The following is a 259103-nucleotide window of genomic DNA, read 5'->3' on the forward strand; positions in this document are numbered from 1 at the left end:
GGGTTCTCCTGCCCCCAGGCCTGGGGGTGGCTGGTCCCTGCGCCGCAGAGGGGGCATATCAGCAGCCAGCTCCCCAGGACACAGGGTCCGGCCCTTCGCTCACGCCCTAGGGCAGCGTTGACTCCAGCCCGGGTCCCCCCCCCGCCGCACCCCCAGGAGCCTGGGCTCAGCTCAGGAGGTACGGCCCAGCTGTCCTGGGTGCTCACTGCCAGCTGCCCCCTTCGCAGGCCCTGCTGCCCTTCCTCCTGTCATCCTCCCTGCCCCCCTGTACCCGGGGGGGAGCGTCTCCCTCTCCACAGCTCCCCGCTCCCCAGGCCCAGAGCCGCCTCCCTATCTCCTCACGTTTCCCACCCAGCGGCTACCTGCGCGGCCCCCCCCACGCCGCACCCCCCGCCCTCCAGCAGCAGCAGGGGACCGGCAGGCCAGAGCGATGCGGGGAACTCGCCTTCCTGCCTCCTGTTCCCTCTCGTTCCCCAGTGACAGGGTGGGAACAGGTGCCAGGGAGCGCTGCCCGTCCGCTTGGCCCCTGGCTCTATTTCTAGGCGTGAGATCAGTGCAGGCAGCCGGGGCCGCGCTGGCCCCACATTCCGGGCCCCTCACAGGCCACATGGTCTGCTGGCCCTGGCTGGCTCGGACCCGCACTTTATTTAGACACAACAGGCCAGAGTCAGGGGGAGGGGCCCGAGCGGGGCCCGCCTGCTCCCCTCCCCCTGGCAGAGACAGAGGGGCCCGAGCGGGGCCCGCCTGCTCCCCTCCCTCCGAGGCGGGGAGGAGCTGGAAAACAAGGGCCCAGTGCCTTTGAAATTAAACACACAGGGGGAGATTGATGATCCTGGGCTGTGCCGAGTCCAAAGATGGAGCTGCTGCACGGGGCGGGGCTGGAGACGCAGGAATGCAGAGCCAGAGTCCAGCTAGGGATCCTGGCAGCCGCTCTCCCACAGGGCTGGAGACTGGGGTGATGGGCACACAGAGAAGACAGAGACAAGGGAGACTGGCCCCAGCACTGCGGGCAGCTGGGGGGATGAAGCTGGGGGGAGGGGCCCTGAGACTGGCCCTGTAGCTCCATTCCCGTCAGGGATGGGGCCAGGGTGGGGACGGCCCTCTCCAGTCCCAGCTGCCCCGTTCGAGGGTGGGAGGCTGCCGGACAGGGAGCGGTTACTCCCTCCTCGCACTTACCTCACTCGGCTTCACGGCCTTTCCGCTGGCACCGGTGCGACTCCTGCACCTTCCTGGCTCTGCCTGCACCAGGCACGGCTGGCGCTGAGCCGGGGGCCCAGCCCGCTAGGTGCGCACCCCTGGGTCCCTGTGATCTCTGCAAGGCACCTGGCTGCCAGCCAGCGAGGTCCAGGGCCTCGCACGCCGGCCTGGCTGGGAGGCCGGGCAAAGTGTGGGGCACTGGACATGAGCTGCTGTGCACAAGCGCCGCTGGGGCTGCCGAGACCTCCCAAACCCACCCCAGGTAGAGCCGCAGCCAGCACTGGCCAGTGCACGGGGGGAGCAGGTGGACCCCTGTCAGGCCCCTCTCTCTGCAGGGGCAGGTGGCCACAGTCACGTGGGGCGAGGGCGGTGGAAGGTGCGTGGGTGTGCAGTGGGCACGTGTCTAGCGTGCCAGCACCAGGGTGAGCATCCACACACCCAGCATAGTCAGTTGGAACTGCAGTGAGCGGCCATGGTGAAGGCCGCCCTGTTCTGGCCCTGCAGTCAGGCTTGCTGGGCTCAGCCCATCTGCCCCCATGGTCTAGGAAACAGGGCTGTAAGGAACAGCCAGCCTGGCTTAGTCAAGAACAAATCATGTTTCCTTCTTGGGCAGGGGTACAGGCCCATGGCTTGGGGTGTGTGCTGGGCTATGCACCCCAGCCCAGCCCTGGGAGGGTTAACGACAGCCTGAGACACCAGTTAGGTGGCCAGGCGCGACCTGTGCGAAGGGTTAACTGAGAGTGAAGCACTAAAAGCAGGAAGCTGAGGGCTGCAGGGCAAGGGGGCAGCAAGCACTCCCTGGAGGAGGCTGGTGGCTGTGAGGGGCGAGCAAGCTTTGGGTGCCTGCCCTGGAGGAGGCTGCTGGCTGTGAGGGGCGAGCAAGCTTTGGGTGCCTGCCCTGGAGGAGGCTGCTGGCTGTGAGGGGCGAGCAAGCTTTGGGTGCCTGCCCTGGAGGAGGCTGCTGGCTGTGAGGGCGAGCAAGCTTTGGGTGCCTGCCCTGGAGGAGGGCGTCTGAGCCGCGGGTAGGAGGGGTGCAGTAGCCACGGGGATGGATTAAGCTCCAGGGGGGCTTGGTAAGAAGGGCCCAAGGGAAACAGGGAAATGGGGACAGAGGAACTGGACTGTTGGTGACAGGGACCCTGGACTGGAACCTGATGTCATGGGTGGGCCTGGGTTTCCCTGTCAGCCACTGATATAATGGCACAGAGCCCGAGCTGGGCCAACCGCCATCTGGAGATGGCATGTGGACAGGGGTTCATGTTACCGGAAGCAAGGCTATTGCAGAGCGAGCAAGTAAGAGCAGGGGGGCACCCGACGCAGCGAGAGCTCCATTCCCCAACTTAGCTGCAAGGAGGCATGCTAGTGGTGAGTGGCAATGCTGTTACTGGGGAAGCTGGAGATGGGGTGTATCTTGATTGTAATAAGGCTTTTGACGCATTCCCATGTGACATTCTCATAAGTAAAGTAGGGAAATGTGGTCTAGAGGAAATTACTATAAGGTGGTTGCACAACAGTTATCAATGGTGTGCTGTCAAACTGGTGGGGTCCCCCGGAGTCAGTCCTGGGGTGGGCACTAGTCACTATTTTCATGAATGACTTGGATAATGGCATGGAGAGTCTGCTCAGAAAATGTGCAGACGACACCAGTCTGGGAGGGCTGGAAGCACTTTGGAGGACAGAATCAGAATTCAAAACAACCCCGACAACTTAGAGAATTGGTCTAAAAGCGGTTGGTTTGGCAAAATTTGAAGATGATACAAAAACTACTCAGGATAGTGAAGTCCCAGGCAGCCTGCGAAGAGCTACAAAGGGATCTCACAAACCTGGGTGACTGGGCAAGAAAATGGCAGATGAAATTCAATGTTGATAAATGCAAAGTGATGCACATGGGAAAACATCATCCCAACTAGTCATACAAAATGATGGGGTCTAGATTACCGGTTACCACTGAAGAAAGATCTTGGAGTCCTTGTGGACAGTTCTCTGAAAACATCTGCTCGATGTGCAGTGGCAGTCAAAATAGCTAACAAAGTCATTAGGAAAGGAATGGATAATAAGACAGAAAATATTATAATGCCACTAGATAAATCCATGATAAGCCCGTATCTCGAATAGTGCGTGCAGTTCTAGTCATCCCATCACAGAAAAGATCTATTGGAACTGGAAAAGTTTCAGAGAAGGGCAATAAAAATAGTTGGGGCATGGAACGGCTGCTGCATGAGGAGAGATTAATCAGACTGGGACTGGTCAGCGTGGAAAAGAGACGACTCCGGGGGGATGTGACAGAGGTCTGTACAATCGTGACTGGTGCGGAGAGAGTGAAAAGGGAATGTTATTTACCCCTTCTCATAACAAGAACTAGAAGTCACCAATGAAATTTACAGGCAGCAGGTTTAAAACAAACAGAAGGAAGTATTTCTTCACACAATGCACAGTCAACCTGTGGAACTCACTGCCATGGGATGTTGTGAAGGCCAAAAGTATAACTGGGTTCAAAAAAGAATTAGAGAAGTTCCTGGAGGATAGGTCCATCAGTGGCTATCAGTCAATATGATCAGTGGCTCAACTTCATTCTCCGCGTGTCCCTGAGTCTCTGATTGCCAGATTCTAGGACTGGATGACAGTGGGTGGATCACTTGATGATTACCTGTTCTGTTCATTCCCTCTGAAGCACCTGGCATTGGCACTGTCGGAAGACAGGATACTGGGCTAGGTGGACCTTTGGTTTGACCCAGTACAGCCGATCTTATGTTCTTATAAAGAGGATGGTGATCAGTTGTTCTCCACTTCCACTGAAGGTAGGACAAGAAGCAATGGGCTAATTTCTGTAGCAAGGGAGATGTAGGTCAGATATTGGGAAAAGCGTTCTAACTCTCAGGGTAGTTAAGCTCTGGAACAGGCTTCTGCTGGAGAATGCGGAATCCCTGTCACTTGAGTTTTAGAGAAACTGTCAGGGAATGAACCGGATGACTTCTCAGGGTCCCTTGCAGGCCTACGTTTCTGTGATTCTTTCCCCCGTCAGGCCCATGCACAGAGAACACCCAATCTCACTCTGGGATGGGCTGCAGCACCCGGGGCATTAGCTGAGTGGGCAGGAATGGCCCAGTGTAGCAAGGGCTCAGCCTTCTCCCTAGGCCCAGGCCTGATGCTGGCCCAGATGCACAGGGAGGGAGCTGGCAGAGGCGGCGAGTGCTGCTGGCCTGCTGTTTGTCAAGCTGCCACGTTCTGCGTCTTGGGATTTCCAGGCTGCCAGCCCCAGGGGCAGAGTCCCAAAGCTCTAGCCAGGGCTGCAGGGACACAAACAGCCAGACCACTGGGCTGGGCTAGATCTTCTCTGGGGGAGGGGGTCCTGGCCTGGAAAGAGGCGTCTGGCACAGTTGTTGTTTTCTGGGCTGTCACGGAGTCCCTGGGCGATGCTCTGGAACTGCTCCCCATGAAGCCAGTCAGGACTCTGGGGCAGTCGCCTTTCTGTGAGCAGCCTGTCTGCAGGACACACAGCTCACCCGGCTTCCACCTTCCTGGGTCTGACCTCGGAGCATTCAGCATCCTCTGCCCCTCCGTGCGCTTCCCACAGCGAGTCCAGTCAGGTGGGGCTCCTCGGGAAGCCAGAGGGTCCTGCCCCCCAACTCCACAGTCAGACGGGACTCTCAGCCAGCCAGTAAAACAGAGGTTTATTAGACGACAGGAACATGGTCTAACACAGAGCTTGCAGGTGCAGAGAACAGGACCCCTCAAGCTGGGTCCATTTTGGGGGGCAGTGAGCCAGACAACCACGTCTATACTTCACTCCATGTCCCAGCCAGCCCCAAACTGAAACTCCCTCCAGCCCCACCTCCTATGGGCTTTGTCCCTTTCCCGGGCCAGGAGGTCACCTGATTCCTTTGTTCTCCAACCCTTTAGCTCTCACCTTGCAGGGCGGAAGGGCCCAGGCCATCAGTTCATAGAATATCAGGGTTGGAAGGGACCCCTGAAGGTCATCTAGTCCAACCCCCTGCTCGAAGCAGGACCAATTCCCAGTTAAATCATCCCAGCCAGGGCTTTGTCAAGCCTGACCTTAAAAACTTCCAAGGAAGGAGATTCCACCACCTCCCTAGGCAACGCATTCCAGTGTTTCACCACCCTCTTAGTGAAAAAGTTTTTCCTAATATCCAATCTAAACCTCCCCCACTGCAACTTGAGACCATTACTCCTCGTTCTGTCATCTGCTACCATTGAGAAGAGTCTAGAGCCATCCTTTCAGGTAGTTGAAAGCAGCTATCAAATCCCCCCTCATTCTTCTCTTCTGCAGGCTAAACAATCCCAGCTCTCTCAGCCTCTCCTCATAAGTCATGTGTTCTAGACCCCTAATCATTTTTGTTGCCCTTCGCTGGACTCTCTCCAATTTATCCACATCCTTCTTGTAGTGTGGGGCCCAAAACTGGACACAGTACTCCAGATGAGGCCTCACCAATGTCGAATAGAGGGGGACGATCACGTCCCTCGATCTGCTCGCTATGCCCCTACTTATACATCCCAAAATGCCATTGGCCTTCTTGGCAACAAGGGCACACTGCTGACTCATATCCAGCTTCTCGTCCACTGTCACCCCATGAGTTGCCATGAAACAGGGTGTCTGCCGTTCTCTGTGTCCAGACCCCTTCACACATCTGCCCTCTAGAGCTCTGCAGTGATCATACACCCTTACCCCACCACCCAGTCACTCAAGAACTGTATAGGGGAAACTGAGGCACCCCCACACTATTCAGAAGAAACATTAAGAACAGTCCCACTTTGTCACATGGGTGTCTGGGATCAGCACTTTGGGCTTCTTTGGTGAGCGGAGGGCAGGTGCATAGAATCATGGAATCATAGAATATCAGGGTTGGAAGGGACCTCAGGAGGTCATCTAGTCCTACCCCCTGCTCAAAGCAGGACCAATCCCCATCTAAATCATCCCAGCCAGGGCTTTGTCAAGCCTGACCTTAAAAACTTCTAAGGAAGGAGATTCCACCACCTCCCTAGGTAACACCTTCCAGTGTTTCACCACCCTCCTAGTGAAAAAGTTTTTCCTAATATCCAACCTTAACCTCCCCCACTGCAACTTGAGACCATTACTCCTTGTTCTGTCATCTGCTACCACTGAGAACAGTCTAGAGCCATCCTCTTTGGAACCCCCTTTCAGGGAGTTGAAAGCAGCTATCAAATCCCCCCTCATTCTTCTCTTCCGCAGACTAAACAATCCCAGTTCCCTCAGCCTTTCCTCATAAGTCATGTGTTCCAGTCCCCTAATCATTTTTGTTGCCCTCCGCGGGACTCTTTCCAATTTTTCCACATCCTGGTCCACTCTCCGCAATGGTACCTGTGGAGGAAACATGAAAGCGGTTAGTTACCTGTGTCCGCGTTGCTGGAACCCGGATATTCCCCCTTCTTCTTCTGGAGGTCACATGTTGCCACATCCTTCTTGTAGCATGGGGCTCAAAACTGGACACAGTACTCCAGATGAGGCCTCACCAGTGTCGAATAGAGGGGAATGATCACGTCCCTCGATCTGCTCGCTATGCCCCTACTTATACATCCCAAAATGCCATTGGCCTTCTTGGCAACAAAGGCACACTGTTGACTCCTATCCAGCTTCTCGTCCACTGTAATGCCTAAGTCCTTTTCTGCAGAACTGCTGCCGAGCCATTCGGTCCCTAGTCTGTAGCGGTGCATTGGATTCTTCCGTCCTAAGTGCAGCACTCTGCACTTGTCCTTGTTGAACCTCATCAGATTTCTTTTGGCCCAATCCTCCAATTTGTCTAGGTCCCTCTGTATCCTATCCCTACCCTCCAGCGTATCTACCTCTCGTCCCAGTTTAGTGTCATAGAATCATAGAATATCAGGGTTGGAAGGGACCCCTGAAGGTCATCTAGTCCAACCCCCTGCTCGAAGCAGGACCAATTCCCAGTTAAATCATCCCAGCCAGGGCTTTGTCAAGCCTGACCTTAAAAACTTCCAAGGAAGGAGATTCCACCACCTCCCTAGGTAACGCATTCCAGTGTTTCACCACCCTCTTAGTGAAAAAGTTTTTCCTAATATCCAATCTAAACCTCCCCCACTGCAACTTGAGACCATTACTCCTCGTTCTGTCATCTGCTACCATTGAGAACAGTCTAGAGCCATCCTCTTTGGAACCCCCTTTCAGGTAGTTGAAAGCAGCTATCAAATCCCCCCTCATTCTTCTCTTCTGCAGGCTAAACAATCCCAGCTCCCTCAGCCTCTCCTCATAAGTCATGTGTTCTAGACCCCTAATCATTTTTGTTGCCCTTCGCTGGACTCTCTCCAATTTATCCACATCCTTCTTGTAGTGTGGGGCCCAAAACTGGACACAGTACTCCAGATGAGGCCTCACCAATGTCGAATAGAGGGGGACGATCACGTCCCTCGATCTGCTCGCTATGCCCCTACGTATACATCCCAAAATGCCATTGGCCTTCTTGGCAACAAGGGCACACTGCTGACTCATATCCAGCTTCTCGTCCACTGTCACCCCTAGGTCCTTTTCCGCAGAACTGCTGCCTAGCCATTCGGTCCCTAGTCTGTAGCGGTGCATTGGATTCTTCCGTCCTAAGTGCAGGACCCTGCACTTATCCTTATTGAACCTCATCAGATTTCTTTTGGCCCAATCCTCCAATTTGTCTAGGTCCTTCTGTATCCTATCCCTCCCCTCCAGCGTATCTACCACTCCTCCCAGTTTAGTATCGTCCGCAAATTTGCTGAGAGTGCAATCCACACCATCCTCCAGATCATTTATGAAGATATTGAACAAAACCGGCCCCAGGAGTGACCCTTGGGGCACTCCGCTTGATACTGGCTGCCAACTAGACATGGAGCCATTGATCTTGAGTGAGTAACAAGAAGTGAGTAACAAGAAGGGTTTCTTCAGGTATGTTGGCAACAAGAAGAAAGCCAAGGAAAGTGTGGGATGATGAATGAGGGAGGCAACCTAATGACAGAGGATGTGGAAAAAGCTAATGTACTCAATGCTTTTTTTGCCTCTGTCTTCACGAACATGGTCAGCTCCCAGACTTCTGCGCTGGGCACCACAACATGGGGAATAGATGGCCAGCCCTCTGTGGAGAAAGAGGTGGTTAGGGACTATTTAGAAAAGCTGGACATGCACAAGTCCATGTGGCCAGACGAGTTCCATCCGAGAGTGCTAAAGGAATTGGCGGCTGTGATTGCAGAGCCATTGGCCATTATCTTTGAAAACTCGTGGCGAACCGGAGAAGTCCCAGATGACTGGAAAAAGGCTAATGTAGTGCCAATCTTTAAAAAAGGGAAGAAGGAGGATCCTGGGAACTACAGGCCAGTCAGCCTCACCTCAGTCCCCGGAAAAATCATGGAGCAGGTCCTCAAAGAATCAATCCTGAAGCACTTACATGAGAGGAAAGTGATCAGGAACAGTCAGCATGGATTCACCAAGAAAAGGTTATGCCTGACTAATCTAATCGCCTTCTGTGATGAGATTACTGGTTCTGTGGATGAAGGGAAAGCAGTGGATGTATTGTTTCTTGACTTTAGCAAAGCTTTTGACACGGTCTCCCACAGTATTCTTGTCAGCAAGTTAAAGAAGTATGGGCTGGATGAATGCACTATAAGGTGGGTAGAAAGCTGGCTAGATTGTCGGGCTCAACGGGTAGTGATCAATGGCTCCATGTCTAGTTGGCAGCCGGTGTCAAGTGGAATGCCCCAGGGGTCGATCCTGGGGCCGGTTTTGTTCAATATCTTCATAAATGATCTGGAGGATGGTGTGGATTGCACTCTCAGCAAATTTGCAGATGATACTAAACTGGGAGGAGTGGTAGATACACTGGAGGGCAGGGATAGGATACAGAGGGACCTAGACAAATTGGAGGATTGGGCCAAAAGAAATCTGATGAGGTTCAATAAGGATAAGTGCAGGGTCCTGCACTTAGGACGGAAGAACCCTATGCACAGCTACAGACTAGGGACCGAATGGCTCGGAAGCAGTTCTGCGGAAAAGGACCTACGGGTGACAGTGGACGAGAAGCTGGATATGAGTCAGCAGTGTGCCCTTGTTGCCAAGAAGGCCAATGGCATTTTGGGATGTATAAGTAGGGGCATAGCGAGCAGATCGAGGGACGTGATCGTCCCCCTCTATTCGACATTGGTGAGGCCTCATCTGGAGTACTGTGTCCAGTTTTGGGCCCCACACTACAAGAAGGATGTGGATAAATTGGAGAGAGTCCAGCGAAGGGCAACAAAAATGATTAGGGGTCTAGAACACATGACTTATGAGGAGAGGCTGAGGGAACTGGGATTGTTTAGTCTGCAGAAGAGAAGAATGAGGGGGGATTTGATAGCTGCTTTCAACTACCTGAGAGGTGGTTCCAGAGAGGATGGTTCTAGACTATTCTCAGTGGTAGAAGAGGACAGGACAAGGAGTAATGGTCTCAAGTTGCAGTGGGGGAGGTTTAGGTTGGATATTAGGAAAAACTTTTTCACTAGGAGGGTGGTGAAACACTGGAATGCGTTACCTAGGGAGGTGGTAGAATCTCCTTCCTTAGAAGTTTTTAAGGTCAGGCTTGACAAAGCCCTGGGGGATTTAATTGGGGATTGGTCCTGCTTTGAGCAGGGGGTTGGACTAGATGACCTCCTGAGGTCCCTTCCAACCCTGATATTCTATGATTCTATGATCACTACCGTTGAGCCCGACAATCTAGCCAGCTTTTTATCCACCTTATAGTCCATTCATCCAGCCCATACTTCTTTAACTTGCTGGCAAGAATACTGTGGGAGACCGTGTTAAAAGCTTTGCTAAAGTCAAGAAACAATACATCCACTGCTTTCCCTTCATCCACAGAACCAGTTATCTCATCATAGAAGGCAATTAGATTAGTCAGGCATGACTTGCCCTTGGTGAATCCATGCTGACTGTTCCTGATCACTTTCCTCTCCTCTAAGTGCTTCAGAATTGATTCCTTGAGGACCTGCTCCATGATTTTCCAGGGACTGAGATGAGGCTGACTGGCCTGTAGTTCCCAGGATCCTCCTTCTTCCCTTTTTTAAAGATGGGCGCTACATTAGCCTTTTTCCAGTCATCCGGGACTTCCCCCGATCGCCATGAGTTTTCAGAGATAATGGCCAATGGCTCTGCAATCACAGCCGCCAATTCCTTTAGCACTCTGGGATGCAGCGCATCCGGCCCCATGGACTTGTGCTCGTCCAGCTTTTCTAAATAGTCCCGAACCACTTCTTTCTCCACAGAGGGCTGGTCACCTCCTGCAATGCACTGTGCTGGGGAGAATCCGCAACAACAGAGATCCTCCCTGCCATGCCTGCCCTGGCCACGGGGCTGCCTCCCCTGTCATCCACATCAGCATGAGGGTCCGGCTACATAGCTGGCAGGACAGGGTGCAGGGTATGCCTGGCATAGTTTCCATGCTGTCCAAGCACTGGTGGATCATTCGTGCCCCTCCACCCACCCTGCATGAGGACAGTCTCCTATAAAGCCACCCCTGGTGCTGTAGGGGAGAAGAGAGCCTGGGGGGAGGGGGGAGAGTAGAAATGTGATGGGGTATCAGGTGCATTTCCCCCCACACACACCAGGGAGAGGCTTTCAGTGGGGGACCCCTGTGACGGGCTGGATCACAGAACCTCCCCGGGAGCTGCCCCCTGAGGTGCCAAAACTACTTCTACCCCTGCTTTCCTGCCCCACCAGCTTATGACTCCAGCGCCCTGCTTGGTTTGAGCCAGACCCGCTAGCCTGCTGCAAACCCAGACCCGGGTCTGAACCACGTCCCCTAACAGCTGTAGGCTTAACTGAAAGCAGCTCACAGAAGTGTGCCTGTCTTTAACACTCAGATGCCCAACTCCCAATGGGGTCCAAACCCTAAATAAATCTGTTTTACCCTGTATAAAGCTTATACAGGGTAAACTCAGAAATTGTTCGCCCTCTATAACACTGATAGAGAGAGATGCACAGCTGTTTGCCCCCCCCCCAGGTATTAATACATACTCTGGGTTAATTAATAAGTAAAAAGTGATTTTATTAAATACAGAAAGTAGGATTTAAGTGGTTCCAAGTAGTAACAGACAGAACAAAGTGAATTACCAAGCAAAATAAAATAAAACACGCCAGTCTAAGTCTAGTACGGTAATAAAACTGAATACAGAAGTAACCCTTCTGCCCATCAAAGTTGGCAGCAACAAGGGCCGGGTTCAGTATCTAGGGGATCCGTTCCAATAACACAATGCAAACCGGCTCGAGCCCCCACCCAGTGCCATGGGACAAATATTACCACCCCCGCTGGGCGCCTCCAAGAGGCAATACTTCCCCTCTCGCAAGCACATAGTCTGAGTGTGGCAAAAAGCCTTTTAATAACCGAGAGAAACAATGTAGCATTATGTTGGGGAAACATCACCAACAGGATTCATAACACAACCCATGAGCAAAAAAACCCCATCCCAAGCAAATTGGGGCATGCCCTTTCCCTTTGGTTCTTGAGTCCAGCAACCCCAAATCACCCAAAGTCCCAAAAGTCCAATGACCCAAAAGTCTCTGTCCCTGGTCAGGGCAGTCCCAGAGTTCAAAAGTTTATCTGCAGAGCTTTACCTCATAACCTGGGTGGAGATGGGGGGGGGGGGGTAAGAGGCACCTTACATGATCTGAAGCTGACCGCCCCACAGCTCCAGAGGCCTTCGCTCCGCTCCGCTCCACCAGCCTCCCCACGAACTGCTTCGCTCGGCTCCGCTCAGCGGCCCACAAGCAGCTCCCGCCATCCCACGAACTGCTCCACGTCCCACAAGCAGCTCCCGCCGTCCCATGAACTGCTCCACCAGCCTGTCCACAAGGCACTCCAGCCGTCCCGCAAACTGCTCCACAATATATCTTCAGGCTCCCCCACTACTTAACACAACGCTCAGTGATTTCAGCTCTTAGTCAGTTCAGCCCTTTGGTGAATTCAGCTTGTAGTAGGGGAGCCTCAGTGCTGGTGCACCATTAGCCCAAAGTGAGCTCAGCAGCCTGTAACTAGATTTCTAATGAAATCAAAATTAGCTCTGATATTCCACAGTGGAGGGAAGGGGGGGGGGGGGGGGGGGGGGGGGAAGAGAGAAGGAAGTGCAATTAGAATGTAAAGGCCCTCACCAAGGGGCCCATACCACCAAGTATTAATACTTGTCCCCAACCTCTCTCAATTCACAGAGTTTTGGAACCCATGACCCTTGCCTAGCGAGTGCTACTTAGTTGATGGTGAGTCCCTCCATCATAACAAAAGGCCAAGTACAGTTCCAAGCACAGTTCCCATAATCAGGGTAATGACAATTTATTCTTCCCGCCCCAATAACAGAGACACTGGGGATCCCACAGCAGCCAAAGTGACCATTTGGGCAGCTATGGCCTCATTCTAGGCGGGGTGGGTGTGCCTATGCAAATGAGATCAACCCCTGAAGTTCTTTTCCACAACTTGCCACACCTCACCACCAGATGTCAGGGTGGAGCTCATCCTGACACTGCTTACACAGATAAAATCTCACCCTTAGAGATGTTTCAATAAGATTCTTTCACAGACTGGAGCTGGACACCTTCCTAGTCTGGGCACAATCCTTTCCCCTGGTACAGCCCTTGTTCCAGCTCAGCTGGTAGCTAGGGGATTCCTCATGATGGCTTCCTCCCTTGTTCTGTTCACCCACTTATATATCTTTTGCATAAGGCGGGAATCCTTTGTCCCTCTGGGTTCCCACCCCTTCTTCTCAGTGGAAAAACACCAGGTTAAAGACGGATTCCAGTTCAGGTGACATGGTCACATGTCCTATGAGACTTTAAGCCTTCATCCCTCCCAGTCTGACTCACAGGAAGGCCTGCCTGCAAACAGAGCCATCCACAGTTAATTGTCCTGGCTGCTGGGAGCTATCAGAGACTCCAAACCACTATGAATGGCCCACACTTTGCATAACTACAATAGGCCCTCAGAGTTATATTTCATATTTCTAGTTTCAGATATGAGTGATACATTTATACAGATAGGATAACCACACTCAGTAGATTAGAAGCTTTGTAATGGTACCTTACAAGAGACCTTTTGCATAAAGCATATTCCAGTTACATTATATTCACACTCTATATAGAGTGTGTCTCAACCCCCATTCTCAGCTGTAAGGTTCAGCGAGCCCTGGTGGCTCCCCTATGCCATGTGAACAAGCCTGATCCCTGAGGCTGCATGCCGATAACAGACAGTCTGCATGGCAGAAGCACAGCCCTCTGGCCGGGCCTGCACCGTGTGTCCTGTGCAGGAAGGGGAGGGCTGGGCTGGGCAGGGCAGCCTGGGCCAAACCCCTAGCTCCTCCTGCTATAAAGGAGACAGCTCTGGCCAGGGCAGGGCAGGACCAGCTAGAAAACTGGTAGTAAGGTGCCACGGAGTATGGGGGAGTCGGGGCCCTGCACCCTTCTCTTCCTGCAATTCACCATGACTCTCAGCCAGCCAGTAAAACAGAAGTTTTATTGGAGGACAGGAACACAGTCCCAAACAGAGCTTGTTGGTACAACCAGGACCCCTCAGACAGGTCCTTCTGGGGGGCAGGGAGCTTAGACCCCAGCCTTGGGGTTCCCTCTGTTTCCCCAATCCACTTCCAACTCAAAACTCCCTCCAGCTGACTTACCCGCCAACTCACCGAGCCTCCCCCCGGCTCCTCCTCCAGCCTTTGTCCAGCTTCCCAAGGCAGAAGGTGTCACCTGGCCCAAACCCCCTCCTGGCTCAGGTTACATGCTCAGGTATTGTCCCTCCAGTGAAGCCATCCCCTGCTATCCCATCCCCAATGCAGACAGTCCCAGTAAAACTCCCTTGCGGCATTCCCAGGTCAATCTGTCCCACTCCCTGCTCTGTCACATCTCTCCCCGCTTCGAGACTGAACTGAGCAGGGTCACTCTGACCAGTGACCTGGGGAAGTTCAGGGCCCCCTCTCCGGGACAGTGCATCCGCTATCATGTTGGCATTTCCCTTCACATGGACCACGTCCATCTCATAATCCTGCCGGAGCAGGCTCCACCTCAGGAGCTTGGCGTTGGCTCCTTTCATCTGGTGCAGCCAGGACAGGGGAGAGTGGTCAGTGTACACGGTGAAGTGTCATCCAAAGAGATAGGGCTCTAGTTTCTTGAGGGCCCACACCATGGCCAGGCACTCCTTCTCGATGGCTGGTTAGTTCTGCTCCCAAGGTAGCAACTTCTTGCTCAGGTACACGATGGGGTGTCTCTCCCCCTTTTCATCCTCCTGCATTAACACCGCCCCCAGTCCCGTGTCTGAGGCATCGATGAACGCCATAAAGGGCTTGTCAAAGTCTGGGTTTGCCGGAACCGGGCCCCTGACCAGAGCCTCCGTCAACGCACAGAGAGCCTCCCGGCACTGCTCGGTCCAGACCACCTTGTCTGGCTTCCCCTTCTTGCATAGCGCAGTGATGGGGGTGGCTATGGCGCTAAAGTGGGGCACAAATCTTTGGTAGTATCCTGCCATCCCAATAAAGGCTTGGACCTGCTTTTTGGTGTGGGGAGCGGGCCAGTCTCTGATCACCTCCACCTAAGCTGGTTCCGGCTTTAGGCAGCCGCTCCCCACCCGATGGCCCAGGTCAGATACTTCAGCCATCCCCACCGTGCACTTCTCCGCTTTTACAGTCAGCCCAGCCCCCTGGAGTCGGTCCAGCACTTGTCTAACCTGGGACACGTGGTCCTCACAGGTCTGGCTAAAGACACAGATGTCATCAATATACGCCACGGCAAAACTCTCCATCCCCCTCAGGTGCTGGTCCACTAGGTGCTGGAAGGTGGCCGGCACTCCCCTGAGGCCGAAAGGCAGGGTCAGGAACTCATAGAGCCCCAGAGGGGTGATAAAGGCCGATTTCAGCCGGGCATCTGCATCCAGCGGCACTTGCCAGTAGCCCTTTGTAAGGTCCATGGTGGTAAGGTACCGAGCTCCTCCCAGCTTGTCTAGGAGCTCGTCAAGCCTGGGCATGGGGTAGGCATCCGATACAGTGTTGGCATTGAGCTTCCGATAGTTCACACAGAACCGGATCGACCCGTCCTTTTTGGGGACCAGCAGCATCAGCGAGGCCCAAGGGCTGGCAGATGGCTGGATCACCCCCAAAGCCAGCATGTCCCGGACCTCTCTTTCCAGGTCCTGAGCAGTTTTCCCTGTGACTCGGAAGGGGGAGCATCTTATCGGCGGGTGCGACCCTGTCTGCACCCGGTGGACAGTCAGATTAATGCGTCCAGGCTGGTTGGAAAACAGCTGTCGGTATGGATGCAGCACCCCCCTGATCTCAGCTTACTGGGCAGAGGTTAGCTGATGAGAGAGGGGAATTGCTCCCAGGGGGAGCCAACTCCTGTCTCAGGGAATATATTTACCAAAGGGTCGTCTCCCTGCTCCTCCCACTGTCAACACACGGCCAACACCACATTCCCCCTGGCATAATATGGCTTCATCACATTCACATGGTACACCCGGCGGCGGTCGGCCTGGTTAGACAGCTCCACCACATAGTTTACCTCATTGAGCTGCTTGACGACCTTGAAAGGGCCTTTCCAGGCGGCCTGTAGTTTGTTTTTCCTCAGAGGGATGAGAACCATCACCAGATCCCCGGTGGCGTAGGCACGGGCCTTCTGCTTCTTCAGGGCTCTGGCCAGATTCTCCCTGGCCAGGCCCATGAGTCTCTCTCGGAAGATCAGGACATACTCCACCACTGACTCTCCATCGGGAGTGGCCTTCCCCTCCCACTCGTCTCTCATCAGGTCCAGGGGGCCTGTCACCCTCCTTCCATATAACAGTTCGAAAGGTGAAAATCCGGTAGACTCCTGGGGCACCTCCCTGTATGCGAACAGCAGGTGAGGTAAGTACTTCATAGAATCATAGAATATCAGGGTTGGAAGGGACCCCAGAAGGTCATCTAGTCCAACCCCCTGCTCGAAGCAGGACCAATTCCCAGTTAAATCATCCCAGCCAGGGCTTTGTCAAGCCTGACCTTAAAAACCTCTAAGGAAGGAGATTCTACCACCTCCCTAGGTAACGCATTCCAGTGTTTCACCACCCTCTTAGTGAAAAAATTTTTCCTAATATCCAATCTAAACCTCCCCCACTGCAACTTGAGACCATTACTCCTCGTTCTGTCATCTGCTACCATTGAGAAGAGTCTAGAGCCATCCTCTTTGGAACCCCCTTTCAGGTAGTTGAAAGCAGCTATCAAATCCCCCCTCATTCTTCTCTTCTGCAGGCTAAACAATCCCAGCTCCCTCAGCCTCTCCTCATAAGTCATGTGTTCTAGACCCCTAATCATTTTTGTTGCCCTTCGCTGGACTCTCTCCAATTTATCCACATCCTTCTTGTAGTGTGGGGCCCAAAACTGGACACAGTACTCCAGATGAGGCCTCACCAATGTCGAATAGAGGGGGACGATCACGTCCCTCGATCTGCTCGCTATGCCCCTACTTATACATCCCAAAATGCCATTGGCCTTCTTGGCAACAAGGGCACACTGCTGGCTCATATCCAGCTTCTCGTCCACTGTCACCCCTAGGTCCTTTTCCGCAGAACTGCTGCCTAGCCATTCGGTCCCTAGTCTGTAGCGGTGCATTGGATTCTTCCGTCCTAAGTGCAGGACCCTGCACTTATCCTTATTGAACCTCATCAGATTTCTTTTGGCCCAATCCTCCAATTTGTCTAGGTCCTTCTGTATCCTATCCCTCCCCTCCAGCGTATCTACCACTCCTCCCAGTTTAGTATCATCCGCAAATTTGCTGAGAGTGCAATCCACACCATCCTCCAGATCATTTATGAAGATACTTGTCCCAATCCTGTGGGTGCTGGTTCATAAAGGTTTTCAGCATCATCTTTAGCGTCCCATTGAACCTCTCCACCAGCCCATTGGACTGGGGGTGATAAGCTGAGGCCCAGTCGTGCCGGACCCCACATTTCTCCCACAAGCACCAGAGCAGGGCCGACATGAAGTTAGAGCCTTGGTCTGTCAAGACTTCCTTGGGGAACCCCACTCGCCTGAAAATGGTCAGGAGCGCATAGGCCACGGTGTCTGCTTCAATGGAAGCTAAGGGCACTGCCTCGGGGTAGCGGGTGGCGAAATCTACCACCACCAGAATCTATTTCTTCCCCGACCGGGTCATCTTGCTGAGAGGTCCCACGATGTCCATGGCCACCTTCTGGAAAGGCTCCTCTATGATGGGCAAAGGTCTCAAAGCCGCTTTCCCCTTGTCCCAGGCCTTCCCCACCCTCTGACAGGGGTCACAGGATCGGCAATACTGCCGGACCGTGGTAAAGACCCCGGGCCAGTAAAATATATTTTCTGTAGCAGCCTCTGCCTGGTGCGCCGGATGGATGCGACCTAGTTACAGGGCCATTCTCCTGAGCAGACACTAACTTAGGACCATTCCCTTCCTGGGCTTTAGCTGAATCCAGAACCAGCTCTGAGATAACTGCACGACCCTCAACCATCACAGGCTGAAAGGCCCCTTCTGTCTGCTCCACAGACAAAGAAGAGCCGGACACACTTTCTCCTTTCCCAGACACACAGCTTGGGATCTCTTTCCCCTTGTCCCAGCACACAGGGCTGTTCACAGACAACTGCTTGGAGACCGGGGTAGCTCCCTCCACAGGCAAGTCAATACCCCTGATAGACACAGACACATTTCCTTCACTGTCCCAATTCTCCACCCAGCTAACAGGTAAGGTCCAGGGACACTCATCTTCCACTCTCCTCGCCTTCCCACCCTGCTGACTAGACACAGCCATCAGCTCACAAGGCTGCCTAGGTTCAGATGTGATGAAGCGGGACTGTTCTTAATGTTTCCTCTGAATATTGTGGGGGTGCCTCAGTTTCCCCTAGGCAGTTCTTAAGTCTCTAGGTGATGAGATAAGGGTGTATGATCATTGCCCATCCCTAGAGGGCAGATGTGTGCAGGGGTCTGGACACAGAAACTGACTGACACCCTGTTTCCTGGCAACTGATGGCCTGGGCCCTTCCCCCCTGCAAGGTGAGAGCTAAAGGGCTGGAGAACAAAGGAATCTGGTGACCTCCTGGCCCGGGAAAGGGACAAAGCCCAGAGGAGGAGGGGCTGGAGGGAGTTTCAGTTTGCGGCTGGCTGGGGACATGGAGTGAAGTGCAGATATGGTTGTCAGGCTCACTGCCCCCCAAAATGGACCCGGCTGAAGGGTCCTGTTCTCTGCACCTTCAAGCTCTGGTTTAGACCATGTTCCTGTCGTCTAATAAACCTCTGTTTTACTGGCTGGCTGAGAGTCACGTCTGACTGCGGAGTTGGGGTGCAGGACCCTCTGGCTTCCCCAGGACCCCGCCTGAGCGTACTCGCTTTGGGAAGCGCACGGAGGGGCAGAGGATGCTGAATGCTCCGAGGTCAGACCCAGGAAGGTGGAAGCCGTGTGAGCTGTGTGTCCTGCAGACAGGCTGCTCCCAGAGAGGAGACTTCTCTTGAGTCCTGCCTGGCTTCGTAGGGAGCAGTTCCAGAGCATCGCCCGGGGACTCCGTGACACCCCAGGCCAGTAAAAGTTCTGTAGCAACCTCTGCCGGGTGCGCCGGATTCCCTGGTGCCCTGAGAGGGGGATGTCATGGGCCAGGGACAGGAGCTTGCGGTGATACTTCTGGGGGACCACCAGCTGCCTCCTGATCCCACAGGACTCCACTTCCCTTGGGGGAGCCCATTCTCGGTACAGGAACCCCTTCTCCCACAGGAACCTCTCCTGGCAGCCTCTCCTCATGGTCCGTCCCACACTGAGGTCGGCCAGGTCCCTGAGCTTCCGCAAGGAGGGATCTTTCCTCAACTCGGCCTGGAACCAGCAGCTGGGGAAGGGATGGGGACCGGTTCCCTCTCACTGGCCAGGTCTGAGCCTCTCTGAGCCGTGCCCCTCGGCGCTCCCTCCCCACCAGGGAAGGGTCCTGCGCCTCCGGTGTGGTACCCTCCCCAAGGTCAGGGTGCAGTGCCCCTCGCCGGCTCTGGCTACGCGTCACAACCAGGGCGGTCTGGGGGTTGCTTGGCCAGTCCTCTAGGTCTCTCCCCATCAAAACCTCAGTGGGCAAATGGTGGTGTACCCCCACATCCTTGGGGCCCTCCTTGGCCCCCTATTTCAGGTGTACCCTTGCCACAGGCACCTTAAATGGGCTCCCGCCCACCCCTGTCAGGGTCAGGTAGGTGTTGGACACCACCCGATCTGGGGCCACCACCTCGGGCTGGGCCAGCGTCACCTCCGCGCCCGTATCCCAGTATCCATTGACCTTCCTCCCATCCACCTCCAGGGGAACAAGGCACTTTCTCCGCAGGGACAGCCCCGTGCCCACCCTGTAAACCGAGCACCCTGAGTCCAGAGTATCCAGCCCTCTGGCGGAGCTGGCCTGGGGTACTCTTCCATCCTGAGCAGGTGGTAAGCTGTCAGCCCCCCTTACCTGGGAAGCCTGCCCCTCATCCGGCTGGGTCCCTACCCAGTTAAGCCTGTGCGGGTTCGGTCTGCTCAGTCAGTCCTTGAGCTTGGGGCACTGGGTTTGTATGTGGCTCTCTGGCCACAGTAATAACAGCTCATGTCCCATTGGTCCCCTCGAGCCGGTCGGTTGGTCCTGAAGCCGGATGTTCCCCTTGGAATGGGGTTTTCCATGTTCCCCCTTTGGGAGGTCCCAGGGTGACTCTTTCTCTGCATCATGGTGGATCTGTTCTTTTGGGACTTCTCCCTGCCACCCCCTGACTGGCTGGTCACAAACTCGTCTGCCAGCTGCCCTGCCTATCGTGGGTCCTCTGGCTTTTTGTCCACCAACCACAGCCTCAGGTCGGATGGGCACTGTTCATACAGTTGCTCCAGTACAATTAGGTTAAGCAGGTCCCTTTGAGTCTGGGCTTTATCTGCCCACTTGCGGGCATATCCCTGCATTCGGTTGACCAGTTGTAGGTATGTGACCTCAGGGGTTTTACGCCGACTCCGGAACCTTCTCCGGTGCATCTCGGGGGTCAGCCCAAACTCACGGAGTAGGGCCTGTTTGAACAGTTCATAGTCCCCTGCCTCCGGCCCTGTCATCCGGCTGTACACCTCCACGGCTTTGGGGTCCAGTAAGGGGGTGAGAAACTGGAGCCTGTCTGCAGGGTCAACCCTGTGCAGCTCACAGGCCATCTCAAAGGCAAAGTCAGCTATGTCCTCTCCTTCCTTACACTGGGCCAGAATGCACTTATCAAAGCTCCTTGCTGTCCTGGTTCCCCCCGCACTCACCGCAGCTGGGGCCTCGCTGCTCCTCAGCCTGGCCAACTCCAGCTCATGCTGTCTCTGCTTCTCTCATTCTTCCTGCTCCTCCTTTAGTTCCTGATGCTTCAACTCTAGCTCTTTCAGTTTTATCTCCCTCTCCCATTCCAGCTACCTCTGCTCCAGAGATGGGGAGCTCCGCTGGGAGGATACCCTGGTGGCTGCGGGGGTCACGGTGCCTTTGGTATTCGCTGAGCTCCTCCCAGCCCTTCCCCTAGGCATAGGGAGGAGGGGTCCCAGAATGCCCTCAGTAGCCGTCTGAGCACTCCCAGCTGGGACAAACACTGGTGCCCGCCTTGCATCTGCCGGGCTGCTTCCCTCAGAGGCAGGGATCGGTGCATCCGAGCGATCCTCCTCCTCCAGCTGGGCAATCAGCTGTTCTTTGGTGCACTTCGCACTGTGCAGCCCCCTCTGCCTGCACAGCTCCAACAGGTCATTCTTCGCATACATCTTCCTGCTGGCCACTTGCGGGCCTGTGTGCTCGCAGCTCCCCACGGTTTCCAGGAGAACCCCTAGTGTGCCAGCCCTTCTCCAGGTCACCACCTATCTCCCAGGGTCAAGCCGCAGACTCCTCCGCCCCGAGCCTGCTCGCCGCAGTCCGTTACTGCAACAGTCCTTCTCGCTGGTCACACACTCCCAGGAGTTAAGAGTATCTCCTCCGCCCTCCAAAACTGCTCCTCTCCGACTCCTCAGCCCGCCTAGTCCCCGTCAATCCCCCTTCGTTTTACTTCTCCCTAGTCACTTACTGCAGGAAGTGGCGTCCACGGGTTCCAGTAGATCCCACCCCTGCCACCAGTTGTCACGGAGTGTGGGGGAGTCAGGGCCCTGCACCCCCGTCTTTTCGTGATTCACCGTGACTCTCAGCCAGCCAGTAAAACGGAAGGTTTATTGGACGACAGGAACACAGTCCCAAACAGAGCTTGTGGGTACAACCAGGACCTCTCAGACAGGTCCTTCTGGGGAGCAGGGAGCTTAGACCCCAGCCTTGGGGTTCCCTCCATTTCCCCAGTCCACTCCCAACTCAAAAGCCCTCCAGCCGACTCACCCAGCCTCCCCCCAACTCCTCCTCTAGCCTTTGTCCAACTTCCCGGGCAAAAGGTGTCATCTGGCCCCAACCCCCTCCTGGCTCAGGTATCGTCCCTCCAGTGAAGCCATCCCCTGCTATCCCATCCCCAATGCCGACAGTCCCAGTAAAACTCCCCTGCGGCATTCCCAGGTCAATCCACCCTACTCCGTCACATAAGGGCAGTATTGTCAACCCCAAATGTGCACAAATCAGGAGATGGGCTTTAAAATCATGAGATTCTATAAAGTATTAGATGTGGAGCTCGATTGCCTTCTGCTTTTTGAGCCTTCAGGGTGCCCTGGGATCCCACCTGGAAGCTTTCTCCATGGCCTTGGGGGCTAGAAACTTACTTTTTCTTTAAGAACAACGGTTGAAATCATCACAGACCCACAGGCGCCAGGAGCTGGGGCTTTATGGAAAACAATAATTATTATGAGAATAGGCAACACTGTGGAAGTGCAAGGCCAGGGGGGAAGCCTCATTCGTGGCTCTGGGGTGAGAGCTGGGGGGCAGAGGGCACTGCTCCCCTACAGGGCTGGGGGTGTCTGTTAGACTGGCAGCTGTTGTGCAGTGAGGAGCCCTCGGGTGCTGCTTCAGGGGATTGGCAGAGCTGTGCTTTCTACTCTGGATGTAAAAGGTGTCATGTCACTGGAAAACTCATAACGCACTGCTCATTAACAATCTTGCTGGATGTACGTACAGAACAGTATGCAGCTGGGCTGAAATTATGTGACTAAATGGTGCTTAAATCAGGCATGTCGGGGAGTCCAGAAATAGATTTTCTTCAGATTAAGGAAAGAGGCCAATACCTCAACCGCAGGGTGACCAAGTTCCATGGGCTACTGCAGGAACAGCTGGTGTCCGTTGTAAGCAATCCCACGTGGGGAGAAGACAGCCTGCAGTCTCCATTAGGCCGCCTGGCTGCTACCACCGGCAGGGAAAAGGAACGTGGCAGGGAAACATTTCAAAGGACACCGTGCAAGGGTTCACTGAAGTGAGCTTTCACCCGAGGAGAGGAGGAAAACCAGCTCCTTGGTCTCTGGGGGACCTCGCCTAAAAGCTCGCTAGCCATTGCTGGCAAAGGGACATTGCTCACGGCAGGGTCCTCACCAGGCCTGAGCTTGTCTTAGCTTCCCCAGCATGGTTTTGTTTTTGTTTGTAACCCTTTAGTCTTTATACCTCAGCCCACTGCAGACCTGGCTTCTTGCCTGAATGAACCTGTTTGACTTTGTATCTGACCCACCCCCTGCGTTGACAGGATTGGATAACTCCAGTCAAGAGAACCACCTGCTGTTTCTGCCTCTTCAAAGCAGTGGCAAACTTACTAACTTCTGCGTGTTCCTGGAGGAAGCTGGGAGACAGTTTAAGGCAGGGGTGGGCAAACTACGGGCCATGGGCCACATCCAGCTGGTTTAATCTGGCCCTCGAGCTCCTGCTGGGGAGCTGGGGTGGGGGCTGGGGCTGGCTCTGCTCACGTGCTACAGCCAGGGAGCGGGGTTGGAGGTCACTCTGTGTGCACGTGCCGAAGCTCCCAGAAGCAGCAGCATGTCCCCCCTCCAGCTCCTACGTTTAGGGGCATCCAGGGGGCTCTGTATGCTGCCCCCGCCCCAAGCGCCACCGCTGCGGCAAACGGGAGCTGCAGGGGCGGCGCCTATGGACGAGGCAGCACGCAAAGCCGCCTGGCCGCACCTCCGTGGAGGAGCTGGAGAAGGGACATGGTGGTGCTTCTAGGAGCTGCTTAAGGTAAGTGCTGCCCAGAGCCTGCTTCCGACCCCCTCCCATACCCCAAGCCCCTGCCCCAGCCCTGATCCCTCTACCATACCCCAAGCCCCTGCCCCAGCCCGGAGCCCCCTCCCACACCCTGAACACCTCATTTCTGGCCACACCCCAGAGCCCGCACCCCCAGCCAGAGCCCTCACCCCCTCCTGAACCCCAATCCCAATTTTGTGAGCATTCATAGCCCGCCATCCAATTTCCATACCCAGATGTGGCCCTCGGGCTGAAAGGTTTGCCCATCCCTGGTTTAGGGGAATCCTGGGACTGGGAGCGCCTCAGTGTCACTCTGCAAATGGTGACTGGGCAGTGGGAGCCAGGGTGTGACTGTGCAGGGACACTGGCAGGCTGCTGGTGTCCAAGCTGTGAGCCATGGCAGCACAGCATCGAAAGCACCCAGAGGGGCAGGGCAGATGGTGACAACCTCCCACTGGTCTGGATTCAACCCCAGAAGAACAACCGCCAAGGATCGCACCAGCCTTTTGGCCATGGTGTCACACAGGGAGCTCACGTCCGGTAATTATCCACCCCCAAATTCTTTTCAGAGTCACTGCTTCCCAGGACAGAGTCCCCCAGCCTGTAAGTGTGGCCTACGTTCTTTGATCCTAGAGCTGTGCAATTAGCGGTAGCAAAACACACTCTTTTCTTGTTCCCAGCTTACCAAGAGATCCCAATCACTTTGTGTCAGTGACCTGTCTTCGCTATTTACCGGCCCCCAAGTTTCGGGCCATCTGCAAACGTTATCAGTGATGATGTTATGTTTTGTACCAGGTACAATTATTAAATAGCGTAAGGCCAGGAACCAATCCCTGTCACCAGGGACATCGAAGGGGTGGGCCTCGAAAAGGGGACGCTGGCACACACCATCATCTGCTCCAGCCACCACCAAAGGGCTGAAATTACCAATGGCAGAAGTGTGATCACCTTGTCCAGAGGATGTTGGTCTGGTATGTTTGCCGACACCCACCATAACTCGAGTGGCCTCAGACAGAGTCCTGCGCGTTGCACCACATAAGTACAAGACACAATGTGCCCCAGAACCTTCAAGCAGTTTCCTGCCATGGTGATGGGGGAATCTCTCAGACCATTTATGAGAGATCTGATGACTCTGAATCAGCCTGCCGGGAGGAAGGCTCTGGTCTGGCTTGAGCTGAGAACTGCCCCTATGAACTCTGTTCTCTGAACTGGTGAAAAGGTGGACTTTTGCGTATTTATCAACAGCCCCAGGTTCTGAAAGGCTGACTGTACCAGCTCTACATGGGCCTCCGCTTGATCCCCGACCTTTGATCAGCCAGCTGTCCAGGCAGGGGTACACCTGCACCCCTCGGCTCTTGAGGCAGTGAACACCCAGGGGGCGGCTGACCGGCTGAAGGGTAGAACTGTGAACGGATAATGTTTGTGGCCTACTATGAACGGTAGGTATCTCTGCGTGTCCTGAAAGATGGCGATGCTCTTTAAGTCGAGGGCGGCGTACCAGTCCCCTGGATTCAGAGAGAGAATAATCAAGGCCAGGGAAACCATGTGGAACTTTATCCTTTCCATGGGTCTGTTGAGGTTTCGCAGGTCCAAGATTGGTCGAAGGTCGCCACTGGCTTTTGGGATTAGGAACACCAGCCCCTTGATTCCAAGTGGAGCCTCCTCCACTGCTCCTGCCCTTAGGAGTGACTGCACTTCCCGGGCCAGAAGACTCTCGTGAGAAGGGGCCCTGAAGAGTGAGGGTGGGAAAGAGGGAACTGGAGGGTGTATCCAACTTCTACCATGCGAAGTACCCAGCGGTCCATAGTAATGCGAGCCCACGCACAATAGAAGTGGGACAACTGACCCATGAATGTAGGGGAGATGGGATCCGGAAACTGTCCTGGTATGCCATCCTTGGGCATACTCTTAAAATGCCTGTTTTGAGCCTGTTGCATTCCTTGAAGGGGCCTGTGTCTGGGACGATGCAGAGTGAGTCGGACGCCTCATCTTGTAGCCGGTTTTTCCTGCTGCCATACTTCTGTCTTGGTTGTGGTGGATAGAATCGGCCCAACGGCTGTGGCTTATAATGTTTCTTCCCGTGGCTGGCTTATGCAGACCCAAGCACTTCAGGATAGCCCTTGAGTCCTTCAAACTGTGGAGCTCTGAATCCATTTGCTCCAAGACAAGGGAGCCCTCTTTGAACGGCAGGTCCTGAAGGGCCTGTTGGATCTCGTAGGGCAGCCCTGAAGCTGTGAGCTCCATCTCATAACCACCACGGAGGCCATGGATTGGGTCAGGGTATCCAATGCCTCTAAAGCTGCCTGGGGGGAGCTATCTGGGCCACCCTGCATAGAAGTTCTTGATGTGCCGCATCACAGGCACAGACTTCGCAAAGTGCCGGGGGGGCTCGCCCCCGGCTCTGCCCCAGGCCCCACCCCTTCCCCCGAAGCCCCCCCCAACCCCCACCTCCTCCCGCCCAGTTCCGTCTCCTCCCCCCAGCCCCCTGCACACCACGCAACGGCGGCCTGTGGTGGGCGGGAGGCGCTGATCCGCGGGGTCTGCCAGCGGGCAGGAAGCACTGGGCGGTTGGGGGGCAGCTGATAAGGGGGTGCTCCAGCCCCAGAGCACCCACGGAGTCAGCACCTATGTGCCCCATAGTCGTCCTGTGTGGGCGCTATAGTGGGCCCTGCCAGGGAGGAAGACGGTAAGGCTTGTACTGGCATCGGGTCCTGGACTGCCTCCTCTGCCGGCGGGTCCCTTGGTGGTATGTCCTGCCCCGCAGTACCCCCTTCGGCACCGGGGACCGATCCCTGTTCTGAGGGGCACGGTGGGGGAGCCCGGCCTCTGGTGCTGCCGGAAAGGAATGCCGCGATTGACACCGCAGAAACTGTTGGAGCCCCCAAGGGTTACACTTTGGCCAATGCCTGGGCATCTGCCACTGTGCTGCTGGCCGTGGTGTTGGCACCATACTTTGCACTGAACCCGCTGCCCAGTATCTGTGGTCGGATCGATGTTTACTCCTATATGAGGTGCGGGGCTCTACTCCGAGGCTGTCTCACGTCTGGATGAGCACAGGGGTGCGGTGGCAGTCGGTGCCGTGCAGAAGAGCAATGCTGCACAAGGGAGCAGCTGTCCCATGCCATCACTGCCAGCTTGCCCCTTGCAGGTGCTTGCTTTGGGGCTGAGGTACCCGCGGAGCCGGAGCTGCTGCTGACAGCTCATGGCCGGCTGGAGATGGTGGCATTGAGAGGAAAAGGAGGTCCCTCCCCACCTCGAACACCTCCATGGTGTGGCCAGGGTGGCACCAGGCTGGTGGCTCTCTCTGTGGGGAGAGTCCACCAGCACTGGACTCGACAATACCCTTCCGGGGGCTGGAGTCAATGGTGCCATGTGTGCCGATGATGTTTCCAAGCGGTCTGGCACGGGCCGTGTTCTCTCTGTGATCCTATTACTCACTGGTCTTGGGGTCGGTGAGTGTTCCCGGTCCATCTGCCGTTGTTCGTTCTTTGGCACTGGTGATGGTGAACAGTGCTCAGGAGTCAGTGCTGGAGTCGTCTTCCCATGCACCCGGGAAGACTGACGGTAACCCTGCCTTTGGCGCGGAGTCTTTCCTTGGCGCTGGGGAGGCAGAGCGGCACAGGGCCTCTCCCAGTGACAGCAGGGCGCTCCTGACCGAGACCAAAGTGCTCGGTGCTGCCTCCATCAGCAGGAATTTTAATGTCCTTCTGCTTTTTGGTCTTGGGCCTGAAGTTCTCACAAATGCGACACCGTTCTTGTACGTGTCTCCCCCACAGGCACTTTACTCACTGGGATGGGTTTGACATGCCACACGCAGTTTGGAGCTCTGGGACCGAGGCATGCCCTGGAGCCCAAGGTGGACTAGCCCCACAGAGCGGGGAACCTACTAACTAACTACTTAACTAGATCCTAACTGAACTCTAAGATAACAACTATATACAATTTATTGACAGAAAGTCCACTGAGAACCATGCTTGCAAGCACAAGAGAGCGGTAATATGCCAGCGACCGTCATGGGCAGTAAGGAACTGAGGTGGCGGCGGGTCAGCAGGTCCCTATATACCACGCCGCGAGGGCGCCAATCCAGGGGACACCAGAGCCAACCCAACGGATACCACTGCGGGAAAAACTTTCTGGAGAGGGTGCGCGCGTTCACACACCAGAGCGGAAACGACATGAGCAAGCCCTCAGAGAACTGAAGCTATTCAGGAAATTCAGGCAAGGCACTGGGGCTAGTTCTCTGGGAGGGCTGCAGGGTGGTGGCCTTGTGACCTTGTTCCCACGAGCGCTTTAGGGGTACAGGTGGCGTGGAGCGAGTCTGCTTCCTCCTCCCTGTTCTCTGGGACGCTCTGCTCTCCAGGCCTGGTGCCTGCTCCATTTGGAGCGTGAGCCAAACCCTGCATCGGAGTCCAGCGTAACGGGGCGAAATCTGCAACCGGGCACTTGAGACGAGGAGAAGCTCCTCTTGGCCTCTGTCTCCCTTTACCTGAAGCAGCTGTTCTAGGGGGGTCCTGGGGTGAGATCCTGGGCCCACTGAAGTCCATGGGAGTTTTGCCATTGATTTCCACAGAGCCAGGAGTTCACCCTGGTGGCTCTTGGCAGAGGCTCCCCTGGGCTTTGGGCAGCTGGAGCCAGGCTGTGCAGCATTAAAGGACTGGAAAACCTGCCTGATCATGAGAGACTCCAGCCGCTCCATCTGCTTGGCTTAAAGGGAAAGTTATGGGGTGACCTGATCCCAGCGTGTAACGAATATTTGATAATGGGCTCGTCCGCCTCTAGCAGACAAAGGTCTAACCTGACCCAAAGTCTGGAAGCTGAAACTAGACAGGTTCAGACTAGAACAGGCAGATTGCTCACAGTGACAGTCGCTAACCATTGGAACAACTGACCTTATCTGCTCTAGTTCAAACCAATTAATTCAGGGAAGTCGCACAACCTGTGTTTGTCCAGGGGTGAGACCAGATGATCAGGGATCCATTCTGGACTTACGACGCTAGGAAACTGGGTAGTGACAAAACAAGGGCCCATTGAGGCTACAACCCATGGCAGAGACTAGCCAGGCTCTAGCCAGCTCACAAACAGCTGTGTGGGTGTTGCAGCTCCAGCAAAGGCTCGGGCTAGCCACCACTGACCACGGCTAGTGCAAGCTGGTCTACCCAGGCTGGGAGGCTGTTTCCTGCAGCAGGGCAGACATGCCCGCAGGCCCGCCCAGGGTGTCACCCCCAACCCAGCATCCCAAGTTCCCACTGTCCAGCTGTGCAGCAGGATGCTCTTGCCCTAAGCACTGGACACACAGCCAGCTCCGAGGGCGACGTCCCAGTGTGGCGGCATCACCAGGGTAGGACGGCCATTCAGGGTCTAGGCCCCTCACTGCAGGGCAGTCTGCACTTGGACCTGCGCCCTCCAGCAGCAAGTCCAGCCCTGCTCTGGCCCAGCACCTCCCTGCCCAGCCAGGGGTGGAGGAGTGCAACTCCCCGGTAGGTGTGGGCACAGAGCAGCTCTTCGGGGGAGCGGCCAGGGGCTCAGGTTCAACTCAGCAGATGGAGCAGGGCCACTTGAGTGCATGGGGGAGGCCTCACTGCATCAGGGGTGAGGGCTACAGCCAGGCGTCAGCACCTGGGAGCATCGAGTTGTGCCCTGGGGAGACGCAGGTCGAGGGAGCAGCCCCTGGGGAGGCTCTAGTCCAGGGTAGCTAGGGGAACGGCTGTGGGGTCTGGCGAGCTGATGGGACAGGTGCCGGAGGGGAGGGGGCAGTTTAGGGCCAGGATTCAGGGAGCTCTCTGTGAGACATGGTGGGAGGGGTTTGGGTGATGCTGGAGAAGGACCCACATCTTCACCCATGACTCAGGTCATGCCCTGCCTTGGACCAAGGGCTGGTCCCTGCCCAGAGCAGGCTGCGGAGCTGGGAGGCAGGGATGTGGGAGCCCAGTGTCTGCTCCTTGCTGGATATAGCCTCTTAGGTTGCTGTTCCTTCGAGGGGGGGCTGCCTGCGAGCTGAGGGGGAAGAGGGAGAGCAAAGGTGGTGGCCCTGCCCTGGGCACTTTGGCCTCACCCCTCTCCCCGCACAGTCTGAAGGGAGATGGGGAAGTCCCCAGCTGATGCAGACTTGGAACCCACAGGCCAAGCTCAGCCCAGCCCCTGGGAGAAGAATGAATATTGGGCCAGTGGCAGGAGAACCTCCCAAGCAGCAGGACCCTCCCTGTGATGGAGCAGCCTGCCTGCTTGTTGGGCATTGGCCCAAGGGGCTGGGGCGAGATCTGTGCTCAGAGCCGCGTCGGCTGCTCCTTCCTCTGCTTCCTTGGCTGAGAGCAGCCGGCTGGGGGCTTCAAGGGCAGCACGGGCCCAACTGCCTGACAGGGAGGGAAATTCAGTCCCCACTCTGCTAAAACCAAAGAGCTGCTTTTTGTTCTGGCAGGATCGAGACCCGGCAGCTTGTGTAAGGTCACCCTAGTCTTGGGCCCACTGAGCTTTTCAGAGGGGAAGGTTTATAATGGGGCAGATTGAGCACCAAAGGGTCTGAAAACTCTGCCACCTCTATGCTTTGGCTCTAAAAGCAGTGGGGAAGGAGGGGGCACCCAGCAGAGAGGAGTGCCCAGGAGAGGCCCCTGGGATCTCACATACAGGGAGGGAGCAGCTGCCCCCAGCAGAGAGGAGTGTCTGGACGAGGCCCCTGTGGTCTCTCCCAGCAGCCTGGGGAGAGCGGACTCAGCTGAGTTGTGGCCACTGATGCAGACCAAAGAAGCAGGAAAGCTGGTTTTATTGATGAAGAATCCTTTGCAAGGAGCTGTCCCATTCCCCACCCCGGGAGTGGCAGGGCAGCCGCTTTCCCTTCATGATTAACAGTGGAAGCTCAGAGTATCAAAATAAGAGGGGTGAGAAGCCTCAGCGAGTGCAGGGTCCCAGAGCAGAGGAGGGGGAGGGGGATGCAGGGCTTTGTGGCCCAGGGCAGGAGATGCTGGGGGAGGGGGGTTAGTGGCTGGGGAAACAGGCGAGTAAATGAGCTTTGAGACCTACAGACTCAATACTTCCGAAATTCAACACTACAAAAATACTGGCAATCTTGGATGCACACTGCAGGCACTTGGGAAGAAGGAGCAGCAGGGGGCGCTGGCTGGGGGCTGCTCCAGGGGCAGGCAGGTCCCTGCAAGGAGGCAGCACAATGGGGCGGGGGGGGCAAACCTAGAGATTAACCCCTCGCACCCTGGAGCAGACACACTGGGTGACAGGGAAGGTGCAGCCAGCAATAAGGCATCAGAGGTGAGGGGTGGTTTGGTGCAAGAGTCACCAGGGAAGCAGTTTCTGTCCCCACATTGCACGACTGGCCCCAGAGTGGAGCTGGGTGAGAACCGTCTCCACGCTTGACACCCAGAGACGCGGAACCCACAAAGGCACAAAGGAAAACGCCTGAAAGGTGTGGGTGGGTGGGGAAGGGGTGGAGGGAGAGCTGGGGGGAGGTGCAGCCCCAGCCCTGCAGGGCTCGAGGCAGCTGCATAGGTGAGCCCCAGCCCAGGCCTGCAGAGCGCCAGCCTCCTCCTGGCCCATGGAGCACCCGGCACGGTGGCCGTGCCCCAAGCAGAGTTCAGAAGCGTGGGCCCGTGGCGCTCCGGCTGCGCGGTGAAGCGGGGAGTTGCTGGTGCAGCCCCCCGGGGAGCAGCGGGGGGCAGTGGCAGACAAGGCCCCAGGGCAGCAGGCCAGTCTGGGTGATCCAGGCAATCCTTGCTCAGGGCAGGCCTGTAGTAAACAGGAGGCGGGGGCAGCAGTCTCTGCGGTGAGTGGGGGTGGGCAGGCTCCGCTCATGGCCACGCTCCCCTCAGTTCTGCCCCTCGTCCCGCAGCTCTGAGGGCAGGAACTTGTACTGCTGCTGCCGGATCATGGCCAGCTTCTTCCGGGCCTCCTCCAGCTCCCGCTCCTTCCGCAGCATCTCCTCCTGCGCTGCAATGATCTGCCAGGGAGAGACGCAGCTGAGAGTCCGCCCCGCCCAGGGGCTCCAGGGCCCTGAGGGCACCGGCTGCAGCCCGCCATCCCCCAGCGAGCCGGGGCCACGCTAGAGGTGTGTGACTGCTGCCTTGCAGCCGAGGGCAGCGGGCTGGACTCTTATTCCCGCATCCTGGCCCCAGCATCAGATCCAGGGCTACGCGGTATTCCCTGGTTTACGCTGAACCTCTGACTCCTCCACCTGACCCCGTGCCCCATGGCCGGAGTCCCCCATCGGGACAAACATACATTCCATGTTCCAGGCATCCTGTAAGAGCTGAGAAGCGGGTCTCCCCGTGGGCCCCACAGAGCCGCCTTCAGGCCGGGGAGCCAGGGTCTCACCCATGGGCCCCACAGAGCTGGCTCTTGGTATGTAGCTACCACGAATATCCAGCTACAACAGTTACTGCTAACATTCTGGCAGGGATATCCAATCTCATGCTCAGGGGTGGATGTGGGACTCCAATGGTCAGAGCCCAGGAGGAGGCCTGATGTGGGGCAGATTATCCTACTGCAAGTTGCTTGCACCAGCCTCTGAAGTGTCTGGTGCTGGTGCTCCAGGCACGACAGGACCCCAGGCCTCACCCTGTCTGTCAATTCCTGTCCTAACATCCAATGCCATGTCTCGACCCCAGCCTCATTCTCAGCCCCCGCAGGGGTGCAGGCAGCGTCTCGCCACAGCAGAGACGTTTCCAAGGGGGAAGGCGGAGGTTTGGGCAGCTCTTGGCCCTGAGGCTGCGAGGGAAGCATACTCTCTGGCTGTATCCACTTAAATAAGCAGCAGTGACACAGTTTTAAGGGATAGGACAGAGTTATCATTAGGTTTCAGAGGCAACACTCCCTGGAAGGAAGGGGGCATTTCTCCTGCTCAGGGCTGCTGTTTCAAGCTGCCTGCAGACTTCAGGCGTGACCCCCACTCCTCACCTGCGCAATTCCCCCGACCATTTTCTCCTTCACCACCACCGTCTCGTTCTCCTGGTCCTGGAAGGCGGCTGCTTTCTGGGCTGCCTTCACCAGATGGTCCGATGCCCTCTTCACAGCGTTGCCAGCGGCCTGGACAGAGAGAAAGGGAATGTGGTGCAGACTCGGCAAGGGACATGGTTCTGTGACCTGAGAGTGGGCAGCCACCACCCAGGATGGCAATAGCAGGGCTTACTAGGCTCCTGGGGGAAGGTTGGGGTAGGCTGGCTAGGGGACATGACGGGGGCCGAGGGCTGGTGGGGGCATGGTGGAGGCTCCAGGCGTCAGTGAGGGGCAACAGGACCCGTGCTGGTGGCTGAGAGGATGGGGGCAGCAGTGGGATGTGGTGACTGCAGGGGGGTGTGGGGAGGCCAAGCTGGGGACTTCCTGCAAGCACAGGGTCAGGGCAAAAGGCGGTGGCCTGGACACCGGGGGCTGCTGCCGTGAAGGTGGCTCTGCTTTCGTGCCTGGGCCCCCGAGCTGCGGGTCGTGCAGGTGCTGGGAGCTGCCAGGGATTCCTGCGTGTGGCCAGCAGCGCAGAGCGGCGGAAATGCTGCTCATGGCCATTTCAGGGCCAAAGCCAGGCAGAGCCGGACCCCAAGTGGGGGCTGGGCATGACAAAGGTCTCTGTACTCTGGGAGGGGGCTGGGGTGACAGGGCTGCCAGGAAGGCCTCTGAGCTGGACAACAGGCACCCCATGCCCCCGCGCCAGGGCCTTGCCCCCCCGTAACTCCTTGAGCACCAGAGCATGCCCCCCCGTTAGCCTCGCAAGCGCCAGAGCCAGGGTCTCACTCGCTCTCCCCAGTAAACCCTTTGTGGGGAGGACACGGGCTCCAGCACGCACAGCTAAACTTTCCAGTGCCGCAGCCTGAGGGTTTGCACCCGTCCCCCTCTGCCCCCGCATTAACCTCGCATCCTATGCTTGCTGGAGCAGAAGTGCTCCAATTCACCCAGTCATCATTAACCCTTCGGGTCCTGGACAGCGTGGGGTAAAGCGGGCGTCACCCCAGCCCTGGTAACCCTGGAGTCCGTGCCGTGGAACAGGTGACCCGGCACAGCCCAGTGCAGCTGGGAAGGGAACTGTGCTCAGTTGCTGGCAGCAGCCTTGGGTTTGGTGCCCTGGGGGTGTTAATTCCCGCAGGTTGAATCATGCTTTATAAAGACACGGGCAGGCCAGGTTACAGTGCGGCAGGGCTGATATTTCACACCCCACTCCTAGGCCCAAGACCTGCCCCACCGCCCTCAGCGCACAGGCCCTGACAGGGTGGGGAGCACCACTCACCCCACGCCCTGCGGTGGGAAGGGCCCTGCCAGCACCAGGACACCAGCCCTGCTTGGGATGCCCCATCCTGTGCTGGCATGCGCCCCAGCTCCAGAGAGCCCCCTGCTGTCCCCGGGGAGCCAGCCCCCCCGACCCAACCCAGGGGGCCCTTCCGGGGCAGTGGGCTCAGGGACTCACCTGCAGCCGCTTCATGGCCTCAGAGTCCTGGTCAGCCTTCACCTTACAGGCCACCAGGAGCTGTGCCGTGGAGGCAGCCACCTGCTTGGCGGAGGAGATGAGTTTCTCCTCGCTGGCATGGCCCTGCACCGCCGCGTTCGCAGCCTCACACAGGTTGTTGGTGGCAGCCGCCACCATGCGGGCCTGGCAGGGAGAAGGAGATGGGGTGAGTGGGGAGGAGCCTGGAATGGCAAGATCCTGGGGGAGAGCAAGAAAGGGGCGGGGCACATGGAAGGGCGAGGTCCTGCGGGGGGGGGCGAGGTCCTGGGGGGCAGGGTGTGTGGAAGGGCAAAGCCTAGGAGGTCAGGGCGTGTGGGGGGCGACGTCCTGCGGGGATAGGGATGAGGCGCATGGGGGGGCCATGTGGAAGGGCGGGGCACGGTCATGGGGGGGGTGAGGTCCTGCGGGGGAGGGGATGGGGGGCGGGACCGTGGAGGGCGGGGCGCGGTCATGGGGGGTGTCGAGGTCCTGCGGGGGAGGGGATGGGGGGGCGGGACCGTGGAGGGCAGGGCGTCTGGAGGGGTCCCAGGGAGCGGGACAGATGGGAGGAGGGAAAGGAGCGACCTCTGTGCTCTGCTACAGCTGGCATGAGGAAGGAAGGGGCAGGATCTCACAGGAAGAGGCTCCCCACAGAGAAGGAGACGGCACCCCAGTCCCAGGGAGGGAGAACATCAAGCGGGGAGGAACCTGCCCCCCACCCTGGGGCAGGGCCCGGGGATAGTGACCTTGATACTAAAGGGCCTTTGATACTCACGGCTGAAATGAGCCCCTGGGACCACTGGCCATCGTCCACTGCATTGGCAGGGATGGCACCCACCTGCGGGAGCAAGGACAGGTGAGTGAGCCCTGCCGTGCCCGGCCCCCTGCCAGCCATGGTAATGGCGCAGGGCCCAGCGAGCATGCAGCCCTTCTCTGTCCCTGGCCCCAGGACCCCATGGGCACAGGAAACCCTGGGCCTTGACCTGCTCTCCAGAGCATCCAGCACCCAGGGAGGGGTACCTCTGCGGCAGGGCACTCCAGGGCTGTCTGCCCCCTCCCACTGAAGGCACCGGGCCTGGACAGGGACTCAGAGCCAGACACTCCAAGGCCAGATGGGACCATTGTGAGCATCTTGTCTGATCTGGATACCACAGGCCATAGGACTAGTCTGACCCCCTGCATAGCACAGGCCCCTTACAGGGCTTCCTTGGATTAATTCCCGCTTCAAAGCCAACTACCCACACCAGCACCTTACTGCTGGCTTCAATTTCCATCCACTAAATCTTTTGTTGCTAGACTGAAGAGTCCACTGTGACACCCAGGCACTCCCTTATTCACCACGGTCAGATAATTAGGATATGTTTTCACAAACTGTGCCTTGTGAAGTATCATTCTAAAAGTCTGGATCAGCTAGACAGTAATATCTGGTTGGATTGTATGTACCATTGTTGTATGTGAAGTTATGAAGTTTGGCTTTGTATGTGTTACTGGAACACGTTGTGAGGTTGAAAACACCCACAAGCAGCCTTTCAGGTACAACAGTAAAAAGGCCAAACAATGTTAATGGCTTAAAGGTTAATGGTGTAAAAATATAATTAGGAAGGCCATAAAAGAATTTGAAGAACAGCTAGCCAAATACTCAGAAATACTAGCAAAAATTTTTTAAGTACATCAGAAGAAGGAAGCCTGCTAAACAATCAGTGGGCCCTCTGGACAATCAAGATGCTAAAGGAGCACTCAAGGATGATAAGGCCTTTGTGGAGAAACTAAATGAATTCTTTGCATCAGTCTTCACGGCTGAGGATGTGAGGGACACTCCCAAAGCTGAGCCATTCTTTTTAGGTGAGAAAGCTGAGGAACCGTCCCAGATTGAGGTGTCATTAGAGGAGATTTTGGAACAAATTGATAAGCTAAACAGTAATAAGTAGGGCTGTTGATTAATCGCAGTTAACTCATGTGATTAACTCAAAAAATTAATTGCAATTAAAAAAATTAATCTCGATTAATCGTACTTTTAATCGCACTGTTAAATAAAATACCAATTGCAATTTATTAAATATTTTTGAATGTTTTTCTATATTTTCAAATATACTGATTTCAATTACAACACAGAATACAAAGTGTACAATGTTCACTTTATATTATTTTTATTACAAATATCTGCACTGTAAAAATGATAAACAAGGAAATAGTATTTTTCAATTCACCTCATACAAGTACTGTAGTGCAATCTCTTTATTGTGAAAGTGCAACTTACAAATGTAGATTTTTTTTTGTTACATAACTGCACTCAAAAAACAAAACCACGTAAAACTTTAGAGCCTACAAGTCCAGTCAGTCCTACTTCTTGTTCAGCCAATCACTAAGACAAGTAAGTTTGTTTACATTCACAGGAGATAATGCTGCCCACTTCTTATTTACAATGTCACCTGAAAGCGACAACAGGAGTTTGCATGGCACTTTTGTAGCTAGCATCGCAAGATATTTACGTGCCAGATATGCTAAAGATTAGTATGCCCCTTCATGCTTCGGCCACCATTCCAGAGGACATGCTTCCATGCTGATGATGCTTGTTAAAAAAATAATGCATTCATTAAATTTGTGACTGAACTTCTTGGGGGAGAATTGTGTGTCTCCTGCTCTGTTTCACCTGCATTCTGCCATATATTTCATGTTCTAGCAGTCTCGGATGATGACCCAGCACATGTTCATTTTAAGAACACTTTCGCAGCAGATCTGACAAAAGAAGGTATCAATGTGAGATCTCTAAAGACAGCTACAGCACTCGATCCAAGGTTTAAGAACCTGAAGTGCCTTCCAAAATCTGAGAGGGATGGAGGTGTGAAGCATGTTTTCAGAAGTCTTAAAAGAGCAACACTCCAATGCAGAACTATAGAACTGAGCCACCAAAAAAAGAAAAATCAACCTTCTTTCTGCTGGTGGCATCCGACTCAGATGATGAACATGAACGTACGTTGGTCCGTACTGTTTCGGATCACTATCAAGCAGAACCAGTCATAGGCATAGATGCATATCCTGCAGGAGGGTGGTTGAAGCATCAAGGGACATATGAATCTTTAGCACATCTGGCACGTAAATATCTTGCTATGCCGGCTACAACAGTGCCATGAGAATGCCTGTTCTCACTTTCAGGTGACATTGTAAACAAGAAGCAGGCAACATTATCTCCTGCAAATATAAACAAACTTGTTTGTCTGAGCGATTGACTGAATGAGAAGTAGGACTGAGTGGACTTGTAGGCTCTAAAGTTTTACATTGTTTTATTTTTGAATGCAGTTATTTTTTGTACATAATTTTACATTTGTAAGTTCAACTTTCATGATAAAGAAATTGCAACACATTATTTGTATTAGGTAAATTGAAAAATACTATATCTTCTGTTTTTTACTGTGCAAATATTTGTAATAAAAAATAATATAAAGTGAGCACTGTACTCTTTGCATTCTGTGTGGTAATTGAAATCAATATATTTGAAAATGTAGAAAACATCAAAAAATATTTAAATAATGGTATTCTGTTATTCTTTAACAGTGTGATTAATCGTGCAATTAATCGCAATTAATTTTTTTAATCGCTTGATAGCCCTAGTAATAAGTCACTAGGACCAGATGGTATCACCCAAGAATTCTACAGGAACTCAAATGTGAAACTGCAGAACTACTAAGTTAGTTTGTAACCTATCATTTAAATCAGCTTCTGTACCAAACGACTGGAGGAGAGCTAATGTGATGCCAATTTTTAAAAATGGCTCCAGAGGTGATCCTGGCAATTACAGGCCGGTAAGCCTGACTTCAGTACTGGGCAAACTGGTTGAAACCACAGTAAAGAACAAAATTGGCAGACACATAGATAAACATAATTTGTTGGGAAGAATCAACATGGCTTTTGTAAAGGGAAATTGTGCCTCACCAATCTACTAGAATTCTTTGAATTCTTTCAACAAGCATGTGGATCCAGCGGATAGAGTGTACTTAGATTTTCAGAAAGCCTTTGACAAGGTCCCTCACCAAAGACTTTTAAGCAAAGTAAGCTGTCATGGGATAAGAGGGAAGGTGCTCTCACGGATTGGTAACTGGTTAAAAAGATAGGAGACAAAGGCTAGGAATAAATGGTCAGTTTTCAGAATGCAGAGAGGTAAATAGTGGTGTCCCCCAGGGATCTGTACTGGGACCAGTCCTAATCAACATATTCATAAAGGATCTGGAAAAAGTAGTTAACAGTGAGGTGGACAAATATGCAGATAATACAAAACTATTCAAGATAGTTTAGTCCCAGGCAGACTGCGAAGAGCTACAAAAGGGTCTCTCAAAACTAGGTGACTGGGTAACAAAATGGCAGATGAAATTTAATGTTGATAAATGCAAAGTAATGCACATTGGAAAACATAATCCCAACTATACATATAAAATGATGGGGTCTAAATTAGCTGTTACCACTCAAAGAGATCTTGGAGTCCTTGTGGATAGTTCTCTGAAAATATCCACTCAACGTGCAGCGACGGTCAAAAAAGCGAATAGAATGTTGGGAATGATTAAGAAAGGGATAGATAATAAGACAGATAATATCATATTGCCTCTATATAAATCCATTGTACGCCCACATCTTGAATACTGCATGCAGTTCTGGTAGCCCCATCTCAAAAAAAAAAAAAAGATATATTGGGATTGGAAAAGGTTCAGGAAAGGGCAACAAAAATGATTATGGATATGGAACGGCTTCCATATGAGGAGAGATTAATAAGACTGGGACTTTTCAGCTGGGAAAAGATGACTAAGAGGGGATATGATTGAGGTCTATAAAATCATGACTGGTGTGGAGAAAGTAAATAAGGAAATATTTACTCCTCCTCATAACACAAGAACTAAGGGTCACCAAATGAAATTAATAGGTAGTAGGTTTAAAACAAACAGAAGGAATTATTTCTTCACAACGCACAGTCAACCTGTGGAACTCCTTGCCAGAGGATGCTGTGAAGGCCAAGACTATAACAGGGTTCAAAAAAGAACTCAATAAGTTCATGGAGGATAGGTCCATCAATGGCTATTAGCTGGGATGGGCAGGGACGGTGTCCCTAGCCTGTTTTACAGAAGCTGGGAATGGGCAACAGTTGATGGATCACTTGATAATTCCCTGTTCTGTTCATTCCCTCTGGGGCACCTGGCACTGGCCACTGTTGGAAGACCAGATACTGGGCTAAATGGACCTTTGGTCTGACTCAGTCTGGCCATTCATATGTTCTTACTGAGGAAATACACACACTCACAAGGATTACCCCAGGAACTGCATACAATGGAAACCTCTCAGACATAGCACCACAGAATGGGAACTGTTGACCCAGGTCACAGCAAAAGATCTTTCCAGCAAGTTGGAAAAAGATATAAAAGGAGGGAGTGACCTCATGACAGGACCTCACCCCCCCTCCCCCCGTCCCCAGAAGAGAACACCTGGAAACTTATAGCTGCTTTCAACTACCTGAAAGGGGTTTCCAAAGAGGATGGTTTTAGACTATTCTCAGTGGTAGAAGATGACAGGACAAGGAGTAATGGTCTCAAGTTGCAGTGGGGAAGGTTTAGGTTGGATATTAGGAAAAACTTTTTCACTAGGAGGGTGGTGAAATACTGGAATGCGTTACCTAGGGAGGTGGTAGAATCTCCTTCCTTAGAAGTTTTTAAGGTCAGGCTTGACAAAGCCCTGGCTGGGATGATTTAATTGGGGATTGGTCCTGCTTTGAGCAGGGGGTTGGACTAGGTGACCTCCTGAGGTCCCTTCCAACCCTGATATTCTAGGATTCTATGAAACATCCAAGAAACAAAGACTGAACTGGGGGAAGTGCTGGTCCCAGGCAGGAAAGGAAGCCTGTCTGTGTAGAAAACCTTGGTGGACTGTTTAAACTATCTAACAGGGCGAGACACTGATTAATTCAAATCCTATCTAGTATATTAGGCTTAGATTGTGGTTTTGTTTTATTTCTTATGGTAATCTTCTTTGATCTGTTTGACCACTTAAAAGCTATCTTTCTGTAGTTAATAAACAAACCTCTTTTATATTTTACCTAAAACACTGTGTGTTGTCTGAAGTGCAAAAGGGATAAATCTCAGCTCATGAACAAGAGCTAGTGCACCTCCACTTTCCTTTGTAGAAGTGGTGGACTGGGTAATAAATTCACACTGGTCGGGTTTTGACCAGAGCAGGACGGTACAGCTCTGGGGTCCTAGGCTGAAGAGCTGGGGAGTATTTTGGCTGGAGCCTCGCCACTGTGGGTTCATGAGTGGCTGGCCAGAGCAGTCATGAACACAGCTGGGTGGGGTCCCTGCTTGTGGATGTTGGAGAGTCCAAGCTTGGAGGGCTTTGCAGTGTGTCACTACGCCACAGTGCAAGAGAGAACCCAGATTGGTAAGGCAGAGGGCTCAGCTGTTCCCCAGTTCCAGGTGGCACCCCGAGGGGACCTATCACACCCTCAGTGATCAAATATTGGTTCTTTCTGGAGGTCCTGACCCGCTGTGGGGGAGTCACCCCGTAACCTGGTTGAGAGGCTAAACAGACTGAGTCCTCTGAGCAGGTTTGCTATTCCTCGGATCATTCGTGTGGCTCCTCTGAGCCCTCTGCAATTTATCAACATCCTTCTTGAACTGTGGGCACCGGAGCTGGGCACAGGATCAGTATTGGTCTCACCACTGCTGTGTCAGAGGTAAAATTCCCTCCCTGCTGCCCTGTTTGTATACCCAAGGGTCGCACTAACCCTTCGTACCCCAGCATCGTGCTGTGATTGTGCTTGGAGAGGATGTTTGTGCAATACCCAGAGCGGGGCTCTGAGCCTGGCCGGGCTCCTCGAGTAGCAAGTGCCACAGGTCTCATGGCCTCTCCCAACTCGGCAGCGTTACCTTTCCTTGAGCCACCAGCTCTCTCTGGGCCGCTGAGGCTGCCTTCACTAGGGCACTGGTTGCAGCAGCAATGGATTTTGCAGCCTCCAAGATCTGCTCCTCAAAGTTGAGACTCTCGTCCGCCTGCTGCAGATGGAAACAGAGGATGTGAGCCCAGGTGGAAGAGGAGGGGAGCGTCGGGGACAGGTGGGAAGGGAGCTGAGCTGAGAGGTGGAAGGGGACAAGCAGCACACAGGGCAGAGAGCGGGCATGTATACAACACGGATGGATGGAGAAGGAACAGGTACTACTGTGACCCAGGGAGGGAGCTCCGTGGTGCCAGGCGAAGGGGCAGCGGGAGCAAGTGACACTGGAGAGCTCTCCCTGGGGAGAGGGTGGAGCCCAGCTCTCCCCACAGTGAAGGCCTTGGAGCCACAGATGTAGATGGGGGAACCCTTGGCCCGGTCAGGGCACAGCAGCCTCCAGGGGGCCTGGCAGAAAGTGGCAGATCCTGGTCTGCTAAGCCTGGCGCAGGTAGGGGCAGGGCAGCCGTACCTTGGGTTTGGCCCTCGGCTTCAGCTGCTCCAGTTTCTTGGCTGCAGCCTCAATGGCAGCTGCTGCTCCCAGAAGCTCATTCTCAGCAATGACCGTGGGATCCTCTGGGTCGACCCACTCGGTTCCTGTGGTGGCGAGAACCGAGACGTGGGACTGAGAAACCATTCCTGAGAACACAAGCCAGACCCCACAGCACCAAGGGCTGGAGATAGGACCCCAGAATCCTGGCTCCCAGCCCCCTTGCTCTAACCCACTAGATCCCACTGCCCTCCCAGAGCCGGGCATAGAATTACAGGAACATAATAATGGTCACACTGGGTCAGACCAAAGGTCCATTTAGCCCTGTCTCCCGACAGTGGCCAATGCCAGGTGCCCCAGCGGGAATGAACAGAACAGGGAATCATCAAGTGATCCATCCCGTCGCCCATTCCCAGCTTCTGGCAAAGAGAGGCTAAGGACACCATCCCTGCCCATCCTGGCTAATACCATTGACGGACCTGTCCTCCATGACTTTACCTAGTTCTTTATTGAACCCACTTATACTTTTGGCCTTCACAACATCCTCTGGCAAAGAGTTCCACAGGCAGACTGCCTTGTGTGAAGAAATACTTCCTTCTGTTTGTTTTAAACCTGCTGCCTATTCATTCCATTGGGTGACCCCTGGTTCGTGTGTTACAACACATCCTTATTCACTCTCCCCACCCGTCATGATTTTACAGAGCTCTGTCACATTCCTCCTTACTCGTCCCTTTTCCACGCTGAACAGTCCTTCAGTCTTCATATGGAAGCTGTTCCATACGCCAATTATTTTCCATTTCTAATGTATCTTTTTTTAAATGGAGCGACCAGAACTGTACACAATATTCAAGGTGTGGACTTTCCATGGTTTATATAGAGGCATTATGATATTTTCTGTCTTATTATCGCTCCCTTTCCGAATGGGTCCTACAATATTCTGTTCGCTTTTTTGACTGCCACTCAACACGTTTTCAGAGAACGATCCACAAGGACTCCAAGATCTTTCTTGAGTGGTAACAGCTAATTTAGACGCCGTCACTTGCTATGGCTAGTTGGGATTATGGTTTCCAATGTGCATCACTTTACATTTATCAACACTGAATTTCATCTGCCATTTTGTTGCTCAGTCACCCAGTTCTGTGAGATCCCTTTGGACTCTCTGCAGTCAGCTTTAGACTTAACTACCTTGAGTAATTTTGTATCATCTGCAAATTTTTCCACCTCATTTTCCCACATCATTTATGAATACATTGAACAGCTCAGGTCCAAGTACAGATACCTGAAAGACCCCAAAATTAACCTTTTGCCATTGTGAAAACTGACCATTTATTCCTACCCTTTGTTTCCTGTCTTTTAACCAGTTACTGATCCATAAGAGGACCTTTCCTCTTACCCCATGACAGCTCACTTTGCTTAAGAGCTGTTGTCAAAGGCTTTCTGAAAGTCTAAACGACACTATATCAACTGGATCACCTTTGTTCACGTTTGTTTGACCCCCTCAAAGAATTCTAATAGATTGGTGAGGCATGACTTCCCTTCACAAATGCCAAGTTGACTCTTCCCCAACATAGTTTGTTCATCTATGTGCCTGATAATTCTGTTCTTTACTGTAGTTTCAGCCAATTTGCCTGGTACTGAAGTTAGGCTTACTGGACTGGGATTGCCGGGATTGCCTCTGGATCCTTTTTAAAAAATTGGCGTCACATTAGCTATCTCCCAGTCATTTGGTACAGAGGCTGACTGAAGTGATAGGTTACATACCACAGTTGTTAGTTCACCAATTTCATATCTGAGTTCCTTCAGAACTCTTGGGTGATACCATCTGTCCTGGGGACCTTCTACTGTTAAATTTATCAGTTTGTTCCCAAAACTCCTCTACTAACTGTGACGGTCTGTATCCCCATGTTCATCCTTTTTACAAAGCTATAATGGATATTGTACAAAGTATGCCTTGTAAGGTATCATTTGAAAACTCATAATTTGCTGATCATTACTGTCCTAGTAAAATATGCACGGCAACACTGTATGTAAAGTTGTAAGATTCTAGCGTTTAACATTACTGAGACATATTCCAAGTTTAGAAAAGCAGGCACAAAACAGTTCCTCAAAGATAAAAGGCTAATTGATGCTTCAGCCAGGTGTCAACAAAATCAAATGGACTATCACCTGGTTAAGTGGCCATTCTCTTGAGGAAAAAAGGTGTGAGTGAGAAATTTACACCTTGGCAAATAAATTGCAATCTCCCCAGACTTTCTGTTCCCTGAACCCCAGCTGGAGATGATTCTCAAAGAAGAGGAAAAGATATAAAAATGGGGAACAGACGCCCCAAATAGTCTCTCCTGATCCCTCTATTCATGGTATCAACAACACTTGAAGGACAAAGGAAGCATCACTGGACTGGGGGAGGGATCCTGACTGCAAGATTCTGCCATTAAGACTGCTGAAACATGTGGTGAGAAAGACTTTTTGCTTTGAATTCACTCAGCTTTTTGAGTTAGGTGTTCATTGCATTTTATCTTTTATTTCTTCATAACCAATCCTGACTTTCACGCCTCATCCCTTGTAATCACTAAGCATCTTTCTGTTGTTAATACACTCGTTTGATTGTTTTATCTAAACCAGTGTGTTTGGACGGAAGTGTTTGGGAAACACCATTTGTGATAACAGGATTTGTGCACATCATTTTCTAATCATGAAATGACAGACTTTCTATGAGCTTGTGTTGTCCAGAAGCAGAGAGCTGGGCAGTACAAGCTGCACATTTCTGGGGGAAAGTCTGGGACTGGGAGTTTGCTAGTGTTGCCCTGAAGAGTAATTCATGGGTGGCTGGAGATAGCACTCACACAGGAGAGCTGGGAGTGGTTTACGTGCTGGAGGCTTTGAGTGACCAGACCAGCTGTCATAAAGGGTAGCCTAGAATTTCTTCTTACCTGTAAGGGGTTAAGAAGCTCGAATAACCTAGTTGGCACCTGACCAAAAGGATCAATGGGAAAGAAGATACTTTCAAATAGGGGAGTGGGGGGGGAGGCTTTGTTTGTGCTCTGTGTTGTGTGTTCTCTGGGAAAGCAGAAAAGCATCAGGTCAGAAAACTCCTTCGCCTAAAATCATCCTAAAATGAGTCTCAATATTGCTTTTTGCAAGTAAATACGGCAAGGCACATTAGATTATCTTTTAAGTTGTGAATTTTCCCTATGCTTAGAGGGAGGTTTATCCCTGTTTTTTGTAACTTTAAAGTTTTGCCTAGAGGGGAATCCTCTGTGTTTTGAATCTGATTACCCTGTAAAGTTACCTTCCATCCTGATTTTACAGAGGTGCTTCTTTTACTTTTTATTTCTTTATTATAAAGTTCTGTTTTTTAAGAATCTGGTTTACCTATTTGGTTAGTATATTATTCTCAAGCCTCCCCAGGAAAGGGGGTGAAGGAGCTTGGGGGGATACTTTAGGGAACAGGAACTCCAAGTGGTCCTTTCCCTGAATCTCTGTCTAACTCACTTGGTGGTGGCAGCAGTACCCATCCAAGGACAAGGAAGGATTTGTGCCTTGGGGAAGTTTTTAACCTAAGCTGGTAGAAATAAGCTTAGGGGGTCTTTCATGCAGGTCCCCACATCGGTACTCTAGAGTTCAGAGTGGGGAGGGAACCCTGACACCAGCATGGTTGCTCTCCCAGCGAAGCAGTGTAAAAGGCACCCAGGCTGCAGAATTGAGGGGACACAGCTACTCAACAGTCCAGATTGTACACTGGGGAATGTCATCTGACTCCTCATTCTGGGACAGTTCCTCAGATCTGTCACCTAAAAAGAATGGCTCAGGTGTGGGAATCTTCCTCCCATCCTCTGCAGTGAAGACCAATACAGAGGATTCATTCAGCTTTTCTGCAATGGCCTTGTCTTCTGTGAGCGCTTCCTTAGCACCTTGCTCGTCCAGTGGCCCCGCTGATGGTTTGGCAGCTTCCTGCTTCCCACGTATTGACATTTTTTTTTTGCTGCTAGTCTTTGTGCTCTTAGCTAGTTTTTCTTCAAACTCTTTCTTGGCCTGCCCTGTTGTACTTCTACACCTGACCTGCCTGAGCGATGCTTCTTTCTATTGTCCTTGCTAGGTTTGGACTCTCCATTCTTAAAGGGCGTTTTTTTGCCTTTAATCGCCTCTTTTACTCTGTTTAGCCACGGTGGCCTTTTTCTGGTCCTCTTACTGACGCCCAGATCCCTCCCAAGCACTGGGTCAGAGTCCCAGCTGAGATCCTAGCCACTGAGATGGAGCCAGTGACCAAAGAATGAACACCGCTCCGGAGCTGGACTTCACCTTTCATGGCTTCTGCAGCCTGGATGAGCTCGGTGACGGAGCCAGCCACTCGCTTGGAATATCCCGCCAGCTGCTGCTTCAGCTCATGACTCGGCTTCTGCAGGATCTGGGGAGGGAGAGGACTGTGAGCAGAGGCAGGCTGTGTCCCCAGAGAGAGAGCTCCTGGGGACATGGCTGGCAATATCTGGGGTTACTCCATCCAGGGCCTTTCACAAACCTAGGGTTCTGCCAACTCCCACCCTCCCGGGCTATCCCCTTATTCCCCAGAATAATACCATTTGGAACAGGAACTGGCAGCCCAGGGGCCCATCTATCCCTGCCTCTGGTCTCTAACAGTGCGTAGGACCAGCTACCACAAGAACCTCTCAGTGGCCATTCTGGAACAACAGGCCTGTAGGGGATTTTCCCCTACTCCTGGCAGGTGGGGTGGGCTTGTGCACTGAGGTGGTATGTCCATTGTTTTAACCCTTTCTACAGAGACTTTAGTTGGTCTCATTCTCCACAGAAATGGCTGATCATTTCCTGAACCCAGCTGAACTAGTGGTCTCAGTGACACCTTGGGGCGGTGAGTTCTGCAGGTTAAGGTGATGCCCCCTTCCTCCACGGTGGAATTATCCAATACAGAATCCCTTCCTCCAGAGTCATGACCTTGACCTCCCCTGCCCTGGGTTCCTGAAGCTGAGACCCTGCCGCCACTCCTGTCTGTCTGTGTGCCAGGGAAGGCTGCTGGTCCCACACCTGGAGGTGCGGAGGTCTGGCCAGGCAGGTGCTGAGCCGCCGCAGGAGTGCAAACAGCACAGTGCAGGAGATGCTCGGATCCCGTACTGCAGCTGGGGCCCAGCTCGTCACATGCCCTGCCTGGCTCTGCAGCTGCTGGGCCAAACTGGGGGCACCTGCTGCACTCCGAAGGGCTGGGCACGGGCCGGCCGCACATCTGTGGTTAATGCACATGGCCACGTGGCTCAGCGAGTGCTGTCACTGAGGAAGGGATCTCTGAGGGGCGACGTCCTGGAGAATGGGGCTCAGAGAGCCCTGCAGTGACCCCCACGCCACCCGGGGGCACACAGACAGTACACCCCATCCCGGGTCACTGGCGCATGTGCACGGGCAGACAAACACACACACACACACACACAGAGCACGTCCCTGCTCCCGGGTGACCCAGCGCACACGCGTGCGCGCACAGAGCGTGCCCCAGGCCCACGTCACCTGGAGCATATGCACACGCATGCACACGCGGCACCCTCCCAGAACGAGGTCACCTGGCACACGTGCACACGCAGCGCACACCTAGGCCGATGTCACGGGAGCACGTGGACACATACAGTGTGCACACACTGAGCACACCCCTACCCATCACGCAGAACGTGTGCGTGTGCACTGAGAGCACACCCCGGCACGTGCTCTCACATGCGCCGGCAACACAGCCCTAGGCCATGTCACCTAAAGCACGTGTTGTGTCCCACACCCAGCCCAGCTGCGTCACTCGGTGCTCACACGCACGCACGCGGGCTGTGACCAAGGCTCATGCTGGGGCAGACACACGGGGTCACTCCAAGCACCACTGTACTCACCGGCTGAAAGGGTGGAAAGAACAGAATATAGAAAAGAAGAGAGTAAAGCAGTGAACAGCCTGCAGGGGCAGTGCCAATCAAAGGCCCTGAGGGGCTCTGAACATGCATGTGGAGACAGGGCCTCACCCCGTGGGGAGAAGGGAGCCTGGGGGGCAGGGGTCTGCCTGGGAACGGCTGAGGTTGCCAAGGGAGGAAGTGGTGTGTGCAGCGGAAATAAGGGCGAGTTCTGTATCATGGATGAACCATTTGGACCATCTAGTCTGACTTTCTGCACTGAGCGTGCCAGAGAACCACCACCCCTCCTCCAGGGATTCCTGCATCAAGCACAACACCTCCTGCTTGAGCTTCAGTGTGCCTCGGGTGGGTGGGGGAAGCAGGGGCGGCTTTGTGTGCAGCCTGGGCAGCTAAGGGATGGAGAATACACCACAGCCCTAGGGCAGTTGTTCCAGTGGCTCCTAATGATCACTGCACCTTATTTCAAGTCTGAATGAGTCTAGATTCAGCTTCCAGTCACTGGATGGTGGTTCGCCTTTGTTAGATTGAAGAACCCTGGCTAACAACAATCTCCTCCCCAGGCAGGGAACTGTAGACAACGGTCCAGTCATCTCCCACGTAAGCTAAACAGATAAGACTTCTTCAGCCTCACAGTGTCAGGCCAGTTTTCCAGACCTCAGATCACTGATGCAGCTCTTCTCTGAACCTTTTCCAATTTATCAACATCCTTCTGGAAGTGTGGACCCCAGAACTGGACACAACATACAGTACCGGTCCCATTAATGCCACAGACAGTGGTAACATCACCTCTCCACTCCTACTCTATATTGTCCTGCACATCCATCCAAGGACCACAGCCACTCTCTTAGCTCCAGCATCGTGCTGGGAGCTCATATTCAGCGGGCTATCTAGCATGATCCCGAAGTCCTTTCCAGGATCCAGTCCTCCATCTCATAAATGTGACCTGTGCTCTTGGTTCCTAGATTCGTATTTTAAGGTCACACAGGCCCACTAGTTTATCTCATCTAACCTCCTGTATAGCACAAGCCAGGGAACCTCACCCAGTTTCCCCAGATTGAGCCCAGTAACTTGTGTTTGACTAAAGCACCTGTCAGAAAGGCACCAGTCTGGATTTGAAGCCATCAAGAGATGGCTTTCCTGTTTTGCTTGGGAGTCTGTTCCAAGGGCTAATCCCCCACTCTGATAACAACGTGTGTCTGATTTCTCATTTGAATGTGTCTGGTTTAATATTTTTATGAGCCTTTTTTGCGCTCTGTGTGCTGCATGGTTACCCGGGGGTGGGAACGGGCTGTTTGTTCTCAGGGCAGGCGAAGAGACAGATCTGGATGTCGCTCGGCTGTCTGGGTCTTGGTCCTCACATCAATAGAGCCTCTCTCTGATAATATAAGGGTAGATCCAATCACTCCGACATTGACACATAGCAAACCAATGCCCCAGAGGGACAGGGGACTTCCCCAGCTCTCTGCAGGAAGGCAAAGTGGCATTTCCCCAGCTCAGGTACTGCAGAGGTGTGAGGTGGGGGATAAGTGCTGGCTGCTGGGAAGAGTTGGAGGTCTCACCTGGAGTCTAATGAGGAGGTCAGCTGGAGAGACAGACAGAGCTTGAACAACAGGGTTCAGTAGAGCCTGGCTGGGCTCTAACCTTTAGTTCTCTCTGCTAACCTAAGGACTTCCTATGCTGCGTTGCCATTGACTAATAAATCCGACTGTTCTGGCAGCACTGTGAGAATGTTGCTGCAGATGCTGGCAAGGTGCATTAGTCCTTGCAGAGCGTACAAGTCTCCACTGGGGTCTGTCTCAGTTGAACTCACTGAATGGAGCTCATGGGGTGAAGCAGGAGTGTTACAGGCCTAGAGGTCTGGTCTAAGGAGGCGGTGAAGCTGCGTAGCTTATGCAGGAGGAAGAGTGAGATCCCTTGGGGGTCTAGCACACTAAAGGGTTCCTCCAGGGACTGTTCAAAAGCTGGGGCCATAGCACCAATCCTGTGGATCCGTGACAGGTGGTGGCAGGGTGGGATGCTGAATTCTCCAGTAGCATTTTGCTATAAGTGATTTGCAGCAGTAAAACCAGGCTAGTTAGAGGAAGCAGCAAGAAAATGGTGTATAACTGCCTCCCTAAGAAGGGCATTGCAAACCAGTGCAGGGAGAGAGGGTTAAGCGTTGGGAACCTCAACAAGGCGCAGCAGATTGCACGGCTGGAGAAGGATGATCAGTCCAAGAAGCAGGTTCCAGACCCACACAGGGTTCCAAGAGGGTCTGAGAGTGACAAAGGCAGCAGCAGAGGGTCCTGAAAACCCGGTTCCCCGTCCAGCAGGGGGTCTTCATGACCTGACTCCCCATAGATAGATTTGAAGTGGCGGGAGTTGGAACTGAAAGCGAAGGACCGGCTTGAGGCCCAATCAGCACAGAGCTACGGCCCATGTAACATCCTCAGGGCCTCCAATGAGTGCAACTTACCAACTGATCCCAACTGCTCTGGATAAATGACAAGTCCCCAGCATCATTTGCCAAGCCCCTATTTTGGGGCAGCTCCAATTTTACCAGTACCGATTTTATATGTTCTTCCAGATCACTGATACAGGCATTGAATGGCACTCAGGCAAGAACAGATCCCTGCAGGACCCAATAGAAACCCCCTCACTGGATGACATTTCATGTTTCCTAAACTGATAGGTCAGTAGACTAGTTCTTAAAGCAATTTCAGATGGTGTAACAGGGTGCTTGGAGAGCCGGGTGGCCTAGTGGTTGGCGCACCTGCCTTCTTGCCCCTTGCTTCCTGGGCCAAGGTGTCTCAGTCCTTAAGGGACCCGGGCGCTCCCTCTCCACTGGGTCCCAGCCCAGGGCCGCGTGTGAAGCAGCCCCCCGATAGCGAGCTCCTGGCAGAGAGTCTCAGTCCACTGCCCTGGGCTGCTCTCTACCGCTCTGGCCTCTCTAGTCCAAACTGTTTTAGAGGCTTAACTCAAGTAGCGCTCCCCCATGGACCTTGGGCATCCTGCCATGGCCTCAGGTTCCTCCAGGCAGAGGGCTGTAAGTTTGCAGGGACTGAACCCCAAAACACACTACTATCCAATCACCCCATTTATGCAGATGCTGGGTGCTCTTTGGTCTCCTCAGCCAACTCCCTTGGTCAGGGACGCAGTGCTGCTGGCCCGGGTGCCAGGCTCCTAGGGACTCTGCCCTCAGGTGGGGAGGTAGCTGGCTCCTGCCTCTTTGCCCGTCCACTCTGAACTGAGCCAGGTTCTCTCTTTTTCTTCCCCTCCAGGCCTGGTGTTGGCTGCAGCTACAGTGGGGCAGGTCCAGCTGGGACCACAGGCTCTCCCGCTTTTTCTGTGCTAGTGTGAGGTTTCGCAGCTTCATCACATGTGGGTTACACTGACTGTGCATAGTGCTTGTTTTTAGTCCAGTGCCTTGGAGAAGTCTCAGTACGTTAACCTATAGTTACCTTTAGCATCCAAACTTGTGACCTCAAAACACACAAGTTTATCTGACCAGACCCGTCTGCCATAGAACCATGTTAACTGGTGTTAATCATGCTATGGTCCTTCAGTTCTTTACTGACTGTAACCCGTATCAGCCTTCTCATGATTTTGTCAGCCTGTGGTTCCCTGGGTCATCCGATTTACTCTTTTTAAATCCTAGCACAACACTGACTGTTTTCCATTCCTTTGGCGCTTCCGAGATTTGATAAACAACATTAATGGTTTAGAAAACTCCTCAGTCAATTCTTTAATACTCTTGGATACAAGTTATCTGTCCCTGATGATTTATAAATGTTTAACTATAGTAGCTACTGCTTAACATCCTCTCTAACTACTGATGGAACAGAAACTATTTCATTGTCACTCATACGAATAGAACATCCGGCTTCTTTCCAAATACAGAACAGGAACAGCTGTTGAATACATCTGCCTTTTCTGCATCATGAGAGATTGTTATGAGACAATGATGGTAAAACTGACCTAGACCTCTGCTAGGATTTTGTTTGTCCCTGATTTTTTTTTTTTTTAAATAGTTTTTATTTATACCGGCCATAAGCTTTTCATTATACCATTAGCTTCCTTTATCAATTGTCTGCCTTTCCTAATTGCTACTAAGAAGTCTCCACAGGGACGGTTCATAGATTCACAAAGTTTAAGGGTCCATTAGATCACCTAGCCTGGCCTACTGTATATCACAGACCAGAGAATTTCACCCAGGTACCCCGGCACTGAGGCCAGTGACGTGTGTTTGACTAAAGCATAACCCGTGGAGGGTGAGGACAGAGTTCTGGGTGTATGAGGGGAGAGCTCCACAGGAGGAGGGGAGGGGAGAGTTGAGGGGGGATAGGGGGGAAGGATCCCAGAAGAAGAAACACTGGAATGGGTTACCTAGGGAGGGCGTGGAATCTACTTCCTTAGAGGTTTATAAGGCTTGACAAAGCCCTGGCTGGGATGATGTAGTTGGGGATTGGATTGGTCCTGCTTTGAGCAGGGGGTTGGGCTAGATGACCTCCTGAGGTCCCTTCCAACCCTGATATTCTGTGATTCTAAGGTGCTACAGAGTGACCCCTGTATCCATGGGGCGGCTGAGCATCGTGTGCCTAGGCTCCCCTGGGATGCCGCCAGGAGATGGAAGCTGGGAGGGGGTGGGGTCACTCACCACCAGCACGTGCTCCAGCAGCTCCAGGTAGCCGTTGGCGCACTCCTTGCCGTAACGCAGCGCCCGCAGCCGCACGTCCGCGCTCACCTCAGGGTGGTAGGCGGCTTCCTGAAAGCCGGAAAGAGTGAGCAGTGCTGAGTGCTGCCCCGCACACAGCACCGGCCACACAGCCCCGGTCTCACCTAGGCCATTGCCATGGCACCCACACCCTCCAGTGCCTGAAGGATCCACTGCCTCCGGCCCCGCCCCCGGTGCCCGCCCGCAGCCTATCGCCCTCCTGCCCCGCCCCGCCCCCGGTGCCCCCCTGAAACCTCCTACCCCGCCCCGGTGCCCCCCTGCAGCCTGTCGCCCTCCTGCCCCGCCCCGGCACATCTCCACTTACCTTGCAGGAGCGCAGCATGTCAGCGATGGCGCGGCGGCTCAGGTTGGCCGTGGCGATTACATCCTCCTGCCGACATGAGTTGCCGGCGGCCACGGCCTTGGCTGTCGCCATGGTGATGCCTTTGGTCATGCGGATAAAATCCTCTGGCGTTGAGGTCTTGGCTGGAGGCACCTGGGCGCAGAAAACCTGAGACGCGAGCAGTGGGGGTGAGACCAGGATGGGTGGGGGCAGGGGGCACAGAGTTAGGGCTGGGCAGGTACCGCAGCCTGGTCACTGCCTGACTTCCCAGCGCACGGCCCGCAGCCTCAGCTTGCCCGAGGCTGACCCGCGACATCCTGCTCCTTGGAGGCGGGCGCTGCCGGGGCGCACAGGGGCCCCGTGTCCCGGGGAAGGGGGGGGGAGCGGGCGCTGCCAGGGCGCAGAGGGGCCCCGTGCCCCTGGGGGGCGCGGGGGGGGAGCGGGCGCTGCCAGGGCGCAGAGGGGCCCCGTGCCCCGGGGGGGCGAGGGGGGAGCGTGCGCTGCCGGGGCGCAGAGGGGCCCCGTGCCATTTCACTCCATCCCTGAGCCGGGTGCTGGGTGCAAAGGCAGCTGGTGAGGAAGGGGCAGCTCCGAGCAGAGGGGCGCTGGCCCGGCCTGTGCTCACCGCCAGCTCCTGCCGGATGTGCTCTATCGTGGCCTCCAGCGCACGGGTCCCCTTCGTGGCCTCGTCCTCCACGGCCTTCACCGTCTTCAGCAGGGAGGTGACGTTGGTTACCATCACCTGGCAGACAGAGAGGGAGGCTCAGTGACTCACCGCGGGGAGCCCCCAGCTCTCCTCCGCCCCCCAGGGCCCCTATCCCTCCACTCCGCCCCCAGCTCTCCTCCGCCCCCCACGGCCCCTATCCCTCCACTCCGCCCCCAGCTCTCCTCCGCCCCCCACGGCCCCTATCCCTCCACTCCGCCCCCAGCTCTCCTCCGCCCTCTGCCCACCACAGCCCATAACCCATGTCCCTCCGCTCCGCCCCCCACGGCCCATATCCCTCTCCTCCGCCACCAGCTCTCCTCTACCCCCCACAGCCCATATCCCTCTCCTCCGCCCCCCACAGCCCATGCCCCATATCCCTCCACTCTGCTCCCACCTCTCCTCCGCCCCCCACAGCCCATATCCCTCCACTCCGCCCCCAGCTCCCCTCCGCCCCCCAGAGCCCATATCCCTCCGCCCCCAGCTCTCCTCTGCCCGCCACAGCCCATACCCCATATCCCCCCAAGTGACCCCCTACTCCCCGGCACCCCCCCACACACCCTGCCCTGCCAGTGACCCCTTCCCTAGTTAACCCCCTACCACCTGATTTTCTTCCCCTGTGCACCCTGCTCCATCCCCTCCCGCTATGTGCCCAGATCCACTCTTCCTCCATCTGCCCACACACTGACCTTGGCCGAGTTCTTCAGCTGGTAGACGGAGGGGTCATCCCCGGCTTTGCCGGCTGCTGCCTTGGTAGCACTGATCAGGTCCCCAAGCGCCTTGGCCACATCTTTGACTGCATTGATCAGAACCACCTGGGAAGGAGCAGGGCCAGGTCAGTGGCTTGGCTGGTGCCCCGCAGTGTCGGGCAGGGAAGAGGCAGGCTGAGACGGGAGCGAGCTGAATGTGCCGGGTCACCAAAGGCCAGGCCCCACCCCAGCCCAAACGCCGTGTGGTACCAGATCTTACCTGAGTCTCAGGGTCCTCGGAGCCCAGGCTGGCAGCACCCAGCTTCACCACTTCTGCAAGGCGGGTGATGGTGGCCACAGAAGACTGGGCAGCCTGGGCCAGCTTCTCCTGGCTGGCAGTGGCATTCTGCACCAACACCTTGGTGTCCTCCACCAGTGCCTTGGCTGTCTTCAGGATGCCCTCCCTGTGGGAGACCCATGAGTCAGAGACCAACGGCCTGCACCCATCCTCTGTGGCTGAATCACAGAATATCAGGGTTGGAAGGGACCTCAGGAGGTCATCTAGTCCAACCCCCTGCTCAAAGCAGGACCAATCCCCAACTAAAGCATCCTCGCCAGGGCTTTGTCAAGCCGGTCCTTAAAAACCTCTAAGGAAGGAGATTCCACCACCTCCCTAGGTAACGCATTCCAGTGTTTCACCACCCTCCTAGCGAAAAAGTTTTTCCTAATATCCAACCTAAGCCTCCCCCACTGCAACTTGAGACCATTACTCCTCGTTCTGTCATCAGCTACCATTGAGAACAGCCTAGAGCCATCCTCTCTGGAACCACCTTTCAGGTAGTTGAAAGCAGCTATCAAATCCCCCCTCAATCTTCTCTTCTGCAGACTAAACAATCCCAGTTCCCTCAGCTTCTCCTCATAAGTCATGTGTTCCAGACCCCTAATCATTTTTGTTGCCCACCACTGGAGTCTCTCCAATTTTTCCACATCCTTCTTGTAGAGGATGCCCAAAACTAGACACAGTACTCTAGGTGTGGCCTCACCAGTGCCGAATAGAGGGGAACGATCACATCCCTCGATCTGCTAGCTATGTCCCTACTTATACATCCCAAAATGCCATTGGCCTTCTTGGCAACAAGGGCACACTGCTGACTCATATCCAGCTTCTCGTCCACTGTAACTCCTAGGTCCTTTTCTGCCGAACTGCTGCCTAGCCATTCGGTCCCTAGTCTGTAGCGGTGCATGGGATTCTTCCGTCCTAAGTGCAGGACTCTGCACTTGTCCTTGTTGAACCTCATCAGATTTCTTTTGGCCCAATCCTCTAATTTGCCTAGGGCCCTCTGTATCCCATCCCTGCCCTCCAGCGTATCTACCACTCCTCCCAGTTTAGTGTCATCTGCAAACTTGCTGAGAGTGCAATCCACGCCATCCTCCAGGTCATTAATGAAGATATTGAACAAAACCGGACCCAAGACTAACCCTTGGGGCACTCCACTTGATACCAGCTGTGAAATAGACATGGAGCCATTGATCACTATGGGTGTGTGCAGCACAGACAGGTGGGGCCACAGTGCGCCCCCCATGGCCTGCCCCACCCTTTCTGGGGGGAAAACGGGTCACAGAAAGCACTGCCTGCCCTGTGTGTGCATGTGTTACAGCTGGTAGGGGACTATGAGGGGGGCGGGGGGGGGGAAGAGCCCAACCATGCAGCCCGCACCCGCTGTGTGTGAGAGAGAGAGAGAGAGAGAGCGCGAGAAAGAGAGAGAGTTGTGCCCGGCCTGCCACTTGCATCCACCCCTTCTGAGGGGGTGGAGTCAGACAGCATGGTGGGCACCCAGCCCGCCCTCTGGGCAGAGCCATGCCCGAGGGACATGTGAAGGAAGGATCATATAGCCAGCCCCCCGGGGGCTGTGTTTGGATTGCCCAGCGGGCTCCCCGTCCAGCCCGGTACCGGTGGTCAGCGAAGGTCTCGGCATTCTCCCGGTTCAGTGTCCCCGCGGTGGCGAACATGATGGTGGTGTCGAGGTCGGCAATGATCCCGGAGACGGCACTGGCTGCAGTGATGCAGGCCTGGGTCCCGCGGTTCCCGGCCTGCAGGGCTGCCAGCACGTGGGACACCTGCGGGGAGGAGGCTGGGATGACCCTGAGACCGATGGTGAGTGTAGGGATCCCGCTCATTGCTGTCCCTGTCACAACCCATCACTGTTTCGGCACCAGCAGACACCACCCCAGCTGCCCCCCTCCCACAGCTTGGCAGCAGCTGAAGCCGCTGGGCATCCGCTCTGCCATGCAAACTAGACCCTGTGCCACTGTTAGGCAGGTCTGGAAGGGCAGCAAGGAGCTGGCACATACCAGGGACCAGAAAGGGAAGTGCCAACATCAGACTCACATGGATAGAGAACATGAGGGAGTCCAGAAAGCAATGCAGAGGAGCTGGGGGGCATATGTCAGGCATAGGGGTCTAGCGGGCAAAAAGGGGCTGGGGGGGGCACATGTCAGGCATAGGGGTCTAGCGGGAATCCAGCAGGCACAAAGGGGCCGGGGGGGGCACATGCTGGGTACAGTGGGCATGGGGTGGGGGCACGCCCAGGCATAGGGGTCTAGCGGGAATCCAGCAGGCACAAAGGGCAGTGGGGCACATGCTGGTCCAACCCCATGCTCCGTTCTCCCACTAGTTTTTCTGCCCATGCCCCATTCCTCTCCCCCCTGCCAGCCACTCCACGCTCACTCCTGCCTCATCACCTTCTCAGACACTTTGCGCGCACACTCGATCAGCTCCTTCTTCGTGTAGGCATCGCTGGGGCTGCACTGCAGGGCTCCGGCCTTTGTCACCAGGGCAGCGCAGCCGTGGCCCAGCTCCTGCACCCGGTTCTTGATGTGGGAGCCAATCTAGGAACCAGTGCATAGGGTGGCGTGACCCAGAGCAGAGTCACCACCACCCTCCACAGGGGAGCTGAGACAACCTCAATATCCAGTGGGAAATCCCAACTGCCCTGCCCCATGGAGACTCACCGCTCTCACCCCAAGGGAGACCCTGCCCTTCTCCAACCCCCAATGGGAGATCCCAGCGCTGCCCATTCCAATGCTCCCCCTGCCCCAGTGAGAGATTGCAGCACTGCCCATTACCCCCGCCCCAGTCTCCAGTGGGAGGCCCCCGCGCTGCCCCCATCCTCAGGCCCCAGTGGGAGGCCCCTGTGCTGCCCCCCGGCACCCCTCACCTCATCGTTCTCAGCAGTGATGGCAGCAGGCTTGGCCTGGTGAGCCAGCTGCCCGTAGTCGCTGGTGAGTTGGTTGGCCAGCGTGCCCAGCTCGTCCGGGTTGGTGGTGGATTTGGTGACCTGCAGGCAGAAGATGTGTGAGAAGATCCCATCACACCCAGGAACCGCTGGCCCTGCAGCATCAGCGAGCCAGCCCAGTGCTGCCCTCGCGTCCCTGGAGAAGGCCTTGCAGGGACTCGTGCAGCAAGGCTGCACGCGGCCCCTGCCATCTTCCCCAGACAGAGAAGGGGTGAAATGGGGAGGCCCAGAAGTCACTGTCTGCCCCCAACACTCACCATCTCCTGCACCGTCACTGCAATGGCCTTGGCTGTCTTGACCATGGTGGTCTGGTAATCCACAAAGGTCCCCTCCGGCTCCCCCATGGGCCCCTCATCCAGCTGCCAGAGAGAGAGTGAGCGCCATTAATGGGATTCAGCCTGCTCACCACCTCCCTGAGCACCCCCCGGCAGGCAGGATCCCACAATGCCCCAGCCTGGGCCTCCCACCACATTTCTCCAAAGGCTTCCCCGAACATGCCCTCCCTGGACTGTGCCACTGGGTACCGTGGGCAGCCTGCTCTGGCTGGACAGAGGGGCGCGTGGCCCTCCCTGCCCCTCCTCATTCTCAATCACACTCAGTGCCAGGGTCATAGCCAAGTCTGAGGTTCATAGGTTCCAAGGCCAGACAGGACCATTGTGATCATCCAGGCTGACCTCCTGCCCCGAAACAATTCCTAGAGCCCATTGCTTAGAAAACCATCTGATCTTGAGTTAACTGTTGTCGGTGATGGAGAATCCACCGCCCCCTGGGTAAGTTGTTCCAATGATTAAATTACTCTCCCCATTAAAAACGTACCCCTCATTTCCAGTCTGAGTTTGTCTCGCTTCAACTTCCAGACACTGGATCATGTTAGACTTTTCCTGGCTAGACTGAAGAGCCCTTTAGCAAATTTCTGTTCCCCATGTAGGGACTTACAGACTGGCATCAAGCCGCCCCTTCACCTTCCCTTTGTTAAGTAAACAGATTGAGTCCTGTAGCCTTTCACTACGGATGTGTGTGCATAGCCCCCGCCTCGGCCCGTGGTAGTGCTCTAGACCAGAGCTTCTCAAACCGGGGGGCACAGAATGTATTCCGGGGGCATGAGAAGCCACTCTGCCTTTGGAGCTGGGCGGCTGGGGAGTGGCAGCCGCTGGCTGGGCACCCAGCTCTGAGCAGCGGAGAAGGGTGGCAGCAGGGGGTGCTGAGGCTTTGATGGATCCCAGCCAGGAACTGATGTAATTCCTCCTCCGGCCGCCGGGGGCGCTGCGCTTTGGGAGCCACGTGGGCTGCCCCCTGGCCCTGGGGTTCCCGCTGCTGCCGGGTGGGTCCCTGGCTGCTCTGGTGGGTCTGGGCTGCTCCGAGCCCCTCTGCCCTTGAGCGCCCGCCCCCTCTGCCCGCAGCCAGCCCCCGCCTCCAGCCACCCCCTGCCCTGCCCGCAGCCAGCTCCGCACCCCCTGCCTCCAGCTAGCTCTGCCCCATGCCCCTGTCTGCAGCTGGCCCCACGTCCACTGGTGCCCTGCAGTTCCCAGGGCAGTAACCCTGCACACCTGCTTCAATGAGGGGGGCAGGGAGCAGCTGGGACCCACACATGTGCACACCCTAGGATGACTAGGCAGCAAGTGTGAAAAATCAGGACGGGGGTGGGGGTTAATAGGAGCCTATATAAGAAAGAGACCCCAAAATCAGGACTGTCCCTGTAAAATTAGGACATCTGGTCACCCTAGCACACCCCCAGGGAATGGCGGGGACCCACACCTGTGAAACGGAGCTCATTTCTAGGTCAGGCCCATCTTTTTAACAAAGAACTTTAGGCAGAGTTAACACACCCGTATTTTCCCGGCCTTGTCCACTTTTTGGTTCTTAAATCGCCGTGCGGGAGGAATTTTTGAATTTTTAAAATTCCTCCCGGGAAAATACAGACGTATGGTAACCCTGTTGGTACAAAAAAATACATACTGGGGCACATCCCTACATCAGAACTTTTTATAGAGAACCGATCGTTAAGATTTTGGCAGCTCATCACTGGCCGTATATGTACTTGTGTGGAGGGAGCGGGTGGAAACTACAACAGACACAAGGAAGTGGGCACAATCCAGTCAATTTGAGAACCACTGCTCTAGACAGCTGCGTGGACAGCACTCTGCAGCTGGGGCTTGGGCCCCCCTGCCCCCGAGGACTCAAACCCCAAGCCCCTGCCCCAGCTTCGAAGGCTGACTGCATGGCGATCTGTCGGGCGCGAGGGCGAGCCCCACTAGCCCACGTCTGTTGATCCAGGCTGGCACCCCTGCTACCACAGGCTGCGCAGACGTAGGCTAAGGTACGTTTTCCAGTCCTTTAACTGCTCTCAGGGCTCTGCTCGGGAAGGAGTAGCGCCTGGGATGGGCCCATCTCATGCCACGTGACGGAGGAGGCAGGGACCCCAAATCCACCCAGCACTTTATCCCTGAGCCTGTGGGCAGAAGTCCCTGGATTCTAGGGCACAAGATGGCAGCCATCAGGAAACCGCACCCGTCCCTGCCCAGGCCAATCCTTCCCCTCCTCTCGGCCCCTCGCTGTGCATTCTATGCTCCCCCTTGCCTGGTTTATGGCCTGGGTGATGGAGTCCACCATGCCCCCGACGACCCCGGCAGCGCTGGCAGCCTCATTGAGAGTGGTGGTCAGGTCCTCCACAGCTTCCTTCATCATCTGCACCGCCTCCTCCAGGGCCTCCTGTGTGTGCGCGGCTTGCTGCAAGCACAGGCCTGCGTCAGGCCGAGGCAGCCACCGGCAGGGTACGGTGGCGGATGAGAACCAGTGACCGGGAGCACTTGGGCCTGTGCTCACGGAACCCTCCTTGGTCGCCTCCCATGCACCCGCCCCAACGTCATGTTACACACACTCGTTGCTGGGGACATGCCTAAAATGCCCTACTGCGGGCCGCCCTGCACAAGCGCCCACCACCCCAGCACAGGCTCTCACCTGGCATGTGTGCCTGAAATCACACACCAATGCAGCGTGTGAGCCTCGCATGGGCCAGGAGGGATTAATGAGCCGTGGTGCGCTCTACCAACCCTGCCCCTCGCCCCTGCATGAGCGGTCAGGCATGGAGGGGGCAGTAAAAGTGGGGAGCTGGCTCTAAGGGCTGGGCAGTGACCAGGAAGAAAAGCAGTCTGGCTGGGCCAGCAGCTGACTGAAGGGCTGGCCTGCAAGAGGCAGGGCTGACCCTGCCTGTTAGTTTGCTTTGCTACCAGGAACCCACTGGCAGGCTGCAGCTGGGGCCTGCCTGAAAGGAGGCGGCTGAAAGCTGGGCCCAGGAGGGCAGGGATTCCTTTGGTTCGTGTTTATGTTGGACTTCGACTTGGGGATTCTCCAGACTGGGCCAGCCTCCCAGTGACTGGGCCGGGGGCTAAGCTACGCGTGCTGAGGTGTCCACTGGGGAAACTGAGGCACAGCTGGTGCAGTGGTGCACTGCACCATGAGGGGTGCACAGGGATGGCACCACTGCTACACACGCGCACACACGCAATACGAGACCCTGCTGCAGGTGTGCACACAACTGGAGATGGGCTGCACCACTCCTCCGCCCCCACACTCAGACATGCTTTGGGCAGCCCCCCTCCCGCTCTGGAGGGAGTGCCTCCCGCTCGCACCTTGGGGTTCCCGCCGGCCTCCTTGGCCGTGTACAGCATCTGCAGGGCAGACTCGGACAGCGTCTTGGTCTGGTCCAGGAGGTTCATCTGCTGCTGGTGGTTGAGCGTCTTGGATGCAGCACCGACAGCGGCCAGAATGAGCGGCTCGAAGTACTGAGCCATCTGGGACACCTGGGGAAGAGCAGCATTAGTCCCAGGGCGGACTGAGGCTAGTCCTCCTCGCCAGGCGCCCCAACGCAGGCCCCATCCCCCACGTCCAGCAGGCACAGTACCTCCTGCCCCAAGGCACCCCGGCTCCAGTCCGTTACCTTGTGTCCCAGCTGCGAGGCCTCTGCTCTGGCAGCACTGGCCACAGGCTCAATCAGATTGCTGATCTCCTGAACAGCAGTGATCATCTGGTTGTGCAAAGCCTGGGGGAGACACCGAGAAATAAGGCTGCCCCACGGCCAGGCCCTGGGGGCTGGAGTCACAGGGCCTGGCCAAGGGACCTAGAGGGGGAAGGGGGATGAAAGCCCAGGCTACTGGCCTGCCCCAGGAGCAGGTGGCAGTGACTTGGTCACCGGACTATCCCAGCGGGGCTGGTTTGGGGGCTGAGAAGTTAGACCCCCAACCAGGGGTCTGTCTAAGCCACACCCTTTGGCATGTCAGGGCAGCCAGGCTGGTGCTGGCCACTGCCTGCCCTATACAATGGAACCCCGCTCTACGTGATCACTGGGGTGCACAAGTGTGTGACCACGTGCCCCACACAGGAGGGGGCAGTTGGTCCCCAGAGTCACTTGGCAGGGACCCAAGAGAAGGGCAGGTCCCCGTGGGAGCCGCTCTGCAGGATGCCCGGCACCAGTCACACAGGGCGGGGAGCCAGGCAGGGGCTGCGGGGAACTAGTGTGTGACCGCCAAATCCCAGCATCTCTCATGGCAGCAAGGGGGGGCTCAGCCAGGAAGCAGCCGCTGCATCTGCCCTAGGGACAATCCCGGGATCTGTGGGGGGTGCAGGCGCAAGGCAGGGTTCCAGGAATGCTGAGGGAGCAGAGCCCCCACAGGGGTAAGGCAGATTTCCAGACTCTGTGCTGAATTTAACAGCAGTTCGGTCAGTTTCCCCAGGCGTCAGGCTCCTGCTAAGAAGGGGAGCCCCTGACTTTGGGGGGTGAGGCTGTGCAGGGAGCTCTCTCTAGAGAGCAGCCCCCAGCCCCAAGCATGGCAGCCACTTGTCTCTGGCCTTTCCCCTAAGAGCAGGGGACAGAGGCACCCTGGCTGAGAGGGGCTGGGAGCAGCCTGTGCTGGGGGAGTACAGAACCCCCAGACAAAGGACCCATGCTGCCCCCCAGACTCACCTCCTGGGAGATGCCCTCTCGGGGGGCCAGCTGCTGGCTGATGGCAGCCAGGGAGGCCTGGTCCACATCCCGCATGCACTTGTTCAGCACCTCGATGGCCTCGTCGCACTCCCGCTGCCCGGGGGCCTTATCCCTGTGTGACAGCTCACTATCAGCAACGCCCGGGCCAGGACAGAGCCTCAGCTTCCCCCAGGGCAGAGTGCAGGGAAGCCACGGCCCAGGGGAAGGCCAGGCTAGCACCCCAGGCTGTTCACCCCTCCATTGCCTCCTCCCAGAGCCACGGGGAACCCAGTCCCAGGCCCACCCACTGGGCAGCTGCCCGTCCTGAACCAAGACAAATGGCCCCAGCCCTGCTGCGCGGGAGCAGGAACAGGAGCATGGTGCTGGAAGTGTTCATGGCTTTCCTCCAGCTCCATCCCAGCATGCATCGCTGCACTTCACTCAGACTGGTCTCCCCATCTCCGGGCCAGCACGCCGCCATCATCCTTCCTTGCCCAGTGGCTGCTGTGGACACTGCCAATCACACCCTCCTTTTCCTGGGCTCCCATCTCCCTGTCCCCTCCCACACAGATCCCTGCTTCAGTGCCTGGAATGCCTTGTTCCCACCCAGGCAGGCGCTGCCCAGCCCTGGTGCACAACCGGCTGCCACAGAGACGCCCAGCAGGGAAATGGCTTGTGAGTCCTGGTCTGGGCTCTAGCAGCAACGCCCCATGAGGTGAACGTGGCTGCTGCCCGTTTCGGAGCCCAGCTGCCTGCAGACCCAGGCAGACGACCCTGCGTCCCTCCCACTTGTGGCATGTTTCCAAGCTTGGCTAGAGGCTTTGCGTCTAAACGAGATCTGAGCCGTGGCCCCAGGATCCCCAGCCCAGCCCGCAGCTCCAGGCAGCTTGGCAGCTGAGAGGAGAGCAGACTCTGGAGGTGAGACCCCAGCAATCGGCCTGCACTCACCGCATGTTGGTGATCAGCTTCTTGATGGAATCAGAGACGGTGCGGGAGTGACCGGCCAGCACCGACCACTTGGGCGGGTCCTTGGGGTTGACAGCCAGAGAGCGGGCTGTCTGGATGAGGCCTGCCGAGCTCTCCAGCATGGTCTTGGCAGAGGTGATGATGGGCTCCATGGCTCTGCGCCCCTGCCAGGGAGAGATGATGGCCTCTGTGACCCAGAGGCACTGCCTGCTCTCTGCAATGAAGTCCCCCTGTCCTCAGCAATCTCCCCTCCCCCTCCAATTCCCCCCATATCTGACCTCATCACCCTCTTCCCATATCCCCTCCAGTTCCCTGAGACCTACCCCATCCCCCCGCCCACACACCTGATCCAGGAAGCCACCCCAATCCCATCCCCCAGGGTCTAGGGCTCTCGCAGTCTGAGCTAGGAAGAGGCAGTCCCTGACACCACCCATGCCCAGTGGCTGTGAGCCCCGTGTAGGGCACGCTCCATGCCTGCCCCGTGGCAGCTCTCACCTCAGGGCTGATCTGGGCAGGGATGGTAGCGAACTCTGGGTTGGAGGCGAAGGCTGTCAGGTTATCCACGGCCTCAATGAGGGGGGCGGTGGCTGCCCGGCATCGCTCCCGGTTGTCCTCGTTAAAGGCTCCGTCCAGCGCCTGAGACAGTGGGAGAGACCAGCTGGTTACTGCAGTGGGCCCAGACGCCAGCCCTGCTGCCCCCCCCCCCCCACATGCCCCTGCTGCCCACTCCCCAGTGCGGTCGCCAGGGACCCCCTGAGCAGCCAGCCAAGGGGGTGATGCTTCTCTCCCACGTCGCGCAGGGGCAGAGAGGTACCTTGATGGTCTTGACCAGGTTGGCCGTGCTGTTGGCCACCTCCTTGGCGGACTGGACGAATTGGCGCTTGGCGACGGGGTTAGCGGTGCGGGAGGAGGCCAGGCGGCAGGTGTTGCACAGGGCTGAGGTGTGCTTAGCTACGATGGTGGCGGCCGATAGCACCTGCAGAGAGGGGCAGGGGTCATGCGCCATCCTGTCCAGCCCTAGATCCCAGCTCCAACCCCTCCTGCCACCAGGGGAGAGGGGCCTCCCTGCACTTCCCCGCCTCAGCCCTGCCCGTCCCCGTGTCCTGCTCCTCCCACAGAGCAGAGACTCCCTGTACCCTGCTCCCTCACCCCCACAGAGCAGGACCAGAGGGGTCACCCAGCATCCACTCCTGGACCAGCCCCCCACAAAGTGGGGACAGGAGGTGCCTGGAGTGCCCATTGCCACAGCCCCATCGAACTCCCAGGTGACAGACAGGGCCTCGCTGAGCCAGCAGGGACCCACGCCCGAAGTGCCTGGAGCCGTGTCATTAGCCAGCTTGGTTCTGGCCCCAGCCACAACACTGGGCTCTGCCTCCCAGTCACAAACCCCCAGGGCTGGTGCCACACCATGCCCAGCACTCAGCCCTTCCAGCTGCTCCTACGTTCCCTGCCTGTGAGGGCGGGAGGGAGCCTGGTGCCCAGAGAGTCTGCTCCTTCCCAGTGCCCTCACTCACCTGGGACTGCGTGCAGGCCGGGTCCACCAGGTTCTGGCAGGCCATCTGGATTGCTTGGTTGGCTCTGGCAAACTGGGTGGGGTCCACTAGGCCCTGCTGTCCGGCCTGGCTGTTAGGGTCCGAAACAGCCACCAGATAGGCAGCCTGGGAGCACCAGAGAGAGGGGAGAAGTTGGGAACAGAATCAGGGCCAGACAGGCCTAGCAGTCGGGGGTGAGGCAGCGTGGGGAGGGGCTCTGGGGGATGGCACAGGGGGTGAGGGGTGGGGAATGAGGCAGCAGGGGGAGGGGCTTTGGGGGGATGGCCCACAGGGGAGGGAGGTGAGGCAGTGCGGGCAGGGGCTCTTGGGGACGGCGCGGGGGGCAGGGAGAAGGGCTCTGGGGGACGGTGGGAGTGGGGACAGGTTTGGGGACACAGGTGGCAGTGTAGGGAGGGGCTCCAGGGCACGCAGTGGCCATGCAGGGACGGGGGCTCCGGCAACCGGCCCCAGCGCTGTTGCGAGGGCCTGAGGCCAAAGGTTGGGCTGAGGTCTCTCTCACCTGAGCTGCGGCCTCAGTGAACCCGCAGAGTGCCTTGGAGGCTGTGCTTATCGATTCCCCGAACTCGGGCAGTTTGCTGTTCTTGGCATGCTGGGAAATTCCAGCCATGGCTTCGCCCAGAACCTGCCGGAGAGAGAGGTGTCCAGACACCCCACAATGCCCCGTGAGTGAGCATGAGATGGCTTGGCGGGGTGGACAGAGAGACAGACAGACACGCTGCCCCTGCTGTGTCCAAGGTCCACATTGTCCAGCCTTCAGCACCACCCACCTCTCTCTGCTCACATTGCTCATACCATGGCCCTGGGTCCTGTTCTGACCACCTCCCTCCTCTGCCCCCCCATCTCAAGGGCATCACGTTCAGGCTTCCTCTCCTCCCCGTTCAGGCCCTTCACGGCTCAACTGGCCCCACTCACCCACTCTTATGCCATTGCCCCCCTGCCTGGCTACTCCTTCCACAAACCTCTCCACTGCTCTGGGAGGCCAGACCCTCTCCCCTTGTGCCCTGATGGGAACCAGCCCGCTAATGTGGGGCTGCGAAGAGCCCAGGAGGAGAGCTAGGCCTTCAGCACAAACTTCTCTGCAGAGGTCTTATCCCTCCCTGCACTACATGGGTGGGTGGGGTACCAGGCACACTGCAGGCACTTTGGGGAACAGCAGGGACAAGATGCCCTGGATAGAGACAAGCAGTCCACCTAGAGGAAACATGCGTCCCTGCCCTGGAGCTCAGTCAGGCCATGGGACCAGCAGCCCAGACCCTATGTTCAATGGGTGGAAGGGGTCCAGGCACCCAGGAGCACAGAGTAGGGGAGACCTCAGACACCGACTGGCATGAGGAGAACAGGAGAAAAGCCTGCCCGGCACTGCGACTGGCCCAGGCCACGAATGGCCAGAATCCCAGAGATGTTGGTCTCTGCACAAGAACCCGAGCCCCTGGAGCATTCCCCTGGGCAGGGCCCTAGAGAGACCTGGGCAGCCAGGGACAGGCAGAGACAGCACGGGCGAAATGGCATACGCATGGACATAGAGTGAGAGCAAGTCACTGCACCTGTCAAGCAGGAAGGAGCGGGAAATCAGCTGGGAGTGACTAACTCAATGGGCCTTCCCAAACAGACACCAATACCCACCCTCCCCCACCAAGCCCCAGCTCCCCACGAATCACCCACCCGCTCCTCCCCCCGATCCAGCTCCAGCCACGTGCCCCCTGTGCCTCCATATCCCCAGCCTCACCTTGGAGTTCTCCATGACGCTGTCCAGGCAGTTGAAGTAGGACATGTCATTGACGGCCTGGGTGGGGTTCTCCAGCAGCTCCCGCACCGTCTGCAGGGGGAGACGTGTCAGAGTGAGCAGTGGGGGGACTGAACAGTGAAGCTGAAAGTCCCCCCTTATCCTCCATTCCCGAATGTTCAGAGCCACAGCCAGGCCCCCACAATGTGATCAGTAGGAAGGGCTCAGGGATATCATGCTCCGCACCACCCGCAGTGCGTCCCCCTGCCTCGGGCGGCCCCAGCTCTCCCAGTGCGTCCCCTGCCTCGGGCTGCCCCTCACCTCCAGCTCCCGCAAGGCATTATCACACTCCTTCTGGCCCGGAGCCTGCTGGGTGCACATTGTGATCAGCTGGTTAATGCTGTCGGTCACGGCCCTGCAAAAACAAGGGGGTACTTTTCATTCTGCCAGATGGAAGCAAGACTGCTCCCCCGACCTCACCGGGTCCACCAGCACAGGCCATCATCCGCTTCCCAAAGCTGGAGTAACTATCCCTACTGTGAGCACCAACAAAACCCTCACTGGACGAGTAAACTGGCCCAGCTGGACGCAATTCTCCGACTGCTACAACACTGGGATCCTGCACGACATCTCTATTGATATGATAGGCATCACAGAAACCTGGTGGAGTGAGGACAATCAATGGGACACAATCATTCCGGGGTACAAAATATATCGGAAGGACAGAACAGGTCATGCGGTGGCTGTGTGTGTGGGGAGGGGGGGGAAGTGGCACTATATGTGAAAGAAAATGTAGAATCAAATCAAATAAAAAATCTTAAATGAATCCACATGTTCCATAGAATCTCTATGGACAGTAATCCCGTGCTCTAATAAGAATATAACAATAGGAATCTATTATCGACCACCTGACCAGGACAGTGATAGTGACGATGAAATGCTAAGGGAGATTAGAGAGGCTATCAAAATAAAGAACTCAATAATAGTGGGGGATTTCAATTATCCCCATATTGACTGGGTACATGTCACCTCAGGACGAAATGCAGAGACAAAATTTCTAGATACTTTCAATGACTGCTTCTTGGAGCAGCTGGTACAGGAACCCACAGGGGGAGAAGCAACTCTCGACCTAGTCCTGAGTGGAGCGCAGGATCTGGTCCAAGAGGTAACTATAACAGGACTGCTTGGAAAGACCATAATATAAAAACATTTAACATTCCTGTGGTGGGAAGAACAGTGCAGCAGCCTGACACAGTGGCGTTTAATTTCAGAAAGGGGAACTATACAAAAATGAGGGGGTTAGTTAAACGGAAATTAAAAGGTACAATGACTAGAGTGAAATCCCTGCACGCTGCATGGACACTTTTCAAAGACACCATAATAGAGGCCCAACTTAAATGTATACCCCAAATTAAAAAACACAGTAAAAGAATTAAAGAGCCACTGTGGCTTAACAACCATGTAAAAGAAGCAGTGAGAGATAAAAAAAAGCATCTTTTAAAAAGAGGAAGTCAAATCCTAGTGAGGTAAATAGAAAGGAGTATAAACACTGCCAAATTAAATGTAAAAAGCTAAAAAGAAGTTTGAAGAACAGCTAGTCAAAAACTCAAAAGGTAATAACAAAATGTTTTTTAAGTACATCAGAAGCAGGAAGTCTGCTAAACAACCATTGGGGCCCCTGGACGATCGAGATATAAAAGGAGCACTTAAAGACGAGAAAGTCATCGCAGAGAAACTAAATGAATTCTTTGCTTCAGTCTTCACGGCTGAGGATGTTAGGGAGATTCCCAAACCTGAGCCATCCTTTGTAGACGACAGATCTGAGGAATTGTCACAGACTGAAGTGCCATTAGAGGTGGTTTTGAAATTAATTGATAATCTTAACAGTAACAAGTCACCGGGACCAGATGGCATTCACCCAAGAGTTCTGAAAGAACTCAAATGGGAAACTGTGGAACTATTAACTATGGTTTGTAACCTGTCCTTTAAATCAGCTACTGTACCCAATGACTGAAAGATAGCTAATGTAACGCCAATATTTAAGAAGGGCTTTAGAGGTGATCCTGGCAATTACAGACCGGTAAGTCTAACGTTAGTACCGGGCAAATTAGTTGAAACAATAGCAAAGAATAAAATTGTCAGACACATAGAAGAACATAAAAATTGTTGTGCAAAAGTCAACATGGTTTCTGTAAAGGGAGATCATGTCTTACTAACCAATTAGAGTTCTTTGAGGGGGTCAACAAACATGTGGACAAGGGAGATCCAGTGGACACAGTGTACTTCAGTTTCCAGAAAGCCTTTGACAAGGTCCCTCACCAAAGGCTCTTACGTGAATTAAGTTGTCATGGGATAAGAGGGAAGATCCTTTCATGGATTGAGAACTGGTTAAAAGACAGGGAACAAAGGGTAGGAATAAATGGTAAATTTTCAGAATGGAGAGGGGTAACTAGTGGTGTTCCCCAAGGGTCAGTCCTGGGACCAATCCTATTCAAGCTATTCATAAATGATCTGGAGAAAGGGGTAAACAGCGAGGTGGCAAAGTCTGCAGATGGTACTAAACTGCTCAAGATAGTTAAGACCAAAGCAGACTTTGAAGAACTTCAAAAAGATCTCACAAAACTAAGTGATTGGGCAACAAAATGGCAAATGAAATTTAATGTGTATAAAAGTAAAGTAATGCACATTGGAAAAAATAATCCCAACTATACATACAATATGATGGGGGCTAAATTTAGCTACAACTAATCAGGAGAAAGATCTTGGAGTCATCGTGGATAGTTCTCTGAAGACATCCACGTAGTGTGCAGCGGCAGTCAAAAAAGCAAACGGGATGTTAGGAACATTAAAAAATGGATAGAGAATAAGACGGAGAATATCTTATTGCCCTATGTAAATCCATGGTACACCCACATATTCAGATGTGGTCTCCTCATCTCAAAAAAGATAGACTGGCATTAGAAAAGGTTCAGAAAAGGGCAACTAAAATGATTAGGGGTTTGGAATGGGTCTCATATGAGGAGAGATTAAAGAGGCTAGGACTTTTCAGCTTGGAAAAGAGGAGACTAAGGGGGGATATGATAGAGGTCTATAAAATCACGAGTGGTGTGGAGAAAGTGAATAAGGAAAAGTTATTTGCTTGTTCCCATAATATAAGAACTAGGAGCCACCAAATGAAATGAATGGGTAGCAGGTTTAAAACAAATAAAAGGATGTTGTTCTTCACTCAGCGTGCAGTCAACCTGTGGAACTCCTTGCCTGAGGAGGTTGTGAACGCTAGGACTATAACAGAGTTTAAAAGAGAACTGGATAAATTCATGGAGGTTAAGTCCATGAATGGCTATTAGCCAGGATGGATAAGGAAGGGCGTCACTAGCCTCTGTTTGTCAGAGGGTGGAGATGGATGGCAGGAGAGAGATCCCTTGATCATTACGTGTTAGGTTCACTCCCTCTGGGGCACCTGGCGTTGGCCACTTTCGGTAGACAGGATACTGGGCTGGATGGACCTTTGGTCTGACCTAGTATGGCCATTCTTATGTTCTTACCAAAGCAGCTTACTGTGGTTCACAAAACCATTTACAAGCTGCCACCAAGTCCCTCCCAGGAGGTTGTTACAAGTCCCACGCTCCCTGCCTGGGTGAGGAGTGTGCAGAACTCCTCAAGCAACATGAAGCAAGTGGTGATTCAGATATTCCCACGTGTCTTTAGACGACGTGAACATTTCTAGCAGAGCAAATGAGAGCAGGGTACCATGGAACGGAACACGTGATGTCCAGCTGCAAAGGGCACCATGAGAGAGGCTGGTGCTGCTCAGAAGCCTCCAGCTAAGTGCCAGTCTCTCCGGACAGCTTTGCTGCCACCTGGCACACACCGCAGAACTGGATAAGGACAGGAAGGCTGAAGGAGAGGCGAAGAAACAACGGTGGTAATACAGACAGCACTACCGAAGGAGACTCCCAGCCTTTCCCCGAAGCAGAAAGAGAACGGGTGATCCAAAACAATGCCAACAGGTACATCTCTCCTGAACTCCTGGAGAACCTGGGAAAAGCTATGGCGATCCAGCTTCGTATCTAGAGTCAGTCAGCAGAACAAAACACCTGAAATCTGGAGCAGAGGAAAAGCAACAGCCTTGCCAACACCTGAGAAAGATCCCTGACTTGCCACCACGTACTGCCTCACCTCTCCGCTAAGCTGCTGGTACAAATATCCCTCGCAGAGTTGCCCCCACCCTCGCTATCCCGAGTGCGGATCAGGCAGGTTTCAGATCAAACTGAAGTGCTGGCACTCAGCACCGGCCCTGAAAATGGCTTCCAGGCCCGGCAGACCACAGGTGCGGTATTCCTAGATTTTCCTGCTGCATAGGACAGGATCTGGCACACAGGCCTCCTGTGCAAACTGTCACTGGTCCTACGGAAGTGGGTTGTCTGACTGTAGGCCTGTTGCTGAGAGGCAGCTGGTTTCAAGGTTCACTTGGACAAAAACACAGCTTCTGGGAGTCCAACAACGGTCTATCCTCAGGGCCCAGTTCTATCACTGACACTTCCAGTGACCATCCCAGCACCACTCCCCGGAACTTTATTTACACAGACCACAGCTGTCTGGCAGTGCTGGACACGGACTGCAAGCGTCTAGAAGTCCTGAACGCTACGTGACTGAGACAGCCTAGGGTTGTGGAAGGGGGAGACTTAACCTAGTACCAAAAAAACAGTTTCAAGCTGCTTCCACCTACACCAAAACAGCCAACGAACAGCTTCTTGGAGGGGGACAGGCTGGTCTATGACCCAGAGCCTGTGTATCTAGGTGTTATGCTGGCCTGAACCATGACTGTCAAGGACAACTTCACCAAGACCTCACTGAAAATAGAAGAAACAAACTGAGGACTAGCCAGCTAGGTCTATGTGGGATGCCCAGGCGCAGACCCTGCCTTGTGTTGTCCTGGAGCAGAGTCCGTCTCCCCACTGTGGCATTAGCGGACACACTGATGAATGAAGCCATACGTGCAGGCTGCACCCGTCGGCAAGGGCTGCCTGGTCTCTCGTGGCCTTGTACGATGCCCTTCCCCCAGCGATTCAATGGCTCAGACAGACTGTCTATGTAGATGCAAACACAGTATATACATACAGGGTGCTCGATTGCCCAGCCAGAGGGCCCGGCACTGCAGCCACTCGCCCATCTCCCCCCACGGGGCTGGTCAGCAGGGCACTAGACTGTGAATGGCATCTCCTACCGTGCAGCAGCCGCCAGCTGGTTCTTGAGGTTGGGGGCAGTGGGGTCTGCGGAGAGCGCCTTAGCGGCCAGGAGCAGCTTGCTGGAGGACATAGAGATGCTCTTCAAGTTCGACACCACCTGTGCCTGGTCCTCCTTATTCTGCAACCAGCCAAAAGAGCCACCAGTCAGCCTTGCAGGTCACTCAGCCAGCTCCACTCAGCCACACCTCCTGGCTCTGCCCACACCCCCAGCAGCCTCTGCCAGGCTCAACCCACCAGGTGCCCTCCCCAATTCAATCAGAACTTACTGGTGCCCTCTACCACCAGCCAGCCACCCCCTTCCCAACTCCACAAACAGCCGAACTGCCAGTCAGCTAACCCAGCAGTCACATCCCCATCTGGCCCAGGCACTGAGTAGCCAGCCAGGCACTGCATCAGCCTCTCACACCAACCCCCCAGCCATCCCACCTACAGCCAAATGGCTCTTCAGCCACCCGGCCAGGCACTGGGGAGCCAGCCAATCCCCCAGCCAGCCACTGCATCAGCCACCCACACCAACCCCGCAGCTAGCCAAAGACTGTATCAGCTGCTCACGCCAACCCCCCAGCCACCCACCCACCCAAGCCAAACCGCCAGCCATCCCACCTTCCTGCCAAATGGCTCTTCCGCCACCTGGCCCAGACACTGGATAGCCAGCTGACCCCCCCCCCCCACCCAGTCACTGCATCAGCCACTCGCCAACCCCCAGACTAGCTAGCCACTGTACCAACCAACCACACCAACACACCAGCAATCCCACCTATCTGCCAAACACTCTTCAGCCATCCAGGCCAGGTACTGACTAGCCAACCATCCCCGGCCACTGTAACAGCTGCTCACCCCCCAGCCATCGACTGCCAATCAGCACAGCTGGCCAGCCGCTCACCCCACCCAGACACCTATTGTACTAATTGCTCCCGTAACCCCCTTGCCAACCAACCCACCCATTAAACACCCCCTGGGCTGGTCAGCAGCAAGGCGCCTGCTCTTACCGGGGACTGGCCAGCCATCTCCACGCCAGCCTCCAGAAACTCATTGAAGTCCTGCCCGAATTTGCCGGAGGACTTGGCCAGGTCTTGGGGGGTGCCCCGGGAGGCCTGCACCAACTCGTTGGCAGACTGGTTCAGCCCAGCTGCTGCCTGGTTCAGCTGGCTCTGTGCCTCCTGGAAGCTCTTGGTGCTGGGTGGGAGCTGGGAGCAGAGACAGAGGGGTTGTGAGGGGGCGACACGGAGGAGGCGGGAGGTCATGGCCACAGGCATCCAAGCCCTGCTCCCTCTGGGCAGTGCAAGGAGCCCTAGAGATGGGGCACATCAATTCCAACAGCGGGGCTGGCAGCAGCAGAGAGAGAGCCTGCCAGCGCCCACAGGCTGCCACCGCCTGGCGTGCCAGGAGCATGTCGCTGTGCCAGGCAAAGCGGCCATGCTGCTCAGACTGAGCAGTGCCTAGCCAGGCGGGGCACTCGCCGCTCAGCGGGGGGCTTAGCAGGGTACCTTGCTCCTCGTTCAGGGAGCTTCCCACTGAAAACATCCCCTGAAATGTGGCCCAGGGGGCATTCATAGAATCCTAGAATACCAGGGTTGGAAGGGACCTCAGGAGGTCATCTAGTCCAACCCCCTGCTCAAAGGGGCCCCCCGCAGGACTTGGGCTGGGCACTTCAGACCGCAGTCTTCTTGGTGCTGTGAACGTGTCGTTGGGGAGGCGAAGTGGGGCTGAACCTTGGAGAACGGGTGTCAGAGTGAGCAGCCAGCTCACGTGGGGTGGGGGCCCCTCCTGGACTGGGCTGCAGGGAAAGATCGATCCAGCCCCATGGTGAGAGGGATGCAAGGAGCATCTCCAGCTCATCTGGCTGCACTCACCGACTGGGCCAGCAGCTTCTTGCTGGCCTCGCTCACGGTGCGAATGGCGGCATCCACATCCCGCTGCCCCGGGAGGCAGTTCACGCAGCGGTTCAGGGCCTGAGACACGGCCTTGGCCACCTGCCAGGAGAAAGGGACAGCCAATCACATGTGCACACGCCTGCTCCTCCGTGGTACCCCCTTCCCCACAGACCTGTCCCTCGAGCGTGAGTGGTGGGCACCTTCCCTCAGCCCCCTGCTGGGGGGATTGGGGCTGGAGGGTGCTGCTGGCTCTCGGGGGGGCCAGGTTGGGGGACGCTGGGGGCCCCACACTCACCTGGGCCAGGCGCTGCTGGCTCTCAGGGTCGCCCGGCTTGCCCACACCCTTGCGTGCTTCCTCGATGAGGTTTCCGGCTTTATCCATGACGTCGCCAGCACACTCCAGCATGGCACTCTGCACCTGGGGGTCGGACGTGTTGGCCGCAACGCCGCGGGCAGCCTGGCTGAGTGAGCGCAGGGCCTGGGCCACATCCCGGGCAGCAATCCCTGGGAGAGACATGAGCCACTGACCCAGCCTGCAGGGAGCTTCCCTGACCCACAGTCACAGACATTGGGGGAACCCCTCCCCTGCTCAGACATCCCTTGTGCAAGCAAGGATCGGCCTCTGTCTTCAGCGGCCCAGAGCCGTACAAGCCTTCCCATTTCTGGGCCACAGGGCCGGCCCCACCTCTCCCCCGTTTCTTCCATCCGGGCCCACATGGCTGGCCCCTTTCCCCTGCCTCTCCCATCCAGGCCAGGGGGCTGGATGGTATTCTTGCCCACAAGCACTGGCCACAGCCGTTACATTTGCCTTCCTGCTGTCACCCTACACTGCCACGACAGGCTGTCAGCCCCAACGTGAGCCACTGAGGGCACGTGCGCACAGCACCCATCACCGGGGCAGGGCTGTACAGGGCCACAAACAGAAGGCAGGCCTGAGCCTGCTCCCCTGCCCCTTTGGAGGGCTCTACCCTGGTACCTGTATAGTTCTCGTTGCCCTGGGCCACCTCCCCCAGCAGCTGGGCGATGGCGGAGCTGACGGCCTTCGTGCTGTTCCCCAGGTCCTGGGCGCACTTCTCCATCTGGGGGCAACCAGAGAGGGTTCACCCATCACCCCACAGGTCACCCCGCATCCTCATCCCCTCCCACTCCTTACCCCAGCCCCCACGCACCCATCCTCTTACCCCCACTGCCCATCAATCCCACCACCATCTCACAGCCCACCCACTGTCCCTCCTTCTACCTGGCCACCCACGCACCCATCTACCTCCTGGAGCCCTTACCGTCTCCCCCGGTAGGGGCTTGAGCTTGCCATCTCTGGCAGCAGCCTTGGCTTCCTGTAGGTCTCGTTCCAAGCTCTGCACCATGCTGAGCGCCGAGTCTATCTCCAGGGGCCCACAGGTCTCCTGAGCCTGCAGCAGCAGAAAGGAACTGAGCCACATGGGCAGCAAACCCTGCTCCTGGCATCTCTACTCTCCTTTCTCAGTTAGTGCCCTCAGGGGCAGGCCAGGGAGGAGCCGCTTACCTTCTGGGCAGCTGTCCGGAGCTCAGCAAGGGCTGCGGCCAGGTTCTTGGCACACTGGCTGAGCTGCATGGCAGAGGCCTGGTCCGTGATGGTGGGGACAGAGGCTTTGGCTGCAGCTACCATCTTCCCACCAGGCTGTTGGGTGGAAAGGATAAACCATGAGAACAGGACAGAGGGCGGCACTCCCATCCCATGCCCAGCAGAGCCCCCACAGTCTGGAGGGGGAGGCAGGGAGATCCCAAACTCAGGGGATGGAATCCACATGTGCTAAGCAGACAGAGCCACTCAGCTTGCGACCAGGGTCAGGAGAGCAGAGGGTGAGGCCAGCCTGCACCAGAGACGAGGTGAGGGGAGTGCCAGGGAGCAGGATCCCGTGCCAGCAGCGGGAGCCTGGCTGGTACCTGCAGGAAGTTCTGGCTGGCCGCAATGAGCGCAAGCTGAGCGCTGGGGCTATCTGGCTGGGACTGGCTTCCTCGCACGCCCTGTACCAGCATCGGGATCTGATCTGCCACCACCTGCAACCAGACAGAAGAGTGAATCAGTAGGGAGCCCAGAGTGGGCAGCGGGACAGGGAGAGAGGGGGGCATGAGTGAAACGCACTGCAGGGTCAGGGAGTGGTCCCTACGACAGGCCTGGGGGCAGAGCTGGGCTCCCTGAGGACAGGCCATACAGAAGGGTGAGCTGGGACACACTGTGTGGAGAGCAGAGTTGGGACCCCATTCCCTTTCCCAGCCAGGAGAGGCCACTCCAAAGCAGGGACTCAGAGCTGAAGGCCAGGAAGGGACCAGCAGATCCCCTAGTCTTATCTACTGTGTGGCACAGGCCCTTGAATGCTGCCCTGGCCCCCCTGCCTGGAGCCCCAGAACTTGCGTGTGGCTGAAACAGCTTCTGGGAAAGGCAGCCAGGCTGGATCAAGAGACAAGAGATGGAGAATCCAGCATTGCCCACTGTGGGAGTTTGCTCCCAGGGTTAATCACCCTCACTGAAACATTTGAGCCTTATTTCTAATCTGAATGTGTCTGGCTTCAGCTGCCAGCCAGTGGCTTGTGTTCTGCCTATTTCTGTTAAGAGCCTTTTCTCCCTGGGGAAGGTAGCTACACACTGCAAGCAAGTCACCCCCTGACCTTTAAGCAGATTGAGCTCTTTGAGTCTCTAACTAGAAGACTCTTTTTTTTTCTTCTAGCCCTTGACTCTTTTGTGGCTCTTCTCTGCACTTTCTCCAATTTTCAATATTCTTTTCAAAATGCAGACACCAGAACTGGTCACAGGATCCAGAGTCAGTCTCACCAGAGCCACACACAGGGGTCAATTCACCTCCCTGCTCCCCTTTTTATACACCGCAGGGTCACATTAGCCCTTTGTGCCACAGCATCGCACTGGGAGCTCCTGGACAATTGTCCACTGGGACACCGAAATCCTTCGCAGAGCCACTGGTTCCCAGGGTACAGCCCCCAGTTCTCAGAGGTCTGGCTGCACTCTTTGCTTCTGGATGGAGAACTTGGCATTTGACTGTATTAAAACACATTTTCTTTGAGTGGGCCCAGCTTATGAAGTGACCCAGATCACTCTGTATGGCTGCCCTGTCCTCCTCATTATTCACCACTCCGCCAATCTGTGTCATCTGCAGATTTTATCAGCAGTGATTTTATACTTACTGACAGATCATTAATACAAATATCAAATAGTGTTCGGCCTAGAACTGATCCCCACAGAACCCCACCAGAAACTCCCCCATTCAATGATGATTCACCATTGACAACTACTCTTTGAAATTCACCAGTTAGCCAGATCTTAATCTAGTTAACATGTACTTTACTGATATAAGAGGGCTAATTTTTAATCAGAAGGTCATGTGGTACAAAGTCAGACCCTTACAGAGGTCTCAGTATATTACATCTACAGAGTTACCTCTCTCAATCAAACTTGTAATCCCAACAAACAATGAAATTGGGTTTGTTTGATAAGACCTGTTCTCCTCAAACCCAAGCTGGCTGACATTAACTATGTTCCTGCCATTCAATTCTTTACCTGTTGAATCCCTTATCACTTTTCCACCGTTTTGCCCAGGATTGAGGTCAGACTAAACACTTGACTCAAGCTCTGAAATTTCCCCAGTATTCTGAGGTTTATTATAAATCAAATCAGCAACGCCAGAGATCTCCTCAGCCAACTCTTCTAGGATGCTTGGGCGCAGGTTATCTGAGCCTGCTAATTTCAACAGATTTGTCCCTACTGGATGTTGTTGAACATCCTCCTTAGTTATTAAAGGACTAGAAAGTACTTCCTCTTCCTCGTGTGATACGAGTACATCGGCCGGCTTCTTACCAGATACAGAACATGTCTCCCTCTTCTGCATCATTCACTGTTTCACCATCTCCATTTACTAATGGGCCTATGCCACTGCTAGGCTTTATTTTGCTTCCGATAAGTGAAAAAATTTCTTACTGTCAGCACTGCCACCCATGGATTTCTCCCTGTCTTTAGCTTCCCTTATCAATGTGAACTTTACAACTTCTTATTTATACTGATTGCTATCTACTTCTCCTTTCTTCCAGTTGTTAATATATACATATTATTTCTAGTTGTTGCCTTCACTTGCCCCCTTAACCAGGACAGCCTTTTAACCCAAGTTGTCTTCTTTCATGATCATGGAATTGTGGCTTTTTGGTTATCTAATAATGCCCCCCAGCCAACCAGCGAGAGGGTGCTCCAAGAGCAGGGTCCTTCCCCATCCCTGCCAACCTGGGAGAAGCCATTCTGAGAGCAAGGATACCCCCCACAACCCTGGAGAAGTTCCTCCCACCCCGAAAGGAAGCACTCCAAGAGCAGGGACCCCCCACAATCCCTCCAAACTGGGAGAGGCTGCTCCCATCCCCCTGCCAACCTGCGAAAGGTCACTCAGAGTAGGGATCTCGCCCACACTGGGAGAGGCCACTCCCACCAACCCCCCCCCTATGTGGGGGGAGCCGCTCTGGGACCCCTAAGCAGCCCCAGGGCTTGGGCTGCAGGACTAAGATCCTGGCACCGCATGCTACCTCCCACAGTTGGCAGTGAAATGCTTCCCATGGGGCACTGCAGCTCCCCATGCCCCTTGGGGCTGCTCCTGTGCCCAGCTCTGACACCAGGGGGAGCACGGGCTCAGAGTGTGCCAATGTCCGGCGGGGGGCAGGGCAGCAGGCAGGGGAAGGGCTGGGTGAGGTGACCCTGCACTGCGACTGCTGGGACAGGGTGGGGCGGGACACGCAGGCGGCTGGGAATGCCCTGCTCCTTACCTTGCAGCTCTGCACCAGCTGCTGCTGCGCTGCTGGGTTCTTGTTGGAGGCAGCGGCATGTTGCGCGGCGGCAATGGTCTGCGTGGCGGAGGCTGCAGCCTGCTTGGCTGTGTGCTGGCAGGGAAGAAGCAGCAGGTCCATCAGAGCTGCCTGATGCTCAGGCTGCAGGGCACAGGGAAGGGGGCAGCCCGCCCAGCAACCCCAGCCCAGGGCTCCCTCCTGCAGCTGGCCCGCTGGCCCTGGGGCTCTCGCCTGACACTGGGGAGCAGGAACCGCCCTGTGCAGCTCTGGGGGCCTGGCCAGCACAGACCCTGCACTCAGGGACACCACACCCCAGCCAGCTGCGGGTGAGATGCAGACACCAGCAGAGAAGCTTATTCACAGAGCCACCCCAGGCCCTCTGGTCAGGGAGCCGAGAGCCCATCCCAGCGTGGCGCGTCGAGAGAAGGGGACTCCGTGAGGCGCATCGAGAGAAGGGGACTCTGCTCCAGAAAGCCCACTCCTTACAGGCTCGCTCGTCATCGGGCCCCTCTGCCCTCCCCGCCCCCTGGCGGCGCCCCCAGGCATCTCACCTCCAACTTGTGCACCAGCTTTTTCTTGATGGCATTCTGAGCTGCGGCGTTGGTCGCTATGCGGAGCCCCTCAGCTGCTTCCCGGAGCCGCTGCTGCTGCTCCTCGCTGTCTGGGTGGGCTGCAGCCCCCTGGGCAGAGCAGGAAAACCCATCAAGCCAGATGCCTCCCAGACGGCACCCAGCAATCTCCCCTACCCTGACAGCAGCGGCTGCATCTCACCCTTAGCAGCAGAGCCCCCCCCAGCTCGGTTTGCGCAATCCGAGCCCCGGAGGAGCATGATGCTTCTCCTGAAGTGGTCAGTAGTGAAAGCAGTATCAGCACCGCTATTCAAATGCCAGCATTAGGTTTCAGAGTCAACAGCCCTATTGAGATGCATGGAACCTGCAAAGAGAACCTCAAGGACTGAGAAACAGGAATCAGCCCCTGCCTGGGGGTAACAAGGGGGCTGCTGTTTTACAGCTTTGGAATCCCCTCTATGGTGTGGCCTACAAAGAGAATACCTGTATATGTTTATACGAAATACTGATATGTAAGTACGCCCAAAAATCTATTTCTTAAAAATACCCTTGACAGTCATCAAGTGAGGCTTAATACAATAGAAGTAAAGTGAAGTGCGACAATTTAAAGGCAAGTTAAGAATAAGTTCAAACATGTTTCGGTTCAAACTGGTCTTTACAAGTGTTTTAAAGTTTTAAAAAATGCTCTGTATATTATAGTTATTAATACAGTACTTATGCAAATTAAATTAAAATAATGCTTAATGTTAAATAGGCAATAAAAAGTATAAAATGTAATTATATTTGCAAAAACAAATAGAGTAAAAAGTAAATTTAATGGTAATGAATTAAAGTAAGTTATAATTAATTATATGTAATTTTAGATTAGGCACATACATCCATCTGCCATCAAAGCAATGTTAAAAAAATTCACCCCATTCTCCTCATTTAGGGGCTAACTGCCCCTAAACACATCATTTCATCTTAAAATGTAAGTATAAGGTTACCTTATAAGGCCTGCCTGCTTACCTAACTACTTAATGGAAAATAGCTTTTAACTTTATCACTCACTGTCACTCACAGCCGCCCCCCCAATGTAATTGTCTGTAACAGCCCCAAAAGCTCAAACCTTGAAACATTCAGTTTAGTTTACTTTTAAATTACTAACTACAGACATTACAGGGGCACTCAGGCCTGCAGATCTGCACAGAGCAGGTCCTGGGGTAGTTGTCTCTCTGCCCTATATGCTGAATGCCTCACAGGCCCTGCCCTGCCCTCCCCAGGCTGCGCCATGCTTGCCCTCAGCCTTAGAGCCGCAGCTACTCTCCGCTACTCCTGGCACCAGGTCAGGGCTGTCTGCCCTGCACGGGCCAGGAGCCGCACTGGATTTCCAAAGGAAATTCTAATCCTGCCTCCCCGCCAGCTCCGCCCAGAGTGCTGCAGACCTTCGCTGCCTCCACCATCTTGGCTGTGGCGTCGGCCAGCATCTTGGCGGCGCTTAGCAGCTTGCGTGAGTTCTCCAGGTCTGTCTCCCCCTCAGCGTCAGCTTTGATGGCATTTACGAGGTCGGAGGTTGCCTGAGCCAGAATACGAGCCTGGCGCACCATTTCCCCTGGGGACCAAAGGAAGAGCTGCCTGTCAGTAAGCCCTGGGCATCCCCCACTTGCACACCACACGGAGCTGCAGAGGGGTCAGCCGGTGCCCCCCCTCCCCAAGGCGGGGTCAGCCGGCGCCCTCCACCCCGTCCTGGACCGTCAGTCAGCAGGGTCAGTCAGCACCGCCCCCTGCACCCCTTGCAGCACTGTCAGCTGGCACCCCACACCCGCACCCCCTGGGACTGTGGCGGGGTCAGTCGGTGCTGCCCCCTGCATGCCCCGCAGCAGGGCCAGCTGGCACCCCCCGCCCGCACCCTCACTGGGAGCTCTTCATGTCCCTGCTGGTGCTGGCCTGCACCCCCTCCTAGGCCATGGCAAGGTCAGTGCAGGCCCGGCAGAGACGGACCCTTCACCTTGTGAGGTCACAGCGTGGAGCAGGCTCTAGGTCAGCCCCCTACGCACAGCCACAGTGGGCCACCACCCTCAAAGATGCGGTTACCCTGTGATGGCCTCCCCGGCCCCTCCCCGGCCCCTCACCTGCGTCGCCCATGGAGCTGAAGATGTTCTCGGTGACGTTGAGGATGGTGTCGGTGGCCTGGTCGTAGCGCCCGATGGGCTGCCCGCCGGTGGCATGCCGCTTGATGTGCTGCAGCAGGTCGTTCAGGGCCTGTGTCACTGCTGTGGCTGCCACCCCCACCTGCTTCAGCAGCTGGTCGTCGTCGGTGGCTGCCTGGGAGGCCTCCACACAGCCTTCTGCTGACTTCGCCACCAGCTTGCCAGCCTCAATCAGCTGCTCCTGGCACACAGGGGAGCTGATCGTGGGAGCCACCACCTGCAGGAGAAGGGAGAGACCACCAGCACCCTGTTACTGACCCCGGGCCTACGTCCGCCAGCAGTGCGGCACACACAGAGTTAATACTGCCCCCCTGGGTCCGGCACTGCAGCGCAGAGAAGGTTAATGCTCCCCCGCCCCGCACTGCAGAGGGTTAATGCTGCCCCTCCCCTCACTGGCACTGCAGCGCAGAGAGGGTTAATGCTCCCCGCACACACGCACACAATGCAGCACAGAGAGGGTTAATCCCCCCCGGGGGGTTCATTCAGTGTGTAAGGGCTTGGGGCACAGGGACAGTAACGGACACAACAAAGGCCACGGGGCAGGGAGCTCTGCCAGCCCTGCAAACCCAGGGCCAGCAGACAGAGCAGCAGCTCGGTGCATCAGCCCCAGGTCCCACTCCCTCCCATGATCGCGGGGCAGCAGAAGGGGCTGGGAGGTACCCAGGGCCCAGCCAAATTAGAGCGAGCAGCTGGCGGACACTGAGAACTGGCCCTGGGAGTAGCTCCCCGGGGCTGCCCAGCTGGGCTTTCTGAGCAGCTCTGCAGAGCGTGGAGCTCTCGCCTTTCGCACTATGCCAGCTCTGCAGCGCTGACCCGAGGGTGCTGGGCACAGAGCAGGGGAAGTGTGCGGGCAGGCAAGGGTTAAGCCACCTGGCTTCTGAGCCAGCTCTTACCTTGGTGCAGGCCACCAGCTGGGAGGTGGAGAGGGCGCACTGCGTTGCAGCCGCGATCACCTGGGTCTGCAGTGCCGAGTCCTCTGTCTTCTGGGCCACATTCTTGGCTTTCAGGACCAGCGCAGCAGCTGCGCTGGCCACGGCCTTAGCCAGTTGCATGAGCATGTCCTGGGGGGAGGCAGAGGATCAGTGCAGGCCCCGGGGCATGGAGCTGCAGGCCAGCTGGCAGGCCCACCCAGAACCTCGTGAAATATTCAACAGGGAAACAGGAGTTCGTAGGACCTTCTCATCTAACCAGCCCCAGGGAGGGCTCAGAGTCAGCAACACCTGCGGGCAACAGTGGGCACTGCCCACTGCGGGCTGCGGCCAGTACTGAGGCACGGCACATGCGGCAGACGCCGAGCAAGTGTCACCACCCGATGGGCACACCTCGGGTAACATCACCACCAGACACACTCCAGGCAACCGCCTGCCCCTCAGCAGACCCACGGCTCTGACAGCACACAACAGACAACCACCGACACAACACGCTGCAGGCAACACCAGGCAGCACACGCAGCAATCAACAACTCCACAACCCCCACACAGCGCTCCACACGCGGCACATGGCAGCCTGCAGGCACAGGCCACGAGGCCCTGGCCTTGCACACATGGCCGGCCACACCACACTCTGCCCTGGCAGTCCAGCTCCCTCACCCAGAGCCCCTGCTACAGACAGCTCCAGCCCCGGTAGGCCTTACCTCCCTTGCTCCTCAATCTGCTGCAGCCAGAGGCTGCTTTCCCCCGACCCATCACCAGTTCCAGCCACAATCACAAGCCAGAAGACATGCACCAAGCTCATTAGTTCCCAGTCCCAGTCACACCCAGATTAACTGTCTGCAGCAGAAGCGACCCCGACAGGAGAATGCGGGAGGCAGGAAGTGGATACACTCGGGTCTGGCTGCTGAGTGGCAGAGCCTGGCAGATGGAGGTCGGGCTGGGGCTCGGACTGCACAGCTCCCCTTGGTGTGTGTGAACGGCTACATGCCAGTCACTGTGCCTGACCCAGCCCCTCGGCCTGCAGCGCAGACAAGAGCCTCAGGGCCTAGAACGGTAAGTCCTGCGAGCGGCTGAGACAGACCAGTCCCATCACTCTCAGCCCCTTGTTCCCTGCTGGCTGCCTCTCTCTAACCTTCCCTTCATGGACTCCTGCAGCCCGCTCCTTGCTCCGAGCACCTCTCAGCTCCATCTCCCCTCTGTGCTCTGCGCCAGCCCCTCCCCAAGCCCCACTGGCCGGGTGCCCATGAGAGCACTAGACATCTGTGCGGCCCCAATGCCAGCTTGAGCCCAGGCAGGAGGGCCCTGCTGGCCCAGGAACAGCCAGTGCTGGGGGAAGGGGCGGGTCCACAGGAGCAGAGGGGCGGACGGAGGACTGGGGGACGGACGGAGGACTGGGGGACGACAGTGCTATGGATTTGGGGGTGCAGGGCAGAGCTGTGAGTAGTCACTGGAGCAGAGGTGACTGGGGGAGCCAGTGCTAGGGATTTGGGGGTGCGGGAAAGAGCTGTGAGTTGTCACTGGAGCAGAGTGACCTGAGTGCATGGACTTCCAAGATTCAGTTACAGGAAAAGCAGATTTTGGTAAGTTCCCTTCCCAAAGAACCCAGCTGATTGTGTTCCCGAGAGGAAGGCTGGGAGCCCCTGCGCTCCCCACCCTTTACCGTCTTTGGCTCTGAGGTGGGCAGGGTCCGAGCGCGGCGGCTCTCTGGGATCTGCACGGGAATCCACAAGAGAAGAAGCGTTACTCTGTGGAGGCTCCAGCTGGGGGCAGGAGTGGCCCTGCCCTCTGTGTACCTGGCACAGCCGTCGTCCACAGGTCCCAGGCTGGGGCAACCCACGCCGCCTGCCCCGGCCTCCATGCTGGGAGAAGGGACCCGCAGGACAATCCTGGGAAAAGGACCTGCTCCCATTAGTGTCCATCCACCCCGCCCCTCCCCTGGCCAGGGCTGCACTCACCTGGAACCGAGGATCAGTGTCGCTCTCTCCAATCTGCTGCAGCAGCTCCCCGCTTGTCTGGCCCACGGTGCCGGCCGCTTGCAGCAGGTTCTGTCGCGGCTGCAGGGAACCAGGGCAAACACATCATCAGCCCTTGGAGCCCCACCCCGCTGCTCCCCTCTGTTCCTCTTTTCCCCTTCCCTCCCCTGCCCCACACTCACCTCGGCACTGGCTGGCTGCGCAGTTTTCAGCAGGTCTGAGACGGCACTTGCCAGGTTCTTGGCAGCCTGCAGGAGCTGTCGCCCATTCCCACCTTCGTCTTCCATGAGCGCGGCCAGCAGCTTCACGCCCTTGGACATCTCGGTCAGGTTGGAGGAGATGGTGGTGACGGCACAACCCACGGCCGTGTAATCCGTGTCGGCCGGGTCCCCTGCGCAGGGCGGAGGCAGGAGTAAGTGGGAGCAGCATGGGCAGCAAGTAGCCCCCACAGCCCAAGGAGACAGGGGAGCACCCACCCTGCCCCAGCTCAGCGACTGCCTGGCCCGACTCCCCTGCCCATCCTGGAGCCAAGGGGGCACAGCCCAGGCCTGACATGCAGCTGGCATGTGGTGCACTGGGCTGGGAGGCCAGCGCCCCCATGGGAACTGTGTGATACACTCACATTCAGAGAGAAAGCAGCAACTCAGAGCAGGGGCGAGGCCGTGGGAGCCGAGCTCCTCGGGACCCAAGAGGGGCACGGGGCAGAGCACTGGCAGCAGGTGGCAGGGGGCAGCGTGGCTACGATTTCTGCTGCGTGGGGGCAGGATCCGGGGCACGGGCCTTGCTCGGGGAAGGGGCAGACAGTCTCTACCCCAGGGTCCAATCTTGGGTCACACCAGACGCAGAGGTCCAAGCACTAGGCAGGGGCAGGGATCCCTTGCAGCCCAGCCCCAAGACACACCTGCAGTCAGGTTCACCACGGAGGCAGTGCCGGCAGTGATGGCGTCCACCTGCGAATGGATCTCGTGCTTCGACTCGTCCATCTTGTTCTTGCGCCAGGCTTTGGAAGCCTGAAAAAGCAAGAGCAGAGTCAGCCCAGGGACCCCTCAGCCCTACCTGTGAAGGTGGGTTGGGGGGGGGGTAGGACACACACAACACACACCACCCCCAGGGCAGCTGTAAGAGGGGGAGGGGACCCACCCCCGGGGCAGCTGGTGCCTCCTCAGCCCCTCCCTGAGCTCAAAAGAGAACTAGATAAGTTCATGGAGGATCGGTCCCTCAGTCGCTATTAGCCAGGATGGACAGGGATGGTGTCCCTCGCCTCTGATTGCCAGAAGCTGGGAATGGGCGACAGGGGATGGATCACTTGATGATTCCCTGTTCTGTGCATTCCCTCTGGGGCACCTGGCTTTGGTCACTGTCAGGAGACAGGAGACTGGGCTAGATGGACCCTTGGTCTGACCCAGAAGGGCCATTCTTACGTTTGGGATCTGGGTCCCCTAGACCTGCCCCTCATGGGACAGACCTCCTCAGGGCAGAAGTCACTCCCAGAGACCTGGCCCCCTCATCCCTGGGGACAGGCAACCTCACAGAACAAGGTCCTCCCCAGCAACTCCATACCCTGCCCCCCCGCCGGGCTTGGGAAGGGCTTGGGTATTCGAACACTCACAGCGTCCTGCCCAAGGGGTGGCAGCGTCTCAAAGTCATCCAGGGTGGCCTGTGCCGCGTGCACGGCCTGCATGCTGGAGTTGATGGTGCCCGTCAGGGCCTGCTGGGCTGAGGTCTGCAACACACGAGGGGAACTGGGCTCAGGGCACTGCAGGGGCTGAGCGCCCGCTCGGTCCCTGCCCCGCTCAGCACTCTGTGGGTGCTGTGCTGACCCATGCAGAGGGACAGGAAAGCGGCTGCCCATGCTGAGGCTTTGGGCAGGTGTTTCTGCACAGAGGACACAGCCAGCATTGCGTCCAATGCGTGGCATGACAGCCACTCCACAGTGACGGGGAGGGAACACGGCCTGCCCAGAGCCCCCCGCTGAGCTGACCAGTGCAAGGTGCCTACAGGTTGCCCTGGGGTCCAGCTGGGAGCCCGATGAGGCCTTCCCAGACAAGGCCAGCACCTCTCGCCAAGCCCTGGGCAAAGCCCGGAGCCAGGGCCCCTACCTGGACAGACCGAACAAGGAAAGATCTGGAGCTGTGTGGGACACCCACGCCGAGGGCGACATTTGGGAACACAGGCAGCTCAGGGCTAGCCACATCTTGGGCCAAAGGAGATGCACGAGGCCGGTGTCAGCAAGTCTGTGTCATGCCTCCCCCACCCGCCCTCCATGAACAGGAGCAGGGCCCCTGCTGGAGTGGGAGGGGGCACATCCAGCTTCTAGGTCAGAGATTGCTGCCCCACACGGAGCACAAGTGGGGTAAGGCTGCTGAGCCAGGTCAAGGAAAAGCCTCTTGCCACACACACCGCCGCAGGGACCACCAGCCTGGGCAGGGCCAGATGCCACGGGTGCCGACAAGCTGCTGGCACTGCCGAGCTGGAAGAGGTGCCCAGCTGCAGGGAGCTCAGGCTGAAAGGAGGACCCAAGTGACCGTGGACAGGGGGATCCAAGAGCGGTTTGGAGGGAATGGTGCAGCGCAGAGAGAGATGGAAAAGGGGTCTACACGGGGATGTCTGTGAGAACGCCCAAGGGCAGCGTGCCAATTAACTTGGTGTGACGGACACCCAGCCCAGGGGAGAATGGCCCATCCCAACACATTCCCCACGATCAGCCAAAGACGGGCAGAGCCAGCTGTCTGTGGCAGAAGCAATGCTTACCAGGGGGGGCATGTGCCCTCGGTGCATCTGGCCACTGGTGACCTGCTGCTGCGCCTGTGGCATTGTGCCAACCTGGAAGTTCTCTGGCCCGCCGGCCCCTGAGCGCATGATGGCTGGCAGGGCTACGGAGCCGTGCTCCACCTTGCCTACACGGTTAAACTGCTGCTGCAGAACAGTCGACCTGCAAGAGAATCAGCACCACCGGCTACAGCTCAGCTCACAGGGCCCGAAAGGGCCATGGTGCTTGGTAGGTCTCACCCTCTGCACAGCACAGGCCAGAAACCGACCCTGAGCGAGAGCAGGCCTTTCAGAAAGGCATCTGATTGCTTTCAGTATTGTCAGGGATGGAGAGCCCAGCGTGACCCTTCATTGATGGCTCCAACAGCGAACGACCTTCCATCAAACATTTACACTCTGAATGTGTCTAGCTTCAACTCCCAGCCACTGGATTGAGTTCCACCGTCCTCTGCTAGGCTGAAGAGCCCACTAATACAAAAGCGGCTCCGTAACTGTTCTTCGAGATGTGTTGCTCATGCCCATGGCATTCTAGGTGTGCGCGGCCACCTGAGATTTTTGCCTTAGCGTAGGGCAGGCTGTGGCGTCCCCCCACCCCCGGAGTGCCATGCTCATGCGTCGGCATATCAGACGCTGTCAGCCCTACACCCTCTCAGTTCCTTCTTACCAGCGACTCTGACAGAGGGGCAGGAGGGCGGGTCATGGAACGGACATGAGCAACACATCTCGGAGAGTCTAAGTACATCTCATCAACACTCACCTTTGCCATCCAGGCTCGAAATCTCATTGAAACAAGATGTCGAGTTAGTCAGACAGAAGCTATGACTCTCCTTTAGTACTCGAGTCCTGTATCGGCTGCTCCATTACCTTGCCCAGGTTCAGTGTCAGGCTGACAAGCCAGTAATTGCAATGCTGTGGGGGGGTTCTCCTGCCCAGCTCCCCACTGCTCAAGGAGCTGGCAGCCCTCACATGCAGCACGGTGAGTTTGGCCGGGAGAGCCCCGCTCACACTCACTGTAGAACAGCCGACACATCTGTAGGTTTTGTGCTCTACATGCTTCATGCACAACCCTGCAGCCAACCCGAGGGACTGAGCTCTCCTTCCCCAGAGCCCTCCCCGCCTGTTGCCCAGAGCCATACTTCTTTGGAGAGACAGAATCTTCCAGCATGGTGGACTCTTCATCTCCCTCCAGCCCAAAGTGATCTTTGCTCTTTTTCTGTGGGACACAGAGAGAGAGACAGAGTCCATTAGTCAGCATCAACCCCAGGGGAGTCCCACAGAGGAGGGTGCAGAGACCCGGCCTTGGGACAGGCCCAGCATGGCTTCCGAGCCCTGCTGGGGGCTGGTTGAGGAGGGGCCAGGAGATTTTGCAGATAGTGGGATCCCCCTGTGACTGCAGGAGGGCGAGGGGGAGGGGAAGCTGCTGCTCTCCCTGCTTGATCCCATGCAGCAGCTACAGGAGGCGGGAGCATCAACAACTCTGCTATTCCTGACTCCTGAGCACTAAACCGTGCACCTCCATGAGACCCCATGGCTGGGCTGGCCTCAGCCCCCACCCACCTGCCCTCTGCTCCTTGCAGCAGCGTGACTCCTTCCAGCCCAGCAGAACAGGAGCCTTTCCCTGGGAGTTCAGCACAGCCTATACAGCTGCCCCCCTTCTCATGGCAGGACTGCCCCCTGCTTGCCACGCTCACCCCTCGGCCCCCGGAGCGCTCACCCCCCCCCCGCACACCCCTCTCCCGCCCAGCCACGCCCCCCGCATACACCCCCCCGCGCACCCCTCTCCCGCCCAGCCTCACCCTCCGGAGCGCTCACCCCCCGATACACCCCCCCCACGCAGCCTCGCCCCCCGATACACCGCCCCCGCGCAGCCTCGCCCCCCAGAGCGCTCACCCCCCGCGCACCCCTCTCCCGCCCAGTCTCGTCCCCCGCATACACCCCCCCCGCGCACCCCTCTCCCGCCCAGCCTCACCGGAGCCCAGCCTCACCTTTTTCAGGATGATGTCAATATAGCCGGCGATAAGCTGGGCGATCTGCTCCCCTTCTGTCGTCTGCACTGAGTAGTACCCATCCTGGTAATCTCCGAAATCCTACAGCGACAGGGCACTGGGCAGCACCGGAGCAGGCACCTGCTGCCCTGCTCAGCTTGGCTTGCACCTCAGCTCCATGCCAAAGGTACTGCTCTGCCCCACAGTGAACCCATGTGCCTGAGGGGGAGGGAACCCAGAAGGCAAGGAGAGGTGTGGGAGGCATGGCTTGGCCAGAGGTGTTGGAGAGGGGCAAGAGTCCAGGCCTTACCCAGGGGAAGCTCTTGGCAGAGGCTCCCCAGCACTGGAGGCTGGTGCGGTCAGGGAGGAGGCAGTGCTAGAACAGGAGAGTCAGTGGGGCAGGACACTGTGGGACAGGCCCTTACCAGGGTGATGCTCTTGGGCGAGGCACCCCAGCCCCAGAGGCAGATGTGGTCTGGGAGGGACAGGCTGAAGGCAATGGGGGACAGGCTGGAGGGTGCTGGGGGACAGGTCCTTACCAGGGTGAAGCTCTTGGGCGAGGCAGCCCAGCGTTTGATGTTGGTGAGGTTCCACTCCTGAATCACCTCCTTGGTTTTCTCGTCCACACGCATCACACACTCTTTGGTGATCCCCAGCAGCCGCGGCACCAGCTTGTTCTTTCCCTTCATCTTCTCCTAGCACCAGGACAGGGAAGGGTTACAGCTGCCCAAAGCAAAGCCACCAGCAGGGCCCAGCTCCACCAGCAGGGCAATGTCCAATTAGTGAGGGCACAGCCCCACGGGCCCCACTCCGCTGGATGATGCCCCAGTGATGAAGGAAGGAGAGAATACGTGAGAAGAGGCGAGAGGAAGGGAGCCCTGAAGGCAGGTGTGGGGAGGGGTGTTGGGGGGGGTCGCATGGACCCCAATAGCTGGAGGGGTGGCAGGGACAGGAGGCCCGGGGCACATGGGGAGCCGCTGGCTCACCTTGACCAGGAAGAAGGAGACTCCGTAGGTTTTCAGGGAGCGGGCGAGTTTCACGTAGCGAACTTTGGCCTCAATCTCGCTCATGTTGCCGCAGTTCTTGTGAGCCTGAGAGAGCAGAGCCAATCACCCCAATGCCATGGCTCCCCACAGCATGCCCCATCCCTTCCTGTCCCCCCTCTGCCCCGGCCACCCTGTCACGGCCCTCCCAGCCACTGGGGCCCTCCCGCCTCCTATCCACCGCTTCTCCCAGCCACCCTGTCACAGCCCTCCCAGCCATCGGCCCCCACCCGGCCCTCGTCCTGCTCTCTCCCACCCTGCCTTCCGCCAGCCCTCCATGAAGCTCCCCTCACAGCAGCTGTGCTCGCCAGCCTGAACCACTACCCAGCCTCTCCCGCAGCCGGTGTATCCCCTGCCCCTCCCGGCAGGCGTACCCCCGCCCCTCCCCCCGTTATGGGCTCTCCCAGGAGCTATAAGGTGGATAGAAAGCTGGCTAGATCGTCGGGCTCAACAGGTAGTGATCAATGGCTCAATCTCTAGTTGGCAGCCGGTATCAAGTGGAGTGCCCCAAGGGTCGGTCCTGGGGCCGGTTTTGTTCAATATCTTCATTAATGATCTGGAGGATGGTGTGGATTGCACCCTCAGCAAGTTTGCAGATGACGCTAAACTGGGAGGAGAGGTAGACACCCTGGAGGGTAGGGATAGGATACAGAGGGACCTAGACAAATTAGCATGACAAATGGGAATGAGGATATGGAGGTAGACTTTACCATATTTGAGGTAGAAGCCAAACTCGAACAGCTTAATGGGACTAAATTGGGGGGCCCAGATAATCTTCATCCAAGAATATTAAAGGAATTGGCACATTAAATTGCAAACCCATTAGCAAGAATTTTTAATGAATCTGTAAACTCAGGGATTGTACCGTATGATTGGAGAATTGCTAACATTGTTCCTATTTTTAAGAAAGGAAAAAAAAGTGATCCGGGTAATTATAGGCCTGTTAGTTTGACATCTGTAGTATGCAAGGTCTTGGAAAAAATTTTGAAGGAGAAGGTAGTTAAGGACATTGAAGTCAATGGTAAATAGGACAAAATACAACATGGTTTTACAAAAGGTAGATCGTGCCAAACCAACCTGATCTCCTTCTTTGAGAAAGTAACAGATTTTTTAGACAAAGGAAACGCAGTGGATCTAATTTACCTAGATTTCAGTAAGGCATTTGATACCGTGCCACATGGGGAATTATTAGTTAAATTGGATAAGATGGGGATCAATAGGAAAATTGAAAGGTGGATAAGGAATTGGTTAAAGGGGAGACTACAACGGGTCCTACTAAAAGGTGAACTGTCAGGCTGGAGGGAGGTTATCAGTGGAGTTCCTCAAGGATCGATTTTGGGACCAATCTTTTTATTACTGACCTTGGCACAAAAAGTGGGAGTGTGCTAATAAAGTTTGCAGATGATACAAAGCTGGAAGGTATTGCCAATTTAGAGAAGGACAGGGATATCCTACAGGAGGATCTGGATGACCTTCTAAACTGGAGTAATAGTAATAGGATGAAATTTAATAGTGAGAAGTGTAAGGTCATGCATTTAGGGATTAATAACAAGAATTTTAGTTATAAGATAGGGACGCATAATTAGAAGTAACGGAGGAGGAAAAGGAGGAAAAGGACCTTGAGTATTGGTTGATCATAGGATGACTATGAGCTGCCAATGTGATATGGCCGTGAGAAAAGCTAATGCGGTCTTGGGATGCATCAGGAGAGGTATTTCCAGTAGGGATAAGGAGGTTTTAGTACCATTATATAAGGCACTGGTGAGACCTCACCTGGAATACTGTGTGCAGTTCTGGTCTCCCATGTTTAAGAAGGATTAATTCAAACTGGAACAGGTACAGAGAAGGGCTACTAGGATGATTCGAGGAATAGAAAACTTATCTTATGAAAGGAGACTCAAGGAGCTTGGCTTGTTTAGCCTAACTAAAAGAAGGTTGAGGGGAGATATGATTGCTCTCTATAAATATATCAGAGGGATAAATACTGGAGAGGGAGAGGAATTACTTAAGCTCAGTACCAATGTGGACACAAAAACAAATGGATATAAACTGGCCACCAGGAAATTTAGACTAGAAATTAGACGAAGGTTTCTAACCATCAAAGGAGTGAAGTTTTGGAATAGCCTTCCAAGGGAAGCAGTGGGGGGCAAAAGATCTATCTGGCTTTAAGATTAAACTCGATAAGTTTATGGAGGAGATGGTATGATAGGATAACATGGTTTTGGTAATTAAATATTCATGGTAAATAGGCCCAAAGGCCTGTGATGGGATATTAGATGGGGTGGGATCCGAGTTACCCAGGAAAGAATTTTCTGTAGTATCTGGCTGATGAATCTTGCCCATATGCTCAGGGTTTAACCGATCGCCATATTTGGGGTCGGGAAGGAATTTTCTTCCAGGGCAGATTGGAAGAGGCCCTGGAGGTTTTTCGCCTTCCTCTGTAGCATGGGGCAAGGGTCACTTGCTGGAGGACTGTCTGCTCCTTGAAGTCTTTAAACTATAATTTGAGGACTTCAGTAGCACAGATATAGGCGTGAGGTTTTTTTGCAGGAGTGGTGGGTGAAATTCTGTGGCCTGCGTTGTGCAGGAGGTCAGACTAGATGATCATAATGGTCCCTTCTGACCTAAATATCTATGAATCTAGAGGATTGGGCCAAAAGAAATCTGATGAGGTTCAACAAGGACAAGTGCAGAGTCCTGCACTTAGGACGGAAGAATCCCATGCACTGCTACAGACTAGGGACCGAATGGCTCGGCAGCAGTTCTGCAGAAAAGGATCTAGGGGTTACAGTGGACGAGAAGCTGGATATGAGTCAACAGTGTTCCCTTGTTGCCAAGAAGGCCAATGGCATTTTGGGATGTATACGTAGGGGCATCGCCAGCAGATCGAGGGACATGATCGTTCCCCCTTATTCGATATTGGTGAGGCCTCATCTGGAGTACTGTGTCCAGTTTTGGGCCCCACACTACAAGAAGGATGTGGAAATATTGGAAAAAGAGTCCTGTGGAGGGCAACAAAAATTATTAGGGGACTGGAACACGTGACTTATGAGGAGAGGCTGAGGGAACTGGGATTGTTTAGTCTGCGGAAGAGAAGAATGAGGGGGATTTCATAGCTGCTTTCAACTACCTGAAAGGGGGTTCCAAAGAGGATGGAGCTCGGCTGTTCTCAGTGGGGGCAGATGACAGAATGAGGAGTAATGGTCTCAAGTTGCAGTGGGGAAGGTTTAGGTTGGATATTAGGAAAAACTTTTTTACTAGGAGGGTGGTGAAGCACGGGAATGCGTTACCTAGGGAGGTGGTGGAATCTCCTTCCTTAGAAGTTTTTAAGGTCAGGCTTGACAAAGCCCTGGCGAGGATGATTTAGTTGGGGATTGGTCCTGCTTTGAGCAGGGGGTGGGACTAGATGACCTCCTGAGGTCCCTTGCAACCCTGATATTCTAGGATTCTACCAGGCTCCAACCCAGCTGCAGCCGCACACCAAGTGACCGAAGCCCCAGATGCCCCATCTGAGTGGCCACGCCAGGCTGCTGGCTCATCTCCAGGGACTGGGCGCTGCAGCCTCGGGAGAGGCAAGGGCCTGGCTGTGCTCAGGCCAGGTGAAGAGATCCCAGGCCAGGCACAGGCAGCGGCCTGCCCCAGCTCTGAACACTCACCATGAAGATCTTGCGCTCGCCTTTCTGCTTGACGTACTCCTTGGGCAGGAAGTCCTTCAGGCTGCAAGGACAGCAGAACCGCTGTTACCGGCAGAGCCTGGCGCAGGCCTGTCTGGCCCCCAGCATGGGCCTGGGATAAGCCCCAGTGCCAAGTCCTGGCATCAGCACTCATAGGAGCCCCAGGCAGGGCACGAGCAGGGAGAGAGCCCTTGGGGCATAGCGGACATGGAAGAGGCCGAAGAGGGGAACCGGGGTCCTGCAGCTCAGGGCTCTGTCAGGACCCTCATCCCCAAAGCAGACCCCTACGCACTGCAGAGGTACCCAGAGCCCAAACGGCTGTAGCCCCAGTACCCGAGCGAGAGCTCCCTAGAATGGGGTGTGGCAGGGAGCAGGCCGGGGGCTCTGCCCTCACAGTAGTGAGGAGCCAAATGCTGCACTGGGGGGAAATGGAGGGTGGGCTGGCCTGCGGGAGGCGCCTCAGCAGGCTCCTTGGGACACTCACTCCAGAAAGCCCGGCTTGTGCTTCTGCTCATTGTGAGGGCCAAACTGGATCTGACACTGGAACCCAGCAAACTCGCAGGCCTTGTCGAAGGAGACAGGGTGGGAGCCGTTCAGAATGTCATCACGAGCCTGCGGGAGAGGAGAAGGGTGAGTCTGGGGCATTGGGCTGGGGGAGGGGAGCCACACACTGACTGGGGCGTGGGGAGGAAGAAGAGGGGATGGGGGCCACACGCTGGCTGGGGGGGGAGAGGAAGAAGAGGGGATAGGGGTTGCACACTGGCTGGGGGGGAGGGAGGGGAGCCACACGCTGGCTGGGGGTGAGGAGGAAGGCGAGGGGATGGGGGTTGCACAGTGGCTGGAGCAGGAGGAAGGGGAGCCACACGCTGGAGGTGGGGGCGGAGGAAGAAGAGGGGAAGGGAACCGCACGCTGGCTGGGAGGGAGGGAGGAAGAAGAGGGGATGGGGGTCGCACACTGGCTGGGGGGGAGGGAGGGGAACCGCACGCTGGCTGGGAGGGAGGGAGGAAGAAGAGGGGATGGGGGTCGCACACTGGCTGGGGCAGGAGGGAGGGGAGCCAGACGCTGGAGGTGGGGGCAGAGGAAGAAGAGGGGAAGGGAACCGCACGCTGGCTGGGAGGGAGGGAGGAAGAAGAGGGGATGGGGGTCGCACACTGGCTGGGGCAGGAGGGAGGGGAGCCAGACGCTGGAGGTGGGGGCGGAGGAAGAAGAGGGGAAGGGAACCGCACGCTGGCTGGGAGGGAGGGAGGGAGGAAGAAGAGGGGAAGGGAACCGCACGCTGGCTGGGAGGGAGGGAGGGAGGAAGAAGAGGGGATGGGGGTCGCACACTGGCTGGGGCAGGAGGGAGGGGAGTCACACGATGGCGGAGGAAGGAGAAGGGAAGGGAACCACACGCTGGCTGGGGGGCCAGTTCCTGCACTGTGGCTTAACATGACTATCTGCAGAGACTGTTACGGAGCCTGTTCCTGGCCAGCGCTCTGAAGGTGACCGTTTGCTGCCTTGGGGCTAAGCTGCTTTGTGGTTTTGCCAGGGGGTGGGGGACATGTCAGGCCCAGGAGCTAGCTGGGGCCTAGCCTTGCACAGAGTGTATGGTGGGGAGGGAAAGATGCATTACTAGCCGCTCAAACACTTCTCCTTGGGGCTAAGAAGCAGCAGCCCCTGAGGGACAGGAGGTGCGAGACCAGGGCAGCCCATCTCCCACCCGCACACAGGGCAGCAGCCTGAGCTGCCCCCCCGACCCCGCGAAAGCACAGACAATGCTAGTTCCCCAGGGGAAGGGCTAGAAGGGAGCAGGAAGCTGACCTGAAGCATGGCAGGGCAGGGCAGGACAGGGCGGACCCCAAGAGCTCAGCCAGTCCAGCCTGCTGCAGCAGGATGAACTGACACCAAACCATCCCGGACGGGGTTCGTCCGGTCTCCTCCTAAAACCCTGCAATGACGGGGACTCCACAGCCTCCTTGGGTCACCTGCTGAACCATCCCTGCGGGGAGAGAGCCAGGCCTAACGTCCAGCTCTGGCCACGTCGACAGTGGCGAGCTGAGAGTGGCCCAGCCGTACCAACGCAGCTGCGCTGCTATCAGGTCGCTCATGTAGCCGCTCTCCCGGCGACATCATAAAACCAACTCCCCGAGCGGTGAGAGAGCATTTCCCGCCGGCCTAGTGCTGGGCACACGAGCGCGTTGCTGGGGGAACTTGTGTCTCTCAGGGGGTGTTTTTCACATGCCGAGCGACATGACTTTTGCTGACATAAATGCTAGTACAGACAGGGCCTAATTCTCTCTTGCTCCAAACTAAGCCAAGTCCTTCCTAGTCTCCCATCGGCGGGCATAGAGAGCAATCAGCTGGCAGAGCGCTGGCTCCCAGCCACGGAGAGCTGCCCTGAACCAGGTAACAGCGCGCAAGCCACACGGCAAAGCCCCAAAGCATCGGGGCCAGAGAACCCAGGACACCAGCCCTGAGCAGCCCGGGGCTGAGGCTGGAGAGGACCCGCATGGCCTGGGGAGGGGGAAGGGTCACTAGCTAAGCTTTGGCGGCAGGGCTCCAGTCGAGAGGCAGGCTGGGGGGCAGGTACCTGCACGTAGAGCAGGTTGAGCTGCACCGGGTCCCTGGAGTCCACGTTCTGATCGGAGTAGAAGAACTTGCGCCGTAGCAGCAGCGTCTCGTTGTCGTCGATGCCCTGCTCGCGCAGCGTTCGCCCGTGATCCAGCCAGTTCACTGCCGAGAGCACAGAACGTGAGCAGGGCCGAGCGCCGGCCGCACAGCCAGTCCCCCCCAGGGCGTGGGACAGACCGACTGACCCAAGGCACTGAGAGACACTAAGCAGGGACAACCTCCCTCCATCCACAGCACCGGTCGCCCCCCGGGACCGGCCTCACCCCACAGCGCCCCCTTGCCGCCCGCAGTGCAGGCTGGCCCCACCCCTCGAGCCCCCAGCACAGTGCAGGTCCGTACACTCATCATCCGTGTGCAACTTCTGCTTGAGTTTCTCCATTTTCTTCTCATCCCGCAGCAAGGTTTTGTCCTTCTTGAGAGTGCCAGTGATCTCCTCCTTCTTCTCCTCCATCATCTCCCGCACCAGCGAGTACTCGTCATGATTGGTGATGCCTGCAGGGGCAGACAGCACAACGCCCATCATAGCCTGCCCGGCACCCTGGGCCGGAGAGCCCCTGGAGAACATGGAGCTCCCCCTGCCCAGCTCAGCATCCCTGCAAGACGCCCTATGGGGCACAGACACCCCCTGCCTGGGCAACATCCCTGAACGGCAGCACACTCTACCTGCCTGCAGGCACTGCCCCCCACTCTCCCCGACCCCCTACAGCCAGGCAACGCCCCCTCTCCCCATCCTCTCGCCACTGCGTCCCAGCCAGGCAATATGCCCACACCATCCTCTTGCCCCCTCACCAGGCAACGTCTCCTCCCCATCCTCTCGCCACCCCACAGCCAAGCAATGTCCCCTCGTTCCCCCCGACCTCTCCAAGCTGGATATCGCACCCTCCCATCCTGCCCCCAGCTCTGGCCTGCACAGTGCTCCCTCCCTTACCGATCCGGGCACAGATTGTCATGAGCATGTCTGTGACCGTTTTGGAGTCGTCCACCATGACCGTTTTAACTGTCCCATCCAGCATGCGAATCTTGAGCGGTCGTTGCTTCTTCTTGTACTCCATGGTGTCCTGCAGCAGACGCTCGATGTTAGCGCCAGCGAGCGGTCCCGCCCGCAGAGGCATGTGGTCACCACACCCTCCCCTCTGTACCAGGGAACCCCACCCGCCCCCGAGGAACAGCCCTGCCAGGGAGACGGAGGGAGTACCCAGGGCTATGAAGCAGGCTGCACCAGGCACTGCAGAGCATAAGGAATCCCAGGCTGGGGCTGGGGCTGGTAGAGCACATACCGCACTGCAGGGCATGTCCTAGGCCAGAGCTTGGGGAGGGATGTGCGGGGACTCTGCACTTACCCCATTGCGGAGCATGTAGTAGTCCAGAGCCTTCCCAGCTTCCAGCCAAATCCCCTTCTTTGGGTCCTCATCCGAAAGGAACAGCCCAAAATCACTGGCTGAAAAACAGAGCAGACTCTCCCAGCACAGGCCCATGATCCTGGGTCCCTAGTCTCCCAGCATGGGCCCCTCAGCGCCCAGGCTCCTGGCCCCAAGAGCAGCGTCTCTTCTAACAGAACGTTACATTACAGAGGTGCAGGGATGGATGGAGGAGCTGTTCTGGGGGGCAGAAGGGGGGAACAGTAGAGAAGAGACTGGGGGAGGTGAAGGGGCTTTTGGCAGAACAGGGAGGCCGAGGGGGACAGGAGATGCAGGAGGGTGGAGTTGTGTAGAGCTTTGGAGACTCCCCTCTGAACTTCTAACGTGCAGCTACACGGCTCAGAGAGATGGAGAATAAGGTGTGTGCTGAGGTGTCCAGGGAATGGAGGGAGGAGGGGAGGCAGCCAGACCCAAAGCTATTATGAACAGAGGTAAAAACTTGCACTGAATTTTGAAGGTGCACAGACGTGGAGAGAGCTCTCTCCACCCCACGGCCCGTTGCAGGAGAGAGCGCAGGACCACCCTCCTACTTGCAGGCAAGTCCCGTACCCGGCATCTCCCTCTCCCTGAGTACTGTGTCAAGGAAGGATGGACTCTGCGTTAGCGAATTGCCCAGGCTTCCCCGCTCTAGCTCTGGCTGCTGGTAGCCGATTACACAGAGTCATCTGCTCAATTGCTCTCCACCAGTATCAGGAGTTCCTGAGGCATCAGCATTTTGCTGATCTAGGCTAGCGGCTGTTGGATCGTTCCTCTGACAGGATCCCAAATGGCATGAAAGTCACCAGTCTTGTCTTCATCTATTTGCTCCAAGAAAACTCCACAGAAGAAAATGCAGCACTGCAGAACGCAAGGAACTCAGCCAGGGAGGAGCCCTGACTACGGGTAGCAAGGAGCTGCCTGAGAGAAGGAGAGTGAGAGGGAACCTGGACACTTTGACCCCAAGCTGACTGAATTAAACACAGCGAGGAACAGACCATCTCAGAACATGGCTGCGCAGTGGGCTTAGATTGCAGGGGAACAAATGCTGGGGAATTCAGAGACCTAGGGAATAAAGGGCCTTGGGAGGCAGTAATAAAATCCACCAGCGGGGAAGGTGGTGGGAACTGAACTGACAGCACAATAGCCTGTGAGGTCTCTTCCTGTACCAGAAGCAGGAGCTACCGAGGGTTACAGAGCCAGGAGAGACTGGCCCGGAAAGAGATGGCATCAGGAACGGGGTAACAGATGGTGGCAAAATCTTATTCTCAAAATTAACTGGACGGGAATCATGTGGCCTGTGCACCAGCTAAAAGGAAATGACAAAGGGTGAGCAATGGAATGAGTTACAAAGCAAGGAATGGAGGACTTGTGGCACCTTAGAGACTAACAAATTTATTTGAGCATAAGCTTTCGTGAGCTACAGCTCACTGAATGCATCCGATGAAGTGAGCTGCAGCTCACGAAAGCTTATGTTCAAATAAATTTGTTAGTCTCTAAGGTGCCACAAGCCCTCCTTTTCTTTTTGCGGATACAGACTAACACAGCTGCTACTCTAAAGCAAGGAATGAGTTACAGCTGACAAGGAATGTTAGAGACAACAGGAAGGGGGCGGGGGGGGAGGTTCCTTCAAATCTGTCAGACACAGAAGAGCAGTCCAGGATGGTGTGGGTGCACTGCTCAGTGGAGAAGGTGAGCTGGCGATGGTAGAGGAGAGGAAGGCAGAGCTGCTCAGTGCCTACTTTGCTTCAGTCTTCTCACCAAAAATAACAGGTGATCAGACTCGCACCAAAGTTATTACAGACAATAAATGGGAAAGCATGCAGATCAGGACAAGTAAAGAACGTGTCAGATCTTCTGACTCATCTGAATGAATTCAAATCAGCGAGGCCGGATGTTATTCACCTCAGGGTACTGAATGAATTAGCTGAAGAGCTCTCGGAGCCCCTGGCAACAATATTTAGAAGCTCATGGATGACCGGAGAGGTCCCGGAAGCCTGGAGAAGGGCTAACGTAGGGCCCATCTTTAAAAAAGGAGAAAAGGAGGAGCCAGGGAGCTATCGACAAGTCAGCCTCACTTTGATACCTGAGAGACTACTAGAACCATGTATAAAACATTCACTTTGCGCATACCGGGAGGGGTGATCACTAGCAGCCAGCCTGGATTTACCAAGAACAAATCATGCCAAACCAGCTTGATTTCCTTCTTTGAGAGGGTAACTGGTTTGGTGGCTGGGGGGAATGCAGTGGACATAGTATACCTAGAGTCTTCAGCAAGGCTTTTGACCCAGTCCCAGGTGACATTCTGATAGCGAAGCTGGAGAAATGCAGGCTCGACAGAACTGCTATTAAATGGATACACAATTGGTTAAACAACCGCAAACAAAGAGTAGCTATTAATGGAATGTCAGGAGGTCTCAAGTGGGATTCCACAGGGATCTGCTCTGGGTCCAGTGTTTAACATCTTTATTAATAACCTCGAAGTAGGACCAGAGAGCAGACTGATCAAATTTTCAGATGAAACAAAGCTAGGGCGGGTTGCCAACACTGAGGAGGATAAAATTCAGAGGGATTTTGATTAACTGGAGAAGTGGGCTATAGAAATCACAATGAAATTCAGCAAAGACAAATTAAAGGTGCTACACTAAGAGATGAAAAAACAAGGGCGCAAATACAGAATGGGGTAAAACTGACTTGCTCGCGGCACTGCAGAGAAGAATCTGGGCGTTGTGGTGGATCACAACCTCAACATGAGTCAGCAATGCAATGCTGTTGCAAAAGCAAATGCAATTTCAGGTTGCATTAAGAGAGGTACAGCATGCAAGTCACAGGACGTGATCGTATTGCTCTGTTTGGCAGTTGTTAGGCTGGGGAACTGTGTCCAGTTTTGGTCACCAACGTATAGAAAGGATGTAAAGAAACTGGAAGGGATCCAGAGGCGAGCGACAAAGATGATCAAAGGGATGGAATGCAAGCTATATGAGCAAAGGCTGAAGGAACTGGGTATGTTTAGTTTGGAAAAGAGAAGATTAAGGGGGGGGGGGCATGACAGCGGTCTTCAGATAGTTAAAAGGCTGCCATAAGAAAAATGGAGAAAAGGGGGCAGGACAAGAGGCCATGGGTTCAAACTACAGCAGAACAGATTTAGATTAAATCTCAGGATACATTTCCTACCTGTAAGAACAGTAGGACAATGAAACAAACACCTTGGGAGGCTGTGGAAGCTCCTTTGCTGGAGGTTTTCAAAAGGAGCCTGGAGCCATCTGTCTGGGACAGTTTAGACGCAACAAATCCTGCACCCTGCCCGGGGGTTGGATGAGATGACCCTGGCAGCCCCTCCTAGCCGCACGGTTCTCTGAACTGGGCAGAGGCACCTTGAGGTACTGCATGGTTAGGGCCAGGTCAATTTATCAACTGCAGCAGGAGTGAAGCCCTGTCCTGGGGTGGCCCTCTGGAGAGGCAGACATCCAGACCTCCTGTGTCAGGCTCTGCTAAGGAGAACAAGCCAAGCCTGATCCACCTGTGGATGGCTGACTGGATAAGTAGCTGGCAGCTAGCTCAAGAACACCTGGCCCTCAAAGAGTTAGGATGGCTCAGGCTGAAGCCTAGAACAGAGAAAGGAAGCTACTAGGAGCTAGACAGACAGCTACTCCCAGGGGCTCCTGGGGAAAGGAACAGCCCCAGGACACAGATGGGATGCTCCAGAGGACAGCACTACAGAGCTCTACAGGCTCTCATGAGGCCACAGGGGAGGGACTGCAGAGCCCAGGGAGCAAAGCCAGGGGACTGACAGGAGAAACAGAAGGCGTGTTTCCCTACCACGTCTGGCAGTTGATTCAATAAACTAGAGCCCTTGTATGTATTGTTCACTGTGTACAAGCCTCACTGAGCTTACTAAAAGTCCATTAGGGGAAACTGAGGCAGAGATATAACTCTGGTTCCACACTGGATGCCAGGGAGCCCTCCAGCAGGGCGTGCCCACCGTTACAACATGGTTCTAGGAGTGGGACCCGAGAACACTCCCATCAAGGCCGAGGACGACACAGAGCAATGCTAACAACGGTCTCAAGCGTGAGATGGCCAATATCCCAGATCGGCACGTGGAGCAATGACAACCCTAAGACAACCTGTCACTGACTGGATGGAAAGCGGGGCCCCCATGACAGCAACCAGACAGGCTCAGCCATTGCACACAGGAAAGAAAAAGGAGTCAGGTGGTCCTGCCAACTGGGGTGGGTGTCATGGGCAGGACTGGTCTGCCGCTGGGCGTCAGAGACAATGGGGATTACTAGCTGGCACAGGTTTCAGAGTAACAGCCGTGTTAGTCTGTATTCGCAAAAAGAAAAGGAGTACTTGTGGCACCTTAGAGACTAACCAATTTATTTGAGCATGAGCTTTCGTGAGCTACAGCTCACTTCATCGGATGCATACCGTGGAAACTGCAGCAGACTTTATATACACACAGAGAATATGAAACAATACCTCCTCCCACCCCACTGTCCTGCTGGTAATAGCAGTGGGGTGGGAGGAGGTATTGTTTCATATTCTCTGTGTGTATATAAAGTCTGCTGCAGTTTCCACGGTATGCATCCGATGAAGTGAGCTGTAGCTCACGAAAGCTCATGCTCAAATAAATTGGTTAGTCTCTAAGGTGCCACAAGTACTCCTTTTCTTTTAGCTGGCACAGAACACTCAGGCACCTGAGGAGGTCTGGGTTACAAAGGACGCTGGGTCTCAGATACCAGAGACCATAATGGCTGATCAAAGCCAAACCAAGGACTGAGGAGAAACCATTCAGGGCTGAGAAGCGTGACGTCCCAGGGGTAACGTGCTGCAAGTGTGAAGAGCTGAGGCACGCCAAGAGACTCATGTGAGCCCCAGACAGATGGAGCATTACTAGGGGGGCGACTGGGTATCCTGCAGCACACTGGTCAAGACAGCAGCTTCGCTAAGGGGTTTACCCCTTCCCCCATTTATCAGGGTATGAGGCTTGGAAAGGCCGGGGCTTAACACAGAGCCAAAAACACATCCATTAGAAGAAGGGCCCATTACTGGAGGGGAAAGAAAGCAGGGTTCCCGATTGAGGAAACTCATGGTCCCAGGAAATGTGTGTGATAAGAACATTGGTAAGGGAAGCAAAGGGACATGAGGAGAAATCTATGGCTGGCAGAGTTAAGGACAGTAAGAAGGATTATTTAAAAGTATATTAAGAACAAAAAAAAAACCCCTAACAGTGGTATTGGTCCATTACTAGATGGAAATGGCAGAATTATCAATACTAGCAATGAAGAAAAGGCAGAAGTGTTCAATAAATATTTCCGTTCTATATCTGGTAAAAAACATTGTGGTCATATAATATGAAAACACTCTTTCCATTGCACTAGTATCTCAGGAGGATGTTAAACAGCAGCTGCTAAGTTAGACTTCTTTAAATCAGCAGGTCTGGAGAACTTGCATCCAAGAGTTTCAAAAGAGCTGGCTCAGGAGTTCACTGGACCATTGATGTTGATTTTTCAATAAGTCTTGGAACACAGGGGAAGTTCAAGAAGTCTGGAAGAAAGCTAATGTGTCAATATTTTAAAAGGGTAAATGGGATGACATGGGTAATTATAGTGCTGTTAGTCTGACATCAAACTCAGGCAAGATAATGAAGTGGCTGATATAGGACTCATTAATAAAAAATTAAAGGAATATAACAATTAATGCCAATCAACATGGGTTTATAGAAAATAGATCTTGCCAAAGTAATGATCTTTTTTATGAAATTACAAGTTTGGTCGATAAAGGTAATAACGCTGATGTAATATACTTAGATTCTTAAGTATATTCCTAAATATTCCTAATCTAATATACTTAGATTTGAGTTGGTACCACAACATTTTGATTAAAATACTAGAATGATATAAAATTAGCATGGCACACATTAAATGGATTTAAAGCTGGCTAACTGATAGGTCTCACAATGCAATTGTAAACATGGAATCCTCATCAAATGGGTGTGTATCTAATGGAGTCCCACATGGCTAAGTTCTTGGCCTTGCAGTATTGAGTATTTTTATGAATGACCTGGAAGAAAACAAAATCCTAACTTATAAACATTGCAGATGACATCACAAAAATCTGGGGAGTGGTAAATAATGAAGAGGACAGGTCACGAACATAAAGCAATCTGGATCACTTGGTAAGATGGTGTGATAAATAAAGGTGGGAGAGCTCCCTTTGATGGACACCCAGCCAGCCAGCTAGCTATAAAATCCCTCTTGGTAGCTGTTCTTTAATTGCTTTACCTTTAAAGGGTTAAAAAGTCCCCCCAATGAAAGAAAAAAATTGGGCACCTGACCGAAAGAGCCAATGGGAAGGTAGAACTTTTTAAAATTGGAAAAGAAACTTTCCCTTGATCTGTTGTTCTCTGGGCTGGAGTGACAGAGCAGCCATGCTATAAGCAGCTTAAGCCAGGTATGACCATAAATTATCAGATCATGCCTAGAACTACTTATCTGAACTCCAATGTGTACGTAGATCAGAGTGTTTAGCTAGACGCGATCAGGGTTATTTCTTTTATTTCTTATTGGCTTGTGGACTCCTCTGTGCTAACCCCAGATGCTTTTGTTTGCTTGTAACCTTTAAGCTAAACCCCCAAGAAAGCTATTTTGGGTGCTTGATTTTTGGAATTGCTCTTTTAAAATCTAGCAAAAGCCTAAATTCCAGATGTATTTTCTTTCTTTTTGATTTTAATAAAATTTACCTTTTTTAAGAACAGGATTGGATTTTTGGTGTCCTAAGAGGTTTGTGCATGTTGTTTGATTAGCTGGCAGCCACAGCTAATTTCCTTTGTTTTCTTTCTCAGCTCTTCCTTGGAGCAGGGGTGAAACAGCTTGAGGGTACCCCACAGGGAGGAATTCCCAAGTGCTCCTTCCTGGGTCCAAGGGGGTTTTCTTGCATTTGGTTGGTGGCAGCATTTACCAAGCCAAGGTCAGAGAAGAGCTGTAACCTTGGGAGCTTAATACAAGGTGGGAAATACTAATTTTTAAAATCCTTGCGGGCCGCACTTCTGCACTTGAAGTGACAGGGTGGGGCTTCTGCCTTGACAGATGGGCACAAGCAAACAATATTCGTCTTAATATGGCTAAATGTGTACATCTAGAAACAAAGCATCCAGGCTATGATTTCATGATGGGGCTTTCTACCCTGGGAAGCGGTGACTGAAAAAAAAAGGTTTGGGGGGTGTGGTGGATAATCGGCTGAACAGGAGCTCCCAGAGAGACACTGTGGCCAAAAGGGCCTAATGCGATCCTGGGAGGCACAAACAGGGGAATCTTGTGTAGGGGCAGAGAGGCTATTTGACCTCTGTATTTAGCTCTGGCGCGACCACTGCTGAAATCCTGTGTCCAGTGCTGGTGTCCACCATTCAAGAAGGATGTTGAAAAATTTGAGAGGGTTCAGACAAGAGCCACAAAAATGATTTAAGGATTAGAAAACCTGCCTTTTTGTGATAGACTCAAGGAGCACAATCTACTTAGCTTAACAAAGAGAAGGTTAAGGGGTGACTTGATCAGTCTGTAAGTATCTACATGCAGAACAAATGTTTAATAATGGGCTCTTCAGTCTAGCAGAGAAAGGCAAAACATGATCTAGCGGCTGGAAGTTAGACTCAGATTTTAAGGCCAGAAGGAACCATCATGATCATCTAGTCTGACCTCCTACACATTACAGGCCACAGAACCTCACTCACCCACTCCTGTAAAAGGCCCATAACCTCTGGCTGAGTCACTAGCATCCTTAAAACTTGATTTAAAGACTTCAAGTTACAGAGGATCCATCATTTACTCTAGTTTAAACCAGCAAGTGACCCATGATGAAAAGGAAAGTGAAAAAGTCCCAGCATCTCTGCCAGTCTGACCTGGGGGAAAATTCCTTCCCGACCCCAAATATGGCAATCAGACTCTGAGCATGTGGGCAAGACCCACCAGTCAGACACCAGGAAAAAAATTCTCTGTATTAAGTCAGGGCCTTACCGATCTAGAGTCCCATCTCTAGCCATTGGAGATATTTGCCAACAGCAGTCACCGATGGGCCACATCTCAAAATTCCATGCAGTCCATAAACTTATGAAACTCCGTTGTAGCAGTTCAGTTTTCTGCCCCACTGCTCCCCTGGGAAGTCTGTTCCAGAAGCGCACTCCCCTGATGGTTAGAAACCTTTGTCTCATTTCAAGCCTGAACTTGTTGATGGCCAGTTTATACCCATTTGTTCTTGTGTCCAAACTGGCACTTAACTAACTCCTCTCCCTCCTTGGTGTTTATCCCTCTGAGGTATTTATAGACAATCATATCTCTCCTCAGCCTTCATTTGATTAGGCTAAACAAGCCAAGCTCCTTAAGTTTCCTCTCACAAGGTAGGTGGCTCTATTAATTGGATCATCCTAGTAGCCCTTCTCTGCACCTGTTCCATGCTTGAGAGATTAATTCAAACTGGGGGACTAGAATTGCACACACTATTCCACATGAGGTCTCCCCCGTGCCTTGTATAATGGAAGTAACACTTCCCTATCACTATTGGAAATACCTCGCCTGGTACATCCTAGGACTGCATTCACCTTTTTCATGGCCACATCACATTGGCAGCTCAGAGTCATCTTAGGATGGACAAATACACCCAGGTCTCCCTTTCATCTGATATATCCCCAGCTTTCAGCAAAAAAATCTTGTTGTTAGTCCCTATTAGCATGACCTTGCACTTTGCACTATTACATTTCACCCCATTTCTATTACCTTTTCAAAGTTTTCAAGGTCATCCAGATCTTCTTGTACAACATTTTGGTCCTTCTCCGTATTTACAATCCCTCCCAATTTTGTGTCATCTGAAAATTCTAGTAGCACATGCCCACTTTTTGTGACAAGGTCATTAATAAAAAATGTTGGATAAGATTGATCCCAGGACTGATCCCTGAGGAACTCCACTAGTAACCTCCCTCCAGCCTGACAGTTCACCATTCAGTATGACCTGTTGTAGTCTCCCCTTTAACCAGTTCCTTATCCACCTTTCAATTCTCCTTCTAATCCCCATCTTTTCCAATTTAACTCATAATTTCTCATGTGGAACTGTATCAAATGCCTTCCTGACATCAAGGTAGATTAGACCTACTGTATTTCCTTTGTTGAAAACATTGGTTATATTCTCAAAGAAAAGATCAGGTTGGTGTGGCATGATCTACCTTTTGTAAAACCATGTTGTATTTTAGCCCAATTACCATTTACCTCTATGTCCTTAACTACTTTCTCTTTCAAAATTTGTTCCAAGACCTTGCGTACAATTGAGGTCAAACTAACAGGCCTGTAGATCCCTGATCACTTTTTTTCCTTCTTAAAAATAGGTCCTATGTTAGCAATTCTCTGGTCATAGGGTCTGACCTGAGTTTACGGATTCATTGAAAATCCTTGCTATTGGACTTGCAATTGCATGTGCCAATTCCCTTAATATTCTTGGAGAGAGATTATCTGGGCCCCCCGATTTGATCCCATGAAGCAGTCTGAGTTTGCCTTCCACCTCATATATGGTCATTTCTACTTCCATATCCTCATTTCCATTAGCCTCCCTGCCACTGCCCCCAAGCTCCACATTATCTTCACCAAAAACTGAAGCAAAATACTCATTTAGGATGGGGCCAGGCCTACTTTGTCTTTAATCTCCAGCCCATCCTCAGTGCTTAGTGGTCCAACTCCTTTCCTTGTTTTTTTAAGATATGACTATAGAGCCTTTTGCTACTGGTTTTAATTTCCTTTTCAAGGTATAACTCTGCTTGGCTTTTGGCAGTTTTGCCCCTACACTTTGACCTCCAAGAGGTATCTTTCCTTGCTGATCCCTCCCATCTTCCATTCCTTGTAGGCTTTCTGCTTTCTCTTAATAAGCAGTTTAAGAGGTTTGTTCCTCCAGTTTGGTCTGCAACCTTTGCCTATGAATTTTTTTTCCCTTGCTTGGGATGCACGCTTCTGATACTTTAAGCAAAGTTGCAGAAACTAATTCCAAGTCTCCTCCACATTCTGACCCTTGTGTTATTCAGTCCAGTCCCCTTCCCCCAACACTTTCCCCCAAAGCCATAACGAGACAGTTGTCTATCAAGGGTCATCAGCTGTACAATGAACCCAGTGAAAGGCCAGGACTACACTTTGTGACTCAGCAGGGCATGCTTATCGATAAAACTCTAAGGCTTTTCCATGCCAGGTGCTGTAAAGCTTGTGTTTGGGACACAGGAAGTACAAGCCACCTGGCAAAAGGAATATAAAGGGCAGCTGCATCATCTCCATTTTGTCTTTATTCCAGCTTCTTACCTCTGGAGGAACTTTGCTATACTGAAGCTCTGAACAAAGGACTAAATGACCCATTCAAGCTGTGGATGAGTTTCAGCTGGACTTTCAAGCCAGGAAACTCACCAATACTGCTAAGAACCTCATGTGTAAACTCTGAAGTCTCTGTATGGATCTGATTACTTTATCAACACTCTCCTTGTTTTCTTTCTTAAGAGCCAACCTAATACTGGCCTGGTAATGTGACTGGCCATTTGGAAATCAGAAGAAAATTTTGTGAAGAGTTTTAAATAACTTCTCACTGTACTGGACCTAGGTGCTGACTGGGAGCCAGAGAACTAGAATGCAATAAAAGGGGCTGCGTGATTTCGTTTTTTGCTTTTTGATAACGTGAGAGAGTGAGAGGAGAGTTTACTGCAGTGTTAATCACCAGTCTTTGGGAGAATCTGCTCTCCCTTTTGCAACCTGTCCTGACCTTGATGTTTTCAGTGAGGGCTGCCCCGGGCACCATGGGTCACAACATCTTAAGCTTCAGAGAACATTTAGTCTTTGAAGCATTTTCATAGATTTGTAGACTGTAAAGCTAGAAGGGACCATTATAGCCATGCCATCTGAGTTCCTGCAGAATCCAGGCCAGAGAACCCCACCTTCATGCATCCAGCCCAACAGCTTGTGGTCAAGCTAGGGCAGATCTTTAGGAAAGAGATGCCTAATCTTAATTTAAAGACTTAGTGACAGAGAATCTACCACATTCCTTGGTAAATTGTGTCAATAGTTAATTGTTCAAATTTTGTACCTTATTTCTAGTCTGAATTTATCTAGCTTCAACTTCCAGCCGTTGGGTCTCATTATGCTTTTGTCTTCTAGATCAAAGAGCCCTCCGTGAAAAATCTTCGCCCCCTGCACGTACTTGTAAACTGGGATCAAACCACTTCTTAACCTTCTCTTTGTTAAAATAAATATTTGAGCTTCTTCAATCTCCCGCTGGGGGGAGCGTTTTCCAGACCTCTATTCATGCTTGAAGCTCTTTTCTGAACCGTTTCCAATTTGTCAACATTCTTTTAAAAGTGTGGAAACGAGAACTGGACACAGTATTATAGGGACACGGGAGCATTGCATTATGACATCTGTTTAAAGGTCAACTGGTTTAAGTCTTCTAAAGTCAACATGCTTAGTCAGATTTCTTTGAAATTTCATGTGCCTCACAAGGGTACAGGATGGGGTTAGTGACCCACATGTGGAGACATTTGAACCAGGTGTTCTAGATTTATAAGCCCCCCTAAAAGTCATTTTTTAAAAAGCTCTTTTTTGTTCAACTTTATTAATGATCTGAATGATGGGATGGATTGTACACTCAGCAAGTTCGCAGATGACACTAAGCTCAGGGGAGAGGTAGATACACTGGAGGGTAGGGATAGGGTCCAGAGTGACAGACAAATTGGGGGATTGGGCCAAAAGAAATCTGATGAGGTTCAACAAGGACAAGTGCAGAATCCTACACTTAGGACGAAAGAATCCAATGCACCGCTACAGACTAGGGACCGAATGGCTCGGCAGCAGTTCTGCAGAAAAGGACCTAGGGGTTACAGTGGACGAGAAGCTGGATAGGACTCAACAGTGTGCCCTTGTTGCCAAGAAGGCCAATGGCATTTTGGGATGTATAAGTAGGAGCATTGCCAGCAGATCAAGGGACGTGATTGTTCCCCTCTATTCGAATGGAATGGAATGTTCCCCTCTGGAATGGGTTACCTAGGGAGGTGGTGGAATCTCCATAGAATCACATAATATCAGGGTTGGAAGGGACCTCAGGAGGTCATCTAGTCCAACCCCCTGCTCAAAGCAGGACCGATCCCCAATTAAATCATCCCAGCCAGGGCTTTGTCAAGCTGGGCCTTAAAAACTTCTAAGGAAGGAAATTCCACCACCTCCCTAGGTAACGCATTCCAGTGCTTCACTACCCTCGTAGTGAAAAAGTTTTTCCTAATATCCAACCTAAATCTCCCCCACTGCAACTTGAGACCATTACTCCTTGTTCTGTCATCTGCTACCACTGAGAACAGCCGAGCTCAATCCTCTTTGGAGCCCCCTTTCAGGTAGTTGAAAGCAGCTATCAAATCCCCCCTCATTCTTCTCTTCTGCAGACTAAACAATCCCAGTTCCCTCAGCCTCTCCTCATAAGTCATGTGTTCCAGTCCCCTAATCATTTTTGTTGCCCTCCGCTGGACGTTTTCCAATTTTTCCACATCCTTCTTGTAGTGTGGGGCCCAAAACCGGACACAGTACTCCAGATGAGGCCTCACCAGTGTCGAATAGAGGGGAACGATCACGTCCCTCAATCTGCTGGCAATGCCCCTACTTATACAGTCCAAAATGCCATTGGCCTTCTTGGCAACAAGGGCACACTGTTGACTCCTATCCAGCTTCTCGTCCACTGTAACCCCTAGGTCCTTTTCTGCAGAACTGCTGCCGAGCCATTCGGTCCCTAGTCTGTAGCGGTGCATGGGATTCTTCCGTCCTAAGTGTAGGACTCTGCACTTGTCCTTGCTGAACCTCATCAGATTTCTTTTGGCCCAATCCTCCAATTTGTCTAGGTCCCTCTGTATCCCATCCCTACCCTCCAGCGTTATCTACAACTCCTCCCAGTTTAGTGTCATCTGCAAACTTGCTGAGGGTGCAATCCACACCATCCTCCAGATCATTAAAGATATTGAACAAAACCGGCCTCAGGACCAACCCTTGGGGCACTCCGCTTGATACTGGCTGCCAACTAGACATGGAGCCATTGGTCACTACTCGTTGAGCCCGACAATGTAGCTAATTTTCTACCCACCTTGTAGTGCATTCATCCAGCCCATACTTCTTTAACTTGCTGACAAGAATACTGTGGGATACTGTGTCAAAAGCTTTGCTAAAGTCAAGGAACACCAAGTCCACTGCTTTCCCTTCATCCACAGAACCAGTTATCTTGTCATAGAAGGCAATTAGGTTAGTCAGGTATGACTTTTCCTTGACGAATCCATGCTGACTGTTCCTGATCACTTTCCTCTCCTCTAAGTGCTTCAGAATTGATTCCTTGAGGACATGCTCCATGATTTTTCCAGGGACTGACGGGAGGCTGACTGGCCTTTAGTTCCCAGGATGCTCCTTCTTCCCTTTTTTAAAGATGGGCACTACATTAGCCTTTTTCCAGTCATCCGGGACTTCCCCCGCTCGCCATGAGTTTTCAAAGATAATGGCTCCGCAATCACATCCGCCAACTCCTTTAGCACTCTCGGATGCAACGCATCTGGCCCCATGGACTTGTGCATGTCCAGTTTTTCTAAATAGTCCCGAACCACTTCTTTCTCCACAGAGGGCTGGTCACCTCCTCCCCATGCTGTGCTGCCCAGTGCAGTAGTCTGGGAGCTGACCTTGTTCGTGAAGACACAGGCAAAAAAAGCATTGAGTACATTAGCTTTTTCCACATCCTCTGTCAATAGGTTGCCTCCCTCATTCAGTAAGGGGCCCACATGTTCCTTGACTTTCTTCTTGTTGCTAACATACCTGAAGAAACCCTTCTTGTTACTCTTAACATCTCTTGCTAGCTGCAACTCCAGGTGTGATCTGGCCTTCCTGATTTCACTCCTGCATGCCTGAACATTATTTTTATACTCATCCCTGGTCATTTGTCCAATCTTCCACTTCTTGTAAGCTTCTTTTTTGTGTTTAAGATCAGCAAGGATTTCACTGTTAAGCCAAGCTGGCTGCCTGCCATATTTACTATTCTTTCTACACATCGGGATGGTTTGGCTCTGTAACGTCAATAAGGATTCTTTAAAATACAGCCAGCTCTCCTGGACTCCTTTCCCCCTCATGTTATTCTCCCAGGGGATCCTGCCCACCAGTTCCTGGAGGGAGTCTAAGTCTGCTTTTCTGAAGTCCAGGGTCCAGGGTATTCTGCTGCTCTCCTTTCTTCCTTGTGCCAGGATCCTGACCTCAACCATCTCATGGTCACTGCCTCCCAGGTTCCCATCCACTTTTGCTTCCCCTACTAATTCTTCCCGGTTTGTGAGCAGCAGGTCAAGAAGAGCTCTGCCCCTAGTTGGTTCCTCCAGCACTTGCACCAGGAAATTGTCCCCTACACTTTCCAAAAACTTCCTGGATTGTCTGTGCGCTGTATTGCTCTCCCAGCAGATATCAGGGTGATTGAAGTTGCCCATGAGAACCAGGGCGTGCGATCTAGTAGCTTCTGCGAGTTGCCGGAAGAAAGCCTCGTCCACCTCATCCCCCTGGTCCGGTGGTCTATAGCAGACTCCCACCACGACATCACCCGTGTTGCTCACACTTCTAAACTTAATGCAGAGACTCTCAGGTTTTTCTGCAGTTCATACTGGCGCTCTGAGCAGTCATACTGCTCTTACATACAGTGCAACTCCCCCACCTTTTCTGCCCTGCCTGTCCTCCCTGAACAGCTTATATCCGTCCATGATAGTACTCCAGCATGGGAGTTATCCCACCAAGTCTCTGTTATTCCAATCACATCATAATTCCTTGACTTTGCCAGGACTTCCAGTTCTCCCTGCTTGTTTCCCAGGCTTTGTGCATTTGTGTATAGGCACTTGAGATAACCCGCTGATTGCCCCTCTTTCTCAGTATAAGGCAGGAGCCCTCCCCTCTCACACACTCCTGCTCGTGCTTTAGAGGTTTTTAAGGCCCAGCTTGACAAAGCTCTGGCTGGGATGATTTAGTTGGGGATTGGTCCTGCTTTGAGCAGGGGGTTGGACTAGGTGACCTCCTGAGGTCTCTTCCAACCCTGATATTCTAGGATTCTATAGGAGTCTCAGATGATGACCCAGCACATGTTCATTTTAAGAACACTTTCACAGCAGGTTTGAGAAAACGCAAAGAAGGTACCGAAGTGAGATTTCTAAAGATAGCTACAGCTCTTGACCCAAGGTTTAAGGATCTGAAGTGCCTTCCAAACTCAGAGGGACGAGGCGTGGTGCATGCTTTCAGAAGTCTTAAAAGAGCAACACGCTGATGCAGAAACTACAGAATCCAAACCACCAAAAAAGAAAATCAACCTTCTGCTGGAGGCATCTGTCTCAGATGATGAAAATGAACATGTGTCAATCCGCACTGCTTTGCATCATTATCAAGCAGAACCCATCATGAGCATGGACGCATGTCCCCTGGAATGGTGGCTGAAGCATGAAGGGACATATGAATCTTTAGCGCATCAGGCACGTAAATATCTTGCAACTCCAGCTACAACTGTGCCATGCAAGCGCCTATTCTCACTTTCAGGTGACATTGTAAATAAGAAGCGGGCAGCATTATCTCCTGCAAATTGTAACCAACACTGTTTGTCTGAGCGATTGGCTGACCAAAAAGTAGGACTAAGTGGACTTGCAGGTTCTAAAGTTTTACATTGTTTTATTTTTGAATAGTTTTTTTTGTACATAATTCTACATTTGTAAGTTCGACTTTCATGATAAAGAGATTGCCCCACAGTACTAGTATGAGGTGAATTGAAAAATGCAATTTTTGTTTTTACAGTGCAAATATTTGTAAACAAAAATATAAAGTGAGCACTGTATACTTTGTATTCTGTGTTGCAATTGAAATTAATACATTTGAAAATGTAATAAACATCCAAAAATATTTAAATTAAATGGTATTCTATTGTTTAATCACACGATTAATTTGTTTAATTGCTTGACAGCCCTAATTTTTATACAACACATGTGTCAATTCAGAAAAACTACAGGGTTTCCATTCCTGCCATTTTATATGCTTCAAAAGCTAAAGTCTTGCACATGCTCTAAAATCCAAACAGTTCCTCTGATTGCTTTGAAAGGTGGTGTACCTCAGGGAGTGCAGGGTAATGTTAGTGATCCAAATCTAGGGTCATTTCACTCAAAGGTAGGGAGGCTATTTGTCCAGTTTAAAGACTGAAAGTTCTAGTTTTGTAGAGCATTGTCCTTGTCTGGTAGGGAGTTAGCACCTGACGCTGATTTGTCTGGTGAAAATGAGTAGAGAGGAGGAGACTGTGGAAAAAGTTTGATGGCCGCGGGGGCGGTGCTTCCGTACAGAGTGACGCAGCAGGGATGGGCCCATGCCCCATGCTGTTCTGCCATTCACTCTATGCAGCTGAAGCAGCTGCCCTTCCCTCTCATTGGCTACTGGAGGCTGCAAACCAAGCGGCCAGCCACTACTTTGGTAGGGCTAACAGCAGGTTAGACTCTGCTGCAGGGGCTACACTGGCTTGTGCAGTAGCCTGTCAGGGATTGGAAAGCCAGTGAAAACGAGGTTACAGTAATTAAAATCTGAGATGATGATGAGGGACAAGAGTTTTTGCAGGATGTACAGAATCAAAAAGATCAGATTTTAGAAACAGACAGGAAAACACAGCCTGATGTGGGGGCATGGGAGAGGGAAGATTCAAAGACCAGTGGAACTCCTTGCTAGAGGTTGTTGTGAAGGCCAAGACACTAACAGGTTCAAAAAAGACCTAGATAAGTCCATGGAGGATAGGTCCATCAATGGTGTCCCTAGCCTCTGTTTGCCAGAAGCTCGGAAAGGGCGACAGGGGATGGATCACTTGATGATTGCCTGTTCTGTTCATTCCCTCTGGGGCACCTGGCTTTGGCCACTGTCAGAAGACAGGATAATGGGCTAGATGGACCTTTGGTCTGACCCAGTGCAGCCGTTCTTATGACTCACAAGTTAATGGTCTGAGTGACTTATAGGTAAGATGTTTCAACAGTGAAGGAAAATGCAGGAAGGGCTTGAGAGGAAAGGAGTTCCATTTTGGATCATCTGGACCCATGGAAAAGAAGCCCTTGAGGAATTCCACCATGATTTCAACAATTTCCATCCCACCACCAACCTCAGCCTGGTCCAGTCCACACAAGAGATCCACTTCCTGGACACTACAGTGCTAATAAACAATGGTCACATAAACACCACCCTATACCGGAAACCTACTGACCGCTATTCCTACCTGCATGCCTCCAGCTTTCACCCTGACCACACCACACGATCCATCGTCTACAGCCAAGCTCTGCGATACAACCGCATTTGCTCCAACCCCTCAGACAGAGACAAACACCTACAAGATCTCTGTCAAGCTTTCTTACAACTACAATACCCACCTGCGGAAGTAAAGAAACAGATTGATAGAGCCAGAAGAGTTCCCAGAAGTTACCTACTACAGGACAGGCCTAACAAAGAAAATAACAGAACGCCACTAGCCGTCACCTTCAGCCCCCAACTAAAACCCCTCCAACGCATTATTAAGGATCTACAACCTATCCTAAAGGATGACCCAACACTCTCACAAATCTTGGGAGACAGGCCAGTCCTTGCCTACAGACAGCCCCGCAACCTGAAGCAAATACTCACCAACAACCACATACCACACAACAGAACCACTAACCCAGGAACTTATCCTTGCAACAAAGCCCGTTGCCAATTGTGCCCACATATCTATTCAGGGGACACCGTCACAGGGCCTAATAACATCAGCCACACTATCAGAGGCTCGTTCACCTGCACATCCACCAATGTGATTTATGCCATCATGTGCCAGCAATGCCCCTCTGCCATGTACATTGGTCAAACTGGACAGTCTCTACGTAAAAGAATAAATGGACACAAATCAGATGTCAAGAATTATAACATTCATAAACCAGTCGGAGAACACTTCAATCTCTCTGGTCACGCAATCACAGACATGAAGGTCGCTATCTTAAAACAAAAAAACTTCAAATCCAGACTCCAGCGAGAAACTGCTGAATTGGAATTCATTTGCAAATTGGATACTATTAATTTAGGCTTAAATAGAGACTGGGAGTGGCTAAGTCATTATGCAAGGTAGCCTATTTCCTCTTGTTTTTTCCTACCCCCCCCAGATGTTCTGGTTTAACTTGGATTTAAACTTGGAGAGTGGTCAGTTTGGATGAGCTATTACCAGCAGGAGAGTGAGTTTGTGTGTGTATGGGGGTGGTTTTTGGAGGGGGGTGAGGGAGTGAGAGAACCTGGATTTGTGCAGGAAATGGCCTAACTTCATTATCATGCACATTGTGTAAAGAGTTGTCACTTTGGATGGGCTATCACCAGCAGGAGAGTGAATTTGTGTGGGGGGGTGGAGGGTGAGAAAACCTGGATTTGTGCTGGAAATGGCCTAACCTGACGATTACTTTAGATAAGCTATTACCAGCAGGACAGTGGGGTGGGAGGAGGTATTGTTTCATATTCTCTGTGTATATATAAAGTCTGCTGCAGTTTCCACGGTATGCATCTGATGAAGTGAGCTGTGGCTCACGAAAGCTCATGCTCAAATAAATTGGTTAGTCTCTAAGGTGCCACAAGTACTCCTTTTCTTTTTGCGAATACAGATTAACACGGCTGTTACTCTGAAACCTGTCATTTTGGATCATGTTACATTTCAGATCAAGGGAAGACACCTAGGAGGGGGACCAGAGCGGTCGAGGCTGAAGCTCAGGGGATGAAAACAGAACGGATGGAGAGAAATCAGAATAAAAAAAGGTAACTTTGTGAATCAAAGCCAATGGAAGGGTTTTGGTGGCTGAGGGGGAGGCTGACATGCTGTTCGAACTGAAGATCTCCTAAACTGAGGGCCTGCTATTAAAAACAATTTCAGACTCCAGCAGGAACCCGTGTCTGTCTGTCCGTCCCCTGGTGTGCACCAAAAAGCTCTGTGAAGAAAATAGTGACAGACAGTGTGCTTAAAGACTCTTCACCCCACTCTCCAGAGCCTGCTACACCTGACTCTCCCAGACAGAACACGGGGCTCCATCATCATTGTATCACGGCCTTGTGTTTATCAAAAACACCAGCCACGTTCATGCTGTACAAATGTGTCGTGGAGAAATGTACACAGTTTACAGCTGACTCGTGGCCTCAATATGCAGCCAACAAGGAAACAAAGTCCCTCTCCAGCGGTGCCCTGGGGCTAGTCTGAAAATGGAGGGAGAAGCCCTTCTCAGCAGAACCTCTGTGCCTGGAGTCAGCACTTGTGTGGCACGCTGTCTCCGTAGCTAGGCAGGGCAGTGGTGAAAGCTGCACGTTACAGAACATGGCGGTGTGCCAGAATAACCCGTTTACCTTAAATGCATATTACTGAGGCCTTTCAAGAGCAGCTGGACTGTCTGGCTCATGTTATGATCACCTCAATGAGCCCCACATGAAGGTTCCTCATTGCAGAAAAGGCAGTGAGTAGCAACATAACCAAAGGACTGGGGAATTCTAGATTTGCTAACATTGGCTACTTCAGTCTCGCTGAACCATGGGAAATCGGAGTCTTGATAAAATCCTGATACTTGGTGGAAAATTAACAATCAGGGTGACTACACTGCTCTACAGATAGACTGTTCCCTCAAACACCGATTCATGGTCAGTTCTCTGCTGTGGTGGATAAGGCCAAGATCGTCTCGGAGTTGATGTATAGTCACTAAGCTGAAACACAAGACCGTTGAATCCTGATGGGCCAAAAGGACATGAGCTCATTGCTCAAAGTAGGAAAGGAGAGCACCATGCATGCTGCAGCCTGTGTAGGAGTGACGTAGATGTCAGCAATCATGGACAAGGAGATTTGAATCAGCACATTTCTTCTGAAAATCACAAACAGAACTCATGTAGTGCAGCAGCTTCAAGTAACACAGGTTCTCTTCAAAGTTAGTGTGTCACCTCCTCATGACAATAAAGGGTCTGCTGCTGAACTTTGCAAACTGTTCCATGCTGTCATGCAACACCATTCTTACTGAAGCATAAAAGTTGATGCAACTATTTACTAGGACTGGTCTGTGGCTGAAGACATGACTTGCAGAAAAAACAAGGCAAGAGTACTGAGTGAGACCATTTTAACCTCAGATCCAGTTCAGAAGCATTTAGACTATATTAACGCTAATGATCTATAACTCTCTTTGGCCACTGATGCTTCAACTAAGGGAGCGAGATTTTTTTTTTCCCGTAAGTATTATAGGTTTTGTTTTTTGTTTTTGTTTTTTTTTTTAAAAGGGAGTCAGTACTTTCTCTTGGATTTTTACACTGATAGGACACTGCACAAGATATTGCCACAGAAATATTTGAAAAACTCTAGGCCTTTGACCTCAGTCTGAAGAAACAATCAGCACTTGCAGCTGATAATGCCAGTGTAAATTATGGGAAGCAGAACAGCATTTATGTCCAAAGAGGACATTACAGCAGCCAGCTGCTTAGCGCACATTCTTACTAAGACACAGAGAATCTCCATTAAGAGCTCCTCCCCAAGGGATGTCTCTGTCCAAACCATGTGCTCCTCTCCACCTGTCGGCTTTCCCCAGCCCATAGTTTAAAACCTGCTCTGTGACCTTTTTAATGTGAAGTGCCAGCAGCAATCTGGTTCCACCTTGGTTTAGGGGGAGCCCATCCTTCATGTATAGGCTCCTCCTTTCCCAAAAGTTTCTCCAGTTCCTAATAAGCCTAAACCCCTCCTCCCTACACCATCATCTCATCCATGCATTGAGACCCTACAGTTGTCTGACTGGCCCTGTGCATGGAACTGGGAGCATTTCAGAGAATGCACAAGGCGGTGAAGCTGCGTGGCTTACCCTGGAGAAAGAATGAGGCCCCCGGGGGGTCTGGCCCACTGACAAGCTCTAGCACCAATCTGTGACCCACCCCAACCCCCGTGACCCTAGCTCCGCCAGCGCACCACAATGCCCATGCCCTCAACAGCTCTGCCAGTGGATCCCAGTCCTCCCATACCCAGCCTTCCTGCTCTTCAACACAATTTTGCTTTTACATAGTTGCCATTTGCTCTAGGCACTGATGTGAGTTGGGTTATAGAACTGGGGAGGGGGGAAGTAACGGTAACAGAAACATTTGTACACAAAGGAGTGAAGACCTCAGGGAGATGCATTCCCTGCTTGCAGCTGGGAGGCGGGAACACTTTGAATGGGTCAGAGGAATGGCTGAGGAGGGGGGCTGAAACAAGGCTGGTGGGGCCCAGCTGATGTATGTATTTGTGAGGGCAGCAGCAGCTGACTCAGCATGCTAATTGCAGGACATGATATGTACAACTGTCTAAACAGGACTATTAACTGCTAACAACAACCTATCTTTTCCTGTTAAAAATTCAGTGGCAAAAAACTCTGAACGCAGAAGGACGGTTGCTTGGCGGTATGTCGTCCCTGCAGACGACTAAGCTGAGCTACCTCAGACCCCGCTGAAAACCAGGAAATGCAGAGTTTGCCCATGCAGCAGTGCCACAATGCACCCCATTGACAAATAACCCCACAGCTGCTGAAATGTACAAGCTCTTCGCCTCCTTTTACAGCCCATTCATACTCAGCCACAGAATTCCCTTGAACACTATTAAGGGACGAAATGTGGGGGCAGGGGAAGGCTTCCTGTGCCACTTCGAGCTGACAGTGGCCAATGGGAATTATTTGGATACCCTCTGTCACGGATGTGTGTGAACCCATGATTCACAGGTCTGGTGCTCTCTCTGAGGTTCTGTAATTGTCCCAGAGAGGACCCCTTTAGAATGTGAACCCCCTGAGAGTCCCACTCTCTTGCTGGGGTAAGCCCTTTGGCTTCACCATTGTTTTTGGCCGTAAAATCCAGTAATGTTGTTACTTATGCCACATGGGATACATGAAGATAGGGGACTGAACCTGCCCAAAGCTGCAGAGCCAGTCACGGAGCCAGGACTAGAACTCAGGGGTTGCAAACGCTAAACCTCAGGCTACAGATCACAGCACTGACAGGAGTCTGAGGGGCGTCACGCCCCAGAAAGACTTTGGATTATTTGGGGTGGTGTCTGGGAGCATAACGAGGAACAGGTGGAGTTAAGGGGAAATTCAGCTGGAGCAGCAGCAGCAAGGTGTCAGGCTGAAGATTGGTCTTCCGGCCGGGAAGGGAGCCCTGCTGCTGGGAATAAGTACCCCTGACAAAGTGATGGCTCTGGCTGGGGACAAAGACCAGATGGGACTTTTCCATCTCTACCCACTATGCCTCTGGGGGTCCTGTCACTTACGCTGCCCCATCTGTGCCTCAGGCACACGCTCCCGGATGATCCGACAGGCGTCGTACACCATGGTGGAGGGCTCAAACTGCATGGTCTTCACCACATTGCCAATGCTGATCTTCAGCGATAGGGCAACCATGGTGGCGGCTGGACGGTCCCTGCTCCTGTTTCACCTGCCAAAAGAAAGTCACAGCCAAATCAGTTCCCATTACTGCTACCCAGACCAATGCCAGCCCTCACAATGGTTCTAGGGACTGCCCCCCTGCTTCCCAGCACTGCCTCCCCCCGGGAACCAGCTACAGGAGGTTATAATCCTACAGGCTCATGGAGAAGAACTCTTTCACAGTGCACAGACCCCTGCAGCGCCAGGGTGCAGTAAACAAAGGATCACCTACTTTTCCCTTCCCACTCCTGGGGTGACCCTTTGATTCCTGTCCTCTGCGGAATGGCTCCGCAATAACAGGCAATGGTTGTGCCCTTCATTTAAGGGCCCGTGGAAAGGGGTTGCTTTTTCCCTCCAGGGGCAGAGGGTCCTGTGAGCTGCTCGCACCCAAAGAGATTCTCTCTCGGACCCAGCTGGCAGCCTGGGTAAGGGATCCAGCCCTTCAATTCATGCCAGGGCCCAGAGAGCCCTGCCCCTGTACACCTTGGTGGGGTGGGGGCAGCAGGGCTGCAGCTCATCATGCTCAGAAGGTCCTTCACAACCATAAGGACTGAATGGTTTTAGCAGAAGCCCCGAATCTGCAGCAGTACCAAGGGGCAGCTTTGCCAAAGCTATTGGGAGCCATCTGTCCTGGTCAGGATCATCACCTCCACTGTACAGACGGAAGCACAGAGTCCAAGGAAAGGGAAGGAACTTGCCCGCAAGGTCACCAAGTGAGCCATGGACAATGACTGTCACTTCTGTGCGGGGAAGGAGAATGACACTAGTGTTTACTTGGTAGTGACACTGTCATCCTGAAGGAAGCGATTGCACAGGGAGTACAGGCCGATAGGATGGGGAGGGTGAGAGGGAACGAATTATAAATAAAAGCTGCCATGACACAGAAACCACAAGAGGAAAACTGAGCTCAAACCATGAGCCAGTAGGGCCCTGCCTTCCTTCTCAGGGGTTTCTCAAAGGTCTCCCCATGACACCCATCTGTGCTAAGGAGTCACCAACAAGAGGTGTTGTGGCCTCACCCATTCCCTGGAGCACATGCAGCATGCAGCCACATCTCCCAGAAAGGGGGGACCCGGAGAGAGAGAAAACCCTGTCTGCTCAGAGATGGGATGGGAGGGAAGGGAGTGATAAGAGAGCTGGTGAACAGGGCGCCCTACCTGCCCTCTCTGCTAACATGGGAACAAGGGGTCAGTCATCAAAACTAAACAAAGAGGTGAATTTAAAACTGAGCAAGGAAAATTATTTTTAAACAGTGCATAGTTTACCTGTGGAACTCTCTGCCACAAGAGCTCATTGAGCCAAGAGAACGAGAACAGACAGTTACATTCAGTAGGATCAAAATAATGAGCTGCAACTCCTCCTAACTCAAGGCATGAGGCACCCCTAATGGCTGGGTTAGAGGGACACTTCCTCACATGCTGTATTATTCCACAGTTGTTCCAATTCAGCCCTGGGGGGAAGGGATGGGATACAGGGAACTTCCCCTCTAAGGCACTGGTCTGACCCCTCTCAGAGCAGCCAGCAGCTTGGCATGAGAGCTAGAGGCAGCACCCAGCAGTGGGGAAAGCCAAGGAGTTGAGGAATTCACGGTTCCAAGTCTCCGAGCCAGAGGAGAGCTACTAATGGCAACATGAGAGTTAGAAAAGGGGGAACATCTTGGGTGTGAAAAGGAAGCACAGATACCTCAGGTCTCCTCACGGCCCCTCCACCAGAGAACCCCCCCCCCACACACACACCGTTCCCCTAACACACACATCCAGATCCTGGGAGCTACCCCCAAACTCCCCCTCCCCAAATCCTGGGGAGACGCCCAGTGCTCCTGCCTCTGCCGCAGGACATCCCACAGGGTTCAGCTACATTGCGTGTGTTGACATGGATGCTGCCTCCTCCCCGCCCTGTCCATCGTGACCATGTTAACTTCCTCACAGGCCAGGCACTTCCCCAGAGGCAGCAGCTGCCCGGAGCCAGACTCCCTCCTGGGGCTCAGCCCAGGCCATGGGGCTCACCCAGCTAACTCCGCTCCATTAGAAGGGTCTGTGTTTCTCCCTGCCAGGGTGGGGAATCAGACCCAGGCGCTGTATCCGGGGCGGGGCGGGGGGGAAGGGGGGAGCAGGCAGCCGGGGCAGCGGTATGGTGGGCAGGGCGGGAGGACACACAGGGGCTGTGAGAGCGAGGAGGGAGCAGCAAGGGAGCAGGCGGGTCAGAGAGCGTGTGAGGGGTTGAAGGGAGGGCGATTTGGGCCTGGCTTGGGGCAGGTAGGGCAGCCCAGCCAGGCCCCATCTCCAGCAGATGCAGACCCAGTGACTATATCGTTCATGGGGGGCAGACGAGACGGGAATGAAGCACCCTGGGGATTCCATAGGCTGTCCCAGAAGCTATGGGGCCATACAGAGGGTACTCAACCTGTAGGAGCCATCAGGGCAGAAAGGTAACTCCCTCAAGAGCCTCCCCCGCTGGTGGTGAAAAAGCCCTGTGGCTAAACTGTCCTCTCCTGCCAGAGACCCCACCAGGGTGACCATCATTAGAGGCTGCTGGGAGATGCAACACTGGGTGCAAGCCTCTACCCATCATGGGAAGAGGGGTGTCCACCAGTGTCACTGAGCCAGGCTCTGTCCTAGACTTGAGGCCTCTAGACCCTGCCAGGGCTGCTTCACCCCCACTTCCTTAGTGGGGAGCTTGAGCACAAATTCTGAGCTCAGCCCCAGAGACCCCTCCCAGCCGCCCCACAGGGTGTCAAGTTCACCAGGCCCAAACCAGCCAGAAAGAAGTAGGGAAGACAGAGCTGCCACCCAGGGCAGCAGCTGGCAGGACTACAGCACCCTCTTACTCCCAAGCCGCTTGGGGAGCTAAGCTCCTCCGCAGGGCAGAGCCCCCAGGCCTCAGCAGCACCCCTCACCTCTGGAGAGTGGGAGTCAGGGAGGTTTTTCAAGGCATGCAGCTGGTAATAGTAAGACTTGCTGACACCACTCCCGCGACACACCTGTGTACCTGCCACCCTCAGTAACCCGCAGACCTAGGAGTCCGCATCCCACCCTGCTCACCTCTCCTTAGCCGCAGTCAGGCTCGCCCGCCCTAGCTGCAAGGAGCTCGCTGAATCAGTGTGGAGGAAGCTGCAGGCCCCCGTGGTTTGCGAGCAGCCTGCACAGGCACTGAGCAGTGTCAACCGCCTGCAAACAAACCCTACCCCCCTCCACTCTGATATGAAGCTGCTGATTTCCTGCCACAAGCAGATGTTGAATTCTGGGTAAGTTCCAGCTCTTCTGAGCGCGACATACTCCCTGCAAGCAACCGTCTGCATTAGCAGGTGAGAGGAGCTGCGGCTCAAACCTCCCACACTGGGGGTTTATTGAGGGCCAGACAGTGGGGATGAGGTGAAACATGGTACCCTGCCCACAAACAGCACCCTGCAGCCACCCAGGGCACATTTGCTCACAGGGAGGTGGGTCTCCCTCCTGCAGACATGAACACCTGGTTCCGCCTGACGGTTTAACACAGTGAAAGGTATTCTAGGGTATTAAATGACTGCCCATCATAGTACCTGAGCACTGGCCCCTGCAGACACAGCCACGATTCCTGCCTCAAAGAGCTCACGGCACAAAGGAGGGGATGGGGCAGAGCGTAGTGACGGCCTGGGCCTGGCAGATCGACGGCTCTGCAAAGGCTTTGTGCAGGAACTCCACTCTGCCCAGCCGAGTACATACTGAGGCAAAAGCCAAGCGGTCACTCTGCTGCTACAGTGCAGGTGTCAAAGGCGCAGCATGCCAGGGCCAGGGCCATCGTGGGAACCATAACAGCGGCATTTCCTGACTTCTGCGCAGCTCGGGTCTCAGCTTCCTTCACCAAATGGGAGGCGTGGGGGGATGGGGGGACTCAGTGCCCATGCTCAGACACACCGGTATGATCACTGTGCGTGCTGCACCCATCCAGCTTGAGCTGATCTCCACAGCAAGGGGCACTCAGTCCCCAAGGCAGCGAGGGCAGCATCCGGGAGAAGTCTGCGGGCAGGGACTGTGTCCCTGTGTACGTGCAGCATCTAGCACAATGGGACACTGGGCACGACAGCAACTGTAGTAAACAGGACTGAGAACAGATCTCCGAGCCACACCGACAGCACCTTGTACTCACAACAGCTCGACAGCACCCCCTCTCGCCCCAAGGGGCACTCTGCCCTATGCAGAGCTCACTCTCCCCACCTCTGGTGTGGGACGCAACAGACGCAGCCAGAAAACCTCTCTCATGGGGGCACCGGGGGAGGGGATGGATAAACCAGTTCTGCAGAGTTTGGGATTTCGTGAAAGTTTGTTTCTGGCCTTCCAGCGCGACTTTGCAGGGGTTAGGGCTGTGAGGCCACAGGCGGGCAGCCCTGCATCTCGGCGCTCCCTAAGCGGCTGAGAGGGTTTGGTTTCTCAGCTTCTGCCACACCGAGTTCCAGGGCTACCAGGGAGCTCTCAGCAGTGCTGGAGTCATTTGGGGGGGACCAGCCAAAAGGCGGCGGGGCTGAGCCATCGGGAGGCAGAGGAGCAGAACCTTTCTTCTCCCTGCAGCAAGAGTATGACAAGGGAGCTTTAAATGCTCCAGGCCCCAGCTAGCCAGAGGTGGACTTGGATAGTGGAGCCCTCTGAGGAATGGCAAGGCGGTGCTCGATAGGATCCTCATGCCTTGTCTGCAGGAACAGCCTAAGAGAACACAGTCCCCAGCATGCAACGCTTCCTTGGAGTCCCAGATGCAGGACATGTTGCACACTGGGACTTGTAGTCTCCATGGAAGTGGTCCCCAAACATTTGAGGGTCACACCCCTCCTTACCCCTGTCTGCCACCCCCGGGAGCCAGGGCCAGGGCTACGGGCTCAGGGGGTGGGGGGAAGAGGGACACAGACAGAGGTAAGGGGGCCACAGCTGGGGCTGCAGCTGGAGGGAGTCTGGGGCTATGAGCAGAGCTGCACTGAGGCTGGGGACAGGGCCAGGCTGGGAGCTGGAGATGCAGCTGGGGGAAGGGAGGGGCTGGGTGGCACTCCCTCTCTACCCCCCATGGGGGCTGGCCTGGGCCCCGCAACACACTCCTCCACACACCCCTAGAGGGGCGCGTCCCACAGTTTGGGGACCTCTGCTCCATGGTTGTGCAGCTATTACAGTCAAGGGCAGCTGCCAGAAGCTCCCTTGCACACAAATTACGTGTAGTTCTGGGCTCCGGGCGAGTTGGCCATACTGGGCAGAGTCAACCAGGGGCTGCATGGGGGAAATGCTGCATTTCTGGTGTCCTGGGCACATGGGGCCCATAACATACCCACCCACCCACCCTCTGCCCACAACCAGGAAACTCAGGAGCATGAAAAACTCTAGAAACTCCCTGACAATAGATTTCTACATCCCACATACTTCAGCACACAACTTCCAGTCCCTACCACATCATCCACTGCTCCCTCTGAGAGCCACCCAGCCACAGTCCTATTGCAATTCCCAGCCAGCCTGCCCTGCCGCCCACTGAGTTGCACAGCCTCCTGTAATCCCCCAGCCCTGCTGTAAGCCTGACCCCCAGCCTTCCCTCCCTCTGCCCCGAGCTGCACAGCCCCCCTGTAATCCCACAGCCATGATGTAAGCCCCTAACCCCCAGCCTTCCCTCTCTCTCTGCCCCGAGCTGCACAGCCCCCCTGTAATCCCACAGCCCTGCTGTAAGCCCGACCACCAGCCTTCCCTCCCTCTGCCCTGAGCTGCACAACCCCCTGTAACCAGATCTCTCTATTCCTCAGCAGAAGGAGAGCGCCTTTCTAGCCACACTCCAAAGAGCACTACAGGCCCTTTGGTGCAAACACTGCTCTGGCCCCCGGACAGCAGTGCTGTCAGTCTCAGGCAGGTTTGGGTTATTTATTCGCAAACCCCTTCCCAAGCGGCACCTTGCTCAGGGGGAGCGGTCCGTTGTGCATGCAAGCTGAGCGGAGCAGACTCCAGACAGGTCTACGTTGCAATCGGAGATGTGACTGCACCACGTGTAGACAGACCTGAGCTAAAGCAGTGAAGCCGCAGCAGCCCAGGCACACTGTGGGCTAGCTGCCCAAGTACGTACCCAGGGCCCTGGGTGGCCTTGTACAGCCCGCACCTGAGCCCGTGCTGCCACAGCAAGGCGGGCGCAGCCCAGAGAACAGCGGGACTCTCTACACATGGGAGTAATGGATACTGCTGCCTCTCACCCCACCTGCTGGAGTACTACTGGGTGGGGCATAGACAAAACCACACAGCAAGTGCCACAGGACAGGAAGTAAAGGAGAACCCTGTACCCAAATCAGACTTCCATGGGGATCTGGGGAGACAACATGGAATCACACCAGCTGCGATCAGACCAGGACGTTCGGGGTAGCGATTCCTATTCCCAGGGCAAGACCACAAGATCTGGACCGGGACTTCAGCCAGCTCCTCCAGCAGAAGCCTATCTGGTGCTGTACCAACTACACCCACACCACTCCTTGCGACACCTGATCTGAGCTGCTGGTCTCCCTTCTAGATACTGGCATGCACTCACCTGCTTAGCTTAAATGGCAGGGCACTAACCCTAGTGACACTCCGACACCCCTGCAGAGAGCAGCGGCTTCCTCCCACTCCTCACACAGGTATCCCTAGCTAACCCAGTTCCCAAGAGAGCAGCCAGAGCCTTTTGGGCCGCGATGCACAGGGGGAACGTGCTCCGCGTTACTGCTCACACTTATAGTCAAAGATCAGCTCAAACCATTGTAAGCCATGTCTCATCAAAGAGCGATGAGGAAAAGTCATGCCTGACCCTGGGGGAAGGAGGACAGCCCTGCACTATGGAGCTTCCTGCCACCAGGTCAGGGATGGGCACTGCTGACAAAAGGAGCCAGGGAATCAAACCCCAAACGCAGTATAGCCCCATCTCCACAGGTCATACCTGCCCTAACAGATACCCGAGGGTCCATGGGTAAGCTTTGGTAATGCTGCCCAGTCCATCAGTCTCAGAGGTGAATGCTCTACATTTGGTCAGTGAGCCCCACCCTCTGGAGAACCAGGTCTCCTCCCAGACTCAATCTCAGACTTGTAAGGGACCCCACCGTGTCCAAGGAGCACTGGTGCTTCTAACAGGCTGCCTCTGAGAAAGAAGCACAAAGCAAGTTGCCGAACACCATTTGCTGACTGGCAAGGAGCAGCCAGAGGCAGAACGTGCCCCAGTCTGGAGCAACACGAGTTTCAGAGCTTGAAAGAGAAAAAAAAAGAGCAATGTCACTTCCAATTTATACCATGTCCAACGTGCTGCAGTGAGCCTGAATCCTGCAAAAACAGCACAAAGCTAGCGCCCAGCACCTCTGCTGGGACCGGATGGAACACAGGGCCCCTCTTTCCTCCCTCCCCAGTTAGTTACTAGGTGTAAGCCCTGGCCCCGCTTTCTTCCACAGAGGCACCTGCACAAGTCACTCCTGCTGTGACCTCCACAAGAAGTCAGCCAGCCAGCCAACACCCCATTAAAATCATCAGTTTAACCACCGTACTATGTATTCTGTATGCTAGGAAAGCATCCAGACGTGCCCATGGTGCTGGGCGCTACACAGACTCACAGTGAGAGACTGTCCCTGCCCCCACAGAGCTCACAAGCCACTGAAGAGACCAGACAGAGGAAACAGTGGCACGGCCAGGGGCTGGTTTCTGCCCCAGGCCCCACAGTAGGAAAGCTGGAAAGAGAGCCCAAGTCTCCTCACTTCCAGGACAGTGCCCTTCCCCCTGGACCATGCTGCCTTTTAAGAACCATGTCCCCAGTGCTCACTATGCTCGTGTAGGACTCCACCCCCTTTACTCTCATCCTTGCCCTGTTTGTCACACCCATTTGTATTGTCTTTCTGTTTAGACAGGTTTCAGAGTAACAGCCGTGTTAGTCTGTATTCGCAAAAAGAAAAGGAGTACTTGTAGCACCTTAGAGACTAATCAATTTATTAAATTTACTAAATTGGTTAGTTTCTAAGGTGCCACAAGTACTCCTTTTCTTTCTGTTTAGACAGAGCTCCCTGGATGCACAGTACCTGGAACAACTGGGCCGGATCCTGATCAAGGCCTCTGGCTGCTGCTAGATACAAACCCTGCCAGTGAGCAGAGCTGCCGCTCCGCATTTCACCGTCTCCGTAGCCCTTGCTCACGTCACCCAGAAAGCCAGAGAGAACAGGAGTGAGTCCAATGGCCTGCAGGCCTTAGAGACGTGACCCTCTGTGTTCCTGCTCAAGCCTCCTCCTGATCCTCCCTGACAGGCATGTGTGAACCCTCAGCTGGTGTTTCAGTGTCAGATGCTCTTGCACCCCAATCCCACAGGCCAGGTATTGCCTCTGTTGAAGAAGCGCTGCCCAGGACCCAAGGTCTCTGCGGCTGCAGCAAGGTGCCTCTCCCTCTGTCCCCACCCACTCTCCTGTCTTGCCTAAAACCAATGAAGCTACATGCAAAATACTGCTGTTAACGTCGCACTAACAGTGAAGCTGGGAATGGCAAAAATGAAGGTTGCCACAGCAATGATCAGCTCCCAGGCACTGGGCCTGGAGCTTCTGACATCCCTGGTCAGAGCTGTGCTGGGAGATGTTACACCAGTCTGGCTACCCCAAGCAGCGGCATCTGGTCTAACCACCACCCCACAGAGAGGTCCCTCCTCTCCTAACAGGGCCATGGCATGGATAGGAGCTCAGAGAAAACCTAACAGGAAGAGATTAAAAACCCATCCCAGGCACCCTGGCCCCCAGCTTGTCACAGCAACACCCAGCCCCACAGCAAGGAGCCCCGTATCAGTAACCCACGCTATAATATATGGGGTGGAAGACACCCTGGCTTATCCTCTGTGCCATGGAGGATGGGCTGCGTGCTTCGAGGCCCAGTCACTGCCCCAGGCCAGGCCCTCGAAGTCCCAGATGTTCATTTCGCTCCTGGGAGCGGAATCCTGGCCAGACAGTGGAACTCTCAGCCAGGACCAAGGCCTGCAAGCCCCAGGGCAACAGCAACGAAACGCCCCTGCCCAGAGCGAGCCCCAGAGGGGAGGAGTAGAATCCGGGCCAATTTCAGCAGCTGGCACTGACTGGGCAGTAAAGTCAGGAACAGCCCGAGCAGAGAGGAGGAAGGTGAGGGGGGCCAGGCAGAGAGGGGGCTAAGGCTGGGGAGGGTTAGGATTAGGGTCTGGAGCAGCAGATCACACTCCCCCATATGATTATGGTCAGAGGATTCCCTTCCGCTTTGGTTTCCAGGGGACCCCATAGCTGAGAGACACACCCAGGGGTGGGGCTCTGAGCAGCTCTCTCCTCTCCTGCCCTCCCACATGGAGCCATTCCAGCTGCATTCCTGAGCACTGCAGCAACCTGGGACAGCCTTGCTCGGAGGCCCAGGGCTCCCCATGGCTCTGCATTGGCTCACAGCAGGTCTGACGAGGCAGGAACCCTAGTCCAGAGGAATGTCAGCCGGGAGGGGGAGAGAAATACACAGGGTGTGTGCGCACGCATCCCTTCCCAAACCACAAACTCCGCCAGCCCTCCACACACCCTGCTGCAGCATCTCCCCCACCACAGCACTCCCCCATACCCCTCCCCACACCCACACACACCCTGCAGCACTCCTCCCAAACCCCTCCCCACACCACCCCCACCCGGCAGCTTCTCCCCCCACCACAGCACTCTCTCATACCCCTCCCCACAACCAGGGCCAGCTCCAGGCACCAGTGAACCAAGCAGGTGCCTGGAGCAGCCATTATAAAGGGGTGGCAGGTCGGCGGGCTCTGGAGCAGCAATCCATCCTCGGAGGCGGTGGCAGGAATTCGGCAGCCGCTCCATCACAGTGTGTTTCACGCTCGGCGGCAATTCGGCAGTGGGGACACGACTCTTCTTTGGTCGCACCATCACTCCGCCTCCCCGTTCAGTGGCAAGGTTTGTTTGTTTTTTTGGCCGCTTGGGGCAGCAAAAACACTGGAGCCAGCCCTGCTCACAACCACACATACCTTGTAGCATCTCCCCCAAACCCCTCCCCACAACCACACAACCTGCTGCAGGATCTCCCCCCGCTGCAGCACTCACCCGTACCCCTCCCCACACTCCACAGAACCCCCACAACCACACAACCTGCTGCAGGATCTCCCATCGCTGCAGGACTCACTCTTACCCCTCCCCACACCCCCATATATCCTGTAGCATCTCCCCCCACTGCAGCACTCCTCCCAAACCCCTTCCTACATCCCATGGCACCCCCACAACCACACAAACCCTATTGCAGCATCTCCCCCCACTGCAGGACTCACCCATACTCCTCCCCACACCCCATAGCACCCCCACAACCACACACCGTGCAGCACCCCCACAGTGCAGCACTCATACATACCTCCCCACACCCCACAGCACTCCTCCCAAACCCCTTCCCACATCCCATAGCACACACCCTGCATCATCTCCCCCCACCGCTGCATTCCTCCCAAACCCCTCGCCACACCCCATAGCACCCCCACAACCACACACACCCTGCATCATCTCCCCCCACCGCAGCACTCCCTCATACCCCCTCCCAAATCACACTCCCCGCCCCTCCACACACCCCAGCACTCCCCCATATACCCTCCCAAATCACTCCCCTGCCCCTATATATATATATATATATATATATATATATATATATATATATATACACACACACACACACACCCTGCAGCATTTCCCCCTCATACCCCTCCCTGAATCATAGAAGATTAGGGTTGGAAGGGACCTCAGGAAGTCATCTAGTCCAACCCCCTGCTCAAAGCAGGGCCGATCCCCAACTAAATTATCCCAGCCAGGGCTTTGTCAAGCCTGACCTTAAAAACCTTTAAGGAGGAGATTCCACCCCCTCCCTAGGTAACCCATTCCAGTGCTTCACCACCCTCCTAGAGAAATAATGTTTCCTAATATCCAACCTAGACCTCCCCCACTGCAACTTGAGACCATTACTCCTTGTTCTGTCATCTGTCTCCACTGAGAACAGCCGAGCTCCATCCTCTTTTGAACCCCGCTTCAGGTAGCTGAAGGCTGCTATCAAATCCCCCCTCCCTCTTCTCTTCTGCGGACTAAATAATCCCAGTTCCCTCAGCCGCCCCTCATAAATCATGTGCCCCAGCCCTCTCATAATTTTTGTTGCCCTCCGCTGGACTCTCTCCAATTTGTCCACATCCCTTCTATAGTGGGGGGACCTAAACTGGACGCACTACTCCATGTGTGGCCTCACCAGTGCCGAATCACACTTCCCTGGCCCTCCACACACACCCCACAGCACCCACCCAGGCTCCATCCTCAAATCACACAACCCTGCCCCAGACTGAGACTTTAAGACCAAAAGAGATCATCATGATCATGTAATTTGACCTCTTGCACATTACAGGTCACAGAAACTCACCCACCCAACTCCTGCATAGGCCCAGAACCTCTGGCTCAGTTACTGAAGTGCTCAAAATTTGATTTAAAGGCTTCAAGTTCAGGAGAGTCCACCATTTAATGTAGTGAAATCCAGCAAGTGTCCTGTGCCCTAAGCTGCAGAGGAAGGCGAAACCCCCCCAGGGACTCTGACAATGTGATCTGGGGCTAAATTCTTTCCTGACACCAAATGTGGAGATTTGATAAACTCTGAGCATGTGGGCAAGTCCCACCAGCCAGACACCTGGGGAAGAATTCTCTGGAGTAACTCAGAGCCCTCCCCATCTAGCTGGTTGTTGGAGATATTTGCTAACAGCAGTTGCAGCTGGGCCATATTCCATGTAGGCAATCTCATCATACCATTCCCTCCATAAACCTAGCTTGATAAGTCTTAAAACAAGTTAGGTCTTTTGCCCAAACTACTTGCCTTGGGAGGCTGTCCCAGAACAGCACTCCCATGAGGGTTAGAAACCTTTATCTAATTTCATGCCTAAACTTATTGATGGCCAGTTTATACCAATTTGTTCTTGTGTTAACACTGGCACTTAACTCGTCTCCCCCACTGTTTATCCTCCTGATGTAATTATAGAGAACAATTGTATTTCCCATAGCCTTCGTTTGGTTAGGCTAATCAAGCCAAGATCCTTAAGTCTCCTCTCTTAAGGTAGGTTCTCCATTCCTTGGATCATCCTAGTACCCCTTCTCTGCACTTGTTCCAGTTTGAATTCAACTTTCTTAAACATGGGAGACCAGAACTGCACACAGTATTCCAGATGAGGTCTCCCCAGTGCCTTGTATAACGGTACCGACACCTCCTTATCTCTACTGGAAATACCTTGACTGATGCATTAGCCTTTTTCACAGTCACATCACACTGGCAGCTTATAGTCATCCTATGATCAATCAATACACCCAAATCTTTCTCCTCTGTCGCTATCAACTGATAGCTCCCCAGCATATAGCCAAACAATTTTGTTAGTCCCTATGTGCATGACCTTGCACTTTACACTATTAATTTTATTCCATTTCTATTACTCCACTTTTCAGTCATCCAAATCTTCTTGTATGGTATTCCGGTTCTCCTCATTATTGGCAATACCTCCCAACTTTCTGTCATCCGCAAATTCTATTAGCACACTCCCACTTTTGTGCCAAGGTCATTAAGGAAAAATGTTAGATAAGATTTTTCCTAAGGCCAATCCTTGTCGAACTTCACTAGTAACCTCCCTCCAACATGACATATTGTAGTCTCCCCTTTAACCACCTTTTGATTCTCAAATTTATCTCTATCTTCTCCAATTTAACTGATCAACATGGGAAATTATTAGATCTACTGCATTTCCTTTGTTTAGAAAATTGGTTACACAGGTTACACAGATTTGGCAATCTGCCTTTTGTAAACCCACATTGTATTTTATCCCTATTATTCACGTCAATGTTCTTAACAGTTCTCTCTTTCAGAATTTGTTCCAAGACCTTGGATACAACTGAGGTCAAATTAACAGGCCTGTACTTTACTCAATTAGTTTTCCCCCCTCCTTTCTGAAATATAAGTACTATATTTACAATTCTTCAGTCATAAGGTATGAGCCCCAAGTTTACGGACTCATTCAAAATCCTTGCTATTGGGCTTGCAGTTTCATGTGCCAGTTCCCTTTAATATTCTTGAATGGAGATCATCGATCCCTCTGATTTGGACCCAATTAAGCTGTTTGAGTTTGGCTTCCACCTTGGATGTGATCATTTCTACTTCCATATCCTTGTTCCCATTACCCATCCTGCCACTGCCCCCAAGCTCCTCAATACCCTTAATGAAAACTGAGATGAAATATTCATTTATGTGTGGGCCATTAGATTATCTCTAATTTCCACTCCATGCGCTGTGTTTAGTAGTCCCACTTCTTTCCTTGTTTTCACAGAAGTGTGACCGGAAGGGACCTCAAGGTCACCTAGTCCAGTCCCCTGCACTTAAGGCAGGACTACGTAATAACTAGATCATTCCTGACAGGTATTTGTCTAACCCAGTAGTTCTCAAACTTATATTTGTGACCCCTTTCACATAGCAAGCCTCCAAGTGCAACCCCCCTTATAAATATATTTAAGTGTTTTTAATTTAACACCATTATAAATGCTGGAAACAAAGCGGGCTTTGTGGGGTGGAGGCTGATAGCTCGTGATCTTCCATGTAATAACCTTGCGACCCGAGGGGTCCCGACCCCAGTTTGAGAACCCCTGGGGTAACCTGTTCTTAAAAACCTCCAGTGATGGAGATTCCACAACCTTCCTAGGCAATTTGTTCCAGTGCTTAACCACCCTGACAGTTAGGAAGTTTTTCCTAATGTCCAACCTAAACCGCCCTTGCTGCAATTTAAGCCCATTGCTTCTTGTCCTATCCTCAGATGTTAACAATTTTTCTCCCTCTTTCTTGTAACAACCCTTTATGTACTTGAAAGCTGTTATCATGTCTCTTCCCCCCCATCCCGCCTTCTCTTCTCCTCTTTATTTATTTACTGTGGGTTTCAATTTCCTTTCAAAAGTCCAACTCTGCTTGGCTTGTGGCAGTTCTCACTGTTTCTGACCTCCAAGAGGTAGCTTTCCTTGATGATCTAGTCCTTCTTTCATTCCTTGTAGGCTTGCTCTAAATAACTTATTGGAGATGCTTGTTCATCTAGTTTGGTCTGCAACTTTCCCTTACAAATTTTTTCCCCTTGCTCAGAATGCAGGTTTCAGAGAGCTTCTGCAACTTTGACTTAAAGCAATTCCAAGCCTCCTCCACATTCAGATCCTTGAGTTCTTCAGTCCCGTCCACTTCCCTAACTCCCTTAATTTTTTAAAGTTTCCCCTTCTGGAATCAAGGACCCTAGTTGCAGAGCTATCTGTTTATCCTTTCATTTAGTTTAAAGTGAATTGACTCATGATCACTTAAACCAAGGCTGTCCTCTACAACCAGTTCTGTGAAGTTCTCGCTACTTACCAATACTGAATCTAAAATAGCTTCACCTCTTGTTGGTTTGGTGACAATCTGGTGAAGAAATCTATCTGCTCTCACATCCAGGAATATCTTGGCCTTACCATTATTGTCCTCCAATCTATATCTGGGAAATTAGAGTCTCCTATAATCACACAATTCCCAGTAGTATTTATTTCATTAACCATATAAAAGATCTCTATCCATATCCAAATCAGATCCCGGGGGTCTGCAGCTAAATTCCCTCTAAGATGTGGGGCCACACAGCTGCCTATTAAGCCCCGTCCCAGCGGTGAGAGGAGTTGCTGTGGCCAGGAGAGAGGAGTCCCTCCCTCGGCCCAGCCCCGCCGAGGCACCTCTCCCCTGGCCCCGAGCTGCTATGGCGAGAGGGGGCTGGAGAGAGTCCTCTCTCCCCACCACCGCCCGGGGGCAGCCTGCACCCCAAACCCCTCATCCCCGGCCCCACCTCAGAGCCATCATCCCCCACTCTGCCCTAGCCCTAAGCCCCCTCCCACACACTCAACCCCTTGGCCCCACCTTCACCACATGAATTTTGTTATGTGCACCAATATGGAGGTGATGTGTCATACCTCACCTCCATATGGGTGCACATAAAAAAATTCATTCCCACATGGATGTAAAAAATTAGAGGGAACACTGATCTGTAGCAGACTCCAAGCACTATCCCAGTGGAGCCTTTGTTACCTTTCTTCCCCAAAGCAAATTTGACCAAACGGATTCTGTTTTATCCATTCCAGCACTTCTAATTTCTTTAGTCTACTTAGTCTATATACAATGCTACTCCACTTCTGAACAGCACATACTCTTCAATAGCCTGTATTCCAGTCATGACTACTGTTCCACCATTTATCATTATAATATCTGGTTTCACTTCCTGCGCCAGTAGTTCCTCCATTTTGATACCCAGGTTCCTTGCACTGTACAGACACCTTAGTTGTTTCTGCTTGGCTTCAACTAAGATATCTGTACTGTGGCACCCCCATGCCATCCCCCCTCCCCTCCCTCACTCCAGCCACACACCCCCATATGCATACATCCTCTGAAGCAAGTAATGCACATTGGAAAACATGACCAACGCATGGCTAGAAAGGGTTAAACATCCTGCAAAATAAATAACCCACGGAAGACATGTGGGGAGTTATGTTTGTGTATTTACATGTCAACAGTCCCTGTCTACACTTCATTTAAATGATATAATACAGCATAAACACGGGATAGCGGATCTTAAACATAAAAAAGAAGCTTACAAGAAGTGGAAGGTTGGACATATGACCAGGGAAAAGTATAAAAATATTGCTCGGGCATGTAGGAATGAAATCAGGAGGGCCAAATCGCACCTGGAGCTGCAGCTAGCGAGAGATGTCAAGAGTAACAAGAAGGGTTTCTTCAGGTATGTTGGCAACAAGAAGAAAGCCAAGGAAAGTGTGGGCCCCTTACTGAATGAGGGAGGCAACCTAGTGACAGAGGATGTGGAAAAAGCTAATGTACTCAATGCTTTTTTTGCCTCTGTCTTCACTAACAAGGTCAGCTCCCAGACTGCTACGCTGGGCATCACAAAATGGGGAAGAGATGGCCAGCCCTCTGTGGAGATAGAGGTGGTTAGGGACTATTTAGAAAAGCTGGACGTGCACAAGTCCATGGGGCCGGACGAGTTGCATCCGAGAGTGCTGAAGGAATTGGCGGCTGTGATTGCAGAGCCATTGGCCATTATCTTTGAAAACTCGTGGCGAACCGGGGAAGTCCCGGATGACTGGAAAAAGGCTAATGTAGTGCCAATCTTTAAAAAAGGGAAGAAGGAGGATCCTGGGAACTACAGGCCAGTCAGCCTCACCTCAGTCCCTGGAAAAATCATGGAGCAGGTCCTCAAAGAATCAATCTTGAAGTACTTGCATGAGAGGAAAGTGATCAGGAACAGCCAGCATGGATTCACCAAGGGAAGGTCATGCCTGACTAATCTAATCGCCTTTTATCATGAGATTACTGGTTCTGTGGATGAAGGGAAAGCAGTGGATGTATTGTTTCTTGACTTTAGCAAAGCTTTTGACACGGTCTCCCACAGTATTCTTGTCAGCAAGTTAAGGAAGTATGGGCTGGATGAATGCACTATAGGGTGGGTAGAAAGCTGGCTAGATTGTCGGGCTCAACGGGTAGTGATCAATGGCTCCATGTCTAGTTGGCAGCTGGTGTCAAGTGGAGTGCCCCAGGGGTCTGTCCTGGGGCCGGTTTTGTTCAATATCTTCATAAATGATCTGGAGGATGGTGTGGATTGCACTCTCAGCAAATTTGCGGACGATACTAAACTGGGAGGAGTGGTAGATACGCTGGAGGGGAGGGATAGGATACAGAAGGACCTAGACAAATTGGAGGATTGGGCCAAAAGAAATCTGATGAGGTTCAATAAGGATAAGTGCAGGGTCCTGCACTTAGGACGGAAGAATCCAATGCACCGCTTCAGACTAGGGACCGAATGGCTAGGCAGCAGTTCTGCGGAAAAGGACCTAGGGGTGACAGTGGACGAGAAGCTGGATATGAGTCAGCAGTGTGCCCTTGTTGCCAAGAAGGCCAATGGCATTTTGGGATGTATAAGTAGGGGCATAGCGAGCAGATCGAGGGACGTGATCGTCCCCCTCTATTCGACATTGGTGAGGCCTCATCTGGAGTACTGTGTCCAGTTTTGGGCCCCACACTACAAGGAGGATGTGGATAAATTGGAGAAAGTCCAACGAAGGGCAACAAAAATGATTAGGGGTCTAGAACACATGACTTATGAGGAGAGGCTGAGGGAGCTGGGATTGTTTAGCCTGCAGAAGAGAAGAATGAGGGGGGATTTGATAGCTGCTTTCAACTACCTGAAAGGGTGTTCCAAAGAGGATGGCTCTAGACTGTTCTCAATGGTAGCAGATGACAGAACGAGGAGTAATGGCCTCAAGTTGCAGTGGGGGAGGTTTAGATTGGATATTAGGAAAAACTTTTTCACTAGGAGGGTGGTGAAACACTGGAATGCGTTGCCTAGGGAGGTGGTGGAATCTCCTTCCTTGGAAGTTTTTAAGGTCAGGCTTGACAAAGCCCTGGCTGGGATGATTTAACTGGGAATTGGTCCTGCTTCGAGCAGGGGGTTGGACTAGATGACCTTCAGGGGTCCCTTCCAACCCTGATATTCTATGATTCTATGATATCTCGGTACACATCTCTCTTTGAAATGTACTGTGAATGGTGAAGGAAAACACAAATGGCCTTATGTTAATTCATATAGCTAAGTATCAGTGATGGACCTCCCGCAAAGTTATCCTAATTACCTTCCCCCCCACCCCCAGGAAATCCCAGCTTGTCAAAGAAGACATGAAATTGTATAAAAGATCCTTGGGGTCCCAATTCTGCCATCTCAGATCTGCTTAGGCTTCATCAGGGGACATTTGAGTCACAAGACTGAGGTCCCAGTTATGCTGGTACGCCCTGAATATGAGATTTGGACATTGGACTATGACTTATGAACTGAATTCTAAAAACTCTTTGCAACTACAAAGCTCACCATCTTTGCTATGAATCTGAACCTCAATGAATTGAACTCATGTCTGTCTGTATATTGATCTTTTAAGCATACTCTCATTTTTTAATAAATTTTAGTTTAGTTAAAAGTGTAGCGTGTATTTGGGTAAGATCTGAAACATTCATTAACCTGGGAAGTAAAGTGTCTGATCCTTTGGGATTGGTAGAACCTGTTCTTTTATATGATGAAATAAGATTTACAGAAATTTTCATATTTGACGTGGGTACCTGGATTGGGGCCTGAATCATAGAATCACTGAATATCAGGGTTGGAAGGGACCTCAGGAGGTCATCTAGTCCAACCCCCTGCTCAACCCCCATACCCAATTAAATCATCCCAGCCAGGGCTTTGTCAAGCCTGACCTTAAAAACTTCTAAGGAAGGAGATTCTACCACCTCCCTAGGCAACGCATTCCAGTGTTTCACCACCCTCCTAGTGAAAAAGTTTTTCCTAATACCCAACCTGAACCTCCCCCACTGTAACTTGAGACCATTACTCCTTGTCCTGTCCTCTTCCACCACTGAGAATAGTCTAGAACCATCCTCTCTGGAACTACCTCTCAGGTAGTTGAAAGCAGCTATCAAATCCCCCCTCATTCTTCTCTTCTGCAGACTAAACAATCCCAGCTCCCTCAGCCTCTCCTCATAAGTCATGTGTTCCAGACCCCTAATCATTTTTGTTGCCCTTCGCTGGACTCTCTCCAATTTATCCACATCCTTCTTGTAGTGTGGGGCCCAAAACTGGACACAGTACTCCAGATGAGGCCTCACCAATGTCGAATAGAGGGGGACGAGCATGTCCCTCGATCTGCTCGCTATGCCCCTACTTATACATCCCAAAATGCCATTGGCCTTCTTGGCAACAAGGGCACACTGCTGGCTCATATCCAGCTTCTCGTCCACTGTCACCCCAGGTCCTTTTCCGCAGAACTGCTGCCTAGCCATTCGGTCCTTAGTCTGTAGCTGTGCATTGGGTTCTTCCCAATGCACAGCTGGATCACTTTAAGGGAACTGTGTTGTTTGGACTTCTGAGTAACCAGTAAGGTAATAAAGAAGCTGTTTCATGCTGGTTTGGTGAATCTAAGTATTGGAATAGCCACCAGCTTTTTGGGGATTGTCTGCCCCGTTCTTTGCAGTTCACCCTAATTGAGTGACCACAGCTGGCTCCCCACTAGGACCCCAGTCACAGTGGTGTAGTTGTGCTTGGATACACATTACCACAGGTTAATTGGGGTTTTGGGTCAGAACCACACACTTATCAAAATTTAATTTTGATATTGGAGAGTTTAAGGGTTAAAAATCAGTTACAGTGAGTGACCCATGATCAAGATCCTGACAGAAAAAGCCTGGAAGAATTGTGCTCACAGAGGGGTTTGTCTTAAGAAAAAGGCCCCAGGGGAGGAAGCTGACCCAGTGAAAATGCTTGCAGTGAGAAACCAGCTGCTAGAACTTGAACAAAAGCAAAAAATAGCTGATTTGGGAGGAGAAGCTGCTGAAAGAGCGTGCCTGTGTTTTGAACAAGAACAACGAATGGTATATAGTCGATTGCAGGAACTAGAAACTAAGGCAAAAGTGGACAGACTTGAGCTCCAACTCAAGAGAATAAAGGAAAAAACAGCTCCTCTCAACAGCAAAGATGGGGATAGAAGCTATGCAGTTGTCACAATGTTGGTATGTTGTTCGACTCTAAGCCAGAGGTGAGCGAACTACAGCCTGCGGGCCACGGGAGCTTTGGGCCAGGGAGGCTAGCCCCCGGCCCCTCCCCTGCTGTCCCCCCGCCCCCACAGCCTCAGCTCACTGCATTGCCAGCGCTCTGGGTAGCGTCCTGTCACTCTGAGCGGCGTGGTAAGGGGGCGGGGAGTGAGGTGGGTTGGATATGGGGCAGGGGGTCCCGGGGGGCAGTGAGCGGTTGAACGGGGCAGAGGCTAGGGGTGGGGGGCAAGCGATCAGGGGACGGGGAACGGTGGGGGTTGGATAGGCATGGGAGTCCCAGGGGGCCTGTCAGGGGGTGGGGGTGTGGATAGGGGTCAGGGCAATTAGTCAGGGGACAGGGAGCAGGAGGGTTGGATAGGGGGTGGGATCCGCAAGGGGGTAGTCAGGGAACAAGAAGCCGGGGGGGGGGGGGTTGGATGGCTTGGGGCAGTCACTGAACAAGAAGCGGGGGAGGGGGGGATGGGGGCAGGGGCCAGGCTGTTTGGGGAGCACAGCCTTCCCTACCCAGCCCTCCATACAGTTTCGCAACCCCGATGTGGCCCTCAGGCCAAAAAGTTTGCCCACCCCTGCTCTAAGCAGTTGTCTGTGTGTAACCAAACTTACCCCAACACTGCCACCTTTTATGTAAATGCTTCGACCGTGAGCTTGGGTGAAGGTAACCCCATAATTTGTGCAGAGAATGTAAAAGTCAACGGTAAAAGCTGTTTAGGGCAAATTACAGCTTCTAACATCACTCTGGTTAAAGCAGATCTTGTCAAAGAGGAAGATTATTTACCAAATCAGAGTGTGAACATTATAATCCTCTGAGTTTACTGTAAGTGTGCCTTTAGCCAGAATCCATCTTGAATGGAATGGTGTTAAACATGAAGTTATAGCTGGTCATCACCATCATCATCAATCATGTTCCTATTACGTCTCTGGCGTTTAGGGCAGCGACAAAGCTCCTCTACTCCTGTCTGTTTCTGGCGAGTCTTTCAGTGTTTCCCCAGCTGTGCCCCAGGTTTTCAGCTCAGCTTCCACAGGTCTTCACCACGTTGCTTTCGGGTGGCCTCGTTTTCGCTTGCCTTCAGGTGTCCAATCTTATTGCTACTCTGGTGATGGAATCAGTTTGTACCCGAAGCACACGACCAATCCATCTCCAGGACCTCCTGGCAATGATGGTGCTCAGATCCTCTTGGCTGCACTGTGTCATTAGATCTTGCTTTGAGATTGTTCTGGGCCAAAAGATACAGAGGATTTTTCTAAGGCAGGTTGTAGGGAATGACGACAGTTTGGACATGTCCTTCTTCCTCATTCCCGAGCATTCTGCACTCTAAAGTAGTGTTGGAAGTACGCAGCTCTGATAAATCTTGAGTTTGGTTTGGTGTTGTATTTTGAGGATTTCCAGACTGTATTTAAGTCTGGAAGGTGTTTCTGGCTTTATTGATTCTGTTCCGGATCATAGAATCATAGAATATCAGGGTTGGAAGGGACCTCAGGAGGTCATCTAGTCCAACCCCCTGCTCAAAGCAGGACCAATCCCCAACTAAATCACCCCAGCCAGGGCTTTGTCAAGCCTGACATTAAAAACCTCTAAGGAAGGAGATTCCACCACCTCCCTAGGTAACTCCTTCCAGTGTTTCACCACCCTCCTAGTGAAAAAGTTTTTCCTAATATCCAACCTAAACCTTCCCCACTGCAACTTGGGACCATTACCCCTTGTTCTGTCATCTTCTACCACTGAGAATAGTCTAGAACCATCCTCTTTGGAACCCCCTCTCAGGTAGTTGAAAGCAGCTATCAAATCCCCCCTCATTCTTCTCTTCCGCGACTAAACAATCCCAGTTCCCTCAGCCTTTCCTCTTAAGTCATGTGTTCCAGTCCCCTAATAATTTTTGTTGCCCTCTGCTGGACATTTTCCAATTTTTCCACATCCTTCTTGTAGTGTGGAGCCCAAAACTGGACACAGTACTCCAGATGAGGCCTCACCCATGTTGAATAGAGGGGAACGATCACGTCCCTCGATCTGCTGGCAATGCCCCTACTTATACACCCCAAAATGCCATTGGCCTTCTTGGCAACAAGGGCACACTGTTGACTCCTATCCAGCTTCTCGTCCACTGTAACCCCTAGGTCCTTCTCTGCAGAACTGCTGCCGAGGCATTCGGTCCCTAGTCTGTAGAGATGCATTGGATTCTTCCGTCCTAAGTGCAGGACTCTGCACTTGTCCTTGTTGAACCTCATCAGATTTCTTTTGGCCCAATCTGCTAATTTGTCTAAGTCCCTCTGTATCCTATCCCTACCCTCCAGCGTATCTACCTCTCCTCCCAGTTTAGTGTCATCTGCAAACTTGCTGAGGGTGCAATCCACACCATCCTCCAGATCATTTATGAAGATACTGAACAAAACCAGCCCCAGGACCGACCCTTGGGGCACTACGCTTGATACTGGCTGCCAACTAGCCATGGAGCCATTGATCACTACCTGACGATCTAGCCAGCTTTCTGTCCACCTTATAGTCCATTCATCCAAACCATACTACTTTAACTTGCTGGCAAGAATACTGTGGGAGACCGTATCAAAAGCTTTGCTAAAGTCCAGGAGTAACATGTTGACTGCTTTCCCCTCATCCACAGAGGGAGTTATGTTGTTATAGAAGGCAATTAGATTAGTCAGGCATGACTTGCCCTTGGTGAATCCATGCCGACTGTTCCTGATCAATTTCCTCTCCTCTAAGTGCTTCAGAACTGATTCCTTGAGGACGTGCTCCGTGATTTTTCCAGGGACTGAGGTGAGGCTGACTGGCCTGTAGCTTCCTGGATCCTCCTCCTCCCCTTTTTAAAAGATGGGCACTACATTAGCAGTTTGTCTGCTCTCACAAGGTGTTTGACCTCCTTGTGTGCCTTGCTGTACTGCTTGTGGTATCTGTCCTTTAGCTTCTGGGATTGTCTCTCTAAAACCTTTTTCTTCAGGGTTCTTCTGGTTTCTATGGCCTTCCAGGTGCTGGGTGTAATCCACTCCTTCCTTCTCTTCTGCCTGTAACCGAGACAGGCGTCACTGCTCTGTTTATAATTTGCTGTTACTTTGTCCCACTTCTTGTTGATCTCCTCATCTGCATTCCCCTCCTCTCCATCAAGGTTCGCAAGTGCTTGAAACCTGTTATTTAACTGCAGAACGAAGGCTTTCTGTATTTCAGGGACTTTAGCTTGTCAGTATCCTAATGTCTATGTCCCTTGTTTGGTGGACCCACACTTCCCAGTTTTAGCTTGATGGAGGCTGTCACAAGGTGGTGGTCGCTGCCAACATCTGCACCCCTTCTCACTTTCACATCTGTCAGTGAGCGTCACCATTTGCCGTGGATGATATGGTCAATCCGGTTCTTATCTCTGTCACTTGGAGAACACCATGTCAGCTAATGAATGTTCAAATAGGGTTCTGCCAATGACTAGGTCATTCATATTACAGAAATCAACAAGCCTTTCTCCATTTTCATTCATAGTGCCACACCCATATCTTCCCATTGCTCTGTCATTGTTTGTGTTGTCCTAACCGACCTCAGCATTCAGGTCTCCCATGATGCTAGTTAGGTCGTGGCATGGTACTCTCTCTAACTCCACCTGTAGTGTAAGGTAGAATTTGTCCTTTATGTCTTCATCACCGTCATTTGTCAGAGCAACACACTAAATCAGGGTTATGTTTCCCTTTCAGTCTAAATGGAACTGAATGGAAATCCATCAGCAGCAGACTTATAGATGTGCCAGACATATAGATGGTGTAAGGAAGTTATTGCCTAAGGATCTTTTGATTGGGGATGATATTAAAGCTTTGTTCAGTCAGGTTGACATAAGTCAGTCACAGGAAAGAAATAATCCTGAACCTGTGTCTACTAGGGGCAACGATTTGCCAATGGAGGGTTTCTCCAAATGTCTGTATGAGGAAGATAGCTGTTTATCTGTGCAAAGAAGCGGTGCGTATGTGGAAGAAATTTCTGAGTGTCCATCTGGTATCTCAGAAGTGAATCTGGCATTAGATAAGGCTCAGGGAAATGTTTCTCTAGAGCAAATTAAAGTTGGTGATCAGGTTAAAGCCCTAACTGAGGAAGGAAGAGGTACAGTCTTGGTGAGTGATGGATTGTTGGCAAGTAAAGTTTGTGAAAGTAAGCCTGAAAAAGGTAGAAATGATTTGTTTAAAGCAGCTCAGTATAATAAGACTATCTGTAAGAAACAGCTGTTTGTCTGTTAAAGGGAAAAGTTTCTCCAGCTCTTTTCTGTCTGTAAAGCAGATAGAAGCAGCCTGTCAGCCTATGATGGTTGAAAATTTATCAGCTGATCCAGAGTTGATTATGAATACAACTAAAGCCCAGGAAAGAAATGGTCCTACATTTGTCTCCGCTAGGGATGATGATACTGTAACTAGGTTGCATCCAGTTAATGGCATAAATAGCCCCCAAGAGACCAAGTGATTCTGGTGCTTCCATTTTGCCTGTTGCTTGTGTGTTGCTGGGTGAATATATGACAACCTCGAATGATCAGGGTGATGATATAGCCAGGGCACAAGGAAAGCATGAAGGTGATTTAACTAGGTTACCCACTGACAGTGTGGAAACTTGTAACAAGGAAGAAAATGTTTCTAATCTTTTGACTATGAAGTCTAGCAGTTAACCTGAAAGGGGGTTGTGTGAAAATCCTCCTGACGGGCCAGAGGTGATTCTAGATGTAAGTGAAACTCAGACAAATCACCAAACTCCTTCTGTTGTGCCAAATTCGGTTCTGGACATAAATAAAGCTCAGAAAGAATCAGTTGCAGTGCATGATATTGCAGAAGGAAGGAATTTCTGGGTGAAGTCCTTGACGTCTGTGAAAAGGAATTGTTTCCATTGACTCTTCATGGGCCATGGTGGATAGTAAACAGTCTCTCTTCTGAGGAACGTGTGTTGGTGCCTAATGGCCAAAGTCTTTCAAATGTGTATGGATCCACTGGCCTAGCTTCAGAAAGACCCAGTGTGGATAACTTTGAAAAGATTTCAGAGGAAATAAAAGAAAAGGAGTACTTGTGCCACCTTAGAGACTAACCAATTTATTTGAGCATAAGCTTTCATGAGCTACAGCTCACTTCATCGGATGCATACTGTGGAAAGTATAGAAGATCTTTTTATACACACAAAGCATGAAAAAATGGATGTTTACCACTAAAAAAGGTTTTCTCTCCCCCCACCCCACTCTCCTGCTGGTAATAGCTTACCTAAAGCGATCTCTCTCCTTACAATGTGTATGATAATCAAGCTGAGCCATTTCCAGCACAAATCCAGGGTTTAACAAGAACGTCGGGGGGGGGGGGGAGGAAAAAACAAGGGGAAATAGGTTACCTTGCATAATGACTTAGCCACTCCCAGTCTCTACTCAAGCCTAAGTTAATTGTATCCAATTTGCAAATTAATTCCAATTCAACAGTCTCTCGTTGGAGTCTGGCTTTGAAGTTTTTTTGTTGTAATATCGCAACTTTCATGTCTGTAATCGCGTGACCAGAGAGATTGAAGTGTTCTCCGACTGGTTTATGAATGTTATAATTCTTGACATCTGATTTGTGTCCATTTATTCTTTTACATAGAGACTGTCCAGTTTGACTAATGTACATGGCAGAGGGGCATTGCTGGCACATGATGGCATATATCACATTGGTGGATGTGGAGGTGAACGAGCCTCTGATAGTGTGGCTGATGTGATTAGGCCCTGTGATGGTGTCCCCTGAATAGATATGTGGGCACAGTTGGCAACGGGCTTTGTTGCAAGGATAGGTTCCTGGGTTAGTGGTTCTGTTGTGTGGTGTGTGGTGCTGGTGAGTATTCGCTTCAGGTTGGGGGCTGTCTGTAGGCAAGGACTGGCCTGTCTCCCAAGATCTGTGAGAGTGATGGGTCGTCCTTCAGGATAGGTTGTAGATCCTTAATAATGTGTTGGAGGGGTTTTAGTTGGGGGCTGAAGGTGACGGCTAGTGGCGTTCTGTTATTTTCTTTGTTAGGCCTGTCCTGTAGTAGGTGACTTCTGGGAACTCTTCTGGCTCTATCAATCTGTTTCTTCACTTCCGCAGGTGGGTATTGTAGTTGTAAAAATGCTTAATAGAGCTCTTGTAGGTGTTTGGCTCTGTCTGAGGGGTTGGAGCAAATGCGGTTGTATCGCAGAGCTTGGCTGTAGACGATGGATCGTGTGGTGTGGTCAGGGTGAAAGCTGGAGGCATGCAGGTAGGAATAGCGGTCAGTAGGTTTCCGGTATAGGGTGGTGTTTATGTGACCATCGTTTATTAGCACTGTAGTGTCCAGGAAGTGGATCTCTTGTGTGGACTGGACCAGGCTGAGGTTGATGGTGGGATGGAAATTGTTGAAATCGTGGTGGAATTCCTCAAGGGCTTCTTTTCCATGGGTCCAGATGATGAAGATGTCATCAATATAGCGCAAGTAGAGTAGGGGCGTTAGGGGACGAGAGCTGAGGAAGTGTTGTTCTAAGTCAGCCATAAAAATGTTGACATACTGTGCGGCCATGCGGGTACCCATAGCAGTGCCGCTGATTTGAAGGTATACATTGTCCCCAAATGTAAAATAGTTATGGGTAAGGACAAAGTCACAAAGTTCAGCCACCAGGTTAGCCGTGACATTAATCGGGGATAGTGTTCTTGATGGCTTGTAGTCCATCTTTGTGTGGAATGTTGGTGTAGAGGGCTTCTACATCCATAGTGGCCAGGATGGTGTTATCAGGAAGATCACCGTTGGTTTGTAGTTTCCTCAGGAAGTCGGTGGTGTCTCGAAATAGCCCTATAAGCTTAACCAGCTTGTTGGGGAGACAATGTTGTTGGAACATGAATGTCTCCATGTTGATTCTTTAAGTAAGTAGTCTGTGTTATCTCCTACCCAAAAAAAGGTTCATAAACACTATAGGAACCATTGTAGAACATTAGAGGACAAAAGCCTTTGTTGATTGCTGCTCCTCCTCCTCCCTCAACCCAGGAAGAGGAGACAAGTAATTGAATTCCTCCCAACAGCTGAGTTTGCAACTGGAAGCAGAAAGGGGGGAAGGCATAAAAAGCTCTAACAAGAAGGAACCGTATCTTTTATGCTGCTTGGATCCTGAGGGGCCTGGATTACTAAACACAAGCAAAAGATCCCCAGTGCTTCGTCTGGATTAGCCCTACAGGACATACAGAGCTAATTTATCACAGAAGATTCTATGACTTTTTGAAACTTAAGATTGAAACTCATTTGTGCATATCTATATCTACCTGCGTTAACCTTATAAATAACTAGGAAAAGGGAACGAGAGTTAATAGAGCTTGAGACAGTTTACTATAGGGTTGACTACAAGTGTGGTCTTTGGTGCAATTGACCTGGGATACGTGACTGATGCTTTAGGACCAGGAGTAACTCCTGATCCTAAATTGTGGTTTTTATTGTGATTTTTGTATTATTATTGTGATTTTTGGTGTAAGGGAAAGTCTGTCACACAAGAAAGCTCGCCCAGGTAACAAGTTAGATTGGAGGACTCAAGATTAGATGACTTTTCTAAAATACGTGCTCTAGGAATTATTTGGGGGAAGCTCTCTGGCGTATGTTATGCATGAGGTCAGACTAGATCATCACAATGGTCTCTTTTGGCCTAGGAATGTATGAATCACACAGAGCCTACACACCCAAGTCTAATTTCAGAGCTGGCCATAAACCTCCCTTCCAGCCCACTTCCTGAAGCCCAGCTGAGCAGCCACATGAGAACAGTCACTTCCAAGTTGAGGTCAGAGAAGGCCATGTGTTTAACGCCTATTCCTCTTCAGTCTTCATTAAAAAGGCTACTCAGCACAATAAGAGGGAAGAACTGCAATAAGAGGGAAGAACTGCAAGCCAAAATAGGGAAAGAACAAGTTAAAGACTATTTAGATAAATTAGATGTATTCAAGTTGGCAGAACGTGAGGATATTCATCCTAGGGTACTTAAAAACAGGCTGAAGCAGTCTCGGAAACTTTAGCAATCATCTTCAAGAACTCATGAAAAATGAATGAGATCCCAGAGGACTTGTAAGTTCAGACAGCAGCAGACCCCCCTCTGCGCCCCTCAAACACTCACAGCAAACACCATTCCACACTAATGGTTGCTTTGTCCCAGAGCAGATAAGCAGCCCGCTGTCAGAAACGGAGCTTTGAAAGGGCATATCCGCATTCCTGCGGCCGATTCCAAAACAATGACAAGAGTGGCCACTTGGCTTAAGGGGATTATGGGATCAGAGCACAGTAATGCAACACCTCGTTCACACTGATGCTGGGGCGTTTCAGCGGAGGCATAGAGCGTTATGCTTCTTGTGGAGGTGGATTACCAGGAGCGCTCCAGCTGCAGAGTCCAGGCACTCTAAGTGCCTTGCCAGTGTGGACGGGTCAGGAGTTAGGGTGCCTGGGGCTGCTTTAATGTGCTCTAACTTGCAAGCGTAGCCAAGCCCAAGGTTGTCTGAGGAGCACCAACTACAACTTTCTCACTGTCAGACACATAGGTGTAACAAAACATTTAGTGAATTTCTTATTTAAACTTCTTTAAGGAAATTCCAGAACCAAAGATTTTAATCTTGTTTTTGCAATGAAACTCAAAATATTGCCAGATGGCTAGTCACACAGTGAATATGAAGACTATAGAACCCTGAAGTGTATGATATGAGCAAGGCCAATGGATGACTGGGTATAGTCTATGTATCTCAGTAAAGGGAAAAAAAGCAGTGTTACCGAATTGCTGGCTACTTTGAGTATTGCCACCTCCACCTTCCCCCGCTGACTGATAGGATGTTCTCCTACTGCTGTTCAGTCTGCTGTTCTTAGGTATCTTCTTTTCAATTTGGAAAGCACCTAGAACATTTCAAGGCTTCTAGGAACAAAATCTTAATGGGGTGGATATATTTTTAGTTGTCTGCTTTAGGAGACGAGGACACGGGTAGGGTTTGGATTAAAAAAATAAACTAACATTGTAGTTGGATTGTTTGTCTTTAGGCACCCAGCTCCATTGCACAATAAATGAATACAAACCTTCAAGTCATTTATTTCACTATTTTAATGTATGAACTCCCATGGAAGGCAAAATACCAGATTATCTTATGAAAACCCTGAATTCCTTGGAAAAGACACAGCTCTGGAACGTTCTTTCCAAACTCATTTGGCTGGGTGAAAAAAAGGGCACGAATGGCTAGAACTCTCTTTACAGGAAGTTATTTGAGAGACGGCACAGTTACAGACTGAATAGCTTGGCTCCCAACTCTTACCAGAGCTTTTTATAAGCACGGCAGACACATACCCAGTGAACATAGACATGGCTTGTAACTGCCAAGAACTACACACTCGTCAGTACAGCCACAATGTTTATAGCCTCCGTAGACAGAGCAGTAGAAGGTATAAATACAATGAACACCTCCATTTTATGTGCATGGTGGACCACAAGCAAAAAGACTCAGAAACTAATAGCAAAAAAAATTGTAAGTACATCAGAAGCAGGAAGCCTGACAAAACCAGTAGGGCCACTGGACAAGTGAGGTGTCCAAAGAGCACTCAAGGAAGACAAGGCCATTGTGGAGAAGCTGAATGAATTCTCTGCATCAGTCTCCACTGCAGAGTATGTGGGGGGGATTCCCACACCTGAGCTATTCTTTAGGTAACAAATCTGAGGCACTGTCCCAGAGTGAGTTGTCAGAGAATGTTTGGGAACAAATTGATAAATTAAACAGTAATAAGTGTGGCATCCTGGCACCCCCTTATTCACCGCTGTCATATAATTAGGATATGTTTTGCACAAAGTATTCCTTGTGAGGTGGTATTCTAAAAGTCTGATTTGCTAGACATTAAGATCTTGTTGGATTAATAACATCTTGCAGCCTTTCAGGTACATCAGTAAAAAGGCCAAACAATGTTAATGGCTCATTGAGTAAATGCACACAAGCACAAGGGTTACCCCAGGAACTGCATACAATAGAAACCTCTCAGATAGCACTACACAATGGGAACCGTTTCACCCAGGTCACAGCAAAAGAGCTTTCCAGCGAGGGGAAGATATAAAAAGGGGGAAAGGACATCATGATGGGACCTCACTCTCTACACACCACCACCACACCTGGAAACACCTGAGGAACAAAGACTGAACTGGGAGAGCTGATGGTCCCAGGCTAAAGGGATTTCTAGCTGTGTAAAATCCTGGGAAAGCCAAGCTGCAAAGCAAAGGCAGCGTGCACCTTAATCTGCCAGCCGGTTTATCGCTCAGGGTGAGAATTTGCTACTTCACATCCTACCCTATCCAGTATGTTAAGCTCAGTTTGCAGATTTGCTAGGCAATCTGCTTTTATCTGTTTGCTATCAATCACTTAAAATCAGTAAGTGGAGCTTATTTACTCCTTCACATAACACAAGAACCAGGGGTCACCCAATGAAATTAATAGGCAGCAGGTTTAAAACAAACATAAGGAAATATTTCACACAATGCCCAGTCAACCTGTCAAACTTGTTACCAGGGGATGTTGTGGAGGCCAAAACTATAACTGGGTTCAAAAAAGAATGAGAAGTTCATGGAGGATAGGTCCATCAATGGCTATTAACCAAGATGGTTCGGGATGCTCTGTGTGACCCTAACCTCTGACTACAAGAAGCTGGGAGTGGCTGACAAGGGGTGGATCATTCAATGGTTGCCTTTTCTGTTCATTCCCTCTGGGACACCTGGCACTGGCCACTGTCAGCAGACAGGATACTGGCTAGGTGGACCATTGGTGTGGACCAGTACAGTCGACCTTATGTTCTTACAGAAACCCTGCATCAATTTAGCAGAGTCTGGAACTGTTGAAGTGTAAGAGCTTTCACCATTGCAGCACCTAGAACCTCGGTGCAGAGTCACGGAATTTACTACTTGCAGCTCAGAATTTCTTTAACTTTCTGAGACAGCAGAACTGCAATTTTCCTGAACTGTAGCCATTTGCCTCATTGATTTTTCCAGGCGCTTTTTGTGGTCTAATCTGACTCCTGGCACATCACAGGCCAGAGAATTTTACCCAGCTACTGTTCTATTAAACCCAATAACTCATGTTTGACTAAAGCAGCTCTTCCAGAAAGGCAAACCATCTGGATTTCAGGACACTAAGAGATGGAGAATCCGCTGCTTACCATGGTAGTTTACTCCTGGGGAAATTCTGCGCAACTACGCAATGCAGAATTTTGCAGAAATTAATGTTGTGCGTGCAGAATTTCCTTTCTCCCCCCCACTGAAATGGGCTGCAGAGATGTTGGCTGCCATTAGGGGCCGCTGAACCCAGCGGAGCCCCAGCTCACGGTTCTCAGGGGGAGGGAACTGGAAGGTTTCAGAAGCTGCAGTTCCCACCAGCATGCTCTGAAGGAGGCAGCGGTGCGCAGGAAACGCCGTTCCAGCCCAGGACCCAGTATCAGGCTGTTTGTCCCTCTGGATCCCTGGGCTCTGGGGGGGTAGAGGGTGTGAGTGTCTGGGCAGGGGGGGTCCCTGTAGCTGGCCTCCAAGGAGTCAGGGGTGCAAGTGTCCAGGATAGAGGGGACTGCGGTTGGGCTCTGGGCAGGAGGGGTTTGGGTGTATTGGCTGGGGGGGCACCATGGCTGGGCTCTCGGGAGAAGGGTTGTGGGTGTCTGTCCCCGTGGCTGGGCTCTGGGGAGGAGGGAAAGAGGACAGATAAACAGGAACTGGGATGTTGTAGGGGTTTCTTTACCTTTCTACTCATGGGTAAGGCCCTACCAAATTCTCAGCCATGAAAAACATGTCACAGACCATGAAATCTGGTCTCCCCCCATGAAATCTGGTGTTTTGTGTGCTTTTACCCTATACGATGCAGATTTCACAAGGGAGACCAGTGTTTCTCAAATTGGGGGTCCTGATCCAAAAGGTAGTTGCGGGGGGCTTCAAGGTATTGCCACTCTTACTTCTGTGCTGCCTTCAGAGCTGGGTGGCCTGAGAGCGGCGGCTGTTGGCTATCCCGCCAGCAGCAGCACAGAAGTAAGGGTGGCCTGTCATTCTTACTTCTGCGCTGCTGCCTTCAGAGCTGGGAGGCTAGAGAGTGGCAGCTGCTGACTGAGGACCCAGCTCTGCAGGCAGCAGGAGAGAAGTGTGGCAATACCCTACCAGGCCATCTTTACTTCTGCGCTGCTGCTGGCAGCGGCTCTGCCTTCAGAGCTGCTCTCCAGCTGCCCAGCTCTGAAGGCAGCACCGCCGTCAGCAGTAGCACAGAAGTAAGGGTAGCAGTCCTGTAAACCCATCCCCCAATACGCTTGCGACCCTCCCCCACACACTCCCTTTGGGTGAGGACTCCTATAATTACACCACCATGAAATTTCAGCTTTAAATAGCTGAAATCATGAAATTTATGATTTTTAAAATCCTATGACCGTGAAATTGAGCAAAATGGACTGTGGATTTGGTAGGGCCCTACTCATGGGGGAATTTTTTGTGTGTCAATATTGTTAGAGGCATACTTGGTGACAGGTATTTTGAAATAAATTACCAAAATAATTGAAACTGGCATGATTATAGAATGTTATTTTGACAAATAAGATACGCAGAATTTTAAAATACTGTGCACAGAATTTTTAGTTTTTGGCGCAGAATTTTTATTTTTTTTTTTGTGTAGAATGCTCCCAGGAGTAGTAGTTGGTTCCAATGGTTAGTCTCACTGTGAAAAAACTGTACCTTAGTTCTGTTGCATTTTCTTCCCACGCCAGGATTTGCAGAAGTTATAAAAACGTGGACACGCACTATTGAGCATGACCTCAAAACATTTCTAGATTGTCTTCTCTGCTTTATTAGTGAAGGCAGTGCTATGCACCAGCTCTCAATGCAGATTCTCACTCACACACACAGCTAAGAAGCTGGCTCTGAGTTAACAGGGACAAGGACAGTCAGTCACTTTCTCAAAGAGTGAAAAGCTATTTATCTAAATCTTGTGTCTGAAAGCTCCATAAACCTGCCCCACCTGCCCCGGTGAGGAGGCATGGGGGAAGAAGGCAAAATAACAGGGAGATAGAGAGAACAGGACTTGCCCTCTGCATGGAGCAGACATTGCATCTATTTTGTGCATTTGACACCTACATCCAACATTGATGTGTGCAAACATGGACTCATCCACGGGACAGGGCTCAGCTGTGCACCAGGCATCCCCAAAGGGGTCTTGCAAGGGACTCTCCCAGGCTAGTACCACCCTCTCCTCCCTGTGGGAGGGTGCTCAGCCCTGGGGGTCATAACCTGGATGGGCTCTTCCACCAACACTCAGATAGCCAGTGTCACTTCTGTTGTCATTATCAGTGCAGAAGTCTCAACAGCCTGTGTCCTGGCCCTGCCCCAGCACCCAGAGGCCAGCAGCCCCATGACTTGGGCAGCCCTGAAAGGGGTTTATGGCAAGCAAGATGGCCAGAGGGAAAGTCAATAGCTACTTCATTTAGTTATATCTCATTCAAAAGACAAATGAAAAGGACAGAGAGAAAGTCCCTGGCTAGTCTGTGCAAAGACCTGCTCCAATGGCTGCTACTTCAGTCTGACCTCCTTTGGCTGTTACACTCGTCTTGACTTAAACTGAGCTCTCTGAAGCAGGGAAGGTCTCACTCTATCTGTGCAGCAGCGAGCCCAATGGGTACCTGATCACTGCTGTGGGTGCTAGTCCACCACGACTAACCCTTAAAGAAGAAGTGCCTGTGTGAGGATGTATACACACGCACATGTTAGAAAAGGGACTATCAAGCCCCGTGCCTGTTGCCACCCTCAGCTGTCTCCCTGACTGGTGTGTCCCCCACTGCCCCCCTTTGGCTCTTCAGAGTAAGCATTCCAGGCCACAGACCGTATGTTCGTATGGTGTTCAGTGCCCCGGCCCCACTCCCAACTGGGGCATCTCAGTGCCACCACAGTACAAGCAGCCCACGTGCACTCATTCCACACTCCCAGCTCCCCTTCATTTAGGCGCCTGGCTATTTCTGAGCAGCACAAGTGACAGCTCAGCCGCTTCTCCCACCACCCCCACGTACCAGACCCCGCCCCCAGCTCTCCCTCCTAGCGTGGCTTTGGGCCTCACTTCAGGAGACACGCAGGGAGCCTGCGCTTTGCTGACAAGCTCACATTCCAGTGGCTGCTCCAACAGTATTTGTGGTTGGAGCCAGAGACTTCAGGGAAAGGGATAATCACAGGGGCTCTCTACAGATGCAGCTCCCCAACCAGCTCCTAGCGTGCAGAGCCCCCAGCATGCTTCCTCCCAACCGGCTGTACACACAGCCGTGCAGCTGGGGAGAGAAACATCCCAAGGGTCCCTATGCAGATGGGGGTGTGAGGGGTGAGCAGCGCACAGGAATCCTTGATAGTGGTTTGAAAGGGCTAAAGCATTCAGCTGAAGAGAAAAGTATAATTGGGACAGGTCCCGTGTCTGTCAGCCCCGTGCCCTGGCTAGGGAAAGCAAAGGAAACCCAGGACCCAGTGAGGCACAGGGGAGTGGGGTTCACAGGGCCTAAGAGCGTACGTGCATGCAGCTGAAGCAGCACCTGCTGCCACCGCTGGCAGGACCTAGCCAGCACACAGTCACAAGAGGGGCAGACCAGGACTAGGGAGGTACTAGAGCCCCCCTGCCCCCCTCAGAACAGCATGGGGGAAGCTCAGGAAGCATATGACAAAGGGATCCCCACTCCCTTCCAACACCAGGGCACCTAGGAGCTGCACTAGGCTCATGCTGTCCAGCAAACTAAAGCCAAAACACTAACAAGGCGCACACAAAGCTGCAGAGTCAGGGCGAGTTGCAAACAAGCAGCGGGGTCTGCGCCTTGCCTCTCCACAGCCAGACTGAATCCCGCAGGCCTGGCTCAGGCATTTCTATCACTTAGCCACCCCACTCTTCCCCATTAGCCATTGCTTCACACTCAGAATCTGCTCTGCAGGCCCTTCCCAACAGTCTGAGCAAGGCACAAAAGCAAGCCTGGCATCGGACTGTGGGAGACAGAGCCCTGTGCATACGCCGGGCCAGGAGTCAGGTTGGGCCAGGGAAGAAGTGAGCTGGACGTTTCCCCTACAGGTTTCAGAGTAACAGCCGTGTTAGTCTGTATTCGCAAAAAGAAAAGGAGTACTTGTGGCACCTTAGAGACTAACCAATTTATTTGAGCATGAGCTTTCGTGAGCTACAGCTCACTTCATCGGATGCATAACGTGGAAACTGCAGCAGACTTTATATATACACAGAGAATATGAAACAATACCTCCTCCCACCCCACTGTCCTGCTGGTAATAGCTTATCTAAAAAAGAAAAGGAGTACTTGTGGCACCTTAGAGACTAACCAATTTATTTGAGCATGAGCTTTCGTGAGCCACAGCTCACTTCATCAGATGAAGTGAGCTGTGGCTCACGAAAGCTCATGCTCAAATAAATTGGTTAGTCTCTAAGGTGCCACAAGTACTCCTTTTCTTTTTGCGAATACAGACTAACACGGCTGTTACTCTGAAGCTTATCTAAAGTGATCATCAGGTTAGGCCATTTCCAGCACAAATCCAGGTTTTCTCACCCTCCACCCCCCCACACAAATTCACTCTCCTGCTGGTGATAGCCCATCCAAAGTGACAACTCTTTACACAATGTGCACAATGAAGCTATCGGCAGCAGCAGGCGTCACTGTTAACGCTCCCCTGGCTAAGGGGGCGCAGCTCTCTGGTGTCAGTGGGGATCCCTAGACAAGTCCCGCCCACTGACAGGCTTGGCTGCCTACCTGCCTCTCTCAAGGGCTGGGCCAGCCAATCAGGGACCCAGCTCCACCCTCACTCAGCACTTGGCCAGCTGGGCCCCACAGAGTGTTCCAGTAGCTTCAGGCAGCAAAGGGTGCATCCTGCTGAAGGGGACCTCCCACCCAGGACCCCACGCAGCCACTCTCGGGAGGTGAGCTGCTGGGAAGGGGCTGCCTTGGCTCCGAGCTGCCCAGAGGCAGTGGCCTCACGAGGCCCATGCAGACGCACGGCACGCAGGAATGAAGCACTGCGAGTGGCACCTGGAAGGGGAAGACAGTTCCCCAGGCCTCGGAGACTTCCCTGCTCCCCCACCAAAAGATGAAATTATATCCTTAATGGCACTGGGAACAGGGGCAACGGACCCACTCCCCCCAGCCAACACACCAGTCTTCAGCCCACGACATTCTACAAGCCACAGCTCCACTTGCTTCTGTCTTCGTCAAGCCCCTTGCTGGGAGCAGCTGCCAGTTCACTGCTGTTACTCTAGAGCAATCTGTTTCCCTCTGCTATTTGAATCCTTTCGGTTTCCTCTCTCACCCTTCCAGGTTCCTCCAGCCCCTTTATCAGGAAACCAGCCGATTCACCAGCGTTAATGTCTCTGAAAAAATGCCCCCTCCCCCTACTGCCTTCCCCAGCAAGGACAAGAAAGGGGCAGAGGAGACAAGGAGTAAACAATGACTGCTACCAAATATGGAATTAACAGCCAGCGATGAAGCCACAGTCCAAGCATTTAAACATCCTGCTGGGCAGATTTAAAGGGCCAAGGAAACAGCCTTCTGGATAGGGAGCCAGGCCCCAGGGAGCTCACTGAGCAGCCGAGCTAGGCGCCAGGGCAGGGGACAGAGAGGAGACAGAGTGGAACTGAAAAGTCATAAGATTAATTACGGAAGGAACAGAGTCAAAAATTCCCTCTCACTAAGTTTCCCACCCAGACACCCCATGGCTGGGGGGTTCCTGGGCTCTCCATGGGACACACTGCTCCCCACACTCAGGTAGTGACAGCCTTGTTCTTTAGAAGGATGCCCCCCAACTGTCCATCAGTCTCTGAAAAGGGCCCATGGAGCAGCCAGCATGGTGCACAGGCTGTGGGGGCAGGACAGATCATTGCACTTCCCCTTTTCTGGGTTACATCTGCATTCTGTCCAGGGTGATGCCAGCTCTGGCCAGAGCATCCACTTCAGACCACAAGCGTGACAGACACACCCCAGCTGATGGGGGAGAACTGGAGTTATGTGCCCTGCCCCAGTGCCCTCTCCTCTGGGCACAATCAGCCTTTTGTCTTAGGCTGTCAGAGCTCCAGCCAGCCCTGCTGCCAGGCCAGTCCTGCGAGCAGGAATTCTCAAGAGCACCCAGTGACCTGAGTCCCCCCCTTGCACGCCACTGGGGAGCAGACATGGCTGCAGTAAAGGCCAGCATGGCTCCCGCTGTGGAAGTGAATTCCAGCCCCTCACTCTGCAGGGTAAGTTCCAACACCAGCACTGAGAGCAAGACTCTGCCTCCTGGGCTCAGAAGGGAAGGAATCCAGCAAGTTTGGATCTCCACAGCCAGCAATCCTGTCCCGTGGCTAAGCAAAGGGGAGGGAAGTTCCAATGTCCCCTCCTTCCCCCAGCTCTCTGCTGCCAGCTCCAAAGCAGAGGAGTGGGGGAAGAAGACTGGCACTCAGGCAGCAGAGCCAGGGCACTGGAGGAGAGCCCAGAAATCGGGGTCCTACACCAGGCTCTGCTACCGACTCCCGGTGTGACCTTGGGCCAGTCACGTAAGTCAGCCACGGGGCTAGTACCTCACACTGCAGGAGAAGACGACTGTTGGTGCTAACGAGATACCCACAAACAACGGTGAGGGGACTGCAGAGTACCCAGATAATTTACAGCATTTAGCTCATATTCCAAAATGACCTGCTTCTGGCACCCCTCCCCCCACAGTAACCTTCCCTCAGGCCCCCAGCCCTCCAAAGGCCCAAACAGAAACCCTGGCAGGCTGGGAAGGGGGCACTGACAGTGCCAGCTATAAATAACCCCCAAGGCGCCAGTGCACCATGCAGGGGACGGGAGCTGCACCTTCTGCGGAGCTGGGCAGCTAGAATTTAGTTGGGGTTGGTCCTGCTTTGAGCAGGGGGTGAGACTAGACCTCCTGAGGTCCCTTCCAATCCTGAGAGTCTATGATTCTATGAATTGGCTCCAACCAGCAGTGTGTGTCAGGCCCCAAGAAGAGCGAACACCAAGAGCAGCCTGGGCCCCCAGGGATGTCCCATTAGAGCAGCCCTACAGGCAAGACAAGACTCTGTCCACCCGAGCCCCACCTCCCAGGTTCTCCTTGCTCTTTTCATCAGGCCAGCTCCCCTTATTGGGGAACGGGGGATCAAAGCCACACCAGTCACCTGGCTGGGTAATTATAACAGCTGCCACCCCCACCTGGGACCAATCACAACATGGACCTTTCTGCATCCTGCTTCCCCAAGATGGCACTTCTGAGCCAGAGATGGGAGTCCAGGCTCTCCCTGCCCACGGCCCATGTGTGAGGGAGCAGCCTCACCAGGATCAGAGCACTTAGGTGGTCTCCAACCCCAGGGTGAGACTCTTCCCTTCTCACCACCACCTGAGCTGCATCCATCCACGCGACGGGACCTGCCACGCAGGACCGGACCTATGGCCAGCCTAGCACCAAGAGGGGTGGGGGTTTCTGAGGAAGGCAGCCCCTCTGACATGCAGCTGTGTGCTACCAAAGAGGGATGCTACTTCCTCCTGACCCTGGGTTAGAGACCAGCCTGCACGCCCAAGCCTGACGGACGTCAGAGCTGCTGTCACGCTGTATCCTGCTGAGTGCCCACAGACGCTGCTATTGTTCTTTATGAAAATTAACCCTTCCCATCCCAGACACAGAACTGCTGGCCACTGCCATCCCCTGGAATTTCACATGTATAACTCGTTTCAGAGTAACAGCCGTGTTAGTCTGTATTTGCAAAAAGAAAAGGAGTACTTGTGACACCTTAGAGACTAACCAATTTATTTGAGCATGAGCTTTCGTGAGCTACAGCTCACTTCATCGGATGCATTCCACGGTATGCATCCGATGAAGTGAGCTGTAGCTCACGAAAGCTCATGCTCAAATAAATTGGTTAGTCTCTAAGGTGCCACAAGTCCTCCTTTTCTTTTTTCTTGTATAACTCTGAACTCATGGCACCCATGGTGCTAGCAAGATACCTGACTACCCTGGGAAGGCCCCTGATATGCCCTCTCCTCATCTTCAGCAGGCTTGGGGCTGAGCCTCTCTTTAGCAGCCGCTAGGGCTTTCCCAGTAACAGGTTGAATTTCTTCAGGTTTGAGCAATCAGCCTCCCTCCTCCCCACTCTTCTGGTTCTTGCTGCGTTTCCAGGAAGGAATGCGCACCAGCACTAGCATGGGATCTCTCATGGGCCCACAAGGGCTGACTGTATGGGCTTGTGTGTCCATACATGTAGCCAAGATGGGACTAGCTAGAGAGTTCTGGACCCCCAGCATGCCAGAAGTAGGGGCATGCTGCTCTCCTTGACAGTCCTGCAGAGGAAGGATAATAGCTTCCCCCAAGACTTTAAAGGAGGGGAAGCAGCTGTCAAACATGCTCAGTTCAGTCCCCTCTGTGAAGCCCTCAGTCTCACAGCAACATAGGAGCTAGCAGGGACTTGTTATTGCAGGTCCTTTGTTTTGATTCCACAGCAGGGTAGATGTGAACTTCAGAGAGTCACATGGAGGTGACACTGTGGTTAACAGAGATGGGAGTCCCTTCATTCCCAGCCCATTTTGGTGGCTGAACCCCCTCCAAAACTAGGATCTCCATCCCCGAAGTGCAATTTTCAAAGTGCACGTGAAACGCAGTTTCCACCTGAATATCTGGATCATTTGTCCAAGGGGTTGAGTGGCTATTTGGAAAATGCACCAGGAGGAACAGGAATCCTTGAGTCCTGGCACAAGGGACAAAGGTGCTTCTCCTGCTGGGGCTAGGAACCTCTATAGATGCTTGGTGCCATGACAAGCTATAGCGATGCGAGTTGTTGGAAGCTCATCCTTCCCTCATCTCCATCACATCCAGGATCACTGTGCAAACCAGCTGAACACAGAGCCTGCCTGGAAGATGCAAACAATGATGCACAGAATCTCATCAGGTGGAAATTAAACTAATTGCGCACATCCTCTCTGAATATGTGATCACTAAATTCAATTCAAATAGTGCACACTCTGGTGTGGCATGCCCCATCACAAACTCTCATGATGCTGACTAGTACTAACCAGTCAGCATAGTCACAATTAAGTCCTGAACTATGGATTGCCTACACTGCAATGAGAGGTGTGACTGCAGCATGTGTCACCCAAACTAGCTTGAAGCTAGCTACCGTGAATACTAGCAGCAGTGAAGTTCCAGCAGCAGAGAGTTCAGTGCAGGCTGTGCAAGCCGCCCATGACCCTGGGTACTTGCTGGGGTGGCTAGCCCACCCCGAAGTCCATGCTGCCAGTTTTGCTGGTATTGGTACTTGTGATACCGAGATCACAGCTAGCTCAGGTATCCTACATGTGCTACAAATGCACCTCTAATTGGACCGTAGGCATTTCCTAAGTGACAATGCTGAACATGCCTTGCCCTGGATGGCAGTCAGCTCACTCGATTTCACAGGTATGCTGTGACGCAGACAGCCCCTCTCCCACTTCTACACTATTCCTAGCACCAGGGCTAGTGTAGACCGGCCACCAGTGTTTATCACCCCACTGCCTGATGCTGCGTGGAGTGGCAAAAATGCCTGTCACCACTTAGCACGTGCACTCCCACCAGTAAGGCTGTAACCCTGCTGGCTTTCCCATAACTGCCAGTGCAGGCAATGGCTAAGGATGCCTGAAATAGCACAGGGGGCCCCTGCAGGACCAGCTTGACACAGTGCCCTGAGGGAGCTGGGGAGGCAGAGTGTGCCTACTTGTGACAGCAGGTCTGTTCCTAAGGGAAGTGCAGCTCTGGAGACTTTGAGCAGGGTGACAGCAGCTGGCTGAACTGACCAAGTCCGTGTACAACAGAGAAGAGCAAATGTTTGCAAGTTTGCCTCTGCTATTCCAGCCAGCATCTTCCTGTGCAGGAGCCAGTTAGTGACAGATTGACATGTCTGCCCTGGTCCTCCCATGTGGAAATAACATCCACCACTCTGGCAGCATCAGACCCTTCCTTTGAGATGCACATCACCCAGCCCCAGGGCCCAGAGTCTATCATTCAGAGTAACTGTAATAAGCTAGGTTTCAGAGTAGCAGCCGTGTTAGTCTGTATTCACAAAAAGAAAAGGAGGACTTGTGGCACCTTAGAGACTAACAAATACATTTAATAACTAAATTAATTTGTTAGTCTCTAAGGTGCCACAAGTCCTCCTTTTCTTTTTGTAATAAGCTAGAGACCCTCTCAAATCCTGCGCAGCAGGTCAAGGCTATAAGGATACATCTGGGAGGCATAATTGGCTCCTCAGCTTGGGGCATCAACCATCTTTATTTCAGGGAGATTCCCACGGTTATGTTTTAATGTCTCAATTCATCACCAAATCCTCTCACCCCACCTCCATCAAAACAGCAGCGTGTAGAGGTGATGCTGTGCTGCTGTCCCTCAGGGGCTCTGTACAACAGGGACCCTGCAGTCTCTCCAGGGCAGTCTGGGTCCCTCCCTGCTGCTCTTTTTGCAGAGATAATTTCCATACCTCATCACTGAGAGCAGCTCCAGGGGCCCTGGGACATCCCCAGGGAGTCACCAGCTGATGCAGTCAAGCAAGCTGCCTTCAGCAAAGAAACTCTGTATCTCTCAGAAGCCTACTGCTGCCAAAAGAGGGCGTGAAGTCCCCATGGCAGGAGAAATCAGTGCCCAAGAAGAGACACTTGCCAGCAGGGATGGATTCAGGAGGACAAACTCACTCCAACACTAAAGCCCCACTGGAAGTGGGTGCCCCATTAAAGCTCCCACCCTGCAATCCCTGGCAGGAAGTGATTACAGTGCTCAGAAAGAGCCAGAAAGATACAAGTTCGTTAGCTCAGTGACCCAATTTATCCATGCCAGCAGCAGGTCAGGCACACCACAGGCAGGGGTGAAACACGGCTGCAAACCAAACACTGCAGGCCATCCAGCCTGTCACCAGGAGATTCCTGCTGGCGAGAGATTTCCTGGGAGGTGCGGAGTAAACCCCAGTGGTTTTACAGCTCAGCATCTGGAATGTGCCCAGGAAGCCTTATCCAGTGCAGAGCTTTTAACTCAGGGGGAGGGAGCGAGGAACCTGGAGGAAGAGTCACAGGGCACGAGAATGACTAAAGATGGAAAGTGCCTAGCTCACCACAGCTGCCTGGCCCTGCCGCCCAATTAGATCAGTCATGCACATCCATTAATCACATATCTAGCCAGAAACAGTTACATTGCTCAAGTGCTCAGAACCACGACCAGCTGGGGCTGAGTTCAGGGATGGAGAGGCAGAGGTACCCCATAGAGCCAGCACATAACCCGCTACCACTTTCATAACCATGTTCCCACACCCCCTCCCAGGAAAAAAAAAAAAAAACACTGCTCCCTCCCTAAGTACTCCAGGGTCATACAGAAAGGACACGCCCTCACAAGAAAAGGTGCAGAATCAGAGGTCAAAGCAACCCAGGTACTGTTTCTGAGATTGGCCTAGCTGAACCGGGCAACGCCCCTCCCCACAGCATGCATCCACCCACACATGCTGGAGACCATCAGCTATCCACACACACACACATTAAAACTGACCTTAAGAACCACACACCCAGGCCTCACCCCAGAGAGCTGCAGCAGGGGAACCAAGACAGAAGGGCAACTCACTGTTTCCATCCAACAGATTAAAGCTGGGTCAGGACCCAGAGATACACATGGCATCCAGGATCCAGTTCTCAGCTGAACACCACAGAGAAACAGGGGACAGAGACATCTCACCCACGTGCGATGGGCATTACTGTTAACAGACATTCCTTAAGGCACAGTGCCCCGCCACAACCTGCCCACACACTTTCCTACCACCAGCAGCTCTGGGAAAAGTTCTGTACTTTGTATGCCAAAGTTAGTAAGAGTTTTCCCAGAACCCCCCTTCCATTCCCAAAAAGAAAAGGAGTACTTGTGGCACCTTAGAGACTAACCAATTTTATTTGTGCATAAGCTTTCGTGAGCTACAGCTCACTTCTGCAGTTTCCACAGTATGCATCCAATGAAGACATTATATACACAGAGACCATGAAACAATACCACGGCTGTTACTCTGAAACCTTCCATTCCCCACACACCCCCCCCAAAGGAGCCCTCCATAAGCATCCACACTGTGCATGCCAACGCAACCTGCAGGACTCCCTCTGAGGACAGCTATCACCTCCCAGGCCATTTCAGCTGCCCTATCCCCTCCCCTTCTGGCACTGGGCAGCAGACAAACCTGTTCCACAAAACCCTGCCCTACAGGCACGGAATCAGCAGCATGAAGGAGACAGAAGCTCCAGGCAACACTTCCAGTGGTGGATACAAGCCTGTGCAGAAGCCAGTACAGGGAGAAGAGGGTAACTTCTGGGAGCACAGTCCAGGGGACAGCAGAAGAGGGATGGAGGGAGGGGTGTTAGAGCTCTAGCGGGAGCTGCAGACAGATGAACGAGGCAGCCTGTGTTGCATTTCCTGGCAGGAGGCAGCAAACCCCACCCCACCTCAGCACACACAACCAGAGTTCAGCTCCTCATAGCCCCATCTCCTCCAGCCTGAGTAACAGTGAGCAGCGCCTGACTCAGCTCAGCCGAGACAGCAGCGGAGCAGGAAGCAGACAGGGAGGGGGAATAAACCCCAATCCTCATCCTACAGCTCAGGAGAGAAGCCTTGGCCTTTCCCTGGACAGCAAGATTCAGCAGTCTGGCGGGCCCTACAGGAGCATGGCCCCTGTGAAAACCTGACACAGACGGGCCTGACGCTGCTGCTACTGCAGCCAGAGAGGGGGCAAGGACAGGCTGCACACCGAGGGAAGCCAGCAACGAAGCCAATGCACAGGATTTTAGCAGACCCACAGAGAGACCGATAAAGAGAGGTGTAAGAGCACAGCCCCTTGCCCCAGGTGCAGTGAATCCTAGCACATGTTTCAACTGGACCCTATCTGGAAGCATCTTTCAGATTCATCTCTGACTAGAATGGGACTCATCAACTCAAAGCTCCCCTCCTCCTCACCACAGCTCCTGGCAGAAAGGAGCTGTACCACCCCCTCAGCCAGCTGTCTGCTCCAAGGGGTCATCCCCATTACTCTGCTATTCCCCCAGCCTTTCTGGGGCCCCCTCACTGCAGGTAGCTCTGGCTGTGCCACTCAAGCTTCCCTGACCAGCAGCGTGACAGTGGTATCAGACTTACCCCACAGTTGACGCCTGTCCATGGGAACCCGAAGAGCAGCCCTGAAACTGCCCCAGGCTTTGTTAATCTCACTCTTGAGGTTGCTTGGGGAACTACCAGAGGCAGCAGAGGCCCAAGAGCTCCCTGTCTGCAGTCTCAGGCACTCAAGTGCATTCAGAGAAGGGCTAGAATTTGTGGGTCTGTGTGGGGGGTGTTTAAATGAAAGCTCAGATTCTGCAGAAACTGAAGAGGCCTGAGACCTCGACCTTTGCAAGTTTCCTACTAACCACTACTTCCTGCAGCAAGGTCTGTTAATGCAAATGTACTGTAATTAACAGATGGCAAGAGAACTGGACTCAGTATGAGCAACTGAGTCGAGCCAGACAGAGCCATCACTGAGTAAGGACTGGGCTGGAAAGCAGAGAAACTTCACTCTACAGCCACTGTGCAGCTGCCTGCCACCCCGAAGCTGCTGCCTGCTCATCCCGCAGGGAGAAAGGAGCAAGCTACGGCTGAAAAGCTAAAAACAGGAACGAACAGCTTCAGCTGCAAGTGGGTAGTGAGTGCATACACCAGGCAGCAGAGTGCTGCTCCCCGTAGTGCTCAGGGAGGAGGCAGCATAGGAGGCCCTTTGCTCAGTGTTCATGTAACTGTCAAAGACCGTTCCTGGGGAGGTCAGAGAATCATAGAATGTCAGAGTTGGAAGGGACCTCAGGAGGTCATCTAGTCCAACCCCTTGCTCAAAGCAGGACCAGTCCCCAATGTTTGCCCCAGATCCCTAAATGGCCCCCTCCAGGATTGAACTCACAACCCTGGGTTTAGCAGGCCAATGCTCAAACCACTGAGCTATCCCTCCCCCAAGAAGGTCCAGAAGCAGAAGTGACAGGCAGAGGGGATGGTATCTGCTGAAGGCATTTGTCCCGCTGTGCTAGGTCAGTAAAATGAGCCAATCCCAGCTGCCAGGCTGTTAAATTCGTTAGTGACACAGCCTGGCAGACGGGTAGTCTGGGAGCTGCAACAGCAGGGAAAAGAAGTGTGGGGGTCAGATGCGGGGTACCTTGCCTTCTCCCACAACAGCTCCCATCCTCTCCGCCTGCAAGTCGCTGAGTCAGCGGGTCTGTCTCGGCTGCCTGCCAGGCTCGGGGCTTGCACAGCCACTGATCGATCATTACCCTGCAAGGCGTGTCCTCTGCGCTTTGCAACCCTCACGTTGGGCACACACACCGCCCATGCCTGGCCTCCCACCCCCCCCCCCCGAGCCTGGCCTCCCCCTCCCATGCCTGGCCTCCCCTGAGCCTGGCCTCCCCCTCCCATGCCTGGCCTCCCCTCCCCCCCCCCAGCCTGGCCTCCCCCTCCCCCCCCCCAAGCCTGGCCTCCCCCCCCCCCCGAGCCTGGCCTCCCACCCCCCCCCCCCGAGCTTGGCCTCCCCCTCCCGTGCCTGGCCTCCCACCCCCCCCCCCCCCGAGCCTGACCTCCCCCTCCCCTGCCTGGCCTCCCACCCCACCCCCCCCCCCCGAGCCTGACCTCCCCCTCCCCTGCCTGGCCTCCCACCCCACCCCCCCCCCCGAGCCTGACCTCCCCCTCCCCTGCCTGGCCTCCCACCCCCCCACCCCCCTCCCCTGACCTCCCCCTCCCCTGCCTGGCCTCCCCCCCCCCCCCCGAGCCTGGCCTCCCCCTCCTCCCCCGAGCCTGGCCTCCCCCTCCCATGCCTGGCCTCCCACCCCCCCCCCCCGAACCTGGCCTCCCCCTCCCATGCCTGGCCTCCCACCCCCCCCCCCCGAGCCTGGCCTCCCCCTCCCATGCCTGGCCTCCCACCCCCCCCCCGAGCCTGGCCTCCCCCTTCCATGCCTGGCCTCCCACCCCCCCCCCGAGCCTGGCCTCCCCCTTCCATGCCTGGCCTCCCACCCCCCCCCCCCGAGCCTGGCCTCCCCCTCCCATGCCTGGCCTCCCACCCCCCCCCCCCGAGCCTGGCCTCCCCCTTCCATGCCTGGCCTCCCACCCCCCCCCCCGAGCCTGGCCTCCCCCTTCCATGCCTGGCCTCCCCCGAGCCTGGCCTCCCCCTTCCATGCCTGGCCTCCCACCCCCCCCCCCGAGCCTGGCCTCCCCCTTCCATGCCTGGCCTCCCACCCCCCCCCCCGAGCCTGGCCTCCCCCCCCCGAGCCTGGCCTCCCCCCCCCGAGCCTGGCCTCCCCCTTCCATGCCTGGCCTCCCACCCCGAGCCTGGCCTCCCCCCCCCCCGAGCCTGGCCTCCCCCCTCCCATGCCTGGCCTCCCCTCCCCCTCCCATGCCTGCCCACCCCCCCCGCGCACACACCGCCCCCCCGCAGGCTCCCGCGCACCAGACCCCGCCCCCGGCCGCTCTCCCCGCCGCCCCGAGCGCTGACCCGCCCGGGCCTACCTGGGGCGCCAGGAGGGTCCCGCTGCGGCGCTGCTCCGAACGCGACTCGCTGAGAGGGAAAGACAGAGCGACGCCCCCCGCCCTCAGGGAGACGCTCTGTGCTGACCCTCTGTGGTACCGCCGCGCCTGCGCACTCGCACCGCCACGTCCCACCCCCAGCGCGTAGCCAGCCTGCCGCCATCTTGGTTGTGGGCAAGGCCCGGCCCCGCCCCGCGGGAGCAGGGCCCGGCGGCGCCAAAACCGCCCTCAGGGAGGCGATGGGGTCCGAGCGCCAGGCCCGCGCGGCAGCACGGGGTCTCCGCCGGGGCTGCGCAGGGCCCTGCAGGCAGCAGCCGCCCCGCCATTGGTTTTCTCCCAAGAGCCCGCAAGAGACCCCGCCCTTCCCTGCCCAGCTCGCCCCGCCCCCTGACCCTGCCCCGCCCAGCTCAGCTCATCCTGCCCCGCCCCACTCACCCTGCCCTGCCCCGCCCCGCTCATCCTGCACCGCCCCTGACTCCGCCCTTCCCCTCCCCGCCCATCTCACCCTGCCCCACCCCCTGACCCCGCCCTTCCCCGCCCCGCCCATCTCATCCTGCCCTATCCCCTGACCCCGCCCTTCCCCGCCCCGCCTAGCTCATCCTACCCCACCCCCTGACCCCGCCCTTCCCCGCCCCGCTCATCCTGCCCTGACCCCTGACCCCGCCCTTCCCCGCCCCACCCAGCTCGCCCCGCCCCCTGACCCTGCCCCGCCCAGCTCAGCTCATCCCGCCCCGCCCCACTGACCCTGCCCTGCCCCGCCCAGCTCATCCTGCCCCGCCCCCTGACTCTTCCCTGCCCCGCCCCTGACTCCGCCCTTCCCCGCCCCGCCCATCTCATCCTGCCCCACCCCCTAACCCCGCCCTTCCCCGCCCCGCCCATCTCATCCTGCCCAGACTCCTGACTCCGCCCTTCCCCACCCAGCTTGCCCCGCCCCCTGACCCTGCCCCACCCAGCTCAGCTCATCCCGCCCCGCCCCACTGACCCCGCCCTTCCCCACCCCGCCCAGCTCATCCTGCCCCGCCCCCTGACCCCGCCCTTCCCCGGCCCGCCCCGCTCATCCTGCCCTGACCCCTGACCCCGCCCTTCCCCGCCCCACCCAGCTCGCCCCGCCCCCTGACCCTGCCCCACCCAGCTCACCTCATCCCGCCCCGCCCCCTGACCCTGCCCCACCCCGCCCAGCTCATCCTGCCCTGACCCCTGACCCCGCTCTTTCCCGCCCCGCCCCTCTCATCCTGCCCCACCCCTTACTCCGCCCTTCCCTGCCCCGCCAATCTCATCCTGCCCTACCCCCTGACTCCGCCCTTCCCCGCCCCGCCTAGCTCATCCTACCCCGCCCCCTGACTCCGCCCTTCCCCACCCCGCCCAGCTCATCTCATAGCCCTCGGCCCCGCCCCCTCACACGCCCCGGCACTCACGGCCCTCGGCCCCGCCCCCTCACACGCCCCGGCACTCACGGCCCTCGGCCACGCCCCCTCCCGCGCCCCCGTCACTCACAGCCCTCGGCCACGCCCCCTCCCGCGCCCCCATCACTCACAGCCCTCCGCCACGCCCCCTCCCGCGCCCCCGTCACTCACAGCCCTCGGCCTCGCCCCCTTCCGCGCCCCGTCACTCACAGCCCTCGGCCCCGCCCCCTACCGCGCCCCCATCACTCACGGCCCTCGGCCACGCCCCCTCCCGCGCCCCCGTCACTCACAGCCCTCAGCCCCGCCCCCTCCCGCGCCCCGTCACTCACAGGCCCAAGACCACGTCGTTCAGGGGCGGGCTGGGGGCGGGCTCTTCAGTACTGGCTGAGTGACATTATTTCCAACCAATGGGGTCCGAGCCAGCCCTAGCGTACCAATGACGGGCTTTCGGCGCAGAGGCTGCTGGGGGCTCAGTGACGTCATTCTTGATGTGTTGGAAGCGGCTCCGCGCAGCGAAAGGTGCTGAGTGAGGTACGGGGGGGGAAGGGGTCGGCAGCGCCGGGGCGCGACCGCCGGGAGAGAACCCAGGAGTCCTGACTCCCCCGCCACTCTAACCACTAGCCCCCGGGCCGGGAGAGAACCCAGGAGTCCTGGCTCCTCCCCCCAACCACTAGTCCCCGGGCCGGGGAGGGAACCCAGGAGTCCTGGCTCCCCCCCCCCCCCCCAACCACTAGCCCCCGGGCTGGGAGAGAACCCTGGAGTCCTGGCTCCCAGTCCCCCGCTCTAACCACTAACCCCCGGGCCAGGGAGAGAAGCCAGGAGTCCTGGCTCCCAGCCCCCCGCTCTAACCACTAGCCCCCGGGCTGGGAGAGAACCCAGGAGTCCTGGCTCCCAGCCCCCAACCACTAGCCCCCGGGCTGGGAGAGAACCCTGGAGTCCTGGCTCCCCCCCCCAACCACTAGCCCCCGGGCTGGGAGAGAACCCAGGAGTCCTGGCTCCCAGCCCCCAACCACTAGCCCCCGGGCTGGGAGAGAACCCAGGAGTCCTGGCTCCCAGCCCCCAACCACTAGCCCCCGGGCTGGGAGAGAACCCTGGAGTCCTGGCTCCCCCCCCCCCCCCAACCACTAGCCCCCGGGCTGGGAGAGAACCCTGGAGTCCTGGCTCCCAGCCCCCCGCTCTAACCACTAGCCCCCGGGCTGGGAGAGAACCCAGGAGTCCTGGCTCCCAGCCCCCCGCTCTAACCACTAGCCCCCGGGCCAGGGAGAGAACCCAGGAGTCCTGGCTCCCCCCCCACAACCACTAGCCCCCGGGCTGGGAGAGAATCCTGGAGTCCTGGCTCCCAGCCCCCCAACCACTAGCCCCCGGGCTGGGAGAGAACCCAGGAGTCCTGGCTCCCAGCCCCCCGCTCTAACCACTAGCCCCCGGGCCAGGGAGAGAACCCAGGAGTCCTGGCTCCCCCCCCCAACCACTAGCCCCCGGGCTGGGAGAGAACCCTGGAGTCCTGGCTCCCAGCCCCCCGCTCTAACCACTAGCCCCTGCTTTCTTCCCAGAGCCAGGATAGAACCTAGGAGTGCTGGCTCCTAACTCCTGTGGCTCTAACCACTAGATGTCAGTCCCCACCCAGAGCTCAGGAAAGAAGCCAATTGCCCTAACTTCCAGCCCCCCCGCTCTAACCAGAACTGGGGAAAGAACCCACAAGTCCTTTCTCCCAGGCCCCTCCCCTCTCCTGCTCTAAAGCAGATTAGCTGATGTTATAGGATTTTGGCATGTTCCTGAGCTGTCATTGCAAGGTGGCCTGGCATGGCATGGTGAGGCAAAGAAATTGAAACCAGAGTTAGGCTGAACCTGTTTCTAACCCACAGGGCCAGATGGTCCCCTGGGCCTGCAGGCTGTGTAGAGGGGTGCAATCACCCTGTGCGGTGCAGGGTGTAGCTGTCTGTTTAGGGCTGAGAATTGCAGAAAAAAGCAGCGCAGGGTGGCTGCAGAAAGCACACATGATGCAAGTAATCAAGGATCTGTGTAGGCCAGTCTATTGCCGGGGCTGATCACTGGGGCAGTGGCTCATTGCCATGGAATTGGCCACTGGATGCCCACAGAGAACTAGTCTGATTCTGCATTCCTGTATGTGGGCTGCCTATCCGCAGCTCCCCAGAGCTCAGAACTGGCCAGGAGAGGGGTGCGTTTTGGGGCTGCATGATTGGTCCCTTGAGGGCCCAGACATAGGGACTCAAGGCAGTGAGGCGATGGGGGAGCCTAGCCCTGCCTCAGGCTTTGCCTCTAGGCACGCTTCTGCAGCGATGCCTTCTGACTCAGCAGGGCAGAGCCGGCTCCCAGCCTTCCTGTTCCTCAGACAGGCTTGCAGGGGCAGAGTGTGGCAGCCGCGTGACCCCCATTCAGCGTTGTCTGACGTGCCCAATAGCTGATGCCTTGGCTGCTGGGTTTGCGCGTGCACACGCGCGTGTGTGCACACGTATGGTGTGGGAGGTGTCACTCTATGTGCAGAGCAGCTTTTATGACCCTTCCTTCCGAATCGCCTGCTGTAGCCCACAGTGGCCCAGCCCCTCCTCTGGCTGCCTGCCTGGAGACCTGTTCAGTGTGCTCGCTGGAACAATGGGGCCCCTGCGTTCCCCTTCCTCTCACCGCCTTGCTTCCTGCTCCTTTGATGCAGCAGAGGGAGAGATCCACAGACCAACTTCCTGTTTCCGAGCAGCCGCTGCGGTGCTGAGATTCAGGCTTCTGGGATCTGCCCTCCAGCTTGGTCACAAGCTGATGCACCTGTCATCTAGATCTGAGGCCTCCAAGGAGTGCCGGCCTAGCTGGCATCAGGCCAGGGTGCAAAGAATCTTTTGGCTCTAGGGAAAGCAGCAGGAGCCAGCCTTGTATCGTGGCTGGGAGAGGTGACTGCCCTGGGCCCTGCCCAGCCAGCTGCGCCTTGTTGCAGTGCGCTCACACTGTGAGCTGCCGTGGCCGCATTGCCTGCTTTCGTTGCCCTGCTTGTGGGCTGCTGGGCCCAGACAGTGCACGGCCAGCCAGGCAGAGGTGCACCAGTAGTCCTGCCGCAGGAGTCTCCGGGGCCTGGCTTGGCATGTGTTGTACCCTTCCCTGTAGAACTCCTGGCAGTTACAACCTTGGAGATGTGAGTGCCCGGGCAGAGGGACAGGAGGGAGGTCCTGTCCCTCTCCTGGATGCGAGGGTGGGTCTCTCCCACGGCCCCTGGATGGCCCTGTCTGTCTTGCTCAGATGTCGTGCCCAGAAGAGGTGGTTGCCTCTGCAGATGACGAGCTGCTCAGCTTCCTCCTGGTGGATGATGCTCCCTGTGCCAGAGTTCTCAGGGGACGAAGCCAACCTGCTGGGAGACTGGGGTCTGCTGGAGCCCGAGGTGAGACTGCTGTCTGGTGCAGAGCATAGAGAAGTGAGCTAGGCTGGGCCGTGGGAGGGGGCTTTCAGGCCTCCATCCTCTGCTTAGCAGCAACTGTTCTCTGCAGCTCCTGAATGACAAGGAGGTGGAGGACTTTCTCAGCTCCCTGCTGAGCCCCTTTGAAGAGGGGCCGAGTGCCTTGCAGGGTCACTCGCCTCTCAATAGTGATAGCGGCATCTCAGAGGACCAGAATCCCTTCCCCAGCCCCAGCAGCTGGGACGCGTCTCCAGCCAGGGACCTCGCCTGCAGCCCTTTGAGCTCTGACATCGTGCAGGTTGATCACACCTACTCCCTCCATCAGGACAGTGCGGTGCTGGAGAGCGTGAGAGCAGACACGGCAGAAGGAGACATCTCCATTGACCTGGGTAAGGGAGAGGCCTGGGGAATCCCAATTCCGCATCTTGAGCCCATGGCTACTGGCCGTGCTCGGCTTGGCAGGGAAGCAGCCTAGCACTTGGTGCTGTCTGCCAGGTGGAAGAAGAAGGCCGGGGGTTGGGAAGAGGGGCCTGCTGGCTCAGTCTTCCTCTGCCACATGGGGCCAGCTGGCTGGGGGTGTACAGTGGGTGGCGGCTGACTCTCGTTCCTCTCCCAGATATGTGGGGGGACTCGGGAAGTACAGAGGAGACGCTGGTCGAGGAGCAGAGTTTCAGCTTCCCGGTTGCTGTGCCCATGGATGACTTCGTGCCTGGGACCCCCATGCAGGTACTGAGGCCCACGCCCCAGGGACAGGCCCCACTGCTAATACTGGTGGCTCCTTCTTTCCCTCCTCACTTCCACTTCCACTCCCTGTTCGGGTGCTGACTCCCTGTGGGCTTCCCTTGCTAGTTCAGAAGAGGGGTTCCCTGCCCTGGGGGCTTCCCTTGCTCGTTCAGAAGAGGGGTTCTCCGTGCTCAGCAGCGGGTTGGTTTGTGTTGTAGTTCGGTTTCCCGGAACTGATCCTGACAGAAGAGGAGAAACAGCTTCTGGAGAGAGAGGGTGTCTCCTTGCCATCCCACCTGCCCCTGACCAAGGTGAGTTCACGCCCCCCCCCCCCCCAATGCTCTAGTGCATGGCCCCTCCCCTCACTCATCCGTTCAGAGGGGGCCCAGGCCAGAGACTGATAGGAGCCATGAAGCGGGGGCCCCATTACCACGGTGCAGCGCCGGTGTCTTGCTGAGAGGCTCAGCCTGCAGCTCCGTGAATGGGGATGGTGCTGGATTCCTACCCTGGACCCTGCTTGCAGGGCTCCATTTTCCATAGCAGCCAGTGGCCAGACCCCAGCTAGGTGATCTGCAGCCACTGCCCCTCTAGCTGCTAGAAGGAAGAAGGTGTCGGGGAGGTGTGGCCTGCTGCTGCCCCTCCCCGGCATGTTGGCCACCGTGGAGGGATGGTGGGGTCTGTGCTGCTGCGGAGAGTTCCCCAGTAGCAGGAAAGCGAGTGAAGTGAGTCTTGACAGTCCTCAGCTGCCCACGGGGACCTGAAGAGCAGCCATGAAACTGGCCAGTCTTAGTCTGCTGTGCCTGTTTGCACCCTCCGGATGGCTGTGCTACGTGGGGCCGTGTTCTGCAGGGACACTGGCTCAGGCCCTCCCCTCCTGCCAAGGAGTTTGGCCTGGTCTCCTAGGGCCAGTGGCTCTTTCAGGCCCTGTTTTTGAGACCTCTGGCTGGGCCGGGTTCTGGTGGGCCTGCCTGGTGTGAGCTGGAGGCCAGGCCCAGGCGCGCATGCCCGCCTGGTGTAGGGGCTGTGGGCTGACGGCAGTGGAAGTAGGTGTGGGTGCATATGCAGAGACTGGAACAGCACCAAGGTGCTGTCAGAGCTGGGGCTCCTCTGCCTTTTGTCTCCCTGCTGTGCGGGTAGCGCCCCTGGATTTCCTGACGCACTGGCAAGGCAGCAGGTCACTTCGCCCTCTGGGCCAAGGCCTGCAGCTGGTTCCTAGTGACACCACAGGCAAAGCATGTGAGAAGTACCTGGAGTAGCCTGTGCCCACCCCAGGCCCTTCCTGCCCTGGCCCGATGGCAGATACCTGCCAGCTGCTCCTCCCTGTGCCCTGGAGGGTCCTTGGGCAGGGTGGGGTCAGGGCTCTTGCCCCAGAGTCTGGAGGCCCAGGCATGGCCTGTAGCCTGAGCTGGCTGTTTCAGGCTGAGGAGCGGCACCTAAAGAGAGTCCGTCGAAAGATCCGGAACAAGCAGTCGGCCCTGGACAGTCGGCGCAGGAAGAAGGTCTATGTGGATGGCTTGGAGAGCAGGTACTAGGGGCACAGCAGTGGGTTTTGCATCCCCCCCAGGATGTCAGGGAGTGATAGGCCCAGCAGAGGGCGTTGCTCCTCCCGTGGGGTCTGGGGAGCGCCCACTGCCAGAGTACTGGGGGTCGTGAACGCTCTGGCTTGAGGACACCCAAGCGCTTGCACTCCTGGCGCTGGAGGCAGCTGCCAGCCCCCGGGCCCAGAGGAGCAGAAGCCGATAGGCAGGGCCTGTTTGTACCACGCTCTGGCGGAGCTGCAAAGCTCTGATCAAGGGCTGAGCCCCACCGGCGAATGAGCCCTTCCCCCTCCCATGGGAGCCGCGTTCTGCCAGACACTCCTGCTGAGCTGCCTTGGTGCCAGGGCAGTGCCTGCTGCGAGTGACCCCAGCAGCCCCGTGCTGCGGGAGCAGAGCCGGCTCGGGGGCTCCAAGCACTGGTGTGAGCGTGCGGAGGAGTGGGACCTGATTTTTACCACTCAGAGGTTTGTCCCAGGGTGATCCCAGCGACCCCGTCTGCTTGCCCTGCGACTGTACTGCAAATCGGGCTGCCCCTGGCCCTGCCTCCTAGCTGCGTCAGAGCAGTTTGGCTGTCTGTGTCCCCAGCTTGTGGCTGTGCTAGGGACAGATGAGGTCACACCTGCCCCCCACCCTCAGGACATTCTGCACCAGGCACTGAGCCAGGACCCTCCTGAGCCAGCAGCGCAGTTTCCCCTGGGGGTCAGTCTGACTCTTTCCTCTCTCCCCGTCGCTGCTTGGGAAGGGTTGTCACCTGCACGGCGCAGAACCACGAGCTGCAGAAGAAGGTGCAGCTGCTGCAGAAGGAGAACATGTGAGTTCCTGACACTCCAGACATGGAAACCTGGGGGCAAGAAGGTGGGAAGGGGGGGCACTGTCTCCCTGTGCCCCTCCAGTCAGCACTGGACATGCCAGGGGAGCGAAGCCTGTTCCCCAGGGTGGAGGGACACGGCGGTCTGTGCGGGGCTCAGCGGCAGGATGGGCAGCTTGGGATCAGGGCCTGCACTCACCTACGTTTCACACTTTGCCCTAGGTCACTGCTCGAGCAGCTACGGAGGCTCCAAGCCCTGGTGAGACAGTCCTCGACCAAAACCACCACCGCCAGCACCTGCGTCATGGTGAGTGGCCCTGTAGCCGGGCATTGGCCCCAGCTCCTGCCCTCAGGATCTGTGCTGGCCACGTGGGTGGTGCTGAGGAGCCTCCTTGGCTGGCGGGGCTGGAGTCATACGCTGGTGCTGATGGCTCAGTTGTCTCTCTCCAGGTCCTGCTCCTATCCTTCTGCCTCGTTCTCTCACCCAGTCTCTATCCGCTCGGAGCCAGTGTACAGCAGGAGGGGTTCCGAGGAGGTGAGTGACTGGTTGCATGGGGGTGAGCGGGAGGGGCAGGATTGTGCCCTACAGTGAACTCTTCCAGGGTGAATGTTCCAGGTGATGCGGCCCCAGCAGAGACATGGTTTCCCAGTCACGGGCTTATGCCTCGTGTGCGTGGGGCCTGTTTGTGGGTTGCTCTGCTGTCCTGTCCGGCTGCTGGCAAAGCTGCTCTCCCCTGCCCCGCGCAGAGTAGGGCCAGGAGAGCCTGGGGTCAGCCCCCGCCCAGGCGCACAACATTCTTGGCGATGTCAGGCTAACTCTCCTCTCTCTTACAGTGCTGTCTCGTCAGATCCGGGAGTACCCGAGTGACACGGCCCACTTTCAGGCAGCAGCTGCCCAGCAGGCAGAGGGGCCTGAAACACGGGGAGAGCGCACAATGGAGGGACTGGCCCTGGAATCTGAGACGGCCCCGCTGCCAGGCAGCCTCAATCACTCCCGGGATGGGGAACAGAGCCCACCCAAGGCGGAGCATGGCTCTGCCATCAACAGTAACTCATCCTCCGACCCACCGCCAGGAGTCAGCTCTGAGCTGGGTCCCCCCCAACAGCAGCCAGAGCAGCTTCCTGGGAAGGGCCCCCTGCACTCTGCGCAGCCATCAGCCTGGGGGACCAAGAAGCAGGAGTGGGTGGAGCGCACCACCAGCGTCGTGATCCAGCAGCACCGTGCAGATGAGATGTGAGCGCCAGGCACCTCGTGCTGCCTGGCTGTGAATTTGCCAGGGCCGTTTTGACTGATCCTTGTCTACGCAAATGCTTCTAAATGCCCCTGAGCGGGATCTGTCTCCTCACCCACCAATCCTGACTGGGGGCGGCTGGGCTCTGGGGTAGCAGGAAACAGTTCTAGCTGCAGTGTGGAGGGGGCCCAGCATGGGGAGTTGGGCCTGCGTTACTTAGTACCCTGCGGCTGGACTGAGTGGAAAACCACTTTGATTGGGCTGGGCCCCTGCGTCCGGGTGCCCTTAGCAAGTCCCGCAGCTCCAAGTGACCTGTCCCTTCCAGTAACACGATGATTTCCCATCCCTCAGCTGGGCACGCCAAGAACCTGTGCCTCGCAGGGGATGCCAGCTGGGTGTGGTTCTGCCAGGGGACAGCACTAAACTTCTCTCATCGACCTCCCCGCTGCAGAGCCTCAGCTGCTGTTCTTGGTGTGACTGGGGGCGGCTGCAGGCAGAGGGTCCCTGCCCAGCGCTATGTGCTGCCTTCCTGCTGGTCAAGGGGCTGCTGATCATGATCCCCCGGAGGGGAGGGGGCTGCACTGCTGCAGGGGTGGAGGTTCAGAGAGCCCTGAGGGGCAGCCTCTGTAACAGGGCTGGTGGGGCCTGGGGCCCATGTCAGGGGGGAGGGCTAGGTTAGCTGGGCCTCCTCCATAAATTGACATCTGGCCTGCAGCCCTGGGCAGGGGTCGCTGTAACGTGGCTGAGCCATGGGATGAGGACCGCCAGCTGAGCCAGCACCAGCCAGTGTCGCCCTCCCACCCGGCCAGCTCCAGCCCAGGGAAAGGAGAACAGGGGGGCCTGGTCCAGCAGGCTCCTAACTGCTACAGTAATGGCTCTGTTATAATAAAGTATAAACAAAGTGGACCCGCTGCTGGGCTGTCCCCTGTGTGCAGTGTCTGTCTAAGCCCACAGCTGCCTCCCAGCCAGGCAAGGGGGCACCTCACTATGCTCCCAGGGCGAGACTTGGCCCCTACTGACCTGGGGCCTGTTCCAGGCCTGCTCCCTCTCCAGGGCAGGGGGTGCTGTGTTTCAGCCAAGCCAAAGAACCAGCCTCCTGCAGGCAGCCTTTGCTCAGAAGCAGCTGAGCCTCTTCCCCTGGGGAACCTGCTTTGCCCCATGTGCATTTGGAACCTCGCTGTCTGCACAGTCCCAGGAAGCTGGGCAGAGCCTGAGCCTGGTGCAGCCAGGGCCAGCCCCACCTGTTTGGAGAGAGGGGCCTGGCCCTGCCCGCAGGGGGAGACAGGTGGTAAAGCAGAGGGGGAAGTGGGGCTGCCCTGTAGCACCAGCCTCAGAGAGTTTATCCAACAGAAGGCTCAGGGGTGACGATCACACTCGCGGTATCAGTGGGGGAAGAGGAACTCAATACGCCAGGGTCCTTCACTCAAGCTGAGAAAGGTCCCACTCAAGCCAATGCTGCAGCGGGACCATTCACACTAGAGCGAAGGTGTAAGTGGTGACAGTGAGCGAGGAGCCACGGCAGCAATTTCATACCGGGGTGGCAGCGGATTCTCCATCGCTGGAAATTCTTCAGCCACCAGGGGGGTGTTTTTCTAAGGGACGGTTCAAACCAGGATTGATTCAGGGAAGTTCTGTGGTCACAGCAGTGCTGCAGCTGAGTGAGTCACCTGCCCTGCCCCCTTTGCCCCTGGGTGTGCCTTGGGGGGAGGGCAACTGCTCCTGCTCCCCCCCGGGCAGTGCCCGGTGCGGTAAGGCTTATGTGCCCTAGGAGCTGACCTCTCCATGGCCGGCAGGGCTCAGCTAGGCCTGTGCTGAGCTGCAGGCCCCTCGTGAATGCTTGTCCATAAATCAGGTTTCAGAGTAGCAGCCGTGTTAGTCTGTATTCGCAAAAAGAAAAGGAGGACTTGTGGCACCTTAGAGACTAACCAATTTATTTGAGCATAAGCTTTCGTGAGCTACAGCTCACTTCATCGGATGCAAGAATAAATGTGTTTGTCTCTAAGGTGCCACAAGTCCTCCTTTCCTTTTTGCGAATCCTTGAAATGAATCAAACATAAAAACCTCCAGTAAAAGGAATTTGTTACACACCAGCGGCACCTACTGGCTACCAACAGATGTAGCAGAGAAACTAAGACCAGAAATCTGAGCGCCCCTTTGACAAGCGTCCAATAAGCAATTAGAAGGCTGCAGCTTCCAACAGGCATAGGGGTCACCCTGGTGGACCTCAGAGTTTGCTGAACCCCCCAAGGAAGCTGCAGAACCCAGAAATGCTACTGGATGCTTGGGCCAGGCTGCGGGCCGTCTGTGCCATCTCCCAGGGTCTCCAGGGCTGAGGAGCAGGGAGAGTTCATTTCCGAGATTATCCTTCTCTTTGTGAGCTTTAACAGATGTAACTGACCGTTCTTCTGCGAGTGCCTGCTCATAGAATCCTAGACTATCAGGGTGGGAAGGGACCTCAGGAGGTCATCTAGTCCAACCCCCTGCTCAAAGCAGGACCGATCCCCAACTAAACCATCCCAGCCAGGGCTTTGTCAAGCCTGACCTTAAAAACCTCTGAGGATGGAGATTCCACCACCTCCCTAGGTAATCCCTTCCAGTGCTTCACCACCCTCCTAGTGAAAAAGTTTGTCTTAATATCCAACCTAAACCTTCCCCACTGCAACTTGAGACCATTACTCCTCGTTCTGTCATCTTCTACCACTGAGAACCGTCGAGATCCATCCTCTTTGGAACCCCCTTTCAGGTAGTTGAAAGCAGCTATCAAATCCCCCCTCATTCTTCTCTTCCACGACTAAACAATCCCAGCTCCCTCAGCCTCTCCTCATAAGTCATGTGTTCCAGTCCCCTAATCATTTTTGTTGCCCTCCGCTGGAGTCTTTCCAATTTTTCCACATCCTTCTTGTAGTGTGGGGCCCAAAACTGGACACAGTACTCCAGATGAGGCCTCACCAGTGCCGAATAGAGGGGAACGATCACGTCCCTTGATCTGCTGGCAATGCCCCTACTTATACAGCCCCAAATGCGGTTAGCCTTCTTGGCAACAAGGGCACACTGTTGACTCCTATCCAGCTTCTCGTCCCCTGTAACCCCTAGGTCCTTTTCTGCAGAACTGCTGCCGAGCCATTCGGTCCCTAGTCTGTAGCAGTGCATGGGACTCTTCCGTCCTAAGTGCAGGACTCTGCACTTGTCCTTGTTGAACCTCATCAGATTTCTTTTGGCCCAATCCTCTAATTTGTCTAGGGCCCTCTGTATCCTATCCCTCCCCTCCAGCGTATCTACCACTCCTCCCAGTTTAGTGTCATCTGCAAACTTGCTGAGGGTGCAATCCACGCCATCCTCCAGGTCATTAATGAAGATATTGAACAATGTCGATTCCATTCTAAGTGTGTGTGTGCCCATGTGTGTGGCCATCGGCTATTTTTGCCTCAGCGGTACCCGTAGGACCGGCCGTGGCACCCCCTAGAGTGCTGCGCTCATGCCGCGGTGTATCAGACGCTGCCGGCCCACGCTCTCGCAGTTCCCCCTTACCGCCTGTGGTGGTCAGTCAGAGCGCCTCTTTTGCTTGTCAAGAGCTAGCGGTTTCTTCCATTGGGACTTTGTGCCGTCAGGCTGTTGTTCGATTGTAGTTAGTGTTAAGTGCATAGTTAGCTCATAGTTAAGGTCCCAGCAGGGAATTCATCCCAAGTGGGTCGAGCTCCCGGGACACTGGGTTTAGCCGTTGCTGCCCTTCCTCCTCTCGCTCGCCAGCCCAGCCCAGACCCGCTAAACACCCAGGGGGCTAAAAGCGATCGTTTTGAGGGTGCGCTTGAGAGCGACGCCCTAGTCAGCTGGCCAGATCCTGTCCATCCTTTGCTCTACTGCCTTTCTCCCTACCTCTCAGCCTGATCTCAGGTTACCTCAGACCACTGGGTCCTGGACATAGTAGCTCAGGGCTATACCCTGCAGTTTGTGGATACCCCTCCTTCCCACTCCCCTGCTTCCCCATCCCTCTTCAGGGACCCCTCTCACAAGCAACTCCTGGTTCCAGAGGTCGACAAGCTCCTGCAGCTGGGGTCTGTGGAGGCGGTTCCTTGGGACATGGAAGGAAGAGGATTCTATTCCCTCTGCTTCCTAATCCCAGAGGCCAAGGGGGACCTCAGACCCATCCTGGACCTCCGTGGCCTCAATAAGTCTCTCTAGAAGTTGAAGTTTTGCATGGTCTCCATTATTCCCTCCCTGGATCCGGGGACTGGTACGCGCTCTCGACTTAAAGGACATGTATTTTTCCATGTCTCCATATTTCCAGGACACAGACGGTTCCTGCGTTTCATAGTGGCCAGGCACCACTTCCAGTTCACAGCGCTACCGTTTGGCCTGTCCTCAGCCCCCAGGGTGTTCATGAAATGCATGGCACCAGTAGTGGCTTACCTTAGACGTCCAGATCTCTCTGTACCTTGACGACTGGCTCGTCAAGGGCAGGTCTCCAGGACAGGTGCGGAGAAGCCTCGATCTGGTACGCTTCACCTGCAGTGACCTGGACCTGCTAATAAACACAGAAAAGTCCTTGTTAACGCCAGTCCAGAGCATAGAGTTTATCGGAGTAGTTCTTGATTCCACGCAAGCCAGGGCCTTCCTTCCGGAAACATGCTTCCAGGCCATGGTGGATCTTATTGCCCACGTGAGGAGACATCCGATCACCACAGCCCACACTTGCCTGTGGCTGATGGGCCACATGGCAGCATGCACGTACATGGTCAGGCCCGCTTGGCTTCATCTGTGACCCCTGCAAATGTGGCTAGCAATGGTCTACGTTCCCAGCAGGCACCCCCTAGACCGAGCGGTCACGGTGCTGCACCACATCCTCTCATCCTTGAACTGGTGGCTAGACACCAAGTCAGTGCTAAGGGAAGATCCCTTTGTGCCCCCATCATCGTCGCTCACCCTGGTCTCGGACGCCTCAGATCTGGGCCGGGAAGCCCACCTGGGCAAGCTCTGCACCAACGGTTGCTGGATGCAGCACGACTTAGCTCTTCGTATCAACGTCAGGGAGCTCACGGCAGAGCACCAGGCCTGTCAAGCGTTTTTGTCCCACCTGGGCCCCACCCTGTTTTCCTGCATAATATCTCTATTTCCTCACATATAGAGGCTTTATCTGATTCAAGGGATCTGTTACGGAGTCCCCGGGCGATGCTCTGGAACTGCTCCCTACGAAGCCAGGCAGGACTCTGGGGAAGTCTCCTCTCTGGGAGCAGCCTGTCTGCAGGACACACAGCTCACACAGCTTCCACCTTCCTGGGTCTGACCTCGGAGCATTCAGCCTCCCCTGCCCCTCTGTGCGCTTCCCACAGCGACTCCGCCCAAACAGGGTCCTGGGGAAGCCAGAGGGTCCTGCCCCCCAACTCCGCAGTCAGACGGGACTCTCAGCCAGCCAGTAAAACAGAGGTTTATTAGACGACAGGAACATGGTCTAACACAGAGCTTGTAGGTGCAGAGAACGGGACCCCTCAGCTGGGTCTATTCTGGAGGGCAGTGAGCCAGACAACCATGTTTGCCCTTCACTCCATGTCCCAGCCAGCCCCAAACTGAAAACTCCCTCCAGCCCCTCCTCCTCTGGGCTTTGTCCCTTTCCCGGGCCAGGTGGTCACCTGATTCCTTTGTTCTCCAACCCTTTAGCTCTCACCTTGCAGCGGGGAAGGGCCAGGCCATCAGTTGCCAGGAAACAGGGTGTCGGCCATTCTCTGTGTCCAGACCCCTGCACACACCTGCCCTCTAGGGCTCTGCAATGATCATACACCCTTACCCCACCACCTAGATACTTAAGAACTGCCTAGGGGAAACTGAGGCACCCCCACACGATTCAGAGGAACCATTAAGAACAGTCCCATTTCGTCACATCTCACCCCCCTTCGAGATCGAACTGAGCGGGGTCACTTTAACCGGTGACCAGGGGAAGTTCGAAGCCACCAACATTCCCATGGATGCCCCAGCATCTCTACCTTTCCTTGGTGGGAGTTACACCAGGCCCTTCCAGTTTCACGCCCTCCCTTAGGTCAGGGGTGGTTGATAGCCCTCGCATGCCGCATGTGGGAAGGTTTATGCGGCCCATGCCCTTTGGCCACCCCAAAACCCCAGGGGGTCAAACTGGGATCGGGTCTTCTCCCAGTGCTCCAGTCTAGAGGGCTGCAATTCGGGCTCTCTTGGTTAAGAGCCCCCATCTTGACCTGGGCCACATACTGTTCACTTACAGAACCAGCATGGAGACATTCCTTTCTCAACAACCTTATCTCCCCAACAAGCTGGCCAAATACAGCCACTTGGTTAGAAGACTGTTTAACTTTCTTAACAGCTTTCACTCCATCTGAGACCTTCTCAAAGCTCTCCACACTGGATCCTTCAACAGGAAAGTCGGTGGATCCATTCACAACAGAAAATTTCTGGCTGTTAGGAACTGAAACTTTCTTGATTAAATCACTTTCACACCCTTCAGTTGCAGTAAACTGCTTGCAAAGACTCCATGAGGATTCCTTTCCCTAGGGCTTTTCTATGCAACAATTCACCCTTCACAGAAATTCTGCCCTTACCCTCTTCACCTAGGGCTTGCTCTAGAGGAACACTTTCCTGAGCAACAACAGACTCTTTCTGGGTCTCCCTTACATCCAGAATTACCTCTGGCCCATCCAGCGGATTCCTACACAATCCCCTTTCAGGCAAATTTACAGACTTCCTCGATAACAGGTCAGAAGCATTCTCCTTCCCTTTGCCACACACAAGTTCAGGAATCCTTTCCTTCTTGCTACAGGTTTCCACACCCTCAGTTGGTAACACAATCACATCACCTTCATGCTCCCCTTGTGCCCTGGCTAGGATCTCACCCTTGTTGGGGACACTGGGGCATGGCCACTAGGTAACTCGAGGGGATAGAAGACCACGAGAGTCGATGAAGCCCCCTCGCACTAGGCCCAAGTGTCCTTTGCCGCCGCCCCCCCCCCCCCCCCCCCGCTTGGAGGCACTCGCAGCAGTTATGCTGAGGATCTGCAACAATATGTTGCAGAGTCAGACTGCCTGAAACTAAACAAGGCCAAACAGGGCAGTTATGGAAGAACAATGCTGAATAAAGCAGCTTTATGTATGGTTTAACAGATGGTACAGAGAACAACGGAACTAGCTGGTAACTGGATTGGCTGGCTAGATGGATACTTAGGGCAGCTTGCTATTGGATAAGTTTGCTGAAGAAAGGATGTATAAAATCCTGTGTAACTTCCTGCTCTGGGTGCAGGATTTGAGATTCTATTCTCCCTGTATCTTGTTTGCAGCTGCAAATAAACTTTTCTGCTTCTCCACCCCGTTGTGATTATTGGGTGATGCACACCGGGTATCGGACCCCCCTCCCCCCCGCTGTTGTTTTGCCTCTCGGCACTGGGTGCCGGCAACAGCTTTTGGCGTCCCTCGGTGGGCGACGAGGCTGCTATTTAGCCTTGCCCGGACCCCTCCTGGAGGTCGAGGATTGCGGTGAGAACCGACGCCCAGCGCGCACCAGTGAGTTCATTGGGGGCCTCGGAGGAGACGCGATTTGATCGACCCCGGAGGGCACAACGGTGCAATGCACTCATATAGTGGAGAAGCAGCTGTGGGCGACGGTGAGGAACCGGTCCCTTAGACGTGGGGGAGCAGCAGCTGCAGGCCACGGTGAAGAACCGGTCCCTTGGATAAGGTAGGAACCTTTTGAAATCCGGATTATATGTTCTGTTGGAACCTGGGGACGCCCAGAGTTACTCTGTAGGTATGGGACAGGGACAGAGCTCGGGGGTTAGGGCACAGTGTACGCCCCTAGAATGCATTCTAGCAAACTGGAAGGTATTTGGTGCGGATCCGATGACTAAGAGCCAATTAAAACGATTCTGTACAGTTGACTGGCCTCAATATCAACTCGAGGACCAGGAGTGGTGGCCACCAGGAGGGTCAATTAATTACAACACGATCCTCCAATTAGTTTTGTTTTGTCAGTGAATGGGTAAATGGAATAAACATTTGTATGCACAAGCGTTTATACCTTTAAGAGATAGAACAGAGTTGTAATTCTCCAGAGCTGTAATTTGACTCCGACTGGTTCGGTAGTAGTTAATGTTAGTCCCCAGACCTCCACCCCCACTGTAATGGCAGAGCCGGTGTCCCCTTCGGCCCCCACACCCCCACATTATAAGGGTAGAATGCCTCGAGTTACAGAGATTGCCCCCTCAGTGGGACTCTATCCTTTGATTACTGAGACTGTTGTGGCTTGGCCAGGGGCAGACGGATGTCAGGCTACCACTATGCAAGTTTACACCCATGTGCCATTCAATCCAATAGACCTAGCAGCTTTTAAAACACAGGCTGGGGAATTCTCCATGAATCCAAGCCGGTTTATTTCAGTCTTTGAGGGGTGCCTCAGTAGTCACAAGCCAGACTGAGACAACTGTAATATCCTCCTGAGAACCCTGTTGTCTGAGGTGGAGAGGGATCAGGTTACAGCTAAGGCAAGGGGAGCGTCAGCTTTCAAGCAAAAGAAAGGAAGCTATCTGTCAAGTTCCTACCCCAAGTAATCGTAAGCGGCTCAGGGCATTTCTGGGTATGGCAGGCTTTTGCAGGATATGGATCCCAGAGTTTGGATTAAGAAAAGGAGTACTTGTGGCACCTTAGAGACTAACCAATTTATTTGAGCATGAGCTTTCGTGAGCTACAGCTCACTTCATCAGATGCATACCGTGGAAACTGCAGCAGACTTTATATATACACAGAGAATATGAAACAATACCTCCTCCCACCCCACTGTCCTGCTGGTAATAGCTTACCTAAAGTAATCTTCAGGTTAGGCCATTTCCAGCACAAATCCAGGTTTTCTCACCCTCCACCCCCCCACACAAATTCACTCTCCTGCTGGTGATAGCCCATCCAAAGTGACAACTCTTTACACAATGTGCATGATAATGAAGTTAGGCCATTTCCTGCACAAATCCAGGTTCTCTCACTCCCTCACCCCCCTCCAAAAACCCACCCCCATACAGACACAAACTCACTCTCCTGCTGGTAATAGCTCATCCAAATTGACCACTCTCCAAGTTTAAATCCAAGTTAAACCAGAACATCTGGGGGGGGGGGGGTAGGAAAAAGCAAGAGGAAATAGGCTACCTTGCATAATGACTTAGCCACTCCCAGTCTCTATTTAAGCCTAAATTAATAGTATCCAATTTGCAAATGAATTCCAATTCAGCAGTTTCTCGCTGGATTGTGGGCTAAACCCCTGTACGACTGTGTAAAAGGAGCAGATCATGACCCCTTCTATTGGACCCCAGAGGCTGACAGGGCATTTAAAAATCTTGAAAAGGAAGTTGATGGAAGCCCCGGCTCTGGGCCTGCCGGATCTCTCTAAGCCGTTTCAGTTGTATGTACATGAACGAAAGGGGGGTGGCCCTAGGAGTGCTCACACAGCTGTTAGGAGCATGGAGACGTCCCGTGGCTTATTTTTCTAAGCAACTGGATCAGGTTGCAAAGGGTTGGCCGGCATGTTTACGGGCGGTCGCAGCTACTGCCCTATTGCTTGAGGAAGCCGAGAAGCTAACATTGGGAGGGGTTATGCAAATCTATACTCCCCATATGGTCCAAGCCTTATTGGATGCAAAGGGAGGGCCTTGGCTCACCCAGGCTCGGATTGCTCGGTACCAGGCTAAGCTGTTAGAGAACTCTGAAGTCACCTTACAGTCTTGCCCCTCCCTTAACCCAGCCACTCTCTTGCCAGAAACAGAGGAACAGGAACATGACTGTTTAGAGATCATAGATGTCCAGTACTCCAGCCGTCCGGATTTAAAGGATGTACCCCTCCCAAATGCAGATTATGAGTGGTACTCTGATGGTAGCAGTACTGTAATAGATGGGCAAACGAGGGCGGGTTATGCTGTTGTGACCCTCCATGACACTGTGGAAGCTGAAGGTTTGCCTGCTGGGACCTCTGCCCAGCTTGCCGAACTAATAGCCCTGACCCATGCACTTGAACTGTCAAAAGGAAAGCGGGTCAACATTTTTACTGATTCAAAGTATGCTTTTGGTGTGCTCCATGCTCATGCTGGCCTATGAAAGCAAAGGGGAATGCTGACAGCCCAAGGCTCCCCAGTCAAGTACGGGCCCCAAATCCTCCGGCTCCTAGATGCCGTACAACTTCTCTCGGAAATGGCGGTGGTACACTGTAAAGCCCATCAAAGGGAAGATCAAGATGTGGCCAGAGGTAACGCCCGGGCAGATAGAGAGGCTAAGCATGCTGCCACCCTGCCATCCCCTCAGACTGAGAACGCCCATATGCATGCCCTTATGCCATCAGTAGGGGAACTTCCAACTCCTCAGTACTCTGGGGAGGAAAGACAGCTAACTGACAAACTCGATCTCCGGGAAAAGGAGGGATGGCTCCATTCCCCGGAAGGGAAGGTCCTCTTACCAAAGGGCCTAATCCGGCCAGTGCTGCAGAAACTACATCAAACCACTCATGCTGGCAGGGAAGCATTTGTCCAGCTAATGGGAAAATACTTTATCACTTCCGGACTCCGACCCCTGGCTGCCCAGGTACAAGCGGACTGCTTAGTCTGCCAAAAGAATAACCCCCGACCGGGACATCCTGTGCCACCAGCTGCCCTAGAACCCACTCCGGGCCCCAGGCAAGTGGGGCAAATAGACTTTACTGAGTTTCCCCGGACCCAAGGGTTGAAATATCTCCTTGTCATAGTGGATCGGTTCAGCGGATGGCCAGAAGCCTTCCCATGCCATAACTGCACTGCCAGGACAGTGGCCCTCAAGTTTGTTAAGGAGATCGTTCCTCGCTTTGGACTCCCCCGTGGATGGAATCTGACAACGGGACACAATTCACGTCAAAAATCATCCAAAGCATCTCACATGCCTTACAGATCCCCTGGAAACTCCATACGCCCTGGAGACCGCAAGCCAGTGGGGTAGTGGAGCGTACCAATCAGACCCGTAAACGGCATCTCTCAAAAGTGTGCCAAGAAGCCTCACTGCGATGGCCTGATGCTTTGCCCCTTGTCCTACTCCGTATCCGCGTTCTCCCAAAGGGTAGATTAGGGCTCAGTCCCTTTGAAATTATGTTTGGAAGGGCATGGCCTATGAATGGCACCCCGGTTCTGTCAGGGGAATGGGAGCTGGGTAATGTTTTTTTGTCACAGTATATGTGTTCCCTGTCCGCTGTTCTCTTGTCTCTTCACAGGTATACCAGGATTCCCAGCCTCTCCCCTTGGACTCTCCCGTCCACTCCTTACAGCCGGGGACTCTGTGCTTGTTCATACCTGGAAAGACGAGCCTCTCCAGGAAAAGTGGAAAGGACCCTATACCGTCCTGCTGATCTCCCATACAGCGGCAAAGATCGAGGGACACAAGAACTGGATCCATCACGCTCGTCTGAAGGCAGTACCCGCCCCCTCGTCAGCAGAACAGTGGACCGTCCAACCTGCTGACTCCTCATCTAGTGACGATCTCTGGCTAAAGCTACTGTTTAAAAGACACAAATAGCGGACACCTTAACGCCAAAATGGGCCCACCCAGGTACTGGAGACCCTGGGTTGGGAAGACTCTGGTGATAATTAATTGGGTAACATTGTTATTCTCTGTATTGGTATTTCCAAACTGTGCATATCGGGAGCATAACTCCTTTGTTTCGCTTGCGCACCATGTTACTACTTTAACAAACCAGACTGATTGCTGGGTATGTGCTCCAACTCCCCTGTCCCCCAAAAGGGGAATGCCCCTTGACATGCTGCCCCTGACCCTAGCAGAATTAGCCGCCACCAAAGAGCAGGAAAGAACAGACTCGCCGTTCTGGAATAAGACCTCTTTACAGCAGGCCACCTATCAGGACCAGGAGTATTCAGTTGCAGTACTCACTGAGGGAGTGTTATGTTTTACCCGAAGCCAATCTGATCACTATGGGCGTCCTGCGGGAAAGAGCTCCTCTGTTATTACACAGTGGGCTGAGGGGTATTTAAAGACCAAAAGGGGAAGCCAGCGGTGTGGGTGTAATGGTTCCTCCCCTTTTAGAGAAACTCTTACAAATAATCTTACCACGAGAAAGGGGTTTGGAAATGTAACTTGCCGTCCAGTTAATATCTCCAACGTAGCAAGCCAATGGTGGGTTTGTAGTGGTCCCTATGGCGAGTGTAATTTAAACGGCACAATTAGAAATGCCCCCATTTGTACCCAATCAGGAGGATGGGATGCCCCCCAGGGGCATATGAACTGTTTGGAAAAACAGCTTCAAATATCCCAGGAATCCCCTTAAGAAACAGTCCTTACTGGGCCCTACAGGGTCACTATTTTGTATGTGGCCAAAAGGCTTACAAGGTGCTGCCAGCCAACTGGACAGGTAGCTGTTATATAGCTCGTGGAGTTCCTCATCTTTCCATAACTGCCACACTGCCCAAAGGAAAGATTAGAAATGCCCGCGACACCTCTGTTGAGTCACGAGAAAAGACCCTGCGGCGACTGAGTACGGCCTTGGAGGGCAATATGAAGAATCCCCTCACAACCGAGAAGCTGGTAGGGTGCTCTGTACTGGGAATAGTGCCACTGGTTTCCGGGCCAGCCATGGCATGCATAGGCCGCTATACTGTAAGGCTGCAGATGGTACTTGAGAAGGTGGCCTTAGAGTTAGAGGACTCAGTTAGTGATTTAGGGTCAGCAGTAAAAACATTAAATAAAGAGGTTCAGCAGCTCAGGACGTTTTCCCTCCAAAACAGGCTGGCTTTGGACTATCTCTTGGCATCCCAAGGAGAGGTTTGTGCCCTCGTCGGGCCCCGATGTTGTGTGTATGTAAATGATAGCAGTTGTGAGATCTATGAAAAGGTGGTACAGGCTGAGGCCCATGCCCGAGCCGGAGCACAGGTTGCCTATACTGCCCCAGAGAGCAATTGGTTGCAAACCTTGTTTTCAGGCTGGGGTTTGTCGTTTTGGCTTGGTGGTTTATTTAGCCTGTTATTGAAACTTCTCTTTCCTGTATTGCTTGTTGTCACGGAGTCCCTGGGCGATGCTCTGGGACTGCTCCCCATGAAGCCAGGCAGGACTCCGGGGCAGTCTCCTCTCTGTGAGCAGCCTGTCTGCAGGACACACAGCTCACACAGCTTCCACCTTCCTGGGTCTGACCTCGGAGCATTCAGCCTCCTCTGCCCCTCCATGCGCTTCCCACAGCCAGTCCGCTCAGGCGGGGTCCTGGGGAAGCCAGAGGGTCCTGCCCCCCAACTTTGCAGTCAGCTGTGACTCTCAGCCAGCCAGTAAAACAGAGGTTCATTAGACGACGGGAACATGGTCTAACACAGAGCTTGTAGGTGCAGAGAACAGGACCCCTCAGCTGGGTCCATTTTGGAGGGCCGTGAGCCAGACAACCACGTCTGCCCTTCACTCCATGTCCCAGCCAGCCCCGAACTGAAACTCCCTCCAGCCCCTCCTCCTCTGGGCTTTGTCCCTTTCCCGGGCCAGGAGGGCACCTGATTCCTTTGTTCTCCAACCCTTTAGCTCGCACCTTGCAGAGGGGAAGGGCCCAGGCCATCAGTGGCCAGGAAACAGGGTGTCGGCCATTCTCTGTGTCCAGACCCCTGCACACACCTGCCCTCTAGGGCTCTGCAATGATCATACACCCTTATCCCACCCCCTAGATACTTAAGAACTGCCTAGGGGAAACTGAGGCATCCCCACACTATTCAGAGGAAACATTAAGAACAGTCCCACTTCGTCACACATAGTCACCCCCTCCTAGCACCCTGAGATACCCCCTGCACACACACAGCCCCTACCTACCCCCTCCTTGCACCTTGAGCTGTTTTCAAACTTTTTGAGCTTAGCCCCCCACTTTTGAGTTATAATTTTTGGTTGCACCCCCCGGCCAACCCAGACAGGTGGGTGGCCTGCTGCGGTGAGTCGGGCGGGGGGGGGAGGGGGCGCTGCCTCCCCAGACCCGCTGTGCGGAACTGGCTCAAGTCCTGCTGGCCCCTGCCCCCAAAATAGACATCAAAGTACACCTGTGCCTGAGCCCTCCCCCTGCCCAGATGGGAGCTGGGGGCTCAGAGAGGGATCCCCTGGGAGTGGGGGGTGGGGCCTGGGGAGGGAGGGGTCCCTTAGAGGCAGGGGTGGTGGCTAGGGGCCCAGGGAGGGGTCCCCTAGAGGCTGGGGGTGGGGCTGGAGGCACAGGGAGGGGGTCTTCTGGGAGTTGTAGGGGGCTGGGGGCACAGGAAGCGGTCCCTTGGGAGCAGGGAGGGGTCCCATAGAAGCGGGGGGGCTGGGGGCACAGGGAGGGGTCCCTTAGAGGCAGGGGGCATGGCTGCAGGCACAGGGCGGGTTCCCCTAGAGGCAGGGGGTCTGGGGGCACAGGAAGGGATCCCTTGGGGATCAGGCCCCCGTAACACTTACTGGTCTCTTCTTTGCCCTGCAGTTTTAGTCCCCTCCCCTCCCAACCTGGTCCTGGAAGAGGCTGGCAACTTCCAGCTCCCATGGGCTGGCCGAGACGCCCCCTCACCGTCCTTGGTGCGGTGCGGCTTTCATTCGGGCGCGGAGGCGGGCGCTGGGCTGGGCGGGACCCCACGTGGGGTGGGGAGCAGGACAGCGCTAGGCCGGCGGGAGCGGGGTCACCGTGCTGCTGGGAGCTTCTCCCGCCGGGGCTGGAGCGTCTTCACTAGCCCGCTGCAAGTGCACCGCGACCTGGGTGGGACATCAGGTCACCCTGCCCCAGCGCCACGCGTCACCAGCAGACCCGGCCTCGGGTGCTACATAAAGGCCAGATCCTCCCCTGGACCTTTGTGCAACCAACCCAGTGAGAGTGGGGGGGCCGAGGGGAGCACCTGGTGTGACGAAGCGGGACTGTTCTTAATGTTTCCTCTGAATAGTGTGGGGGTGCCTCAGTTTCCCCTAGGCAGTTCTTAAGTATCTAGGGGGTGGGATAAGGGTGTATGATCATTGCAGAGCCCTAGAGGGCAGGTGTGTGCAGGGGTCTGGACACAGAGAATGGCCGACACCCTGTTTCCTGGCCACTGATGGCCTGGGCCCTTCCCCCCTGCAAGGTGCGAGCTAAAGGGTTGGAGAACAAAGGAATCAGGTGACCTCCTGGCCCGGGAAAGGGACAAAGCCCAGAGGAGGATGGGCTGGAGGGAGTTTCAGTTTGGGGCTGGCTGGGACATGGAGTGAAGGGCAGACGTGTTTGTCTGGCTCACTGCCCCCCAAAATGGACCCAGCTGAGGGGTCCTGTTCTCTGCACCTACAAGCTCTGTGTTAGACCATGTTCCTGTCGTCTAATAAACCTTCTGTTTTACTGGCTGGCTGAGAGTCACGTCTGACTGCGGAGTCGGGGTGCAGGACCCTCTGGCTTTCCCAGGACCCTGCCTGAGCGGACTCGTTGTGGGAAGCGCACAGAGGGGCAGAGGATGCTGAATGCTCCGAGGTCGGACCCAGGAAGGGGGAAGCTGTGTGAGCTGTGTGTCCTGCAGACAGGCTGCTCCCAGAGAGGAGACTTCCCCAGAGTCCTGATGGGGAGCAGTTCCAGAGCATCGCCCGGGGACTCCGTGACACCTGGTACCAGGCTCAGATGCTGCCCTAAGAGCATCTCTAAAATGGGACTCTGGCCCCGGTGGAACTGGACACCCTGCACAAAACAGCCTCCCCGTGCCGGGTTCCTCTGGAGCCTTACGCCTCCCGTGGAGGGTTTCAAGGGAGAACCACACAGAACTGAGCCCTGTTTTTCTGATGGAAAATGTTTGTTTGGCTTCTGGTGCCTAGATCTCAAGGTGGGTAGCGCCGGATGCTGGAGAGAAACGAAACCCAGGGCTGAGAGCGCTGGACAGGAACCTCCCGAGTGAGCGAAGGGCCGTTTAGCCGGGAAGGGCGTCTCCTTGGGGCTGTACACCGGCTGCTGCATTCTGTACCCCGGCCATGGGCAGGGAGCAAAGGAGCGACCCAGGGGGATGAACCTGCCAAGGGGTGTCCCAGGAAGGGCCCGGCTAACGGGAGAGAATCCGGCACCTCCCAGGGAATCCAGGGAGGGGCAGGTGGGACTCGCGGCTCAGCAACAGCTTCACCCCCAGGGCCAAGAGCGGTAAAAACACCAGAGACTCATTTGCCTCCCGTGCTAGAGCTTTACTGGGAAAGGAACTAAACTGCAGCATGGGGGGGTGGGGACAGCGATTCTGGGGGGGTCACCGGAGAGTGACGGGGAGGTGGAGACAGAGACGGGCGATTCTGCAGCCCAGCAAACAGCCCTGAGGCCGGGCGAGACGCTCTCGAGAGAGCCCAGGACAATCCCGGACAGGGGGCCAGGAGCCCTGGGGCTGCAGAGTGTGGTCACGGTGCTGCTGGGTCACCGGGCACCGTCGCTCCTCACGGATTCGCCCGCGTTCCGTCACTTGATCCGAGTGAAAATGTTTGTGCCGACCCTGCGGGGAAGCACGGAGCTGGAGTTACTGGCCCAGCACAGGCCTGCGCTTGAGGCTGCCCCATACATGGAGGTGGGGGGCAGGGACACAAGGTGCATTAATCTGAGATGGTAGAAGCCCAAAGAGGCACCTCCTCCAGGCTCCACTTCATGGGGGCACCCAGCCACCCAGCCCAGGGAGGCAGCGTGCCTGTGGGCACCCCGCACCGGCAGGGCCTCAGGGCCACCCAGCTGCATCCCGGGGGTGGGCAGGGGCTCTGGGGGCTGCTCATCCAGCCATCCCCTCCTGGGTGGGTCAGCAAGGCCATTCTTTGTGCTTTTCCCTGGCGACTGACTCGTCTACCCTGGGGATGCTGCCCCTCACAGGATGCCCACACCCCTGGTGGATTGCTCACCCATTAGCAAGTTCTTGGAGAAGCGTTGTGGGGATCACACACAGCCCTGGGGTGTGACAGGGCCCAGGGAACTCAGCAAACCTTCTGTGACATTATTGACATGAACTGTGACCGTATAGATCATTGTTGCTACCAAAGTCCTATAGTTGCACCAAATCTTGTACAAAGGAAGTCAAGTAAGGTGTCTATGAAAAGGTTATAATTTGCTGGTTATAATTTGGGCTGTCTGTATGTGTGTATCATTTTTGTATTTGAAGTTATGAATATTGGCTCTGTACTTGTATCGCAATGTGTTTGATTCTTAGTAGCATTAGTGAGGCATGTGGTCAGCTTCTTGAGAAAGGAATTTTCAGATTAAGTGGCCAGTCAAGAAACACTTAACTGACAATGGACCTTGGGAGACTCCAATCTACATATGGGAAGCCTTCCTGGGAACATTCAAGGCAGCATGTGAGCAATGGCTGCTCTACCTGTAAAGAACTGAGTCATGCATTGGACATGTGACTTGCCCATGTGACTCCAAACTCCACCTTGCTGCTGTGATTTTCCCTAGTAAGAACAAAGGGGTGTCCTTCTACAAGACAGAGGATATAAAAGGCCCTGGAAACCCCCCCATTGTGTCTTCAATCCTGCTTCTGACCTCTGGAAGAACTTTGCTACACTGAAGCTCTGAACAAAGGACTGAATGACCCAACCCAGCTGGGGATGTTCTCCAGAGACTTGATTTGAACCTGCCGTTTATTCCATCACTGCTACAAGCCTGAATCAAGAACTTTGCCATCACTGTATGTCATTGATTCCATTGAACCAATTCTAGCTCTCATCTATATTTCTTTCTTTTTATGAATAAACCTTTAGATTTTAGATTCGAAAGAATCACAGAATATCAGGATTGGAAGGGACCTCAGGAGGTCATCTAGTCCAACTCCCTGCTCAAAACAGGACCGATCCCCAATTAAATCATCCCAGCCAGGGCTTTGTCAAGCCTGACCTTAAAAACCTCTGAGGATGGAGATTCCACCACCTCCCTAGGTAATCCCTTCCAGTGCTTCACCACCCTCCTAGTGAAAAAGGTTTTCCTAATATCCAACCTAAATCTCCCCCACTGCAACTTGAGACCATTACTCCTCGTTCTGTCCTCTTCTACCACTGAGAACAGCCTAGAGCCATCCTCTTTGGAACCCCCTTTCAGGTAGTTGAAAGCAGCTATCAAATCCCCCCTCATTCTTCCCTTCCGCAGACTAAACAATCCCAGTTCCCTCAGCCTCTCCTCATAAGTCATGTGTTCCAGTCCCCTAATCATTTCTGTTGCCCTCCGCTGGACGTTTTCCAATTTTTCCACATCCTTCTTGTAGTGTGGGGCCCAAAACTGGACACAGTACTCCAGATGAGGCCTCACCAGTGTCGAATAGAGGGGAACGATCACGTCCCTCGATCTGCTGGCAATGCCCCTACTTATACATCCCAAAATGCCATTGGCCTTCTTGGCAACAAGGGCACACTGTTGACTCATATCCAGCTTCTCGTCCACTGTAACCCCTAGGTCCTTTTCTGCAGAACTACTGCCGAGCCATTCGGTCCCTAGTCTGTAGCGGTGCATGGGATTTTTCCGTCCTAAGTGCAGGACTCTGCACTTGTCCTTGTTGAACCTCATCAGATTTCTTTTGGCCCAATCCTCTAATTTGTCTAGGGCCCTCTGTATCCTATCCCCACCCTCCAGCGTATCTCCCTCTCCTCCCAGTTTAGTGTCATCTGCAAACTTCCTGAGGGTGCAATCCACACCATCCTCCAGGTCATTTATGAAGATATTGAACAAAACCGGCTCAAGGACCGACCCTTGGGGCACTCCACTTGATGCCGGCTGCCAACTAGACATGGAGCCATTGATCACTACCCGTTGAGCCCGACAATCTAGCCAGCTTTCTACCCACCTTATAGTGCATTCATCCAGCCCATACTTCTTTAACTTGCTGGCAAGAATAAAGGATTGGCAATAGCGTGATTTGTGGGTAAGATCTGACTTGTACATTGACCTGGGTCTGGGACTTGGTCCTTTGGGATCGAGGGAACCTTTGTTCTTTTACTGGGGTGTTGGTTTTCATAATCATTCGTCCCCATAACGAGGGGCACTGGTGGGGATACTGGGACACTGGAGTGTCTGAGGGAATTGCTTGTGTGATTTGTGGTTAGCCAGTGGGGTGAGACCAAAGTCCTCTCTGTTTGGCTGGTTCGGTTTGCCTTGGTGGGCAAAGGAACCCCAGCCTGGGGCTGTAACTGCCCTGCTCTAAGTGATTTGTCGTGAATTGGTACTCTCAGACGTGTCCTGCCAAAGGCCACATCGTTACACCTTCATCCTTCCCCAGCAAGATACACAGCTTCCTAGAATCCCAGGCCAGAAGGGACCATTGTGATTTGTGCCTGGCCCCCTGTACAGCACGGGCCCTAGGACTAGTCTGACCCCCTGCATAGCACAGGCCTTAGGGCTTCCCCCCTAAAATTCCTAGAGCACACGGTGGGTCCCCCAAGAGTTTGTGATTCTGGGCTGAGAACCCTGCCCTGCCCCACCTTATCCCACATGGGGTTCCCTGTATCCCCAGCACCACAGCCCCAGAGCCAGGCTCGGGATCCCAGCCCTCGGCACAGCGCCGAGCAGAGACGGGGCCAGGCCCTGCAGTCCCAGCTCTGCAGGCAGCACCTTCGCTCCTGGGCAGTCTGTGCCCCGTCACCCACCTGGTCGCTTCCCAGTCGGCACCGGGGGATCCGACCTCCTTGCGCAGCAGCCACGTGGTCTGCAGGGTCTCTTCTCCCTGGTCATCCGTGAAGCACTGGCCCACGAAGACGCTCACGGACTCTGGTGGAGACTCTGACAGGTGATAGAGTGACCAGGTCAGCGCTGCTCGCTCTGAGATCCCGGCACAGGGTCCCCAGACAGAGCCCGGAGCCCGAGGGAGTCTGCTGTGTGTCGCTGGGGCAGTGCCACGCACCTGCAATTGTCACACCCACTGGGTCCTCGGCAACATCTCCCCAAGGCTGGCTCCAGCCCCAGGGGAGGGTCAGAGCAGTGACCCATTCTTGGGGCAGCGGGCGGGGGGGGGACCAAGGAAGTTGGGGAGGGGACAGAGCACTGGGTGTGGAATGGGGAGAGGGAGAAGCAGCTGCCCAAAGGTGGAACCGGAGGTTTCTGCAGCAGCAAGCGATGTCAGCCTTCCCCTTTGGCATCACTGCCCCCCTAGCCCCGTGCCAGGTCAGCCCACGACAGGCCTTAATCACCCATCACAGCCCGGACCCCGAGCGGTGCGTCTGCAGAGACAGGCTCTGATTCTCACGTAACGGGACCCTGCACAAGCCTCCTTCTCCCTGTCTGCCCCCATACTGGGTGCCCCGCAAGCCAACACACCGGAGCAAAATACAAGGTGGGTCGCTCCCCCACCCTCAGTAACGGGCCTCCCTGCTGTTAACCCTCTGTGCCCACGCGGTTGGCCCAAGGCAGGGCCCTGCGGGTCGTTCAGCTCCGCAGGAGAAATGGGTCTTGGAGCCAGGTATCTCGGAGGCAAACACGGCAGGCAAGAGCAGCTTTGGATGAATGCACGATAAGGTGGGTAGAAAGTTGGCTAGATTGTCGGGCTCAACGGGTAGTGATCAATGGCTCCATGTCTAGTTGGCAGTCGGTATCAAGTGGAGTGCCCCAGGGGTCGGTCCTGGGGCCGGTTTTGTTCAATATCTTCATAAATGATCTGGAGGATGGTGTGGATTGCACTCTCAGCAAATTTGCGGATGATACTAAACTAGGAGGAGTGGTAGATACGCTGGAGGGCAGGGATAGGATACAGAGGGACCTAGACAAATTGGAGGATTGGGCCAAAAGAAATCTGATGAGGTTCAATAAGGATAAGTGCAGAGTCCTGCACTTAGGACGGAAGAACCCAATGCACAGCTACAGACTAGGGGCCGAATGGCTAGGCAGCAGTTCTGCGGAAAAGAACCTAGGGGTGACAGTGGACGAGAAGCTGGATATGAGTCAGCAGTGTGCCCTTGTTGCCAAGAAGGCCAATGGCATTTTGGGATGTATAAGTAGGGGCATAGCGAGCAGATCGAGGGACGTGATCGTTCCCCTCTATTCGACATTGGTGAGGCCTCATCTGGAGTACTGTGTCCAGTTTTGGGCCCCACACTACAAGAAGGATGTGGATAAATTGGAGAGAGTCCAGCGAAGGGCAACAAAAATGATTAGGGGTCTGGAACACGTGATTTATGAGGAGAGGCTGAGGGAACTGGGATTGTTTAGTCTGCGGAAGGGAAGAATGAGGGGGGATTTGATAGCTGCTTTCAACTACTGAGAGGTGGTTCCAGAGAGGATGGTTCTAGACTATTCTCAGTGGTAGAAGAGGACAGGACAAGGAATAATGGTCTCAAGTTGCAGTGGGGAAGGTTTAGGTTGGATATTAGGAAAAACTTTTTTACTAGGAGGGTGGTGAAATACTGGAATGCGTTACCTAGGGAGGTGGTAGAATCTCCTTCTTTAGAAGTTTTTAAGGTCAGGCTTGACAAAGCCCTGGCTGGGATGATTTAATTGGGGATTGGTCCTGTTTTGAGCAGGGGGTTGGACTAGATGACCTCCTGAGGTCCCTTCCAACCCTGATATTCTAGGATTCTATGATTTTGGCGCAGCTCCAAGCCCTGCCCAGCCAGCCCTGGGCCCCACAGCTCTCCCCATTGGCGCCGACTCCGGGCTGGGCTGTCCGGCTCGTCTCAGGGCCAGGCTCCCAGGGACTCGGGCTGCGCTGGCCACTGCCTTCTCGCTGCGTCTCTGCTCCTCCTGCCTGCCTGTCCCAGGCACAGAAACCTTCCCAAAGGACCCCCAGGGACCCCTCCGGCCCCGGGCCCGGGCGCGCCTGGCCATGGCGTGCAGGGGCCTCTCAGCCCCTGCCTCCAGAGGTATGGGAACTCGGGGTGCGGGGGCTGCCGCACCCCCTGACTGGACATGGTTTCCATTCTACGCGGGGTTTACAGCTTGGTTCAATGGCTCCCAGCCCCCCACTACACACATGGTTCCCGCCCCCCGGCCTGCCTCTCCCCATCGCCCCACGGGGAGCGCGGCGGCCACACCATCGGCTTCACACCCATTTAACCCACTCCAGACCAGTCGGGAGGTGCCGAGCTTCCCATCCCCGGACCCTCTCCCATCCCCCATCCAGTCAGCAGTCGGGGGGTGACTGGGATGCCTCCCGCCCCTCCCCCGGCCTGCAGGCCATTTCCAAACCCCACGGCTGCGCCCCCCACAACAACTCCAGGGTCCTGGGCGCCAACATCTAGTTTTCCCCGGGGGGGCTTTACTCCCACTCCGCCCCTCCCCCACAGCCCGAGCCTTGCCCCACCTCTTCCCACCCCCACTCTGCCCCTCCCACAGCCCGAGCCTTGCCCCGCCTCTTCCCACCCCCACTCTGCCCTTCCCCCACAGTCCGACCCTTGCCCCTGCTCTTCCCGCCCCCACTCTACCCCTCCCCCATGACCCCACCCTTCCTCTGCCTCTTCCCACCCCCACTTCACCTCTCCTGCAAGGCCCCACCCTCGCTCACCCACATGGCACCGTGGGCTTGGTGCCCCTGCTCGAAGCGCATCATAGAATATCAGGATTGGAAGGGACCTCAGGAGGTCACCTAGTCCAACCCCCTGCTCGAAGCAGGACCGATCCCCAATTAAATCATCCCAGCCAGGGCTTTGTCAAGCCAGGCCTTAAAAACCTCTAAGGAAGGAGATCCCACCACCTCCCTAGGTAACGCATTCCAGTGTTTCACCACCCTCCTAGTGAAAAAGTGTTTCCTAATATCCAACCTAAACCTTCCCCACTGCAACTTGAGACCATCACTCCTTGTCCTGTCATCTGCTACCACTGAGAACAGCCTAGAGCCATCCTCTTTGGAACCCCCTTTCAGGTAGTTGAAAGCAGCTGTCAAATCCCCCCTCATTCTTCTCTTCCGCAGACTAAACATCCCCAGTTCCCTCAGCCTCTCCTCATAAGTCATGTGTTCCAGTCCCCTAATCATTTTTGTTGCCCTCCGCTGGACTCTCTCCAATTTTTCCACATCCTTCTTGTAGTGTGGGGCCCAAAACTGGACACAGTACTCCAGATGGGGCCTCACCAATGTCGAATAGAGGGGAACAATCACGTCCCTCGATCTGCTGGCAATGCCCCTACTTATACATCCCAAAATGCCATTGGCCTTCTTGGCAACAAGGGCACACTGCTGACTCATATCCAGCTTCTCGTCCACTGTCACCCCTAGGTCCTTCTCTGCCGAACTGCTGCCGAGCCATTTGGTCCCTAGTCTGTAGCGGTGCATGGGATTCTTCCGTCCTAAGTGCAGGACTCTGCACTTGTCCTTGTTGAACCCCATCAGATTTCTTTTGGCCCAATCCTCTAATTTGTCTAGGGCCCTCTGTATCCCATCCCTGCCCTCCAGCATATCTCCCTCTCCCCCGCAAGCTTAGTGTCATCTGCAAACTTGCTGAGGGTGCAATCCACACCCTCCTCCAGATCATTAATAAAGATGTTGAACAAAACCGGCCCCAGGATTGACCCCTGGGGCACTCCCCTTGATACCAGCTGCCAACTAGACATCCACACGGCCCCTTGGGCCTGGGGCCCCCTACCCTATGCTCACGCACATGGCCCCCTGGACCTGAGGCTTCCTGCCCCACACTCACCCAGATAGTCCCCTGGGCCTGGTGTGCCCCCGGCTCCACGAGCAGCCACATGGCCCCTGGGGCTGGTGCCCCCTACCCCATGATCACCACATTTCTGTCCCCATTAAAATCCAGTTTTGCCTGCAGGGCATCCAGATGTCCGGCTACTCCCCTTCTCTCAAACCGCTGCCTCCGAGTCTGTCTTTCCTTAGTCTGGAAGCTCTTTAGGGCAGGACCACCCTGCCTTGCTCGCCTGACGAGTGCCCAGACGTGCACATGGGCTCTGGCGTAAACAAAAATACATTAAACAACCTCACTGAGCAGATGCAAAAACCTCATTGCCCCGTACTGCTTTGCTGAGAGTCCCTGAACCTGGGGATCGCCAGTGTAAAAGCATGAGGCTTTTGGTATAAGCCACTGCAGTAAGGATACGCCATATAAGACTATAATAGCATTAGAATGGCTAGACTGGGTCAGACCAAGGGTCCATCTAGCCCCGTGTCCCGTCTGCCGACAGTGGCCAGTGCCAGTGCCCAGAGGCAGTGAACAGAACAGGTGATCACCAGGTGATCCAACCCTGTCGTCGCCCATTCCCAGCTTCAGTGTGTATTACAGAAGAGAGATTTAAGGCACAATTTTGTTTATTAAAGGAAGTTTAAGGGTGACATTAGAAGCATGGTCTAAATCAGGACCACCTGTCTTCCACAATTCCACAACATGGAGTTCTCCCCTTGCTCCTCAATTATTACTATGTTTAATATTAAAATCGTGTCCCTAGCCCCTCTGGTAGCAGAGAGAACCTTGAAAACCTGGCCTGCGCATAGAGCAAATCTGCAGAACACCTGCAGCACCGGCTGAACGAAGGGGCCGTCCCAGTCCGGGCTCCACGGATTCCAGCTGCAGAAGCTGATACTTTTGCCATGGAAATTCACTATTGTGCTACACCAACCCGTTTCCTGTCTCCCTGCCCTGCCTGCAGTATCCTCCTGCTCCCCCAGTAGGAGTCAACTGGACTTCAAGGCTGGGGGAAGGAGGTTTTGAGCTGGGCCACCTGAAGACAACTTCCAAGTAGTTGTGGAAAGTAAGCGTGACAACCTCCCTCTGGGCACTGAACCCAGGATCTCCCCAGTTAACGCACAACACCTTACAGTGTGAGCTGCAAAGCTAGTGTCTGTAACGGACTCACATCCTCCGTGGCTTGAGCATCGACGAGGACATGTAACACACTGGTCAGTGGATTACATGAGCATCACAAAGTTTCCATCAATGAGTATTTTCCATTGCGAGCTGTAGCTGGATGTGTCTGGCATGGGAGGGAATTCCATGGAGACAGAGATCCCCACCCTGAGCCTTCCCTGCGGGTCCTTCTCTCCAGACCAGTCTGCTTCCACTCTCCATGCCTTCACTTAAAGTTTGGTTTGACCATCACTCACCTCCTCCCAGCCTAAGCCTGGACCGCCATGCACTGTGCCTTCCAGGCCTACCTTCAGAGACCACCACAAGTGGTTCCAGGCCTCTCACTGACTGAGGAACAGGCTTTCCTTGTACACTGTCCTGACCTCCTCAGCCCCAGGGTACCCGAGTCATCAGCCCTCCCCAAGACTGGGGCATGAGACCTCCAGGTTTTTCAGGCCCCCGTCAGATCATGCTTACCCCAGCTCCACCTGGCCAGCACCGAGGCAGTGGAGGCTACACACCTGAGAACTGCCACTTCACCGTGAACCCGAAGGTTGGCTGCTCCTTCTGGTTGGCATTGTGCTGGACTCCATGCAGGGGCGATGACAGGATATCAGCCTTGGGGGCCATTGCCACAGAGTGGTATGAACCCGAGAACGCTCCAGCCTTGCTGAGTTCAGATATAACCATCCTGCAGCCCAGGCTGCTCTTCCATGATCCGGACAGGACACACTGAAAAGAGAGGGATGCAGTTAGCAGGAACGGGACCCCACACAGCACTGCGGGTCCGATGCTCAGCCGAGGCTATGACCCTGCCAGTCCGGAACGCAGGGCACAGACCGCTCAAACCGGAGATGAACAACGAAGTCTTGGTGTGTGCTCTGCTTCCTGAGCTCTCCAGGGAAGCCCCTTCCCTCCCTCTGTGACCCCTCCCCACTTGTCTCTGGGTTTTTCAGGCTGGGGATTCCACCAGAAATGCAACTAACTGAATAAATCCTAAACCATATGTCACGAAGTGTGGGGGAGACAAGGCCCTGCACCCCCAACTTCCTGCGATTCACCATGACTCTCAGCCAGCCAGTAAAACAGAAGGTTTATGAGACAACAGGAACACAGTCCAAAACAGAGCTTGTAGTTATAGAAAACAGGACCCCCTCAGTCAGGCCCATCTTGGGGGGCAGGGAGGCCAGACCACTGTTCTGGGCCTCCCTCTCTTTCCCCAGCCAGCTCCAAACTGAAACCCCCTCCAGCCATCTCACCCAGCCTCCCCCCAGCCCCTCCTCCAGCCTTTGTCCAGTTTCCCGGGCAGAAGGTGTCACCTGGCCCCAATCCCCCTCCTGGCTCAGGTTACATGCTCAGGTATCGTGCCTCCAGTGAAGTCACACCCTGATATCCCACCACCATCCAGCACCAATGCAGACAGTCCCAGTAAAACTCCCACACAACATTCCCAGGTCAATACGCTCCACTCCCTGCTCCATCACATCATAAACACAGAACTGGGGACCTCCTCTGCTCCTGGGAGGTCCTTTGCTTTCTCCCTCCTAACCCATAGGGTGGGGGGAGCTGTCCTCCATTCCCTTGCCACCTGGGCCCTCTCCCCACAGGCTGAGGAGCTTACTGAAGCAGGAGAGAGGAGGCAGCTGCACCCCAGAGAGCAGTGGGGCCCAGGCTGGGTGAGGGTCCTGGAGAGCAGACAGGCCCCATGGCGCTCGTACTGTAATGGGATGCTAAGGTGTATCACGCTGTTTGGCCACGAGGTGGCGCTGTGTGGCACACACTTTATTTAAGCCACCGTGGGCCATCCCCAGCAGACCATTAAAGGATCTGAGAGCGAACACTCCGGCTGTGTATCGCGCTCAGACGGAAGCTCTGTAGCCAGCCCGCATCTGGGACAGGCAGACGACAGTGCTGGCTCCTCTTCCCATTCCCAGCTGCTCTTCAGGGCCCAGTGAAGCCCCCTGGATGGAGCGCACCCCTGTATTCACATCCTACACACCCCTGCAAAATCTTGGTACACAATGTGCTGTGTGAGCTATCGTCTGAAAACCAAGAATGCACTGGCCAATAGTATCAGGGCGAAATGTGTGTAGCAACATTACATGTAAAGAGATAACATACGCAGAAATCGTGACGGAAGTATGTTCACCAGAGAAGTCTGGGGCGGGGGTGAACCTGTTTCTCAAAGACAAAGGACAAGGTGACACATCTGGCTAGGTGCCATCAAAGCCGATGGGCCATCACCTGTCAAGTGTCCATTCCTTGGCAAGGGAGGGAGGCAGGAACAAACAGTTCTGCATCTTAGCAAACAACAGCAGGGAACCTCTTTCACCACCAGACTCCTTGACTCCAACCTCACATCAGGAATGAACTTTATCAAGGGGTATCCCTTGGGAAAATGCATTTCAAAGGGAAAAGGAAAACAGCCGTTGGACTTTGGGAGCAGATCCAGTCTGAGAATTTGGTCAGCAATGATATGGAAACATGTTCTAAGGGAACCTCACCTTGAACCGAGTCAAGTTAGTTAAATTTACTACGAGGAAGTGTTTTACCATTATGTCTCTTGTAGCCATTTCTGACTTTAATGCCTTACACTTGTACTCCCTTAAAACCTGCCTCCTTGTAGTTAAATAAACTTGTTTTATTCTTTAATCAGAATGAATCCAGTGTGTGGATAGCTCCATTTAGGGTAGCAAACTATTGCCTATTCCAGGGGTCAGCAACCTATGGCCCGCGAGGTGATTTTCAGTGGCACTCTGCTGCCAGTCTGGGGTTCCGTCTGCCGGCCCCTTGCCAGCCGGGGTCCTCGCGGCCGGCCCGCTCAGCCCGCTGCCTGCCTGGGGACATTGAAAAACTCAGCAAGAAAAAGCAAGGGCAAGGATCACACTAAACTGATAAGATCAGCATTTTAATTTAATTTTAAATGAAGCTTCTTAAACATTTTTAAAACCTTATTTACTTTACATGCAACAATAGTTTAATTATATAATATAGACTTATAGAGCGAGACCTTCTAAAAACGTTTACATTTATTACTGGCATGCAAAATCTTAAATTACAGTGAATAAATGAAGACTTGGCACACCACTTCTGAAAGGTTGCTGATCCCTGGTCTATTCATTCCCTTAGAAGGGCAACAGACCTCCTATATCTGGACTGCCCAGGAGTGGGCTGGACAGTACAGAACACACATTTGGGGGGAAAATCCAGGACTGGGAGTGTGTTGGGGTCATACGGAGAGTGGTAACCCAGGCTGGTGGAAGCCGGAGCGTGACTGGAGTGCTGCTGGCAGGCTGCACCTACACACAGACACTCAGGTGTGACCTGCTGCCTGAAGGCTTCTTGTGAGCAGCCCAGCTGGGAGCTGCAGCAGCAAAGCATTGGGAGGCACACAAGTTTGCAGGGGAGGGGGTGACAGCCCCTCACTGGTCTGGACTGCACCCTGAGTGTCATTACCCCCTGCCCCCTGGCACTGATACACAAGAGGATGGGGAGAGGACAGAGAAGACACCACTGACTTGGCAGCTGTCTGCAGGAGTGGAAACCTGCAGAGGAGCAGGGTGGGCAGCATGGACTCAGCCCAGGGGAAGGGCCTCATGGCCCCCTCTCTGATCTTTCCAGCCATGGACGCAACGTTTCTAGTGGCCGCTGTGTCTGATGCAGGCCTGATGAGCTCCCTGCTTTGTCCATCAAAGAACCTTCAATGCAGCTTCCTTTGCCAGAGAAAGCGGCTCTGCAGATGCCCCTGTGTGGCTGCCACAACAGCTTGTGCTTTACTCACATTCAGGCACTGCACTTCTCCTCCCAGAGCAGCCAAAAGCTCTCCAGAAGCTACCGCCTCACCAGGGGATCGGATCCTCACATGCCAGCATGAACGTAGCCTCACACCCTGGTGGGGTAGAGACATGCGTGCTTCTGCCAATTCATGGAGCTGAGTGACTTGCCAAGGTCACACAGGAAGTCTGCCACAGGGCTGGAAGCTCCGAACCCCACGATCATCCATCCCCCAAAGGGAGCTGTGAGCACCTGCCTCTCTGCAAATCAGGCCCTTCTTTTTAGGGGCCTGATTCTGACATCACGCTGGAGGGGATCAGGCGCCACTCCACTGAGATCACTGGACTTATACTGGGGTGAAACCAGAATGAGATCAGGATCAGCCTCTTGGGTACCATGGCAATGAGATGAGATGGTTAGACAGAGTCCAGCTGCTTTCCTGCAATGTGGGATGGAGCTGCAAAATACCTACTGACCCCCAATCACAACACTTAAGCTAGACAAAAAGATGTGTCTTTAAAACAGGTTGGCTGACATGTTTTACCTGGCAAGTCTTAGAACCCTAGTGTAGACAAGGCCAGTTGTAGTTTAAGTATTAGTTGGGAGCCTCGGCTACAACATAACCAGCTAACATGTGTTAAAATACAACTCATCTTGCTTACAGCTGGGTTTTTAAAATGTTACTTAAAACATTAGCAACCTGTTTTTGAGAACCTGCTCTTTTCCATTTCCCGGCCGTCGAACCACCGGGCCCTTCCTTCCCGAGAGCAGACAAGGGATTGTCACCCAATGAGATATTGCTGGGTCCTGCCAGTCGGCTGGTATAACTTGGGTAATGGGAGGGGTGGGGAAAGCTCAGCTGGGGGTAAGGAGCAGAGCTACACTTAGCATCCTGCTTTGTAAACTGTCATCTTGGTGGTGATGGGGGCCTTCAGCTACCCAGAGACCTGTTAGGAAAATAACACTGCAGGGCACAGATTATCCAAAAAGTTCTTGGAATGTATTGGAGACAATTTTTTAGTTCACAAGGTGGAGAAAGCTACTAGGGGAGAGGCTGTTCTAGATCGGGGGAGTTCTGGATGATTGGAAAAAGGCAAATAGAGTGCTCATATTTAAAAAAGGGAAGAAAGAGAACCTGGGGAACTACAGACCAGTCAGCCTCACTTCAGTCCCTGGCAAAATCATGGAGCAGGTCCTCAAGGAATCCATTTGGAAGCACTTGGAGGAGAGGAAGGTGATCAGGAACAGTCAACATGGATTCACCAAGGGCAAGTCATGCCTGACCAACCTGATTGCCTTCTATGATGATATAAGTGGCTCTGTGGATATGGGGAAAGCGGTGGATGTGATACATCTTGACTTTAGCAAAGTTTTTGATACTGTCTCCCACAGTATTCTTGCCAGCAAGTTAAAGAAGTATGAGCTGGATGAATGGACTATAAGGTGGATAGAAAGCTGGCTAGATTGTCGGGCTCAAAGGGGAGTGATCAACGGCTCAATGTCTAGTTGGCAGCCGGTATCAAGCAGAGTGCCCCAAGGGTCGGTCCTGGGGCTTGTTTTGTTCAACATCTTTAGTAATGATCTGGATGGTGGGATGGATTGCACCCTCAGCAAGTTCGCTGTTGACATTAAGCTGGGGGGAGAGGTCAGTACGATGGAGGGTAGGGATAGGGTCCAGAGTGACATAAACAAATTGGAGGATTGGGCCAAAAGAAATCTGATGAGGATCAACAAGGACAAGTGCAGAGTCCTGCACTTAGGAAGGAAGAATCCCATGCACCGCTACAGACTAGGGACCGAATGGCTCGGCAGCAGTTCTGCAGAAAAGGACCTGGGGATTACAGTGGACAAGAAGCTGGATAGAAGTCAGCAGTGTGCCCTTGTTACCAAGAAGACCAATGGCATGTTGGGCTGTATTAGTAGGGGCATTGCCAGCAGGTCAAGAGAAGTGATCGTTCCCCTCTATTCGACACTGGTGAGGCCTCATCTGGAGTACTGTGTCCAGTTTTCCCACTACAGACGGGATGTGGACAAATTGGAGAGAGTCCAGCGGAGGGCAATGAAAATGATTAGGGGGCTGGGGCACATGACTTATGAGGGGAGGCTGAGGGAACTGAGGTTATTTAGTCTGCAGAAGAGAAGAATAAGGGGGGATTTGAGAGCAGCCTTCAACTACGTGAAGGGGGGTTCCAAAGGGGATGGAGCTCGGCTGTTCTCAGTGGTGGCAGATGACAGAACAAGGAGTAATGGTCTCACGTTGCAGTGGGGGAGGTTTAGGTTGGATATTAGGAAAAACTTTTTCACTAGGAGGGTGGTGAAACACTGGAAGGGGTTACCTAGGGAGGTGGTGGAATCTCCATCTTTAGAGGTTTTTAAGGCCTGGCTTGACAAAGCCCTGGCTGGGATGATTTAGTTGGGGTAGGTCCTGCTTTGAGCAGGGAATTGGTCTAGATGACCTCCTGAGGTCTCTTCCAACCCTAATATTCTGTGATTCTATGATTTAATTTTGACAAACAAGGAGGAACAGATTGAGAATTTGAAAGTGGAAGGCAGCTTGGGTGAAAGTGATCAAGAAATGAGAGAGTTTGTGATTCTAAAGAACGGTAGGAGGGAAAACAACAGAACCAAGATAATGGATTTCAAGAAGGCAGACTTTAGCAAATTCAGGGAATTGGTAGGTAAGATCCCATGGGAAGCAAGTCTAAGGGGTAAAACAGTTCAAGAGAGTTGGCAGTTTTTCTAGGAGACATTATTAAGGTCACAAGAGCAAACTATCCCATTGCGTAGGAAATATAGGAAGTATGGCAAGAGACCACCCTGGCTTAACCAGGAGATCTTCAATGACCTGAAACTCAAAAAAGAGTCCTACAAAAAGTGGAAACTAGGTCAAATTACAAAGGATGAATATAAAAAAATAACCCAAGTATGTAGGGAGAGAATTAGAAATGCCAAGGCACAAAATGAGATTAAACTACCTAGAGACATAAAGGGTAACAAAAAAACATTCTACAAATGCATCAAAAGCAAGACGAAGACCAAGGACAGAGGAGGCCTGGGTGGAAAACAATAACAGAAAATGTGGAAATGCAGAAGTGCTAAATGACTTTTTTGTTTCAGTTTTCACCAAAAAGGTTAGGAGTGATTCAATATGTAACATAGCGAATGCCAGTGAAAATGGGATAGGATCAGAGGCTAAAATAGAGAGAAAAAGTTAAAAATTACTTAGCTAAGTTAGATGTCTTCAAGTCCCCAGGGCCTGATGAAATACATCCTAGAATACTCAAGCAGCTGACTGAGGAGATATCTGAACCATTAGCAATTATCTTTGAAAAGTCATGGGAGACGGGAGAAGTTCCAGAGGACTGGAAAAGGGCAAATCTAGTGCCCACCTATAAAAAGGGGAATAAGGACAACCCAGGGGATTACAGACCAGTCAGCTTAACTTCAGCATCCTGAAATATAATGGAGCAAATAATTAAGCAATCAATATGCAAACATCTAGAAGATAATAAGGTGACAAGTTACAGTCAGTGTGTATCTGTCAAGAACAAATCATGTCATACCAACCTGAGAGCTTTCTTTGACAGGGTAACAAGTCTTGTAGATGGGGGGAAGCAGTAGACGTGGTATATCTTGACTTTAGTAAAGCTTTTGATACTGTCTCGCATGACCTTCTCATAAACAAATTAGGGAAATGCAACCTAGATGGAGCTACTGTAAGGTGGGTGCAAAACTGGTTGGAAAACCATTTCCAGAGAGTAGTTATCAGTGGTTCACAGTCATGCTGGAAGAGCATAACGAGTGGGGTCCCACGGGGATCAGTTCTGGGTATGGTTCTGTTCCATATCTTCATCAATGATGTAGATAATGGCATAGAGAGTATACATATAAAGTCTGCGAACGACCCAGCTGGGAGGGGTTGCAAGTGCTTTGGAGGATAGGATTAAAATTCAGAATGATCTGGACAAACTGGAGAAATGGTCTGAAGTAAATAGGATGAAATTCAATAAGGACAAATGCAAAGTACTCCACTTAGGAAGGAACAATCAGTTGCACACACACAGAATGGGAAATGACTGCCTAGGAAGGAGCACTACGGAAAGGGATCTGGGGGTCACAGTGGATCACAAGCTAAATGAGTCAACAGTATAACACTATTGCAAAAAAAGCAAACCTCATTCTGGGCTGTATTAGCAGGAGTGTTGTAAGCAAGACACGAGAAGTAATTCTTCCGCTCTACTCCGGGCTGATTAGGCCTCAACCGGGGTATTGTGTCCAGTTCTGGGTTCCACATTTCAGGAAAGAGGTGGACTCATTGGGGAAAGTACAGATTAGAGCAACAAACATGATTCAAGGTCTAGAAAACAAGACCTATGAGGAAAGGTTAAACAAAACCAATTTTTTTACCCTGGAGAAGAGAAGGCGGGGGGTGGGGGAGGAGACATGATGACAGTTTTCAAGTACATAAAGGGTTGTTACAAGGAGGAGGGAGAAAAATTGTTGTTCTTAACCTCTGAGGACAGGACAAGAAGCAATGGGCTTAAATTGCAGCAAGGGCAGTTTAGGTTGGACATTAGGAAAAACTTCCTAACTGTCAGGGTGGTTAAGCACTGGAATAAATCATCTAGGGAGGTTGTGGAATCTCTGTCAGTGGAGATTTTTAAGAGCAGGCTGGACAAACACCTGTCAGGGATGGGCTAGAATCGATAATACTTAGTCCTGCCCTGATTGCAGGGGGCTGGACTAGAGACCTCTGGAGAGCTCTTCCAGTCCTAAGATTCTATGATCTACCAGATGTGATGGGACCCCCCAATAATAATAACGCTTCCAGGGTGTCACGGAGTGTGGGGGAGTCCAGGCCCTGCAGCCCCCTTCCTGGGATTCACTGAGACTCTCAGCCAGCCAGTAAAACAGAAGGTTTATTGGACAACAGGAACACAGTCCAAAACAGAGCTTGTGGGCACACCCAGGTCAAGAAATCAAGTCCTTCTGGGGGAGCAGGGAGCTTAGACCCCAGCCCTGGGGTTCCCTGTGTTCCTCCACCCAGCCCCAAACTGAAACTAAAACCCCCCAGCAGGCTCCCTCCTGCAGCCTCCATCCACATTCCTGGGCAGAGGTGTTACCTCCCCCACCCCCTCCTGGCTCAGGTGACAGGCTCTCAGGTCTCCCCTCCCCAGGGCACATTCCCAGGTCAACACTCCCCCCTCCCTGCTGCGTCACATCATCACACAGGGCTCCTCCCATCTGTTCCCCAGTTTGCTAGGGACAGCCTGGTGGGCTTTATTTTCTGCAGCCCAAATGAGCCCTTCATGTGGCTTGCTGCTCCCGGCTCCATCACTCCTATGGGGTTGGGGAGATTTACAATGAAATAACCCCTGGAGCTGTTCCTGTCCCTGCCCTTTATGGGAGACAGAATCTCCCTCGCTGTAACAAACATTCGCAAAAAGAAAAGGAGTACTTGTGGCACCTTAGAGACTAACCAATTTATTTGAGCATGAGCTTTCGTGAGCTACAGCTCACTTCATCGGTTCATCACTTCAACCGATGAAGTGAGCTGTAGCTCACGAAAGCTCATGCTCAAATAAATTGGTTAGTCTCTAAGGTGCCACAAGTACTCCTTTTCTTTTTGCGAATACAGACTAACACGGCTGTTACTCTGAAACCTGTAACAAACATTGTGGCTTTACAGCCAGAGCGAAATCCCTGCAGGGGGAAAGGCCCCACCCCCTCTTCACCTCCCGCAATAGTCCCGAGCTCTCACTCCTGCCTGCCCACAGCAGGAACCCCCTACATGAGCCTGATCCATCAGACAGTCAGCCCCCAGCCCCCTCAGCCCCTTGCCCTGCCCCACCCTGAGATACCCCAGAGTGAGCACCCAGCCTCCTCGGCCCCTCACCACGCCCTGTCCTGAGACAGCCCAGAGCGAGCGCCCAGCCCCCTCGGCCCCTCACCCTGCCCAGTCTGCCCCATACCTTTCTCTCTGAAGAGGTGCCAACAGTCACCAGAGCCAGGACGAGGAGCAGGGAGAAGCCGATTTTCCCCATCGTCACTTGGAGTAGAAGCCACCTGCAGAAGCCAATTGAGTCTCCCCAGCACTTAGTCTGGGGCCACCAGTCAGGCCCCGTCTTTATATCCCCTCGCAGCAGGCAGGGGCTGCAACCTGAGCTGTGCTGGTTCTCTCCTTGCTGGCAGTTCCCAGAAGCGAGCGGGCACTTCGGTTATTTTGTTTATGTCTCACTGACATTCAATCTCCAGCCCCAGCTGCTGGCAGGGCCAGCAGGATAAAATGAAAAGAAGGGACGTGTGACCTGGGCAGTGATGTGAGGAGTGCAGTCAGTGACCAGCTATAGATAGATCCCAGCACACGGGAGAGCTGGACAGAGACCAGCAGGGCCATTGGCCTGCAGTGACAGGTGGAAAGGTGCCTGGCTCTGAGGGCTGTGCCTGCCATGGCTCATGGGGTGTGTGAGGGCACATTGCCCCGGGTTGGTGAGAGAGGTGATGGCAGGACAAAGGTTCTCCGTGTGCCATGCATGGCAGAGCAGGGGCAAGGCGGGAGCTGGAGTCTGTTAGCAGTCAAGATCCGGAGCCTCTGAATGGTCACTAACTCCAGCAGAAATAATGACGTCTGATGTCAGCCAGCAGCAGCCCCTGCCTCCCGGACAGGTGGTAACGAGTGATCCGGGTGCTGCATCAACCAGGCCAGGTACTAACAAGCTGCAACAGGACTTTATTTTTGAAGTGGAAACCTCTTTACCAAGCTGCTGCTGCACCCTCGGTAGCTTTCTCCCAGCCTCTCAACTCCTCCCTGCTCCTTCCTGGTTCCTGTCCTTTCAGACTCCCAACAGCCAGAGCTCCCAATTCTAATAATTACAAGCAACATCTAAACACCACATTCCTGCCTCTCTTAAGAAACTCTCCCAATTAAAATAAACATTATTGTTCCAAAAAGAAAAGGAGTACTTGTGGCACCTTAGAGACTAACCAATTTATTTGAGCATGAGCTTTCGTGAGCTACAGCTCACTTCATCGGATGCATACCGTGGAAACTGCAGCAGACTTTATATATACACAGAGAATATGAAACAATACCTCCTCCCACCCCACTGTCCTGCTGGTAATAGCTTATCTAAAGTGATCATCAGGTTAGGCCATTTCCAGCACAAATCCAGGTTTTCTCACCCTCCACCCCCCCCACACAAATTCACTCTCCTGCTGGTGATAGCCCATCCAAAGTGACAACTCTTTACACAATGTGCATAATAATCAAGTTGGGCCATTTCCTGCACAAATCCAGGTTCTCTCACTCCCTCACCCCCCTCCAAAAACCCACCCCCATACACACACAAACTCACTCTCCTGCTGGTAATAGCTCATCCAAACTGACAACTCTCCAAGTTTAAATCCAAGTTAAACCAGAACATCTGGGGGGCGGGGGGTAGGAAAAAACAAGAGGAAATAGGCTACCTTGCATAATGACTTAGCCACTCCCAGTCTCTATTTAAGCCTAAATTAATAGTATCCAATTTGCAAATGAATTCCAATTCAGCAGTTTCTCGCTGGAGTCTGGATTTGAAGTTTTTTTGTTCATAAACCAGTCGGAGAACACTTCAATCTCTCTGGTCACGCAATCACAGACATGAAGGTCGCTATCTTAAAACAAAAAAAACTTCAAATCCAGACTCCAGCGAGAAACTGCTGAATTGGAATTCATTTGCAAATACCCACCCATCAGAAAGTCGATAGGTGTAAGGTCCCTTCTTCTCCATGATTTTAAGAGAAGCTGTGAATTTAAGAGGAGCTGTGAATTTATGGTCCCCTTTGCATAAAATTCCAGGTTTTCATATTCTAACGAAGGAACCGCACTCTCACTTTGGTTCCTTAGCACCCCGCTGCTTGTCTGTGAAAGCCTTAGACTTTGCTTGGTTCTGTTCAACTGTTTTTCCCACACCATCCTCATTTGGGGCATCAGGTCGTGCCTTAACAATCCAGCAATGTTCAGTTTAGTATTCATCTGTTTCCCATGCAGTAACGCTGCGGGCGATCTTTGCGTGGTGGCATGTCGTGTAGCCCGGCATACCTGCAAGAAATCAGTAGTGAAGGGTATCCACAATCGCCCTTCCAGTTTAGCCGTTTGCAAACTCTCTTTCACACTTCTGTTAAACCGTTCGATTTCCCCATTGGCTTGAGAGTTCTATAGGGATGACCTTCTGTGTAAAATGTTCCTCTGTGCTAGAAAAGTTTCAAACTCCCCGGAAGTAAATTGACTACCATTATCTGAAACCAGTTCTTGGGGTTACCTTCCCTGCTAAAAACTGAAGAGAGGAACTTAATTACTGTAGCAGAAGAGATTTGCGATGTAAACGCTACCTCAGGCCATTTACTGAAATAGTCTATTAAAGCGATGGCATAAGGGCAGTCAATTGGAGCAGTATCAAAGGGTCCTACAATGTCAATTGCCACTTTTTCCCATGCAGATTCAGGAAGAGGAACAGGCTGTAATGGAGGGGTACATGTCACTGCTCTCTTATCATGCATTTGGCAAGTGACACAGGATTTTATGAGTGCTTCAGTTTGAGAGTCCATCCCTGGCCTCCAATACAGATCCCGTAGTCGTTGTTTGGTTTGGACAATTCCTGGATGAGTATCGTGTGCCAGGTGTATGAGTTTTGACTGTAATTCTTCTGGCACAAGGAGCCGGTGTGTACCTGATAGCACACAGCCATCAAGCAAAAAAAATTCATCCCGAACTCTAAAATAAGGCAGCAAAACCGGGTCAAGGTTTTTAGGGTGACTGGGCCACCTCTTTGTCAGAAATTCCCGTAGTTTTTGTTGAACTGGACACGCTGAACAAGCAGCTTGAAATTGTTCTCTTGTAACTGCAGTGAGAGCGCTTGTAATAAGTGCAAGCACGACATCCTCATCCTCCGGTGGACCATCTGGTGAAGGCAAAGGCAGGCGAGAAAGGCAATCAGGGACCACGTTTTGGTTTCCAGGCTTATATTCCCGTTCATAACTGAAAGAGAGTAGTCCTGCAGACCCTCGAGCAATACGGTACCCTGCTCTTCCCAGTCCTTTCGTGGTGAGCAACGTCGTCAAAGGGCTGTGGTCTGTGCGCAACTTGAACGTGCGGCCCCACGGGTAAGTTCTCCATCTTTCCGTAGCCCAGACACAAGCAAGTGCTTCTTTTTCAACTGTAGAATATTTCCTCTCAGCATTACTTAGTGTCCTTGAACCAAACGCAACCGTCCTCTCTGTGTTGTCCTCACGCAGTCGTGTGACAACAGCCCCAAGGCCATAATCAGAAGCATCAGTAGTTACAAGTGAGGGCAATGCAGGACTGAATAGTGCAAGTACTGGACTATGAACAATCAAGTCTTTCACTGTTTCGAAACTAGCTTGTGCATCTTCTTGTCCACACTAAGGTTGAACTTCTCCGTAGTAATTCCTGTAACGGTTCAATGACCTCAGGAGGTCATCTAGTCCAACCCCCTGCTCAAAGCAGGACCAATCCCCAACTAAAGCATCCCAGCCAGGGCTTTGTCAAGCCTGACCTTAGAAACCTCTAGGGAAGGAGATTCCACCACCTCCCTAGGTAACGTATTCCCATGTTTCACCACCCTCCTAGTGAAATAGTGTTTCCTAATATCCAACCTAAACCTCCTCCACTGCAACTTGAGACCATTACTCCTTGTCCTGTCATCAGCTACCACTGAGAACAGTCTAGATGCATCCTCTTTGGAACCCCCTTTCAGGAAGTTGAAGGCTGCTATCAAATCCCCCTCATTCTTCTCTTCCGCAGACTAAACAATCCCAAAAAGAAAAGGAGTACTAGTGGCACCTTAGAGACTAACCAATTTATTTGAGCATAAGTTTTCGTGAACTACAGCTCACTTCATCGGATGCATTCAGTGGAAAATACAGTGAGGAGATTTATATACACACAGAACATGAAAAAATGGGTCTTATCATACACACTGTAATGAGAGTGATCACTTAAGATGAGCTATTACCAGCAGGAGAGCGGAGGGGAGAAAACCTTTTGTAGTGATTGTCACGGAGTCCCCGGGCGATGCTCTGGAACTGCTCCCTACAAAGCCAGTCAGGACTCTGGGGAAGTCTCCTCTCTGGGAGCAGCCTGTCTGCAGGACACACAGCTCACCCGGCTTCCACCTTCCCGGGTCTGACCTCGGAGCATTCAGCCTCCTCTGCCCCTCCGTGCGCTTCCCACAGCGAGTCCACTCAGGCGGGGCTCCTGGAGGGGCCAGAGGGTCCTGCCCCCCAACTTCACAGTCAGACATGACTCTCAGCCAGCCAGTAAAACAGAGGTTTATTAGACGACAGGAACATGGTCTAAAACAGAGCTTGTACATGCAGAGAACAGGACCCCTCAGCTGGGTCCATTTTGGGGGGCAGTGAGCCAGACAACCACGTCTGCCCTTCACTCCATGTCTCCAGCCAGCCCCAAACTGAAACTCCCTCCAGCCCCTCCTCCTCTGGGCTTTGTCCCTTTCCCCGGGCCAGGAGGGCACCTGATTCCTTTGTTCTCCAACCCTTTAGCTCTCACCTTGCAGGGAAGGGCCCAGGCCATCAGTGGCCAGGAAACAGGGTGTTGGCCATTCTCTGTGTCCAGACCCCTGCACACACCTGCCCTCTAGGGCTCTGCAATGATCATACACCCTTACCCCACCACCTAGATACTTAAGAACTGCATAGGGGAAACTGAGGCACCCCCACACTATTCAGAAGAAACATTAAGAACAGTCCCACTTCGTCACATCGATAATCAGGGTGGGCCATTTCCAGCAGTTGACAAGAATGTTGGAGGAACAGTGGGAGGTGAAGGGGGGGAGTAAACATGGGGAAATAGTTTTACTTTGTGTAATGACCCATCCACTCCCAGTCTCTATTCAAGCCTAAGTTAATTGTATCCGGTTTGCAAATTAATTCCAATTCAGCAGTCTCTCATTGGAGTCTCTTTTTGAAGTCTTTTTGTTGTGATATTGCGACTTTTAGGTCTGAAATCGAGTGACCAGAGAGACTGAAGTGTTCTCCGACTGGTTTTTGAATATTATAATTCTTGACATCTGATTTGTGTCCATTTATTCTTTTACGTAGAGACTGTCCAGTTTGACCAATGTACATGGCAGAGGGGCATTGCTGGCACATGATGGCATCTATCACATTGGTAGATGTGCAGGTGAACGAGCCTCTGATAGTGTGGCTGATGTTATTAGGCCCTGTGATGGTGTCCCCTGAATAGATATGTGGACACAGTTGGCAACGGGCTTTGTTGCAAGGATAGGTTCCTGGGTTAGTGGTTCTGTTGTGTGGTTGCTGGTGAGTATTTGCTTCAGGTTGGGGGGCTGTATGTAGGCAAGGACCGGCCTGTCTCCCAAGATCTGTGAGAGTGATGGGTCGTCCTTCAGGATAGGTTGTAGATCCTTGATGATGCGTTGGAGGGGTTTTAGATGGGGGCTGAAGGTGACGGCTAGTGGCGTTCTGTTATATTCTTTGTTGGGCCTGTCCTGTAGTAGGTGACTTCTGGGTACTCTTCTGGCTCTGTCAATTTGTTTCTTGAACAATTTTTTTCAGCTGAAGTGAAGAAACAGATTGACAGAGCCAGAAGAGTTCCCAGAAGTCACCTACTACAGGACAGGCCCAACAAAGAAAACAACAGAACGCCACTAGCCATCACCTTCAGCCCCCAAGTAAAACCCCTCCAACACATTTGTCAAGGTTCCTCCCCCACTCTGAACTCTAGGGTACAGATGTGGGGACCTGCATGAAAAACCTCCTAAGCTTATCTTTACCAGCTTAGGTCAAAACTTCCCCAAGGTACAAAGTATTCCACCCGTGGTCCTTGGAATGGCCGCTACCACCACCAAACTAATACTGGTTACTGGGGAAGAGCTGTTTGGACGCGTCTTTCCCCCCAAAATACTTCCCAAAACCCTGCACCCCACTTCCTGGACAAGGTTTGGTAAAAAGCCTCACCAATTTGCCTAGGTGACTACAGACCCAGACCCTTGGATCTTAAGAACAATGAACAATCCTCCCAACACTTGCACCCCCCCCTTTCCTGGGAAATGTTGGATAAAAAGCCTCACCAATTTGCATAGGTGACCACAGACCCAAACCCTTGGATCTGAGAACAATGAAAAAACATTCAGTTTTTTACAAGAAGACTTTTAATAGAAAATAGAAGTAAATAGAAATGAAGAAATCCCCCCTGTAAAATCAGGATGGTAGATATCTTACAGGGTAATTAGATTCAAAAACATAGAGAACCCCTCTAGGCAGAACCTTAAGTTACAAAAAAGATACACAGACAGAAATAGTTATTCTATTCAGCACAATTCTTTTCTCAGCCATTTAAAGAAATCATAATCTAACACATACCTAGCTAGATTACTTACTAAAAGTTCTAAGACTCCATTCCTGGTCTATCCCTGGCCAAGCACAGCATACAGACAGACACAGACCCTTTGTTTCTCTCCCTCCTCCCAGCTTTTGAAAGTATCTTGTCCCCTCATTGGTCATTTTGGTCAGGTGCCAGCGAGGTTACCTTTAGCTTCTTAACCCTTTACAGGTGAGAGGAGCTTTCCCCTGGCCAGGAGGGATTTCAAAGGGGTTTACCCTTCCCTTTATATTTATGACAACATTATTAAGGATTTACAACCTGTCCTGAAGGACGACCCATCACTCTCACAGATCTTGGGAGACAGGCCAGTCCTTGCCTACCGACAGCCCCCCAACCTGAAGCAAATACTCACCAGGAGTTCAAGAAGCATAGGGTTCAAGGCCAAGGCAAAGTCTGTGCCTTGGGGAAGTTTTTAACCTAAGCTGGTAAGAATAAGCTTAGGGGGTCTTTCATGCTGGTCCCCACATCTGTACCCTGGAGTTCAGAGTGGGGAGGGAACCCTGATAGCCACCTGGAAAGATACCCTGAGACCACTGCACGCGTCACCGAGCAGACAGGGAGGGGACTTTCAGATTTCCCAAGGAATGTCCAGGGTGGGGCTGACGGCTGGTCACCTGAGGGCAGGGCAGTAGAGGTCAAACCGATGCCCAGGGAGGCGAGAGCAGGCATTGTGGGGCACCTCCCGGAGGCCAGGCGCAGCCCTGTGCCCACCAGGGAGTCTCCACTGGCACCGTGGCGCCGTACCCCGGCGCAGGAAGCTCGACGCCGCTCGTCGGGGTGGGTTTTTAGAGCGCGGCATCTGTGCAGTTTCTGTGCATGCGGTGGCTTGGCCTTGTGACCCCTCGGGCGTCACAGCGCAAAGCTGCTTTACTGCCCAGAAACTTGCCAGTGTAGAATCAAACACATTGCGACACAAGTACAGAGCCAATATTCATAACTTCAGCTACAAAAATGACACACCCAGACAGACAGCATCATCCTAACCAGCAAACCAGAACCTTCCCCTAGACACCGCACACGACAACCTTTGTACAATATCTGCTGCAAATATATAACAGTGGTTGCAACAATGCTATATACGGTCCCAGTTCATGTCAATAATGTCACATCCCCAACACAAAATTGATGCAGGAAGGGATGATACGAACGTCACTGACTGCATCCCAAGAGCTCCCCATCCTTGGTTCTGTCTTACTACAGCAAGTACTGGGTTAGAAGCCATATCAGTGTATAACAGAAATGGTTTATCAAAGCCATGTTCAATAACACGATTGAATCTTTTTACAAACTCAAGGTAAAACTTGGTTAGAACAACAGTGGATTGGATCTGCTCTTGCAGCATGGTTCCTTTATGTCTCATGTGATCTTGCCAAGAGCTAAAGAACATAGCTACTTTATCCATACAAGCTCTGGCAAATGTTTGAAACCCAATTAGCATCAAGTCAATGTAGATATTAATGTTGTTCATAGTACAGGAATCTTGACATTTAGCCATGAAAGCAATATGGTAGTGTGCCTCAGTTTCCCTCACTAACCTGCCCACCCTGTCAGTCCAGCTGACTTGGAGCCCTGGCCTCTCCTGATTGGCCATGGGGACTGTCAGTCTCAGGGTCCTGACTCCTCTTCAGCCCTTCCTCGTTCTCGTGGTATTGGGAGAAAAGCAACCAAAAAAACCCACTAAGTTTTACAAGCTCCCTTGCATTCCCCCTTGCTAAAATCCTGCCATTGCCAGAGTGCTCACACCTGCACAGCCAGGTCCTATATTTACAACAAACATGTACACACATCATAGTATATATAGAAAACTAGGGCTGTCAAGGAATAAAAAATGTAATCGCGATAAAAAACATTAATCGCAATTAATCATACTGTTAATAATACAATACCATTTATTTAAATATTTTTGGATGTTTTCTACATGTTCAAATATATTGATTTCAATTACAACACAGAATACAAAGTGTACAGTGCTCACTTCGTATTTATTTTTGATTATAAATATTTGCACTATACAAAACAAAAGAAATAGTATTTTTCAATTCACCTAATACAAGTACTGTGGGGCAATCTCTTTATCATGAAAGTTGAACTTACAAATGTAGAATTATGTACAAAAAAAACTGTATTCAAAATAAAACAATGTAAAACTTTAGAGCCTACAAGTCCACTCAGTCCTACTTCAGCCAATCGCTCAGACAAACAAGTTTGGTTACAATTCGCAGGAGATAATACTGCCCACTTCTTATTTGCAATGTCACCTGAAAATGAGAATAGGCTTTTTCATGGCACTGTTGTAGCTGGCATCACAAGATATTTACGTGCCAGATATTTACGTGCCAGATGCGGTAAAGATTCATATGTCCCTTCATGCTTCAACCACCATTCCAGGGGACATGTATCCATCCTGATGACAGGTTCTGCTCGATAACAATCCAAAGCAGGGCGGACAGACACATGTTCATTTTCATCATCTGAGTCAGATGCCATCAGCAGGAGGTTAATTTTCTTTTTTGGTGGTTCGGGTTCTGTAGTTTCCACATCGGAGTGTTGCTCTTTTAAGACTTCTGAAAGCATGCTCCACACCTCATTCCTCTCAGAGTTTGGAAGGCACTTCAGATTCTTAAACCTTGGGTCGAGTGCTGTAGCTATTTTTAGAAATCTCATATTGGTACCACCTTTGCGTTTTGTCAAATCTGCTGTGAAAGTGTTCTTAAAATGAACATATGCTGGGTCATCAACTGAGACTGCTAGAACATGAAATATATGGAGAGTGCGGGTAAAACACAGATCAGGAGACACACAATTATCCCCCAAGGAGGTCAGTCATAAATTTAATGAATGCATTATTTTTTTAACACGCATCATCAGCATGGCAGCATGTCCTCTGGAATGGTGGCTGAAGCATGAAGGGGCATACTAATCTTTAGCAGATCTGGCACGTAAATATCTTGCAACGCCAGCTACAAAAGTGCCATGTGAGCAGCTGTTCACACTTTCAGGTGACATTGTAAATAAGAAGCAGGCACCACTATCTCCCATAAATGTGAACAAACTTGTTTGTCTTAGCGATTGGCTGAACAAGAAGTAGGACTGAGTGGACTTGTAGGCTCTAAAGTTTTACGTGGTTTTGTTTTAGAGTGCCATTATGTATAAAAAAAATCTACATTTGTAAGTTACACTTTCACGATAAAGAGATTGCCCCACAGTACTTGTATGAGGTGAACTGAAAAATACTATTTCTTTTGTTTTTACAGTGCAAATATTTGTAATAAAAATAATAATATAAAGTGAGCACTATACACTTTGTATTCTGTGTTGCAATAGAAATCAATATATTTGAAAATGTAGAAAAAAATCCACAAATATTTAATATATTTCACTTGGTATTCTATTGTTTAACAGTTAATCACGATTAATTTTTTAATCGCGATTAAATTTTTTGAGTTATGAGTCAACTGCGATTAATCGACAGCGCTGTAGAAATCGTTAATAACTAACAAACCAATTTCTAACACATTTTACATTCTATTTTCACTTGCTTGTACTATTCATTAAAACAGCACATGAAACCAGTAACAATCAGATCTAAGTCTAATCAGCAGTTGTGACAAATTGGGGTTTTATTCACCTTGTTATGTTGCATGTGAGTTCCATACTAATACGGTGTGTACCTCAGTTTCCCTTTGTACTGCACCAATGCTTAGGTGATGGGAATTTGGTGTGTGACTTTCGCTGTGGCCTTTGGGCAGATGTGGTTACCCAGCTCTACACGTAGGTGATGGCCTTTGTAACCTGAGACCCAGGAGGGGGATGCGACCAGGTGACTCTTTGCCCAGGAAGTGAGACAAAAGGCCAGGAGGAGGAGCAATGGGCGGGTCAGAGGTCGGGTCACTGGAAGCTGGGGAGTCAGGATTTTGGGGGACTAGATATGGGGGAGTCCAGGGCGTCTGACCCAGGATTCCCAAGATGGACTTGGCTGAAAGTCACTGATTTCTGTGCTAACAAGCTCTGTTTTAGACCGTGTTCCTGTCGACTAATAAACCTTCTGTTTTACTGGCTGGCTGAGAGTCACGTCTGACTGCGGAGTTGGGGGGCAGGACCCTCTGGCTTCCCCAGGACCCCACCTGGGTGGACTCACTGTGGGAAGCACACGGAGGGGCAGAGGATGCTGAATGCTCTGAGGTCAGACCCAGGAAGATGGAAGCTGTGTGAGCTGTGTGTCCTGCAGACAGGCTGCTCACAGAAAGGAGACTGCCCCAGAGTCCTGCCTGGCTTTCTAGGGAGCAGTTCCAGAGTATCTCCCGGGGACTCTGTGACAACTGGTGCCAGAGGTGGGATAAACTGCACGCCGGGGACAGAGCATCCTGCAGTAAGTGACTGGGGAGCAGTAAAACAAAGGGGGATTAACGAGGACCAGGCTCAGAGAGGTGCGGTTCCAGGAGGCGAAGGGGCCTACGACTTGACCCCTGAGAGGGAGTGGACCTCCGAGAAGGGCTGTCACACTGAAAGGGTCCCCCCAAGCGCCGTGGGGAGCTGAGAGAGCACAGGCCTATGAGTCCGTGACCACTTGGGAACAGCATGGAGATGGCCTATAACCATCCCCTTAGAAGGACGTTGTGGAGCTGTGCAGGGAGAGAGGACTGCACATTGGAAAGTTCACCAAGGAGCAGCTGATTGCTCGGTTGGAGGAGAATGATCGCTCTAAGGAGCCGGTTCCTGACAAAGCTGAGGTCCTGAGAGAGGCTGGGAGCAGCCCCAGGGGCCGCCCCAGGCCCCGACCCAACTGAGGCCACGGGAGGGGCTGAAAGCAGCCAGGCGATCATGGGACCCACCTATCCAACCAGCAGGAGATCTTCACTGCCAAGTTCCCCGTCGGTGGAGCTGAGACTGGAGCTGAGATGGTTGGAAGCGGAGCTGAAACTGAAAGAGCTGGAGGACTGTGAGAAGTAACGGCAGGACCGTGAGAGAGAGTGAACGCACGAGGAAGAGCAGAGACGGCATGAACTGGCGACGGCAGAGCTGAGAGGCAGAGAGATCCCTGCTGAGGTGAGTGGGGATGGGCCAAGGGTGGCTAAGCCCGCAGGGAACTCCGATATCAAAGTGGTGTCTCAGTTTAAGGAAGGGGATGATGTAGACACCTTCCTCACTGCTTTTGAGAAAGCCTGCAATGCGCACCAGGTTGACCCTACAGACAGGCTCCAGGATCTCACCCCCTTACTGTGTCCCAAGGCCATAGGGATGTTCAGCCAGATGGATGGGGTGGAACCTGGGGACTATGAACTGTTCAAACAAGCCCTGCTGCGCAAGTTTGAATTGACCCCCGAGGTATACAGGAAAAGTTTCCAGGGTGTGCAGAAGACCCCGGGGATGACCTACCTGCAGATGGCCACCTTGATGGGTGACCGCCCTTCTGTGGTGGCTAAGCACTGGAACAAGTTACCTTGGGAAGCTGTGGAATTTCTGTCATTGGAGGTTTTTAGAACAGTTCAGACAGACACCTGTCAGGGATGGTCTCGATAATACTTAATCCTGCCTCAGTGCAGGGATTGGACTAGATGACCTATCAAGGTCCCTTTCATTTCTACATTTCTATGATTCTATGATACAGACAAACCAACAGGAGAGTACAAGGAAACGACGAGACCATTTCAGTCAGCATGATGGGCAGTTGAGAGGGAGGATTGAATTGCTGAGAAAGAGAGAGATGGGGAAATATATTTGCAACCCAGCACGCTCCACCGATGCCGTATGACCCCTCTACATTAAGTAGTTCCCCATCACTCTCCTTGTCCCACGTCACTATGCAGTATTAAGTAGCCTGCTGCAGATGGTGAACTAAGAACTATTTTCAAATAATAATAACACAGAATGGCACAATATTTTTCCGTTGGAACAAAGTTTATTTGGTACCTAGAGTCCAGAACTCACGAAGGGCTGAAACGTTCTAAGAGAAATGAACCTTTGAGCTGGGAGCACTGAGAGTGGATAGTCCTGAGCTAACGTAAAGGCCATTTAGAAGGGGAGCACCATTTCCTTGGGACTTCAGTAAGGTTGGTGCAATCTCTACCATAGACTGATGGAGAGTGAGGAAAAGAGTGAACCCAGGGCAATAAAGCTGCCAGGAGTGTCCCAGAAAGGCCCCAGCTAATGGGAGAGATTTCGGAACCATCCAGGGAAGTCAGAGAGGGGCAGGTGGGCGTCACGACTGAAAAAGCCAAGAGAGATAAAAACACAAGAGACTCATTTGCCTCCCGCGCTAGAGTATTGCTGAGAAATGAACTAGACTGCAGTGCTGGGAGCGAGGCAGCGATTCTGGGGGGGTAACCAGAGAGCAAGGGGGAGATGGAGACAGAGACGGGCGACTCTGCTGGGCGAGACGCTCGAGAGAGGCCAGAACAATTCAAGACCGGGTGGGCACAGGAACCGCGGAGCTGGAGAGCGTGTTCACTGTGCTGTTGGAGTTGGAGTTGGAGCATCGCAGGGTGGAGAGTGCTGCTGAAGGATTTTCCCCCGCTCTACATTTCGTTTCCGGGTGAAAACGTTTGTGCCGACCCTGCAGGGAAGCACAGAGCTGGTGTTACTGGCCTAGCATGGGCCTGCACTGGGGGCTGCCCAATACAAGGAGAGGCAGGAGCACCAAGCTCCCCTGGGGATGCTCCCCCCTCACAGGATGCCCACACTCCCGCTGGGTTGCTCAACCACTAGCAAGTTCTTGAAGAAGAGCGATGGGAGGACATGGCCCTGCCCCGGCCTGACCCGCCAGGGGATCACACACAGCCCTGGGGTGTGACAGGGCCCAGGGAACTCAGCACATTTGGGGAATAAACCTTCATTCATGTTCACACCACCTCCTTCTCCTCCAGCCAGGTACAGGGGATGGATTTGTGATTTTGGGCTGAGAGCCCTGCCCTGCCCTTGGCCATCTCACCCCGCACAGCCCCAGAGCCGGGCTCGGGATCCCAGCCCTCGGCACAGCGCCGAGCAGAGACGGGGCCAGGCCCTGCAGTCCCAGCTCTGCAGGCAGCACCTTCGCTCCTGGGCAGTCTGTGCCCCGTCACCCACCTGGTCGCTCTCCAGCCATCTCCAGGGGATCCAACCTCCTCACGCAGCAGCCACATGGTCTTCAGAGTTTCCTTCCCTTTATCATCCACGAAGCACTGGCCCACGAAGACGGTTGTCGAGTCTGCGAGGGAGCCGGAGAGGAGACAGAGGGAGAGACGGTGCCACGTGCTCGGTGTCCCCCAGAGACACCGAGCCCAGAGCTCAGGGTGGAGGGAGGGGGTGCGCTCTGTGGCGATGACACGACTCCCGGGCCACAGGCATACAAAGAGCCCGTCTCTCCCCGATGACGCACTTTCCCAGGCACCGGCCCAGACGGCGGAGCAGGGCAATGACTCCATTTTCAGGGGCGGCTACATGCGCCGGGTCAGGGCCAGGAAGGGGAGAGGCCTGCAGGCTGGGGGACACTTGGACTCCGCCTCCCAGGCCCCACATGCCGAGGCCATCTCCAAAGTCTGCTGGCTTCCTCCTCACCATCACCATCTCCACCTCCTCACCATCTCCTTCAGGCCCTGGTTCTACCCCTCAGCCTCTGGCCTCCCCAGCTCTCGGCAGGCCATACAAAGTGCAGCTGATATCTTCCTCCCGGTCATTTGATCACGCCATTGTCCTCCCTGTGATCAGCCGCAACCTGGCCTCCCAGGTAACCCAGCCCTGGGGACCTCCCCCAGGTATCCCAGTGTCCAGCCTGCCATGGCTGGTCGAGCCAGAGGGAGCTTTTGGAAACAGACTCCGTCTTGACGTAAAGATTCCAAGTCATGGAGGATCCACCATGTGCCCAGCTCAATTGTCCCATTGGCTAATCACCTGCACCGGTAAAAAGTTCCACTTCATTTCTAATTTGGATACGTCTGGTTTCAGATTCCAGACACCTTTGTCTGCTAGATTAAAGCATCATCGGCTGTCAGGAAGCTCTCCCCATGCAGGTTCTTGCAGGGTTTAGCTTCACTGCGATAGCTGAAGTTAGTCCCCTGCGTTACAGCACTAGCCTAGCTGCAGTGAGAGCGGCCACACCGGAGTTACACGGAGCCACTGGGTTAGCAGAATGATTGAATTAGCTGCTGATGAGTTGTTGTAACTGGAGCTGTTTCACCCCCCGTCCCCCTGCATTACTAGCTAGAGCCTCAGCATCACTCAGGCTTCAACCCACCCCACACCCCCCATGGACACAGCTATCTGGAATTTAGGTAAGCTAGACACATGTGTGTGTGTGGCCAGGAGTCGAGTTTGGGGTGACTCTCAAAGTGTAACTTGAGCTAACTGCTGTGCACACCCATAGGCCATGATCAGACACCTCCGTAACCTTCTCTTGTATCAGCTAAATAGATTGAGCTGCGTTAGTCTCTCCCTGGGCGGCCAGTTTCCCAGAGCTCGAACCATCCTGGTAGCTGTTTTCTGACCCCTTTCCAAGACTGTAATATCCCTTTGAAATGCGGACAGCAGAAATGGACACAGTAGCCAGTAATGGGCTTGCTGGTGCCATATACAATTCATTATTGAACACAATTGCTGCACTGAGTCACATATTTCCCACAACCATTTCTGGCACACGAACAAACCAAAATAATCCTCCAAGTGCCCCCGGCACCCCCCATTCATGCTGACAGTAACTCCCCCCCACCCCAGCCCCGAAGCAGCGTGTGGTACGTACTTGAGAACTTCTCCCAGTTCACAGTGAAGCCGAAGGTCGGCTGGCCCCTCTGTTTCGCGTCATGCTGGGCTCCCTTCAGGGGCGACCTGCGGATACAGTTGCTGGTGGCCGTCACCGCTGTGAGGTAGTCGCCGGAGAATTCTCCTGCATCGTTAACTTCATGTATTTCCATCAGCGAGCGCAGCTCATTCCGCCACAGTCCGGACAGGTCACACTGAAAGGGGAGCAGACGTGGTCCCACACACAGCACTGCATGGTCAGACACTCAGCTGAGACCGTGACCCCAAGAGCCCCAAAGGCAAAAGAGAGACCCTGCAAACTAGGAAATAAAAACCGAAGTGCCTCGCCTGCGCTCTGGTTCCTGAGATCCCAGGGGACCAGCTGGTCATGAGAAGAACCTCTGGCCCAGGTCATTGTGGGCGTGGAGGTTGCGTTCCTAGTGGCCATAATTTCTGATGGAAGATTAGTGAGCTCCTGGCTTTGTCCAGCAAAGATCCTTCCAGGCAGGGTCCCAGCGCACCAGAGGGAATGGCCTTGCAGATTCCCCTGCGTCTCGCCATGGTCAGCGTGTGCTTTTACTGAAATCCAAGCATTGCATTCCTCGTGCTCGCTCCCACACCTGCACTGTGGAGCTTCCTGCCCGCAGGTCAGGGATGGGCACTGCTGAGCACAGACCCGAAGAGCCGGAGTCCGACCTTACACAGCATGAAGCAGAGAATGGCCAACGCCAACAGTTCAGCACGTGACTCCGACCCCCCAGACCATAGAAATGTGGGGCTGGATGGGACCTGGAGAGGCCATCTGGTCTAGTGCTCTCTGCTGCCGCAGGCGGACGTTGTACCTAGACCATCTCTGAGAGGGGTTTATTTAACCTGCTCTTAAAAACCCCCAGAGACAGGATGGTGCAGCCCCCGTTCTTAACACCCTGATGGCGGGAACTTAGATCTGAGTATCTAACTTAAATCTCCCCTGGTGCAAACTGAGCTGAATCCCTCCTGCCCTCCCAGCTGGGCACTGTCCTCTTCGTGGCAGCCTGTTACAGACTGGACTCGTTATCAAGTCCCCTACTCGGCTGGTCTCCCCTACACTAAACATGCCCAAGTCAGGCCCCAAAACAGAGAGGTTTAAAAAAGGTGTTGTGGTTTAGGTCCCGTCAAGCCACCGGCCGCAGCACCTGCCTGGCCACCGCCTGCTGCCATTTCACCAGATCGATGGAGCAAGGGGATTCTGGCCCCTGCGGCAGAAACTATCCCTTGAACAACCCTCTTGGCCCCTCGGCTTGCCCGATCCTGAGACAGCCCAGAGGCAGCGCCCAGCCCCCTCAGCCCCTCAAACTGCCCAGTCTGCCCCATACCTTTCTCTCTGAAGAGGTGCCAACAGTCACCAGAGCCAGGGCGAGGAGCAGGGAGAAGCCGATTTTCCCCATCGTCACTTGGAGTAGAAGCCACCTGCAGAAGCCAATTGAGTCTCCCCAGCACTTAGTCTGGGGCTACCAGTCAGGCCCCGTCTTTATATCCCCTCGCAGCAGGCAGGGGCTGCAACCTGAGCTGCGCTGGTTCTCTCCTTGCTGGCAGTTCCCAGAAGCGAGCGGGCACTTCGGTTATTTTGTTTATGTCTCACTGACATTCAATCTCCAGCCCCAGCTGCTGGCAGGGCCAGCAGGACAAAATGAAAAGCAGGGATGTGTGACCTGGGCAGTGATGTGAGGAGTGTAGTCAACGTGACCCCCTATAGATAGATCCCAGCACACAGGAGAGGCGGAGCGAGAGCACCCTGTGAAGGTGCCTTAGCCAGGGCAGCAGCAGGTGGGAGAGGTAAGTTGAAGTGCTGCTCATTGAGCCTTGAGGTGCTGACAGGCCAGAGGCCTCCCCGGGTTTGCTGGCATCTCCTGGTTGGAATAACTCCGACAGTGGTTCCTGGGATAGAAGGTTTCTGTCACCAGCCCCACACAGTGTCAAACGCATCTGAACATGCGTCTCTTTCCAGTGGCAGTCCAAAAAGTGAGGTCCCCTTGGTGCTTTCTGCTGGGAGCCCAAATCCTGAGAGTGCTCCTGTAACCCAACGTGCCTAGGTCAGTCCACACTGGCACTGCCAAAGCCAGGGCAGGCTGCAAAAGCAGAGCTGATTCTCCCCAAACTGGTGCGTAACACTGAAGTTCGACTCACCAACCAGTCACACACAGTGCTCCTGATCCCCACCACACTCGTTGTCAAGAAGCCAAAAACAGAAACCACCCAGCCCCCTTTATTGCATTCCAGCCTCTGGCTCCCAATCAGCACCTAGGTCCAGTACAGTGAGAAGTTATTTAAAACTCTACTCACTATACAAAATGTTCTTGTAATCCCCAAATCGCCAGCCAAATTCCCAGATCAATACTAGTTTGGATCTTACCCAAAATACCACTCTGCCAGCCAATCCTTTAGTATCGAAAACTAAAGGTTTATTAGAAAAGAAAAGAAAAGAAAAGAAAAGAATGAGGAGAGAATTGTTAAATGGTCAAAGCAGTCAGACACATACATGTGACTTCAGAGTCCATACATCAGGTTCTTAGCAGCATGGGTGAGTTTGCTGGCTTGTAGAGTCCCTCTGGAGAACATCCACAGCTTGGACGGGCCATTCAGTCCTTTGTTCAAAGCTTCAGTGGGTAGAGAAGTTGCTCCAGAGGTGGGAACCAGGATTGAAGACAAAATGGAGAAGCTGCAGCTGCCTTTTTGTATCCTTTGCCACATGGCTCGTACATCCTTGGTCCCAGACACAAGCTCCCAGCACATGGGCATGGAAAAGCTCCTGGAGTCCCCTGTCCATAAGCATGTCCCTACATGTCCGCTGACTCATCGGTGTCTCTCAATGGGATTGCTGTACAGCTGATTGCCCTTGATGGGTCGTCAAGCAGGCTGGGTAGTGCTGCTGTCAGTCTGCCTGGGGGGCCGCCTAGAAACACAGCACAGGTTGGGGATGCAGGTATATCACACATAGTTATAACTACGGCTAAGATTTTGTCACGGATATTTTTAATAAAAGTCACGGACAGGTCACAGGCAATAATGAAAAATTAAGAAAAGCCCGTGACCTGTTCCTGACTTTAACTAAAAATACCCCTGACAAAACGGGGAGCCCAGCTGTGGGGTCCCCACACCCCCTGCAGAGGTTGGGCAGCTGTGTGGGCTGCTCCGAGTTCTCGGGGCCCCCAGGGCCCAGGGGGGCTTGGAGCTGCAGGGTCCCCCAGCTTGGAGCTCTGGAGTATCTCCGCCACCCACAGTGGCCAGGAGCCCTGGGGGGGCCCCTCCGCCCGCAGCGGCTTGGGGCTCTGGGGAACCCCACCGCCTGTGTTGGCCAGGAGCTGCGGGGAGCCCCTGCTGCCTGCATCAGCCAGGAGCTGTGGGGAGCCCCTGCTGCCTGCGGCGGCCAGGAGCTGCAGCCCCACGGCCTGTGGCAGCTGGGAACCTCAGGGGGCCCCCGGTACAGTGCTGGGTTTAACATAAACTACTAAAAAACTGAAGGGGACGTTAAAAACAAAGATTTGACAAGGAAAGGAAACTGTTTCTGTGCTTCTTTCATTGAAATGCAGATGGTTAAAAGCAGCATTTTGATTCTGCCTAGTAAAGTTTCCGAGCTGTAGTAGGTCACTGTACAGTTGTAAACTTTTGAAAGAACCAGAGCGGTTTGTCCCGAGTTACGAACATTTCAGAGTTACGAACAACCTCCATCCCCGAGGGGTCGTAACGCTGAGGCTCTGCTGTATTTTACTCGCTGTTAGCAACTTACTTAGAACTCCAGATACATAGCAGATCAGCCTCTCTCTGGCTTCCGGTTGCCTTTTCTCTTGAGCTGAAATCTCTCTGATGGGCAGGGTCCTGAGCCTGCTGTTCCACCCTTTGCCAGGGGAGGGCGCTGCCAGGAGCACCATTGGAATCGTCCTCGTTTCTCAGCGACTTCCTCCTGTGCGTTGGCTGAGCCATGGGCCTGGCACCCGCAGCGCGAGGATTCCCCGTACCCTTTGAGCAGGGCGTTTCGGCCGGTTCCCCCCAGCACACCAGTGGCCCGGCCGCGCCCTGTAGCCCTTCTGCCAAGTGTTGCTGGCAGCTCCGAGGGCCAGGTTCCGTTTGCTTGGGTTCCTTTTAAAGACTTAAAGAACAGCATCTCGAACCCCGCCAAGAAGCTACCCGCACCACGTGGCTGCCCTTGGCAGGCCATGCGTCCCCACCCGCAAGCCCCGAGTCCCAGGGCTTAAAGCAAAGAGAACTTTCTCGGGGACAGACGTGTGTGTCGGGGGGGAGGGACCCACAGAATAAACCTGGGAAAACCAGCTAATAATACAGTAACACACTCAGGTAGGACCCTGCCCAGCCTCCCCACTCACCCAGGGTGCCTCGGCGACAGCCCCAGCCTCAGACCTCCTCTGCCGGCGGGAAGCGGCAGTCGGGTGCCAAGCATCGCCCTCGGCCAGCGCCAGGCTCGCAGCTGGCTCCGCTGTCTTGGGGCAGGCCAAAGACGCTGGCAGGCCAGCGCTCGCCGGGCTGCGCCGGGGCTCTGCCTCTGACCCCGCTGAGGGGATTTCAGCTTCGACTGCTCCAGAGACCAGCACTGGAATCCCTCTGCTAGGCAGCTGCTCTCCGCCGCTTCAGCCCCGCTACCTCGCCACCACCACATCAAAGGCACCTCAGCTCTGCCCAAGGCCCTTCGGGGGTTACCGGGACAGGCCCGGCTCTAAAACGCGACGATTTGTTTTTACCGATTTTCACCCGGATTTCTGGACCACTCAGTTATCTGAAAATACCGATTGTACTAAGGAAGTCCAGCGCCTGGCGTAAGGGAGACGTTGAGGTTAATAATCCATTAGTCTGGGTAAAGGCGAGGCTGCCTCTCAAAGTGTGGCAATGTGGGAAACAACACTGTGACGAAGTGGGAATGTTCTTAATGTTTTCTCTGAATACTGAGTGGGTGCCTCAGTTTCCCCTAGGTATTTCTTAAGTACCTAGGTCAGGGGTCTCAAACTCAAATGACCACGAGGGCCACATGAGGACTAGTACATTGGCCCGCGGGCCGCATTACTGACACCTCCCCCCATGCCACCCTCGGCCCCACCCCCACTCAACCCTTTCATGAGGCCCCACCCTTGCCCCGCCTCTTCCCACCCCTTCCCTGGCCCCATTCCAACCCCTTCCCTGAAATCCCCACCCCAACTCCACCCCCTCCCTGCCCCCAGGGGATGCAGGAGGGGTGCAGGGTGCAGCAGGGGGCTCAGGGCAGGGGGTCGGAGTGTGGGGTGCAGGGTGCGGCAGGGGGCTCAGGGCAGGGGTCGGAGTGCAGGAGGGATGTGGGGTGCAGCAAGGGGCTCAGGGCAGGGGGTCGGGATGCAGGAGGGGTGTGGGGTGTGGCAGGGGGCTCAGGGCAGGGGTCGGGGTGCAGGAGGGATGTGAGGTGCAGCAAGGGGCTCAGGGCAGGGGGTCGGGGTGCGGCAGGGGGCTCAGGGCAGGGGTCGGGGTACGGGGTGCGGCAGGGGGCTCAGGGCAGGGGTCGGGGTGCGGCAGGGGGCTCAGGGCAGGGGTCAGGATGCAGGGTGCGGCAGGGGGCTCAGGGCAGGGGGTCGGGGTGCGGCAGGGGGCTCAGGGCAGGGGTCGGGGTGCAGCGTGCGGCAGGGGGCTCAGGGCAGGGGTCGGGGTGCAGGGTGCGGCAGGGGGCTCAGGACAGGGGTTGGGGTGTGGCAGGGGGCTCAGGGCAGGCGTCGGGGTGCAGGGTGTGGCAGGGGGCTCAGGACAGGGGGTCAGGGTGCAGGAGGGATGTGGGGTGCAGCAAGGGGCTCAGGGCAGGGGGTCGGAGTGTGGGGTGTGGCAGGGGGCTCCGGGCAGGGGTCAGGGTGCAGGAGGGATGTGGGGTGCAGCAAGGGGCTCAGGGCAGGGGTCGGGGTGCGGGGTGTGGCAGGGGGCTCAGGGCAGGGGTCGGGGTGCAGGAGGGATGTGGGGTGCGGCAGGGGCTCAGGGCAGGCGTCGGGGTGCAGGGTGTGGCAGGGGGCTCAGGGCAGGGGTCGGGGTGCAGGAGGGATGTGGGGTGCAGCAAGGGGCTCAGGGCAGGGGTCGAGGTGTGGGGTATGGCGGGGGCTCAGGGCAGGGGTCGGGATGCAGGGTGTGGCAGGGGGCTCCGGGCAGGGGTCGGGGTGCAGGAGGGATGTGGGGTGCAGCAAGGGGCTCAGGGCAGGGGTCGGGGTGCAGGAGGGATGTGGGGTGCGGCAGGGGGCTCAGGGCAGGGGTCGGGGTGTGGCAGGGGGCTTAGGGCATGGGGCTTGGCTGCAGGAAGGGTTCAGGGGGCGGGCTCTGGCCTGGTGTGCACCGGGGTCAGGGCAGGCGTCGGGGTGCAGGGTGTGGCAGGGGGCTCAGGGCAGGGGTCGGGGTGTGGGGTGCGGCAGGGGGCTCAGGGCAGGGGTCGGGGTGCGGGGTGCGGCAGGGGGCTCAGGGCATGGGGCTTGGCTGCAGGAAGGGTTCAGGGGGCGGGCTCTGGCCTGGTGTGCACCGGGGTCAGGGCAGGCGTCGGGGTGCAGGGTGCGGCAGGGGGCTCAGGACAGGGGTTGGGGTGTGGCAGGGGGCTCAGGGCAGGGGTCGGGGTGCAGGGTGCGGCAGGGGGCTCAGGACAGGGGGTCAGGGTGCAGGAGGGATGTGGGGTGCAGCAAGGGGCTCAGGGCAGGGGGTCGGAGTGTGGGGTGTGGCAGGGGGCTCCGGGCAGGGGTCAGGGTGCAGGAGGGATGTGGGGTGCAGCAAGGGGCTCAGGGCAGGGGTCGGGGTGCGGGGTGCGGCAGGGGGCTCAGGGCATGGGGTTGGCTGCAGGAAGGGTTCGGGGGGCGGGCTCTGGCCTGGTGTGCACCGGGGTCAGGGCAGGCTCCCTGCCTGCCTGCCCTGCCCCCGCATCGCTCTAGGAAGTGGCCGGGACCTGCAGTGTGGGCGGGGGGGCGGGGGGGGCACAGGGCTCTGTGTGGCTGTTGTTTTCAGGCACCACCCCCAGCAGCTCCCATTGGCCAGGAATTGGTAACCGGGGCCAATGGGAGCTGCTGGGGGTGGTGCCTGGAGGAAGAGCGACACACAGACCCCTGTGCCCCCCTTCCGGGTCCCGGCTGCCCCCGGTGCGCGCCGGGCCGGAGCCTCTCTACGTAGATGCTGGGGGGGCAGGGGGGTCGCAGGGAGCTGGCGGGCCGCAGGAAATAGCCCCTCAGGCTGCTTGTTTGAGACCCCGATCTAGGTGGGGGGATCAGGGGGTGGGATTGTTTCAGAGCAGACGGCCAGCGTGATGGTGTCTGCACAGAGAATGGCCGACACCCTGTCCGCTGGCCACTGATGGCCAAGGTCTAATAAACCTTCTGTTTTACTGGCTGGCTGAGAGTCCCGTCTGACTGCGGAGTTGGGGGGCAGGACCCTCTGGCTTCCCCAAGACCCGGCCTGGGCGGACTCGCTGTGGGAAGCGCACGGAGGGGCAGAAGAGGCTGAATGCTCCGAGGTCAGACCCAGGAAGGTGGAGCCGGGTGAGCTGTGTGCCCTGGAGACAGGCTGCTCCCAGAGAGGAGACTTCCCCAGAGTCCTGCCTGGCTTCGTGGGGAGCAGTTCCAGAGCATCACCCGGGGACACCGTGACAACTGGTGGCAGGGGTGGGATGTACTGCACCCCGTGGATGGCACTTCTTGCAGTAAGTGACTGGGGAGCAGTAAAACGAAGAGGGAGTAACGAAGACCAGGCGTGCTGAAGGCTCAGAGAGGAGCGGTTTCAGGGGGCGAAGGAGCTACACTTAACCCCTGGGAGTGTGTGACCAACGAGAAGGACTTTTGCAGTAACAGGGTTCCCCGGGGGATTGAAGCGAGCAGTCCAAGGGGTGGAGGAGTCTGCAGCTCAACCCTGGCAAAGAGAAGGTGACCTCGAGAAGGGCTGGCACACGAGGGGTTCTCCCTGGAAACCGTGGGGAGCTGAGAGCACACAGGCCTGTGAGTCCACAACAACTTGGGAAGAGCGGAGTGACGGCCTGTCACCGTTTCCTTAAGAAGGACATTGTAACCCTGTGCAGAAAGAGAGGGTTGAGCGTTGGAAAGTTCACCAAGGCACAGTTCATCGTGCAGCTGGAGGAGGATGACTGCTCTAAGGAACAGATTCCTGACCCCAAATGGGGCTATAGCAGGATCTGGGAGCAGCTGGAGTGGGAGCCAGGCATCCCCAAGACTCCTGTCCCCGACCAGACGAGGGTCTTCACGATCGGGTTCCCCATCGGGGGATCGGAGACAGACGGGATTGGAGCTGAGTCCGAGAGAGCAAGAGGACTGTGGGAGACAGCGAGAGCCCGAGAAAGAGCTGCAGAAGCAGCAGCAGCATGAACTGGCGGTGGGGGAGCGGAGAGGCCTAGGGGACCTCCCCGGGGTGAGTGGGGATAGACCCCGGGGGGCCAGTTCCGCAGGGAACCTCGAGACTAAATTGCTGCCCCTGGTTAAGGAGGGGGGGATGTGGATGCCACCTCACTGCCTTTGAGCAGGCTGGCGATTTGAACCAGGGGGACCCTGCGGAAAAGCCCCGGTGTCTAGCTCCCTTGCTGGGTCCCAAGGCCATAGACTCCGTCAGCCAGCTGGGTGGGGGAGGGATAGCTCAGTGGTTTGAGCATTGGCCTGCTAAACCCAGGGTTGTGAGTTCAATCCTTAAGGGGGCCATTTAGGGATTTGGGGCAAAAATTGGGGATTGGTCCTGCTTTGAGCAGGGGATTGGACTAGATGACCTCCTGAGGTCCCTTCCAATCCTGAGATTCTATGATTCCTGACCCCGGCCTATGTGTCTGTGTGGAGTTTCCTGGGGCCAGGCCCCTCGGACCCCCAGTGGGAGCGGAAGGTGATGGTCATTGGGGAGACATTCCTAGGGTGGCGAGATCCTGGGACAGAGAGAACTGTTGTCAGGCTCCGGGTGGTGCAGCCTCAGATGCTGAGGGGCTGTGTGAGCTGGGTGAGGGTCCCAGGGATGAAGCCCCTCGCCCTGCCTATGGCCCAGATCCCTCTGCAGACCCAGGAGGGGCGGGGCTGGCTGGTCGTTGGGGTTCTCCAGGATATCAGCTGTGAGAGCCTGTTGTGGGGTGACTGTCTCTCTTTGGGACAGGATCCAGGCCCTGCTCCTGTAACGGCCGAGGGTTTGAACTTGAATCCAGGGAACCAATCGGTGGAGAGAGAAATGGTCAGTGAAAATGCAGATGACCTGGCTGGCAGCGGGGAGGAGTGGCTAGGCTCAGGATACCTGCCCGACCGTAACCAGACCCCTGGGGCTGGGTGGGACAGAGAGATGCTCCCCAGCCCCCCTGCACACCGGAGAGGGGGCTCACATGGACTGTGATGCAGTGAGGAAAGCAGCGAGCTCGCTGCCTAACCCCACTGGGACACCAAGGGCAGCGCTGAGCACGGTGGGAGCTGAGACCCCAGCTGAGTGGGTTGACCCACAGGCAGGGCAGGTCGGCTGCCAACCAGGTTCGCCTTGTCCAGAGGCGCTGCTGGGAAGTGATCCCACGGCAGGGAGGGAGTGACCAGGGACAGGGCTCAGCGGGGCTGTGACCCCAGGCCCAGCCCGCGAGAGGGAGCAGGTCCCGCTCCCTCCCCCAGCAGCTGAATTCCAGACCGAGCGGCAGAAGGATCCCTCCTTGGAGGAGCTGAGGGAACTTGCTGGCCACAGGCTGCAAACCCCCGTGGGGAAGGCTGCAGGGACAGATTCCCATGGGAGAAGGGATTCCTGTACCGGGAAGGGGCTCCCCCAGGGGAAGTAGAACTGGGGGATCAGGAGGCCGCTGGGGGTGCCCCAGGAGTATCGCCGCAGACACTAGATGAACCGCTGGAGAACATCGTTGGGCAGGAGACTTTTTATTGCTCCCCCCAACCCAATGAAGAGGGGACATGCGAAATCCCGCGGCCCACCCCGGTCTGGGGGAAGGGAATGAAAATCCCTGACCAGAGGGACCAGAGCACTGTGCAGCTGCTTGGAACCCGGGGCGGGGTGGGGGGGGGAGAGAGAGTGTGTGTGTGTGTGTGTGTGTGTTTGTGTGTGTGTGTGTGTGTGTGTGTTTGTGTGTGTGTGTGTTTGTGTGTGTGTGTGTGTGTTTGTGTGTGTTTGTGTGTGTGTGTGTGTGCGTGTGTGTTTGTGTGTGTGTGCGTGCGTGTGTGTTTGTGTGTGCGTGTGTGTTTGTGTGTGTGTGTGTGTGTGTGTGTGTACACACACGTACATTCACCTGCTTGAATCTATTTAACTCTCATTTTGTTTTTGTAGTTAATTAATCTTTAGTTAGCTTGTGACAGGACTGGCTACAAGCGTTGTCTGCGGTGCGGGATCTAAAGGCATTTGGCCTGGGGTGAGTGACTGGCCTTTGGCACTGGCAGGAACCTGAATAGCGCTATGATTTTGGGGTAAGGGGCCGTCCCTCACAGCGGCAGGCTCTCCTGGGGCTGTCTGTGACTCCAGGGTTTGGCTGTTACGGTGCCCGAGGAGTAAATCACACTTGCCCCTTGGCTGTGAAATCTCAGGACAGAACACACCGCGGTTTGGGGTTGGGGCCCGTTTGTAAGTCTGCCCTGAGGCCGGCTCCACCTTCGTCAGCCACGGCAGACAGCCTGACCCGGGGGGCGGGGTAGGATTCCAATACACCTTTTGCAGTGACCTCGGCTATTGGCTCTCCTGGGCCAGGGTCCCTGCCGAGTAGGAGCGGTCACTACACAAGTTATATGGGGATGGGGGGGCTCTGGGGGGCTGAGTCCCAGCGGAAGGGGGGAGCTGGGGGATCAGGGGTGACTCTCAACGGAGAGCCTCCTTTCTCTGCCTCCCCCCTACCTGTGCCCAGCTCCTGCTCCCTGCAGGGGCTCTGCTGACCAAGCAGCCCCGCTACCTGGCTCCCAACATCGCCCGGCTCTGGCTCCACCCCAAGGTCCCTGCTGTTCAGCCCCTGCCCGGGGCTGGCTGCAGCATCCCTGGCTTCCTCCATGCTGCCCCACCACCACGCTCCCCCGTCTGATCCCGGCACCCGACGCTCTGCCCAGAGAAAGGGCCACCTGCCCAGGCCCGGCTTCCTCCACCAGGTATTGGCATTGGGGCCCCACTTACCCTGCAGCCAGGGCCCCTGGGCAGGGGCCTACTGCTGGGAGAGGGGGGGTGTCCCCTTGGCCCCATCTCTCCCTGGTCCCAGGTTCACCCTGCTCTGGGTTGTTGCACCAGAGGGTTGGGAGGAAGTTGGGGTACCCCCAGCTGCAGAGCCTGGGGCACACACAGCCCAGGGTCAAGTCACAGTGAAGTTAATTTTTTGCACCAATTAAACACTAAATAAAATTTCCTGGACACTTTAAAGAAGATACAAGCCCAGCCAAAGGGCCTTGTGTGTCTGTGTATCCCTTCTGCTAGGCAGAGTCAGCAGCTGCAGGGGCCGAGTTCAGCATGTGGGGGTTTCTCTTACCAATACACCCCCAGTGCGCTGGGCAGAGTCCTGTGCCTCAATTCCCCAGCGTGCGGTGTGAAAGCCTGACGCACGAACATGCCAGCAGTTCGAGGGACGTGATCCTTCCCCTCTATTCGACACTGGTGAGGCCTCATTTGGAGTACTGTGTCCAGTTTTGGGCCCCAAACTACAAGAAGGATGTGGAAAAATTGGAAAGAGTCCAGCGGAGGGCAACAAAAATGATTAGGGGACTGGAACACATGACTTATGAGGAGAGGCTGAGGGAACTGGGATTGTTTAGTCTGCAGAAGAGAAGAATGAGGGGGGATTTGATAGCTGCTTTCAACTACCTGAAAGGGGGTTCCAAAGAGGATGGATCTAGACTGTTCTCAGTGGTAGCAGATGACAGGACAAGGAGTAATGGTCTCAAGTTGCAGTGGGGGAGGTTTAGGATGGATATTAGGGAAAACTTTTTCTCTAGGAGGGTGGTGAAACACTGGAATGCGTTACCTAGGGAGGTGGTGGAATCTCCTTCCTTAGAAGTTTTTAAGGTCAGGCTTGACAAAGCCCTGGCTGGGATGATTTAATTGGGGATCGGTCCTGCTTTGAGCAGGGGGTTGGACTAGATGACCTCCTGAGGTCCCTTCCAACCCTGGTATTCTATGATTCCTTTCACACCCCGCTCACAGTGCTGGCCTTGGCTAGTGAAGGCCCAGTTCAGAGGTGCCTTCACGGGGTTCACCTCCTGGCACCCAGCCCTGGTGTCAAGCAATGCCTCTGTTGCAGCAGCCTCACTGCAAGGACAGGCTCTGCGTTGTTTTTCCCTGCAACGCTGTCCCCACACCAGCTCTAAGGCTTAGCCCCTGGACCTGCTTAGCACCAGTGCCTCATTCGTGATGAAAGAAGTGCTACCTTCCAAGAATATTTTTATATTCACAACCAATGCAGCAAGGCCAGAAGGGCCAGGGGTATAAGTGCCTCAACCCCAAGGTAGCAGGCTCAGCCCTAGCATGAATTAAGCATTACTTACCACTAATACTAGATCTAAGAATCATTAAACAGGACCAAGAACGCTCCCTTGAGACTAGCCAGCCCTATCTTTAAACACTAGAAACAACACCCACACACTCAAGAACAAACACTCACCCACTTGCATGACTTGGCTTTGGCCTCCCTCCCCACTGCTTAGCAAGTGAGTTACGGCTGAGGGTGACTCCCGCAATCAGTGCATGTAGGGCGCAGTTTGGCTGTCCTTTACTCGTACAATGAGCATAACCACATTTCCTTGCCCCTGCACTCAGCCCTGGAGGGATCTGTAACCCAACCCCAGCCAAAAGGGATCATGGGGCAAAGCAGCTCTGTCTGCCCCACACCGAGGCTGAGTGGGTGTGTCTATGCAAACGCAGTCTGCTCCGGGAGTCTTTCCGCCCAGCTCCCCACTGGATGTCAGGGGATGGTTCACTCACAGCCTACTTACAGCTGTTACCTCTACAGCACCCTCACTCTGCATCATTCACTATTTTAGAACTGGCTCAGCCCAGCTCATTAGACAGGTAATAAGGACACTGAGCAGTGTCCTCCCCCTGAGACAGGTACTCCCAGAAGACAGTAGAAGCCCCTCTCCTCTCCTTTCCCTTCCTCTTGTAACCAGGCTCCTTTACCCAGCAGTGCCTGACTGTGATCACGGACTGGGCCGCCCCCTGCCAGGCAGGATGTGAACAGGCTGCCTTGTCCCGCGCCCCCCCGAAATCCTCATGCCTCCCTGCTGGCTCAAGGCTCCTGTCGGTCCCTGGCACTGAGAGGAGCCGGGCGATGGCAGATGAAGTGGGATCCGGGTGCTGGCTGTGCTCTGTTTCGGCCAGGTCAGGTGCAGGTGCGGTTGTGCACATCTGGGCATGGTATGTGTGGGGGCAGCTGCACCCACGGACCTGGCTAGAGCCACCAGAGCCACGGGCAGGGAGCAAAGGAGCGACCCAGGGGGATGAACCTGCCAAGGGGTGTCCCAGGAAGGGCCCGGCTAACGGGAGAGAATCCGGCACCTCCCAGGGAATCCAGGGAGGGGCAGGTGGGACTCACGGCTCAGCAACAGCTTCACCCCCAGGGCCAAGAGCGGTAAAAACACCAGAAACTCATTTGCCTCCCGTGCTAGAGCTTTACTGGGAAAGGAACTAAACTGCAGCATGGGGGGGTGGGGACAGCGATTCTGGGGGGGTCACCGGAGAGCGAGGGGGAGGTGGAGACAGAGACGGGCGATTCTGCAGCCCAGCAAACAGCCCTGAGGCCGGGCGAGACGCTCTCGAGAGAGCCCAGGACAGTCCCGGACGGGGGGCCAGGAGCCCTGGGGCTGCAGAGTGTGGTCACGGTGCTGCTGGGATCACTGGTCACAGGTCGCTCCTCACGGATTCGCCCACGTTCTGCACCTTGATCCGAGTGAAAACGTTTGTGCCGACCCTGCGGGGAAGCACAGAGCCTGGGTTACTGGCCCAGCATGGGCCTGCACTCGGGGCTGCCCCATACACTAGAGGGGGGAAGGAGGCAGGGGCAGAAGGTGCATGAGCCTGAGGAGAGAAGCCCAAAGAGAGACACCCCATCCCCAGGGCACCCGGCCCGGGTGCTGAGCACCGCTGTCTGGGGAACGCCCCTCGTCCAGGCTCCATCTCACGGGGCCCCCAGCAGCACCATGCAGGGGCAGGTAGGGGGCTGGCAGACAATTAATATGGGCGTTACCTCAGCGGGGCACCCAGCCGTCCACCCCAGGGAGGCAGCGTGGCTGTGGGTACCCCACACTGGCAGGGCCTCAGAGCCACCCAGCAGCACCCGGGGAGGAGGGGGGGGGCAGGGGCTCCGCAGGCTGCACATCCCCATGGTGCTCAGCAGGGCCATTGAGGGCAGGGGCCCTTCAGCAGCCACTCGCTCAAATCTCCCCTTGGTGCCCCCGGGAGGTGCCCCCAGCCCCCCCGTAGCCTCCCGCCTGGCTGCTGACACGCTGGGTGCCAGCCTGTGCTCTGAGGAGGGCTGGGCACAAACAGGTCACCAGGCAGGAGCTCCCTTGCTGCAGGGAGGGGCACGAAGTAGCACCAGAGGCCTGGGCCCCCTCCCCAGGGGTCAGTCCTGGGGCCGCTGCTACTCAGTGTTTTCATGTAGGACTTGGACAATGGCATGGCGAGGGGACTTATACAATGTGGGGGTGACACCAGGCTGGGAGGGGCTGGCAGCACTTGGGAGGCAGGATTAAAATCCAGAGCGACCTTGAGAAATTGGACAATTGGTCTGAGGTCACCTGGATGAAATTCAAAGAAGACAAGTGCAAAGTACTTCAGCCAGGAGCGAAAAATCCTATGCACAGCTACAAAGTGGGGATCATCTAGCTAGGAGGGAGCACTGCTGAAACCAGCTGTGGGGTGTCGTGGATCACAAACTGAACATGAGCCCACAGCGTGATGCAGCTGGGGAAAAGGCTGATCGAATCGAGGGCTGTGTTAACAGGAGCGTTATATGTATGAGAGGGGAGGTGATTGTCCTCTCCTAACGCTGGGGAGGCCTCAGCTGGAGGCCTGGGCCAGGTCTGGGTGCTGCGCTTTAGGAAAGATGTGGAGAAATTGGAGAGGGGCCAGAGGAGAGCAAGAAAAACGATCAAAGGTTTAGAAAATGCAACCTGAGGAAAGGGTAGAAATACTGCGCATGGTTATTCTTGAGAACAGAAGAGTGAGGGGGGACCTGACGGCCATCTGCAGATGCTTAGGACTTCTGGGGCTTTTCTGATGGTCCTGTCACCATATTCTCTCTGCCTCCTCCTCCTCCCTGCCAGAGTCAGGCTCACAGTGTTCAGTGCAGGAGCGTCTGGGGAAGACGTGCTGCTCCCCACTGCAGGCCATTGCCTGTCTCCTCTGGCCACGGGACTGATCCCCACCCCATCACCTGAGTCTCCTCCTGTGACGAAGTGGGACTGTTCTTAATGTTTCCTCTGAATAGTGTGGGGGTGCCTCAGTTTCCCCTAGGCAATTCTTAAGTCTCTAGGGGGTGGGGTAAGGGTGTATGATCGTTGCAGAGCCCTAGAGGGCAGGTGTGTGCAGGGGTCTGGACACAGAGAATGGCCGACACCCTGTTTCCTGGCAACTGATGGCCTGGCCCTTCCCCCCTGCAAGGTGAGAGCTAAAGGGTTGGAGAACAAAGGAATCCCGTGACCTCCTGGCCCGGGAAAGGGACAAAGCCCAGAGGAGGAGGGGCTGGAGGGAGTTTCAGTTTGGGGCTGGCTGGGACATGGAGTGAAGGGCAGACGTGGTTGTCTGGCTCACTGCCCCCAAAATGGACCCAGCTGAGGGGTCCTGTTCTCTGCACCTACAAGCTCTGTGTTAGACCATGTTCCTGTCGTCTAATAAACCTCTGTTTTACTGGCTGGCTGAGCATCACGTCTGACTGCGGAGTTGTGGGGCAGGACCCTCTGGCTTCCCCAGGACCCCGCCTGGGCGGACTCGCTGGGGGAAGCACATGGAGGGGCAGAGGATGCTGAAGGCTCCAAGGTCAGACCCAGGAAGGGGGAAGCCGGGTGAGCTGTGTGTCCTGAAGACAGGCTGCTCCCAGAAAGGCGACTGCCCCAGAGTCCTGCCTGGCTTTATGGGGAGCAGTTCCAGAGCATCGCCCGGGGACTCCGTGACACCCCCCTTCAGGTAGTTGAAGGCTGCTATCAAATCCCCCCTCACTCTTCTCTTCTGCAGACTAAATAATCCCAGTTCCCTCAGCCTCTCCTCGTAAGTCATGTGCCCCAGCCCCCTAATAATTTAATAACATGGTGAATAACATATCAGGGCTCTGCCCTGCCCTGCTCCAAACACCCCTCTCCAGGACACCCACGCTGGGGGCTGTGTAAAGGTCGAAGAGCGCTACAGTTTTGAAGGTTAAACACACGGACATCCCTTTGGGCTGCCACTGGAGCTCCGTGGACAGGCGCCCAGGTGACCGGGGTCCCTGCTTCAAGAGAGCGGAACATTTGAGGCCGTGTCTGCACGAGCAATGTGAGAGCCACGGAGCTGCAGTGTGACACTGACTACAGCGATGGACGGGGTTCTCCCATCGCGGTGGGGAATCCGCCTCTCCGAGAGGCAGTAGCGATGCTGGTCTATATATCTATATGAATCTACACTGTGATTCCTAGATCCATGTAATATGTTATAGGTCATTGCGGCCTGGTATGAATGACACGTGTCACGGAGTGTGGGGGAGTCCGGGCCCTGCACCCCTCTTCCTGGGATTCACTGAGACTCTCAGCCAGCCAGTAAAATGGAAGGTTTATTGGACAACAGGAACAAACAGAGCTGTGGGTACACCCAGGACCCCTCAGCCAAGTCCTTCTGGGGAGCAGGGAGCTTAGACCCCAGCCCTGGGGTTCCCTGCGTTCCTCCACCCAGCCCCAAACTGAAACTAAACCCCCCCAGCAGGCTCCCTTCTGCAGCCTCTGTTCACATTCCCCTCCCCCTCCCGGCTCAGGTGACAGGCTCTCAGGTCTCCAATCCCCAGGGCACATTCCCAGGTCAACACTCCCCCCTCCCTGCTGCCTCACATCGTCACAACTCGTGCTTGACATGAATACATGTGTTGCAAGTTAGCAACCGAAGCAAGGACTTAAGGTCAAGGACTGTTTTTGCACAAATAGTTCTAACAATCTTATGCTCTGAGACAGATACGGAAAATCATCAGAAAAGGAAACACCACGAGCTGGACGGATATAAAATTGTATAAGAATTGGAGGAAATGGAATGCCTTGGATCATGGTGGCCCCCCCCAGGATTGTCTCTTCGGAATTGTGTGGGTAGAAGGCCTAGTAAACAAAAGCAAAGAACCAAGGATGCGACAAAATGGACTATAAATGCATGCCTATGATTTCTGCAAATCGGAGTCGTTTATTCATCCAGAGTCCCGTGTGGATATAGATGTGGTTTTCGCTGGCTCCCTGCATCTTATGATCTTATCCTGACGGAAGGAACCTCGACTGGCCCTCGGGACCATTCTGACCTTTGGACTCTGGTATAGTATGTTTGGGGTGTGAATGCGGAGTGAGTAAAATTTGTTTTGAAATCAGTAAAGAACATTTAGAGTATTATATACCAACACTTTGTCCGGTATCTGCTTGCTCCCCATCCCATAGGGAGAACTCTATTACAGGGTCTAACAGTAAGGTCGTCCGTCTAGCAGCGTCTAGGCTTAACTACTGTATATCGCAGTGGGTGTGACACTGTTCACAGCCCTGAGCGTACGGTGAGGTTGACCTAACTGTAGTGTAGACTAGCCCACAATCTCCTTGCCAGGGACGTCTGGTTTGGGAGAACGGAGAGTCCCTACGATGCTGCCCTTGGTGGGACACTTCTGAGAGTGTCAGTTCAGGACAAATTGCTTAGAGCAGGGCAGTCACAGCCCAAGGCTGGGGGTCCTTTGCACACCAAGACAAACCAAACCAGCCAAACAGAGAGGACTCTGATTTTACCCCATTGGCTAACCACAAGTCACACAAGCAATTCCCTTAGACACTACCGTTTCCCAGTATCCCCACCAGTGCCACTCGTTATGGGGACGAATGGTTATGAAAACCAATACCCCAGTAAAAGAAAAAAGGTTCCCATGATCCCAAAGGACCAAGCCCCAGACCCAGGTCAATATACAAATCAGGTCTTACCCACAAATCACACTGTTGCCAATCCTTTCGAATCTAAAATCTAAAGGTTTATTCATAAAAGGAAAGAAATAGAGATGAGAGCTAGAATGGGTTCAATGGAATCAATGACATACAGTAATGGCAAAGTTCTTGGATCAGGCTTGTAGCAGTGATGGAATAATGTTATTATTATTAACTGAATGTTAGTAAGGAGGCAACAGTCCCCTTACACAAGGAAGAAAGGAGAGCAGCAGAATACGGACCCTGGACTTCAGAAAAGCAGACTTTGACTCCCTCCGGGAACTGATGGGCAAGATCCCCTGGGAGAATAACATGAGGGGGAAAGGAGTCCAGGAGAGCTGGCTGTATTTTAAAGAATCCTTATTGAGGTTACAGGGACAAACCATCCCGATGTGTAGAAAGAATAGTAAATATGGCAGGCAGCCAGCTTGGCTTAACAGTGAAATCCTTGCTGATCTTGAACACAAAAAAGAAGCTTACAAGAAGTGGAAGATTGGACAAATGACCAGGGATGATGTAGCCAGACAGCCAGCGCCCCCCGCCCCCCCCCCCCCCACCAGACCAGCATTGCTGGAAACACAGGAGGAAGCCGGAACAGGGCACTTAACATATATTCCAGCACAGCCTTTGAAGCTGTGAAAAGCACAGGTGTGCTGCTACAATGTGCCTCTGGGAACAGATACAACGATTAAGCTCACAGCAGGCAGAGGCCCTGTGACAGACATGGCTCTTAGCCCCTACTAAATAGCGTGATGCACACACACCAACATCCTAGGTGGGAAAATATTTACCCTGATAAAAGAAATGTCCAGTAGTCGAAACTTATTGTTTCTCTCCCTTGCAGGTGTAAACTACTCTTGCGAAAGCTGGCGTCACCCAGACAGACCAGCCTCAATTTGGCATAAGAAAGGAGAAAGAGAATAAAGGAGTACAGAGGTATAAGTAGGGGACCTACAGCACCATGATTTTTGAGTGCTTTTCACTATCTATCTGCTGGTCAGATAAGTGACAGCCTCCCAAGGCTTCTGCAGCTAAGAGGGTCCCTACGCCTTGTCCCTTATTCGTCTTTCCGCGGAATTGAGTGACCGATCCTGGCTTGGCACCGCTGGAATCGAGAGATGCAAGGAGGGTAAGAAGCACCCACACCTGATCTCCTATCTTTAGTGTACACATATTTTGAAATAGAGCTCTATACTTTGTTTTCTTTCTTTGGGATTGTGGCTTCAGTTTTGTAACTTGTTGTTAGCCGACAGCCAAGGATGTTTGGTGAGGTGCCAGCTATGCCCGTTTATACCATCCGTGACTTTAACCGCTAGGACGCACTGTCCCTTCGCGGCGGGCAGCCCGGGCTAGGCTGACGGATGCCCCAAGGTCCTAACCACCCGTGACTTTAACTGCTAGAGCTCAGAGCTCCTTCGCAGCGGGCAGTCAATACTGACTGACAGGTGCCCCAATGGCAGCACTAAGAGCCTCTCCACACCCGTGACTTTAACTGCTAGAGCTCAGAGCTCCTTCGCAGCGGGCAGCCAGGATTGACCGACAGGTGCCCCAAGAGTTTGCCCCGTGGAGGCGGCACAACTCAACGCTAGGCTCTTAGTACTCTCACCTCATGGCCAGGCTTTAGAGCCAAAACGGCTGAGGTTCTTTCATTGTGTTGGCTGCTTTACAGTAAACCAGAGAAAACAAGTCAGGCTTATGCACAAATGGTTACCAAAATTTATTAAGCTAGATTCTAATCATGTGGTTACAAAATTGCTAGTGCCTACTTATTTAAATGTAGAGATGTTACACACACAAACAAGTTACAAAACTGAAGCCACAATCCCAAAGAAAGAAAACAAAGTGTAGAGCTCTATTTCAAAATATGTGTACACTAAAGATAGGAGACCAGGTGTGGGTGCTTCTTACCCTCCTTGCATCTCTCGATTCCAGCGGTGCCAAGCCAGGATCGGTCACTCAATTCCGCGGAAAGACGAATAAGGGACAAGGCTTAGGGACCCTCTTAGCTGCAGAAGCCTTGGGAGGCTGTCACTTATCTGACCAGCAGATAGATAGTGAAAAGCACTCCAAAAATCATGGTGCTGTAGGTCCCCTACTTATACCTCTGTACTCCTTTATTCTCTTTCTCCTTTCTTATGCCAAATTGAGGCTGGTCTGTCTGGGTGACGCCAGCTTTCGCAAGAGTAGTTTACACTTGCAAGGGAGAGAAACAATAAGTGTCGACTACTGGACATTTCTTTTATCAGGGTAAATATTTTCCCAACTAGGATGTTGGTGTGTGTGCATCACGCTAGTTAGTAGGGGCTAAGAGCCATGTCTGTCACAGGGCCTCTGCCTGCTGTGAGCTTAATCGTTGTATCTGTTCCCAGAGGCACATTGTAGCAGCACACCTGTGCTTCTCACAGCTTCAAAGGCTGTGCTGGAATATATGTTAAGTGCCCTGTTCCGGCTTCCTCCTGTGTTTCCAGCAATGCTGGTCTGAGGGGGGGGGGGGGGCTGGCTGTCTGGCTACATTCCACCCCCTGATGCACCACACTACATCCCAGATTGCAAGGTGGCGGTGATGCCAGCACCTCTTGCCCTCCTTGGGGAAATCTAGAAATACCCAACAACCAAATTAGAGGATGAGGGTTCGCGGAATTGGTTAGGATCCCTTTTTAGCTCTAGGTATCTGATTTGCGTGGAGGAAAGAGCAGTTTGAATCAAACGCTTCATAATACATAAAGTTACACAAAAAACAATTACAATAATTAAAATGGTTAAAACAGTATTCACAACCGAATGTAAAAACGGGGAGAGGGAAAATCCCAAATGTTGAGCTAACCATTGCATCCATGAGGTTTGTCCATTCTCAGCCACTGCATGTAGTGGTACAAATTCAATTCCCAGTCCATTGGTTGAATCTAGCAAGGTGCACATCCAGCAATTTGTAGCACCAGCAGCTGAGGCGATGGTTTGGATTGCTCCCCGGAGAGGATGTTCTGGTATTGCCAAGGTGACTGGAGTCAACAGAAGGATCATGAGGGCTTGCAGGAACATATCTCTGGTGGGTCGTGTTCTAGCTAAAAAACTTATTTTAAAACCAAAAGCAAAAATTACACCTGCTATTATAAGTAATGGCAAATATATCAACAGTCCATAGTAGTCTCTAGTGATCAAACAGGTCTGCTGCATGGTCCATTTTGCTGACAGGTTAGCTGGCAGGTTGCTCGGAACCGTGGGACCATTCCTGCAATAAATCACATGGTCAGCCGGTCTTGGATGCGATCCAAGCCACTGTAATGGTTATTAGCCTTTTATCAGCATTTAAAGCACTCCATACACCTTTCTCTTTATAGGCGTGCAAAACGCAGGTAAAGGTTCCCAGGGCTGGGTGTTTAATCACAACAGTGTCTCCGGGAGCATACTTGGAACTGTGCAGTGGTGTTCTGGCAGGGGAGATAGCTTTCCCTGTAGGGAAGAATCCCCTGCTGATTGGACTTCCTGTAGGAGTCTGTCTGTTGTTTAATCTCTGCACCACTTCGTCCAGTCTGTCTCCCCATGTGCCATCAGTAGGCTTCAAGTGATTCTTTAGCAACCCATTCCAGCGCTCGACCATGCCATTAGATTGAGGTCGATATGGAACGTGGAAGGTCCATTGGACTCCGTGTTTAAGGGTCCATTCCCTTACAAGTTTATTCTTAAAATGCGAACCATTATCTGATTGGATTTCTTGAGGCATTGGGACAATTGCTGTTAAGCGGTTTAGTCCCATAACTGTGGACAACCCTGTTGCCAATCGGGTTGGATATGCAAAACCAATCCCTGAAACAATTTCTACCCCAGTCAAGATGTATTTCCACCTCTGCCTTGTAGTGGGCAGTGGTCCGACATAGTCGACCTGCCAGGTTGCCCATAGTGTTTTTCCATCTCTTAGCCTGGCAAACCGTTGTCCTTCTGCTATATGTTTTCTAGTCTCAGCACAAATAGTGCAGGCTTGCACCAAGTCTCTAGCCTGTCTGTGGGTGATAGGCCACCCCCTGATATGTGCTTGCCGCACTAACTCATCACTTCCTGTGTGTCCTAAATTATCATGTAACCATGAATATAAGCGTTCCCATTCTACTTGTGTGGTAAAGAGCTGGGCAGCTGCATCGGCTAAATTGTTTAACTGTGCAGCTGGGGTATTATTCCTCTGATGAGCTGAGACATGTCCTATAGACAGGGGTTGTTGCAGGGCATGCTGATATAACCACTTCCAGTATTCCAGTCCCCAGACTGGTTTACCTCCTATTTCCCAGTGGTTATTTTTCCAGTTAGTGATCCACTGAGTGGCACCTGCCCATACCGCATAGGAGTCCGTATATACTGCGGTGGCTCCTGCTTCACAGGCCAGTTTAATTGCAGCCAATTCTGCAAGTTGTGCTGACCCATCAATTCCAGCAGTTAGGGGTGCTGCAGAGGTGTCTGCAGGCACTGCTGCAGCTTTTCCCTTCCATTTTCCTTTGACCAGCCTGGCACTGCCGTCAGTGAACCATACTCCCTCAGGCTTAGAAGGATCAAATGGGGCAGCATCCTTAATGGGAGACTGCTGTGGAGGTAGGCGGTATTCATCAGGCATTCCTACTTTCCATAGGGATTCCTGAATCATAGTGGGGTTCTGTGCAGTGTCTGCACTCCCTACCCTGCGGTGTATGTAAAGTGCCCATCTTTGGATAGTCATCTTTTGTGCTACACCAGGTGGTAACTCTTTCCCTTCCAATATAGGTTTAATGATTGGAAGAGGAGTGTGAATTGTGATGTCCTTATCCTGAGTTAATTCCTCAGTTTCTCTCAAGGCTGTGTAAGCTGCCAGAAGCACCTTCTCATAAGGCGCGTAGTTAGCCTGTGACCCTTGCCATGACTTGGAACCAAACTGAATTGGTCGTCTGGGAGCAGTGTCACTTTCTTGCCAGAGAGCATAAGACATTCCAGTGGCTCCCACAGTTAGGTACAAATGGAATGGGGCTTCAGGATGTATGGGACCCAGAGCCTGATAGGTGTGTATCTCCCCTATCAGTTGCCTGAGGGCTTCCTCATGGGCAGGAGCCCATTCCCAGGCAGCACTTTTCTTTAACAAATTGTACAATGGTCTGGCTATAATGGCAAAGCCAGGTACATGTTTTCTCCAAAATCCCAGGGTTCCCAAAATCTGTCTCAATTGATCTTTACTTTCAGGGGAGGGTGCCTGATTTAGCTCTTGCACAGTGTCATTAGGCACAGACCTCCTACCTCCCATCCATACAGTACCTAAGAATTTTATCTCTTGGGAGGGACCTTGGCATTTCTCAGCTGGTAACTCTAAATTAAGGGCTTCTAGTGCTCCTTTGATTTGATTCATAGCCTCCTGTACCTCTTCTGAGGTTTTCCCACCTATTAAGATGTCATCAATGTATTGCACAGTTTGTACATTGGGTGGCAATATAAGGTCATCTAGGACCTTTGCCAGTGCCCCATGGCAAATAGTGGGTGAGTGTTTAAACCCTTGTGGCATTCGGGTAAAAGTGTATTGTACACCTTTCCAAGTAAAAGCAAATCTTTCCTGGTCAGCTGGTTGCAAAGGGACCATGAAGAACATGTCCTTTACATCTAATACTGCTAGCCAGGGTTTATCCCAGGTTTGTATGGTGTTTACAATATCTGTTATGCTAGGGACTGCTGCAGTTAATGGTCCAGTGTTACTGTTTAGCTTTCTATAATCTATAGTGAGTCTCCATTTGCCATTTGGTTTCTTGATGGGCCACACAGGAGAATTAAAGCGAGAGTGGGTACGAATTAAAATTCCTCGCTGTTCCAAATCTTTGATCAGGTCAGTAACAGGGCTTATGGCCTCAGCTGGAACATTATACTGCTTTATGTTTGTTACTGTTGAGGGCGGGAGAGCAGGCGTGCTGCTAAGTAAGTTTACAGAATAGTGGGGAAGGCTTTCCTCTTCCAGGTGGGTGGCATGAGGAACAGAACTGACTCCAAAAGCCCATCTTTCCCCATTAATCCTTCCCTTCTTTCCTCTTAAAACGTCCATGCCCAGTATGTTGGCATTGCCCAAAATCACCTCATATTTTCGGGGCTGATGGTGGGGTTGCAAGGGGATATCCAGTTTTATCTTAACTAATGGGTAAGTTATGGTACTGCCATTTACTCCTGTAACAAGTACCTGCTTTCCGCCAGTAGGTGGCGAGCCCTGAAAACTTTCTCGCTTAATCATGGACCTTTGAGCCCCTGTGTCCATTAAGAAAGGAATAATGTGTTTGTCATTTACAGTTACATGTATCCGGGGGTCTTTTGCTGTTGTTTTCTCCTCTTTGGATTTAAGCTGGTTTATTAGGAGAGGAGATTGACCGCCGCAAGCTAATTTCCCTGCTCTGGTAACTCTTGCAGTTGCCGCAGCAATGGAGTATACCGGGTGTCTGCAGGTGGGGAAAGAGGAGAGAGCTGCAGAGGTTCACTGGGAGTAGCATTAGTTGTCTCCCAGTCAGCTCTTTTAAAGGTGGTGAATAATTTTAGCCGCTCTGTGGGCAGTCCATTTATCACATCTCTGGGATAACCTAAAGCCAGACATTGTCTCCACAACTTGGCTCTAAGCTCCTTTTCCTCTTGGGTTGGCTCTCGCTTGTTTTTATGTCCTTTAGATGGTGCCCCCTTGTTTCCCTGAAGGGAACGTATCTTAGCTTTGCCTGTCAGTGCTCTGATGTCTCCGAATTCTCTAAAGTATGACACCAGAAGGTTTAGCAGTGCCCGAAAGGTACTGTTATGTGCTGCAGCTTCTGATCTAAGGGACAGTGCCATAGCCCTGTGGTTACTCGGAACTCCCTTAAGGAGGGGTCTGAGATCATCTACATCTACCTGACCCTCCCATGGACTTTCATAGGCTAACTCTTGAGGGTTTTGGCCAAGCATGCTAATAACAGCCACAGTTAATAGAGCTGTTTTTACCTCATCTATGTTGGTCCAGTGCATTACTGTGGGTTCATCTCGGTCTGCTGGGTAAATTCCTGTTGCCCATTGACAAACCAGAGACCAAAGTGTTTTAGGGGTGTTCCCCTCTGAATGTTCCAGGAATATTCCTGCACCTAAGTTAAGGCGCTCAGTTTCTTGGGCTGTCAGGCGTATATATCCACCCCCAGTGTCCCAGAGGTGGACCAGCCACTCTATTATACCTTCCTCAGGTTTTTTAGCAAAATCTCCCTGGATTGTTTTTAACTCCAAGGGAGTATATTGGCGGGTGGTAATTTTGGTAAAGTGTGTTGGAGCTTTACTCCCTTTTCCCTTTTTACCTCCCTTCTTTGTTTTTGAAGAGGTGGATGGATAATTGTCATCCCCTTCTTCATCCAGCTCTGCCCCACTCAAATTTTCCTCATGTTCTTCTGATTTGTGATGTGTGATAGCAGGTCTTAATTTTACAGAGGGACCTTCCTCCTCAGAGGAGGGGGACTCATCTGCTGAATCCCAAATGTCTCCATCCCATTCCTCAGGGTCTAGCCAGAGAGCAGTCTCAACTTTAGCCCGGTTGATACTGCGTGTTTTAGTCTCCAGCTTTTCCCTTCGTTCTATCCCTTCTTTCTCAATTAAGGGAAGTAATCTTTTCTGAAGATGTTCCATATCCCTATTCAGTGTTCTTACTCTGGTATCTAAATTCTGGCATTCCTTGTGCAGTGTGTCCCTTTCCTGTTGTAGCCTATTAAATTCTATTGCCAGACTATGATAATCCTTACAGGCAGCTTGCCAAATGTTAGTAAGCAGCCATATACAAGCACCTTTTCCTTTCCCTTTCTTCATCTTGCAGGCAGTTCTCCAGTTACAGAAATGCTGCCAGATCTCTGCTGGTTTTCCCCAATATTTCTCCAGCAGTTCTTTGCTCCACAGAGGATTTCCCCATCCCTCTTGGGTCAAACTTTTCTCTAGCTCAGGGAATTCTGTGGTGTTTATCATGACTGGTTTCATTGTGTTACTGTAGTGCAGCCTATATCACAATCCTGTTCGTGACGCCAATTTCTGTTAGCCGACGGCCAAGGATGTTTGGTGAGGTGCCAGCTATGCCCGTTTATACCATCCGTGACTTTAACCGCTAGGACGCACTGTCCCTTCGCGGCGGGCAGCCCGGGCTAGGCTGACGGATGCCCCAAGGTCCTAACCACCCGTGACTTTAACTGCTAGAGCTCAAAGCTCCTTCGCAGCGGGCAGTCAATACTGACTGACAGGTGCCCCAATGGCAGCACTAAGAGCCTCTCCACACCCGTGACTTTAACTGCTAGAGCTCAGAGCTCCTTCGCAGCGGGCAGCCAGGATTGACCGACAGGTGCCCCAAGAGTTTGCCCCGTGGAGGCGGCACAACTCAACGCTAGGCTCTTAGTACTCTCACCTCATGGCCAGGCTTTAGAGCCAAAACGGCTGAGGTTCTTTCATTGTGTTGGCTGCTTTACAGTAAACCAGAGAAAACAAGTCAGGCTTATGCACAAATGGTTACCAAAATTTATTAAGCTAGATTCTAATCATGTGGTTACAAAATTGCTAGTGCCTACTTATTTAAATGTAGAGATGTTACACACACAAACAAGTTACAAAACTGAAGCCACAATCCCAAAGAAAGAAAACAAAGTGTAGAGCTCTATTTCAAAATATGTGTACACTAAAGATAGGAGATCAGGTGTGGGTGCTTCTTACCCTCCTTGCATCTCTCGATTCCAGCGGTGCCAAGCCAGGATCGGTCACTCAATTCCGCGGAAAGACGAATAAGGGACAAGGCTTAGGGACCCTCTTAGCTGCAGAAGCCTTGGGAGGCTGTCACTTATCTGACCAGCAGATAGATAGTGAAAAGCACTCCAAAATCATGGTGCTGTAGGTCCCCTACTTATACCTCTGTACTCCTTTATTCTCTTTCTCCTTTCTTATGCCAAATTGAGGCTGGTCTGTCTGGGTGACGCCAGCTTTCGCAAGAGTAGTTTACACTTGCAAGGGAGAGAAACAATAAGTGTCGACTACTGGACATTTCTTTTATCAGGGTAAATATTTTCCCAACTAGGATGTTGGTGTGTGTGCATCACGCTAGTTAGTAGGGGCTAAGAGCCATGTCTGTCACAGGGCCTCTGCCTGCTGTGAGCTTAATCGTTGTATCTGCCCCCAGAGGCACATTGTAGCAGCACACCTGTGCTTCTCACAGCTTCAAAGGCTGTGCTGGAACATATGTTAAATGCCCTGTTCCGGCTTCCTCCTGTGTTTCCAGCAATGCTGGTCTGAGGGGGGGGGCTGGCTGTCTGGCTACACTTGTTTGTGTGTGTAACATCTCTACATTTAAATAAGTAGGCACTAGCAATTTTGTAACCATATGATTAGAATCTAGCTTAATAAATTTTGGTAACCATTTGTGCATAAGCCTGACTTGTTTTCTCTGGTTTACTGTAAAGCAGCCAACATAATGAAAGAACCTCAGCCGTTTTGGCTCTAAAGCCTGGCCATGAGGTGAGAGTACTAAGAGCCTAGCGTTGAGTTGTGCCGCCTCCACGGGGCAAACTCTTGGGGCACCTGTCAGTCAATCCTGGCTGCCCGCTGCGAAGGAGCTCTGAGCTCTAGCAGTTAAAGTCACGGGTGTGGAGAGGCTCTTAGTGCTGCCATTGGGGCACCTGTCAGTCAGTATTGACTGCCCGCTGCGAAGGAGCTCTGAGCTCTAGCAGTTAAAGTCACGGGTGGTTAGGACCTTGGGGCATCCGTCAGCCTAGCCCGGGCTGCCCGCCGCGAAGGGACAGTGCGTCCTAGCGGTTAAAGTCACGGGTGTGGAGAGGCTCTTAGTGCTGCCATTGGGGCACCTGTCAGTCAGTATTGACTGCCCGCTGCGAAGGGACAGTGCGTCCTAGCGGTTAAAGTCACGGATGGTATAAACGGGCATAGCTGGCACCTCACCAAACATCCTTGGCCGTCGGCTAACAGATGAGTATAAAAATATTGCTCGGGCTTGCAGGAGTGAAATCAGGAAGGCCAAATCACAACTGGAGTTGCAGCTAACAAGAGATGTTAAGAGTAACAAGAAGGGTTTCTTCAGATATGTTAGCAACAAGAAGAAAGTCAAGGAAAGTGTGGGCCCCTTACTGAATGAGGGAGGCAACCTAGAGACAGAGGATGTGGAAAAAGCTAATGTACTCAATGCTTTTTTTGCCTGTGTCTTCACGAACAAGGTCAGCTCCCAGACTACTGCCCTGGGCAGCACAGTATGGGGAGGAGGCGACCAGCCCTCTGTGGAGAAAGAAGTGGTTCGGGACTATTTAGAAAAGCTGGACGAGCACATGTCCATGCGGCCGGATGCACTGCATATGAGAGTCCTCAAGGAGTTGGCGGATGTGATTACAGAGCCATTGGCCATTATCTCTGAAAACTCGTGGCGATCGGGGGAAGTCCCGGATGACTGGAAAAAGGCTAATGTAGTGCCCATCTTTAAAAAAGGGAAGAAGGAGGATCCTGGGAACTACAGGCCAGTCAGCCTCACCTCAGTCCCTGGAAAAATCATGGAGCAGGTCCTCAAGGAATCAGTTCTGAAGCACTTAGAGGAGAGGAAAGTGCTCAGGAACAGTCAGCATGGATTCACCAAGGGCAAGTCATGCCTGACTAATCTAATTGCCTTCTATGATGAAATAACTGGCTCTGTGGATGAGGGGAAAGCAGTGGACGTGTTGTTCCTTGACTTTAGCAAAGCTTTTGACACGGTCTCCCACAGTATTCTTGCCAGCAAGTTAAAGAAGTATGGGCTGGATGAATGGACTATAAGGTGGATAGAAAGCTGGCTAGATTGTCGGGCTCAACGGGTAGTGATCAATGGCTCCATGTCTAGTTGGCAGCCGGTATCAAGTGGAGTGCCCCAAGGGTCGGTCCTGGGGCCGGTTTTGTTCAATATCTTCATTAATGATCTGGAGGATGGTGTGGATTGCACCCTCAGCAAGTTTGCAGATGACCCTAAACTGGGAGGAGAGGTAGATACGCTGGAGGGTAGGGATAGGATACAGAGGGCCCTAGACAAATTAGAGGATTGGGCCAAAAGAAATCTGATGAGGTTCAACAAAGACAAGTGCAGAGTTCTGCACTTAGGACGAAAGAATCCCATGCACCGCTACAGACTATAGACCGAATGGCTCGGCAGCAGTTCTGCAGAAAAGGACCTAGGGGTTACAGTGGACGAGAAGCTGGATAGGAGTCAACAGTGTGCCCTTGTTGCCAAGAAGGCCAATGGCATTTTGGGATGTATACGTAGGGGCATTGCCAGCAGATCGAGGGACGTGATCGTCCCCCTCTATTCGACATTAGTGAGGCCTCATCTGGAGTACTGTGTCCAGTTTTGGGCCCCACACTACAAGAAGGATGTGGAAAAATTGGAAAACGTCCAGCAGAGGGCAACAAAAATGATTCGGGGGCTGGAACACATGACTTATGAGGAGAGGCTGAGGGAACTTGGATTGTTTAGTCTGCGGAAGAGAAGAATGAGGGGGGATTTGATAGCTGCTTTCAACTCCCTGAAAGGGGGGTTCCAAAGAGGATGGATCTAGACTGTTCTCAGTGGTAGCAGATGACAGAACAAGGAGTAATGGTCTCAAGTTGCAGTGGGAGAGGTTTAGGTTGGATATTAGGAAAAACTTTTTCACTGGGAGGGTGGTGAAGCACTGGAAGGGGTTACCTAGGGAGGTGGTGGAATCTCCTTCCTCAGAGGTTTGTAAGGCCCGGCTTGACAAAGCCCTGGCTGGGATGATTTAGTGGGGATCAGTCCTGCTTTGAGCAGGGGGTTGGACTAGATGACCTCCTGAGGTCCCTTCCCACCCTGGTATTCTATGATTCTATGATTAGGGTGATGGATGGGGCATTTGGACTCTCAGTGGGAAAATCCTGGGGGTCCAGCGCACTGGTAAGAGTAAGAAATGTGGGTAGAGCCCCAGAGGGCGCGAAGGGCCTTTTGTTTAGGTACTTTGGGACGGTTGTTCAAGCTGGCGTTCATTTGGGGAGTCTGGGCACCCTGGACAGGGCTTGGACTTTAGGTGACTGGCCACATTGCTTTGCACTCTGTTCACGTTTGGAAGGTTTTGTTTGCAACCTGCAATTCTGTGTGTGTGTTTAAGGTTGAACTTTGAAGTGGGATGATCACACAGTGTGGACGGCTGCTGGCAGCTTCCCCTATTTACTGTGTGAAAGTTGGCAACTGTGGGAGAAGCTGATTTTGCTTATCACCTCTGGTATTCCAAGCTGGCTGCAGGTGTCAGATGTTCTGCTTCCTCCAGCCAGCTGCCTCTGGGGCTCACAGATAAGCCCTTGTTTATGGCTCTGGGCCCCACAGCTGATACCAGCCTCAGTAGCTGGCTACACCTAGCTGGGATGTTATTTATACTGTGAGCAATTTGCAGGGTGGGATGGGCAGCTTCCTCTCTTGTTTGTTTCCTTACTGCTGTGTGATTTCTCAGAATCAATCAGCTGCTTTGCTGTGAAAGGGAAAAGGGATGTGTGGCCGGGCGATACTGCAGTGGCTCATGGGGCAATCGTTAGGGTAAGTTAGCAGGGGCTGAAGCAGAGGAACGTGAGCAGCGGGTCAGGAGGGAACATGAGGCAGGGGAACCCCCAGACTGCACAATAACGGCGTGCTGGGAAGTGACAGAGTCTGGGGCACCCGCGCCACCCCCAGCACCAGGGAGAGAGAGTTGGTAAATCACACCTGGGCATGCGGAGACTGTCTGCAAGGCGGGACATGACTGCAGACTTGTCTGCTCTCTTGCCAGGCCTACGCTTTAAAGTCAGATGGACCTACCTAAGGCCACGTCTACACGGCCACTGAGGCCAGCAAAGCTTATGTCGCTCAGGGGTGTTAAAAAAACACTCCCGTGAGCAACTTAAGTTGAGAAGGCGTAAGTGGCCGTGTGCCCAGCGCTGTGTTGGTGGGAGAGCTCCCACCCCCCAACACAGCTACTGCCCCTCGGGGGAGGTGGTTTTATTCCGCCACCAGGAGAGCAGCTACACGAGCGACGTGGCCCGAACCTGAGAGCGGCTGCACGGTGAAGACGTGGCCTGAGTCACTCACGGCCATGCAGACTGTCACGCCCTGAGCACGGGAATGGGGCTGCCCGAAGCCCCGGCGTAGGTGTGGGCTTGGGAGAATTCCTCTGTCAGCCCAGCTCCAGCTACACCGGGGTTAGGGCGAGATCGTTACAGTGCTCAGCGCGAGAGAGTTTTCACGGCCTGAGCGACTCAGGCCACGTCTACGCTGGCGAGCTTCCAGCGGCTTCCAGGGGTGGATTCACTGCACTGACGGGAAAACTCCTTCCGCCAGCGTAGGAAGCGTTTACAATACGGTGCTGCAGCTGTGCTGGCTGGCGTGTAAACACAGCCTCCCTCGTAGCAAGGCCAGGCCAGGCCCGACCCACTTAGCTCCTTTCGTCTCCCCCGAACTTCCGCCCTCCAGCTCTCCGGGAGATCCTGCCACTTTTCTGTATCTCCACCCGAGCAGACCAGAGTTTTATCAACGGGGCTTTAACCATTGGAACAGCTTCCCCGGGGACACAGTGGCGTCTCCAGCACTGAGTTGGGGGAAATCTGCTCTAGCTCCGCCCCAGGCTAGTGGGTGTAGGTGTTACCTGCCATCCCCAAGCCTCCTTGCAGCTGGGCCCTGCCTTCATTTCCCCAGTTAGGTCATCAATAAATCCAACCCTCGCATCAAACAGCACCACTCCCATTCCGAGGTTCTGAATTCATTGACAGAAAGGTCCCAGAGACACAAGAAAGCCCCTCACCCAGCTTTTCAAGCAGGGAGGCCGACGCCCTCTGAGTTTATCAGTTACCACGAGTCCGGCAGTGCCAGGTCCCGGCTGCACCCTCAAGGCACGCTCCCTCTCCGCGTGATCCTGTTTCTGGAGCTGGGGCCTTCCTGCCAGCTGCAGCCCTCCTCCCACAGCACACGGCTCCTCACAGCCTGGTCCTGCCCCACCTCCCTTCCTGGAGCTTCTCTCTAGGAGCCTCTCGACCAGCTGAGCTCCGTAGCCTAGTACGGGGCCCAGGGGCTCGTTAGCCAGGCAGCCACCAGCCAGCAGCCAGTTGATTGTTCACAGCTGGGCTGAGACGGGCTGGTTCTCCTGAAAGAAGCCCGTTGCGGGTAGACAGGGGCCCAACCCCCGTTTTGGGGCCAGCTGCCCCTGTCGGGGGGTTGGGAGACTTTGGGTGGGGTCTCTGGCCTGGCCTGTGCAGGAGCTCAGGCTGGATGGTCAGAATGGCCCCTAACGCCCAGGAATCTCGGCTTTGTACTGAGGCTCTGAGCGCGTTCTTCAGGGGCTGCCTTTTGGTGTGTGTGGGACCCGGGCGTGGGAGCTGGGCCCGCAGGCTTCACCGCAACACCCACAATTAACAATCCCCGTGGGCAGCCTGGAAGCAGGCAGGGATTCTCGGAAGCAGTGAGTGTCAGACCTCCGAGAACCCTTCCCCGGGTCTGTGGGCTCCCTTTTCCCTGCAGGTGCAGCCGGACGTGCCCCAGAGCAGAAAGAGCTGGTGTTCCCCTGCTCACTGCCGCGGGCTGCGTGTTGAACAAGGAGGCTCAGGAACGGGGGCTCTGACCTGGTGCACAAGGGCAGCACGAGCTGTTCAGTAACTGAGGGTACGTCTGCACTGCAGTCCCTGGCGTAACCACAGCTCACGTGGTCATGCCTGAGCGAGCTTTTCTCTCGCGGGCTGGGGTAACAGGGCGGTGCAGCCGCACTAGGGCACGCTTCGGCCTAGGCTTTCCATGGGTAATTCTTAGCAGGGGCTGCAGCACGGCTGGCCCCGTGGTCGCAGCTTCCTGGCCCGGGGGTTACAGCCGTCTCCGGCACAGCTACGGGCGTGGCAGTCACAGCCTGCCGGCGCACTGTGGGTACGCCCGGAGGCTACGTCTACACTGTGAGCTGGGGGTGACGCCCCACTCGCGTACACATACCTCGTCGAGCGAGTGTGCCAAACACAGCCGGGTAGCCAGGGTAGCATGGACAGCCATGGCCCAGGCTAGCCGCCCTGAGTACGTGCACGGGTCCGGGCAGGTTTGTACGGGGTTGGCTGGCCCATGCCACCACTCCCGCTGCCTAGGCTACCTCGGCTTCGCTGCTCCTGGCAGCGCTGTACCGCACTGAGCGCTAGCCCGGGGAAGTCTATGTGAGCTGGGAGTCACCCCCTAGACGCGGCCTGCAGCAAGGTTCATGCTGGTGGGGGTCTGTGATGGGGCGAAACCGTCACCTGCTAGACGAGGAAGAAACAGAGTCATGGGCCGTACCTGTGGGGTGATTAATGAATGGCCTCCTGGCCGGAGAGAGCAGACCTAGCTAGACCTGTTAGGCACTTGGGCCTTGAAAGAAGCTGAGGGATCTCTGCTGAAGGGAGCAGACCCAGGAGAGAGGAGATAGGGAAAGGCCTGGGGGTAGAACTGATCTCCGTGCTGGGCCCTGGGGAAGGGGACGATCCAGGGAGGCATTCCTGGGGTCACTGTTCTGGAAAGGGAACAGGGACTCACAGAGCCCACAGGGAGCAGGGAAGGCTCCGGTGAGGGACCCTGAGCCAGGGCCTACAGGAGCAGGGAGCCGAAGAGGAGGCCCGGCGGGGTGGATGATCAGGGTGATGGACGGGGCATTTGGACTCTCAGTGGGAAAATCCTGGGGGGCTAGCGCGCTGGTAAGAATAAGAAATGTGGGAGGGAGCAAAGGGCCTTTTGTTTAGGTACTTTGGGGCGGTTGTTCAAGCTGGCGTCATTTGGGGAGTCTGGGCACCCCGGACAGGGCTTGGACTTTAGGTGACTGGCCGGAGGGCTGAGCCACGGAGGACCCGAGGAGAGGCAGATGGGCTGCAGAGGCACAGGGGTTGAGGACCGCTTGCAAGGCCGCCTCCAGGCACCCGGGAGCACTATGACAGGAAACCCAAGTTATTACGAGTCAAACTAGGCTTGTCCACACAGAAACATTTGACCCATGTAATTCCCCCACTATCGTGAAACCGATGTGCCTGTTATAGCGGTAAAACTCCCCGTGTGGACACTCGGATTCCGGACTAAGAGTGACTGTTTTCAGTTATTCTTAAACCTCTTTCAAAACAATAAACAGAACTGAGAAAAGGCGAGCCTGCCCAAATGGGAGTGTCCGCACGGGGCCTTACAGCCGTAGAAATTAGAGCTCTTTCAGTTCACAGCTTAGCTCAGTGCACCGTAACTTTCCCATGTAGACAAGTCTCCAGAAGGGAGTGCGTCGCTCTTCACACTCTGGTCCTCCCTTTCCTGTCATGCAGGGAAATAGTTCATAATGTTGACATTTACATCATCCTCATCCTCATCATTGGCCGCCTGAGTTAACGCCGCACTGAGACACATGAGCTGTCTACACCTCTCAGAGCTGTTGTGTCAGGCTGCCTGCAGACTCAGGCAAGCATTGCCGCATTGCTTTGCACTCTGTTCACGTTTGGAAGGTTTTGTTTGCAACCTGCAATTGTGTGTGTGCATTTAAGGTTGAATTTTGAACTGGGATGATCCCACAGTGTGGACGGCTGCTGGCAGCTAACCCCAATGGCTCAATAACTGGAGGGCAGTTTTAACAACACAGCGTTCTGTTTAAAAACCCCAGGATTTTTAAGTCAGTCATGATTTTGGAGTTTGACTCATGAGCCCAAAGGCTAGGGGCTGGCAGTGCTGTGGACAGCATGGGC

General features: G+C 53.7%; 4 protein-coding genes across 5 annotated transcripts; 1 reads left to right on the top strand and 3 right to left on the bottom strand.

Annotated features, from left to right (window-relative positions):
* Window positions 1-30022: 30022 nt before the first annotated feature.
* Window positions 30023-165809, bottom strand: TLN1 (talin 1). 2 transcript variants are annotated; one of them, XM_077816565.1, is made up of 57 exons: window positions 165640-165809; window positions 119369-119532; window positions 96986-97083; window positions 96574-96703; window positions 95985-96137; window positions 95605-95747; window positions 93519-93646; window positions 93017-93077; window positions 89304-89408; window positions 88857-89012; window positions 88318-88419; window positions 87469-87545; window positions 86315-86495; window positions 85173-85286; window positions 84465-84573; window positions 83746-83954; window positions 83546-83644; window positions 81552-81719; window positions 80581-80875; window positions 79894-80060; window positions 78452-78580; window positions 77880-77993; window positions 75009-75122; window positions 74608-74742; window positions 74366-74494; window positions 74062-74164; window positions 73381-73589; window positions 73065-73184; window positions 72201-72398; window positions 71190-71329; window positions 66284-66377; window positions 65966-66055; window positions 64739-64861; window positions 64201-64344; window positions 63501-63662; window positions 63182-63322; window positions 62669-62850; window positions 61721-61853; window positions 60698-60799; window positions 60390-60560; window positions 59338-59487; window positions 57018-57119; window positions 56683-56802; window positions 56207-56353; window positions 55416-55582; window positions 53745-53928; window positions 53465-53590; window positions 52698-52814; window positions 52055-52240; window positions 51673-51780; window positions 45448-45553; window positions 41131-41255; window positions 40597-40722; window positions 34470-34532; window positions 33677-33859; window positions 32182-32310; window positions 30023-31225 (listed from the first exon to the last, which is right to left on the bottom strand). In XM_077816565.1, exons 2-57 carry the CDS (start codon window positions 119496-119498, stop codon window positions 31094-31096), a joined length of 7629 nt encoding a protein of 2542 aa, XP_077672691.1. In that variant the 5' UTR covers window positions 119499-119532; window positions 165640-165809; the 3' UTR covers window positions 30023-31093. The 2 variants fall into 2 exon arrangements, with proteins under 2 accessions (XP_077672691.1, XP_077672692.1); XM_077816566.1 differs by lacking the exon at window positions 165640-165809 and adding an exon at window positions 122564-122686.
* A 2373-nt stretch (window positions 165810-168182) lies between these two features.
* Window positions 168183-175666, top strand: CREB3 (cAMP responsive element binding protein 3). The gene is given in 10 exon segments (XM_077816567.1): window positions 168183-170381; window positions 170383-170439; window positions 170546-170843; window positions 171071-171180; window positions 171396-171488; window positions 172596-172702; window positions 173458-173526; window positions 173746-173830; window positions 173974-174058; window positions 174358-175666. Coding segments are annotated over 10 exon segments (1389 nt in total). The 5' UTR covers window positions 168183-170300; the 3' UTR covers window positions 174762-175666.
* Window positions 175667-190859: 15193 nt separating this feature from the next.
* Window positions 190860-209248, bottom strand: LOC144265430 (avidin-like). The gene is made up of 4 exons (XM_077818067.1): window positions 209177-209248; window positions 199952-200162; window positions 194301-194421; window positions 190860-191176 (listed from the first exon to the last, which is right to left on the bottom strand). Exons 1-4 carry the CDS (start codon window positions 209246-209248, stop codon window positions 191143-191145), a joined length of 438 nt encoding a protein of 145 aa, XP_077674193.1. The 3' UTR covers window positions 190860-191142.
* Window positions 209249-222072: 12824 nt separating this feature from the next.
* On the bottom strand, window positions 222073-225764 carry LOC144264928 (avidin-like). The gene is made up of 4 exons (XM_077816930.1): window positions 225693-225764; window positions 224339-224552; window positions 222691-222811; window positions 222073-222181 (listed from the first exon to the last, which is right to left on the bottom strand). The coding sequence occupies exons 1-4, from the start codon at window positions 225762-225764 to the stop codon at window positions 222073-222075; spliced, it is 516 nt and encodes a 171-aa protein (XP_077673056.1).
* Window positions 225765-259103: the final 33339 nt, after the last annotated feature.

Source organism: Eretmochelys imbricata, chromosome 5 (assembly GCF_965152235.1).
Source record: "Eretmochelys imbricata isolate rEreImb1 chromosome 5, rEreImb1.hap1, whole genome shotgun sequence".
In the NCBI taxonomy this organism is placed as follows: Eukaryota; Metazoa; Chordata; order Testudines; family Cheloniidae; genus Eretmochelys; species Eretmochelys imbricata.

What these genes read in the sequence shown, in the direction of transcription:
- TLN1 (XM_077816565.1), bottom strand. Translation starts at nt 119,498, where the DNA reads ATGGTTGCCCTATCGCTGAAGATCAGCATTGGCAATGTGGTGAAGACC. An exon ending in GCGAGCGCAAGATCTTCATG is followed by an intron (nt 89,409 to 93,016) that starts GTGAGTGTTCAG and finishes CTGCTCTCTCAG; the next exon opens with GCTCACAAGAACTGCGGCAA. An exon ending in AGGCCGGCGGGAACCCCAAG is followed by an intron (nt 59,488 to 60,389) that starts GTGCGAGCGGGA and finishes CTGTGCTTGCAG; the next exon opens with CAAGCCGCGCACACACAGGA.
- LOC144265430 (XM_077818067.1), bottom strand. Translation starts at nt 209,248, where the DNA reads ATGGGGAAAATCGGCTTCTCCCTGCTCCTCGTCCTGGCTCTGGTGACT. An exon ending in GGTGAAGTGGCAGTTCTCAG is followed by an intron (nt 194,422 to 199,951) that starts GTGTGTAGCCTC and finishes AGTCTCCACCAG; the next exon opens with AGTCCGTGAGCGTCTTCGTG. An exon ending in GCCGACTGGGAAGCGACCAG is followed by an intron (nt 191,177 to 194,300) that starts GTGGGTGACGGG and finishes GCTTCCCCGCAG; the next exon opens with GGTCGGCACAAACATTTTCA.
- LOC144264928 (XM_077816930.1), bottom strand. Translation starts at nt 225,764, where the DNA reads ATGGGGAAAATCGGCTTCTCCCTGCTCCTCGCCCTGGCTCTGGTGACT. An exon ending in GCACCTCTTCAGAGAGAAAG is followed by an intron (nt 224,553 to 225,692) that starts GTATGGGGCAGA and finishes CTCCCCTTTCAG; the next exon opens with TGTGACCTGTCCGGACTGTG. An exon ending in GAACTGGGAGAAGTTCTCAA is followed by an intron (nt 222,812 to 224,338) that starts GTACGTACCACA and finishes GCTCCCTCGCAG; the next exon opens with ACTCGACAACCGTCTTCGTG.